At 36.9% G+C, this 228,634-nt stretch overlaps 1 protein-coding gene and 1 pseudogene across 3 annotated transcripts; one reads left to right on the forward strand and one right to left on the reverse strand.

The window, feature by feature from the left end:
* Positions 1-14,458: 14,458 nt before the first annotated feature.
* On the reverse strand, positions 14,459-203,609 carry PDS5B (PDS5 cohesin associated factor B). 3 transcript variants are annotated; one of them, XM_027557448.1, is made up of 35 exons: positions 203,454-203,609; positions 133,516-133,642; positions 130,599-130,802; positions 128,415-128,501; positions 128,216-128,313; positions 127,455-127,581; positions 119,899-119,979; positions 115,444-115,584; positions 113,226-113,341; positions 110,363-110,457; positions 103,383-103,528; positions 101,063-101,214; positions 99,730-99,843; positions 93,224-93,305; positions 90,449-90,497; positions 88,067-88,206; positions 86,521-86,636; positions 81,333-81,438; positions 79,765-79,925; positions 66,685-66,808; positions 63,267-63,425; positions 54,085-54,153; positions 52,315-52,451; positions 44,421-44,544; positions 36,816-37,020; positions 34,404-34,518; positions 32,560-32,692; positions 32,104-32,223; positions 31,009-31,071; positions 30,296-30,441; positions 28,812-28,917; positions 21,879-22,318; positions 21,679-21,786; positions 18,786-18,924; positions 14,459-17,441 (listed from the first exon to the last, which is right to left on the reverse strand). In XM_027557448.1, exons 2-35 carry the CDS (start codon positions 133,621-133,623, stop codon positions 17,406-17,408), a joined length of 4,347 nt encoding a protein of 1,448 aa, XP_027413249.1. In that variant the 5' UTR covers positions 133,624-133,642; positions 203,454-203,609; the 3' UTR covers positions 14,459-17,405. The 3 variants fall into 3 exon arrangements, with proteins under 3 accessions (XP_027413249.1, XP_027413250.1, XP_027413251.1); XM_027557449.1 differs by having other exon boundaries at positions 28,818-28,917; positions 203,454-203,568; XM_027557450.1 differs by lacking the exon at positions 21,679-21,786.
* LOC113902325 lies at positions 175,298-176,685 on the forward strand (annotated as a pseudogene).
* Positions 203,610-228,634: the final 25,025 nt, after the last annotated feature.

The raw sequence follows: 228,634 nt of genomic DNA on the forward strand, positions 1-228,634 counted from the left end.
AGGCTCGTCTTACAATATCACTGATGCTTCTCCAACAAGAAGTGGGGGCTGTATTCAGGACAAATGGCAAGTATGAATGTAGAATATATATCTTCAGACATTCATTCATTCAGACATTCTTACTTCATACTATGCTTCCCTGATAGCTCAGTTGGTTTTAAAGTCTGGTTTTAAAAAGAATCTGCCTGCAGGGAGACCCCGGTTCGACTCCTGGGTTGGGAGGATCCACTGGAGAAGGGATAGACTACCCACCCCAGTATTCTTGGGTTTCCCTTGTGGCTCAGCCAGTAAAGAATCCACCTGCAATGTGGGAGACCTGTGTTCGATCCCTGGGTTGGGAAGATCCTCTGGAGAAGGGAAAAGCTACCCAGACCAGTGTTCTGGCCTGGAGAATTCCATGGACTGTAGAGTCCACGGGGTCGCAAAGAGTCAGACACGACTGAGTGACTTTCACTACACTTCACTTCAGACATTCAAGTACTCACAAAGTATACTTTCCATAACCCTTTCTTAGGAATTTACTTGAAGATGAATTCCAGCAAAATAAGGAAATTATCTAAGAGGAAGACCTGAGATTTAGGAAACAGATTTTACCTAAGAGAAGGAAAGTCCAGAATGAGAGCTGTACAGAATGATAAAACTCTAGGAGAGATGTTCAGGTTTAAGCATTGGGGGTAGGGTGAAGATGGGATTCAAGAGATTTTTTTTCTGAGAGTTTGGGACATTTAATTGCAGGTCATTCTGTAATACTAGATTTTCCCAACTATGTATTCTTTATAAAAATTAAAAACTATCTTATCAAATAATATTGATATTCTTCATAATTTGTGGTATATACTTATGGCTATTTCTTTGCTTAGCTCTTATGAAGTTTTCTAGTTTTCTACTTATTTTAATCCTTTTTTCAGTGGTTGCACTGGTATAGAAAAAGTCTGGTTTTAAAAAGTAGGATAAATAAGATTTCATGAAGGTCTATAGCCAAAGTATCAAGTTGGGCCATTTAAAAGGATAACCTAACGTTTAACAGATCATAAGCAGAAAGCACAGGGCTTAGTCTCAGATTCAGGTTTGTTTAGGATTACAGAAGAGATACAATAAATAGGAACCAAGACAGAATCAGAGGTGTGGAGAAATCAGAACCCTTGTGCACTGTTGATGGCACGCCACTGTGGAAAACAGTACAGAAGCTCCTCAAAAATTTTAAAAAGAATTACTACATGGCTCAGCAATTCCAACTTCTGGGTATATACCCAAAAGAATTGAAAGCAGGATCTTGAAGAGATATTTGCAACATTCATGTTCTAGCAGCATATTCACAGTAACTAACATGTAGAAGCAACCCCAGAGTCCACTGACATGAATGGTGGTTGCCAGGGCCTGAAGGAGGGGGAAACGTGGAATCATTGTTTAATAGGTATTGCGTTTCAGTTTTTCCAAAAGAAAAACGTTTTAGAAATAGATGGTGGTGATGGCTATAATTATGAATATAATTAATACCACTTAGCTATGCACTTACATATAGTTAAGATGGTAAATTTTGTTTGGTGAATTTTACCATCATTTGAAAAAATCAGAAAAAAAAACAAGATGAGTGGGCAAGGTGAACTATAATTTGGACAGTGGGCAAAGGTCAGCAATTTGAGCAATTACCAAAGGTGGATAGTACTGAAGACAGCAACATAGTCTGTATATTCCCTACCTCTGTCCCAAGGCAGCAAATATAATACAGATACCCTAACACACACCCACACACACCCACGTGTTAACTCTCAGTTCCCCATGACTGTATCTCATTTTTTCAGTTAAACATATTTTAAGAACCAACCATTACCCTCTTGTCCAAAAGTGGGTAATGATCCCAATAACTGAATTACTGACACCTGAAAACTTCATCATCTACAGTTTTTTTCTTTGCACACACAATTTTATTTGATTGACTATACTTTGAGGTTTTAGTCAGTTATTTACTGCCATTTTATAGATAAGGTAACTGCAGCGCAGATATGTCAAGTAACTTGACTGAGATCATACTTCTACTACATTTGCAGAGCCAGTAAAATTAAAGCACTGTTTGTCCACACTTTACATAAGGAGTATCACATGGAATGAACATATCTACATAAAGTTTCAATAAATGTATTTTCCATGTATGTAGCCATATCATTCAAATGTATATAGATAGGAATAAAAACTTATCAAGTGTGGCAAATCTAAAGTTGACATATAAATTTTAGGTAAACTTCAAAGTACCCTTAAGGATCCCTTACATCTCCATTGGTTTTATATACATAACCCAAAGCAGTGATTTCCATGCATGCTAAAATTTGACTTATCAATGTCCTAAACCTATGAAAGGCACAAAAGGGAGTATTCAGATGGCCAAAAAGTTCATTCAGGTTTTTCCACATTTTATGGAAAAACCCAAACTTTTCAGCCAACCCAATATATTTAAGATGTCAGGGCAGTTAAACAACTTTGCCTTTAGGATAGCTATGAAAACACTGACAAATGGAAAATAGATACTGCTTCTTGCAATATTTACTTCATTTTATTTAAATATTTGCCTTTTATACACTTACTCATTTTTTTTTTTTTTTGCCACACCAAGCCACTTGTGGGATATTAGTTTTCAGACCAGGGATTGAACCTGTGCCCTCAGCAGTGAACGTGCAGAGTCCTAACCGATGGACCGCCAGAGAATTCTACTTACTCAGTCTTTAATACTATATGTTGCTGAGGTGATTAAAGAAGCTAGTGGAGTCACATCCCCATATCTTTCATGGGGACTGGTTTTAAAATCAGTGTATAAGTTAAATATGATGTGGCTCTACTCAAGTATTATGGCTTTATATAAACTTTATCAATGGATATTTAAAAGTACAATTTCTAGTGTGCAATGGTCAGTAAAATTGTCTTCTTGCCTTTAGAAAGAGGACAGAAAAGTTGATAACACTTAGGTGAAGTTATAATGTCAATTAAGGAGTGGGTGAAGGAAGAAAAACCACTATAGTGAAAATAACAGACATTCAGAAGGATAGGAAGAACATCCTAGTCTAACAGTGTCACAAGGGCCAGTCAAAAGCAGGTGATACAGAGAAGTCCTGAAGAAAGAAGATTGAGAAGAAAGGATTAGATTTGGTCATTGGTGATCTACAGTAATAATTCCATAAAATAAGCTGCTCTGGACAGGAGGAACTCTGAGAAACTGAAGTGACTCCAACTTTCAATGATAAACAGCAGTAGCACACCCAGACATGCTGAAGATAATTAGCTTTTGTTTTTGTTTTTTAAAGTGGCTCTGGAAGGCTCTGAGATGATGCATTAAGTATAAGCTTAGGAAACTTTCATCCCCCAAGCAAACAAAATGAAAATGGGTAGGACTACAACGTAAGTGCTGGAGTCAAGATGGGATTCCATGGGATTCAGACAGAAAATTAAGTGCTGGCAATTATCTTCCCTCATAAAATGAAAGCAGATAACACACACATGCACATGTACTCCAAGATAAATCCACAAGAGAAAGAAATTTAAAATTTTGTCAAATTCAGGCAAGAAAAAAAATCTTTAACAAGAAACACAACCTAAAATGCATGCTAGAGAAGCATTGCAAGGTTCAAGTTTAGATGTGGAAGACTATTAGAAAATCTCTGAATATCTGAAAGGAATTCTAGAAACAGAACAGAGAAAATGAAGGGGAAAAAATAAGTAGTAAAGATAGTGATATGGTATTTTAAAATCAGATGAGAAACAAAATGACAGAGGGAAGCTGGGAAAGGAGTATCAAAAACTTGTATCAGGCATAGAGCTTTTAACATCCCAACTTTGAAATATATGAGTTAAAACTGATATAAGGAGAAATGGATAAGTTCATGGTCTTCATTGGCCACATAAAAAGACGATCTCCTAAACTAATAGGTTTGACAGACAATAAAACCAAGATATATACATTTAAATAACCAAATATGTTCAATCCAGAACATTCATACACACACACACAAAATTTGGTACACAAAGCACTGTGAATAAACCTAAACAAACCTTCTTTTCAGACACATATGGAAACATGCAACAATAATTTCTTCACACAGACCAAGAATCAAAATTACACAAGTGACATTCTTGGCCTACATTTAGTTAAATTAGAAGTTAATCACTAAAAGATAACAAAATAACCAACCCCCTCCCCTCAATCCTACCAACATTCAGAATTTTTCTTTTTTCAAGTTTGCAGGGAGAAAAAGCCCCACTAAGCTTAAGGCTCAAAACAAAAATTATAAGCTGTTTAGAAGTGAATAGTAAGGGATAACACTACAAAACCAAACCTTTGGATTGTAATCAAGCTGTAGTTAGAAGAGCAACATATATATTAACTAAAGATTAAAGGTAATGAAGTAAGGATATAGCCCAACTAAAGAAGAATTAAAAAATTCAAGTTGAAAAAAAGGAATAAATATTACTGCAGAAATTACAGAAACATGAAACAACAAAATTGCCTACATGAAACCTCAATCCAACAAATGTTTAAATCTAGACATGCCAAGGAAAACATGAGTTACCAAAATCTCACTTCAGGAAGAAGTGGAACACTTGTAGATGAACTATAAAAGAAGCTAACAAGATGATAAAAGTTACAGCTCCTAGAAAAGCTTTCAAGGCCCTCAAGGAGTAAGAGTAAAGGAGTGAGGGCAGACTGAGCTGGGGTTCCTTATCCATCAGCGACAATGAGGAAGAATAAGTTGAAAGGAAAATGGGAGTTTGTAAGACTGTTATGAAGTAAACCATACAAAACTACTTATGGATATTAAAGATAGATACCAACTACCCTGTCATATTCACAAATGCAAAGATTTCAATATCGTAAAAATGATCATTTTTTTCAAAACAGTTTTTTAGTTCAGTGCAATCCCAGTAAAAATCCTAAGGACTTTTCCCAGAATCTGGCAGCTTGATTTTAAAATTCATGTGGAGGTGTAAAAAGACAAAAATAGCCAAGACAATTTTGAATGGTAATATTAAGGAAGATGCCTTACTATAAAACTATAGTAATGAAAATATACTAGTTGCAGGAGAACATACATAAACTAATCGAACACAAAAAGAGAGCCTGCTGCTGCTGCTAAGTTGCTTCAGTCGTGTCCGACTCTGTGCGACCCCATAGACGGCAGCCCACCAGGCCCCGCTGTCCCTGGGATTCTCCAGGCAAGAACACTGGAGTAGGTTGCCATTTCTTCCTCCAATGCATGAAAGTGAAAAGTGAAAGTGAAGTCGCTCAGTCGTGTCCGACTCTTTGCGACCCCATAGACGGCAGCCCACCAGGTTCCCCTGTCCCTGGCATTCTCCAGGCAAGAACACTGGAGTGGGTTGCCATTTCCTTCTCCAATGCATGAAAGTGAAAAGTGAAAGTGAAGTTGCTTAGTCATGCCCGATTCTTAGTGACCCCATGGACTGCAGCCTACCAGGCTCCTCCGTCCATGGGATTTTCCAGGCAAAAGTACTGGAGTGGGGTGCCATTGCCTTCTCCCAAAAGAGAGCCTAGAACATTATAAATATTATAAATATAAGTATTATTTTATACTCCCAACCTATAAAGGCACTTGGTATATGATAGTATTTAAATCAAAGCACAAAGAATAAACCAGTAAGGAACAGTGCTGAGGTGAATGGCTATGCATTTGAAAAAGATAAAATAAGACCCCTAGCCCACAGCACACACACAGTTAATTTTAAAAGGATTCAAATCTAAAAATTAAAAGCAAACAAAAGCTCTTATGCACTGCTGGTGGGACTATAAAGTAAAACAACCTCGTGCTTTAATGAAGCATATTCATTAAGTTTAACATTTCCATTCAAAATAATTGTCTATGAGACAGGTTGTTCACTTTGGCCCTGGATTGTAATAGTGAAAGTGTCAACAATCTGATAACAAGGATAAAAATATGAAAAATGATTATTGGTGCTATAAAAATGGATTAACTGTGGTATATAGTCAAACAATAGAATGCCTCACAAAAGCAACTAAGAGGAATTTTGGACTTCATCAACTCTGACATCACGATTTAAGAAGCATCCTAATTTCAGAGATGTTGAATTATGAAAAAATAGAACAACATGTAATAAGCATGGCTATACCTATTCCTCAAAGACACAGTATTGGGTGAAAAATAGGTTTCAAAATTATAGATACAATGCATTTCCCCATAAAGTTTAAAAACATACAAAATAGACCTATGCATTTAAAAAAATATACATATGTAAAACAAGGATGAAAACATGAATGTAAATGATACACATTAATATCAGGATATTTATCTCCTAGTGAAGGCAATGGCACCCCAATCCAGTACTCTTGCCTGGAAAATCCCATGGACAGAGGAGCCTGGTAGGCTGCAGTCCATGGGGTCACTAAGAATCGGACATGACTAAGCAACTTCACTTTCACTTTTCACTTTCATGCATTGGAGAAGGAAATGGCAACCCACTCCAGTGTTCTTGCCTGGAGAATGCCAGGGACAGGGGAGCCTGGTGGGCTGCCGTCTATGGGGTCGCACAGAGTTGGACACGACTGAAGCGACTTAGCAGCAGCAGTGAAGAAAAGGGGACGAATGAAAAAAGGTTATAAGTTTTAACTATATCTTTTAGTATTTTATTTCTTCTTTAAAAAAAAAATTAGGAATACATCTTTTGCATAGTAAGTTTACTCTTAAAATATAGTAAATAAACATTGCTTGCTAAACATTCCTGAGAGATTTTACTGCTCACTCACAGCAAGAGCAGAGAACGTGTGTGTGTGTGTGTGTGTGTGTGTGTTGGGGGTGGGAGGAGATACTGAGAACTGAAACAAATACAGTGAAGTATTAACATCTTTTATATTTGGAGAATGAGATCATGATGGTCTGCTATATTATTTCCCAGATGCTGAAAATCCTTTTTACTGGAAAAGTGAAAAAGTAAAATTTTAAAAGGCACCAAGTACAATGTAAAATGTGAGCTTCATGAAGATTTCAGGAAGTAGATAATTCCTACATTATATAAATTGTTTTATAGAAAAATAAGAGACAGCTTTCCAACTCATTTTAAAGGCCAGCAAAACCCTTCACACCAAACTGGAGTAAGGAGAACACAACAAAGAGAATTACAGTCTCAATACTGGACATGAACATAAGGATACTGAGTAAAATGCTGGCATGCTGGATCTAGTAGGATGACCAAGTTGGGTTAATCCTGCCAAAGCAAGCAAGAGTGATTCTATTTATGAAATCTATTAATATAATTCATTACACTGATAATTATATATTTAAAAAACATAAACTGACATGCAAACATGGAATTCAACACACATTCCAGATTTTATTTTTTAATAACCCTGATTAGACAGAAATAGAAACTTTCTTAAACTGCAGAAGACAGGATGCTTTCTATTTAACAATGCTCTGGGGATGCCAACCAACACAATTAGACCAGAAAAACATGATGTAAGTATCAGAACAATCTGAAATACTGACAAAACTGTTTGCAGACAGTGTCACCTAACGAATCCAAGAGACTTAACTGAAAGACTCTTACAACTAGTAAAAGTTCAGCAAAGTGGCTGAAAACGTAACACAATAGGTATAACCAGTTAGAAAATAGAATAACAACAACGTTAGCAATGACCAAAAAAACTTGTAAAATATATGTTTTAAGATGCAAAGCCTACTCTTATAAAGAAAATAGTAAAATTATATTGAAAGGACTTTTAAAAAATCTATCTCAGTGGGCAGACTCAATATTGTAAAGATGTTGATATTCTGAGTAATAGAAAATAACCAGAATAGCAAAGAACAACAAATAAGACACTGTTAAAATTACATTTTAGGGAAATGTCTCAGACTAAATATAAAACCTTATCATACTGATATAGTAACTACATTATATGTTGGTTATAGGCAAAGACAAAGAAATCAATGACACATGAGCCCAAAATCATATCCAGGTAGACAAAGATATTTAGTTCATGATACCTGTGGCATTTCAAACCAGTTGAGATAAAAGAAATTATGCAATAAACTGTATTAAGAAAAGCAACCACACACTTAGGAGAAAATAAAGTTAGAACACAATCACACACAATATACAAAAGTAGTCCCCAGATGGGGTAAATGATTTAATGTTAAAAAAAAAAGTATACATATTAGAAAACAGAAAAGTATTTTTAAAAATCTTGTAGATAGCACAAAACTCCAAGGCCACAGTGAAAAATACTGACAGATTTGAGCTCACGAAGAGGAAAAACTCCCAAATTATTACAGAAATGATGACAGAAGACATCAACTGGGGATTCCCTGGCAGTCCAGTGGTTAGGATTCAAATGCTTTCACAACCATGGCCTGGATTGAATCCTCTGTCAGGGAACTAAGATCCCACAACCTGTGTGATACAGTTAAAAAAAAAGAAAAAGCTTAAGAAGATAAGTGAGTCACCAGAAGGTAACTTCCACAGATTTAACAAGCAAGTAAATAATGTGAGAATATGTATAGAGCTCATGGAATAAAAAGTAAACTCACTTTATTATATATGCTAGCCAAAACCTACAGTTACTTTTTATAACAAAATGTAACTCGGTATAGCTAAAGTCCATAACCCATCCCTACCTCCTCCCTTTTTGCCCAGAGATGAGTAACAACAACGATAAAAAGAAACAGTTAAATAGAAAAACAGGTAAATACAAACAAGTAGTTCATGGACTAGAAAGAGCCAATCAAAAAGAAAACATATGTGACAATGGTCTTTCATTTCTAATTGGAGAAATGCAAATGAAAACAAAGTAATTTTTATCAGCTGACAGAAGTTAAAACCAGCATTAACTGGTAGACTTTGGGGAAAGCAATTTGGCAAAACTTAAAATTTCAAGGAACTCCACAATCCTCTACACTGGAGTCTATTTCTTATAGGAAATCTGGCACTTCAGCAAAAAGACATACAGGAAAGATCATTTACTGCCTCATTTGTAACAGTGAAAAATGTAAATAACTCAAATGCCCATCAATAGAACATTGATTAAATAAATCATGGCATAACTACACAATGAATTTTATGCAGCTGTTAAAAGTGTGCAATAAACCCATATGTGCTGACAGCTTTATAAGTAGAGGAAAAAAGGGTAGAAGGGCATAACATGGTCCCACTTACATAAAAACAAAAGCTATACAGGTATGCATGAGGAAGTGTAACTGAAATCCTGATCAGGTGAAGGGGAATTTTCATATTTTTGCTCTGAATTTGTGTTTCCACCTCCTTTCTCTGGTGAAATATTTAGGAAGTACATATGTTAAGGTTTCAAATCAAAAAAGATGTTCAACTGGCTGTTAGTTACTGTGAACACTGTCTTTATCTGACTAATGAAACTATAGAACTCATCTAACAATTACTAATTATGAACAGTCTGAGGCTTGATGACAAGGTAATTGCTTCTTCAGAGCAAACTACTAAGCTAATCTTAAGAGTTAACTAATTGGACTCCCTATTTATAGCCCGTTAAACTGTATTACACATCCTTCTAAAGCTGTTGCATTAAAATTCCTAACATTAATAGTTTAATAGCTTCTTTTGCTCTAAAAAGTCATGGGTAGCTCCCTGAACTGGCTTTGTAATTCAAAGCCCCACACCATGTTCTCCCAAGCTACTTTTGCACAGGTTATCTCCCCACTACCCAACCACAACTCAGAAAGCTCTCTTGAGCCAAGTTGATTGGATCTCACATCCCAAATGAACACTTTTAGTATGCAGCACCCTCCAAACATTCACATACCATCTATAAAGGGTGAACAGTATCATCTCCTCTCCAGGATTTTTATTCATGATACCTATAGGCCCCCAGGGGGTACAGAAGACTATCTAGTGAGACCAGTTAAACCCATCTATTCAAGAATGGAAGCTGTCACGTAAATAAAACTTACATTTTTATCCATCACTTTCTAGGATCTCAGTCTGAAGCATCGAATATGCTTTCAGTAAAAAGCAAGCAGTATTGGTTTCAGTAAGTTATTAGTATTTGAATTCTAGTCCAAATGAGCAGCATAAAGATCACTTCAGACCATCAACTCTGACTGGCTCTACCCTGTGACCTTTGGGCAAGTCTAGGTTGCTTTGTAAAATGTTGAAAATATACATTTCTCAATGGGAGATATAGTAATAGGGTATCCAATAAAATGTGGCCCAGTATTTCCTTGACTGGGAAATTCCAACATAATTTGAGAACTGTATCATGACTTCTTTAAGACACATTAACATTTATTCCATCAATTGGTTTGATGATTAATATCTGAGATAGCAGAAAGAGAGCACACTTCTGGAGTAAAACAGATGTGATCAACCCCTCTGGCATCACTTCTAAGATGAGGAAGCTTGAGTAAACCAGTCTCTGACCCTCAAGTTCCCTCATCTGTTAAGGAGCACACCATCCACTACCACACTGAGCTACAGTGAGGGCGGGCTACGTGAACTAGTACACGGAAAGCCTTTAGTAAGGCTATCTGGCATAATAAATTATCTGACTTCATCTTAAATAATTTGTCATGTTATTTATCTACATTTTAATAAGGTAAATTTAGATTTATTCAATGAGTGTTCTTGACTACTAAGTACAAGGCACTGTGCTGCGTGCTGGAGATAAAACTAGTGAACAGAAACCCCATCTCTGTCTTCATGTAACTTACAATGTTGGAGGCAGTAAGACCATCCAAATACCAACTGGGCTAAGAGGCTCTATAAAGAAGTAAACTAAGAGGGCATACAATAGTAGGGTTTGTCCTCATCACAGAAACCTACAACAGCTTCCTCAGGGAAAATTCTTGTTGTGTGAGTATGAGACAACTAGATGCAGCAGAAAAAGGAAGAGGGCTTCAGGCACAAAGAACAGACTATACTTTATCTTTTGAATGTCCATATCCCTTTATACGCACCCTAATAGCTTGTACCTCCGGCAACTAGGTGTAAGGGAACAGTGTGGCTGACACAGACTAAGAACAAAGGTCTGGCTAGAAGGAGTGACCAAAGATGCAAAGCTGTGTAGGGCGCATTATCCTAAAGGCAACAGTGGAGTGTTAAGGGATTGTAGGGTTTACACTGCAAGATCTGTTGTTGCTGCTGCTGCTGAGAGGATCACTCTATTTCACAATGGTCTGGCTACACTGTGAACATCAATTTGAGCTCAGGCAAGAGCAAATGTGACAGACAAGTTTGGAGACAAAGACATGAGAACTTAAAGTAGAAAAATTCCAGGAGCAATCAGAAAGGAAAATCAACAGGACTTAGTGACAGATGAGAATGTAAGCATAAGGACAAGGAGGAGAAAGAGGGAAATTTCTAGGTTTCTGATTTGTGTTACTAGCTGAATGCTAGCTCTACTTTCAGATGTATGAAGACGACTAGATCCCGGAAGGAAAGGTTATGCATTCGGTTTTAGACATGTTCAGTCCAACATCTTTTTATTTTTAATTAAAAAATAAATAAAAGCAGATTCAGATCTTGCCATTCTTCTACTCATCAAAGACAATGGATTCCCATCAAACTCTGAACAAAACTCCCAAGAGCACACAGGTATGGTCTAGCTCTTTGCTGGCTTCCGACTTTCCCTCCAGCCCTTTTATCCGTTGGTCACTTTCACTTCAGAAACACAGCCTTCTTGAAACCCCTAATGTGCTCATTCTCCCCTAAGGACTTTTTGTACGTAACTCTTCCCTCTGCCTATAATACTCTTTTTCCCCTCATATGGTTTGGTTCGATTCCCTCACTTCATCAAAGCCCACAATCAGATGTCACCTTCTCAGAGAACCTTCTTTGATGATCCTTTGTAAAACTACCCTCCTGTTGAGAGTCTGGGCTGGAGGGAAAAGCTGAATGAAATTATAGTCTTGCTGTGCTAAAGGGAAAGGCCTTCACAAAACACAAGTCCCAAGACTTTTTGAAACAAGTTTGAGTCTAACATAAGCTGCAACCCAAGCCCAATTCCATGGATTGAGGTAATCAATTGCCTAACAGAAAACAAAGCAAATTCTCTCCTGGGGGGGTGGGGGTCGGGGGGGAATCACATCAACTTCAATCCTTCAGTTCTTTTATGCACATTCTCCTGCAATAGAGAAAAAAATTAAAAGCCCTGTAAGGTGACAGAAAGGAATGTGACCAGAAAAAATGTGACTGATAATGAAGAAAAAAAGAATTAGGCAATAGAATCAAGTCCACAGATGATGAAGAGTTAGTTATATAATTCCAATCTCTGCCAGTTGCATATTTTTATAAATGAGAGAAAAGCATAAAAAGAGACATTCAACAGAGAAATGAAATCTATAAAATATAACTGGACATTCTAAAACTAAAAAGTATAATGTTTGAAATCAACTAATCGGGTGGGTTACATAGAAGACTGGATGGGGCAGAAGACAGACTTGATAAATCTGAAGACGGGTTAATAGAAAATATTCAAAACAGTGAAGCACAGAGAGAAAAACAAGTAGAAAGAACAGGGAAAATGAGAGTGAAGTGAAAGTCGTTCAGTCATGTCTGACTCTTTGCGACCCATGGGATAAGTCCACGGGATTCTCCAGGCCAGAATACTAGAGTGGATAGCCTTTCCCTTCTCCAGGAGATCTTTCCAACCCAAGGATTGAACCCAGGTCTCCCACATTGAAGGTGGATTCTTTACCAACTGAGCTATCAGGGAAGCCGTATTTATAACTGGAGTGTCAGAGAGGAGTGATAATAGAGTAGAAGTAATTTGTGAGGGTTATCTTTCAAGACTGATGGAACATATCAATCCACAGCTTCAAAAGCTCAGGAAACCCCAAGCATGACAAATAAAATGAAAACCACTCAGCAAAGTCAAACTGCTAAATACAAAGATAAACAGAAAATTCTAAAAGCAGCCAGAAAAGACAGACATGTTACCTACAAAGAGCAAAAGGGTTTTAAGCTGACTTCCCAACAAAAAATACAGAAATGAGAGGACAAGAGAATGCTAACCTTTAAGCTGCCAAATAAAACTGCCCATCTGGGAATTCCACATCCAAGGAAAATACCCTTCAATAACGAAGGTGTGATTAAGACCTTTCAAACAAACAAAAAAAACCTGAATGAATTAACTGCCCCCAACCTGCACCATAAGCAATACCAAAAGTTCTTCAGGCCAAAGGAAAATGAAATATGTGGAAGCACAGAACTATCTAAATTAAAAGAAAAAAGCAAAGAGAAAATTATGGGTAAACAAGTAAGAACACTGATTATTGAAAGCACTGATATTCTGACATTTAAAACCAAAAGATGTATTAAAAAAAAAAAGAACAAAAAGTAGAGGCACAGCAAATGAAGTTGAATTGTTTCAACTTCTTGCATTGTTCATAAGGTTATAAAAACATTAATACAGGGTAGACTATAATAAGTAAAATATAGATATTGTAATCTGCAGGTTAGCCACTGAAATAACAACACAATCAGGTATAACTAAAAAGCTAGTAAAAGAGAGAATATAGCAAGAAGTACTTTACTGAGCCAAAAGAAGGTAGGAAAAGGAGAACATAAAGGAATGAAGGAAAAAATGGCAAAAAAAGAAAATACCAAAAAAAGCTACCATATCAGTGATTAAACCAAAAATAAGTAGCCTAAACACTCTAATTAAAAAAACAAGATTCTGAGATTGGCTAAAAGAACAAGACCAAAGGATAAAATGTTTACATAATACACGCTTTTAAACATAAGGACACAAACGGGTTGAAAATAACAGGACAGAAGTTCTGTCATGCAAAGAACAGTTACAACAAAACTGGTAATGGCTGTATCGATTATCAAAGCCAGCATGATGTATTCATACAGACAACAAGTGACATTTTATAATTATAAAAGTGTCAACTTCAGCATAAAAATCTAATGAGCCTAAATTTTACTGAAAAACATAGCTTCCAAGTGTATAAAACAGGTTCTCCTCCAATCATTTCTACTCTCCATCCAATCTGTCCTTTTCTAATCTCCACACTTTCTACCATATGATATGATATTAAATACTGCTTGTTGTTCTCCTTATTCCCCCACCTCTCTGTGGAGGACGTGAGCTCCGCAAGGGCAGAGACTCACTATCCTGATCACACTTGTCCTCTGTAGCCAGCCTAGCACATAGTAGGAATTCAATAAATATTTGCTGAACACATTAACAAAACTGCCACAACATTTCTTAGTGCTTACTTTTGAAGTTGATACATTTCTTTTCTTCAGTTATGCAATCATTTACATAATACTTAGTAAATCTCTGTCGGCCAAGATTTTGCATGAGAAGTTCAAACAAAAAGTTTGAAAAATGTTACTAGGAAATACACTTTTCTCTTCATGAACCAAAGGCTCCAAAAGTAAAAATCATTAAAATATGACCTCCTCCATTTAGTAAACATTTAAATATAAATGTATATAGATTCACATAAATAAAATAATACAATTATATATTAGCTTCCATGTTTATTCAACTTCACAGAAAATCCAAAAATGTGTCTGAAAATTGGTTATCTACCTAAATACCAATTGTTCATTATGGTGACATAATACTATATGGTAGGGGACATATGCCTAAGTTAAACAAATTCTTAAATTCCTGACATTCTTTAAGTGGGCAAAAGGAAATCTTAAAAATCAAACTTAACAAGTTGTAAGAAAATACAGAATGTAATTTAACCTTTAATGCCTGGAACAAGTTGTACAGCCACATTTGTAATTTACATATACAGTGGAGATCACTGAAAAAGCTTCCTGTTGCACTGCAGCAAGAAATTTTATTATAATGTAGATTAAATGGATTTGCTACAGAGTGCAGCAAGATAACCTCACTGAAGAATCGTAAGATTTTCATAGTGGAACTTGTTACAATGAGTTAAATATTTTCTTAATTTTATACAGTACATATTTTCAAAATGAACATTATCACTGAAGAGTTTGCTAACCACTGTTAGCAATTAATGTTTTACACATACTTAATTTTACTTTAGTTATAGTATGTGGCTCTCCAAATGTTAGTACATGAAATGTTAAGTTTAAACATAATAATAAGATAATCCCCTAAGATTACTCAGGACATCAAAACTTTGATCATTATTGCACCTATTTTTCTACAGAAAAATGGAAAATTTACATTGTAATCCTCCCAAAAAGTGAACAGACAAGTTATAAAATCACAGACTCATTGGCATTGAACAAAATCTACAATGAGCATTTTGTGTGAACTAATATACAGAATTAAATGTGCAATGAAATTTGGTTAACTATGATCATGCAAATAAAAATCCTCCACAATCATTTTTTCATTATGTTTTATAAAATGGTCTTAAGGATATACTTCCATAAACATTTCTGGTGCAATTTAGTCAAAGACAAAAATACAAAGCTATCCCTTATTCTTTATTTTATAGATTTAAAAACATGCCTTTGTACTGCTGAAATAGAAATAGCGTGTTTGGGAGAATTGAGCTAATGACACGTTTAAAAATCAGCTGTATATTGGTCCAACATTAGCTGCCTTGATACACAGCAGCCTCCCATTATCACTGGTGTCAGTACTGTTGTAAATGAAGAATAGTTAAATATTGAGAGATTAAGACACAATTCAAAACTTTTTTTTAAAATAAAAGGCCCTTTCATAAACATGAAGAAATTTTTAAAAGAAAAATAATCACATCAATTGTGAGTATACACCGGAAAATAGTAAACCTCATTTTCCAAAATAGTAGTTTCTTTATTATATCCCCCATCTATTATAACCAATCTTGGAAATATACCTTAAACATAATGGTATATTTAAATGAAAATGCTCCATTATTCACTGTGATAAATAAGTTAGAATATGATTTTCTTTTCTGATGGTAACCATGAAAAAAATGAAAGAACAGCACCTGAAATACTAAAATGAATGTAGGTAAGCATTAAGTCATACCCTATATGTTTTGGTTGAAAATACAGTTCATAAAACTGTATAAAGGATACTGCCTTTGTTTCTATATTTTGTAGATTACAACAAAGAAAAGAAGAAAGATATGCTCTAAACCCAAATAAATTTCCACTTCTCTCAATCTGGACAAGTGGAATTTCATTCAAAGTTCATAAGACTGTGGTACCTACAGTAGCTCATATAGTTGGATATATCACTCCCACCCTGCCCCTCCCCCCAAAAAACAATTTTTGGCTCCAAAATAAAGTACAATAATAAACTCTTGATGAAAAACTATGTTATGGGGCAATCTATCATATACTATGGCTAAATATGAATTTACAGAAAAGAGCACATCCCATTTTCAGCACTTTTTCATAAACATGCAACTCACTATAAAATACAAAACACTTGCTTTCAAGAACAGCTTTATAAAGACACACTGCATCAATAAAATTTTTTTCTTTCTGATTAACTTTACACTGTTATGGAGAACCGAAACATTCCTAATGTGTATATATCAGATTTTATATTATAGTGTAATAATTTGCATTTTCTGAACATAACGTTCAAGAGGAAGTATCTATACACAATAACATTCTAGACTATCAGAAACTAATACAAATTACAGAATTTTATTGATACAGTAGATTAATAAAAACTGAAAAGGGATGATAAAACGGGATAAAGAATTCAGTACATTATTTTAATAACACACTCTTTAAAATTAAAATATTTTAAATCTCTCTCTTTTTAAAATTTTCATTGCCATGACAGGCCAGAAAATTCTGGGACCAATACTGAGGTGTAAAATAATCAAACAACTTCAGGACTGTTTCACCATTTGTGTGGCGTCCTCCCATCAGAGGCATGATTCAGGTGTGATGGCAGACCACTTAGCACCTCTGCAGATTAAGGATGCCTGGGAGTAAACACCAGCTAAGAGACGTACGGGAAAGAGAGCATTTCAACGCTCCAACAAACAGTGACATCAAGAAAATGACACCATTTGTTGAAAAAAAATTTTTTTCACAGTAAATTGCAGAGAATACAAATACAAACACTGACAGATTACTGCTTAAGATCTATCCTAAAGAACTCTTTTCAAATCAATAGATCCAATAAACAGCTGGGCACTGTCAGTTTAAAGCCGCAGATAAAAGCTATACAAGCACTTTAGAAGTCAGAAACATTTAAAAAAAAAAAAAGAAAAACATATTTACAAGTTTCTTCTTTAGTTTATGTCTACATAGCCATCACACATTAGACTCTTTCACAGACTCCATAGTCAATGTTGTCACCATGCGCATGGCTAAAGTGTGTGACCACAGACACATGAGGTCATCAGAGTAAGGTCCAACTGTCCACTCTTCAGCAGTCCCATTTTGTGCATCAAAGGCTTTACTCAGCCTGAAGCTTGACAACCATTTTTTTCAAAGCTCTCACACAGAAAGTTATTAACGGCATCTGTTCATCGCCTTTCTCTTTTAGAACCTCGCCGCCGCACCTTGAAAGAAACATCAACGGGTGTAATTACCATTGTTTTATAACCAATTATTATTCTTAACATGTCCCTGATAGTCCTTTCTTAAAATCTTTCTCCTACATTAACTTTCTGTCTTAGCATCACATACATGAATGCTCATAAACAGCCTTTCCCAGGATTAGCAAAAGAGAAAATATTTTACTTTTCTGTTTAATAATTTTAAAGAGAAATGAACAGAAGTCAATGTCAACAGCAAAAAACAATGACAAATATCACCTTGTTATTTATGTGTCTGTAGTAAAGGGTATGAATTTAGGCTTATAGCTACCTTTCTCAGAAACTACCCATTGAGTTTGGATCATAACAACTATCAAAAACATATAAAAAATGTGGCAAGTACTAATGAAAGCATAAAATTTCAGATAAAATAAGTTTAGTATTATCAAGAGGAACATAAACTTATAGTTTAGTTTTCCTTTAATGAAGCCATCAGTTACTATGTACTCATGAGCCTTATTTTTATATCTTCCCCCCATAAAAACCCTTTACAAGCCAAACTAGTTTGAGACCAAAATTCAACATATTTTTTTCCTCTGGTCTTCAACTAATTCAGATAAATGAATCCTGATGCAGACAGAGGTGCTGATTATATTAAATAAGACAGAGAGGCAGGGGTCAACTCTGGGGCTTGATCACAGGACACACGTTTCTCAAACAAAAAACTGAAACTAGCTAAGCTGATCCACAGATTCAGCATGAATATTAGCAATACACAGCTCTTACTTAGATGCATCAATTATATTTCTTCCAAAGAGAAAAATCGGAGATGTGACAGGCAAAGTCATTCATTATTTTAAAAAAGTATCTTAGGAGGCATTACATTCCTACTTTTGTGAAAGAAAGGTCTATTGCCGATTTTTATGAATCCCAAACGCTAATTTTATTTGAAGACATGACTTTATTCTACATGACTGACTAACTTCTAGTTGCTACTGAGAAACTGAAACAAAAAATGTATACGAAATATTACCAAGAGTATATATAACAGATACTGGGAAAACTTAAGTGCATGCGGTGTCGTCCTGAGACTATCACTTGCTCTTCTCTGTATTCAGTTGTACACTGGACATTTACACTCTCACTAGGCTACGTCTATTATTCTCACTTGGTTTCAGGTTTTCATAAATGATATTTTCTCCACAATCTAAGCTGATAGATGAACACACTACAAACAAATGAAAAAATACATATATATTCAGAATTATTAAGTAACGGCAAGTGCTAAAAGAATCTGACCACTTATCAACTCTAATTCTATTGAATACATTCCATACTATCACACATGGCACTTTAAAAAACACATACATTTACTGTAGAGACTTCCTCTTCTTCTGTTTCTTCCTGTGGATTTTCATCATTGACAGGAGAGCTACCCTGAAACACATCTATTTCTTCACTTGAGTCATTTTCTTTAGTAGCTGCTTGTTTAGAGCGTCCTACACGGCTAGAGTAAAACACAGGTAAAATAAAATGAGCATTGTGATCTTTAAGTGGTAGTTTACTTCATAAGAGGAAATGCTTTAAATACTTCATAGACTTTCCTTTATTATCATTTTTACCCTGAATTACCATGTAAGCCAAGAAATATTTTCCTTACATTCTAAACCCTAAACCAGTACTTAACCCTAGATTGTACTTTATTTGGTAGATAACAAATAACAAAAGTCAGGGTGACTGAAACCAACGCCATAAAGGATTTTAAAATATAACCCAAAGTCTACTCTTCCTTTTATCTTTCCCAAGTCTGTAAAAGGCATCTATGTCTACTGAGTCACTCAAACCAGAAAATTTAGAGTCTTCCTTAATAGCGTGCAATTCTTTGTCTGACCTAAAGATTCTACTTGTAAAGAAATCTCAAATCCATTCACTTCTCTCCATCTTCACTGTTACATCGTACATATTTCTAAACCATTCTCATCTTTTGCCTCTCTCTAAGTAATCTTTTAAAAATGTAAAACAGCTGATGTCAACGCCCCTGAGAGAGGCCCCTACTGTACTGAGAGTAACTGCATTAACCTCCTTGATAAGTACATAAGGACCTTTAGACTGGCCTTGCCTACTTGTCAGTTCTCATCTTTTTCTATACCCCAATCCCCTGAAACTACAATACAGCAAAAACTTTGCCTTCCTTCGGCTCTCTGAATTTGTCAAGATTTTTCCCACTTCAGAACCTTCCAAAACAGGGTCCCCTCCACCTGAAATGTTCCTCTCCCTACTCTCTAGAAGTCTAACTCCTACTGTTCTCAAGGAATCAACTTGAGGAATCAATTTGTTCTCAAGGAATCAACTTTCCAAAGAGAAAACTTCCCCAGTTCCCCAGCCCTCTCATTACACTCTCTTACAGTACCCTAACTTTGTTCTCCAAGGTACATTTCACAACTTATTATTTCACATTCATGTGTGATTATTTAATAACTACATTCCCTTTTAGATGGTAAGTACTATAAGGATGTCTGTTTTCTGTCACTATATTCCTTAGCACCTAATACTCTCTGATACATAGAAGATACTCAAAAATATGTAACAGATACCACCACTTAATTAAACGTATATATCTGTTGGTATTTAATTTAGAATTTCCTAATCATTTCTATAAGCAATTGAATATATATACTGTTTAATCTGTACTCAAGCCAATTTACTCAAATTTACTTACTTGATTCAGTTTTTCAGAATTAACAGAAGAATATACAGGGAAAATAATACAATCTTGCTCAATTCCACTAAGATCAGAACAAGAAAACAAGCAAATCGTAACATATGTGATCACACTACCTCTAAAGAGGGGCTTTCCAGCAAAAAGAAGTTAGGCTGTTAAGACAGGATTATAAACACTCTCTCTGTGTTGATTTTTTTAACAGAAAATACTTGCTTCATTTAAAATATTCCCATGAGGAGGACTTGTGTCATTTTACAAGTAACATGATAATCATACAAGCCCTTCATTTTATGATGCCCAAATATAAACAAATTAAAGTTACAAGCATGAAAGATATTCACCCTATTATTTTGTTATAAAATTAATCATCGAAATTTAAGCTATCTTAGGAATTTTTTTTTTAAACAGTGATTTTTTCCATGGCTGAATACAAACACATTTATAAAGCTGCCACAAAAATGTACTTACCTTTACTTTTTATATGAAGGAAAATTAAACGGAAAAAGGTGGGAAGTACTAGCTAGATACTTGGTAACTTTTCCTATGGAATACATAGGAACAGGAAAAACTATGAACTGAGTGTTTAACCAAGGTGTGCTGCCAACTCTGAAAAGTCAAGCCACTGAAGTATGGGATTACTTTCAGAAAAACTGTAAAATTTCTAACAGACAACATTCTACTCTGTTTTTGCTTTAAATGAGAAAGAAAGTGCCAAATTTACAAATTACAACATTGATGCCCCTGCCACTTTAATAATCTTGGACATAGATTTGTCACTGTAACTCTCCTATAAACGTGTACTTGTGTGATCATCCAAATCTATATATAGATACAGATGTGTTAATTTGATTAGAAAACAAACAATATCAAGACATCAAAAGCTTGAGATCACTATGTGATAATTTCCACCAATATACTTAGGAAAAATGACTTTCCTACACTGATCAAAGAATGAAAGCAAAAGTGTATAAGCTATTTTTTTAAAGTTGCTGAGGAAAGATGGAAAACCTGTGGTGTGGAGTAACAAGAAAATGTGATCTATGGTATGATTATTTAAAGATACGCCATCGTCTCTTTAGGTACCAAAAAGTGTGTACTGGAAATAATAAACTATTTGGTATTTATAACCATTTGTCTAAAACCTATAAAAATGTACAAATGTCACCAAAGGATGATTGGGATATCAATCACCTAGGTAAGTTTACAAAAATTTTATCTTACCTAGTATACTAGGCTAAATATACGGGTGGCTCAGACAGTAAAGAATCTGCCTGCAGTGCAGGAGATCTGGTTCAATTCTTGGGTCAGGAAGATCTCCTGGAGAAGGGAATGGCAACTCACTCCAGTATCCTTGCCTGGAGAATTCTTCCCTGGAGAATGGACAAGGGAGCCTGGTGGGCTACAGTCCAGGGGGTCACAAAGAGTTGGACACGACTGAGCAACTAACACTTTCACTATATATTGCTATACTTAGAAATTTATGAATTCTTGCAGAATAATTTGAAACTGGTTTGAAACTTAATATTATTTACAACTTACACCTTTTTGGGGGGTTGTGATGGTGACGGTGTTTTTGATGGTCCTCCTCGTCCCTTCTGTGGTGTGGACTGTGTGGGTTCAGCTGCAGTAGTGTCAGGAGACTCTGCTCTGCTTTGGGGAAGACCCGGATGCAGACAGCACCAAGTTATGATTTACAGTACAATAACGGACACATGCAGTTCAGAGTTGCACACACTTACCTCTGCTGTGCTCTCCTTGAAGTCCGGTGCTGTTTACTTTTTGACTTCTGCTCTGTGTTTCCACTTTGTCTTTCTTCTTCCTCTTCCTCTTCTGCTGCTGAAGGTCCAGATTTTTTTTTGCTTCCTTTTTTGGATGTTTTCATCGTTGGCTCTTCTTTGGGTGTACCCCCACCAAGAGGTTTTGGTGGTCGGCCTCGTTTACCTTTTTTTGGTGGACTGTTCTGTTCATCCTCATTTTCTAGTATATCTTCTTTGAGCCTCTTTTCCTCAGGCCACTGCTGTTCGTCTGACTCTGAAGCTGTATGGCCTCTCTTTCGTCCACGCTGACTGCCTTTAGGTTTCTGTTCCTGTACCAACTTGGAAAGGTCATCCATGCCTAATTTCTCTTCTGAATCTGTTACAGGTGTCTTTTTCCGGCTTCTTGGTTTGTCCAATTCAGACTAGGAATAAAAGCCACGATTTCAAATATAAAACTTAGTATACATTATTAGTGTGTGTGTATGTGTATATATATATATGTTCAAGAATAAACAAACGAACAAAATCTGTTATCCACTTCAGTTATAAGAATGTACCTAAATAAGGTCTAGAGGTTTTAAGCATATCAGAACCATAACTACCTACTTGCTTTTAATAACAATTTTCTAATATAAAACATAATCTGGGGGTAAGAGGGTAAATTTTTATTCTTACTCAAGCTAAAGAGCCTCAGATGAAACCTCTCAAGATCAATAGATGATTAGATGATAAATTTTTCATGAAGAGCTAGTCCATTAAAAAGAACATTCTAAATTCAACGCTTAAAAGGAGTCCTAGTTCAGTACTCATTATGAAGAATTGCAGTTGTTTCTTATTAGTATCTGTTGTCTCTACCAAGTTTTAACTGGCAACTTACTTTCAAATATTTCACAAATGTCTATACTGTTTCAATAATAAAATCAATGTATTTTCTTGAAAAAAGAAAAAAAAAATCTATCTGGTCTACTAAAAAAAGAGAAAAAGCCAAATTCAATGCTTAAATAATAGACAACTACACTGAGTATAGTGGATCTGCATTTGATAGTCAATTTAAGTAATCCTAATTTTACCACACAGTGTATATAATAAGACATAAATATCAACTATGTAATGCATAATGCATACACATCATAAAAGAACTATTTTATTTCATAAAGGAGGTTGCAAGATACAAAAGTTAAACATATTCATCATTTATTAAAAATTCTGAAAACATTTCTGAATCAAAGATTATCACTTCTTCCCAGATACAACAATACAAAAATCAGTGACTTTCAAATTTAACATAAAATCCCAGTCTACATTCACAAAATTTAAGCCTTGACTCGTAGATGGAGATTCTTTAAAGAAATTCTTCAAAGAAACAAGGAAGAATATGTATGAATTTATAATTTTCTCCATAGGTATACCATGCATGTAAAACATATAAAAACATGTTTGTAGTACTAAGTTAATTTCCAAATGGTTTGTTCCAATTTACATTCTTAAAACATCAGTGAAAACAAAAATTATCAGATTACTTACAATTCTTCACGTTTAATTAGTCATTTGTATTTCCTATCTGTGAACTGCCTAGTTATGCCCCTTGTCTGTTTATTGGAGTTTGAGTTTTAATCTACAATATTCTACACTTTTGTGTATACTTTAGATTTTATTTCCTGTTCGTTATGAACTGAATTGTGTCCCCACAAAATTCACAAGCTGTAGAATTCTGATATTCTTTGGAGATGGGATCTTTGGGAAGTAATTCTAAAGTCTAAAGGGTGGGGCCCTCATGATGGGATTAGTGTCCTTAGGAAAAGAGACACCAGAGAGATCTCACTGTCTCTCTCTTCACCAGCTTATTGTTGTTCAGTTGCTCAGTCATGTCTGACTCTTTGCGACCCTATGAACAGCAGCACGCTGGGATTCCCTGTCCTTCATGGTCTCCAGAAGTTTGCTCAAACTCATATCCTTTTACCACTGATAAGAACACAGCAAGAAGGGAGGGTGTGTGAGGGTGTGTGCGTGTGTCTTCAGTCGTGTCCAACTCATTGTGACCACATGGACGGTAACCCACCACACTGGTCTGTCCACGTAATTTTCCAGGCAAGAATACTGGAGTGGGTTGCCATTTCCTACTTCAGGGGGTCTTCCCCACCAGGGATCGAACCCAGGGTAACCATCTGTAAACCAGGAACAGAGATCCCATCAGCAACTGAATTGGCCCACACTTTGATCTTGGACTTTCCAACCTCCAGAAACATGAGAAAATTTGTGTTGTTCAAACCTTCCAGTCTCTGGTGTATTGTTATGGTAGCCTGAACAGACTAAGACATTATCATATTTTGTTTTAGGATAGGATGTGAGTTGAGGTTCTAAACTGTTTTACCTACTCCCACTGCCAAAGATACATCCAATCACTTCAAAATCAATGATATATTATGCTTCCTTTACTTTGTATTATTTTTCAAAAACAGTAATATTTCTAGGTATTAGTAAAATACTATGCAACAAAAGCACAGTATTTTACAAATTATAACTAAGTATGTTTGTCTTTGGTTGGGCTGATTTTATCATTACTCCTCCTTTGCATCCATTTATTCTACCCTTGAGCTTCCTTAGTGACTCCATGGTAAAATACACCTGCTAATGCAGGAAGACACAGGTTTCATATCTAGTCTGGGAAGATCCCCTGAGAAGGAAATGGCAACCCACTCCAGTATTCTTGGGAATATTGGAAATCCTGGGAAATTCCACGGACAGAGAAGACTGGGGGGGGCTATAGGCCATGGTGTCACAAAGAGTTGGACACAACTTGGCAGCTAAACAACAACATTCTTCGCCATGGACTTAAAATCACACTGGAATTTTACAATGATATTTTCACTTAGAACTGTCATCTTTTTTTATTCATTTATCCCATGAAGGAATATGGCATGTCCTCTCTCTCTTCTATGTTTCTCAGTTTTGATGTTTCCTCCACATAGGTTCCTCCTCCTTCTTTTTAAGGTTATGTTTAGATTCCTCTATCTAATTCCATTGTAACGGTTATTGCTGTAAAGTAAATCTCTTTTCCCCCAAGTGTCTATCTGATATAAAGTAAAATGACTGGAGTAAAGTTAGTTATATATATACATACAAACATACATCTACCATGCTAAATTTAGTTTCTCTATTGCTTCTTATTTTTTTTAAGAGTATAAAAATAAATATCTCTTCTTTTTCATCATCATACTTTTGGTTCCTATTTCATGTCTTTCAGAACTGGCCAAATATTCTAGAACAATAACAGTGGTGGTAACTGGTTGTATGTTTTGTTCCTGATTTTTAATAAAAATGCTTCAAGTATTTTGCCTTTAAGAATAATAATTTGACCAAATCACTGACTACTGACTTCAACAGATAAAACTTTTAGCATATAATGAAGTATGTTTCTAGCATTAATTTACAAAGAGTTCACTTTTGCCAAGAATGAAATTTTATTTATATCTGATTGACATGATCTGAGATTATCTTGTTAGCATCTTTTATTTAGGATGTTGATTTGTTATATAAAAAGATTTTTTAGCATTTAAATTATCCTTGTATTCTGGGAAGAAAAAAGGCATATAAATGTTTGGTTTTAATTTGTTACTATTTTTCTAGAGTTTTGAACATAAATTAAAAATTAATTGTCATTGCTTAGAGAAGGGAAGAAAAATATTAAAATAAAACTAAAGTTTCCAATTATAAATATTACAATTCATTTTGACGTCCAAATATCTGAAAAAAATGGCTGAAATCTTAATGTTCTGGAAAAGGCTGGTGGTAAAAAGGAAATTCAATGTCTGTTTTCTTGACAGTATCATAAAATAATCTAGCTTCCTAAAGCACTAAATTCTCTAATTTTTCATTTGTACTGTACTGTTTTCAGAACAGAGGGGTATAAAATCGACATCAGAAGTAAGAAATGGGGAAAATGTTAATTGTAAAACTAAATTATTATTGTTCAGTTGTGTCCAATTCTTTGAGATCCCTGTCTTCATTATCTTCTGGAGTTTGCTTAAATTCACATCCATTGAGTTGGTTATGCCATCCAACCATCTCATCCTCTGTTGTCCCCTTTTCCTCTTGCTCTCATTCTTTCCCAGCATCAAGGTCTTTTCAAATAGGTCAGTTCTTTGCATCAGGTGGCTAAAGTATTGGAGTTTCCATTTCAGCATCAGTCCTTCAATATTCAGGACTGATTTCCTTTAGGATGGACTGGCTGGATCTCTTTGCAGCCAAGGGATGCTCAAGAGTGCCAACTGTTGTGGTTCTCCCACACCACAGTTCAAAAGCATCAATTCTTTGGTGCTCAGCCTTCTTCATAGTCCAACTCTCACATCCATACATGACTACTGGAAAAACCATAGCTTTGACTATATGGACCTTTGTTGGATAAGTGATGTCTCTGCTTTTTAATACATTGTCCAGGTTTGTTATAGCTTTTCTTCCAAGGAGCAAGTGTTTGGAGCCCAAGAAGATAAAATAAGTAACTGTTCCCACTTTTTTCCCATTTACTTGCCATGAAGACTGGATGCCATGATCTTAGTTTTTTGAATGTTGAGTTTTAAGCCAGGTTTTTCACTCTGCTCTTTCACCTTCATCAAGAGGCTCTTTAGTTCCTCTTCACTTTCTGCTGTTAGGGTGGTATATCATCTGCATATGAGGTTGTTATTTCTCCTGGCCATCTTGATTCCAGCTTGTGATGCATCAAGCCTGGCGTTTTGCATGATATACTCCGCATAAAACTTAAAAAAGCAGGGTGACAATATACAGCCTTATCATACTCCTTTCCCAATTTTGAGCTAGTCCACTGTTTCATGTCTGATCTAACTGTAGCTTCTTGTCCTGCATACAGGTTTTTCAGGACAGGTAAGGTGGGCTGATATTCCAATTTCTTTTAAGAATTTTCCAGTTTGTTGTGATCCACACAGTCAAAGGATTTAACATAGTCAGTGAAGCAGAAGTAGATGTTTTTTAGGAATTCTCTTGGTTTTTCTATGATCCAACAGATGTTGGCAATTTGATCCCTGGTTCCTCTGCCTTTTCTAAATCCAGCTTGTACATCTAGAAGTTCTAGGTTCACGCTCTGCTGAAGTCTAGAAGGATTTTGAGCATTCCCTTGCTAGCATGTGAAATGAGCACAACTGTATGGTAGTCTGAACATTCTTTGGCATTGGAATGAAAACTGACCTTTGCAGTCCTGTGGCTGTATTTAATATAAATGTACATGAACAATAATTTTGCAGTGAAATTTCAATGTGAAGCTGGTAGTATACAAAAAAAACAATACTTTTCCACTATCTATCGGTCTTTAAACTCAACTTCTGTTTCATAATGTCAGCTCTCTAAAGACATTTCAGTTGGAACAAGCTTATTAATAAGGTTCTTCTGAAAATGGATGCAAAGTTACACAAAAGATGGCAAAAGCCTTATTAACTACACATATCAATCTCAAAAGCTTGTAAATTCAGAACTGTTCTGTGAAAACATGGACTTTATTCTGCATTGCTCCAAAATGTAAACTAGATATGGAATTTATAGGATAACAAAATATTAACCATGTTTTCTAATTTGGGGGGGAAGAAGAGCAATATATGTGGGTGTGGGTAACCTACCTGAGGTCTCCAACAAATGGGAGAAATTACAGGCTTTCCACTTAAGGCATTTTCAAGCACATGGTAACTAACTCTCATAAATTACAGAGAAGGAATTTCTGCACTAAGGGAGAGGTCAGATTAGAAGACATAAATAGCTTTTCCCACTCAAGGATTCTTCTATAAATCCAGATAACAAGGTTCCTTTCTGGCTAAGCAATCAATTTTTAATTCTGCTTGGGTGAAATTTTTAAACAGCCAATAATAATCAGAATTAACACTATAGTTAAGATTGAGTAAGAATTTTAGAGTTTTAAGTAGAAAGAGAAACAATTTTCTAAAATAAGTTATTGGAGAAACCTGAAAAAAACTGAAAATCATTTAAACTTTGTGGGATATGTAAGTTTGGGCCACTGGAAGACAAGAAGTACAAGAACTATTTCAGAAAAAGCAATGTATTTATTAATAATTTTTCCCTCTATTAATTAAGTAGATGAAAACACATTAACTTTTATTATGATAATTATAAATCAAAAATATTAATCTTGATAACAATGAAACAGCAGCAACCACCATTCATTTGGGCTAATTCATTTATTCTGATAAACTTTACCAGCTGAGTATCCACACTTCACTAATAAAGAAACTAATTCAGGGAACCTAACAAGTTATTCAAGAAATGTTTAGAGCTAACCTAGAAAGTCAAAATGTACTCCGTTATTAATGCCATTGAGTTGTGTTGGAATACGTAACCGTATTCTATATCCATACTAAAAATGCCAAATTGTCTTCAAATGATAACTATAAATTATGTCTATAACACATATCAGTATCACTGCTATTAAGATTTAAAAACTAAACAAGGACTTTATGAAAACTGTAGCATTTCCAACATTTACTGGAATCATATTTAGTAATTAAAGGCTCAGGAAATCAGCTAAGATGGAAGAACCTTTAAGAATTCTCATTCTAGTCTCTTCTCTAAGGCTAAGTCTAAACTCATTATGTTTAAAGAAAAAGAAAACAAACACAAAAGCCAAGCAGTTCTGAGAACAGAACAGGCATGTTTGAGTCCAAAGCTTTAAAGAATAAAGACTGCTTACTAGAATGATAAGACACACAAGAAATTCAATATACTTAAATTACATGGTAGAGGATAATTATAAACTCAAATTTGTGATTAAAACCACTGAAGTAAAATCATATGTCAAACTTGAAAGTAACACTCACTCGTTTCCGTGTAAAAATTATTATTTACATAGAAAGAATTACTATTATTGTACTTATTATAAAATCAAACGAAATATCTCACCCTTACAAGATCAGAGTCATCTCTCTTGTCACTTTTTTTTCCCGGCAAAGGTGAAGACATTGTGTAATCTTCATTTTCACTGTGATCCATTTCAGAACTATCAAGCCTTTTAATACAGATATTTGTTATTATTATTACAATCAAACCTTAAAAGTTCTTCCTGTTCCCAGAGTAGCTTTATAGCTTTATGAACAAAAAGTTTCATTCTTTCCAAAAAGTATCCACTTTATTTTCATGGTGGTTTAGTCCCTAAGTTGTGTCTGACTCTCTTGCCATCCCATGGAATGTAGCCTGCCAGGCTCTTCTGTCCATGAAATTCTCTAGGCAAGAATACTGGAGAGGGTTGCCATTTCCTTCTCCAGGGGCTCTTCCTGACTCAGGAATCGAACCTGGGTCTCCTGCATTGCAGGCAGATTCTTTACCAACTGAGCTGCAAGGGAAGCACTTTAATATATTTAACACCATTTGGCTATTTTCCAACCTTCTCCCTTTTCATGCCTACCTGAGATTACTATTAGCTGATTCTAGCTCCTCTATTCTCCATCAGTAACCTAGGTAATCTTCTAAAAGCACAAATTAGATCACTAGACTCTACATCTTCCAGTTTTACTTAGAAGTCAAACCAAATCCTTTACATTATCCACAAAGGGCAAACATAATCTGGCTACCTCTCAACTTCATCCCTGACCATTATTCTAATCCCTATTCTCCAACCAAAGTGATCTCTCACACACACCTAGCCCATTCCCTTAGAAAGAGTCCTGGTGAACAAAAAACAACACAACTTAGAAACTAAACAACAAAAATGCCAAAACTAGTTAAACTGTAAATTATTTTCCTTTTTTCTTTAGAAAATAAAAAATTGAAAGTACACAGCACAATTTGAAAGCACATTTTTAAACTTTTTTAAAACAAAAAAGTTACATGCATGCACAGTAAAAGAAATTCAAAACCACATCAGAGCATCTTCCTCCTTCCTACACTAGATTACTGTATGCACTATGGAGATGTTGGGCATTCTTCCTAAAACTTTTGATGCATGTACAAGTACACGTAAATACAAATTCTTCTTAAAACCCCAAAATACTTTACACTGTTCTATTCTTTGTCTTTTCCACTCAATCACATATTGTGGAAACTCTTCATATGAGCTCATACGTCATCATTTTTTAAAGGAGTATGTATTCCACTGTATAGATGAGCCGTAATTTAAAGATTTACATTCACTGGACACTAAGTTTGGAAACCAGCTTATGTCTTACAACGGATTGCCCCAACAAGCTAAAGTATGAAAGGCTATGGAGTACCCATCTAAGTGAGTAAGCAAATACATATACCTTGTAAATGGCTCTCAGTGTTAAAAAGGAATGTACAGATATGCACTGACTTTCATTCACTGACATTAAAGGTAGAAGATGTTATTTTAGATCTCATAGCCTTGGTGGATTCCTTAATGTAAAGCATGGTATTTCTTGTGTACTTACCTCCCTTTTATTCTTCCAGGAGAGCTTGGATTTGAGCTGCTGCTTGCGTTGCTTACAGTTTCCATTCGTGATGATTTTGTCTGAGATTGTTTGCCTGCTGATGAAAGCGGCTTATTAACAGCTCCTAGAACATTGGTTGTTTTGGGCTGAAATGAAAAATGCGTATCTCTTTCTATTTGATAAAAACCAAAAGAAATTTAGATGCAAAGAATCACAAATAACACCTGCCAAAGTATTTCCATATATAAACCATGAAAAGCTTGCCTATCCTTAAGCAAAATAAGAATTATAAACTGAGTATCACTTGAATAAATAAAAAACTGTATTAACAGAATAACAGTTAAGTTTCTAAGTTATCTACGGTAAGAAGGCTTACAAAGAAAGTGAGAACACAAAAAATGTATAGTCAACAATGAAAATTGACAATTAGACTCTTGCCAGGGAAGGATATGTCTTTTTACTTTAATACTACAGAATAAGAAATTTAAGAAAGAAGATACTCAGGGTTTTACCATAAGTTAAAAAATATGTTCTATATCTCAACCTACATCTATATAGTAAAAATAACTTTTTCTTACTAAATGGAAGATACTGAATATTTGTATTTTCTTTTGATACACCAATTTAAAAGAAATACAAAATAATATAATAATACCAACAGTCACACTAAAATAAACTACCACATAAAAATTAAAACAATTTTCAAAACATACTTTTCCAGGAGTGAAAAATGATTTCATTTCTGGAGGCAGATAATTTTTGGTGTTACTGAAGTTCTGGAAGCAAGGGAAAAAAGACAGTCAATGACTTCTGAAACACTGTATCTACAAAGCAATTCAAAAGTCAATAAAACTTAAATTAGAGCAGCTTTTGTTTTAAAGTGCATTATAAAATACATATTTATTGAAACTAAAAATCAGTTGAAACACAAAATTTCAGTCACTGATTTTAAATGCTGTAATAGCTAAAACTAACCTTGTACTAACTCTAGTATTAACACAACATTTTTGAGCTCTAATATGCTAGAGCTGTAAGAGCACCTGAACAAAAACATGCTTATATAATAATACTCTCCAGGGAAGAGACCACATATATATATATATATATATATATATATATACTACTTTTATCTTAATCACAAAAAAGTGAATGCCTAAATGCAGACAGTCCCTTTTTAGGTGAACCTACAAGGCCTATTCCAATCTCTATACACTGGGGTTAAGATATTAACTGGTATTCTGCTTTAAAAAAAAAAAGGGGGGGGGGGTAATGACTGTTTTCCTCTCACTTAGATAGACTATAAACCTCCAAGAGATTCTTAAAAATACCTTTTTTAGAATAATACTATACTTCAGTTTTCTGAAAGTGGTTTGGGAAGATCCCTGTAATGCTTCCCAGGTATTAAGCCTGCTCCAATGTCAGTTCTCTGATTGTTTCACACCAGTTAGAAATTTCAAGGGCTTATAATTTCAGACTGTATCAGCATTCTCCTTCCTGTTTTGAATCAATGGCCATTAACTCATTAATTTATCAGCTTTGATCACATTTTTGCCTGTGCTCTTAAGACTAGCATAAAACTCAGAAAACAATAAAAATTTTAGATCATTTTAACTCATTTCTGAATCTATTTGTATCCTCCAGCTTAGCCCACATTCTGATCTTGAACATGGTTAAGATTCACGGTGACCTTTCCCCATGACATAAGTAGTGGGTCAACTCTTGACATTGATTCCTCCTGATCTTCCCACAACCTAGTGGTGACAATATATTTTATTTCAACTTACACAAATAAATCCTAAAATAACTACCTTGTCAGGCTGGGTGAAAAAACGAGCTGGCAGTACCGGGTCTTTAGGAGATTCCAAACTATATGTGGTGCTTTTTGACATGATGATATTCATGGCAACATCACATACAGTATACAGTTTCTGCAATGGGTATTAAACAAAAAGAAAAAATCAGGTACTTAAGTTGGCAAACGAGACTCTGTGAATTAGGAGTAATTCCAGAACGTGCATTTAGTATGTAGTTTTCAGGACAACAGTGTAAGTTAAAATACTTATTCTATTATTGTAATTAGTTTACTAGTAACAGCATTACTACTATTCTCTACTGATTCTATATTAGTAAGTCTAATTACTAACATGAATACTACTATTTACTACGAGCAGCAAAGACTCATGCTGTCTAAAGAAGTCTTATACCCTATGCTCAAATGCTTAAAGTCAATACAGAATCATAACTATTTACAAAGAATTACATACTTCATTCATTTTTGCATCATCTGGTCCTTGAGCATCTTTTGTTTGTTTAATATTTTCTACCATCTTTCTGATAAACGCATGACTATTATTTTCATTTTTAGCCATTAGTATTTCCAGAACAAACCAAAGACACCTAAAAAATACCAAGAAAAAAAATTCACTATTAAATATGGATATAATTCTAAATATAATGAACTCCAAGAGCAGAAAAAATTAAAAAGAAACAGCTAAAAATCAATAGAGAAAAAAAAAGTACATCACATACATATTACAACATATCAGGAATGTAGGTATGAGTTCATAACATCCTTTCTCAAAGTCTCACTAATTTTCCTAGGTAGACAGAAAAGTTAAAAAGAAACAGAAATGGTAGAAATAAAGCAGTGATCTTAATCCCAAGCTGTGGCAGGGATGGAGGGTTCCCTGAAGCAGTAACTGGGTCACAAAGTGAAGACTCTCATGTGCTAAGATTGACCGCGGTTCTGACTGCAGTCTTTAGGAAACTCTAACAACCATTAAGAGTCTTCATCAATAAATTGAGGGAAAAGTCAGGGCTGACAACTTACATACTAAAGAGAAAAAAAAGTTTCACTACCTCAGTTTCAGGGTAATTATATTAAATTCTATGCAAGAAAAAAATGAAAGTCCTTTGTCTCTGTATTATGCATACAGAATGGGACAGAGTGATAGTACAGAGGAGAAAACGGGAGAAGAGGAAAATGTGAAACAAGGCATCAGTTCTAGAAGGGAGAAAAGTAACCTCTGAGACCGCAGGCATAGGTTACAGTTTCTTTTCTCTGATAGAAAGGAGATCACTCAGGGCTGTACTAGACCATTTATAAATACAGCCCCAAATATTTATTTAGTAAGTTTCAAGGAATATTTTATCATTAAAAAAAAACAACCCAAACCAATGTGTTCTGAGAAAGAGGAATGGCTAAAAGTTTTCCTTAGTATAATCATACTAACACAGAATTCATTTTGGGAAAACTAATTGCTTATTCTTTAAAACTAGAAACTGTGGCAAAAAGAGGGCAAAAGCCTTTCTCTTGTCATGAGAAAATTACCAGTAATTTAATTTTATTCTCTTGAAGCACCACAAATACTTAACTATAAACTATTTCTATGAATCAAGAAACCAAGAGTTATTTTTTCTTTAATAAAGAAGCTAAAAGCATAAGAAATTAATTTTTCAAAACCACAGAGGTCACCCTTTACTATAACAGAAATAGGATCTCATCTCTATTTAAGGAAGTCTTACAAAGACTTCTCTAAATATCATTATATTCCCCCATCCCACACCCTGGCAGGTATATTCTTCTGGCATCTAAACAAGAATCTTTCAAAGAACTACAACTGTCATAAACCTAATCAACAGTAAAGTATGGGAACAGTTCCCTGGTTATCAACTTGGCCCATTATTAAAGTAGACCATCTTTCTTCCTTGTAGAGAAAGACAGGAACTGCAAAGGAAATATGCTTACCATGTGAATAAGAGTATTAATTCACTCCACATAAAAATCTATACAGTGCTTCAGAAGAAAGTAGGAAAAGATAAGAATTACAAACAAACTTTTTAATGGATAACTTCAATAGAAAAGAAATGCCAGACTGGTAGAGAAACAGGACAGTAATACAGTAATTATGCTAAGTTGTTTTGGGAATTATATAAGAAATGAAATATGAAGAAATGGTAGGAAAAAAGAAAAAGAGAACAAATAAGGTAAAGAACCTTAAACTCCTAAAAAATGAAATAAATTTAATACACTAATTATAACTGAGATTCCATTATTAACAGGAAACAACTTCAGAAAATATGAAAATGGGATGGAAAAAGTCTTTACTCTTTAACGTCTTTAAGTTGTTCAATATCTTGTACTTTGACATAATCCGGATCATGCGCCAAAAGGTGAATTGTATATGGAACAACATATTCAGGTAGAAGAGACAATAATTTTTCTGAAAAAGAAATAAAACAAAAACATCTAGGTTAGAAAACCAAATCTTACTCGTTCTCTTTCTCTCTCTGATACTCTATTTCTTGTATCCCAATAATATACCACAATATCACTGGAAGAAAAATACACTGAAAGGTCCAGTGCTGAGGTACATCATAGAGTTTATCCAGTTATCCGTCATGGCCAATACTGATATGCCTACTAAGTGCACCCTGTGCCGAGCCTACAAAGATACATATTTCAATTTTCAACAGATATGAGGAAAAAGTGACCCAAACTATACTCAAGACTAAGGAACATAAAATCTATTTTTCTTATTAGTAACTCTATGTTCAATACTCCCTTGTAAGTTGCTGTGCAAAAGGTAAACAACTAGTAAATCTTTCAGTCAGTATGGCACAAAAATAGGAAGTAAACGTTGATACTATTTAATACAATTTGCAACATAAAAACTGACAGAAAGGAACAGACATTGTTTCTAGGGCATTTTACATAACAATTAAGTATCTTTTCAGTTTAAATTCAAATGTTTTGATTTTTTGACTGAGGATCAGTAGGGGCCATTACACATAGAAATGGAAATCCTAACTAGTTTTAATAAAGGTTACTCGAAAGACCAAGATTCATACTCTGAGCAATTCTTTTTATATTTCCTACTCTTGCAATTTTAAATCAGATGTTCAGTCTAGAGTAAAATAATGTATGTGTCAACAAGGCACCAAATTTTCTTTATTCCTATCACTGAACTCAAAGAGAATAAGCTTGTGTGTAATATTCATTTCAAGGTAGGTCCAGAAGAAAAAAATAACAAGGTTCAAAATTCAGTGAAATCTGAATTAAAGTCTATCTAACATGTACTGAGTGCTTACTCTTTTCCAGACCTACTATTTTAGTAGGGCTTACTATTTTAAATATAAAGATGCGTAAGACTAGACACACACACATAAAAAAAGACTAGACAAAGACCTCACACTGAGCACAGACAGGACCAGGACAGAAGCCCCACTTCACCATGGACAGTACCCTAAAATAAGAACAGCTAATGACTTCTGAGTACTTTTTTGAACCATGCATTATGCCAGGTGCTTTATATATACAACTTTTTAATCATAACCACCATAAGATACAAGTAAAACTATACCAATCTTACAAAAAGGAAACTAGGGCTCAGACTGCATAAACAACCCACCCAAATACAACCGGTAAATGGCAGAGGTGGCAGAGGTGAGATTTAACTCCAGAACTCTCAAGGCGAAGTAGGAAGAGAAAGAAAGAGGGTCTCAAAACTGTATTTTAAAGGATTCAAAAGGGGCAAACTTCTCTCCTTGGTTTTGTTTATTTGTTTGGCCAGAAGGGGGAGGCAAAATTTCCAGAGTTGACAACAGAGAAAAAAGCTGGCTAGACAAATTTCAAATAATCCAGAGTACAAGGAGCAAAGAATTTACATTCTGGAGTAGCTAGAGAGAAAGTTTAAAACTCAGGCTGAGAGTTCACTACAAAGTGTCATGCTAATGAGCTTCTACTTGATCCTCTGAGCAGAAAGGAGCCAATCAAGGTTTCAAGCAAGAAAATGACGTGAGCAGATCTGTTTTAGGAAGATAATTTTGACAGTGGTGTGGCTCGGCTGGAGGCAGGGGAACATTTACAACACGGAGTTAGTCAGGAGTAGATATGATAATTCAAGTGAAATACAGCAGGATAGGGGAGTTGGGGAGAAACAGTGAAGACACCCAAAAGAAGAATTAAGAGGATTTAGTGACCAATGAAAGGAAAAAAGGAGGCATGAAGAATGCCTCTGACTTCTGACTTGCGTAACTGGATGGCTTTTAATGCTGTTGATCAAGTCACAGAAGTCAGGGACACAAAAACTAATAAGTGTGGACGGAGTGAGGTAAACAAATTTTAAAAAGGCACACAGGACCCTGATATTAATGTCAGCTACAGGTGAGGACAACCAATAAAGTTTAAAGACCTGGACTTTTTTAAACTACAAGAGTACTTAGACAATCTTCATAAATGTACCCCTTACTGCTTCATTTACCTCCAAAGCTCCTGCTTTTTGCCCTTGGCCTTTTAGTCAGTTGCATAAAAAACTATGGGTTGATATTTAAATACCCATGCATTTATATTTTAAAATGACCTTTTACGAGGAAAAGTTGCTGCTGAAAAACAGTAATAACAACTTACTTAATGAGGGCTGATTAGAATATAATAAACAACAGTAACGTCATTTTGTGCTCCACAAAACTGAAACTGGCAAGATGGGAAAGTATACTCTTCATTTTCACACAAGCTTACCGCTAACAGCTGCATGCTGTTTCAGATACTCGCGTCTCACATTGATATTTTTTACCAGACACTGCCTGGCATGAGCTCTTCTTTCTTTTACAGGGTCTTTTGCACAAAGTGCACAAATTGCCATATACTCAAGTGGAAGCCGTAATCGAGAAAGGCCTTTGTGAAGTTTCTGAGCAAACACTTGTCTTACTTGATAGCATTCATCCTGGAAGACATAATTATTCCACATGTTACCTACATGGTATCAGAGGAAGTAACAATTTTGGATAGGAAATCCACTATATCAGGTAATCAGAAGAATAAACATAGCACGTGTACCCACAACCAGTGCTCCAGTTCACAGGACTAAGATGTGACAAGTTAATATGGAGGCCAGAGTGATAACTTGGACCTTAAAATGACTACCAGCTACCTGTGTGAGAACACACTGAATAGATAAAAACTAGTATACATTAATCCACCTTAACTTAAATGAGATATGTAAAAACAAGTCTGAACACTATCTTTTATTTACCTTTTTCATTTACTAAGATAAAACTCTGTCCAATTCATATATTTAGTTCTATCATTTAAAAAAACTGTTCAGATTAAAATGCACAACTCCGAAGGCAGGAGTTACTAATCCATTTCAGCAACATCACATTCCTCTTAGTTAACTGCTCATCACTGTGCCTGCTTTTCTCACACCACTCGCTCTCCTAAACCACCCACCTCCACTCTAGAAGCTAACCCGTCCTCATCTTCAAGGACAGCTCCCATATCTTCTAGAAATCACTGTGTAAATCTTTATCCTGAACCCTCTGTGCATATCTAGTACTTTGCTCTGCTAGTACTCTGTGCATATCTCCAGCCTAGGATTTCAGTTCAGTTCAGTCGCTTAGTCGTGTCCGACTCTTTGCAACCCCATGAATCACAGCACGCCAGGCCTCCCTGTCCATCACCAACTCCCGGAGTTCACTCAGACTCACGTCCATCAAGTCAGTGATGCCATCCAGCCATCTCATCCTCTGCCATCCCCTTCTCCTCCTGCCCCCAACCCCTCCCAGCATCAGAGTCTTTTCCAATGAGTCAACTCTTCGCATGAGGTGGCCAAAGTACTGGAGTCTCAGCTTTAGCATCATTCCCTCCAAAGAAATCCCAGGGCTGATCTCCTTCAGAATGGACTGGTTGGATCTCCTTGCAGTCCAAGGGACTCTCAAGAGTCTTCTCCAACACCACAGTTCAAAAGCATCAATTCTTTGGCGCTCTGCCTTCTTCACAGTCCAACTCTCACATCCATACATGACCACAGGAAAACCATAGCCTTGACTAGACGGACCTTTGTTGGCAAAGTAATGTTTCTGCTTTTGAATATGCTATCTAGGTTGGTCATAACCTTCCTTCCAAGGAGTAAGCGTCTTTTAATTTCATGGCTGCAGTCACCATTTGCAGTGATTTGGGAGCCCAAAAAAATAAAGTCTGACACTGTTTCCACTGTTTCCCCATCTATTTCCCATGAAGTGATGGGACCGGATGCCATGATCTTTGTTTTCTCAATGTTGAGCTAGCATTTAGTACACAGTATGAAAAGGACTGGTTTATCTGTCTTATGCAGTGCTATTTCTTGAAGCCAAGCACTGAGATTTTATTCCTCTTTGTGCCTCAAAACCTAACACAGTGTCTGCTACACATTATGAGAATTTTTTCTAAACTATAGGGAAAAGCTCAATATGACTTTTGAACCATATATGAGATATACAAAGACTTTCATTATTACACTCCATCAATGAACATAATGTGTGGTGTGTTTCATATTATTGCAACTGTATGTTTATTTTTTCTATCTAGAATGCTAATTTTGCTTTTCTTCAAAACCCAGGTTGCAACATCTTGCCCTTATCTTTAAATCCTTATTTTGTGCATCTTCTTTCATTTACTTTAAACCTCAGTTTACTACAATACCAAACACCCACTTTTTAAAAAAGTAGTCAAGTGCAGCTTCTATGGAGAATAGTATGGAGGTTCCTCAAAAAACTGAAAGTAGAGTCACCATACAATCCAGTAATCCCACTCCCAGGCACATAATCAGCAAAACCATAGTTCAGAAAGAGACCTGCATCACCACGCTTACGGTAGTGCTGGTTACGACAGCCAAGACCTGGAGACACCGGAAAGGCCCATCCACAGACGAATGACAATACAACTCAGCCGTAAAATTAATCAAATACTGCCACTTTGCAGCAGCAGGAATGGACCTGTGGATTGCCATACCAAGTGAAGTAGGTAGGTCAGAAAGATACTATCACTTACATGTGGAATCTAAAATAAGACACAAATGAACCTACCTACAAAACAGAACAGACACACAGAACAGACTTATGGCTGGTTGCCAAGGGGGAAGGTGGAGAGGGGGAGGGAGGAAATGGTAGTTTTGGGTTAGCAGATGCAAAGCATTATACACAGAATGGATAACAAGGTTCTACTCGATAGCACAGGGAACTAGATTCAGTATTCTGTGATAAACCATAACGGAAAAGAATATAAAAAGAATGTGTGTGTGTGTGTGCACTACTGAATTATTTGGCTATATAGCAGAAATTAACACACTATAAATCAACTATACTTCAATTAAAAAAAATAGTAATCAATAGACAGAACTACTATCTGTTATCTATCCTTATACTCCACAAAACAAAATTAAACTTATATTACCCCTTCCTCATTATTACTCCTATAAGGAGAGTAATTTTCAGTATCCAATTATTCATTATGAAAATATCCAATTACAAACAAACAATATAATTAAAAGTCAATATATCACAAATATATTCACAAATGAACAAGCTACTTGTAAGAATATATTATAGATACAAACTAGTCAATATTATACTGGAGAAGAGAATGGTTACCCATGCCAGTATTCTTGCCTGGAGAATGCCATGGACAGGAGTCTGGGGAGCTATTGTCTATGGGGTTGCAGAGAGACAGACATGACTGAGCAACTCTCACTTTCACTCAATACTATTATCTAATATAATAAGCTATAGTGGAATATAACCGCAGAAGCAACCGGCATCACTACACTAGTCATACCTAAAACTAACACAATACTGTAAATTAAATATACCTCAATAAAGCAAGCAAGCAAACAACAACAAAACACTGAAGAGCACTCAAATATCCCTCCACACTACTTAGATACATTTCCAAAGCCATGTTTTTGTCATTCTTCAGTAATCACTGACGATCTAATAGTACAATGCAAATTAATTACAATGTCAACTGTGAATCACAGCAAAGGTAGGAGAGTTTCAAAAGGTCATTAAGATAATGTTAGAAAAAAACTGTCCAATCATATGCAAGGCAATTGACATTTAACAACAAAATATGAGAAAATTGACAAGAATGATGATCCAATGGGTACAGCGAAAGAGAATCACCTAAATAAAGATTTAAAAGATGTGCTCCTGGGAAATGAGGAAGTCTTCCAATGTTTGCTCTTATTTTTGCAAAGATTTACCCTTTTCACTAGTTTATAAAAAATAATATGAAGTAAAGAACATATTTATCCTTTCAACTAGGTTATTAAACCAGTCAATCTAAAGGAAATCAACCCTGAATATCCAATGGAAGGACTGATACTGAAGCTGAAACTCCAATACTTTGGCCACTGATACAAAGAGCCAACTCATTAGAAAAGACCCTGATTCTGGGAAAGATTGAAGACAGGAGGAAAAGTGGATGACAGAGGACAAGATGACTGGATGGCATCACTGACTCAATGGACATGAGTTTGGGTAAGCTCCAAGAGACGGTGAAGGACAGGGAAGCCTGGTGTGCTGCAGTCCATGGGGTCACAGAGTCAGACATAACTGAGCAACTGAACAACAAGGCTATTAAAAATATGAAGTAAAGATTTACACTTTGACTAGGTTATAAAAACATGTGAAGCAGAGGATAGAGTGACACAATTTTTATCAGGAAAAATACACTCTCAAAAAAGCAGACACTTTATACTTTCATGTTTATGGTTATAACCAGTAATTGGTTCAATATAAGGAAAGTGAAAGTGAAAGTCAACTCAGTCGTGTCCAGCTCTTTGCGACCCCATGGACTATACAATCCAGGGAATTCTCCAGGCCAGAATATGGGTAGCCTTTCTCTTCTCCAGGGGATCTTCCCAACCCAGGGATTGAACCCAGATCTCCCGTACTGCAGACAGATTCTTTACCAGCTGAGCCACAAGGGATCTACTACTACCAAATACTTTTCTGAGATAAAGTTCCAATCAAAGCTTTTACTCCCTACTAAGAAATTCATTTTAGTCTGCATATTAAATAAACTTTTGTGTTAATTTCTGCTGTACAGCAAAGTATACGTTTTAAGTGTAAATTATTCTCAGTTATTTGTAGTATCTTGTAAATAGTTCAATTATTGTGTGTATTACATTGTATTAACAGCACTTATATTTTCTGTTCTCCTAAGAGCTTATCTTCTTAAGGGCTATAGCCATGACTCACCTTTGTATCTGAAGAACCTAGAACAATGCATAGCACATAGAAGTACACAGTAAATTTTCATGAAGTGCATTCAAATTCTAAAATACCTAGACTGGCCTGGAGAATTGTAAAACTGTATAGTCCATGGGGTCGCAAAGAGTCAGACATGACTGATTGACTTTCAAGGGCTTCCCCGGTGGCTCAGCTGGTCAAGAATCTGCCTGCCTGCAATGAAGGAAACCTGGGTTCGATCCCTGGGTTGGGAAGATCCCCTGGAGAAAGGAAAGGCTACCCACGCCAGTATTCTGGCCCGGACAATTCCATGGGCTGTATAATCCATGGGGTTGCAAAGTGTTGGACACAACTGGGCCACTTTTGCTTTCAAGATTGGTATTATTGAATTTTTATTCTTCCAGATTTACTTTCTATTCAAATGCATGACAAAGGCCACTGAGATACAACATTGCCTTTAAAGAGCTGAACTCAAGTAAACACAAATAAACCATAGGCATGTAACTAAGACAAGGCAAGTAAGTATGTATCGGGACTGTAGATAAAATCTGTAGGGGATCCAAAGGACATCTATTGTATGAATTAGAGCTAGTTTCGTGGAGAAGATTGTGTCTGAGCCTTGATTTGCAGAAAGGGTTGGATTTGGGTATGCAGAAATGAAGACGGTGAAAATAAAATTAGAGGGAGGCAAACTACAGGTACATAAAAGAAAAAAAATGTTTGGCTTCACTGAAATAAACATAGGTAAAGGGTGGTGTGCTAAACAGAATTTTAAAATGTATCAGATCAGATCAGATCAGTCGCTTAGTCGTGTCCAACTCTTTGCGACCCCATGAATCGCAGCACGCCAGGCCTCCCTGTCCATCACCAACTCCCCGAGTTCACTCAGACTCACGTCCATCGAGTCAGTGATGCCATCCAGCCATCTCATCCTCTGCCGTCCCCTTCTCCTCTTGCCCCCAATCCCTCCTAGCATCAGAGTCTTTTCCAATGAGTCAACTCTTCGCATGAGGTGGCCAAAGTATTGGAGTTTCAGCTTTAGCATCATTCCTTCCAAAGAAATCCCAGGGCTGATCTCCTTCAGAATGGACTAGCTGGATCTCCTTGCAGTCCAAGGGACTCTCAAGAGTCTTCTCCAACACCACAGTTCAAAAGGATCAATTGTTCTGCGCTCAGCCTTCTTCACAGTCCAACTCTCACATCCATACATGACCACTGGAAAAAACAAAGCCTTGACCAGACGAACCTTTGTTGGCAAAGTAATGTCTCTGCTTTTGAATATGCTATCTAGGCTGGCCATAACTTTCCTTCCAAGGAGTAAGCATCTTTTAATTTCATGGCTGCAGTCACCATCTGCAGTGATTTTGGAGCCCCCCAAAATAAAGTCTGACACTGTTTCTGCTGTTTCCCCATCTATTTCCCATGAAGTGATGGGACTGGATGCCATGATCTTCGTTTTCTGAATGTTGAGCTTTAAGCCAACTTTTTCACTCTCCTCTTTCACTTTCATCAAGAGGCTTTTGAGTTCCTCTTTACTTTCTGCCATAAGGGTGGTGTCATCTGCATATCTGAGGTTATTGATATTTCTCCCGGCAATCTTGATTCCAGCTTGTGTTCCTTCCAGTCCATATGCAGGTCCAAATATTAGAAGGGCTTGAATGGCCTTCTAGGTAAAATATATGCAATTTTTCTTTCTTATGAGTACAAGCCCATAAATATTTCTGACCAGGGGAATAACATGACCAGAAGTTGATAGGGAAATTTAACCCACCATAGAAAAGTCTCCCAATGGCACAGATGACAGCTAACGATGGGTACAGCAATCAGAATGGTTAAGGTTAAGAAGGTATGAATAAAAAAGATGTAATAGATATCAAAGGACAGAATTATCTAGATATCAAAGGACAGAATTATCTGTACTTTTGTGACAAGGTGCAAACACAAGCAAATAGTCAAATATAAATCATGCTTTTAGGTCTAAGAAATGCCATTCACCTTTACTTAATGTTTACTGAGGTTCTCTGTGTGTCAGGAAAGAATAGATTTGGGAGAGATTCAGTCTTACGTTCTCAGGAAATAAAAGTTTGAAATTTCTGTTTGGCATTGGAAGTGGGTCCAGAAACTTGAGAAGGGCCAAAAAATGTAGTCGTGAAGTATGACAAAAATCAGGAGACAAAAGCCAAAAAAAAATATTTCAAAAATAAAGGTGCAATGAGTTGTGTCAAATGATGCCAAAAGGACATGTATAATAAAGATTAAGACCATTGGACTGGGGGACTTAATTAGATCATTTTTGGAAAACAGTGAAAGCAAATGCTAAAACGTGAGCAGGTTAGAGTGAGAGGATAAGACAGCAGAGACAAGCCTGTGGTTGAAAGGAACAACAAAATTAGGAAAAAGCTTTGTTTACAATAGGGTAATCCCATATTTGTAAATTGTGAGAATGTGCTAATAATTAACGTTTTACAATGAATACATGTTTCACAGTCAACAGAATTCTAAAACAACCTTTAAACTTAGGTAATCTGAACTTTCGCATTGGGAATTTGATGACTGAGACAGTAACATATACAGTATCCTAGAAAACAAAGTCTCTAGAATTTAACAAGCATGGATGTTCTCTGGACAGAATGGACATTTAACTGATGATCTGCACATACTGACTACACACAGCAAGTTTCAAGCAAAGTCCATCTTTCTTAACATCCATACTTGCCCTTATTTTTTAAAAAAATTTCTACTTAACAACCAATACCACTAACACCCTAAGAAATATCAGACCAAGAGTCCAATAAATCGATAGACTGCAAGTACTACCAATTTGAAAAATTAATTACATACGTTGTTTTCTAAGAAATTTAATATGTTATTTTTTAAACAATTCTCATTTTATGGCAAAATAAGGTTATCTCCAAAATTAAAGAGGGAATAGTAAACCAGAAAATTACGGGCTTCGCAAAAATCTCATTTCTCATATTGACTAGTCAAGTATCTGAATAATAGTACCAAAACTAAAATCATAATAAACAGATGTTTTAAATACTGAAGTACCACAAGTACTAAAAGTCAAAGAACACAAAGAATCATGTTCTGTACAACCAACCATTTTCCTTACATTGATAGCTAAAGCACACAGCTGATACTGTTCTAATGTGATAATCTCATGGTAACAGGGCTCCTGGGCCAGCTTCACAATTGCGCTCCCAGCAGCGAGTCTCAGGCGTGACATATCTGGTTTACTGAAAAATAAGCAAGAAAGAATATGAATTAGATTTCTAAACATCTGCACAAGAATATTCCTACTTTGTGTATCTAATTTTATAAAAATTCCTCTGGCCTAAAAAAAAAAGGCAGAAAACAATTCAGTGATACTGACCACTATATTATGTTTGGAAGATGGTGTCCAACAGAACAAAATTCTTTGCTTGAACACAAGTCTAAGCTAGTCATTGAATTCTCTTGTTCTATACAGAAAGCTTTCAGCCAAGCCTAGGACGAATCTATTTGTATGTTCAGTTATTAGGTCTCAAGTCTTCCACTATGGATTTTTTCGGGGATATGTGTTTACTTATGTATTACGCACAAAATATCATAACTTGCTGATCATTCAACTAAAACTATGGTGTTAAGTACAAAAGAAGTTAACATAAAAGCAGGTACAGTAGATTAAAAAAATTACTATTTTTAGCTAGTATTCAATTTTGAAATATCATCAAGAGCCTCTTTTTAAGGGAAGAAAATCTGTCGTAAGATGGGATATATTTCAGCAATTAGGAAATTCTTGACTAGTAAATATATTTAAATAATCCTTCCTAATACAGAGACATATCAGATGAATTACTGATTCACTGAAATATTGTAAGGAGGGAAGTTGTAACTACTTAATTAGGACTCCCTATATAGCTCCATAGTAAAACATTATTATTTACTATACATACAACAAATACACCATAATGAGAGGGATGTGAAAGAGATAAATCTTAATCTTCCAGGATGCAAAAAAAAAAAAACTTAATCTTCCAAGATCTAAAGATCTAGTTGGTTTAAGACTCTTCCTTTATCTTTCTAACAATTATGTAAAAATATTTACAGAGTGTATGACAACATTAAAGGTTCTGAAGTTACAGGTTGCAGAGATATTTTCAGTTCATCAACAGCAATATTTCAAGTAGTTATTATAAGATAAATCACTCAACCACTGCTAAGGAAAATCTGATTTCCTTGTTGGAATTTAGTAAATTTAAAAAGTAACTAATTAAAATACTTTGTGTGTGTGTGTGTGTGTGTGCGCGCGCTCAGTCGTGTCTGACTCTTTGTGACCCCACGGAATGCAGCTTGCCAAGCTCTTCTGTCCATTACAACAATGTTTTTGAAGACTAGTTTAAGAACACAGACCCAACGAGAGCTCCTGCAGGTGGATGGGTCTGGCCTTAGCAGCTGTGGGCTTTGTGGGCACGTACACTCAGGGACTGGGCCAGGTCAAGGTCTGCAGTGCCTCCATAGCTCCCACAGCAGGTCCAGGGGTCCAGGTATGCAACTACTACAGTCTTGGGACCTGACTTCAGTGTATCTGCACTGGTGACCTTGTGAAAACAACTCCTGAGAGACACCAAGACCAACTGCCAGCATAGCCACGCTTGAGGTGAGGCGAAGGCAGTGCCAACAACAGTGCACTTTGTGAGTTCACACAAAAGGTGAAGCTGACACAACGGAGCATACTCACAGGTACACAGATCCAGTGGAACAATACTCAGTGGCTCCTCTTCTGGTAGGGGGTTCCAATCCTACCTCCCTTGTAGTGCAGATCAGAAATGGATCAGGGGCTTCTACTCCCAACAACTTGGGAGCAGACCCTGCCCCAACAGGGCAATGACAACCACAGACCAAAGAGGAGGCCCGGTTGACAGCTTGTGCAGGCTCTGGTCACTACAACATCTGTCACCGCTCCTATCAAGGGGATAATGGCCAGCATACACGGAAGAAACAGGCTGCAGGCATCCATACTAAAAAACAGCCCTCACACCAAAAAATATTAAACTCACACAGGCTACACAGGGTCACCCCCACAGAAAAACAGCCCTCAAAGACCACAGCAGGTAACTGCTCTAGACTCACAGAGCAAAAGAAATAAAAGTAAAATAAAGAAGCAGAAAAAGCGCTCTCCGTTAATAGAGAGAATTCCCCTTTTGAAAGAACAATGAAACAGACTTCTTCAGTCTAACAGACACTGAATTCAAAATGGAGAAAATGAATGAAAATACTACAGGAATTAAGAAAGGCCACTGATACAGATGCAGATTATTGTGAAAAGGAATTGGAAACTATAAGCAGGGGCCAAGGAAAAAAACAGAGAATTCATTAGAAGAGACCAAAGCTGAACTAAAGGCTATGGACAGCAGAAGGAATAATTTCCATTTATTTAAATGGAAAAATGAAAAATTTCCATTTTTCTGGAAGACAGAAAAATGGAAATTACCCAAGTAGATCAGCAGACAACCACCCCCTAAAAAAAGGCAATATAAGAGACCTATGGGATAATATGAAGCATTCAAATCTATGTATGATAGGGATTCTGGAAGAAAAAAAAGAAAGGGGAATGAACACGTCCTTGAAGAAATTATGGCTGAAAACTTACCAGGCCTAAAGAAAGAAACAGATATCCAAATAGAGGAAGCACAAAGTGCCCTTCACAAGATAAATCCAAACAGATTATACCAAGACACATTATAATAAAAGTGGCAAATGTTAAAGAGAGATTTTAAAGGCAGCAAGAGAAGAAAAGTTAACTACAAGGAAACCCCCAAAAGGCTATCAGCTCATTTCTCTACAGAAACACTGCACGCCATAAGGAAGTAGCAAGATATATTCAAAGTCCAAAAGTGAAGAATCTGCAACCCAAGATACTGTACCCAGCAAGACTATCCTATAGAATAGAAGGAGAAATAAAGAATTTCTCAGAAAAACAGTAACTTAAAGAATACAATACTAAACCTATCTTAAAGGAAATATTGAAAGGTCCTTTCTAAGTAGAAAAGATGCAAGAATCTATAAGAAAGAGAAAATCACAATTGGAAAGTAAATCACTGAAATAAGTACACAAATTCTTCAAAAAAATAAAATTACTGTGAAGCCAGTGATTACCAAAACGAACAGCAAAAGTGTCACTATGAGGATGTACAAGGACAACAAAATTATAAAATGTGGGAGAGGAGAGTAAAAAAATATAGATTTGTCTTTTCCTAGAATGTGTTTCAGTTTGTACGATTACCTAAATATAAAGCAAGTAGGTATATGAACAGGTTTAATATATTTGAAAACTAGGGCAGGCACAAATCAAAAACATAACAACAGATTAACAAAAATCAAAAAGAAGAGAATACAAGAATAATACAAAAGAAAACCATCAAATCACAAACCTAAAGTCAGCAGATGGAAGGAAATAATAAAGATCAGAGAGGAAATAAATAAAACAGAGATTTAAAAACAATACCAAAAAAAAAAAATCAATAAAACCAAGAGCTGATTCTTTGACACGGCAAACAAAAATTGACAAACCTCTGACCGGGCTCAGCAAGAAGACAAGACTCAAATAAACAAAATAAGAAATGAAAGAGGAGAAATCACAACTCAAACTGCAGAAATACAAGGAAACTGAAAGAGAATTACTATGAACAATACTATGAACCTAGAAGAAAAGGACGACTTTTTAGAAACATACAGCCCACTAAAAAGCAAGAAGAAACAGATAACCAGACCAATCACTAGAAATGATACAGAATCTCTAATTAAGAAAACCAAACCAAAAACACTGCCTACAAACAAAACTTCAAGACCAGATGGCTTCACTGGGGAATTCTATAAAACATACAAAAAAGAACTTCTTAAACTCTTCCAAAAGAGTGAATAGGAAGAAAACACTCCCAGAGACATTCTATGAAGTCACCATCACCCTGAAGTCTGGCAATGAAGTTACCGAAACCAGACAAAGACACCATCAAAAAAGCAAATTACAGGTCAATATCTTTGATGAATAAACACAAAAGTTCTTAAAGTATCAGCAACCTGAATTCAACACATAAAAAAGGTCATACACCACAACCAAGCTAGATTCACCCCAGGGTCACAAAGACAGTTCAAATCATGCAAATCAATTAATGTGATACACCACATCAACAAAAGAAAGGATTAAAACCACATGATCATGTCAGTAGATACAGAATTGATAAAAGTCAACATTCATTCATGACACAAAACCCTTATGAAAATAAGTACAGAGAGAACATAGCTCAACATAATAAAAGCTATTTATGATGAACCCACAGCCCATATAATATTCAACAGTAAGAACTTGAAAGCCTTCCCAGTATACTCTGGAAAAAAAGGATGCCCACTGTCACCACTTCACTTCAACATAGTATTGGAAGTCCCAGCTAAAGCAGAGTAGGAAATAAAAGGTATTCAAATTGGTAGAGAAGAGGTAAAAATTATTATTATATGCAGATGATACGACATAGAAAACTCTAAAGACTCCACACAGAAACTACTAGAACTGATAAATGAATTCAGCAAGGTAGAAGGAGACGAGATTAATATACAGAAACAGGCTGCATCTCTTTACAGCAACAGTAAAATATCAGAAAGTGAGTGTAAACAAACAATCCCTTTTAAAACTGTACCACCAAAATAAAATACTTAGGAATAAATCTGACCAAGGAAATGAAAGACTTATATGTTGAGAAATACAAAATATTAATAAAACTGAAGATGATTCAGAGAAATGGAAAAACATCCCATCTCTTGAATTGAGTTAATACTGTTATTAAAATGGCCATACTATTCAAAGCAATCTACAGATTTAAGGTTACACCTATCAAATTACCCATGAGACTTTTCACAGAATTAAAACAAATAATCCTAAAAGGTAAACGGAACCAAAAAAGATTCAGAATTGTCAGGTAATCCTGAGGAAAAGTATAAAGCAGGAGGCATTGTCCTCCAGACTTCAGACAATACAAAAAAGCTACCATAATCAAAACAGTATATTATTGGCACAAAAACAGACAAGTGGATCAATAGAACAGAACAGAGAGCCCAGAATAAATCCACAAACCTGTGAACAATTAATCTTTGACAAAGGAAGCAAGAATATTCAATGAGGAAAAGACAATCTCTTCATCAAGTGGTGCTGGGAAAGATGGACAACTGCATGTAAGTCAATCAAGTAAGAACACACTCTCACACCATACACAAAAATAAACTCAAAATGCCTTAAAGACTTAAAAACAAAACGACACGATAAAACTCACAGAAGAAAGCCTAAATATTCTGACATAACTCACACAATTGTTCACAGGTCAGGCTCCCAAGGCAATAGAAATAAAAGCAAAAATAAACAAATGGGACCTCATTAAACTTACAAGCTTTTGCAGCAAAGGAAACCACAAACAAAATGAAAAGACAACCTAGGGATAGGCAGAAAATATCTGCAAATGATGTGACAAATAACAGCTTTCTTTCCAAAATACAGAAACAGCTCATAAAACTCAACAACAAGCAAGCCAATCAAAAAATAAAAAATCTAAATATACATCTCTCCAAAGGAGACATACAGATGGCCAACAGGTACATGAAAAGATGCTCAATATTGCTGATTACTAGAGAAATGCAAATCAAAACTACAATGATGTACCACCTCACACCAGTCAGAATAGTCATCATTAAAAAGTATACAAACAACAAATGCTGGAGAGGGTGTGAAGAAAAGTTCCTTCACTGTGTAAGGACACTGTTCTTACACTGTTCGTAGGAATGTAGATCAGTGCAGCCACTATGGAAAACAATATGGAGGTTCTTCAAAAAACTAAAAACAAAGTTCCAGCAATTCCACTCCTGGGCATACATCAAGACAAAACTAACCTTAAAAAGATAAATGCACCCCTATGTTCACTATTTGCAATAGCTAAGACATGGAAACAGTGTAAATGTCCACCGACAGATGAATGGACAAAGAAGATATGGTACGTGTATACAGTGGAATATTACTTAGCCATCAAAAAGATGAAATTCTGCCATTTGCGACATGAATGGACCTAGAGATTACCATACTAAGCAAAGTCAGAAAGAGAAAGACAAATACCATATGATATCACTTATATGTGGAATTTAAAATGTGACACAAATCACAAATCTACAAAGCAAAAACAAACTCACAGAAATAGAAAAAAGACATGTGGTTGCCAAGGGGGAGGAGGTGTAGAGGAGAAAAGGAGTGGGAGTTCGGGATTAGCAGAGGCAAACTTTCAGCTGTAGGATGGAGAAACAACAAGGCCCTACTGTATAGCACAGGGAACTATTTTCAACATCCTGTGACAAACTACAACGCAAAAGAATATGAAAAGGCATGTGTGTGTGTGTGTGTGTGTGTGTGTGTATTTAACTGAATCGCTTTGATGCACAGCAGAAATTGACACATTATTGTAAATCAACTGTACTTCATTAAATTTTTTTAAAAAATGCAGACAGATCCAATGTAATTCACACACACTTACAGAATTCAAGAACACATGTGATTATGTTAAAGAATACTATGAATAAAAACAGGTGGCATGAGACCTAAGTATGCACATAAATAATGTAATTAGTAAATTTGAGACAAAATGTATCAATACTAAGGAAATTTTTCTAATTATTATGTAACTCTTGGATGCTAACATAAATTATAAGAGTAGAAGGTAGAGACAACTAATTTTACTGAAAAGGTAATAAATGAGTTATACATGTGGAATACCTTACAGAACTTTCTTTTTATTTGATCTGTTTGAGAAGAATGTGTTAATGCTAATATTCTATGCAAAAAGTACCGTATGCACAAAACATATAAGAAATGAAGCAAAGATGGCAAAGTATTAAGCAGCTGACAATTACCATTTATATTTGGTCCTAAAGACTTTAAGCTAGATGTGTACACACACACACATATATATATAAAAGGTGGGGGAAGTTACTCTTATATTTTTAACTACCAATAAGATGTTATAAATGGTACCTGTATTTTCACAGAGGACAAACTTCTAAATTTTAGCTAATTCTGACATAACCACTACCATCAATATATCTAATTACTATTTGCTGGGCAGTGTTTTAAATACATTAAATATACTACCTTTTTTGATTACCATAATAGCTAGATGAGATAGGCATTAATCATCATCTCTGTTTTATAGCTGAGGAAACTGAGGTACAGAGCAGTTACAGTAACTTGCTGAAAGGTACCAAGCTGCTAAGATGTGGTCCCAGGATTTGAATCTGGAATCCAGAGTTCATGTTTTCAATCACTAGACTATACATCTTTCAAACAAAACACAAACAAAAAGTATATGTATTTTTAATACTTTGTGTCAAGTGTATTTTCCACGTATGCATATATTTTTACTTCCAGAGAGCCAATTCCATTGCAAAAGACACTGATGTTGGCAAAGACTGATATCAAAAGGAGCAGGGGATGAGATGATTAGATAGAATCACCAACTCAATGGACATGAGTCTGAGCAAACTCCAGGAGACAGCGGAGGACAGAGGAGTCTGGTGTGCTGGAGTCCATGGGGTCGCAAAGAGTCAAACACGACTTAGCAAAACTAAACAACAACAACAATACTTCTGGAAACAGATTCAGATAAGCTGTTTTCTATTTGGTCTGTTCTTTTGTATTTAAATATTAACAAGAATGTAAAACACCAGTTACTGATTGGTACATTAACAGTTTCATATAAGGTATTAGAAAAAAGTAAACATCTACTGTTAAAAATACTTAAAAGCATTCAGCAGTAATCTGCACTAGACATGGGACTGTCATTTTGAAATAACCACTATACAAAAGCCTATTACAATAAAAGTATATGCATATCTACAAATCTGTATTATTTTGTTTAAAAAGAAACCATCATTCAAAAATTACATCAGATGTTAACATATTGTGTAATCCAAAGAATGCTGGAGCTGTATTTACATACCTAATTTTCCCTTGTTCTGTCAAGTCTCCATCACTGTGCAATATTGTTGTAAGCAATCTTAAAGTAGAAGTTCCTGATTTACTGTGATTATTTTTCATTCCAAGTAGCCATCGAACCATCATTTTAATAGCCTGAATCTATTTAAAATACAAATTGACACAACATTGCTACTGTTCAAAGAAACTCTACATTAGCTTTGAGAAAGAATGAAGAAATGTTTTTAATAGATGCGTTTTAAGAATAGGAAAGAAAAAATTATTTTTATTTGCATGTGTGAAGATAACTGAATGTTTTAAAAATGTCTCACGTTCCACCTCCTGGTAATTGACGAATGATTTATCTAAAAACTGGTTCTTCCTGCTTTTTAAAAAATGTTTCTCAACACTCTACCCTTTAGAATCCACAGTAAAATCATGTTAACTTCCCTAATCCATAAAGTTCCCAAATGCAAACCATATTTCATCTTTTGTGTCTAAGAGTTTATACCACCTTACATTTGTACTGCATTTTTCATAATTATGCAGTACTTACTATCAATATCAGTACTTTAATACCTGTTACTGCCTCTAATATTTGGAACAACCCTTTCTGAAGTGGTACAACACATTTTCTCTTTTTTACATATTACCTTACTTTTTATAGATCTGAAGCTTCAGAGCTAAATGGGTTTCAGACTATGGTATGTGGCTTACACTCTTCAGATTCTCTTCCTTGGCCACTTCATAACCATGAACTTAAGTGCAGGCAGCCTGCCTTCTAATACAGTGTTGTCCAACTACACAAAACTGCTGCTTGAGACCAATGCAGAGAAAACTGGTTCACACTTGAACTCAAAAGTTTCCAGCATCATTCATTGATGCTAAAGGAAGACTGCTCTACAGGTCTGGAGAAACAGTATCAGAATCTGAAACTGCAATAATGTGAAAAAGTAGTTCACAGTATGAAACATAAATATACAACAAAATTATTTATAAGAAAGTATAATTAGAAAAACAATATTTAATGTATTTGTTCTTGGCCTTCACACCTTGTAATATAGACTGAGGTCTATATTACAGACTACATACGGTTTTAGAGAGGTAATACTCCTACAGAAGCGATAAGCAATCTTTTATATACAACTTCTAACTCAAGAAATTACAGGTTGAATTTTTTTAAATAAAAATGTTTATCAAATCCCATGGAAAAGATGTGCGTGCATGCTCAGTTATGTCCAACTCTTTTGTGACTGTATGGGCTGTTGCCTGCCAGGCTCCTCTGTCCATGGGATTTCCCAGGCAAGAATACTGGAAACGGGTTGCCATTTCCTCCTCCAGGGTATGTTCCTGACCCAGGGATCGAACCCTCGTCTCCAGCACTGACAGGCAGATTCTTTCTCTTGCATTGGTAGGCTGATTCTTTACCACTAGTGCCACCTGGGAAGCCCTGATGAACAGTCTTAAAACCTGGATGACCATCTTTACTGAAAAGAGAAGGTACTTAAAGCCAGCATTGTCTTCTGCCATTAAAATATTGATATCTAAGAAAAAGTAACATGGAAGGAGTTTTCACTCTCTTTATTTTCCAAACTAGATTATGTGCAGCTCCCCAAAGTCTCAGGTTTCTCAGTATCACCCTATACTCTCATGGCCCAAAGGATGTCATAGAATAAACATAAAAACTTGAATTACTTCAATAGCCATATCTTTATAACAGGAACTATTAACACCTATAATATAATAATAATAGGGTAAGTAGATTAAAATCAGCAGATCTGTGCATGTCACTCACTTTGACCATTGTTTCAGGTGAAACCTCTTCATCTGGAACCCAAAGCTTAGTTGTCTTTTTTCCTGGAAGCTAAACAAAAATTAAGGACTTTAAGATACAAATTCTCATATGTAATTAATATATAGAGAATGAATGAAATCTTTACCTTCTACAGCAACAGTCATTATATATGACTATGTTTTCTGTTACTTACGCAAAAAGTTTGAAAGACCTGTCTTCACTAGCACCAAAATGAACCTTATGCTTCCAGCTCCAGTTGGTTCTTTGCAAGTATGAGACAGGACTGACTTTAACAACTTATGTACACTTCCTTGCTTAACCCCCTTTAAGACTAATGTTTCATTTATTTAAGGCAGCCGGCAAGGAATAGGATAAAAATCAATGGAGCCAAAAAGGATACAGATGAGCCTTGAATAAGACAAGTTTGAACTGTGCAGGTCCACCAACATGTAGATTTTAAGTGAATACATACTACAGTAATACACTATATACAATCTATGTTTGACTGAATCACAAACGTCCAAGGAACCACATACAGAGAGCTGACTATAAACTGTAAAAAGATTTTTCCACAACACAAAGGGTTGGCAGCTTTAACTTTGATTTTGCTCAATGGTCAGCTATAGTTCATAAACAAGGGGAAAGGTAGCTGCAAAAAGTCTTGAGCAGGGAACAAATATAAAGGCTTGCATCTGAAGTAACAGAAAACATACATCAGTATCTTCCTACTTAAAGGCAACACACACTCACACCCACACACCCCACCCCACACCCATCCCTCTTACCCCGGTAGCTGGGCTGGGAAGCAAAAAAGTCAGTGTTAGTCAGTCATGTCCAACTCTTTGTGACCCCAAAGATTGTAGCCGGCCAGGATCCTCTGTCCAAGGAATTCTCCAGGCAAGTATCCTGGAGTGGGTAGCCATTCCCTTCTCCAGGGGATCCTCCTGACCCAGGGATCAAACCCAGGCCTCATGCATTGTGTACTGTTTGCCGTCTGAGCCACCAGGGAAGCCCAGAAAACAAAACCAAAACCATAGAAAAATTTCAAAAAACAGAAAATATACAGCAAAAAGAAAACAAACAAAAAAACAGAGCTAGAGGATTGACATCTCCAGAAAAACACAGAAAACACCCTCCAAAAAGTCATCTTTTTAGAACAATCATAGAGTAATATGGAGATGATAAACTGAAAGTATTAAAGAGATGTGAATTTACACTAGCAGCCAGGGAATAAGTAAGGTGATCAAAGAGCTGAACCCAATCTTGGAACACAGGAGATCTCATTTTCACCTCAACCTGACATGCGCAATTTCTAGTTGGAAACAGAAATTTGTCAAAGAGCACCTCAGATGACCTTCTAGCAACAGGATAGGTAGTTCCAATACAGAAGGCAAGTTCCCCAGACACACAGAGCTATTTACAAATAGTTTAAGGACCAAGTCTTCAGGAGAGAAGCACCTTCAAAGCATGAAGTGGAAATAATGAAAAAAAGAATCTCATTAGAAACATACTGACGAAATTTCTGAACCAAGAACATCCCCCAAAATCCCAAAGCTCCCATAGAGGAACCTACCAAAAAAAACAAGAACCAGATCAACTTCAGATTTCTTGGTGGCAAGACCACATGCCAAAAAACAATGTTCTGAATTTTCCACAGCCAAGAGAGTTGAAAAATAAAATTCTAATATTTAAGAATAGGGAGAAAAATATTTTCAGAAATCTTTCAAACTACAAGCCAGTTTGAAAGAATTATTCAAAGATGCCTTCCACATAAATATTTAATTCACAAGAAAATTCAATCAGCATAAATTATTACAAATAGAAAATAAAAAACATCGTAAGATCTTCCCTGGGTTGGGAAGATCCCCTGGAGAAGGAAATGGCCATCCACTCCAGTACTATTGCCTGGAAAATCCCATGGACAGAGGAGCCTGGCAGGCTACAGTCCATGGGGTCGCAAAGAGTCGGACACGACTGAGCAACTTCACTTTCACTTTCTTTTCACAAGATCAATAAACAGACAGGTTCAAAAATTAAAAAAAAAAATAGATGCAATAAAACTAAAAACAAACACACAAAAAATCTAAAACTAATGGACAAATATACTAGTCAAGATGAAAAAGCATATAAACGGGGTATGGAGTTAAATGGGATACTAATATTTTAATAAAAAGTTTACTGACATATTTTTCTTTAATCTTATAAGATACAAAATTATGAACATCTGTAAAACTAGCAGGATAATGTCAAATAAACAAAAATGATTTTTTAAAAAAAGATTAAAAACTTCATCATTACAAAAGAACACTTGAATATACCTCTTTCAAAAACTGATAGATTAAGTTGAGATGAAAAAAAGTAAGTACAGAAAATACATGTAGAAATATAAGAAAATATGTAGCAATAAAATATTTATGGATAAGGAAACAATCAAAATGAGCCTTTCTCATAATTATGATGAAAAGTGAAAAAGAGTTTAGCACAAGATAATAAGATTAAAAACTATAAAATAACTGCACAAATTCACCACCAACAAAATTATTCTTAAAACTGAAATACCTAACAAAGCTGTATAAGAGAAATATTTAAATCTGCTTACAGAGAAAACTACAAAATTTTAATTAAAGACACATTGTAGATGAGCAAACTAAGCAGTGGGAAAAAATACAGGCGGTATAAGAATGATAGCACTGCAGATGATTGGAAGGAGAGAACACTCTAGAAATTATGCTGGGAAAGTTGGTTCTCCTAATGGAGAACAGAAAGAAATGGAGTTCTTGAGTCACAGCATACAACAAAAGCAAAAAAAATCAAAACCAGATGGATTAAAATTTTTATGTGTGAAAAGAAAACCTTAAAACTTTTAAAACAACGTATGAGAGACTATTTTTATGACAATGGCATAGGAAATAATTTCTTAAGATATAAAAAGGACTAACTACAAGATAAAAGAATGATAAATTTAGTTACATTAAAATTAATAACTTTTGTTCAAAGGACACTATGAAGGGAATAGAAAGACACACCATAAATAGGATTTTATACATTTTATGAACACACTTTAACATGTACCTGAAAAAAATATGTGTGTAAAGATTACCTGTGAGAAAAACATAAACAACTCAAGAAAGAAAAAAAGGCAAGACATCAAGAGGAATTTCAGGAAAGAGGCAACATGAATGATGACTAGACATAAACATTCTTAGTAATCAGGGAAATGCAAATTAAGAGATATTACTTTATATTAATTAGACGGACAAAAATTAAGTAATTTGACAATAATGTCATATGCTGCTGAAAGGAAAATAAGGTTTTACAACTAGTCTGAAAAATACTTCAGCAATAAATTGAAAAATTAAATGTATAGACTGATGGTCATAAGTATACCACTCTTGTGAATGTAACCTGGAGAAATTTGTACTCATATGCATCGGAAGGTTCTATAAAGAAGAAAAAAAAAAATCACAGGAGCACTGTTTAAAACAAGAAAGAAATGGAAATATACCATGTGTCCATTAAGAAAATGAGATATACTTCACACAATGATATAATAAAGAGCAATGAATGAATGAACTACAGCTAGATTCAACATCAAGGGTTATTCTAAGAAACAAATCCATAATGATAACAGCAAGTCACTATATACCATATATTGATATATATATATCATAAACCTTAGGAACAAGCAAAACTAAACAGGTACATTGTTTTGAGATAAATATACAGTTAAATGGTGCTTTGTGGTTAGCTGGGGCAGGAAAAAAACAGAAAAGTTAGGAGAGTAACATCACCAGATGCTAACAATTCTTGGGTATTGAAAAGAGAATAACTGAGATGTGAGCCTGGCACTAAAATTGCTTTTCTGATATATAAATGATGGCTGATTCTGAAAGTGAAAGAGGTTTAAAGGTTGAGCAATGTTTTGCATCACTGTCACAGAGCTAGAAGGAAAAAGAAAATGGAATTCTGAGTCCAATAAAGAGTAGAGTCTTTGACTGTGTGGATCACAACAAACTGTGGAAAATTCTGAAAGAGATGGGAATACCAGACCACCTGACCTGCCTCTTGAGAAACCTGTATGCAGGTCAGGAAGCAACAGTTAGAACTGGACATGGAAGAACAGACTGGTTCCAAATTGGGAAAGGAGTACATCAAGGCTGTGTATCATCACCCTGCTTATTTAACTTATATGCAGAGTATATCATGAGAAACGCTGGGCTGGAAGAAGCACAAGGTGGAATCAAGATTGTCGGGAGAAATATCAATAACCTCAGATATGCAGATGACACCACCCTTATGGCAGAAAGTGAAGAGGAACTCAAAAGCCTCTTGATGAAAGTGAGAGGAGAGTGAAAAAGTTGGCTTAAAGCTCAACATTCAGAAAACGAAGATCATGGCATCCAGTCCCATCACTTCATGGCAAATAGATGGGGAAACAGTGGAAACAATGTCAGACTTTATTTTTCTGGGCTCCAAAATCACTGCAGATGGTGACTGCAGCCATGAAATTAAAAGACGCTTGCTCCTTGCAAGGAAAGTTATGGTCAACCTAGACTGCATATTAAAAAGCACAGACATTACTTTGTCAACAAAGGTCTGTCTAGTCAAAGCTATGGTTTTTTCTGTGATCATGTATGGATGTGAGAGTTGGACTATAAAGAAAGCTGAGCACCGAAGAACTGATGCTTTTGAACTGTGGTGTGGGAGAAGACTCTTGAGAGTCCCTTGGACTACAAGGAGATCCAACCAGTTCATCCTAAGAGATCAGTCCTGGGTGTTCACTGGCAGGACTGATGTTGAAGCTGAAACTCCAATCCTTTGGCCACGTGATGCGAAGAGCTGACTCGCTGGAAAAGACCCTGATGCTGAGAAAGATTGAGGGCAGGAGGAGAAGGGAACGACAGAGGACGAGATGGTTGGATGGCATCACCGACTCAATGGACATGGGTTTGGGTGGACTCCAGGAGTTGGTGATGGACAGGGAAGTCTGGCATGCTGCAGTTCATGGGGTCGCAAAGAGTCGGACATGACTGAGCAACTGAACTGACTGACTTGCTAAACAACCTTGAGTTTTGGGTGGATCCCAAATAAAAACACCCTAAACATAAAAGTGATCAGAAAAACAATCAGCCTCTCAAAAACTGAAGCCCAGCTTCCAATCACTGCATTCTTGATTGAATGAAAATTATTTCAGAGCAGCTCAACTGCCTATCACAGAAGCAAAAATAAATCTTCTTTGGAAGAATTATAAAATTATCCACAGCTTCCAATTATCTCTATAACTTTTCATACACAAAGCGTGCAGCTCAATCAACAATAATGTGTGCAAGGTAAGACCTGACCAACAATCAAGCGAAAACCAGACAGAGAAAAAGAGCCACTGGAGATACAGATATTGAGACTAACTCACATAAATTTTAACATAATTAGAGGTGCTGAAAGATTAAATGGTAAGAAAAAGAATTCTGGCAGGGAACTAAAAATTTTATTTAAAAACTCTAAGGAAATTACAGGAAAAAATATATAAACATTGCAATTAAGAATTCAATTTTATGGGTTTAACATAAGACTCAACAAATCTGAAGAGAGGATGAGTAAATTCAAAGATGGGTCAGAAGAAAGCAAAAATGAAGCATGAGCAAGCAGAAACAGGTATACCTCGGAGATACTGCAGGTATGGTTCCAAGCAACCACAATAAAGCAAGTATTGCAATAAAGCAAGCTACACAATGTCCTGGTTTTCCAGTGTACAAAACGTTATGTTTACACGATAATATGGTCTATTAAGTGTGCAATAGCATCATGTCTAGAAAAACAATGAACAAACCTTAATACAAAAATATAAACGAAAAAGCTATAATAACTATTAATAGTAATGACTATTCAGGTCTTTCGCCCATTTAAAAAAATTGGGCTGTTTGTCTCGTTGTTGAGTTTTAAGCCTCTTATCAGATTTTATGATTTTTCAAATATTTTCTCCCATTCTGCAGGTTCATTTTTCACTTTTTTCAAATTAATAATTCTCTTTTTTTAAAAGGATATAATTGGCATATGACAAATCAGTTCTACAGGTATAATGATTCAGTATTTACATATATTGTGAAATGATCACCACAGTAAGTCTAGTGATTACCCATCACAACACAGCTACAATTTTTTTCCTATGATGAGACACTTTCAGACCTACTCTCAGCAGAAACTTTCAGATATATGAGGCAGTATTAATGATGATAGTCACCATGCTGTACATGACATTCCTTGACTTATTTTCTAACTGGAAGTCTGTACCTTTAGAATTCCTTTACCCAATTCACACATCCTTCATCCCTAGCCTCTGAAAACTACCACTGGATCTCTGTATCTATAAGTTTGAGAGTTTTTGTTGCTGTTATTTGGGGTTTTTAAAAACTTGATACTGCATGTAAGGAACATCACATGGTATTCATCTTTGTCTATTTAACTTAGCATAATGCCCTCAAGGTTCATCCATGCTGTCACAAATAGCAGGACTTTTTCCTTCTTTTTAATGACTGATCAATATTACATTGTATATATACACCACTTTTTTCTCTATCCATTCATCCATTAGATGGACACTTGGGTTGCTTCCATGTCTTGACTGCTATAAGTAATGCTGCATTGAACATGGGGGTGCAGAGATCTTTTTGAATTAGTGTTCTCATTCCCTTCAGATAAATACTCTGAAGTATTTATTACTGGATCATGTGGTGCTTCTATTTATTTTTTTTTTTCCTATTTTTAATTTTTGGAAGATTCTCCATACTGTTTTTCATGGTGGCTGTATCTATTTATATTCACACCAACAGTGCAAAAGGGTTCTTTCTCTTCACATCTTCACCAACACTTATTATCTATTTTATATTAGTCATTCTAAGAGAAATGAAGTCCTATCTTTTTGTGGTTTTGATTTGCATCTCTCTGGTGATTACCGATGTTGAGCACTTTTCATACAATTACTGATGACTTGTTTGCGTTCTTTGGAAAAATGTTGCTTCTGCCTATTTTTTAATCAAACTCTTTTTCTGCTATTGAGCTATACGTGTGATTTATACAATATGGACATATTAGATACATGATTTGCAAATATTTTCTCTCATTCTCTCAGTTTTTGTCTGAAAATGTGTTTATGTTGCATTCCCTTTTTAAAGGGTATTTTCTCCAGGTTTAGAATTCCAGATTGGTACTTTTCTTCCACTCAATAATTTGAAGTTATTATTCCATTATCTTCCATTTTCTAATCTTTTCTCGAAGTCAGGTGACAGTCTTGTTCCCTGGAAGGCTTTTGATTGGTTCTAGTTTTACTATGATGTATCTAGTGAGCTTTGTGTTATACTGATCCTACTTGGAGTTTGAATGTATAGCTTTGATGTCTTTCATAAATTTTGAAAAATTTTCTGGCATTATCACTTCAAATACTATTTCTGTTTCATATTCTCTTTCCTATCTTACTGTAGTTCTAATTACACACTCTAAATATACAAATTTTTACTGTAATCCAACTGTCTAACATACTTTTTCTATACACACAAGAATTGTCTCAATAGGCTTCACAAATGCTGTGTTTTCTACAAATTGAAGGTTCGTGTCAAGTATCTATCAGTGCTATTTTTCCAACAACATTTGCTCACTTCATATCTGTCACATTTTCATAATTCTTGCAGTATTCCAAATGATTTCACTATTATTACATTTGTTATGGTGATAAGTGACTAGAGATCTTTAATGGTACTACTGTAACTGTTTTGAGGTGTCATGAATCACACTCTTTAACACAATGAACTTAATCAGTAAACGTGTGTGTTCTGACTGCTCTACGGACTGGCCTTTTCCCCATCTCTCCCTCTCTCCTCAGGCCACCCTATTCCCTAAGATACAACAACACAGAAATTGGGAAAATTAGCAAACCTATCATGGACTGTACATGTTTAAGTGAAAGGAAGCACTGCACATCTCTCAACTTCATATCAAAAGCTAGAAATGATAAAGCCTAGTGATGAAGGCATGTCAAAAGCTACTATCAGCTGAAAATTAAACCTCTTGGGCCAAGTTATGAATGTGAAGGATAAGTTCTTGAAGGAAATTAAAAGTGCTTCTCCAGAGAAAATGTGAATGACAAGAAAGCAAAACACACTTACTGCTGATACGGAGAAAGTTTAATGGACTGGAGGGGAGATCAAACCAGCCTAACATTCCCTTAAGCCAAAGCCTGATCCAGAGCAACTCTCTTCAATTCTGTAAAGACTAAGAGAGCTAAGGAGGCTCCGGAAGGAAAATCTCAGGCCAGCAGAGATTGGTTCCTAATACTTAAGAAGCCATCTCTATGATACAAGGTGGAGCAGCAAGTCCTGATGCTGAAGTTGCAGCAAGTTATCCAGAACATCCAGCTTAGATTATTAATTAAGGCGGCTATGCTAAACTGATTTTTAACACAGAAAACAATCTCCTATTGGAAGAAGATGCATTCTAGAACTTTCACAGCCAGAGAGAAGTCAATGCTTGCCTCAAAGCATCATAGAACACGCCTACTTTTGATAGGGGCTAATGCAGCTGGTAACTTTAATCTGAAACCAACGCTCATTTACCATTCTTAAAATCCTAGTTTTACAGTATTTTTTTTACATATATGTATATCTAATAATACACAAACACATGCATAAAACTCCACATGACTGTAGGGGTCAATTCTCCAAGACACCCAAACATACCCTGCCCCAAATATTCACAAAATGAAGACAGAAGATCACTATATTTTTCCCCAGTATTTTCCCTCAGGGATCTTTTAATTCTCTATTGTATGTATAAAATGCAACAACTACTATCATGACAACCATACTGCAAACTAACCTGTCAATCTTCACATATTTAAAAAATAGATGCCATTACAAAACTTACATCCCTATAAAGTTGAAAGAGACAGAATCCGGTGGTATCTTGTATTTATCAAGGAAAGCATTCCAGGTCATAGCCCTGTGCTCAACTAAAGAGATGTTTCAATGTTGTTTCACTTATAATGAAGATGCAGCATGGTAAAAAGATGGGAAAAGCTAAAAACAAATCAACCAAACTGAAGTGCTATTTACATCATTCCACTTCTCTTTTTGTTGCATAAAATTTTAGAAGATAGCATTATGAAGAATACACATCTAGAAAACATAAATTACCCGATCATTCATCAGAAGATCCTTCACAATGAAAGTAGCTACCAAAGACTTCAAAGGAGCAGCAAATTGATCTGGTGCAAGGAGAGCAATGTGACCAATAGTCACCAATGGTGTGATGAGATGCTCCAGGTTGCTCGGATCTAGGCTCTTATGCAGAGGCTGAAAATGAGGAAAGGAAAATTATAAACTCCATAAACATGCAAATAAACTGGTCATATGTCTCATCTACAAATGCTAAAAACCACACAAGTTCAATACATGGTATAAGCAGTGGTTCAAGTTACACCTAACTTTTACTGACAACTTTTATTGACTAGAAGGCATCATATTTAAGTACTTTCAGTTTTTCCCAAATTATATTTTAGATTGCATATATAAATATGTCAGCAACTGCTGAAAGTTTCTCAGTCATGTACAACTCTTTGTGACTGCATGGACTGTAGCCCATGAGGTTCCTCAGTCCATGGAATTCTCCAGGCAAGAAACTGGAGTGGGTAGCCACTTCGGCTCACCAATGCCTACTTCTATTCTACTTTCTGGGCATAAGGATGCTTTTCTATGTGCAGTCAGAAGTTCTGGTTACCAGAATGGGGATGAAAGTAAGGTATGCCATGTCTGAACTGAGGCAGACATGAACAGTGTATCTTCTCCACATTTTCGCTCTCTTTACTCACTGGTGGCTTAATACAAAGGATCCAATGGGACTCAAAGAGAAAAAGTGAAAGTGAAAGACAGTGAAGTCCCTCAGTCGTATCTGACTCTTTGCGACCCCATAGACTGTAGCCCACCAGGCTCCTCTGTCCATGGAATTTTCCAGGCAAGAATACTGGAGTGGATTGCCATTTCCTTCTCCAGGGGATCTTCCTGACCCAGGGATTGAACCCAGGTCTCCCACATTACAGACAGATGCTTTACTGTGTGAGCCACCAGGAAAGAGAAGCCACTAGTCAAAAAGGGTCTGCGTGGCTAAAACACTGAATAGAATGCAATCAAAACACCCAAATGGACTTTTATCACGAGCAAAAAATAAGCTTTCATTATGGATAGTTACAAGCATTTTTGTGGATTTTTATAGCATCAAACATTAAGTATTATAACTAATAAAACTATTTTATTAATCTTATAGTAAAATAAAAATATTATTTTAATAATCATTTTGCTATAACAGAAGGAGACTGCTTATTTACTCACATAAGTTGATACCTAAAACATATTGCTCAATTTTTAAAATAAGATAATCAGAAGAGTGGCTATAGCACACTATCATTGGCATGAGAGAGGGGGAAGGGGACAAAAGATGTGTTTTGTGTATTTATATTACTTGTATAAGAATAAAATAGCTCCTGAAAAGTACAATAGAAACTGGTAACACTGGCTGCCTCTGAGAAAAGAAACTGGGTAGCTGGGGAAATGGGGTTGAGATAAAGGTGTAGGTATTCTCCTATACTGAACACCAAGCAGTCTAGGCTTGAAAAAACAACACAAAACTGTTCTTTTCCAACACATTGTGGCAATATGAAAAGCTTCACTTAATCAAAAGTAATGACAGTACTTCTTGCTGTTCTCAATGACTCCCTCAATACCTCCATTGCACATCTAAGTGATAACTTGTTTACATGAGAAACAGATAACTGATAGTGTACTTTTTTCCAATTCATTTATTATATTGTGACAATTTTCCACAATAAGATATTAAAATCATTTCTGAAAAACCAAAATTAATGATCAGTCTCTGGATTAATCAGAGAAGGCAATGGCAACCCACTCCAGAACTCTTGCCTGGAAAAATCCCATGGACAGAGGAGCCTGGTGGGCTGCAGTCCATGGGGTCGCTAAGAGTCGGACACGACTGAGTGACTTCACTTTCACTTTTCACTTTCTTGCATTGGAGAAGGAAATGGCAACCCACTCCAGTGTTCTTGCCTGGAGAATCCCAGGGACAGGGGAGCCTGGTGGGCTGCCGTCTATGGGGTTGCACGGAGTCGGACACGACTGAAGCGACTTAGCAGCAGCAGCAGCTCTGGGTTAACAGTAATCTGATAAAGGTTAGATGTGTCTGTGAAACCTTTTCTCAGAAAGCCAGCCAATCTTCTATGTTATAGGAGAAGGATTACCAGGTGGTTCTTGTAAAGATGAAGTTACAGATATTAAAATCAAAAGTAACCAATAAAGTCAAGCTATTATCAGCATTTTCCTCCTCCTCATCATTGGAGGGAACAAAAAGATTATTCAAGAAAAAAAAAAAAGCTTTCTAGAAATCAACATGAGTCCACTGAAGTCATTCTCTTATTAAAAAATTAAATACTATAGAATATTACCTCCACCTCAATTTTTAACTATATTATGATTGAGTATCTATAGCAAAGATGCTGTTTAATAGATACAGAAAACTTTTCTTCCTCCTTTACTCCGCCTTTAATATAAATCATGAAAATATGACAAAATTAGCATAAATACTTCTAAAATAGACAGCAAGTCTGTGTATTTATGGTGGGTTAGTTTCAGCATAATTTCCAAATTGTTTTGACTTCATTCAAGGCTCCTAGACTATAACTACAAGATTTTTATAAATTTTCTGTTTAGCTTCTATTTGCAGTAAGAAGGCTAAAACTAGATTATAATAGCTTATAGTGAAATTGCCTTACTTAGAAAGGGTACTGGTAATTCAAAGTATAGAAAAAATAAAATACATGCTGAAAAGACAGTCAGTAGGTATTTGGTCCTGTCCCAATACACCCAATAAGACATTTGGTCTACACACAAAGGTCCTTGATATTTGTTCATATTTGGTCCTGCCCAAAACATTCCAAGAGACATTTGGACCACACCAAAAGGTCCTTGATACTTGTTCCTGTCCAAAATATCTGGCATGGACCTAAACTGCAGTGGGTGTTTTGGAGAGCACCAACTATCAAGGATCTTTGGGTGTGGATCACATGACCTGCAAAGGAAAAGGCACATTTTAATCTAATATGAAATTAGGTCAGTCATTAAAGTACAAATTTATTTAACTTTAATTATAAATTATTATTCATGTATAAAACCCCACACACTTTAGTAGTATTTCATATATAGAAATCTAACTTCCAAAATCTGTAAACTGAGAGAATAATCACCTGTTACCTACTATGAGTAACTATGATTTTATATGTAATTACTTATGAATGAAAAAAGTTTCCTAATACTAAATGTATAAAGTGACTTCAAAACTATTATACAACTGCTTGATTTCTAAAGAGCTAGCATTAAAAAGCTGAATCATGAGATATTTTCAAATTTTAACCAATCATTAATATTGATTATACTGATTCAAATTTGGAAAATTACAAAATGATACATCTCCAAACATGAACATTCTGTAAACTCATTCATATTTTTTTAACAATAACATGAAACAAAAAAATTTTTCTCTTTTTACCTCAAATATCTGTGCAAACTGGGTTTCTTTACTAGAAAATATTGCATGGATACAATGAATAGCATATTTGGCTTGACGGGGGGGTCCTTTTTTAGACTTGTGATGTAAAACAGGAAGCAAAGCTCTAAAAAAAGAAAAAAATTACAGAAAAACAATAAACCAGAAAAATCATTATGACTTCCACTAGATACTTTAATGCTTGTATTTTTAAAGTAATGTTTCGTAAGAACAAAGAAACAAAAGTCATAGCATCTACTCACTCATTTTCAATCATCTATAATTTTGCTTTATAAACATCTATATTAAAATATAATACAAATACAAATAATTTTTCCTTTTTATTTATTAGTTATAAATACAAACAAGAATGGTAACCCATTTCTTCTTTTTAATGTCATTTCCATTAGCCTTTTCTATTTTATTATCATTGCTATTACTTTAGCTAAGCTTTTGCTACCTTACACCTAAGACCACCATAATGGGACTTAACTTGCTTCTTCTTTCCAAAGTCTCTTCCTCTTCCAGTTCATCTTTTAATCTATCCCCAAACAATCTATATGAAGGGAAATTTGATCATTTAACCAATACAAATTGAGTACTTGCTATAAGGCCAGGCATTATTTAAAGTCCCAAATTGGTGCATTCATTCTACCAGCATATTAGGGATAAGACAAATGATAACACATTAAGTTAGCAAAACATCTGTTATGTTAAATTGTGGTAACTCCTATAAAGGGGGGGAGAAGAAGAAGAGGACAGCAATAGGGAACAGGCGTAAGTTTGTGACTGTGTTACAATTTTACATGTGATGCCTACAGAAGATCACTCTAGTAAAGCAACACTTGACCACAGTTATCAAAGAGGCAGGGAATAGGTCATCTAGCTACCTGGAAGAACACTGATGTATCATATCACTTCATTATATACAAACTTAAAGTCCTGAATAAGGCAGGCTCTCTTAGTTCAACTATTTTATATTTATTTCACAGTGGAATTAACTTCTGAATTCTCCTTGCCCAACTCACTGCTCCAGTTTAAAAAACAATCAGAGATAAATAATTCATAATAATAATAGCAGTTGCAGAAAAGATAACAATAAAATATAATAAAAAGACAAGTGACCAGTTGAAGGGAAACGTTGTATTTCTTGTTACAGAGAAATGGTAAATATCCATAAAGTGTAAACACCTACAAACAGATAATGAAAATACCAATAGTATCACAGAAAAATGGGTTGGACATAACAGTAGAAAGCTCTTCAAAACCACCAAAAGTTCTTCAGTACCACCAAACCAGTTTTACAACAAACGTTAAAGGGACTTATATAGTCAAGAAATACAAGAGAAGAAAAAGATCTATAAAACCAACCCCAAACAATTAAGAATATGGCAATAAGAACATATGTATCAATAATTAAATGTAAATGGATTAAACGCTCCAACCAGGAGACACAGACTGGCTGAATGGACAAAAAATAAGACCCATATATAGGCTGTCTACAAGATACCCACTTTAGACCTCAAGATACATATAGATTGAAAGTGAGAGAATAGAAAAACATATTCTGTGCAAATGGGAAGCAAAAGAAAGCTGGAGTAGCAATCCTCATATCAGACAAAATAGACCTTAAAATAAAGAATTTTAGAAGAGATAAGGAAGGACACTACATAACGATCAAGGGATCAATCCAAGAGGAAGGCATAACAATTGTAAATATCTATGCACCCAACACAGGAGCACCTCAATACACAAAACAAACACTAACAGACGTAAAAGGAGAAGTTGACAGTAACACAATAATAGCTGGAGACTTTAACACCCCACTCACACCAATGGACAGCTCATCAAGACAGAAAACTAATAAGGAAACACAAGTCTTATATGATACATTAGATGAGATAGATCTCATTGATATCTTCAGGACATTTCATTCAAACACAGAACACACCTTCTTCTCAAGTGCACATGGAACATTTTCCAGGATAGACCACATCTTGGGTCACAAATCAAAACTCAGTAAATTTAAGAAAACTGAAATCATATCAAGCATCTTCTCCGATCACAACACTATGAGACTACATATCAATTACAAGGAAAAAAACTGTAAGAAACATAAACACATGGAGATTAAACAACACATTTCTAAATAACCAACAGGCTATTGAAGAAATCAAAAGGGAAATGAAGAAATTTCCAGAAACAAATGACAATGAAAACACAACAATACAAAACCTGTGGGATGCTGCAAAAGCAATTCTAAGAGGGAAGTTTATAGCAATATAATTCTACCTCAAGAAACAAGAAAAACATCTAAATACACAACCTAATTTTACACTTAAAACAACTGGGAAAAAAAGAACAACAAAAAAACCCCCAAAATTAGTAGAAGAAAAGGAATCATAAAGATCAGAGCCGAAATAAATGAAAAAGAAATCAAAGAAACAATACTACAGATTAATAACACTAAAAGTTGGTTTTTGAGAAGATAAACAAAATTGACAAACCTTTCACCAGACTCAAGAAAAAAAGAGAAGAATCAAATCAACAAATCAACAAAATTAGAAATGAAAAACGAGCAGTTACAAGAAACCACGCAGAAATACCAAGGATGATAAGACTATTATGAACAACTATATGGCAATGGCAACCCACTCCAGTACTCTTGCCTGGAAAATTCCATGGACGGAGGACCCTGGTAGGCTGCAGTCCATGGGGTCCCTAAGAGTCGGACACGACTGAGCAACTTCACTTTCACTTTTCACTTTCATGTATTGGAGAAGGAAATGGCAACCCACTCCAGTGGTCTTGCCTGGAGAATCCCAGAGACAGGGGAGCCTGGTGGGCTGCCGTCTATGGGGTTGCACAGAGTCGGACACGACTGAAACGACTTAGCAGCAGCAGCAGCAGCACGGCAATAAAATGGATAAACTGAAAGAAATAGATTCTTAGAAAAGATCAATCTTCCAAGACTGAACCAGGAGGAAATCAAAATTATGAACTACCCAACCACAAACACTGAAATTGAAGCTGTGATCAAAAATCTCCCAAAAATCAAAAGCCCAGAACCAGATGGCTTCACAGGAGAATCTATCAAACATTTAGAGAAGAGCTAATACTTGCCCTCTAAAACTCTTTCAAAAAATTTAGAGGAAGGAACACTTTCATACTCATTCTACAAAGCAACCATCACCCCGATACCAAAACCAGACAAAGACAACACACATAAAAAAATCTACAGGCCAATATCACTGATGAACTTACATGCAAAAATCTTCAACAAAATTTTAGCAAACAGAATTCAGCAACACATCAAAAAGCTCATACACCATGATCAAGTTGGTTTTATGCCAGGAATGCAAGGGTTCTTCAATATATGCAAATCAATCAATGTGATACACCATATTAACGAATTAAACGATAAGAATCATATGATAATCTCAATACATGCAGAAAAAGCCTTTGACAAAATTCAGCACCCATTTATGATTAAAACTCTTCAAAAAATGGACATAGAAGGAACCTACCTCAACATAGTAAAGGCCATGTATGATAAGCCTACAGCCAACATTATTCTCAATGGTGAAAAACTGAAAGCATTCCCCCTAACATCGGGAACAAGACAAGAGTGCCCACTTCCACTTTCACCACTATTATTCAACATAGTTCTGGAAGTCCTAGCTACAGCAATCAGAGAAGAAAAAGAAATAAAAAGAATCCACACTGGAAAAGAAGTAAACCTCTCACTGTTTGCAGATGACATAATACAAAGAAAACCCTAAAGATAATATCAGAAAAGTACTAGAGCAAATCAGTGAATTTAGCAAAATTGTAGGATACAAAATTAATACACAGAAATCACTTGAATTTCTACATACTAACAATGAAAAATCAGAAAGAGAATTTAAGGAATCAATCCCATTCACCATTGCAACAAAAGAACTAAATATCTAGGAATAAACTACCTAAGGGGACAGAAGAACTGTACAAAGAAAACTGTAAGACGCTAGTGAAAGAAATCAAAGATGACATAAATAGATCGAGAGATATTCCATGCTTCTGAGTAGAAAGAATCAATATTGTGAAAATGACTATACTACCAAATGCAATCTACAGATTCAATGTGATCCCTATCAAATTACCAATGGCAGTTTTCACAGAACTGGAACAAAAAATTTCACAATTCATATGGAAACACAAAAAACCCAAATAGCCAGAGCAGTCTTGCAAAAGAAGAATGGAGCTGGAGGAATCAACTTTCCTGACTTCAGATTATACTACAAAGCTACAGTCATCAAGACAGTATGGTACTGGCATACAGACAGAAATATAGACCAATGGAACAAGACAGAAAGCCCAGAAATAAACTCACGCACCTATGGGTACCTTATTTTTGACAAAGGAGGCAAGACTATACATTGGGGCAAAGACAGTCCCTTCAATAAATGGTGCTGGGAAAACTGGACAGCTACAGGTAAAAGAATGAAATCAGAACACTTCCTAACACCATACACAAAGATAAACTCAAAATGGATGGAAGACCTAAACCTAAGACCAGAAACTATAAACTCTTAGAGGGAAACATAGGCAGAACACTCGATGACATAAATCAAAGCAAGATCCTCTATGACCCACCTCCTAGAGTAACGGAAATAAAAACAAAAGCAAACAAGTGGGACCTGATTAAATTTAAAAGCTTTTCCACAGCAAAGAAAAGTATAAGCAAAGTGAAAAGATAAGCCTCAGAATGGGAGAAAATAATAGCAAATGAAACAACTGACAAAGGATTAATTTCGAAAATATACAAGCAGCTCATACAACTCTGTCAGAAAAACAAACAACCCAATCAAAAAGTGGGAGAAAGACCTAAACATACATTTCTCCAAAGAAGACATACAGATGGTTAACAAACACATGAAAAGGTGCTCAACATCGCTCATTATTAGAGAAATGCAAATCAAAACTACAATGATATGTCACCTCACACTGGTCAGAATGGCCATCATCAAAAAGTCTACAAACAATAAAGGCTGGAGAGGGTGTGAAGAAAAGCAAACACTCTTGCACTGTTGGTGGGAATGTAAATTGACAGTCACCATGGAAGATGGTATGCAGACTGCTTAAAAAACTAGAAATAAAACCATCGTATTGCCCAGCAATCGCACTTCTAGGCATATTAGCCTGAGGAAATGAAAACTGAAAAAGACACATGTATCCCATTGTTCAATCCAGCACTATTTGCAATAGCTAGAACGTGGAAGCAACCTAGACGCCCACTGACAGATGAATGGATAAAGAAGTTGTGGTAAATATACACAATGGCATATTACTCAGCCATAAAAAGAAACACATTTGAGTCAGTTCTGATGAGGTGGATGAACCTAGAGCTTATTACACAGAGTGAAGTGAGCCAGAAAAAGAAAGATAAATATTGTATTCTAACACATATGTACGGAATCTAGAAAAATGGTACTGAAGAATTTACTTACAGGGCAGCAATGGAGAAACAGACGTAGAGAACAGACTAATGGACATGCGGAGAGGGGAGGAGAGGGTGAAATGTATGGAAAGAGTAACATAGAAACTTACATTACCATATGTAAAATAGATAGCCAACAGGAATTTGCTATATGGCTCAGGAAAGTCAAGCAGAGGCTCTGTATCAACCTAGAGGGGTGGGATGGGGAGGGAGACGGGAGGAAGGTTCAAAAGGGAGATGATATATGTATATCTATGGCTGATTCATGTTGGGGTTCGACAGAAAACAACAAAATTCTGTAAACCAATTATCCTTCAATAATAAAATTAAAAAGAAAAAAAAGAACTGGTTACTAATACTTTTACTAATTCATTTTATATATATATATAATCATCATAGATTTAAAAGTTTTTAAATAAAATCTTAGATTATTAAATAAAGAATCTCTGGCTCATTCAGAATATATGTAAAATCAAGTGTAGTCTACATTATTTTTTCTTTTTAAAACTGCTTGCCAGTTACTTATTCAGTGATTTAAGTTTTCCTGACTAATTTCTTTGTTAAATATTATACTCCTCACTACTAAAGGGATAGTACAGGGTTGTCAATTTCTCATACACTTGACTTTTAAATCTTCTGATTTTTTTACTCCTATATTTTCTGAATGATTATTAGTGGAATATAAAGAGAGCCTTTATATCGGAGAAGGCAATGGCACCCCACTCCAGTACTCTTGCCTGGAAAATCCCATGGACGGAGGAGCCTGGAAGGCTGCAGTCCATGGGGTCGCTAAGACTTGGACACGACCGAGCGACTTCACTTTCACTTTTCACTTTCATGCACTGGAGAAGGAAATGGCAACCCACTCCAGTGTTCTTGCCTGGAGAATCCCAGGGATGGGGGAGCCTGGTGGGCTGCCGTCTATGGGGTCACACAGAGTCAGACACAACTGAAGCGACTTAGCAGTAGCAGCAGCAAAGACAGCCTTGGATTTCTAGATACTCATATGGCCATCTTGTTTCTAGTAGTTCTGCAGCTGATTCTCTTGGATTTTTCTCTTAGAAATATGATAACTTTGCTTCCTCTTTTCCAACAAATGCACTTTTTAATTTTATTTTCTTATGTAATTATATTGGCTAATGCTTTCAAAACAATGTTAAATCATGGCAGAGTTAGTGTATTTTCTCATCCTGCTACTGATTTTACTGGGAATGCTTGTGTATTACCATATGGTGGTAGATATTGGTTTGAGATATTTGGAGAAGGAAACGGCAACCCACTTCAGTACTCTTGCCTGGAAAATTCCATGGACGGAGGAGCCTGGTAGGCTACAGTCCATGGGGCCGCTCAGACAAGACTGAGAGACTTCACTTTCACTGGTTTGAGAAGTATGAAGGCATTAAAATCCTGTTTTGTTGGGTTTAACTATAAGTAAACTGATTTTCCTTTTTATTAGAAGCCCTTTCAGCATCTGTCAAAAAGATCTATTGTGCGGCCTCTCCCTTTTACTCATTTATATAAATGAATTATACCATGAACATCGAGTTTTCTTCTAATAGTAACCCTTTTTGTATTCCTGGAATTAACCAACATTTGGCCATAGTGTATTCTTGCTTTACTATAGTAAATTCTCTTTTTGCATTCAATTTTCATCAATATCAAAAAATTTGTATCAGTTTTCTTTTGGAGGGGTATCTTTTATCAGGTTTTAGCATTCCTACTAGTTACCTTGGCTTTATATCTAAATGCTTTCCTTTCCCCCTCATGCCTGGAACAATTAAAAAGATTTAGAATTTCTACATGGTTTATATATATATATATATATATATATATATATATTTGAAATACCCCCTTTAACATAACTTTTATTGGCCCTTATTATTATTAGAGGATAATTTTCTGAAATTCTTTTATAATTATAGCCTATTAGGATTTTTCCCCCCTACCTTCTTCCTGAGCCAATTTATTTACATCACCCTTTAAAAATTCAGATTTTCAAATCTCTAAAACATAGATATAGCCACACCTAAAACTTGAATACTGAAATTAAAATGATGAGAAAAGACAATCAGATATGCAAATAAGAAAACAAAAAGTTTGATTTAAAGGCATAAGCAAAAGTGAATGCAAAGGGAAAAGGGCACAGAACTTGGTAGAAAGAGTGACCTCACAATAAAAAGGGGATAACACATTTTCTAAATCCTTGAATTCTAAAGAAAATCCTTCATTTGCCCTTAGCACAACTTAGCTAATTAGGAAAAACTTTAGTTACATTCATTTTCTGATCAAAACTTCCTAACTGTTGAATCATTAACTGTGGAAATCTTACATGGTTGAAAAGAAATGTCAGCCCCATTACTGTTATTGCTGTGCAGGATTTACCTTTTTTTTTTTCCCTTGATGTTTATGAAATCACTTCCATAATCTCTGAAAATTCAGTAAATTTCATTAGGATATTGAGAGAGCTAATCCTGAGATAGGTTGATAAGGAGTCCAGGACTATCAGTGAGGAAGAGGTCCAGAGCCCTCGAGAAGGAGAAAGGGTTCTAGGGCTCGAGAAGGAGAAAGGGTTCTAGGGCTCGAGAAGGAGAAAGGGTTCTAGGGCTCGAGAAGGAGAAAGGGTTCTAGGGCTTTCAATAAGAAGAACTGCTTTGTCTCACTCAATATAACAATGTATCTTGCCTGAGAATATGTTTGTCCTTCTTAACAGGAACCTTCTGACTTATCTTGTTACCTTGAGATGTGTATGTTATGGGAGTGGGTCTCTTAAGACCTTTCTATTGTTAGTTCTAATCTTGCTAATTTAAGATATATGTTGTGGGAGTGGGTCTAGGAAAAGTATATGAGGCCTTGGTAAGACTATTGGGGGGGGGCACTCTCTGTCCCCCTTCTGATGAGTATGTCAGAAGCTTTCTCTGTCCTTTTTCACTTTAATACAACTCTGCTGCACAGAAGCTCTTGAGTGATCAAGCCTGGTCCCTGGTACCAAAGTTAAATCTTCTTCTTTGGAGATCACAAATCCGACACCATTCACAGTAAGCTATCAATACCTTCCTAAAACATGAGTACTCTTCATTTCCAGATTCATGTTTTCATTCATTATTATTATTATTCATTACTATTATTTTTAAAAATTTTCCACTTTCCATTATACTGTTGTCTTCTCCACAGAAACCAATCATGACTTTCCATCATCTGCAATTCCTTAACTGCATTTCTTTCTTTCCCCACTATACCCATGTTCTATGCAGTTTCCTTAAGTTCAACAGACACCTTCCTGATTACATTTTCAATACTGTTTACTCTGCTCCTTGCTGTTTATAATAAATTTCATTCTATAACAGAAATATGTTCCTGCTCCTCTTTATCCTTAGTTCTGTCATTTCTCTTTTTATGCTATATTATTTTTGTTCCTTTTTCCCAGATGTCATTTGCTGCTTAATTTTCTTGGCAGCTTAGAAGATATGTCTAAAATTCTCTTTTATCCAACAAGAATTTCATTCTTCCTAGTGTTAATCACCTATCTTTTGAACACTAAAATATCCTCAAAGGATCCATGTTTGTCTATTTATCTGTATTCTGTTAATTCATCTTTAAATAAAAGAAATTCTCTTTGGCTCTGCCATTTAAACAAAAATGTAGATGGTGTCTTCCTGATGACTCAACCTTGGACACTTCTTTCAAAAAATTAACAGCAGAACTCCCACCTGAAACTACACTTGCTTAATCAAGTGGATAAGTAGCATGGAGAAGGAAGGCGGGAATAAAGGTAGTGAGTCCTTTATTTCTGTTTAATTTCTCCTCCAAGTCTGTTTAAGCTCCTCCAATTGAGAACCAGCTTCACTTGGACTATGACTGTATCCTATGCTAGAGGGGACCGTCAGTGTTGGCACATCTAACTATTCTCGAGTGAGCCAGATTCCTGAGAGACTTACTGAGACAGAATGGAACCCATAATTCACCATCATTTTAGTTTAGTAGATCAGCACTTACTTTTTTCTTTTCCTGTAAAGTCGGTAATAAGACATTTGATTCACAACTCTAAGCCTTACCTCACCCAAAAGCTTTACCCCTATTAAAACCAGAGAAAAAAGGTACGACCACAAAGTTTTTCCTTTAGTTCTGCTACAGAAAAATAAGGTTCCCCGACTGCATCACCGATACAATGGACATGAACCTGGGCAGGTTTTGGGAGGTGGTAAGGGACAAGTCATAGCAAACACCCTCTTCCAACAACACAAGAGAAGACCCTACACATGGACATCACCAGATGGTCAAAACCAAAATCATATTGATTATACTCTTTGCAACCAAAGATGCAGAAGGTCAGTCAGCAAAAACAAGACCGGGAGCTGACTGTGGCTCAGATGATGAACTTCTTATTGCCAAATTCAGACTTAAACTGAAGAAAGTAGGAAAATCACTAGACCTCTCAGGTATGACCTAAATCAAACCCCTTATTATTATACAATGGAAGTGAGAAATAGATTTAAGGGACTAGAACTGATCGACAGAATGCCTGATGAACTATGGATGGAGGTTTGTGACAATGTACAGGAGACAGGGAACAAGACCCTCCCCAAGAAAAAGAAATGCAAAAAAGCAAAATGGCTGTCTGAGAACCCTTACAAATAGCTCTGAAAAGAAAAGAAGCCAAAAGCAAAGGAGAAAAGGAAAGATATACCCATTTGAATGCAGAGTTCCAGAGAATAGCAAGGAGAGATAAGAAAGCCTTCCTCAGTGATCAGTGCAAAGTAATAGAGGAAAACAACAGAATGGGAAAGACTAGAGATCTCTTCAAGAAAATTAGAGTTACCAAGGGAACATTTCACGCAAAGATGGGCTCGATAAAGGACAGAAATGGTAGGGACCTAACAGAAGCAGAAGATATTAAGAAGGGGTGGCAAGAATACACAGAAGAACTGTACAAAAAAGAGCTTCACGACCCAGATAATCACGATGGTGCGATCACTCATCTAGAGCCAACATCCTGGAATGTGAAGTCAAGTGGGCCTTAGAAAGCATCACTAAGAACAAAGCTAGTGGAGGTGATGGAATTCCAGTTGAGCTATTCCAAATCCTGAAAGATGATGCTGTGAAAGTGCTGCACTGAATATGCCAGCAAATTTGGAAAACTCAGCAGTGGCCACAGGACTGGAAAAGGTCAGTTTTCATTCCAATCCCAAAGAAAGGCAATGCCAAAGAATGCTCAAACTACCGCACAATTGCACTCATCTCACACACTGGTAAAGTAATGCTCAAAATTCTCCAAGCCAGGCTTCAGCAATATGTGAACCATGAACTTCCTGATGTTCAAGCTGGTTTTAGAAAAGGCAGAGGAACCAGAGATCAAATTGCGAACATCCGCTGGATCATGGAAAAAGCAAGAGAGTTCCAGAAAAACATCTATTTCTGCTTTATTGACTATGCCAAAGCCTTTGACTGTGTGGATCACAATAAACTGTGATAAATTCTGAAAGAGATGGGAATACCAGACCACCTGATCTGCCTCTTGAGAAATCTGTATGCAGGTCAGGAAGCAACAGTTAGAACTGGACATGGAAGAACAGACTGGTTCCAAATAGGAAAAGGAGTACATCAAGCCTGTATATTGTTACCCTGCTTATTTAACTTATATGCAGAGTACATCATGAGAAACACTGGACTGGAAGAAACACAAGGTGGAATCAAGATTGCCGGGAGAAATATCAATAACCTCAGATATGCAGATGACACCACCCTTATGGCAGAAAGTGAAGAGGAACTCAAAAGCCTCTTGATGAAAGTGAAAGTGGAGAGTGAAAAAGTTGGCTTAAAGCTCAACATTCAGAAAACGAAGATCATGGCATCCAGTCCCATCACTTCATGGGCAATAGATGGGGAAACAGTGGAAACAGTGTCAGACTTTATTTTTCTGGGTTCCAAAATCACTGCAGATGGTGACTGCAGCCATGAGATTAAAAGACGCTTACTCCTTGGAAGGAAGGTTATGACCAACCTAGATAGCATATTCAAAAGCAGAGACATTACTTTGCCAACAAAGGTCCGTCTAGTCAAGGCTATGGTTTTTCCTGTGGTCAGGTATAGATGTGAGAGTTGGACTGTGAAGAAGGCTGAGCGCCGAAAAATTGATGCTTTTGAACTATGGTGTTGGAGAAGACTCTTGAGAGTCCCTTGGACTGCAAGGAGATCCAACCAGTCCATTTCGAAGGAGAACAGCCCTGGGATTTCTTAGGAAGGAATGATGCTAAAGCTGAAACTCCAGTGCTTTGGCCACCTCATGCGAAGAGTTGACTCATTGGAAAAGACTCTGATGCTGGGAGGGATTGGGGGCAGGAGGAGAAGGGGACGACAGAGGATGAGATGGCTGGATGGCATCACTGACTCGATGGACGTGAGTCTCAGTGAACTCCGGGAGTTGGACAGGGAGGCCTGGCGTGCTGCGATTCATGGGGTCGCAAAGAGTCGGACACAACTGAGTGACTGATCTGATCTGATAGTTTATACTTTTAGTGTGTGTGTATACATGTATCTCCAAACTCTGATCTCTGATCTGGACTGGAAAGTCACAGCTCCATTACAAGGAAAATTCACGTTCTCCAGGCTCCCTTAAAAATTAAGAAGCCAGTTATAAAAAATAGTTTCTTGCCTTTGCCAAAATATACTGTTACAATATTCTGGGTGTTTCAATTATCATTTAAATAATGCTCTTTTCCTATGTATCAATAGTTTCTAGAACTGATTAAGCTCATGTGAATAGAAAGGGATAACAAAACCTATACCTGAGCCTCTAAAATGCTAGCTTTGTCCAAGTCTCTCTCTGAAGAAAAGAGCCATAGTCAACTTCAACATGAAGAAACACAGTACCCCAACCACTACTAACTAGACCAGAAGCAATGAGCTACAGGTGAAACCAGTCACCAGTGACTATGGCAGTATCAGGACCAACTACCAGCTATGCTCCCCAGGAACAGGATGGAGAGATGAACACACAGAAGCAAGGAGGGATTCATAAGGAATGAAGATGTATTCCTTCTGAGCTATTATAGAATCCTGAACCATAATCAACCACTATTAGAGATCTCCAGGATAACAGCATAATTTCCAAATTTTGGAAATACTAAAACACACAAACACACACAGAAGATATATTGCTGTTAGGATGATTATTCCATGCTTCTCTGCTTCCCTGTGTCAAGTAAAACAATACTTCTGAAAATTTTCAAGAAAGTAAAGTGCTATGGACAATCCTGCTGAAATTCCTCTGGAGTTTCTCACTGGACCTTAAATTCGCATTGTTTACCCTATGGCATAATATGCCAAGGAACTCTTTTGCTATAAAAAACTGTTTTCATTAAAATCTTCAAACAAAATTGATGCTTCAAAAGGAAATGCCATGGTCATCTTACATTTTTATGAATCTTCTAAAATACCAATCAATGCCTTCTCCAAGGAAATAAAGACTCTAAATAGTTTAGACTTAAGATAAAACTCAGACATTATTTCCTCAAAACTTAAAATTGACTCCAACTATTATGTAAATCAAGAAACAGCAAGTTATTTTTTATTTTCTAGAATATTTATCAGAAAAAAACTCAACTCACGATCTGATGTGTGGGAAATCCTCTTCAATTTTGCCTCCTGTGTTTTTGAAAATTTGAAGTGCAGCTTCTGCTACTTTTTCATCATCCATTTTCAGACAAGCCAGGAGAGACTCAAATGTTTCAGCAGAATGAAATGAGATAGGATGTGTAAATGAGAGTACCTAAAAAATGATCATAAAAATGATCTATAAATCCTTTTCATCTTTATAAATCCAAAATGTTACACACTAGAAATGTTACAAATCAAAGTAAAAACACAAGTAATTATGCTAAAAATAAAAGAGAGCACTGTAAGTAAAATTTAAGACTTACTCAAATATGTAACAGAAACATTCTTGTGTAGGAAGACTGTACAATCTAAAGAAAGAACTATCTTCAATATTAAACAACAGACTAACATAATTCTCAAAATAATCTGGATTTGGTTGATGTTTGGGGAGGAGGGGTGGAAGAAACTCAAGGTAGGAGAAAAGGAAAATGAGAAGAGAATTTAACAAAATACCTCTATTATTCTAAATATAGGTCATTAGAAGAAGATAGTAACATTTTTGGAAAAAAGTAATCTAAGGAAGAGGGTAAAATATCAAACAGTAAAAGAAATTATAAGGTTACAATAATCACACCAACATAGGACTAAAGAAAAAATAAAGCAATAAATAGACTTTACCACATTTAAGGTAGAGTATAATAGATTATAAAGACAACAGAAAATAACTGAAAATGGATGAAATTTTTAATAAACAGACCTAGTAAAACTGGGTATAGCAATCTGAAGGAAATCAAATTAGACCCTCCATTATAATCACACTTTCAAAATAAATATCTGCTAAGACATTAAGTACATGATTTAATTTAATCCCTGTGAGATAAGTATTATTTCTACCTCCATTACACATGAGGAAGCAAAAGCAATTAACTTAGAGCAACTATCTAATAAATTACAGTAAAAAAAAATCAGACCTGCTTTATGACACTCTTAAAAACACTGTCTTAAAAAACACTGAGAAAATGTTAATAATTTATTATGGGAAAAATGAAGATATAAAATTGTATATTCAGTCTCATTTCAACTGTACCAAAGAGTATATTTTTCTATAGATTAAAAGGAAACAAAAGAAATATTTATGAATGATAGGCTTCTCAATGTTTTCTTCTTTATGACTTTATATGCTCTAAGTTATCAACAATTAACTGATATTTTTGTAATAAGTAAAAGGCAATGGAATATTTTAGCTAACGAAATAACATATAAAATGGACTTTAAAATTTTGGTGCTTTCTGTGGTAGAGTTAGCAAGTTCTTTGCACACTAATGAAACCTTCAAATTATAATCCTTAATATAATTAACACTAGGCTATATTATATAATTTAAACATAAAAATATTAATATTTAGCTTACATGTTAGAATACACAATTTCAAAAGTACCTAAAAGTGATTAAGAAAATTTTACTTTAGATTCTATTAACCGAGAAAAGCAAATCTCAAGACTAAAATGTACAAACTATATATGTAACAGTTATCTCATTAAGCACTTAAGTGCCTAAATTTCAATGTAAGCATATTTACCTTAAGCAGTTCAAGACCGGCCCTGATGGCTTGATCAGTTGGAACACCCTCATCTTCATCATCTGCTGTTCCATCTATTGATTTGTTCACTTGCTTTATAAGAGCACTAAAGTATGACAAAAAAAATTTTTTTCCATTTTTTCAACTCTTTTTTTATTGGCAATGTTTAAGAAAAATAATCCCGAGTATTTTCTATACAGACCAGAACTAAACCACACACAAATTTGATACAGCTGTTTCCCAACCATTATGGCAAGCTGTAATAAGTATTTTGAGATGCTTCTTTTTGAAATTGTATTTCCCTGTGTCCATTCAAATGAGGTTAAAATGTTATCTGACTTGCTGTTTATTAACGCTGTATTTTTATTCTTGTATTTGCTGTGTGAAGTTCAGGTCCAAACATGTGAATCCTAAGAGATGTTTTCCAATTATCTAACGTTCATTATGGCTCCAATATGTAGAACAACATATATAGAAATAAAGGATAAATGCTAACATAAAGCACTTTCAAACAACCTAGCAAATATTATTGTGTCTGGCACTGTTATGAAAGCCAGAAAGGACTGCTTCTGACAGGTGTAAAAATGTCATACAACAAACATACAATAAATCCTCACTAGAATAGTTAGAACAGATCACAAAGGAAATACAATATTTTAAAGTTTTCTTCTAAAAACAAGCTTAAGTGACTTTAAAATAATCATTTGAAACACTGTCAATTATCCAAAATACTCATTTTGTTTTTACTACAAAAAACAAGTTAACAAATATCAAGTCAGAGACCTAATATAAACCAAAATACAAGAAAATTCAATTATTCAGTTTTTTAAAATGCTTAGTAGATTTATGTTTCTACAAAAATATGTACTCAAATCTAAGGTCAAGATATGAGTCAAATACATCTGTTTTCCTTGCAATATCCTCTTAAATTAATCATTCCCTTAACAGTTAAAATCACTGAGGATGTTTTCTGTCCTGTTCTGCCCATTTTTCCTCCTTAACTGTTTCTCATAGCTCCAACTACTCCAAATAAAAATCTTCAGCCTGAATTCTCTTCCCAAATATTCATCAGTTCCAAGGTTTTCTTTACCTAAACGTACCAAAGGAATGAAAAATGCCATATATCCAAAATGAAATTCATTTCTTTCTTCCATGACTAAGAGCAGGAAGCTCTCTGTCTAGTGAGGGGAGGCCAAAGGCCAAAATAAGTGAATAAATACATTAAAAAAGATAATCAGGCAACAATAAGGACTGGAGAGAAGGCCAGGACAAGTGAGGCTGGTTAGCAAGGGCAGTGAGGAAAGGCATTCCCGTAGGGGTGGCGCTGCTCTTGTTTAGTTGCTACGTCATGTACAACTGAGCTAGTAACCACAGAGTCAGAGCCAGTGATAAAAAGCACCAACCTGGAGAATCAAAGAGAATCAACTGAGAAACTATTACAAAACACCAAGAGTTCAGTGAGGTGACGCCAACAACACTAAAAATCGACAGAGCTATTCTGTATTAGCCAAAGCCACCTTAAAAACACAGGGGGGTGAGGGGTGGAGGAAATCTATTTATAATGACAAGTCAAAATGTATAAAAACTAGGAATAAAAAGTTTTAAATGCACAGAATCTGTATATAACTTCTAAAATTATTAAAGGGAGCAAAGAGATTTGAAAAAATCAAGACAAGTATTTTCGTAAGATGGAAACAGTATTACACGAATAGCATTTGCCACTGTATCTAAAAATATCTTACAGGAACACAACTTGGTGTGGGATAAGATTCAACACATGCATTCTATAACTCATCTGGAAACATTAAGTAATGTTTGAGAACAGCTAGTAAATATTAAGGGAGGAGGGATGAAAGAACTTTCTAAATGAAATTTAAAAATTTATCATAAAAGCCTTAAAATACAAAGGAACAAAGGGAAAAAGTCCAGTAAGACCCTAAATATTGTTAAGAATTTATCCTACAATAAGGGAATGTCTCAAATCAAATAGGAAGGAACCAATTTTTCAATAAATGGTTTGATACAACTAGCTACTAGGCTTTTAAAAAAGGATGGATATCTTATCTCCACCTTACAATGAAATGGATTCCAGAACAATTAAAACCTAAATGTAAAAAACATAGCCACCTAATACGATGGCAGAAAAAAATAAAGGAGACAAATCATGTAATTTAGTATTTATTAATGTCAAGCACAAATTTAAAAGGCAATCAAACTGTGTTAATAGCCTTATTTCATAAAGCATTCATATAATCAATAAAAAATGACAATTTCTCTAAGCCACTTACAGAAAAATAAGAAGAAAAGCAATTAGCCAAGAAACATATGGGGAAAAAACATTCAACTTTTAAACAGTGCCATCATTCACTGCAGCCATAAAATTAAGACACTTGCTCCTTGGAAGGAAAGTTATGACAAACCTAGACAGTGTTTTAAAAAGCAGAGACATCAATTTGCCAACAAAGGTCTGTTGTCAAAGCTATGGTGGTTTTTCCAGTAGTCATGTACGAATGCAAGAGCTGAACCATAAAGAAGGCTGAGTGCCGAAGAACTGATGCTTTCGAATTGTGGTGTTGGAGAAGACTCTTGAGTCCCTTGGTCAGCAAGGAGATCAAACCAGTAAATCCTAAAAGAAATCAACCCTGAATATTCATTGGAAAGACTGAAGCTGAAGCTGATCTTTGGCAATCTGATGCAAAAAGCTGACTCACTGGGAAAGATTCTGATGCTGGGAAAGATTGAAGACAGGAGGAGAAGGGGACAGCAGAGCACGAGATAGTTAGATGGCATCACCAACTCAATGGACATGAGTTTGAGCAAGCTCCAGGAGATGGTGAAGGACAGGGAAGTCTGGCATGCTGCAGTCCACAGGGTTGCAAAGAGTTGGAAATGACTTAGCAACTAAACAACATCATTCACCTATAAAATGGCAAAGACTGAAAAGGGTACAGCCACTACTAGGAAAAATTAGGTGAACTGGACACTCCATGACTACTGGTGGGGAAGAGGGTGGAACCTTTCTGCAGTGTGATAGTTAAACCAAGAGGGCGCTGCAGCCAGACTTCCTCTGTTTAAATGCCATTAGCTACTTCCCAGCAGTGGGAAAGTTACTCTAACATCAGTGTAGCTCACTGTCCCTTTCCTGTGAACTGGAAATAGTAATATTTTTTGCCTTATAAAGAGGTAAATGAGTTAAAACACATAAAACAAAGAGTGCACACTATAAGCACTAATGGCTATTACCTGTTATTATTAGTTATGACTGAACATATCTTATGTATTACCAACCTACAAAGACATGCTTTGGTCCTCAGTCTTTTTGTTCATAAAATGCATTACTTCTGGAAACTTTATCTTAACTTTCAAAAATACTGCAATAACGTGGTCTTATCTTTCCGCAATTTGATTTTAAAAAATTGTCATGCCCAAACAAGAAGCATATCCTTTCTCAGCAGCTCCCTTCATTCTTTTCAAGGTACTACTATTCTCTTCATCATCTGGATTTGACCCCATAAACTTCTCACTCCTCCTCCATTTTATTCCCCATTTCCAGTAAGAGGACCCGTTTCTAAGGTTGTTCTTTTAAAACCTTCCTCAAATATGTTCCTTCCTTTCCATCCCACTATCGTCATCCAAAGAAAATTATAACAACACCTTAGCAGGCTCTCTCTTCTATTTCCCTCCTCCTGTTCATCATCAATCATTCCTGCTTCTCAACAGACCAAAGAACAAAGTAAAAGCTCTAAAGTCAGATCCTAAAGGCTTTCCACAATCTGACATCAAATGCTTTTTGAGGATCACCTCATAACACTTTTACATTTCTCCACAGAGTAACTTAAATAGATGGCAATCATTTTCTAAATATCCTTATTCCTTCCTATCCAGTTAGCTTGGCTTATATAAAACTCAACACCTAGAATTCTCCTCCCATTTCTTGTAGAAATAAAATCTTACCCATTCTTCCTCTCACGTCAAATACTACCCTCTCAGAGAAATTCTTTTAATCCTTTGAGCATTATCTGCATCAATTTTATGCAACTATAATATAATCTCTTAATTAAAATTCTTATTCCACTACTAGACAGAAGATTAATGAAAAGCATAAAGTATGCTTTGCCAATACCTAACTAGCCTTGTTTTAAATTAGAAGACATTGGATTTAATTAATGAATTTCAGTCTGATTCAGATTTTTCCTTGTAATAATATAAAGGATTCCAGTTTTCGTTTTGCGCCCTTTTATTTTTGAAACTGAAGAACACTTTCCTCAAATGAAAAACAAGGCAAGACGAGTCCAAAATGAAAAACAGGCATCCAACGTAGTATCCTCCTCCACTACAGAGGGTTACAAGCCAAGAGCTATACCTTACGCCCTCCCTCCAAAAAAATCCCCAAAAGGGCTTTACTGAGGACAGTGTACCATTAGTAGTATTTTAGATTCTAATATACCTCTGAAAGGTACTATTGCTCACTAAAAAAAGAACATGCTTTCCATATTTTATAAGTAGTCCTGTTTTCAACTGGTTGAAACATTTCAGGAAATGTTTAAAACAAACAAAAAAAGGTGGTTGGGGGGGTGGGGGGGGACTTCACTGGCAGTCTAGTGGTTGAATGGCTCCACACTCCAATGCAAAGGGCACGGGTTCAATCCCTGGTATCATGCTGTATGGCATGGCCATAAATAAATAAATAAGAAAAGAGCTCTTCCCACATTTTACAAAACCAAGTACAGACATAAAAAGAAAGTATTTTCCAAGATGTCAAAGTCAAGTGATATCAAACCTGAAACTTTAAATGAAGGCTGTCTTAAAAATAACATTTTTAGTTCTCAGATACCTATGAAATGCATCATATGCTGTTTTATAACATAATCACTTTATTTTCTTTTCCAGAAGGTAGAACTGCAACTTGTTTCTATCAGTTAACCTATGTGAGCAAACTAACCAGTATACTGTTAACAGATAAAAATTAGGCTTGTATTGACAAATTCTCATCCAAAAAGACTACATAAAATTAAAATAACATGAAATACTAAATACATACAGATATATACACAGATGAGTATATAGCCATTATGTATACACATAAATCTATATGGATTAGTGCCTTACAAACAGCAGACACTCAATAATGACTACTAAAGCATGAATGAATTAATGGTAATGAAAATTCAATATTTTCATTAAATACCTGATAGACTCAGTATCTATGTGCACAGGTGCTATCCTCTCCAAGAGAAACTTGATCATTTCCAGAAAAGGATTTGTAGGCTGTTTGGGGTTGCCCAACTTCTTAGTTATTTCACGCTGTAATGGAGATGTTTAAAATATTACAAAAGTATGTTTAAATAATTCATTACATTAAAATGTTAAGAAACTACTATAATTAAAATCACATAGTGCCGGTACTATTGGTATAGTATTGGTGCAGGAATAAACAAATCAATACAAAAAGACTAAGAATTTAGTATAGGAAAAAGGTAACATTTCAAGTAAACAGGAAAAGGATTATTCAATATATTGTTATACTGAATATACTGGAATAGCTCAATAGACATTTTTTAAAAATAAAAGCAGAGTTAGATTCCTATCTCACATCTTACACCAAAGATATTCCAAAAGGATAAAAACAAACACAAAAGAATAAAACCAATTGGGATATCAAACTTCAACAAACAAAATTATCAGGGGAGCGTATTAAAACTACAGATTCCTGGGCCTCACTGTGAAGATTCCCATTTAGTCAATCTGGGGTAGAGCCAAGAATCATCTTTTATAGAAGAATTTAGGAAGATACACGGGCAACAGATTAAATAATACTGATGTAAGTACATATTGTCATTGACCTGCAATACAATGGGATTTCATAAGCAAGACTTCAAAGGCAAAAACCTTGAAGAGACCACTGACAAACTTAGTGAAATAACAAAACTATCATATGTAAAGGGCATCATAAACAAATGAAAAGGGCTAAGCTACAATTGTTGGAAAACTACCTGCAGCCTAATTAACACACAACGCCATGACATACTAACGAGCCAATGAGATAAAGACAAATAGTCTAGAAAAGTAGGCAGATTAAAAACACAAAATTTACAAAAGAAATAAGAATGACTAATATATCCAAGGAGAAAAAGTGCTCATATGATTAGCAACCGATTTTATAAATGCTATCAAAATAATGTTTTTGTTTGAGTTTTGTGTTTCCAACAGTGATACTGGCCAATAGCGAATTTATCCTTAAGAAAAGAAATCAAGATTGTGTAAAATTATTAAGCTATAAAGATTATTTATTTTTTACATTAATCAAAGACTGGGAAAAAATTTAAATGTGTAACACAAATGGGGACCATTCAATAAATTATGGCACATATACTCAATGCTGTGCTATGTTGCTACTAAAGAGAATATAGTAAAAGACTAATGAAAAAGTAAAATATACAAAGCTCTGTATAATATAATCTTATTTTAGAAGAACATACACCATAACATTAACAACTGTGTCCACAGAGTAATTACAGTTTAATACATTATTATTTTTGTGATATTTCCTAAACTTTACATAATGAACATAAATTATTTTACAAAAGGGGACAAAAAAGGATTTGTGGGCTTCTCCAAACATTATGGAGGAGCCTGGCAGGCTACAGTCTGCACAGAGTCAGGGCTGCACAGAGTCAGACACGACTGAAGTGACTTATCACCAAACATTAACTCTTTTAAATTTCTCTCCTTACCACACAACCTTCAGCTTGTTTGCAGGAGCATGTTGGACTGACAAGTACTTCTAACTGTTTTCTTATTTTCTCATCATCTTCTAACACTTGTGTGAATTTCTTCATGAAATCCTGAGCCTTACCAGGATCTGGCAAATTTCCTTAAATTAAATTAAAATATAATTTTAGATATTTCCTGAAGTAATAAAAGAGCAACATTTTTCATTCTTTACTTTGATGAAGAATCCTAACATACAAATTCATTTAATTTAATGAGATAAAATTATACAGATCCTTTAATAGTGAATTTTCACAAGTAAAAATTTTTTCCTAGAAACATTAAATAAAATCATTGTGAAGGACCATCTAGCCAGAGAAAGATCAAACTGGTTAACTTTAAATAACTCCATATAATATCTGAAGGCCTTAAATGTCAACCTGAAAAATACCAATTTTATTACTGTCCCATGAGCTTGTACATACATTGTTCTTTAGTGATTCACAGCAAGAGATCAAGATCAGTAAGATTTACCTTGAAGAAACTATGTTCCTGTTCTACACTGTTTACTGTTAAAACATCGACAGAAAATGCACACATGCATCTGCTAGGTACCAAAACAGGCTGAACAACATGGTCCAGGTGTTACTGCCAGATATGCCACTACCACACGACAAAGTCTGAGCTCTTACAGAATCAAAGATTAGTTTTATACTGCTCTCCTAATACATCACTAACCAAAACACTTATGAAAGCTAACAAAATATCCATCATAACATCGTTTTTCTGGCTGCTCACAACTGTAATAGAGAATCAGACTAGGTAGAACCCTGCTAATAAACAGGGTAATACAGAAACATGGACTCTAATAAAAGTAACAGAAACCTGTTGAATCTTAAAATATGAATACAGTAAATGCAGTCTTCAAGTTCATATATGACTCTGAAGTTCCATTTATATCTTGGCTACACGACTGAACATGGTAAGAACTAATCTCCTCCTCCCAACTATTTGACTGTATAACCTTTCCCTATTTCCATAACACAAAAATTCTACTGTACTGTTTATCAACAGTTTTGGAAAAAGTCACTTTACAGCCCCTCCACAGCATCATATTAAGGCTACAATAAAGCATATCACCTAAGAAACAAAATGAAAAGAAAGTGAAGGGAGAGGGAGAGAGGAAGCAAAGAGAGGAGAAAAGGAGGAAGGGAAACACAGCAACAAAAAAATCCCTTTAATTCAAGATTCTACAAACATACTTGACCACTGGAACTCTTTTTTTTCTGATGGTACGACTAATATGTTCAGGATATTAACATCCCTTGGAGCAGAATATGGGAAATATTGTACTTGTTGGAAGAAAATGGATACAAGGTTAAAACAGAAAGACTACAGGAGATTATCTCCTTTAGGGGATACTGTCCACAGCCAAACCACCAGGGAAATACTTATTTAAAAGCAATAGCATGAAATCACTTGCTTTAAGTTATCCAAAGGGACTGAAAACTAATTTAACTGCTTAGGACTACAAGGTATTTTGGTGTGAAATTTCTACTCATGCCAGAGTTTCTATCACTTAGTCTAATACCCAATGAATTAGGTTACTATTCTTTTTAGTGTCTTAGCATACTTCCACATACATCCTGGAACATTTGTTAACATCTCAAAAATCTGCCTAAGATCTCTTCATTAGCCAAGTGGAAGCTCGGTGCAAGCACTTCCCCAGGTGCTCCTGATCTTCCCTCCGCCTTCATGCTGTACACAGTGATCTCTAGGGTGAGAGAAAAAGCTAGTGCCCTGCAAAAAAAACTACTTTTCCCTGCCCTGAACAAAGGAAACGTGCTACACAACCCTTTAGTATTCCCTGTTAAAGGCAATTAAATAACATTTTATTTGACATAAAACAAATGTTTTATTTGAAAACATTTTATTTGAAAGCAAAAAAGTGAATTAACTTTTTTTTTTCAAAAAAAAATTTGCAGTTATTAAGTACATCCTTCATTCTAAACTTTGACTCACAATGAAATTAAAGCTTCAGAGAGATTCACATTAGAGCAAACAATAGGTAAGCACAGGCTCAGTTTTTAACAGCAAGCTTACATAGCAATTTGAATGAATTCTCAAAAATAAATTTATGCAATAAAACCTTTATCTAGCTCTTGCTCATACCAAAACACAAAATAATTCTGTGCAGAATGCAAAATACATGAAAATAAGGGGAAAAAAAGGAAAGCTGAGTATGCTGGGGGAAAGGAAAAAAATAAAAATCAACTAAAAAACTTTAATCTTTTCCTATATTATCATAGCCTAAAATGGAACTTTGAGGAATATTTTATACTACCAAAGAAAGAAATGTCTCAAATAAACCTTAAATTTTACATATAATATTTGAAGTAACTTACTTGTAATAACCATCACTTTTGAAAATATGGCCTTGACACTGGCATCTGTCTGAAAATCACACAAAAAAATGCAAAATTAAAATCTCCTAACAATAATCTTCATTATATTCTTCAGAAAGTTAAGCATAACCCACTCACACTCTAGGCCCACGCCAGGACCACCAGTATATGCTCCTTCTTTAGACATGTTTAAACCCCCGATAAACTGAATGAAAGAAGTGAAGTCATAATCCACCCTCGTCACTTCTTCCCTCATCCTGTTTTGTCATCCTCCCAAAAGGAAAAAAAAAAAAAAAGATAATGATTGCTGCATCAACCTTTTGGGACACAGAGGTATTTTGTTTTTCTTAAGTATACTCAAAGGACAGGACAACCTAGTTTAAAAGGGGAACAGAGTAATCTGGAAATGTTGGTTTTCACATTTGTAGTCTATCTCAAACAAAAAACTGACAAGTATATACTTCTGATTGAACTGAGGTATTTAAGCCTGAGGATTATGATACATAAGTCAGGAAGCCACTGGGAAGATGCTAGATGAAGACAATTAAGATGCCACTAACATGTACAAAAGATTTTTCCAAGAGGGCTAGTTATATGCTGCATCAGTGTAGTATAATATTTCAGTGAATGAATGTCTTCGTTACATTGTGCTTCATGTAACATATTCTGTAAAGTTATGGGTATGAATGATGTTTCTAAGAATGCTAGTTATTCACTGCATCAGGTTAGTGTTATTTAATGAAAAGAAACATCATCAACAAAGTACAATACTGCAAGTCACTTTGAGAGACACTGAGCAAATCAGTTAAGTTAAATGAAATAAGTAGAAGGGCTACATTGCTAAGAAAGAATAAAATTATCTTAATCAGAAGGAATAAAGAAGTAGTCAAAGAAAAATATTAAATATCTAGGAGTCTTCCTGATAAAATAGGCAGAATTATAAACAGACAAAAATTAAATACAGCTTTGGTTTTTTTTTCTAACTTTAACTGTATAACATCTACTAGAACTCTCAACATAAAGTGAGTATTAAGTATGTTGATATATGGCAAAACCAATACAATATTGTAAAGTTAAAAAATAAAATAAAATAAAATAGATTTTAAAAAAAAGTAATAGACTTAATTCTCCTTTCACTACAATGCCGCTTTAGAGTACCATCCTCCTCCATTCTGTTTCTTCTTCAACCCCACCACACAAGAATGAGAATTCTCTCTTTGATTTAGATAACATGTTAATTATTTTAAGACAATTTAAAGGAAAATACCGCAAACTAGAAGGGAATAAAACACTGTAACTGAATTGAGACTGTATTTTATTCCTAGACTGAACAGGAATATCATGAGACCCTGCCAAGTTTTTATGAACAAGCAAAGAGAAGAAGCTCACACTAAATAAATTTTAAAGGGAGAGTGAGAGTCAACAAAGCTATTCTTGATTACAGTCTCATACATCACACTGCTCAACACACAACCTATACACTTAAAATGCTATTCGGCTGCTATTATGACTTTAATAATGCTTTCAATCAGGAATAATTTTATACACATGCAAATGAGAACATCTCACATTCTAAAATAGTATGTTTGCAACTTTAGAGGTAGTAAATTAATATGTCTCTAGGTGACAAAGAGGAGCACTTTATCTAGAGCTTATTACCTGAAACACTCTTAACACTGCATTATAACACTGACTAAAACAAATGTTTATTGGCTGAAACACACTAACTTAACTGAGATTTTCCAATTTCCCTCCTTCGCACAGAAGTACTGAAATAGCACAATTACTAAAATAATTTTAAAGTCATTGTGTAACAAGGAAAAACCTACTCTAGTAGGTTCAACATAATCAGGAATCACAGAAGGTTAAATTATGTTCAATAAGTCATAAACAAAGAGATAATTGTTAGCCTATAAAACAAAAATACTACTCAGTTGTAAAGCTTCAATCAGGCAAACAAGGGTCAAGAAATGTCTTATTACTACTACTGATTTAGAGGTTAAGAAAAAAGTGAGGTCACCATAAACCACTCAAACAACTACTGTTAGCTCACTGATTTTTAGGGCAAATGGCAAGATTTACACCTAGGAAAACTGGAGATGTTCTCCCTTAGATGAAAAAACTCCATTCTATTGACTTCTGTCCTATGAACAGAAAGTGTATGTTGTGGGGAAAGGGTGAAGGAGTCAACTATGTGCTGAAAAAGAAACAAAAATAACACTGCTGTTTTCCCTGGATGCCATGTAAAATGACTAGACACACTGATTTTTCAATGAATTGTATCTTTTATAGGCCTACATACAACATTCTCAAACATCAATTGGATGAATAACTACCATTAAATTATAATTATGAAGACCAGGTAATACATTAAAATTACCATAATATTAGTTGTAAGTAAAAATATCAAAACACTAAACTATAATTACATGATTTTAAAACTTTCTATAACCACAAGACTATACAAAGATGATGGCAGCATTTCAGTGCAGCAACATTAAGTGTAATTTTACTTTTTATATGCTTTCAATAATGCTGAGTTATTGATCTTTTTTTTTTAAAGTTACCAAAAAAGGCTTAATTCTGAGTACACAGAAGCACATTCTGTTTCCTGTTGGATATCACCTTTTGCAGATACAGTGAATTTAAGTTTTTCTATGTAGTAACTTTCTTAAAAATTTCAGTGTTCTAAGTTAGAGATCATAGGTTCTAGAGTCAGAATTGTTCCACCCAGAAACAGCTGTTCAACACATAGCAGAAATGGTGATAACGTACTTTGGGTTGCTTAATTAAGTCAAGCAAATCCTTTACTTGATGTCGGAGCAGATTTTGGCACTTCCACATTTCATTCAATGCTCTGAAAAACATAAACACATAAATTTAAATAACAAAATGGGATAAAAATCCTTCTAGGATATTCCAACTATATTATTTTTTTCTATAAGTTCAGATTATAAAAGGAGATGACAAAGATAGGGTAAAAGTTACAGGAGCTAAACAACTGATGATATATGGAGAGAGAGAGAGGAGTCAAATAGAAGAGATAATAACATTTGGGGAGATGCGCATATCAAAAGAAAGGGATTAGTGGTGATTGTTTTTCCTTTTGTATAGAAATAGGGAAAATTTCTCATTAACTGGAACACATTTGCAGGCAAGGGCATAGGAATTAACTGAGGTGATTACAAACTTGAGAAATAAAGCAATATTTAATGGAATAATATCTTGCAGTAGGTAGGATGAAAAGGAATAAAAGACAGAAAACAGTGAGCTCTGAGATAATGGGGATACTTTTTCCTGAAAGAAAAATATCATAATTTTACATAATATACATTATATACTTTATTAGTTATTTATAAATTATATTGTTATATAAGTGAATATTCATCTTACACAGCAAAAATTTTGATGTCCCCATAACACTTTTATTGTTTTCGGGCAGAAATTTAAAAAAGAGATTTATATAAGAAATTTATATTTATATATAAAATATATATAAACCACAGAGAGCAGTTAATGTTATTTAAATGCTGAGTTATAGTATATCAGAACCATTTATATTTAAAATTTTAAAAAAGAAATTTTCCAAAACCAAATACTACTTCTCATTATTGTTCTCAATTATCTATACTTCTATTGGGGCTTCCCAGGTGGCACGAGTGGTAAAGAATCTGCCTGTCAGTGCAGGAGACCAAAGAGACTCAGGTTCCATCCCTGGGTCAGAAAGATCCCCTGGAGAAGGAAGTGGCAACCACTCCAGGATTCTTGCCTGGAAAATTCCATCGACAGAGGAGCCTGGTGGGCTATAGTCCACAGGGTCGCAGAGAGTCAGACACGACTGAGCACATACTTTCTATTAACTCCATTATCACAAATACAAAGCACTGCTCTGAGACAATAATTTAATGCAGACATATATAAACCATGTAAAAACATTCATTTTCTTTTGATAGACAAAGCAATTATCTGCTTAATGTTTTCATTCTCAACAGCGTGTCTTAAAAGTACTTTTGTATTTTTTAAAAAAGGAGATAAATTAGCAGAAATTTGGACACAAATTCCTTTATAGTAGTCCCTTATAAATGGTACTAGCAAAACAACAGTACTGGGGCATTTTCATCTTAAAATACTATACTTTACTGTTTCCAAGGTACTGAAGTTCCCTAAAGTTGAACAGGCACATTTCAAGAATGCAAACATCAAAAGAAAAATGAACATTATCCAGAGGACTGAAAAAGTCTCACAGCAAAGTAGCAGTTATGTAATTAAAACAATAATTTTGAAAGAAACAGAGCAGTCATCTGTGAAATTACTTCTGAACCCCAAAGTCAATGAATTCTCTCCATACCTACACATTTTATCACTACTTGTAACCCTAAAACGCCCTGGATTTTGAAACTTGCTTTCACTTAAAGCAGAAAAATAAAAAAGAAATTATCTTACCTATTATAGTTGTTTATTAATTTAAAGATGAAATCTTAAGTAATTCTAAAGCTTATTATAAACTATAACAGTTGCAGCTTAAGTCAAAAAGTGACCATTACATACCAAGAATTTGTACTGTAACAATCAGGAGGGGCACCCCCTCAAGCATTTTAATCAAATTATATTAAGCAGCAAAGACAATGTGTCCTTGTGTTTTGCCTTTCTAAACAGCACTTAAGGGAAAAAAAACTGTACTAGTGGAAGCAGTATTACTGTACTAGGAAGACAAGTATCCATCCATTCATTCAATATTAGTCTGAATTCCAGCTCTGTCACTAAATAAAAGTGAAAAATCTGACTAGAGCCTGGATACTCTTACATTTGTTGACTTTTTTTTTTTTTTTTTGATTAAGTGACATTTTAAGTAGACAACTAGTCCCCTCACCCGGGCTTCTCCTCATTTGCACCAATGCACTACGTTTGTGTCATTTCAAAGAAACAGAACTGCCACTGAGCTATAGAAACCTGTCAAATGTTAACGAGAACCTCTCCTCCAATCTTCTGCTCTCAAATGGCAAACTACCCGTCAGACTCAGCAGTACAGAACTGTCTAGAAGAAGAGTCTGATCGATGAAGGAGAAGACACCACCAGGACACCTGATAGTACCACTTACTCTCACGGATAACAGCTGCTCTGGGCAACTTGGAGGAGGTGGGAATACACAGCATGATCAGAGGGCACGCAAGCTGCCTCAGTTCTCCTCTCTAATCATCAAGATACTCAGTTAACTTAGTGACCCAAAAGTGGGTACATATCAAAAAGTCTAAAATACAGAAGATACATTGTCTCCCCCAAAAGAACGTCATCACAGAATAAAATATATGGCTCTTTCAATAAATAAAAATCCTTACCAAACAAATTCTTAGCAGGAACCTGCTTGTTACACAGGAGCTATTTTAAATACCATTCAAACTAATTAGAGGTCATAAATTCAAATGACTTTCTGGGTTTGAATGGTAATACAAATGCATGAAGTAGGACAGGCATTATAATACAGAGTAGTGAGCACTGTGGTGAAATCAGAAACATTAAGTAAAACATCAACATCATTAGTATTCAGGACAATGGAAAGAAAATGAGACAAAATTTCATACCCAAAAGATTCACAAAAAATAAAATGCCAGACAGAGGATGGAGAAACTTAGAAACCACTGGCAAGAGTATAAATTAGTATAATCATACTGGAAAATGATTTGACTAGTTTATAATGCTGGAAATGTGCATCCTCAGCAGTTCCACTCATAGCTGTAACTCCAATGATCCTAAACCTTGTCTGCCCATTAGAATCCCCAGAAATGCTTTTCTAAAAACCCCAATGCACACACTACAAACTAGACAAATTAAATGACAAACTGAGGGTGAGATTCATGTGTCAGTGTTTTTTAAACCTTTCCAAATGATTCCAATATGTAGTCAAATCTGAGAACCATTCACAACTATACCTCAGAGAAATTCTTGCATGTTTACTAAACTGGAAAATGTTCCCAGAGGCATTATTTGCATTATTAAAAAATGGAAACAACACAAATGTCCATTCTTTCCATGCACTCAGATCTGCAATGTCAAGATGATGGAATAAAACCGTGGAATAATGACAAAGTAATTCAATACCTCAGTGAAAATGAATGACCCATAAGCTCTGTAGAGAGAGTGGATGAAGTTTAGGAACATTATAGAATGGTGTGGAAAAAAAATCGCAGAAGAGTATACCCACAATCACTCCATTTTTATAAAGTTCAAAAATGATCAAAACCAAAAAATATATAACTAAGGGATACATATATACATATAATAAAACCATTCTTTAAAAGGAAATGAGAAACACAAAATTAAGGTTAGTGGTTTCCTGAGAGGAAGGAGGATGAAAGAGGGTGGGTGGTAGATTCATAGACAGTTATTACTATGCTTCAAAACTCATCATTTCTTTGGGTGCATAAAATACTTCATGACAGTGAATGTAAAGACTTTTGGAGAAAATAACCACAGACAAAACGTAAAGAATAAGTAATAAACTGTTAAAAACCATCAGGTATATAGTTGGCCAGTTAATTCGAAAAAGTTGATTAATAGGAAGTAACAGACAAAGAGACAAATCAAATTAATGGAGAACTCACAAATGGATAACACAGTTGTATAGAAACTTGAGAGTGTGGGTATTACAGGGAAGTCATTAGAGAGAATAATGGACTTGAATATCCATGTAGAAAATAATATAAGATTTTTATTTTACATCATGCAAAAAATAAATTACAGGAAGAATAAAGATCTCAATCTGAAAAGCAAATCTTTAAAATTTTATTCAAAAATATAAAACAACAAATTAACCTCAGCATAGAAAAGAATTTTTAAAATGCAGAGAGAGCACAAGCAAAACCGAAAAAGACTGATATATTTGGTTATATTAAAATTAAAACTTTTGGGAGGAGGGTTCAGGATGGGGAGCACATGTATACCTGTGATGGATTCATTTTGATATTTGGCAAAACTAATACAATTATGTAAAGTTTAAAAATTAAAATAAAATTAAAAAAAAAAATAAAACCACTGCAGAAAAAAATAAATAAATAAAAAATAAATAAAATTAAAACTTTCATATGTGCTAAGACATCATAAGCATTGTTAAAAACATAACTATAAGCTCTAAGATATATTGTGCACATACCTGACAAATGTTTTAGTCTATAGAACGTATCAAGAAACTTTACAAAAAGTTGATTTAAAAAATAATTTCAAAAATGTTATACACACACACACACACACACACACACACCTACCTTACTTATTTTAACTTAAAAGAGGTAAGTATTCATGCACTAACCAGCCATTTTTGTAGAAATCAATTGATCTACAGATTGGAATTTACTTTCAGCTTTTCCATGAAATTATTTTTCAGTATATCTCAAAATATATTTTCAGTATATTATTTTAGTTCTGAAACATTTATGTTTTGTGTATTCTATTCACAAATTTTTAAATTGTCTTTTCCATTTCTGGTATTAACGGTTTCATTAGTTGTTTGCTCCTATGGGTTTGCAAGTTATACACTCAAATTTTTTTAGGGGTGACTCAAATTTTTAATAGGTATAGCTGGTCTAATTAATCAACATGTCATATCTGTCCTCACTCTTATACGACGAAAGAACATCAGAACACTACCTGCCATCTTAACATGTTGTTATCTGACAGTGTGCCCCCTCCCAGGGAAAGAAAAGGGTATCCCAGGGACTCTCACGAGCTCACAAATTGTTGTAGGTTGACTCAATGTCAGCCTAGATGCTAACCTACTTTTTAATATAGATCCCAACACTCGTTTAAGAAAACTATCCTATTCCTTCTGGATTTAGTTTCCTTTTTTATTCTTTAGTAATTTTTTCAAGTAGGATCTATGAGTGGTGAACTCTCACTTTTTGCTTAAAAATGTCTGTAATTCATTACTACTCATGAATGACAGCTGAACTGACTCAAGGCATCTAGACTGGCTGTGACTTAAAATAGTTTGTTCCAAAAGGGATATACATATATATATCATACCTCATCCATGCTAAGAGGCCATCAACTGCACCATGAAGAAAAGGATGCATTCCAATTTCAGAGATGTTGGCATATGAAAACTTAAGGTTTTACAATCAATTAAATACAGTGGAAACATATTTTACAATATGCATGGAAAAAGAATGAGTTTTGGAACCAGGTAGAACTGAATTCAAATTCTGGCCTTGTCTCTTACTACTTGCATAATTTTATGCAAGTTAACTGATCTCTGTGGGATTCAGTTTATCACGTGGAAAACAGAAAAAATATCACTTATGCTAGGAGTTGCCAAGTTTTTTCTGTAAAAGGCCAGATGGTAAATTTCACAAGCTTTGTGGGTCATAAGGTCCCTGCTGAAATTACCCAACTCTGCCAATTGCAGCAGGAAAGCAGACACAGTTAACATACATTCCTGTGCCTGAAATACAGTCAATATTAAGAAATGTACATTTTCTCTCCTACAATCTTTTTCTCTACATTTCTGTAAAAGATATAAACAGACATGTAACAATTTCCGTGGGGGAAGTGAAGTGAAAAATCCCATTAAGCTGTGACAGGAATGAAAATTAGGTACAGCTCCCTAGACTTCTAATTTCTTCATCTGTAAACCCCATTAGCTGAGGGTTAAGTTACCCATTTACTAGAATACTAAGGATCTATACTTTCTGAAACCTAGAGCATATCAATCTCCAGGCCTCAATTTCCTAAGCCTCAGTACAATTCAACTGGCAATTCCTCTTCCATGTACAAAGTGCCAATTCTTTACAAAGGCCGTCAAAAGCACTTTTTGAATGAAACATGGTCATAAAAATATATCTTTGCTTACATTTATGCAAAACTATAACACCTGTTGAGATTATGCAGCACAAAAATATGTATCCTACTGGTTTACACTATAATTCAAATCAGTATCAGGTAAAAATAAGAAAGTACTACTTTCACAATATGGACCCTTCTGATGCCTTAAGGAATATAAGCAAAAAACAAAAAATACATCAATATTTCTTGAGATAACAGAAAAAACTAAATCCTAAAAGCTACCCAATCAATCAGCTGTTTTTCAATTAGTTACAAAAATCCTTGTTAATCCCATGTTAGTAGCAGTACTTTCTGAAAAAATATCCAAGTATTCTATTGTGTCTGACCATTTAAACAATGTACATTACATAAACTGTCGACATTAAAAATACAGTTGTTTTCATTTCCATAAAATCCAGTATACTGCAAAAGATGGAGAGAACAGAGTTTGACATTTGAAACATACTTCACTGCATTTAAATCCAGGGTGGCATACAAGTAATACAAGCATTTCATGCGTTCTGTTGTTTCCAAATTGTGGGGGACCATGTATTGAGCAAAGATCCGTTCAACAAGCAATCTATGAAAAAACATAAAGTACTCTATTAATTTCTATAAATATATGTATTACATATGTATATAAATTTCTAAAACATATAAAAATACATATAAGAGAGCTTCTTCTTTCTGAGTGGAGATGAGATTTGCAAATCAAAAGATTTCTTTAACAAGAAGAGCCTCCCCCACCCCACAAAAAAAATGGTAGCTGGATATACAAGAAAGCTCCTATACCTAGCAAAGATAGCTACTTCTGCATGACCCTGGGCAAGTTATGTACTAGGGGATCAATTTCATTAGCTAAATAATAAAGGGTTAAAAAACTACACTAGAACTTTCCAAGTGACAAATTCTAATCTAAGTTAAAACTAACAAGGAAATATTTGTCTTCTGAGTTTCCATAGTGATCATCATGAAAAACGACCTAGATGAACAAAAAGAATAGGGGAAAGGAGAGCTACCAAATCAAAATGCAAATCTCTGTGCATTGTCACATGCTCAAAAAGCTTAAAAATGTCAATTTTTTAAAAATAGTAACTGTGAAATTTCTTAGATAGTATCAACCTAAGAGTTTCTACTTCCTATACCTCTTAAAATTCTAAGATGTTCTACTGGTTCTTAATTTTCTTATTTTGATCCTTATGGGTAAGATCATTTGGACCCCACTAAAAATTCATCAAGTCAATGCAGACTGCAAGCAGGATTTACAAGTCTACTAACTATAGAATGGATAAGTTCCATACAATATCTAATCTTATATACTGGAATAAAAAAACACAAAGACTATATTCAGATAATGTGTTTTTATATATAAATTTATAAGTTATATTTTAGCCTTAAGTAGGAACTGTTTTTATTTAAAATGCCTAAATATAAAAGGTGTATATTTGACTTTTATTTGAAAAACAATGTGAATCCTTATAATACAATTACCTATGAAACAAAATTTAAATTATAATTGCATACATTTCTACTTTCAAATATTACTCCATTAAAATACAGTATATGAAAATGACCATAAAAGATGTATCCATCCCTAAAGTTATATGTACATCACTACTTCATTTATGGCTTTGGCAGGAAAGCAACTAGTCACTCAAAATTTTTAACTTGCAGTAAAAACTAAAGATGGAGTTTAAAGTTATAAAAAAAAAAAAAATAGTTCACCTAAAACAACAGCTCAACAAGTTATATAAAACCAAAAAGCACCAAACATTTTACTTATGGTCTTTTTAACTTACCTATCATCAATACTATTTTGATAATATATATGGAGCAATTTGTCTTTGATCCATGAAATCTGTTTTGCAGCATCTTTCCCAGCTGCTGATTGTAAAGCATATTTCTTATAAATCTGGGCAAGTCCCATCATGGCTTCTTTGCGTACTCGCCACTTAAAATAAAAACATTTTTTTTAATAATTCAAAAATGCCTCCTTATATTAATTCCTTCAAGTTTAGTTACCCCCTTTTTTATTTACTTTACACAATATATTTTAATCATACCTCACTTACTAGATGTTAATTTGCAATAACTATGAAAAAATACAACTACTATTTTAATATTTACTGCATCAAGCATAGACATCTATTAATATATAAATAATTTTAATGCTTTGATATCTCCTGGAGAAGGAAATGGCAACCCACTCCAGTATTCTTGCCTGGAAAAATCCCACGGACAGAAGAGCCTCTTGAGCTGCAATCCATGGGGTCGCAAAGAGTCGGACACGACTGAGCAATTTCACTTTTGATATCTTAGACCCTTACCAACCTCTAAAAACAAATTTTAATCACAATCTACTTAATGTCATTTAGAATTAGTGAGGGAAAACATGTTACACCAACTTTTAAAAGGCAAAGACAGTTAAGCGCTATTCCTTATAGAATTTTTCCAAATTATGGTCTATATTAAACATACTTGTAAAGGTACATAGAATAGTGGCTTTATCAGATGCTGAATGTAAAGACACATTAGTGGTTCATTTACCTGGGAAAGACATTCAGGTGTCAGAATAACATATTCAAACTATTTTTTTAAATGAGTACGTATCTGCTACATATCTAACATTAATTATCTCGGTATGAGATTAACCTTAAATTTTACAGCACTGTAATCAGTAGGATGTTAGTAATATTTAGAACTTCACGAATCTGCAAAGACTATTCATTTATCCTTTGCAGTCATAGCAACATTTTTCTTTTGGTTTCTCTTTTAATTACAGTAAAGAGTAGTCCTTATTTCGTCCATCCATTGCAAAAACACTGAAATAAAAGACTTCAAAAGCTTTACTCAAAATTCAATACATTTGTAAAAACTGTATATCCAATTTCCTATTTTACCTCTAGTTCCTGAAACTGGTGTTTTAGGGAGAATTTAAAGATACAGAGCAAATTGTAATACTGCCAATAATGTAAATACATTTAACAACATTTTGGTATTCAATATATACAGAATGACCCCAACAGTCCTACAATGAACACAACACGATGATCAAACACATGTGAAGCATGATCCCAACAACACACGAACTCTGACCATGAAAAAGATTACTCGGAAGGCTGTCACCCTAGCATGATGCAAACCTCTTTTTCTTCCTTTACAACTTTTGGCCTTTTCATTGTTTAGTACCCTACTGATATATTCAATAAAGACAAGTCTAAACTTATAAGTTGCTCTGAATACCTACAGATTTCACAAGAAAACCATGCAACTCCTGTCCATCTATTCTCCACCCACAACCAGCATGATCAAAGAGAGAATTAAATGATGAAGAGAGCACAATCAACCCTGTAAGCAACTGTCAAAATGTTGTAAAGTATTTGCCTGGTTAAAGTTATTCATAGCTACCAACAAGCCTCCTGCTTTCTTTGCCAATTAACCCCTAAATACATCAAAGATTTTCATCTTTCACCAAAATTACTCTTAAGTCTAAGTCTATAAAATCCATGCCATGAAGGAAAGGCAATGGGGAGGAGGGGAGAATGAATATTCACTGAAATACTAAGCACCGAATACATTCGAGGCAACAAGGAATACAAACACATCAAGACACAGTCAGTCCCCTGTTCGAAAGCCACTAACTAATGAGTGGAGCTATTTGGTGCTCAAGGAAGAAGGTCTGGGGTCATGGAAAGTAGGCGAGAAGCATGCTGCTCTGCTCGGGTTAGCTTTGCCATGTTGAAAACATCTTTTATTTTCTATTCCATAGAAATTATAATACAATCAGCTAGAGGACTATGAATTGATACCCGTATGAAAGGAAAAAGAGAAGTTGTGTCAGAGTTCTTTACAAAGTCACTTATTAAGATTAGTGTACAGGTTAAATATCTGACTAATCTACCACTTAGACCTGTCCCATTTGAGGATGAACAAATAATATGAACAAAATTTAATGTAACAAAATGTAAAACCTTCTTATAAACATTATTTTAGATATTAAAATGCTGCCCCCCAAAAAAGAGCTAATTTCATTTAAATCTCAATATTTGCAAGTGAAACTCTATTAAAACTTCGAGTATTCAAAATACAAACCTACTAGTAATTATTATTCCTACTTACCCGTTTGTCTAATGTTCTCTCTCTCACAAAATTAAGTAAGTGATCATTGACCAGAAGAATATCTTTTTTAGCAGCTGTAACTATAGACACAATAACATCATGCCTAATAGCTTCTTCAGGGTCATGTGACCTCACTTTAAGATACTCTGAAAGATAAAATTTTATTTTATTAAAATGGAACTTTGATAATTAAAATGTCTTAAAAGATTGCATAAGACCTTTGAAAGTAAACCACAACCACAACAAAACCTAAGTAGAAAGTTTAATGTTTCAAAAAATATTAGTAGCAGGAGAGACAGAAAGGAAGAAAGAGAAGGAAGAAGGAAGGAAGGTTAGTCCTTCAGTCAAAATACAGTAGTTTACATGCAACTGAGTAGTAAATCCCCTCCCCATCTATGGGGCAGGGTGGATGACTTAGGAGTTCCTAGGCTCATTAATTCAACAAGCCACATAAATGAATCAAGAAGTATATCAATATTTCACTTTTTTTTTAATGGTTAAAATATTCAAGTCAAGTGGTTCTGTTGGGAAAAGACTAGAGAATATAAGTTTCTATCTCCCTTAACTAAGCAAACCCTTAGTGAGGTTATTGAAAGATTAAGTTAATTTAATGGCAGCAAAAAAACAGGATTACAGGCAAGAGCATAAGACAATTCCACTTAACTCAACTAAAAGAAAGACCAAAGGGATGACAGAAGAAATGAAACATTAAGCAATTATGAGAGACTGGAGGAGAATATTAAAGCAAAAAACATGGGAGTTCAGATCTGGCACTGAGAAAACTGAAAAAAAAAAAATGAACAATCTTCAGTAATGATATATTATTAGGCTTAAGGAAGAGGTACCATAAATGAATATATTCCCTGGTGGCTCAGATGGTAAAGAGTCTGCCTGCAATGCAGGACACCCAGGTTTGATGCCTGGGTCGGGAAGATCCCCTGGAGAAGGAAATGGCAATCCATTCCAGTATTCTTCCCTGGGAAATCCCATGGATGGAGGAGCCTGGCAGGCTATAGTCCATGGGGTTGCAAAGAATCGGACAAGACTGAGCACCTTCATTTTCACTTTCACCACAAGTGAACATAAATTATTATTCAGCTTTTTAATTAGAAGACTAGTAAGATATAATTTTGTTGTTCGGATCTGGAGTAACATATATAGCCATGTCTATAAACAACACACAGTGCTTATGATTGTAAATGGATTTACTACTCAATAAATGAACAGTTAACAAATACAATGTAAAAGCTCATAAAACCAATGCCCAGGTCCTAAGCTCCTCCACCTTGAGCATTCTCTACCAAATGGAATTATTTCAAACAGTGAGAAAGACAGTATGTGTGATAGGCAATGAAAAGTGGATACAATAATACAATACAATAATACAGTACAATAATACAGAACAGAAGAAATTGCAGAACAAGACACCAAAGGCCAGTCTTCATCCAAAGGTGATGCTGTATATATGGTGGAACTGGAAGGGAGTCCTTTATTATAAGCTCCTTCCAGAAAACCAAATAATTAATCCCAACAAGTACTGGTCCCAATTAGACCAACTGAAAGCAGCACTCAACAAAAAGCATCTGGAATCAGTCAACAGAAAACACAGTCTTCCATCAGGATAATGCAAGACTGCATGCTTCCTTGATGACCAGGCCAAAACTGTTACAGATTGGCTGGGAAGTTCTGATTCCTTGCATTATTCACCAGACATTGTACCTTTGGTTTTCCATTTATTTCAGTCTTTACAAAAAAAAATTTTCAATTCTGTGGATGACTGTAAAAGGCACCTGAAACAGTTGTTTGCTCAAAAAGATAAAGTTTTGAAAAGATGAAATTATGAAGTTGCCTGAAAAATGGTAGAAGGTTGGGAAACGAAACAGTGAATATGAAGTTAAATAAAGTTCACAGTGAATATAAAGTTTAATAAAGTTTTTGGTAAATGCAAAGTGTGTGTTTTATTTTTAAGTTAAAAACCTGAAGGCCAACCCAATAATAATAACCAATAATATGAAAGTTGGGGAAGAGACTGCTCAGAGTTCAAGTATTCAAGGGTCCTTGATTGCTCAGAAAGAAGCTAGTATTCTGATTAACTTTAGACTTAATTAGTCAACTATGCGGTGAAAGCATGAAGGAGAATGTAACTTTCAGGCCCATGGGGATAAAAACAGAAAAAAGAGAAGAAAATACACTGAGCAGATGAGAGGAAAAATAGAAATAAGAGAAGCAAAGAATAGGTGTGTAAAATAGAAAACACAAAATAAGATCATAGGAATAAGTTCAACTATGTCAAATTCAATATATATTTTCAATAAAATTTTTAAATCACTTTAAGAATACTACATATAATTTATAGATATGTACACATGCAACATAGAAAAACATGAACAGGTTGTAGACCAAATTTAATAGAGAAGTTACTTAAAGTAGGAAAAAAGAATCCCTTGTGAAAAGTGTTTCAACTGTATCTACAATGTATTTTCTTTTTCTCTTTTAATCTCCTAAACTAATACAGCAAAATACTAACATTTCTGAGGAAGACAGTGGCTGCTATATTCATCTATATTTTCTGAACTATTTCATGATTTCATATCTGGCAACAGTTAGATACATAATGAGAAGGCAATGGCAAGCCACTCCAGTACTCTTGCCTAGAAAATCCCATGGATGGAGGAGCCTGGTAGGCTGCAGTCCATGGGGTCGCTAGGAGTCAGACGTGACTGAGCGACTTCACTTTCACTTTTACACAATGGAGAAGGCAATGGCAACCCACTCCAGTGTTCTTGCCTGGAGAATCCCAGGGACGGCAGAGCCTGGTGGGCTGCCGTCTATGGGGTTGCAGAGAGTCTGACACGACTGAAGCGACTTAGCAGCAGATACATAATATTCCCATTACTATAAAAAGTGAAATACCTTATGAATTTACAGATTTCAGGAAAGTTATCTCCATTAAGCATGGTTAGTTTATAAATTAATGACTCTCACATAAGTTTTCAAAATATTAAAGACCACTGAAGTCTTATAATGTATTCAAAGTCAAGACCTATTCAAATCTGAATGTCTGAAATACTTTCAGAATTGTTCTTAAATTAAGAAACCAACACTGGAGTTGAGCTGTAGGAGTTGCTTGTATATTCTTGAGATTAGTTGTTTGTCAGTTGCTTCATTTGCTATTATTTTCTCCCATTCTGAAGGCTGTCTTTTCACCTTGCTATTAGTTTCCTTTGATGTGCAGAAGCTTTTAAGGTTAATTAGGTCCCATTTGTTTATTTTTGTTTTTATTTCCAATATTCTGGGAGGTGGGTCATAGAGGATCCTGCTGTGATGTATGTCGGAAAGTGTTTTGCCTATGTTCTCCTCTAGGAGTTTTATAGTTTCTGGTCTTACGTTTAGATCTTTAATCCATTTTGAGTTTATTTTTGTGTATGGTGTTAGAAAGTGGTCCAGTTTCATTCTTTTACAAGTGGTTGACCAGATTTCCCAGCACCACTTGTTAAAGAGATTGTCTTTAATCCATTGTATATTCTTGCCTCCTTTGTCGAAGATAAGGTGTCCATATGTGCGTGGATTTATCTCTGGGCTTTCTATTTTATTCCATTGATCAATATTTCTGTCTTTGTGCCAGTACCATACTGTCTTGATGACTGTGGCTTTGTAGTAGAGCCTGAAGTCAGGTAGGTTGATTCCTCCAGTTCCATTCTTCTTTCTCAAGATCGCTTTGGCTATTCGAGGTTTTTTGTATTTCCATACAAATTGTGAAATTATTTGTTCTAGCTCTGTGAAGAATACTGTTGGTAGCTTGATAGGGATTGCGTTGAATCTATAAATTGCTTTGGGTAGTATACTCATTTTCACTATATTGATTCTTCCAATCCATGAACATGGTATATTTCTCCATCTATTAGTGTCCTCTTTGATTTCTTTCACCAGTGTTTTATAGTTTTCTATATATAGGTCTTTAGTTTCTTTAGGTAGATATATTCCTAAGTATTTTATTCTTTCCGTTGCAATGGTGAATGGAATTGTTTCCTTAATTTCTCTTTCTGTTTTCTCATTATTAGTGTATAGGAATGCAAGGGATTTCTGTGTGTTGATTTTATATCCTGCAACTTTACTGTAGTCATTGATTATTTCTAGTAATTTTCTGGTGGACTCTTTAGGGTTTTCTATGTAGAGGATCATGTCATCTGCAAATAGTGAGAGTTTTACTTCTTCTTTTCCAATTTGGATTCCTTTGATTTCTTTTTCTGCTCTGATTGCTGTGGCCAAAACTTCCAAAACTATGTTGAATAGTAATGGTGAAAGTGGGCACCCTTGTCTTGTTCCTGACTTTAGAGGAAATGCTTTCAATTTTTCACCATTGAGGATAATGTTTGCTGTGGGTTTGTCATATATAGCTTTTATTATGTTGAGGTATGTTCCTTCTATTCCTGCTTTCTGGAGAGTTTTTATCATAAATGGATGTTGAATTTTGTCAAAGGCTTTCTCTGCATCTATTGAGATAATCATATGGTTTTTATTTTTCAATTTGTTAATGTGGTGTATTACATTGACTGATTTGCGGATATTGAAGAATCCTTGCATCCCTGGGATAAAGCCCACTTGATCATGGTGTATGATCTTTTTAATGTGTTGTTGGATTCTGATTGCTAGAATTTTGTTAAGGATTTTTGCATCTATGTTCATCAGTGATATTGGCCTGTAGTTTTCTTTTTTTGTGGGATCTTTGTCAGGTTTTGGTATTAGGGTGATGGTGGCCTCATAGAATGAGTTTGGAAGTTTACCTTCCTCTGCAATTTTCTGGAAGAGTTTGAGCAGGATAGGTGTTAGCTCTTCTCTAAATTTTTGGTAGAATTCAGCTGTGAAGCCGTCTGGACCTGGGCTTTTGTTTGCTGGAAGATTTTTGATTACAGTTTCAATTTCCATGCTTGTGATGGGTCTGTTAAGATTTTCTATTTCTTCCTGGTCCAGTTTTGGAAAGTTGTACTTTTCTAAGAATTTGTCCATTTCTTCCACGTTGTCCATTTTATTGGCATATAATTGTTGATAGTAGTCTCTTATGATCCTTTGTATTTCTGTGTTGTCTGTTGTGATCTCTCCATTTTCGTTTCTAATTTTGTTGATTTGATTTTTCTCCCTTTGTTTCTTGATGAGTCTGGCTAATGGTTTGTCAATTTTATTTATCCTTTCAAAGAACCAGCTTTTGGTTTTGTTGATTTTTGCTATGGTCTCTTTTGTTTCTTTTGCATTTATTTCTGCTCTAATTTTTAAGATTTCTTTCCTTCTACTAACCCTGGGGTTCTTCATTTCTTCCTTTTCTAGTTGCTTTAGGTGTAGAGTTAGGTTATTTATTTGACTTTTTTCTTGTTTCTTGAGGTGTGCCTGTATTGCTATGAACTTTCCCCTTAGGACTGCTTTTACCGTGTCCCACAGGTTTTGGGTTGTTGTGTTTTCATTTTCATTCGTTTCTATGCAAATTTTGATTTCTTTTTTGATTTCTTCTGTGATTTGTTGGTTATTCAGCAGCGTGTTGTTCAGCCTCCATATGTTGGAATTTTTAATAGTTTTTCTCCTGTAATTGAGATCTAATCTTACTGCATTGTGGTCAGAAAAAATGCTTGGAATGATTTCTATCTTTTTGAATTTACCAAGGCTAGCTTTATGGCCCAGGATGTGATCTATCCTGGAGAAGGTTCCATGTGCGCTTGAGAAAAAGGTGAAAAATGGGCCAAAGAACTAAATAGACATTTCTCCAAAAAAGACATACAGATGGCTAACAAACACATGAAAAGATGCTCAACATCACTCATTATCAGAGAAATGCAAATCAAAACCACTATGAGGTACCATTTCACACCAGTCAGAATGGCTGCAATCCAAAAGTCTACAAATAATAAATGCTGGAGAGGGTGTGGAGAAAAGGGAACCCTCTTACACTGTTGGTGGGAATGCAAACTAGTACAGCCACTATGGAGAACAGTGTGGAGATTCCTTAAAAAACTGGAAATAGAACTGCCTTATGATCCAGCAACCCCACTGCTGGGCATACACACTGAGGAAACCAGAAGGGAAAGAGACACGTGTACCCCAATGTTCATCGCAGCACTGTTTATAATAGCCAAGACATGGAAGCAACCTAGATGTCCATCAGCAGATGAATGGATAAGAAAGCTGTGGTACATATACACAATGGAGTATTACTCAGCCATTAAAAAGAATACATTTGAATCAGTTCTAATGAGGTGGATGAAACTGGAGCCTATTATACAGAGTGAAGTAAGCCAGAAGGAAAAACATAAATACAGTATTCTAACGCATATATATGGAATTTAGAAAGATGGTAACAATAACCCTGTGTACGAGACAGCAAAAGAGACACTGATGTATAGAACAGTCTTATGGACTCTGTGGGAGAGGGAGAGGGTGGGAAGATGTGGGAGAATGACATTGTAACATGTAAAATATCATGTAAGGAACGAGTTGCCAGTCCAGGTTCGATCCACGATACTGGATGCTTGGGGCTGGTGCACTGGGACGACCCAGAGGGATGGTATGGGGAGGGAGGAGGGAGGAGGGTTCAGGATGGGGAACACATGTATACCTGTGGTGGATTCATTTTGATATTTGTCAAAACTAATACAATTATGTAAAGTTTAAAAATAAAATAAAATAAAAAAAAAACAAACAAACAAAAAAAAACACCACAAAAAAACAAAAAACAAAAAACAAAAAACAACAAAAAAGAAACCAACACTGCCTCTGATAACACTACTTTTTATGTGTGTGATTGTAGCCTATGTACTAGGAGGCAAAATTCCAGCTTCAGAGAGTAACTACCATGATGGTGAATTTGAAGACTTCACCCACTAAAATCACAAAAAAGGTACAAAACAGAAGGTTTTTGTCCTATACATAAAGCCTATCTTTTTTTTTTCTCCAAAGAGCACCAAGGAATATTTGCCATTATGGGTATAAACTACCTGTTAAGTCCTTTGCTAAATCAGGATGGTTCATGAGACAATGGCTAGCAAATTTCACACATTCCAGGCGGATTGGTACATGGATATCATTAAACCTGAAAAAATACAAAAGCACAGAGTAATCTTTAGTATAAGAGAAACAGATGTGTTCAATCTGCACTTGATTTATATTTATTTCTCTAATTAAAAGAAAAAATACTTTATACAGCATAATTCAAAGCATAAAAGAATATCTTAACAAAGATTTGTAAACTATGTATGTACAAATGCTATGGAACCTTTATATTAAACTAGGTCAATCTCCTGTGAGAACTATGTACTTTTGGCAGCATGTTTAAACAATACACATTTGGCTCAAAAATAAGAACTGGAATGACAAAATTTTTCCTATAAATATTATACTTTCAAATATATATGCTTATGCAAGTGTTAAGTATATACATAGTTCATGGATACATTATTAAATCCCATATTGAAATGAGAACTCTTCCTCAAATTATTCTTTCTTAAATAGAGAACATTCACAAATGTTTCACAGATCCTGTACTAAACCCTGTATTATTTTATGACTTTAAAATTGTGCCAATAATTACTTCTATTATAGTTAACCATCATAATTATTTACACTAACATTAACTAACATTACACTAACATCAACTAAATTAATGACTCTCACGTTTTCAAAATATTAAAGATTTAATTAATTATTAAAATTTTAAATATTAAAATTAATTCAAAAATTAAAATATTAAAAATATTAAAAATTTAAAATATTAACATCAAATGTTTACATAAAAATGTAGGTATCTCAGTATGCATCTCTGGAAAGTTAAAACTTTTTGGCTGATGTGTTAACTATCTTTAACTTTTATATTTCCCCTCTCTTTTTCTTTTCCCTTATAACCTGGTGAACCAACTGTTTTGTGTTTATGTATGTAGTGGCTTTTCACAGTTTAGACTGTACTAATCTTATCATTCTGATGTCAACTACCAGGTTCCCCTCTCTCCTAAATCCTGCAAATTAGTAATCAGGTCTACAGATTTGATCATATTCAGGTTCATTTTTTTTAAAGCAAAACTACTGGATACAGTATCATGTTCCTCCATCAGGAAACATATAGTCTAGTTATCTCTAAACCACCAATGTTCAAAGCCTATAATATACCTAAATTCATTATGAAGTACAAAACAGAGATTAAAAAAAAATACATTGAGTAAGAAGAACAAGATTTTCCATTCAACATTTTTGGATGTCTTAATTCTCAGAGATCAAAAAGTTTCCCAATCTTATACCACCTAATACCGTAAGAGATAAAATTTAGCAACAAAAAGATAAATAGCAGTCTACTGAATGAGTAACAAATTACTCATAAAAGCTTAATATTATGGGAAACAAAATGCTTCATGAAGTATACTCAAAAAAAGTTACATAAAATCTAGTCTTTATTCTCATATGGTTTCCTGAGTAATTTGAATCTAAATACTCAATCTATGTACTCTACCTTCTCAACTAAACATGTACCATTTAACCATTAAAAGACATCTTTAAATAAATACTCTAGCTCCTTAAAATGGGTAATATATGATTGTTTATGCCATTAATAATACAAGGAAAAACTACAATATAATAAAAAGGTAACAAATTTAAATTAAAATTCTACAATGGTCTGGTGAATCCAAGTCCTGATTTAAAGATATATTAAATGTCTTTACGTAAAATTATATTTTTTGTTTTTAACACATCAAATAAAATACATTTTGACTTTATTAGTAGTTGCATAATTTAAACATAAAATATTGTGCCCTCTTGCTTATTAAGGTGAAAAAATCCAGAAATCAAACTCAAAATGACAATGGTCTAAGATTTATCAGTTTAACACGCCTTGTTAAATATTATTATTGAGCTACATAAGAAATAAGAAATCAAAAAAAAATTTAGCGCTTAAATGTATAAAGGCTTATCTCTTCATTTAACAAATTAGAAAAAACAAGTCCAGAAGAGATTAAATGTATTATAATCACTGATGGCTCTGGTAGTGAAATAGAAAGAAAAATGGCAGTAACAATGCAAATATTTCAATACAAAGAAAATAGAATAAGATTCAATCTTATTTACTTGTTTATTTATGACTTAACTGCATTATTTGTTATAAGCATAATAAAAAAAGAGGGGGTGGGGGGTGGAATCCTCCTCTATCCTCAAGGTCAAAGTAGGTTTCAGCCAGGACACTGAGAAGTGGTTTTAATATATTCAAGATCAGGGACATCTTTAGAAAAGTAATAAATTCCTCACACAAAAAAATACACAAACACATTCAAATTTTGCAACCAATTTCAGAAGGTTTGTAGATCATTAAAAGCATACAAGAAAGCCCAGATTATCAATTCTTCATTATCATAAGAAATGTAGAAAGGAGGTTAGTAGGGGAAACATACACAATCATTTATTTACCCATTCTATGGATACTCTTATCCTTACAAATCTCCAAATAATCTAACTAAATATAATTTTTTTTTGTGGAGGGGCTATATCTCACAATGATGTATTTGCAGTTGGAATGAATCACCGCTATGTAATAATACACTTCCATTTCATGATTATAATACTTTGTAAGATGGCTATTTAAATATATCATCTTTTTTTTAATTTAAATATATCATCTTTTAAAAATTACTAAAAAAAAAAATTTTTCTGAAGACAAAGAAGGGGAATTTGTAAACATGGCCAATCACTATCAGCATCAAAAATTTCAAAATACAAAATCCTTCATTTACAAAAAAATCCTAAATGTGGATGTTGTTTTAAATTAATAAGTAGACATAAACACATATTACTTTAAAATAGGACACCAAAATCATATACCTGCCCAAGTAACACTGCCAAAGTGGTTTGTTTTGAGAAGCCAATTCTGAATCCTTTGCCCCAAACATTTTTGCCAGTAGTTTAACAACTTGAAGACGTTCCTCATTATCATTGCTCTAAAACAAAACACAACCACAGCTTTACAACCATGAGGTAGATATACTCAGAATAATTTTTCCCATTATTTCCCTTAAAAAACCTTGAAAACTTTCTATGAATTTCAGTTGAAAAATTATACACAAAAAAATGTTCAATATATTTTTCACAGAATTAAATGTTATCTTCAATGCTCTAATCATCTCAAATTACATTAAAGGAGTACTCCTCTACATGAAAATTCACCCCCAAGTTTGATTAACACTTAATGGCTTGGCCTACAATTGAGGCTTGTTTCCATTCAAAATCAAAAACTAATTCACATCAAACCAACTTGGGACCCTTGAAAAACTATCTGTGGTTTTTAAGAATAGACACTGACAGAGGCCAAGCCTACAGTAAAGAGAGAATTATGCATGACTGTTTAAGCCCTTTGTAGAAATAAATAAGCACTAAATCTCCCAAAAGGAGAGTCAGTTCATCTACATACAGCAGATTCCTAATGGTGTTTAACAATGTGATGAAGCCTCACAGATAAGAAAACTAAAGTCTCTGTTATACATACAACACAGTACTCTGCAGATAAGAAATCAAACTTCATTATTGATTTTGGTGCCTCTAATACATGACAACATTTAAATGAATGAGCCAGCCACAATACTAGACTTAAACACAAAATGTGAGACTGTTACAAAGCATTAATAATCAAGTTACTTAGATGGCACTGTATAGATTTCTTTTAAAATTTTAAACCAATGCCAAAGCCAAGCATTTAAAGACTATGATATGACCTGACTCCTCTTTATTATTTCTTTCGCTATTCCTCCAAAAAAGTACATTTCAAACCTGACTGAACATTAGAATGACCTGTAAGCTTTTAAAAATAAAAACAGCTAACCAAAAACTCATCTCTGAACTCCACTGCCTGAAATTCTGATTTAGGTTAATGCCTGCACATCTGTCTGTTTCTTAAGGCTCCACAGGTAAAGATTCTAATGGGCAGACAAGGATGATTTAAACTGACTTTATGCAACCACGAAACTGTAATTCATGTTCTGCAAATTCAATCAGCACCTTCCTACCTCTCTGTGTTTCTGCATGCTGTTCCCTTTGCTTTAACTGTATGCTGTTTGTATCTTTTATGATACTTATAATATCCGGCCTCTTATTAGATATGGATTTTTCCTCTCCCTCCCATAATGGATGTTAAATCTACTGGAAGCAGCAATGCTAATTTCTTATTCTTATATTTCTTATAGTATTTAATATTTTTATTAGATGAAATCAAGCCAACAAATAATTAAAGGTATGACTGCCTTCAGCCTCATCAAAATTGTTAGTGATATGAAAAGAGGAGGCATAGGAAGGCTAGTGAATCAAATGGCTCAGTTGGCAAATACATCAAAAAGATACCCAGAATAAAATAATTATTTGCTGCATTTTGGGGGTAATTACACTATCAACACAGATTATTCTGTAGCTTTCAAAGAGACAAATTCAAAATTTTAGAAACAAGAAACAACACATAAATCATTTAACAACTTTTCTGGGTGGTACAGTGTGGTTCATCAAAAAGTATTAATTATAACCAGATTTATTTAATCTTTATGTAACAATCTGAGAGAGAAAAATATGCCCAAAACCTGCAAATGAAACTCAATTTGATGGCATAATTTAATGCCAAGGCAATAGATTCTAGAAAGTCATCTGAAAAGCAAAGGCTCTTTCGATACAGGCTAGGCAAGCAAAGATAACACTCATAAAGAAAAATATTTCACCCTATGTGGATAACAGACTCTAAACCATTTTTATGGCACAATCAAAGGGTCTGGGGAACCACTATAAACTATGCCTTAGAAACGAAAAAATTAGTCACAACCCAGAAAACATCAACTGGAAAACTTTCATCCTGCTAATCATTAATTATAAGCAGATTCAATCTGCTAGGCACCATGACAGCCACTAGCAATACACAAACAGGCAAGGCACAAACATGTAAATAAGTAACAGTAATACACCATCACACTTAGAACATTCAGTTAAAACCACTGAAGGATTAAAAAGCCACAAATAATGGTTTTTGATAATCTAGTTGATAAAACCATGTTTTTACAATAGTTACCTTCAATTTAAATTCAAGCTGGGGTAAAACTGAGAGCAGCAAATGACTATCAATATTATAGAGCTCCAAAATTAAGTCAAAGACATGCTCTGACAAATCGCTGATAGATGTTTTCCCAAGCATCAGAACCTGATTAAAAAACTTTTGAGAAAAAAAATTTATTAATAGAAGTACCATGGATAAAGTGAATTTCCTGAAATTTTATTATTTCATTAAATTCATTAATATTCTATACAAAGTCAAAACAGGCATATCAAAATGTTTTCTAACAGAAGGTGGGAAACCACTACAGGTCACCAAAAAAGATAAAACACAGAATTCATCTCATACATAGTAAAAGACAAGAAATTTCTATTGATTTATCAATTAGCATATCAATAAACATCCTACTTACCAAACACATTTTATTCCCCATTATGGTACTTACCATATTTTACTGTGTATCACAGTTATTTGCATACACGTCTTAGTTTCTCTACTAGATAAATTTCTTAAGGGCAAGGATCACATTTTGTTCATCACAGCAGTATGGGAGAGAACAGCATGGACGACAAAGCCTTACACCTTCATAGTAGGAGCCAATGCCACTTTTAAAATATGTAATTTTATATTTACAATGTAAAACAACATCTAATACTTTTTATCTTCTTTTATATTCTGATAAACAATGTGTATATACATATACACCCACACAAAGGTTTATAGCACTAATTAAATTCCAATTAAAAGCACACACAAACAAAAGAAAATCCAAATGTGAACATATTTCTTCTATAAGCAGCCAGCACTACCTTCTACACTCAAAACATTTATCACATTACTACTGAAAATGGTAAAAAAAAAAAACCCCATGGCGTAATGATCAAGTTCCTATCTATTTAAAGTCTTCCAAAGATGTAAAAAAATTAACCCACAGAATATCCTACATATTATCTCCTTGAAAAAGGCATTGAGTATTCTCTACATCATACAAACTGCTCTGATCTCTTCTTTCTGTGACAATTAACATACAACTTGGCTTAATTAGGTTTTCTATCTGGAAAGTACAGTCAAAGACTTCCATTTCAACATCTTCTCTGCTGGCCTGTAGTTCTTGGGTTGTTTTTAAATGAAGTTCTTTGGACTTATGAACCTGTACAAACTACCTAACCATGAGGGAAGAAAATAAAAAATTCTATTCTACTATTATTTATTGGTTTTAAAAATAAGTTGTTTGTCTGTGATGTTCATCAATTTTGTGTGAAAAGAATTTCAAGACATCAAAGATTAAATTCTCATTCAAATTGAAGATAAAATGGCTTTTTTTTTTCCATTCAAAAACTTTCTCCTGTTTAAAAATAAATACAGCTTTCCTTAACAAAAGATAATTCTTTTCAATCTGGCCACCTTGGTGCTCAAATCATCAGTCTGGGAAAAACTTCCATCAGTCTGGGAAAGCTCATTTGAAAATGGAAGTGGGGGAAAAAAAACATTGCCTCGTTTAACTTCTTGCAAATTTCATCAAAAACATTTATTTGACACTTACAATCTCCACGCATCTCCAAATCAGTCTTCGCTGTATAACAAGAGCCTAGTACAATGCCTGACAGTTTAAATTCAGTTTAAATGAATGAATGATGTGTAACAGGTACTATGATACAACTATAAGTAAAACAACTTCCTGAGGTGTATACTTCAGCAGAAGCAAATACATATTTGACTGAAGTATCTCCCTCTAAAAAACATGAGTCTTTCCATTACAAATGGTAACTAATTTTCACATAACGTTAAATAACAACTGCCTCCTGATGAAAGAAGTAAGGGGAATAAGTTAAACACTGGTAAGAAATTCTACCTTAAATTTAGATGATCAACTTTAGTTACAAAATAACTGACACTAAGTGAGATTAAGCAATTTAACCAAATTTTAACTGTATCAAGACAAACAACATATTTTTTCAATGCAACAAAATAATTTTGTGCCATCCCCTAAAACCTGCCATTAAAAAGATCTGGTAAAAAGTAATATTACCAAGAAGTGATCCATATAGGGAATTTTTTGAACTGTCACTATGTACTTTCTGTTTTTGATACTGTTGTACCTTTTTAATTACGTACATGTACTTTATAGTTTTGTGAGTTGTCAAATTACAAATTCTATTTTAAAAAATAACTCGTAACACCAACATGACTTCTTAAGTTCTATATATAAAAACATCACTATCTATAAAAAAAAAAACCTTCAATGTGTCTATATGCATGAGAGTGAAAAAAGACACAAGTAAAAAAGAGACAGAAGTGGGGTTATATTACCTTGATAGCCTACCTCTATTTTTGCTTGTTAGTTCTCTACTAGGAAGATAAATGAACAGTGGCTTTACATGTACAAGTCCAAAAAGACTGAGAATGATTTTTACACTGTACTAAAACCCCACAAGACAATTAAGCTCACCAGAAAGTATTTTACATGTAATTGTATAGGTCTGCAGTAGAAAACTTAAGTAGATTTAGAAGGGAGAACAGGAGAAGGGAAAAAAAGCAATTCTTAATGACATATTAGCCAACTATCGAATAAAGCAGGGGAACAAGAAAAAAAGGAAAACAGGGAGAGAGAAGAAAATAGTGACAGAGTACTTGGAATAAATATGGAACTGAAGGTGTGCTCAGACCATTCTACTCATCCTGTATCTCCTGCCCCCATCCCCAGCTTCTGATAAAGACAAAGTATAGAGTGGGCTGTCTATTATCTGTAGCAAGAACTAAGAGCAGGAAACATAAGGTGTAAGTGACAGGGAAATGTTTTTACCTTGATATATCTGGGATTATTAGAAGTGTTTTTATCTTTCTTTTAGCTTTTATCATAAATATTTTCAGACATACACAGATGTTGAGAGAACAGTATAATGAACCTAATCACCTCATTCTATTCCAAATATTTTTTTTATTACCCAATCAAATGTTTATTTTCCCAATCCTAGAAAACATACCAACATAGTATACAGTGTTATTTTCTTATTTTTGTACCAGAAAACGGCATCAGAAAAAGTGTTTCCCTAAAAAAACTGGCTTGGCAGTATCAGCTTAAATAAGTGACCACCAGGAGGAGCTCACCTAGTGTATCTAAAATCCATGGAGACAATCATTCACAGGCACTTGAAGCAAAGGAAAAGGGAAGGGGTACTTAATAAGAGTACTTAATAATGCTTAAATGTGGCTCTACAGATTTCAAGTGCCATTGTGTCATACAAAAAGAACTCAATCCACTCAATCTAAGCAATTTATTCCAGCCAATACACAACACTCACAAAACTTGCAGAAATCAGTATTTAAGAATTCCCTGGAAATCTTACTGGAGCTATTCAGACAGATTACATAATTCAAGTCTCCAGTTTCTCAAAGTTCACTCTTCAAAACAGTTTCTTTATAAATCAAATACATTTTTCCAAATCATCACGTGCTTACAACTATTTAAGCAGTAAGCCAGCAACGAAGACTGGAATTTACCAAGGTATTGTTCCATTTCCATGATACATTTTTATATACCAAATTAAATTTTGTATGCTTCAAGAAAAAAATCTCCTTCAATAAACTTCTAGAAAATTAAATACATAATTACAAAAGACTTTCCTTCTTAAATTTTTCCAAGAAGACATATTTACATACTTTACATTTTCAGATGTGGATAAAAGTGGAAGGCAGGGTGGAGACAGACCTGCTACACAATTCCAGAGGCCAACATCAAGACTGTGTTCTGGATCTGCTCCATTGGATGGAACCAATTCACATGGAATACAATGTGAATGGTGCCATCTAGAGTTGTGCAGCTCACCAGAACTGCGGGGGTAAAATAAAACCTCAACAAGCTTCTATCAGTGAACCTAACAGACAGAATACATTTCTCCTGAAAACAGAGAAGAAGGTCAATCTTCAGTAAGTAGACCTGAGATGATAATGAAAGGGCTTTTTCACTGCAATTCTTTCCCATTCTCAGAAAAGGTAGATTTATATGGAATCTATCCCAAGGAGAATAAGATAGGCAACTTTCACCACATTGCTGTCATTCATACTTGCCTTCAATTTTTATGTCTTGATATTAGTTCATATCTTCTTCTTGTACAAATCAATTTAATTTCCAAAAAGCTGTAAGCAACTTCTCTGAATAATGAAAAGTTCCATATGATTTATCTAATTACATTTAACTCAATTTCCAACAATAAAACAGTATAGTTTGCTAACCAAAATAAAAACTGTTTTAGTTACTACACAATTTGAAAGAAGAAAATGAACAAAAAGATAGAGGTAATCTAGAAAATATTAACCAATAACAATTTTAAATAAGAAGGGGAAAGAAAATACACTTAATGATTAAAACAATAAAAATCCTGAAGTATGTACTACTTGCCAAAATTCTGCTTCAAGCAGTCTTTAAAATTTTGGCTACTCTTTCTGATAACCAATTGGACAAAGAAGACTTACATTCGTAATATATGGTTCAATAGCTTGAGCTGTCCTCTTCAGTAAAGCCTTTGCCAAATCGTATGCTTGCTTGTTTAAATTCTGAGGGTGGAGGGGAAAAATACCTATATTATACACCACTAAATATGAAAAAAGAAATGTTACCTGTATTCAAAAAGCTACTCTTAAGTAAATAAATGAATGAGAAAACTCTAAAATTCAATTTGAATAAAAGGGAGACAGCAAAGACACTTTTCTCTGAAGACTAAGTAGTCTAGTAGATCTTAAGATCCCCATTTAGTATTTTAATACATAATATGGGCATGCTTAGTCGCTAAGCCATGTCTGACTCTTTTGCAACACCATGGACTGCAGCCCGCCAGGGTCCTCTGTCCATTGGATTTCCAAGGCAAGAATACTGGAGTGGGTTGCCATTTCCTTCTCCAGGGGATCTTCTTGACCCAGGGATTGAACCTGGGTCTCCTGCACTGCAGGATTCTTTACCGTCTGAACCACCAGGGAAGCCCATATAGCATACTATAGCTTATTTACTCATTCTCCTATCCATAGACATTAAATTGTTTTGTACATGGCTCCTTGCACATAAAAGAAATAATCTTCTATAAATACTACCTTTACCATTTTTCAAATGAGCTGTTTTGCCTTATTCGTGTGAAGTTTCTCTATAAATTCTATCCACTAAATATCTGTCAATTATATGCACAACATATCTTAGAGTTACATTTTTACAATGCTTATGGTGTCTTAGGACATAGAACTTTTAATTTTAATATAACCAGATATATCAATCTTTTCCTATTTGGCTTGTGCTCTCTCCACTACTTGGCTTGTGTTCTCTCTACATTTTTAAAATTCTTTCTACACTGATGTTAATTTGTTGTTTTATATTTTTTGATAAAACTTTAAACACTGGCTTTTCATATTTAGATCTGTATTCTGCCTGTACTTTATTTTTATGCATGGTGTGAAATAAGAATCTTGTATTATTTTCCACATGGACATTAAAGTCCATTATTCCCTCCAGAGACTTCCCTGTAATATCCATACTCAAGTTTCTATACAACTATGTATCTATTTGTAAAGTATCCATTACTTCCATATGTCCCTTGGTCTATTACTAGTACTGCCTGATTTTACAGTCAAAGAGACATATGGAAGCAATGTCTTAACATCAGGTTAAGGTAAGTCCCCGTTTTCTTACTCTTTTTCAAAAACCAATTTGTCCAACTAAACACACATGCTCACATACACACACATTCACAATATCTATTTTGACTGGATTATCTATTAGTATGCAGAGGAATGACATTATTATGATACTGAGTTTCCCATCACATAAATGTAACAAATCATGCAACATACTGAAGTGTTCTTTTATACTTTTACATCAACTGCAATAATTTTCAACACTAAGGTCATGTACAGTGTTATTAAATTTCTAAGTAGCTCAAGTTTTTGTTAAAAGCTACAAATAAAATTTTTTTCCAAATTACACTAACATTTTTATACATTGATCTTATACCTAGCAACTGCAGAATTTTCTTACTTGTTCTAGAAACTAATTCGTACATTTTTTTTTCTGTACAAGCAGTCAGAACAGAACATCTGCAAATAATTTCAGTTTTGTTTCTTCTTTCTAATCCTTTTTTATCTTTTGTTTGTATTGTTTTATTCCACCAACTTAAGGCCTCCAGTTAACGTAGATTAGAAACAGCATACTTGTTTCTTTCCTGAGTAGAAGTGACATTTTTATAATATCCCTAACTTCAAAGAGAATGCCTCACATTTCACCATTAAGTGCAGTACCGTATACAACCTTATAAGGTTAAAGAAATTACTTTCTATTTCAAATATGCTAATATTCTTTATCATAAGTTATACTGAATTTTAGCAAATAGTTTCCTTTATAGATCTACTGATATTTTTTTCTCTTTGCTCTGTTAATTTCCACAAATATCTTAGCCTACTATTAACCATCTCTGTATTCCTAAAATTAAGTCAATTTGCTCATTACCAATATTACTTTGTATCGTTCTAGATATTGTCCATTGCTATTTTATACTGGATTTACATGAGTATGCTGCTGCTGCTAAGTCACTTCAGTCGTGTCTGACTCTGTGTGACCCCATAGACGGCAGCCCACCAGACTCCTCTGTTCCTCGGATTCTCCAGGCGAGAATACTGGAGTGGGTTGCCATTTTAAATTAAATTATCCTCCTTTCTTGCACTTGGGTTTTGTCTAGTTTTCCCATGAAGATTATATTCTGCTTATAATGTGAATTGTAGAACATGCCTTCCTTTTTACAATCTGGAAAAACTTTCTAAATATCAGGATTACATGGCACTTAAATGATTAATAGAAATCTGCTAGTGATGAGTTTTAAGTTCTTTTAAGCTCGGTTTGCGGAGAAAGCAATGGCACCCCACTCCAGTACTCTCGCCTGGAAAATCCCATGGACAGAGGCGCCGGGTAGGCTCCAGTCCATGGGTCGCAAGAGTCGGGCACAACTGAGTGACTTCACTTTAACTTTTCACTTTCATGCATTGGAGAAGGAAATGGCAACCCACTCCAATATTCTTGCCTGGAGAATCCCAGGGACAGAGGAGCCTAGTGGGCTGCCATCTATGGGGTCGCACAGAGTCGGACACGACTGAAGTGACTTAGCAGCAGCAGCATGCTCAGTTTGAGTCCTGCGGCTATTACTATTATTACTGTTATGGTTGTTTGGGAGGAAGAGTTTGTTTGTTTTATGGACAGAGTTTCTAAAACCAATTAATTTTTTTACTGGTTAAAGGTTATTCAAAATTTTCTCTCTTGAGAAAAAACTGGCAAGTTATATTTTCTAGAAATCTGACCAATTTCAAATATGTTAGCATAAAATAATGTTCATGGAATTGTTTTTGATCTTTTTAATGTTTGTTGTTCTTCATTTCATTCTAAAACTGTTTATTAATACCATCTCCCTTTTTCTGATTTGACATGACCCTGCTTATTTAACTTATATGCAGAGTACATCATGAGAAACGCTGGACTGGAAGAAACACAAGCTGGAATCAAGACTGCCAGGAGAAATACCAATAACCTCAGATATGCAGATGACACCACCCTTATGGCAGAAAGTGAAGAGGAACTCAAAAGCCTCTTGATGAAAGTGAAAGTGGAGAGTGAAAAAGTTGGCTTAAAGCTCAACATTCAGAAAACGAAGATCATGGCATCTGGTCCCATCACTTCATGGGAAATAGATGGGGAAACAGTGGAAACAGTGTCAGACTTTATTTTTCTGGGCTCCAAAATCACTGCAGATGGTGACTGCAGCCATGATATTAAAAGATGCTTACTCCTTGGAAGGAAAGTTATGACCAACCTAGATAGCATATTCAAAAGCAGAGACATTACTTTGCCAACAAAGGTTCGTCTAGTCAAGGCTATGGTTTTTCCTGTGGTCATGTATGGATTTGAGAGTTGGACTGTGAAGAAAGCTGAGTGCCTAAGAATTGATGCTTTTGAACTGCGGTGTTGGAGAAGACTCTTGAGAGTCCCTTGGACTGCAAGGAGATCCAACCAGTCCATTCTGAAGGAGATCAGCCCCGGGATTTCTTTGGAAGGAATGATGCTAAAGCTGAAACTCCAGTACTTTGGCCACCTCATGCGAAGAGTTGACTCACTGGAAAAGACTCTGATGCTGGGAGGGATTGGGGGCAGGAGGAGAAGGGGACGCCAGAGGATGAGATGGGTGGATGGCACCACTGACTTGATGGACATGAGTATGGGTGAACTCCTGGAGTTGGTGATGGACAGGGAGGCCTGGCGTGCTGCGATTCATGGGGTCGCAGGGAGTTGGACACGACTGAGCGACTGATCTGATCTGATCTGACCTAAATTACCAACTTTTGGTTTTTCTGAAATCAGTCACTGTGTTTTCCATTTGATTAACTTCCATTCTTCATTGTTTACTTTCTTCTACCATTTGTACACTCTAACAATATTTTTATAACTTTTTGAGCTGAAAACTATAAAGTTGTATTCAAAATGTTTAACTTGAATCCCAGAGGATTCAATATATATCATTTAATTATCATTTCTAAATATCTAGTAATTTCCATTATGCTTTATTCCTTTGACAGATTAATTATGAGTGCCACAGCACTGTTAGCTTTGTGTTTTAAAATCCTCAAGAACCACTAGTCTATTAAGTCTATTAGATTTATAATTACTGGGAAGTTTTTAAAATGGCCCACCAAATTGTGAGTTTGTCCTTATAATTTTTCAATATATGCTTTATATATTAATATTTTTAGCCTATGTAATTGCAAGTTAGATATCATTTTAGCACTATAATTTATCACTGTATAAATCCCTTCTCTACCCACTAAAGACTATACTACCTAAAATCAATACAAGCTACTTCAGTTTTCCTTCAGTTAGCATGTGTTGGCAAATACTTTTCCCATCCTTTTAGTGTCACCTTTGATGAAATTATTTTTGTTATCTCTTATTAACAATGACCAGGTGGATTATTTTTAATCTAATCTGATAACCTGAAGTAGTAAATTTGGTCCATTTACATTTATTTTAATTCTTCCCTGCATTGTAATCCTTAAAATTTTAACAAAAGTATTTCATTTAAAGTCCAAAGTAAATTTTTTACAGCTTTATCCTCCTGATCATCACCAGGATCATATCACTCACTGACTCCATTAAGTCATTCAATCTTACATGCTATTTTTATCCTGTGGTTTAGGACCATTTTGTTAATATCCCTTTAATTAATAAGTACAATTTTTACTACTATTGTTTTTGCTTTATATCAGTTCTTACTTAGAGCATTTTGTTGCTCACCACTACTACTTACATTTCACTTCTTTCAAGTTTCAATTTCCAGTATTCTAAAGTATTTGAAGAGTAGTAGTTCTTTCAGGAAGGGTATATTGACAAGTTGTATATTTAATGTCTTAAGTTCACTCAAACTGGATAGCAACTGTGTCTGTGTAGTTATTTTATTAGCACTTTGTGAAATACAGGGCCATTATCCTCTGGCATCTGTCCTTGCTACTGAGAAGTCAGTCATCACTTTAAGGTTTATTCTTTGTCAGGGCTATGCTTTTCCCCTCTGGATGCTTTGTATGAATACATTATTTCTATTTCAGCATTCTACAATTTCTCCAGGATGTGTCTGCACTGAGTTTTGTTTATATTCTGATCATGACCCTTTGTTACTTCACTCATAAATTTATGCTTCTCATCAATTCTAGAAAATGTTAAGCAAATATATACTTGCATATAATTTCTGTTTCCATTCTTATTTGGTGTTCTTTATCACTTTTAGATATACTGGACCTTTCCAGTCTCTCTTTCACCTGTTAGAATCTTTTGTTTTCCTTATCTCACTGTATTTGTATAATTTCCTCAGATCTATGTCCTAGTTCTCTAAATGTCTGTTACAGTCCAATAAAGATTTTGATCTCAATGACCATTTTTAATTTACACTTTTCTTTCCCCCAACCTTACACCTTCTCCTTTCCTATGCCTAGCTATCATGTTTTCAACTCTTATACTCAGAGGCATTAAGACATAAAATCATTATATTTAATTCTGTTAAAGGCATTTATCATTTTTAGCTTATAAATATATTATCTGAATTTTTAGTTAGTGCCTGATTTTTCAGTATTCAGGGACTATTTTAAAAGTTTGGAAATTTTGGATTATGAGGTCATTTTTCACTGGCAATATTTCTGAGAAAGCAGTATAGCTATAAACTTAAATTATATTTTGCAAGAAAGGTCTTAAGTTTACAAAGACCTTTATACTGGTGAATCACAGAACCAGAGTGTTAAGTCATTTTCAAAGAATAAAACACACAAGCACATATACACACACAACTTGATTAATATTACCCAGGCAAGAAATACCAGTGCCATCAACATTTCCTTCTTTCCAAATTAGTAAAGACTTCTCTTTTAATTTCACCCCTCCTTTCAAACTATACTATCACTATCTTTTACCCAAGGCCCTAATTGGTTATGTATCTCCCAACATATATAAGAGAATCAAAGAAAAGAAAATGAAAGTGTTAGTCACTCAGTCATGTACAACTCTTTGAGACTCCACAGATCATAGCCTGCCAGACTCCTCTGTAAATTTCCAGGTAAGAATACTGGAGTGAGTTTCCACTTCCGTCTCCAGGGATCTTCTCAACCCAGGGATTGAACCCATTTCTAAGTAGCTATTAATATATTCCTTGAAACATAATCCCATACAAAACTGAGTTATTACATATATTTTATCACATATACTAAATATGTTATCCCTTCTTTCCATTTAATTAATGACTATTAAGTGTTTCATGTTTTCAGTTCAGTTCAGTCACTCAGTTGTGTCCGACTCTTTGTGACCTCACGAACCACGCCAGGCCTCCCTGTCCATCACCAACTTCCAGAGTCTACCCAAACCCATGTCCATTGATACAGTGATGCCATCCAACCATCTCATCCTCTGACGTTCCCTTTTCCTCCTGCCCTCATCTTTCCCAGCATCACGGTCTTTTTCAAGGAGTCAGCTCTATACATCAGGTGGCCAAAGTATTGGAGTTTCAGCTTCAACATCAGTCCTTCCAATGAACACCCAGAACTGATCTCCCTTAGGATGGATTGGTTGGATCTCCTTGCAGTCCAAGGAACTCTCAAAGGTCTTCTCCAACACCACAGTTCAAAAGCATCAATTCTTCGGCACTTTCTTTATAGTCCAACTTTCACATCCATACGTAACCACTGGAAAAATGATAGCCCTGACTAGATGGACCTATGTTGGCAAAGTAATGTCTCTGCTTTTGAATATGCTATCCAGGTTGGTCACAACTTTCCTTCCAAGGAGCAAGCGTCTTTTAATTTCATGGCTGCAATCACCATCTGCAGTGATTTTGGAGTCCAGAAAAATCAAGTCAGCCACTGTTTCCACTGTTTCCCCATCTATTTGCCATAAAGTGATGGGACTGGATGCCATGATCTTCGTTTTCTGAATGTTGAACTTTAAGCCAACTTCTCTCTCCTCTTTCACTTTCATCAAGAGGCTCTTTAGTTCTTCTTCACTTTCTGCCATAAGGGTGGTATCATCTGCATATCTGAGGTTATTGATATTTCTCCCGGCAATCTTGATTCCAGCTTGTGTTTCCTCCAGCCCAGTGTTTCTCATGATGTACTCTGCATATAAGTTAAATAAGCAGGGTGACAATATACAGGCTTGATGTACTCCTTTTCCTATTTGGAACGAGTCTGTTGTTCCATGTCCAGTTCTAACTGTTGCTTCCTGACCTGCATACAGATTTCTCAAGAGGTAGGTCAGGTGGTCTGGGATTCTCATCTCTTTCAGAATTTTCCACAGTTTATTGTGATCCACACAATTATGTTTTACTAAACACAATTAATGTTCATTAACATTAATCAATAAGTCTCCAAAACTAAGAATAAAGCAGGATAAACTGCATTTTAAACATAAGTAAATTCTGGACCCTACTGTTGACAGATTTTAGATATATATTCAAGTATATTTTGCTACTTACCTTATGAGCAGGTACCAGATTTACCAAAACTGTATCCAAAAGCTCCTGAGATACTGTATCACCTTCACAAATAATAGAACTCATGAGATCCACCATATGCATATGAACTTTCTGATTGTGGCCATTGCTGAAATTCAAAATTGATATTTCATTTAAATTTAAGCATACCTGAAATTTATAGGATTTAATCATAACATGGAACATCACACTTTATTTTACAATGATATTAAGGTATTAATTAAATACAATTGTATATATTCATTTAAAGCTTCCTTCTCTCCAAAATCTTACAGTAGCATCCAAAATATTTTTTAAACTACATTTCCAAGATTACGTTTGCTAATTTTTATCAGTCTCACAATCAAAAGTAATTAAATCAAATGTAACTTTAGTTTGGCCTTAAATTCAGAGCATCAAACTGCTTTGTTGAAGTTAATTCTAACAGATGATTATAAGGAATACACAAAAAACTAAATGATTCACAGGAATTAAGGGGTCAGTAATATGTGATTTAAACAAAAGAAAAATAATATAATAAAAATATTTTTATATCAGATTAATGCCACTCTTGTATTATTCTCTACAATACAAAATTAGCTGTATTTATTTTCAAAACGTATCTATAAAAATCATGTTAATGAATTCTTAAGTTACAAATATTAGCCTTCTGATATTCATCATAAAAACACAGTTTATGCAGATTCATTTATAAGCTAAAAATTCTTTACATTTAAAAAAGATTATAATTTTAGTAAACTTACTTTATAACTGAAAATAATGTTCTGTATAATTGGGTAAAAATTTCATTGCTGTCTTCCAACTCAAAGCATATGTTATATGACTTGACCCAAGCAATGTTCTAAAATTAAGAGGTGAAAAGGGTAAAATTTTAATTAGTAAAAATATACATGTTAAGAAACCATTTTAAAATGTCACTTCAAAATATAACATACTGCTTACCTCAAGTAAATAAAAATATCTATTGAATTGTGGGCTCTTTGTATCTTCTAGTCCCTTCAACTGCCTTGTTATAAACATAAATATATCCTTAAAAAAAGGGACAAAGTTTTGTTTAGATTATGAAAACATCCACTAAATTCTTAAAGATAATTCAGCACTCATATGTATCTATGATGACAAAACTGTAAAGAACCAGTTTAAAAAAAGAAAAAAAAAACTTGCATTTGCCTCAAATTTTTTAAATGTGCATTATCATGAAAACACCAAATTTCTTAACCCCCTTTAAAGGAAGACAGTAAATCATTTACCATGATCTAAAAGTAGAGAAAGAAAAACATCTTACAGTAAGTTAAAAACAACAGCCCTGAAAACCGAGTAAAGTAAAACTTATGCTGTTATTAGAACGAACCCGTTGCAATGACTGAAAGCTGATTTGATCAGGTTTGTGGAATGGCATTATATATGGTAACTGTATAGAAAGAACACAGTTTAGGAAACTTAAAATTGCAAAACAAAATCACCAAGTGGAAAGAAAATAGACTGCAGAAACTTAGAAATTTTAAAAAGACCCTTAGAAGTTAACTTGTCAGGCTTCCTACCCAGTCATTATAATTATTAATACTTGTTTTTCCCTACAATTTATCAATCTATCTCCATCTCTTGCTTTTGACTTTTTATTACACATCCCTTTATACCCGCGTACAATAGGTTCAGCATCACTTTGAGTCAAATTTGTATGGAGATGATGTCTTTGGAAAGTTTGGAAAAGGCTAAAATTATAAAAGCTAATTTTAGAAAGGAAGCATGCTCATCTGTCAAAAAAAAGAGAGAGAAAAAAAATTCCCTTATAAGTAAAATGATAAACCTTATTTAAAAGGGAAGAAACAGAATATGCAGATTACTAAGTAGCTTTTCAAAAAAAATACTATCAAAAGTACATTCTTCAAAAATGGTTACTAAATACAACTACTCCTTAAATCAATTAAGTACCTCAAATGAGAGGTTCACAATTCATCTGGGTACACAACTGCACAGACCAGCTCACATTATCTACTTTAAGTCTCCAAGCATTCTCAAATCTTATAATTCACTTTACTTTTAAATGACAAATATTGTTCCCTATCTCCCCAATTGTGAGATATATAAGACAAACATGCCCACAGCAGTTTGGGCATTCCTTACCGAATCCCGGCTCAAGGGATCAAATGAGCAGGTTTCTCATTTCAGTTTTTAAAATGCAAGTCCCTGACTATAGAACCAAGTCCGGGCTGTTTTTCACCAAGGTAAACCCAGTTCCCAACAGGTAACTAACATAAACACTTGTTAAATATAATAAATCTAAATTGTCTTTTTTAAATTCATACTCAGTAATCTTCCCATGGGACTCATTTTCTAACCCACGGTTTCCGCAGTTATCTTTTATTACTGCTCGTCTTTCTAATGTTCTTCTAACCTGCCTTACTCAATATTTTTTTGCACAGTTATACTTATTTTCATTCTTTTTATCCACTGGATTTACCAGGTTATTCCCTTTCTTTTTCCATCTTTTAAGAATCATTTCATTGACATGCCTTTACTTAAAACTACCATAATAAAGTATTAGGTATGTTTTCTACCTTTCATTAAAATTTTGCCCATTGTATTTTCTTCAGAACAATGCACATCACATCTTCCATTATATGAATTAGGATTCATATAAATTCACATTTACAGTAGATACTGTCTTTTCAATAATGAACATGGTCTTCACATGAATTTTTAAAAAGGAAAAGGAAGTGTACCCCAAGTGATAGCACTAATGATGACATAATTTTAAAAGTATAGGAAATTCCCTGGCAATCCAGTGGTTAAGACTTGGCACTTTCACTACCATGGCCAAGATTCAATCCCTGGTCAGGGGACTAAGATCCCACAAGCAACACAGAGTGGCCAAAAAAAAAAGTATACAATACACTTTACTAATCAACTTCTTATTCTGAAGATCAGAACTTGTTTTATAAAATTAAGTACTAATTGGGAGGAGGAAATTCTACAGAAAATAAAGAAAACAAAAATAGTTTAGCAAAAGACTGCTGCAATTAATGTCAAAGACCCCAAACAAATAATCTAAATACTTTAATACCCGTTTCAGTTAGAAAGATAAAGTATCAGTCAATCTTGGCAGTTCTCTGAATCAGTACTTGCCTTTAATTTATCAGGGGATGTATAAGGAGCTTCAGGAGCATAAATTCGGAAAATATCAGCAAGGCAGCAGGCTACCAGTAAGCGAACATCTTTATCAGGATGCTTGAGGAAAAAGTCTGAAGCAAGATGTAAAGCTAGGTTTAAATAAAGCTCCTTTTCTTCTTCAGAGTCCTGGTCCATATCCATGAAAGTTTTCACAACCATCTATATAAAGATAAAACGAAATCAAATAATGACATCCTCTATGTAAACATATATTCATCTGAAAATAAAAACCATATTAATTACAAAGGTTAACTTTCAGTAATACACTTTCATGTTTCCTCTAAAAGTATCTATCTGTAGCATCCAATGAAGTACTTCCTGTGCTACAGTAAAAGAGAACATGAGGTGGACAGTTCATTAGTAAGACTCAATAGCATGTGTAACAAGTGGGACAGAAACAACAATCATGAAGAATTACATAGTTGAACTCTGTGAAGGGCTTTCTCTAATTTCAATATTAGCAGCCTGCACTATTTCTACTTCACATGAGACTTAACAAAATTGCCGAACTTGTCAGGGACAACGTAAAGGTGACCATCTGGCATCCACTAGGTGGTGCTACAAATACCAATGAACAAGTAGGACTGGACTGGGCCCCTGAGACACATGGCACATGGATCTCCACTCAGCTGCAGAGTGAACACTTGTGGGTAATGAAATGCCCAATGTCATACTGAATTCTCACAGCAGCTGTGGCTAACAGTGTTCCTCACAGGACGGACCCTCAGTTCTACTACACCGGAATCCAGGACCAGGCATACACTAATCCTTCCAGTCTGGCACTACATTAATTTAAGGGTACACTGTCCAGGGCTACTCTACTAACCTCTTCATTTTATTACTTTTAAGATATATGCTTTGATGGACTTAGGTGTATTATGGAGGGAGGAAGGGAAAGCTACATGCAAGGAACTCGTTCTTTCCTTGGAATCTCTTCACAAGAGTGAGAGAGAAAGTATACTTTGAATAAAATATTACAGGAAACTCTAGGAATTATATAAACAATGACATCTTACATATTAACAAGATTTTCTAAAACTTAACAGACGGAAGTGTAAATTAGAAAAAAAAAGCAAACTAAGCAGATTATTGCTGGGCATAAATGTCTACAAAATAAGGAAAGGATACTACAAGCACTGCATGTGAACACAGTGGCAATCATTCCACCAAAATAAGCAAGGGTTAGACAACAGGAATTTCTCAATACTGTGTACAACTCAAATGGTGCTACAAACTCTTGAATACTTCATGCTATGCTATGCTAGGTCGCTTCAGTCGTGTTGACTCTGTGTGACCCCATAGACGGCAGCCCACCAGGCTCCGCCATCCCTGGGATTCTCCAAGAAAGAACACTGGAGTGGGTTGCCATTTCCTTCTCCAATGTGTGAAAGTGAAAAGTGAAAGTGAAGTTTCTTAGTCGTGTCCGACTCTTAGCAACCCCATGGACTGCAGCCTACCAGGCTCCTCTATCCATGGGATTTTCCAGGCAAGAGTACTGGAGTGGGATGCCACTGCCAAAGTCCTTAAATTAAAAAAGATGTCTGAGAAAATAACATCCATAAAAGACACTAAATGCTAAAAGCTTATAAGTGGAATCTATCTCTGTGTTTACCATTCATTTCTTAGCAGACAATAAGGATGATATCATTGCTGAAATATAAACAAATGTGAGGAAATAAACATACTTTTTCTCTAAAAATTTAATAGGTCAAGAAAATCTAGATACTCAGAAATGAAAAATACCATATACAGTTTGCAGCTTAACCATTTCTAATAAAATATACACAAACTCCCAACTAGATAAAAGATCCACATACTGGTAAACTTAATCTGCTCAAAGATGCCTTTTGCTTTGAATAATAAACACCTTATATCTGTCATTCCAGTATTGTATGCATAGGCTACAATACTAAGATTTTATGTGAAATTTATAATAATACAAGGGGTTTTTTTCTTCTAATACAAATAATCATGCAGCAATAAAGTAGTATTGTAAGGCTCCTGGGCCTTCAGTGATTAATTATGGCAAACTTTCTACACTGGAAATATACATAAATATTAATAACCGGCAATATGTCTAGGTGGATACAACACTGAAGGGAAAAAAAATGCTTAAAAATAAAGAACATCTGAACTAATCAGTTTAATAATCTCCTTGGCCACTCTGCTCTTCTAACCATTTTAATCATGAAGACCATCAATGATGGTGAAAGATGAAATATTATTCAAGCAAACATGAAGAGTTTAACCATACAGTGACTGCCTCATGAATGGAAGTTCGCCATCCATCTTGACTCACTGCTGCACATCAGAAACCGAGAGCTAAAAGTAAAACTCTTTAATTTCATTTCAAAATACAAGAAAGTAAAATGTAGACTTAATACTCAGTAGAAAGAATTAAATCTTTTAAATTTAATTTTTAATAATTAAAAATCAAATTAAAATGGTTGTTTTTATAAAATAAATGAGATATCGGAGAAAGGAGACAACTTTCGACAGATAATAAGGAGTATAAGCATACTGGGGATTTGTCTTTTATACCCAAGTAGAGCCTGTTGGGCTACCGTCTATGGGGTGGCACAGAGTCAGACACGACTGAAGCGACTCAGCAGGAGAGGAGGCCCTAAAAATCCTAAGCTTCACCTTTCCAACTACGCTCCAATTAACAATAGCTAAGGAAACTCTACAATTCTTTACCTATTCCACTTTCTTAGCTCCTAATTACAGCTAACTAGTTTTGGCCATGAAATATTTTCTGCTCTGATGCGCTTTACCAAGCTGCCTTACAGCCCTATATGATTTCCGCAGGTGCTCTCCCCAACTCCACTTATCCTAAACGGATGCCCAAAGGACATAACCTAATTCTACTCACCTTTAACCGTCTCACCATCTCTTCTTTAGATATTTTATCTGAGATTTCCTTGACACCAGGAGGATAGGTAATTTTTCCATCATTGGTCCTTGTCTTTGAATGAGCCATGATGGAAATATTTTTACCCCTAAAACAAGAAAACTATTAGATGCAAACCAAAAAAAAAAGCATTAACAATATTCATAATAAACATGAAAAAAATTATAACTATTTCCTAATTTATAGTAATTCATTTATTTAATTAATTAAAATCATTTTATTGAACATTTCTCCAAATTTTAAAATTTTATTTTTACTTTCATTTCCATTAGTGACAAGCTAAGTTATTTGAACTAATCCTTCAATTACAAAAAAAATATGATTTTATTTAATTATATACTTACCTACATATATAAAATAGTATATAATATTTATAATATATACTACAAAATTATACATATATATAAAATACACAGCATTTTTTTTAACAGTATTACAAATTACTTGGGCCAAAATCTAAGAGAATTCAGGAATCCAGAGAAGTAAATGGAACATTATATCTACTTACACCCTGAGCCCATCTGCCAACCCTGACAAATCTAGAGTTCAGTTTCCATGATCTTACAGGCAAAGGAGGACAGACTCCTGTCAAGATAGAACATCAAACAAGAGACCCTTCCTGACATTAATGTAGAATACTACCCCAACCCCCCAAAGATAATGCTTTCCAAGAGTTCGCTGCATTCCAAAGCACGGATTTTTATGCTACAGGAATAAACCAACTTATTTCTCATTAGCAAAAATGTGTTGACTGTAATGGTTCCTATTTTGATTAATAAAGATGTGTTTGAGCCTAGCTGTGTGATTTAAAATTCACAGTCCAAAACCACAGTTACTCTTTCACCAACCTAACAATTTTATCCAGCTAACTAGCATAACCATGATACTAACACCCAATGAGAAAAAGAGAAAGGGAAAAGAACCACCAACAGGTCTTTTCTGTTTACAAAGTTTTTAAATAAAATACTAGGAAAAAAAAAATACTTAGAAACCAAATGTAGCTGCAGATAAAAAACTGGGTTTAATCCCAGAAATCCAAGGTCAAATTCACCATATTAACAGAATAAAAAAGAAAAATCATGTGATAATCTCAAAAAATTAAGAGACAATGTTTGAAGAAAATTCATCATCAATTTACAACTATAAAAGAAAATAAGGAAAAAAGTTCAACAAACTAAGAATTATATGAAAGATTTCTGAATCTGAGAAAGGTAAGATGCTACACCCTACAGCATAAATCATGCTTATTGATGCTCTTCTGAAAATGTTTTACCTATTTTCAGGACAAAAAAATACCTGCTGTCATCACTTGTTTAACCCTGTAATAGAGATGCTGCTGAAAACTCAAGATGAAAACTTATAAAAAATTCAGTGACAGATTAATTATACATCAGCATGAGCAATCTTATTGGACTAATAAAAATATTCTAAAATTGGACTATGGTGAGTTTCACATCTCAGGATATTTACTAAAAATTACTCAACTACACACTTGAAATAGGTCAATCCTATTAATTTTATGATCTATAAATTACATCTCAATAAAGTTGTTTAAATTTTTTACATTCTGAGACTTTCATATCTATATGGAAAAAGATGACACTGTACCCATACATCACACCATACACAAAAGGAATTTCAGGTCGATTAATGAAATAAATATTGAGGCAATTGGAAAGGATTTTAAAATAGAACGTAGGAAAACAACTTCACAACCTCAGGTTAGGAAAAGCCAAGAATCAAACCTACAGCTGTTTGTGTTCCTTCAACCAAAGAAGATATTCAGTGAATGCCTAGGATAAACCATTCTACAGGAAGGTAAATATAAATGTGATAGGATTCCCAGTTTTCCATAGAACCTGGAATATAAGAAAGTCTCTCTACCTTGCCTCAACAGAAGCAAAAGCTGTTCATCTTCCTTAACAACAGACACATGATTATGACCACAGACTACAGCTTAATAATGTAGACATGGTTCCATCTGTACAATCAAAACTTTATCAAGAACCTATTATTTGCATGCCATTCTAGAGTGGCTATAGGGCCACATGAGTTAAGATAGGTCTCAAAATTGACAAAGGAAACAGACATTACCCCTAAATGATTAAATCACAATAAATCCTAAAGTTATCAACAGAAATAACAAACAACGAGCCTGGAAAAATAGAAGATTGAAAGAAATCGAAAGTAGATGGGGGTGAAGTGTTAACAACATACAGAACAAAAGGACAGAGAAAAGAATCTGAATAAATCCCAGAGAACAAAGTTCAGAATTTGTTACTGGTCTAAAGCCATGACTAAAGGAAAAAGTGAAAGGAAGTAAAAGGGAGCAAAGAAGGAAAGGTAGAGCAACAAAGCAGCAGGGCTCTCAGTTTGCACTTCAGCTTCATAAGCAATGGTTTTGTGAGCAGAGGTTTGAAATACTTCTGTGAGTATACACATGGGCTGTTTCCTCAAAGTAAAGATAAATTCACTGGTCCCTCTCTATAAACAAACTCCATGTACCTTGAATTTTCAAGATTATGTTTAAACTTCTCCCAACCTCCTTAGGCTGAGCTTGGCTCTTCCTCCTACAGCTTGGAAAACTGTGAACATATCATAATAAGCATTTAATCACATCGCATTTAATAAATTCATTTGTCTGTTTCCCCTACTTGACTATAAGCTCCTTAAAACAAGGATTTGTTGTTCAGTCACTAAGTCATGTCTGACTCCTTGGGACCCCGTGAACTGCAGCACGCCAGGCTTCCCTGTCCTTCACTATCTCCAGGAGTTTGCTCAAAGTCACATCCATTGAGTCAGTGATGCCATCCAACCATCTCATCCTCTGTCACTCCCTTCTCCTCCTGCCCTCAATCTTTCCCAGCATAAGGGTCTTTTCCAATGAGTCAGCTCTTTGCATCAGGTGGCCAAAATATTGGGGCTTCAGTATCAGTCCTTCCAATCAATATTCAGGGTTGATATCCTTTAGAACAAGGATAGTATGTATCATTTTAGGCATCCTTAGAACACAGTAGGTGCTCAAGAAATACTTGCTGAATCAATGACCAGAACTATTTTAAGAGCTGGTGGCTCCAATAGGAAGTACAGACTAGGCAGAGGAGAAATCAAAACAGTAAGAACAGGAAACTGCTATAAAATTCCAATAAGAACTAATAAGGAACAGACTGCAGGGAATGACTAAGAATAAGAAAACTGATGCAAAAACTATGAATGCTTACTTGAGAGAAGTAGAAGATGATTACAAGATTCAAGAAAGTCAACCATTTAAATATCTACTGAGAACTTACTTGGTGTGACAGCAGTTCTCTAGGCACTAAGGATACAATGGTAAGCAGAACACATAAAATAATTGCCCTCATCATAAGAGAGATAGGGAAAAACCAGTGAGAAGTCAAGTTTTTGGAAAAATTAAGTTTGGAATACAAGGCAACTAGACATGTTAAGCTGAAGTTCTAGAGAAAAGTCAATGAAAGAAAATACTTTAGCACCACATATAGCTTACGCTTTGGGGGCTTACAGAATCAATAAAGAAAATGTGTAGGGTGAGCTGAAATACAGAGAATAAACTCTAAGAAATATCTGTACTGATGTGGCTGGGGGGGGGGGTGGTCAGGAAAGAAAACAGAAGAGGGTCAGAAAAGAGAGAAAAATATTGCTTTTTAACTAGGAAAAAAAAATGTTTGAAGATAGAGAGATGGTATATAGTGTTAGTGACTTTGGAAATACACATCACTCTTTCAAGATAACCCCAGGCTCTTGGACTTGGTAAAGTGATCTCTTTATGTACTTCCCAGACAACAACAGGAACAAACACCAAATAATAATGTAAGAGAAAAAAGGTGGAAAGGAGAAAGAGAGAAGAAGGAGAGCAATGCAGAAGATGAAAGGAAGATTACAGTAAAGAAACAGGCTATTCAACTGTTACGGGAAGTCAAAGGGGAAAGATACATTGACACACAGCTGTTCCTCTGAAATAGTGTCAAAGAAATTATTTGACATTCATTTTGTGTTGAATTTCAATAGTATACATTATGATAGAGTAAATGAACTACAAATAAGAAAGTAGTAACTTAAATTATTTATATACAAACAGGCCTGTGTCAGAGTCCATTTACACACTGTATATAAATGTACTAGAGAGTACATACGTATATGGACTTCCCAAGTGGCTCAGCAGTAAAGAATCTGCCTGCCAGTGCAGGAGATCCAGGTTTGATCTCTGCCTGGGAAGATCCCCTGGAGGAGGGCATGGCAACCCACTCCAGTATTCTTGCCTGAAAAATCCCATGGACAGAGGAGCCTGGCGGGCTACACAGTCCATTGGGCTGCAAAGAGTTGGGCACAACTGAGGGACTTAAACACCTCACACATATATGTATATATTAATTTCAAATACCATTATGTACCTATCATTATAAAACCTACAGTTTTGTATACAGAATGAACAATGAAAAGCAAACTATTCTAATACTAAAGAGTTTACACAACCACTGAGTAAGTTCCATACAGTCAGCAAAAACAAGACCAGGAGCTGACTGTGGCTCAGATCATGAACTCCTTATTGCCGAATTCAGACTTAAATTGAAGAAAGTAGGGAAAACCACTAGACCATACAGGTATGACCTAAATCAAATCCCTTATGATTATACACTGGAAGTGAGAAATAGATTTAAGGGCCTAGATCTGATAGAGTGCCTGATGAACTATGGAATGAGGTTCATGACACTGTACAGGAGACAGGGATCAAGACCATCCCCATGGAAAAGAAATGCAAAAAAGCAAAATGGTTGTCTGGGGAGGCCTTAAAAATAGCTGTGAAAAGAAGAGAAGCGAAAAGCAAAGGAGAAAAGGAAAGATAGAAGCATCTGAATGCGGACTTCCGAAGAATAGCAAGAAGAGATAAGAAAGCCTTCTTCAGCGATCAATGCAAAGAAATAGAGGAAAACAACAGAATGGGAAAGACTAGAGATCTCTTCAAGAAAATTAGAGATACCAAGGGAACATTTCGTGCAAAGATGGGCTCGATAAAGGACAGAAATGCTATGGACCTAACAGAAGCAGGAGATATTAAGAAGAGATGGCAAGAATACACAGAAGAACTGTACAAAAAAGATCTTCACGACCCAGATAATCACAATGGTGTGATCACTCACCTAGAGCCAGACATCCTGGAATGTGAAGTCAACTGGGCCTTAGAAAGCATCACTACGAACAAAGCTAGTGGAGGTGATGGAATTCCAGTTGAGCTATTCCAAATCCTGAAAGATGATGCTGTGAAAGTGCTGCACTGAATATGCCAGCAAATTTGGAAAACTCAGCAGTGGCCACAGGACTGGAAAAGGTCAGTTTTCATTCCAATCCCAAAGAAAGGCAATGCCAAAGAATACTCAAACTACCGCACAACTGCACTCATCTCACACGCTAGTAAAGTAATGCTCAAAATTCTCCAAGCCAGGCTTCAGCAATACGTGAACCGTGAACTTCCTGATGTTCAAGCTGGTTTTAGAAAAGGCAGAGGAACCAGAGATCAAATTGCCAACATCCGCTGGATCATGGAAAAAGCAAGAGAGTTCTAGAAAAACATCTATTTCTGCCTTATTCACTATGCCAAAGCCTTTGACTGTGTGGATCACAATAAACTGTGGAAAATTCTGAAAGAGATGGGAATACCAGACCACCTGATCTGCCTCTTGAGAAATATGTATGCAGGTCAGGAAGCAACAGTTAGAACTGGACATGGAACAAGACTGGTTCCAAATAGGAAAAGGAGTACGTCAAGGCTGTATATTGTCACCCTGCTTATTTAACTTATATGCAGAGTACATCATGAGAAATGCTGGGCTGGAAGAAGCACAAGCTGGAATCAAGATTGCTGGGAGAAATATCAATAACCTCAGACATGCAGATGACACCACCCTTATGGCAGAAAGTGAAGAGGAACTCAAAAGCCTCTTGATGAAGGTGAAAGTGGAGAGTGAAAAAGTTGGCTTAAAGCTCAACATTTAGAAAACGAAGATCATGGCATCCGGTCCCATCACTTCATGGGAAATAGATGGGGAAACAGTGGAAACAGTGTCAGACTTTATTTTTCTGGGCTCCAAAATCACTGCAGATGGTGACTGCAGCCATGAAATTAAAAGACACTTACTCCTTGGAAGGAAAGTTATGACCAACCTAGATAGCATATTCAAAAGCAGAGACATTACTTTGCCAACAAAGGTTCGTCTAGTCAAGGCTATGGTTTTTCCTGTGGTCATGTATGGATGTCAGAGTTGGACTGTGAAGAAGGCTGAGCGCCGAAGAATTGATGCCTTTGAACTGTGGTGTTGGAGAAGACTCTTGAGAGTCCCTTGGACTGCAAGGAGATCCAACCAGTCCATTCTGAAGGAGATCAGCCTGGGATTTCTTTGGAAGGAATCATGCTAAAGCTGAAACTCCAGTACTTCGGCCACCTCATGCGAAGAGTTGACTCATTGGAAAAGACTCTGATGCTGGGAGGGATTGGGGGCAGGAGGAGAAGGGGACGCCAGAGGATAAGATGGTTGGATGGCATCACTGACTCGATGGACGTGAGTCTGGGTGAACTCCGGGAGTTGGTGATGGACAGGGAGGCCTGGCGTTCTGCGATTCATGGGGTCGCAAAGAGTTGGACACGACTGAGCGACTGAACTGAACTGGAGTAAGTTCTAAGAAAGTGGTCATTAATTAAAAGAAACATATTGGTAATTTAAAAAATCATACTAACAATCCTAGAAAGGGGAAAAAAAAATCAATGAAATCATCATTCTACCCTAGATGTAAATAAATGTTCACAAGATGCAATAAAGACTGCAGTAAAAATATCAAGGTCCTTTCAATGAATGGGAAAAAAGAACACAGCATTCACTGGATTAAACCACAAGGGTGAGAACAATATCAACAGTCATTGGTAAACTGATCTGGGAAGAAATAACAACAGGTATCTGTCATTTTCAGAATAATTTTTCTTAAACACCCAGTATGTAGCAACAAGTTTATCAGAGTCACAGAAATCAAATCTAGTCACTACTAGAATCTCTACTTGCCCATGTTTATTATTACAACTTGCTTTTCCTTCTGGGACTTTACTCCAGGTTTAAGGTGGAGTTGGAAAAAAAGATTTTGTGAAGTCTGACAGCTGTAAAAGGTAGGCTTCCTACAACTGGTACCTCTTATAACCAGCAGATGGTGCCCTCCATAAATATCAATACAACCCTTCCAGTACACTGACAGAGAGAGTAAGAAGGGTTTCTTCTTGGCCAGAGATAACTGAAAAAATAATAAGAGCGTGTTCTAAAAGAAAAGAGATAAAATAAATTACATTTTTCTCCTTTAAGTATATAACCTTAAGGCTACATTACACATTTTCCAACTACTAAAACAAAAAGTTTTTTTTTCCATATAAATGCTACCACTAACCCAACCATTCAGACTGAATCATCTTTATTAATTCAAATTAAGTATATTTAATAGTTATTCCTCTATGTTTTGGTACTACAAAGTAATATTAAATGCTTCAGGAAGTCATTTTAGAAAGCAGACCCATTTTGTTCATATTTTTGGTAATGTTTATTTATAAATGATTAAACACACGGTCACTCTCCTGCCTACATTCTTTTCAAGGACCATCACGGAAGCAGAATTAAAAGCCTGAGAACATCTCAACTAGCACCACTTTCTAACTAATAACAAAGTGTTCTGACAAATCCCTTTAAAGTAGTATTTTATTTTAATAATGATAATATCTCTCATTTATTAAATGATTGGTATAACAGTCCATTGAGTCACAAGAGTTGGACACAACTAAGCGACTAAACAACAACAACAAAATTTCCTAGTCAGTGGTCAGCTCAATGTCCCCTTCACTGAGGGATATTATGTAGTTTCTCTGTTCACATCAAACCTCAAGCACACATTCTTATTAAAACTCCCACTCTCAGTAGACAGCCTCTACTTCCCTGAGAAAACAGCAGCTTTGTCACACAGAAACTTTCCCAGTCTCCCATTACTAAATCTGTTGTGACTGGCCATAAATTTTGTTCGGGTTTTTCCATACAATCTTACAGAAAACCAGAATGAACTACTGGCCAACCCAATACTACAAGTGTACCAAGTCCCTCCTTCCCTTGTGTTAAGGGAAATATGTAACCCTCTTCACGTCAAAAACGAATCCCTCCACAAGTGCACAGAAGCCCATCTTCTACAGGTTTCTCAGAGACTTTCACTTCATCCGTTCTCTCTTCTTGCTCAGCATCTGTATCCTCTGTGTCTACTAGATCCCTTCCCTCAGTGTTCAGCATAAGCACTCTGTTCTTATGCGGAGAGAAATTTGGGCAAGAAGGGAAAGGAAAGAAAGTACAACATGCCTGTTTATTTTCTACATGCCTCTAGCTACTGTCTTCTCTCTCAAACCACCTTCAGAGCCAAGCTTTCCAAAAAGTAATCTGTACTTCCTCAGTTCCCATTTTCTTATCATACTAACCCAATCCTGTTTCCAGCATCCTCCAACACCAGCAATACTGCTTTTGCCATAATCACTGAGGCTGACTTCAAAAATTACAACAGATTTTTCTCTTCCCTCTATCTACAGCCTTGCAATGTGATTTTGTGGCTCCTCTCATCAAGAAGAGTTTTTCCAGCACTTGAATTTGAGACGGTCTTATGACTTTGGTCACTGGGACACTGGCAAGCTTAAAAAGTGCTTGTGTTTTGGAATTTATTGACTTGCATTCTTGAAACTCTTCCTAAGAAGAGCACACGCATGGAAGTTATCCCACTGTAAACTGAGACATATACAGAGAGAGATCTCAGTTATACCAAGCATGACCATCATGAAGGAAGCCAGTCCCAGACAAACTTTTGGGTGATCACAGACACATACTTGTAGATGTATGAGCAAGCCCAGGTCAATCAGCTAAGGCTGACCCAGATCAGAAGAACTACCCAGTTAAGCCAAACTCAAGCTGCCAACCTGGAGAACTGCAAGAAATGTTGGGTGTTTAAAGCCATTAAGTTTTGGGGTGATTTGTTATGCAGTAATAGCTAACTAAAAGTCATCACTGCCCTCCACGTTGCCAAATAAAACACTTTTCCAATCCTAATTTTATTGCTCTGAGCAGTATGACACAGTGGAGAGCAGACTCCTTTCTGAAACATTCCTTTCCTTTGATTTCTACTACATTTTACCTTTTCCTGGTTTTTCTCCTATTACTAGTAACTGTCTCCTTTGTTTCCTTTTCTTCTATCCAACCTCTAAATACTAATTCACCAAGGCTTAATTCTATTTCCTCTGTTCACTTCTTGGTCTACATGTTTTTCTCCCAAGGCTTCTGCCCCAAGCTTTCTTAAAGCCACTTCAAAATACCCCACCAAGAGGTCTCTTCTGAACTCCAATCCACACATACCACCGCCAACCTAACATTTCTATTTAGGTATTCTCAAAGGTATTCTCTTCCCCACCCCGGGAAGAGAACCTGGGTCTCCAGTATTGCAGGCAGATTTTTTACCAACTGAGCCATGAGGAAAGCCCTATTCTCAAAGGGATCTTGAATCTAAAAAAACTCAAAACCAAACAACAAACCAATTTCTTCCTCTTCCATTAAGCACTCTTCAATCTTCTCTCTGCATAGGGAGTCCTGGTGCATCCAGTGTTGCTCCCAGAAAACTGGGCCTAACCTTTGACTATTCTCTTTCAACACTTAAACGCAACTATCAAGTCCTGTAAATGCCATGTACAAAACAAAATGGAATTCAGCTTCATTTGTCCATTACTTCACTATAACCTAATCTTAGTCACCTCCAATTCATCCTTCACACAGCAGCCAGATGATCTTAATATGCCAATCTCTTCATATCTATTGCCTTAAACAGGTTCCCACTGACTTAGAAATAAGTTCAACATATAATAATCTGACCATTTTATCACTACACTTCTATGTCCTAAGGCATCAAACCAAGATCCTTCTAAGTGTCTGCTCTTCTTTCTGCTTCCTCTTCTCTGTCTCAGAGACACTTTACCAAATTTGCCCAAGCTCAGTTAAATCTCTACTACATGCTCTCACAGCACCCTTGCACGTTTCCCTCAAAAATGTAATCATAACTGTAAATATTTATCCTCCAATGTCTGTTTACCCTTCTAAAGTATAAAATGTAACAGAACAAGTATCCTATGTTGTTCACTGGTGCATATCTATTGCTAACATGAAGGATAAAAAGAGCTCAACAAATATTCTGTCTTTATTCCAAATACTAGTAATAATAAGATGAATCCTATATTATGCCCACTTTAAAAGTGAGGAAACTGAAGATCAGAGATCAACCATGCTGAAGTTATTCAGCAACTAAACTGAGAATAATCCATATGTGATTTTCAATACTTATTCCCTTAACCTAATTAACTTCCAATCTTTGGAGCACACTGAATCCCCTAATACTCATGACCACAGTTCAAGAGCATCAATTCTTCAGCACTCAGCTTTCTTTATAGTTCAACTCTCACATCCATACATGACTACTAGAAAAACCATAGCTTTGACTAGACAGACCTTTGTCAGCAAAGTAACATCTCTGCTTTTTAATATGCTATCTAGGTTAGCCATAGCTTTTCTTCCAAGGAGCAAGTGTCTTTTAAATTCATGGCTGCAGTTACCATCTGAAGTGACTGTGGAGCCCAAGAAAATAAAGTCTCTCACTGTTTCCATTGTTCCCCCATCTATTTGCCATGAAGTGATGGGACAAGATGCCATGATCTTAGTTTTCTGAATGTTGAGTTTTAAGCCAACATTTTCACTCTCCTCTTTCACTTTCATCAAGAGGCTCTTTAGTTCTTCTTCACTTTCGGCCAGAAGGGTAGTGTCATCTGCACGTGTGAGGTTACTGATTTTTCTCTGGCAATCTTGATTCCAGCTTGTGCTTCATCCAGCCCGGTATTTCACATGATGTACCCTGCATATAAGTTAAATCAACAGGGTGACAATATACAGCCTTGATGTACTCCTTTCTGAATTTGGAACCAGTCCATCATTTCATGTCTGGTTGTAACAGTTGCTTCTCGACCTGCATACAGATTCCTCAGGAGGTACATAAGGTGGTCTGGTATTCCCATGTCTTTCAGAATTTTCCACAGTTTGTAGTGATTCACACAGTCAAAGGCTGGTTGTACTCAATAAAGCAGATGTTTTTCTGGAACTCTTGCTTTTTCTATGATCCAGTGGGTGTTGGCAATTTGATCTCTGGTTCCCCTGCCTTTTCTAAATCCAGCTTGAACATCTGGAAGTTCTCGGTTCACATATTGCTGAAGCCTGACTTCGAGAATTTCAAGCATTATTTTACTAGCATGTGAGATGAGTGCAATAGTGCAGTAGTTTGAACATTCTTTGCACTGCCTTTCTTTTTTTTTTTTTTTTTATTTTTATTTTTTTTTGCACTGCCTTTCTTAGGGATTGGAATGAAAACAGACCTTTCTCAGTCCTGTGGCCACTACTGAGTTTTCCAAATATGCTGGCATATTGAGTGCAGCACTTCAACAGCATCATCTTTTAGGATCTGAAATAGCTCAACTGGAATTCCATCGCCTGCACTAACTTCCACCAAGCACCACTAGCAGTGGTGTTTCCTGAGGTCCCTTGACTTTGCATTCCAGGATGTCTGGCTCTAGGTGAGTGATCACACCACCCTAAATATCTGGGTCATTAAGATCTTTTTTGTATACTTCTTCTGTGTATTCTTGCCACCACTTAATATCTTCTGCTTCTACTGCTGCTGCTGCTGCTAAGTCACTTCAGTCGTGTCCAACTCTGTGCAACCCCATAGATGGCAGCCCACCAGGCTCCGCCGTCCCTGGGATTCTCCAGGCAAGAACACTGGAGTGGGTTGCCATTTCCTTCTCCAACACATGAAAGTGAAAAGTGAAAGTGAAGTCGCTCAGTTGTGCCCGACTCCTAGCGACCCCATGGACTGCAACCTACCAGGCTCCTCCGCCCATGGGATTTGCCAGGCAAGAGTACTGGAGTGGGGTGCCACTGCCTTCTCCATCTGCTTCTACTAGGTCCATACTATTTCTGACCTTTATTGTGCCCATCTTTGCATGAAATGTTCCCTTGGTATTTCTGATTTTCTTGAAGAGATTTCTATCTATGTCTTTTCCATTCTATTGTTTTCTTCTATTTATTTGCATTGATCACTGAGGAAGGCTTTCTTATCAATCCTTGCTATTCTTTGCAACTCTGCATTCAGATAGATATATCTTTCCTTTTCTCCTTTGCCTTTAGCTTCTCTTCTTTTCTCAGCTATTTGTAAGACCTCCTCAGACAGCCATTTTGCCTTTTTGCATTTCTTTTCCTTGGGGACGGTCTTGATCACTGCCTCCTGCACAATGTCACGAACCTCCATACGTTCTGACAGAATGTGGTCCACTGGAGAAGAGAATGGCAAACCACTCAGTATTCTTGCCTTGAGAACCCCATGAACAGTATGAAAAGGCAAAAAGATAGGACACTGAAAGATGAACTCCCCAGGTTGGAAGGTGCCCAATATGCTACTAGAGAAGAGTGGAGAAATAACTCCAGAAAGAATGAAGAGACGGAACCAAAGTGAAAACAATGCCCAGTTGTGGATGTGACTGGTGATGGAAGTGAAGTCCGATGCTGTAAAGAACAATATTGCACAGAAACCTGGAATGTTAGGTCCATGAATCAAGGTAAATTGGAAGTAGTCAAACAGGAGATGGCAAGGGTGAACACTGACATTTTAGGAATCAGTGAACTAAAATGGACCATCATGGGTGAATTTAATTCAGATGACCATTACATCTACTACTGTGGGCAAGAATCCCTTAGAAGAAATGGAGTGACTATCACAGTCAACAAGAGTCTGAAATGCAGTACTTGGGTGCAGTCTCAAAAATGACAGCATGATCTCTGTTCGTTTCCAAGGCAAACCATTCAATATCACAGTAATCCAAGTCTATGCCTCAATCACTAATGCCGAAGACGCTAAACTTGAAAGGTTCTGTGATGACCTAACAAGACTTTCTAGAACTAACACCAAAAAAAGATGTCCTTTTCATTATAGGGGACTGGAATGCAAAAGTAGTAAGTCAACAGATACCTGGAATAACAGGCAAGTTTGGCCCTGGAGTACAAAATGAAGCAGGGCAAAGGCTAATAGAGTTTTGCCAAGAGAACACACTGGTCATAGCAAACACCCTCTTCCAACAACACAAGAGATGACTCTACACATGGATATCACCAGATGGTCAACACCGAAATCAGACTGATTATATTATTTGTAGCCAAAGATGGAGAAACTCTATACAGTCAGCAAAAATAAGACTGGGAGCTGACTGTGGCTCAGATCATGAACTCCTTATTGCCAAATTCAGATTTAAGTTGAAGAAAGTAGGGAAAACCACTGGACCATTCAGGTATGACCTAAATCAAATCCCTTATGATTATACAGTGGGAGTGACAAATAGATCCAAGGGATTAGATGTGATAGAGTAGTTGGCTAGGGGTGAGAAATAAGTGACGACAAAGGGACACGAGTGATGTTTGGAGGGCAATGACTAAAAATCATTAGCTTGTACACAAAATCAATGTTTTAAAGGAAAGACAAATGAAGGAACAATCCATTCTATCAGAAACAGCAGGGAAAGCGGTCAGCCACGTTGGAATTTAAGCCGTGGCAGACAACAAGGTGGCTAAGGGAGGACTCAGGGCAGAGAAAACACGGAGCAATGAGCAGAAGCACAAAAACACGCTGAGTGTGAGAAAAGACAAGTCCAGGCATCTGTGACAAGATATGTGTGTTTCCAAAAATAAAATATGAATCAATGGAACAGGATAAGCCCACACACCTATGGTCAATTAATCTATGATAAAGGAGGCAAGACCACACAATGTTGTAAAGACAGTCTCTTCAACAAATGGTGCTGGGAAAACTGGACAGCCACAGGTTAAAAAAAAATGAAAGTAGATCATTTCTTAACCCTGTACATAAAAATAAGCTCAAAATGTATTAAAGACCTAAATGTGAGACCAGACACTGTAAAACTCCTAAAGGAAAACATTGGCAGAACACTCTCTAACATGGGCTCCCCTGATAGCTCAGTTGGTAAAGAATCCGCCTGCAATGCAGGAGACCCCAGTTCGATTCCTGGGTCAGGAAGATCCACTGGAAAAGGGATAGGCTACCCACTCCAGATTTATTTTATTTCTCTAACATAAATCACAGCAATGTCTTTTTCAATAAGTCTTCCAGAATAATGGAAATAAAAGCAAAAATAAACAAATGGGACATACTTAAACTCACAAGTTTTTGCACAGGAAAGGCAACAATAAGCAAAATGAAGACAACCCACAGACTACGAGAAAATATTTGCAAATGATGTGACCATGAAGGATCAGTCCCAGAAATTTACAACCAGCTTATGACACTTGATAGCATCAAAACAAACAACCCATTCAAAAAGTGGGCAGAAGACCTGAACAGACATTTCTCCAAAGAGGACATACAGATGGCCAACAGGCAGGCACATGAAAAGATGTTCAACATCACTATATTAGAGAAATGCAAATCAAAACCACAATGAGCTATCACCTCACATCAATCAAAATGGCCTTCATTAAAAAATTCACAAACAACAAATGCTGGAGAGGGTGTGGAGAGAAGAGAACCCTTCTGCACTGTTGGTGGGAATGTAAACTGGTACGGTCGCTATGGAGAACAGTATGGAGGGGTTCTTTAAAAAACTAAAAATAGAGCTACATATGATGCTGCACAGAGAAGGCAATGGTACCCCACTCCAGTACTCTTGCCTGGAAAATCCCATGGATGGAGGAGCCTGGTAGGCTGCAGTCCATGGGGTCGCTAAGAGTCGGACATGACTGAGCGACTTCACTTTCACTTTTCACTTTCATGCGTTGGAGAAGGAAATGGCAACCCACTCCAGTGTTCTTGCCTGGAGAATCCCAGAGACGGGGGAGCCTGGTGCGCTGCCATCTATGGGGTCGCACAGAGTCGGACACAACTGAAGTGACTTAGCAGCAGCAGCATGATGCTGCAATCCCACTCCTGGGCATATACCCAGAGAAAAACATGATCTGAAAGGATGCACGTACCCCAATTTCATTGAAGCGCTGTTTACAACAGCCAAGACATGGAAGCAACCTAAATGTCCACTGACAGACGAATGTATAAAGATGTGGTACATATATTCAATGGAATATTACTCGGCCATTTACAAAAGGGAAATAATGCCATTTGTAGCAACATGGATGCAGAGTGTCATACTGAGGGAAGTAAGACAGAAATATCATATGACATCCCTTATATGTGGAAGCTAAAAAGAAATGATCCAAATGAACTTACAAAACAGAGACTCACAGACTTAGAAAACAAACTTTAGAGTTGTCAAGGGGAAGGGATAGTGAGAGACTTTGGGAAGGTCATGCTCACTGCTATATTTAAAATGGGTAGCCAACAAAGACCTATTGTACAGCACATGGAACTCTGTTTATGTGCCAGCCTAAATGGGAGGGGCATCTGGGGGAGAATGGATACATGTATATGTAGAGATAAGTCCCTTTGCTGTTCAGCAAAAACTGCCACAACACTGTTGATCGGCTATACCCCAATACAAAATAAAAAGTTTAAAGTTACCAAAAAAAAAAAATTTAAAAAGTGTTTCCAGAAGAATCTCACATTCTGCAAAATTAACACTTAAAAATAACCGTTCTAACAGAACATGAGCAAAACAACCACAATCGTAATAAAAGACAAGCACAGTGAGTATCCACTGGCAATTGTTACCAGCATCATAATCAAATTTCTCAGCCTTAAATCTCAGAGTTCAGGTTTCCCTTTCAAATGCAGGCTCCTGAAGGCACTTACTTCTAACAGGAAACACCGTGGAAGAATTAAAAATGTAATCCAGTGACAGTCTTCAATTTTTTGTTAAAAGTAGAGAAAACAGCCTCACAGATATTTTGCCTATATTCGCAGCTGTACCAGAGGCTTAACAGAAATGATCAGAGATTCTTGATACTATTAATAAATCTTCTGCTTATAATAAACAGGCAATTTCTCATCTGATTTTGAGCTTTCTCCCTTTTGCACTGCATCTACAGATCACTCACAGAACATATTTTCCTTCAGAGCACAATAAATCTAAACAATCTTTTTGTCTCACATCTAGATCTAATATGACTTCAAACATTAATACATGGTACTATATTTTAAGATTTTTTTTTAATTTCACTGAGATATAATTAACATATAACATTATATTAGTTTCAGGTGTGCAATATAATGATTCAACATATAGACACATTACAAAATGATCACAATAAACCTAGTTAATATCCATCACCATACAAACTTTTTCTTGTGAAGAAAACTTCTAAGACCTACTCTCTACTTTTCAAACTTACAGTAAGATGTTAACTTCAGCCACCTTGCTGTGCACCCCGTGACTTATTTTTTAAGGAAGACTGTGCCTTTTGCTCTCCCATCCATTTCATCCACCTTCCCCTTCCCAGCTCTGGCAACTATAAATCTGTTTCTTGAATCTATCAGTGTAAGTTCTGACTTGATTTCAGATTCCATTAACAGATATAAGTGAGTTTACACAATATGTCTTCCTCTGACTTATCCATCCATGTTGTTGCAATGTGAGAATTTCCCTTTTAACAGCTGGATAATATTTCAGTGTCTGTGCATGTGTCTCACATTTTCTTTAGTCATTCATCCATCAGTGGACATGATGCTTCCGTATCTTGTCTATTGTAAATAATGCTGCAAGGGATGTGGGAGTGCATGTATCTTTTCAAGGCAGTCTTTTCATTTTCTTGGGATAAATATCTAGAAGTAGAAATGCTGATCATAGGTCAAGTTCAATTTTTAATTTTCTGAGGAACCTCCAAACTGGCTGCACCAATATATATTCCCATCAGCAGTGTGTAAGAGGTGCTTTTTTTCCACATCTTCACCAACATTTCTTGTCTTTCTGATAATAGTCATTCTAACAAGTGTGATCTGATCTCACTGTGATTTTGATTTGCACTGAGGATTTTCAGCTCTTATCTTCAATGTTAAAATAATATCTTTGGAAGAAAGACTGCCCTTGAATGCTTCCAAACATTGATGTGCTAGAAAACAGACATTTATGACCAATGATACTTCCACATTACACTTAAATTATTCCTCCACTTATCACAGAGCTAATTATGCTACAGAAACATGTGGGACAGCAGAGCAGGGTTAACAGTAATTTATCTGGATGTGCATGTGTGTATGTGCCTACGTGCACATACAGGTGAGGAAGATTATAAAAGAAATTGAGACCAGTTAATTTCAGGCTTTCCTATATCCCTGATAAGGAGTGTGGTCTTCATCACATAAGGTGGTTATCGTTTTTCTTTGTTCTCTAAAGAACACAAAGAGCAATCACATTTGTATTTTAGAATTCCCAAAGACAAGAGACACACCACCTGGAACACAAGAAGACTACTGGAATATATGAGAGGTTCATAGACATAGCAGGAAGAGAACGAAACATCCAAAGAAAGAATATAATAGAAAATAAAAGAGAAGTATGATTTAATGGAAGAAAATGATTAAGACAACAGCAAGCAAACTTTACCCCAGAAGAGAATAGAAATTATCCTGACCCTTTCTCAGACCAAGACAGGGACGGTCATTTATCTCCATGGCATCCCTGTGACTTCCCCTAAAGCTCTCCACACCTAGAGAACTCAGAATGAAAACAAAATCTGTTTACAAAGAGTTGCTGTGTTCAGTAAGGTGCTCAGTGTAAGAAAAATCAACAATGTCAACTCAGAGAGACCTAAACTTTCAATTCAAAACTCAATATATCCTGCATAAAGCTACATCTACATCTCTTTAAGACTACAATAAAATGGGCATAAGTGTATCATTCATACTGATATTTAAGGGACATACCACAACATATGCAGAATAAAGTATAATTATTAATTCTACTTAAAGTGTTAATCGCTCAGTCGTGTCCGACTCTTTCGTGACCCCATGGTCTGTCGCCTGCCTAACTCCTCTGTCTGTGAGATTTCCTAGGCAAGAACACTTGAGTGGGTTGCCATGCCCTTCTCCAGGGGATGTTCCTGACCTAGAGATCAAACCTGGGTCTCCCGCATTGCAGGCAGATTTTTTACCAACCTAGCCATCAGGGAAGCCCCTACATCATTAAAACTAATAGAATATTCACAATGACAATCAATAAATTTGCTTCAAAAGTTATGTACTTATTGTATTCTAAACTTTTCAGAGAGTAAATTTTATGTTCTGCTCTTACCATGATGAAGCTTAAAAAAAAAAGTTAAAAACCTTGTAGATGAACCATAATGAATAAACTGGGCAATGCTGGGAGAAACTGGAAGATAACTGTGGATGTAAAGGGCACCAAATGTTTAATAAACTGCTCAATAAATTTCTCCTAATGGGAAAACATAAAAAACTATCATAGTATATCAAGTATTTGAAAATATTCCTGACGACATTAATTTTGAAGATATGTACAAGTTTTTGAATCTAGTCTCATTATTAGTTTTCTAAGTGATTAGTTGAATTATGTCTAATAATTCCAAATTATTTATTTGCCCCTTTAGAATATTTTGCAACTGCATCATCCTAACTAGGAAGCTGCTTCTTTCTTCATAGGAGAATTTAAAAGATTTTTCTATGGTTAATAGACATAATTGCCAATCATCTACCATATATTCTTCCTGACTAAAATCAACTCAACTTTTTTCTGTCAGTGATGTCCAAACAAAGATGCTGCATTTTGTTTTGTGCTTCTTTTATTTTTCTAAAACAGCTTTACTGAGATATAATTCACATACCATTCAATTCACTCTCCACTTAAACACATTTTGTTTTTTCATTCATCTGTTGATGGACATTTGGGTTTGTTTCCACTGGTAGCTACTGTGAATAATACTGCTATGAATATCCAAGTACAAATATCTCTTGAAGACCCTGGTTTCAATTCTTTATGGTATATACTTAAGATTTTATGGATTCTTTCCAATCCACAGATTCTAGAGAAATGTGTGTTCATGTCCTTTCCCCAATTTTTAAATTGCTTGTTCTTTTATTGTGGAGCTCCAAGAGGCCTTTAAACATTCTGGATATCAGACATCCCGAAAATCTGGAAGTTCGTATCAGATACAATTTGCAAGTTTTTTCCTCCCATTATGTAGGCTGTCTTTCACTTTCTTGATAATGTCCTTTGAGTCACAAAAGTTTCTAAGTTTTATGTAGTGAAACCAATTCATTTTTTTCTTTTATTGCTCATGCTGCTGTTATCATATCTAAAAATCTAATATCAAACCTCCAAAGTCATGAAATGTTACTCCTGTATTTTCCTCTAAGCATTTACGGTTTTAGTTGTTTAGGTCATTGATCCACTCTGAGTTGATTTTTATGTATTGTTTGAGATGGAATCCAACTTCACTCTTTTCCATGTAGAAATCCACCTAGCTGCTTCACTATCATCTGTTGAAGACTACCCTTTTTTTATTTGGTGATTTTTTTTTTTAATTGAAGTATAATTGACTTAAAAGGCTATGTTAGTTTCAGGTGTACAGAAAGTGATTCAGATATACATACTTAGGTGTATGTTCTAAGTCGCTTCAGTTGTGTTCAACTCTTTGCAATCCTAAGGACTGTAGCACGAATTAAGACTCCTCTGTGCATGGGATTCTCCAGGTAAGAAAGAGTACTGGAATGCATTGCCATGACTTCCTCCAGGTGATCTTACTGACCCAGAACCGTCTCTTATGGCTCCTGAATTGGCAGGCAGGTTCTTTACCAGCAGCACCACCTGGGAATCTCATGTATATGATTACACACACATATATATTTTTTCAGATTCTTTCCCATTATAGACAATTACAACATACCAAATACAGTTCCCTGTGCTATACTGCAGGTTCCTATTGCTTATGTGATACACAGTATATTTATATTTATAAATTCTAGGCTCCTAATTTATCCCCTCTCGTTATTTCCCCTTTGTTGTTCAGTTTCTCAGCTGTGTATGACTCTTTGTGACCCCATGAACTACAGCATGCCAGGCTTCCCTGTTTTTCACTATCTCTTGGAGTTTGCTCAAATTCATGTCCACTGAGTTGGTGATACTATCCAATCATCGAGTCCCCTGCTGCCCCATCCTCCCCTAGCCCTCAATCTCTCCCAGCATTAGGGTCTTTTCTAATGCGTCAGCTCTTTGCATCAGGCGGCCAAAGTACTGGAGCTTCAACTTCAGCATCAGTTCTTCCAGTGAATATTTAGGGTTGATTTCCTTTAGAATTGACTAGTTCGATCTTCTTACAGTCCAAGGGACTGTCAAGAGTCTTATCCAATATCACAATTCAAAAGCATCAATTCTTCAGCATTCAGCCTTCTTTATGGTCCAACTCTCACATCCATCAGATCAGATCAGATCACTCGCTCAGTCGTGTCCGACTCCCTGCGACCCCATGAATCGCAGCACTCCAGGCCTCCCTGTCCATCACCAACTCCCGGAGTTCACCCAGACTCACGTCCATCGAGTCAGTGATGCCATCCAGCCATCTCATCTTCTGGCATCCCCTTCTCCTCCTGCCCCCAATCCCTCCCAGCATCAGAGTCTTTTCCAATGAGTCAACTCTTCGCATGAGGTGGCCAAAGTACTGGAGTTTCAGCTTTAGCATCATTCTTTCCAAAGAAATCCCAGGGCTGATCTCCTTCAGAATGGACTGGTTGGATCTCCTTGCAGTCCAAGGGACTCTCAAGAATCTTCTCCAACACCACAGTTCAAAGGCATCAATTCTTCGGCGCTCAGCCTCCTTCACAGTCCAACTCTCACATCCATACATGACCACAGGAAAAACCATAGCCTTGACTAGACGAAACTTTGTTGGCAAAGTAATGTCTCTGCTTTTGAATATGCTATCTAGGTTGGTCATAACCTTCCTTCCAAGGAGTAAGCGTCTTTTAATTTCATGGCTGCAATCACCATCTGCAGTGATTTTGGAGCCTAGAAAAATAAAGTCTGACACTGTTTCCCCATCTATTTCCCATGAAGTGATGGGACCGGATGCCATGATCTTCGTTTTCTGAATGTTGAGCTTTAAGCCAACTTTTTCACTCTCCACTTTCACTTTCATCAAGAGGCTTTGTAGTTCCTCTTCACTTTCTGCCATAAGGGTGGTGTCATCTGCATATCTGAGGTTATTGATATTTCTCCCGGCAATCTTGATTCCAGCTTGTTTCTTCCATTCCAGCGTTTCTCATGATGTACTCTGCATATAAGTTAAATAAACAGGGTGACAATATACAGCCTTGATGTACTCCTTTTCCTATTTGGAACCAGTCTGTTGGTCCATGTCCAGTTCTGACTGTTGCTTCCTGACCTGTATACAAATTTCTCAAGAGGCAGATCAGGTGGTCTGGTATTCCCATCTCTTTCAGAATTTTCCACAGTTTATTGTGATCCACACAGTCAAAGGCTTTGGCATAGTCAATAAAGCAGAAATAGATGTTTTTCTGGAACTCTCTTGCTTTTTCCATGATCCAGCGGATGTTGGCAATTTGATCTCTGGTTCCTCTGCCTTTTCTAAAACCAGCTTGAACATCAGGAAGTTCACGGTTCACATATTGCTGAAGCCTGGCTTGGAGAATTTTGAGCATTACTTTACTAGCGTGTGAGATGAGTGCAATTGTGCGGTAGTTTGAGCATTCTTTGGCATTGCCTTTTTTGGGGATTGGAATGAAAACTGACCTTTTCCAGTCCTGTGGCCACTGCTGAGTTTTCCAAATTTGCTGGCATATTCAGTGCAGCACTTTCATAGCATCATCTTTCAGGATTTGGAATAGCTCAACTGGAATTCCATCACCTCCACTAGCTTTGTTCGTAGTGATGCTTTCTAAGGCCTAGTTGACTTCACATTCCAGGATGTCTGGCTCTAGGTCAGTGATCACACCATCGTGATTATCTGGGTCGTGAAGATCTTTTTTGTACAGTTCTTCTGTGTATTCTTGCCATCTCTTCTTAATATCTTCTGCTTCTGTTAGGTCCATACCATTTCTGTTGTTTATCGAGCTCATTTTTGCATGGAATGTTCCCTCGGTATCTCTGAATTTCTTGAAGAGATCCCTAGTCTTTCCCATTCTGTTGTTTTCCTCTATTTTTTTGCATTGATCGTGAAGAAGGCTTTATCTCTTCTTGCTATTCTTTGGAACTCTGTATTCAGATGTTTATATCTTTCCTTTTCTCCTTTGCTTTTCGCTTCTCACATCCATATATTACTGGAAAAACCACAGCTTTGACTACATGGACCTATGTCAGCAAAAGATGTCTCTGCTTTTTAATATACTGTCCAGGTTTGTTATAGCTTTTCTTCCAAGGAGCAAGCATCTTTTAATTCCATGGCTGCAGTAAACATCCGCAGTGATTTGGGAGTCCAAGAATATACAATTTGTCACTGTTTCCATTTTTTCCCCCATCTACTTACCATGAAGTGATGGAATCAGATGCCGTGATCTTAGTTTTTCAAATGCTGAGTTTTAAGACAGCTTTTTGACTCTCCTTTTTCACCCTCATCAAGAGGCTCTTTAGTTCCTCTTCACTTTCTGCCATCAGGGTAGTATCATCTGTGTATCTGAGGCAGTTGATATTTCTCCCGGCAATCTTGATTTCAGTTTGTGATTCATCCAATTCAGCATTTTGCATAATATATTCTGCATATAAGTTAAAAAGTAGAGTCACAATATACAGCTTTGATGTACTCCTTTTCCCATTTTGAACCAATCAGTTGTTCCATGTCAAGTTCTAACTGTTGCTTCCTGACCTGCATACAGGTTTCTCAGGAGACAGGTAAGGTGGCCTGGTATTCCCATCTCTATAAGAACTTTCCATAGTTTATTGTGATCCACAGAGCCAAAGGCTTCATTGTAGTCAATAAAACAGACATTTTTCTGGAATTCCCTTGTTTGTCCTAAGATCCAATGGATGTTGGCAATTTGATCTCTGGTTCCTTTGCCTTTTCTACATCTAGCTTGTTATCTGGAAATTCTTGGTTCACATACTGCTGAAGTCTAGCTTGAAGGATTTTGAGCATTACCTTGCTAGCATGTGAAATGAATGCAATTGTGCAGTAGCTCATTCTTTGCCACTGAAATGAATATTGACTTTTTCCAGTCCTGTGGCCACTGCTGAAATTTCCAAATTTGCTGAAATATTGGGTGCGGCACTTTTACAGCATTATCTTTCAGGATTTGAAATAACTCAGCTTGAATTCCATCACCTCCACTAGCTTTGTTCATAGTAATGCTTTCCAGATGGCGCTAGTGGTCAAGAACCAGCCTGCCAAACAGGAGACATGAGACATAAGAGCAATGTGTCTGGGTAAGATCCCCTGGAGGAGGGCAGGGCAAACCACTCCAATATTCTTGCCTAGAGAATCCCATGGACAGAGGAGCCTGGCAGGCTACAGTCCATAGAGTTGCAAAGAGTTGGACATGACTGAAGCAACTTAGCATGCATGTAACGCTTCCTAAGGCCTACTTGACTTCACACTCCAGGTCATCTGGCTCTATGTGAGTGACCACACCATCATGGTTATTTGCATCATTAAGACCTTTTTATACAGTTCTTCTGTGTGTTCTTGCCATTCTCTGTGCAGAGTTCTGACAAAACATGGGTCACTGGAGAAGGGAATGGCAAACCACTCCAGTATTCTTGCCTCAAGAACCCCATGAACAGTATGAAAAGTTACTCAACTATTTACTTGAAAAATAATTTTTAATCTTTTTTTAAAAACATTTTCTCAGAAAAACAAATTTGCAACAGGAAGAATGTCAATACATAAAATGGTTTTATTACCTTTTACTTTGAAAGACACTTCTTTTCAATCCCCTGGCAAATAGACATTTTCTTCCACTACACAGGTTAAAAACTCACAGAAAATGAACTATATTTTTAAAATACCAATCAGAAATAAACTTTAAAATAAAGACTGTCTTCTGAGATGCGAGCAGACAGCCCAGTAGACTAGCCTGGTACAAATATCTGTAGCTTATCCTACGAGGGTGGTTGATTTTCAGTCTTCTAAGTAGAAAGTAACTATCTGCTTAAATGCTATACAAACTGTAAAGTGCTACACCTATAGTTACCAAACTGTACACCAAGACATCTCAGAACACCCTGGACTTCACAGCAAATTCACAGATATTGTTGGATATTTTTAACTACCAAGAACATAGCAACTGTTAACAGCTGTCAGACACCAAGTGAAGCACTAGCTCAAAGGAGTTCCATCTCAACATGGAATGATCGTTCTACACACCTTTTGATGGTTACCATGTGCAGAAGATATTAAGAAGAGATGGCAAGAATACACAGAAGAACTGTACAAAAAAGATCTTCACGACCCAGATAATCACGATGGTGTGATCACTGACCTAGAGCCAGACATCCTGGAATGTGAAGTCAACTAGGCCTTAGAAAGCATCACTACGAACAAAGCTAGTGGAGGTGATGGAATTCCAATTGAGGTATTCCAAATCCTGAAAGATGATGCTGTGAAAGTGCTGCACTGAATATGCCAGCAAATTTGGAAAACTCAGCAGTGGCCACAGGACTGGAAAAGGTCAGTTTTCATTCCAATCCCAAAAAAAGGCAATGCCAAAGAATGCTCAAACTACCGCACAATTGCACTCATCTCACACGCTAGTAAAGTCATGCTCAAAATTCTCCAAGCCAGGCTTCAGCAATATGTGAACCGTGAACTTCCTGATGTTCAAGCTGGTTTTAGAAAAGGCAGAGGAACCAGAGATCAAATTGCCAACATCCGCTGGATCATGGAAAAAGCAAGAGAGTTCCAGAAAAACATCTATTTCTGCTTTATTGACTATGCCAAAGCCTTTGACTGTGTGGATCACAATAAACTGTGGAAAATTCTGAAAGAGATGGGAATCCCAGACCACCTGATCTGCCTCTTGAGAAATTTGTATACAGGTCAGGAAGCAACAGTCAGAACTGGACATGGACCAACAGACTGGTTCCAAATAGGAAAAGGAGTACATCAAGGCTGTATATTGTCACCCTGTTTATTTAACTTATATGCAGAGTACATCATGAGAAACGCTGGAATGGAAGAAACAAGCTGGAATCAAGATTGCCGGGAGAAATATCAATAACCTCAGATATGCAGATGACACCACCCTTATGGCAGAAAGTGAAGAGGAACTACAAAGCCTCTTGATGAAAGTGAAAATGGAGAGTGAAAAAGTTGGCTTAAAGCTCAACATTCAGAAAACGAAGATCATGGCATCCAGTCCCATCACTTCATGGGAAATAGATGGGGAAACAGTGTCAGACTTTATTTTTCTAGGCTCCAAAATCACTGCAGATGGTGATTGCAGCCATGAAATTAAAAGACGCTTACTCCTTGGAAGGAAGGTTATGACCAACCTAGATAGCATATTCAAAAGCAGAGACATTACTTTGCCAACAAAAGTCCGTCTAGTCAAGGCTATGGTTTTTCCTGTGGTCATGTATGGATGTGAGAGTTGGACTGTGAAGAAGGCTGAGTGCCGAAGAATTGATGCTTCTGAACTGTGGTGTTGGAGAAGACTCTTGAGAGTCCCTTGGACTGCAAGGAGATCCAACCAGTCCATCCTGAAGGAGATCAGCCCTGGGATTTCTTTGGAAGGAATGATGCTAAAGCTGAAACTCCAGTACTTTGGCCACCTCATGCGAAGAGTTGACTCATTGGAAAAGACTCTGATGCTGGGAGGGATTGGGGGCAGGAGGAGAAGGGGACGACAGAGGATGAGATGGCGGGATGGCATCACTGACTCGATGGACGTGAGTCTCAGTGAACTCCAGGAATTGGTGATGGACAGGGAGGCCTGGAGTGCTGCGATTCATGGGGTCGCAAAGAGTCGGACACGACTGAGCGACTGATCTGATCTGATCTGATGTATCTTTGAGAAACTGGGTTTAGGCAGTTGATGTGATAAAAAAAAAAAAAAAGTACTGCATAGAAATCAATGTAAAATAGGAAATGCAGGTGGCAGTGTGTAATTTACTTCAGAACTTGCACGTGCCCAAAAGGCACACATTGAAAATAAGAATAAACCTTAAATCTTTTTCAGTAGAGTTTCTGATTTTACAGTGGTCAACGAATAATAACATTTCTCTCTCCTCTTCCCCAAATCAATTAAAATAGCCAAAGAAATAAAAACTATGGGAAAAAACTATAGCAGTGTTAGCAATCAGAATATCACTGACAATGCTGATAGTCAACACAAGTAAAACCAGGTCTCACTAAACCACCCAGACTCAGAATTAGGGGATGGGGAACTGCATGAAGATAGGAAGATAAAAGCTCCTTAGATCTGGGCCATCACTATCAACAAACAAGCAAACAGAATCTTCCAATAGCACACTCTTACCACTGCTGCTGCTGCTGCTAAGTCAGCTCAGTTGTGTCTGACTCTGTGCGACCTCAGAGACGGCAGCCCACCAGGCTCCCCCGTCCCTGGGATTCTCCAGGCAAGAACACTGGAGTGGGTTGCCATTTCATTCTCCAATGCATGAAAGCGAAAAGTGAAAGTGAAGTCGCTCAGTCATGTCCGACCCTCAGCAACCCCATGGACTGCAGCCTACCAGGCTCCTCCATCCATGGGATTTTCCAGGCAAGAGTACTGGAGTGGGGTGCCATTGCCTTCTCTGACTTGTACCACTACAGCAACTCTTTTCCTAATTCCTGCTAATAAGCTCAGGTCAAAAAAACACAGCAAACAGGATTCTGAAAGTCCACCAGAAACCAAAAGAAAATTAAGATAGGTAAAGACTCTACATCTGAGCTTTCCTGACTTGATGTAGTTTGCAAGATAAAACAAGTTGGGATTTTGTGACACAAATGCTCTCTCAGCCATCAGTTTTTTTCACAGGAGACACAAGCCTTACCGGTGTGCTCCTAGCCCACACACCCTAAAAATAACCCTACTGTTAAAGCCTGTCTCAGTTGGTTTACCATACCAGGGATAACACACAGAGAAGGAACTACAGCTACCCATTCCCTTAGAAGGACCCATCTGGAGAAAGTGACCCTAATTCATACAATAGCTAAAGAAGCCCACACCTGCTATCAATAATGACTAATTTAGAATTCATTTACAACTATAACTGCATAAAGAAAAATCAACAAGCACATCAGAAGACTCAAGGAGTCCAAAAGAGGTACACAAAATAAGAATCAGAGCACAAGGCTAAATAAAATAAAGTCAATACAAGAAGACACAACAGAAATACATTTTAAAATCTTCATTAATTTTAATGAAATTATTCAATGTATTCAAAGAAAGGTGGATAGGTTTGTACATACAATAACTAAAGCAAGCTGGAGTGAAAAGCAGCAACAGTGAAATGAGAATTCTAGTGACTTGAGAGCAGGACAGTTCAAACTGGAAGGGATGAAGGGAGAGAGAACTAAGTACCACCAGAAGCAGTGAAAAGCCCAACTGAGAAGACTGAACACCCATATCCAGCAGTATACAGTCAGTGTATTATGAAAAGCCCAACTGATTCAGCAGAAAACTGTTACCATATTGCTGAACACAAACAAAGAAAACTCTACAAGGACATTTCCATACTCCATCATCACTTCCATACTCCCTACCTATCCAACCCCGTAACAATAGTATGCTGAAACCTGTGCAGTAAGCATTATGCACATGGAGATGCCAGAGAGTAAATGTCTGTATCAGCACTGTGCCATCTGTAAGAAGCTGAACCTGACAGTCATCCTTAAAGTTCCCAGGGCATAAATCCTGTTATCTGAGCAGATACAAAAACAAATCTTCTGTGGGCTTAAAAAAAAACCTTCTCAGTGTACTTTCCCAAATCTTCCACATACTAAGCTCAACAAAACATGAGTCGTACTCAAGGATCAACAAACACACAAGGAAACGAACATCACTGAGAGACTGAAGCACCACTGAATTCAGATATCAAAATTTAATCAACAAAAGGTAAAATATAGCTGAAATGTTTGAGAAAATTTTTAAATGAAATTATAAAATATGATAACAAAGAGGATGCTGAAAATAACCAGAAAGACTGGGGTGGGGAAAGAAAACAAAAAAATGTAATGAAAAGTAATAGCTTATTTCAAAATTTCAATTGACCAGTTAGATTAAAGATGGATGTGTTTTAAAAGGCAGCTATACATATCACAGCACTGCACAACAGAAGTTTCTGCAATGGAAATGTTCTGTATCTCCAATGTTAACATGATAACGATAACCACTAGCTACAATTAACACTTGAAATGTGACTAATAAGTCTAAGAAACTGGATTTTTCATTTTACTTCTCATTAATTTACATTCAGACTTCCAAAAGTGGCTAGTGAGTACTACATCGGACAGTGTAGCTACATTATGACCAAAATGGGTTTATCCTAATAATACAAGGTTTTGGTTTATACCCAGAAAAATCTATCAACATAATTTACAATATCAAGAGGCTGAAGGAAGAAAGAAACATCTCAACACATGCAGGAATCAATACCCATTTGTTAAAAATACAAGAAAATATGCTTACCTACAAATATATTCTACTAAAAACCAGAAACAAACATCATTCTTCACAGGGAAACATCCTCTAAAGCCAGAAACAGTAGTAACTCCTCTATCACTTGTCCTTCATGTGCACTTAGTCATGTCCAGCTCTTTGCAATCCCATGGACAGGAGCCTGTCCATGAAATTTTCCAGGCAAGAATACTGGAGTGAGCTGCCATTTCCTCCTCCAGGGGATCTTCCCAACCCAAGGATCGAACCAGCGTCTCCTGTATTGGCAGGAAGATTCTTTATTACTAAGCCACCCAGGAAATCACCACTCAATATTTACCTGAAGATTCTATCTAGTACACTAAGAAACGGAAACCAGTAGTATAAGGAATAGAAAGAAACTCTAATTATTTGCTGCATAGAAACTCATAAGTACCAAAATATTTAAAATTAAAAGTCTAAGTATGCAAAAATCCACTGTATTTCCATATACCAAAGCAACTGAAAATGTAAATTAAAAAAGTGTATCTCAAGGTATACCTTTAAGATCTAATGAAACATATTTAATTAAGAGCTATATGATGAAAACTCTAAAACCTTACTAAAAAACATTATATAAAATCTAAATGCTTACAAATATACACTATGTTCAAATCATTAATATGTTTGATATCAAAGATGTCAACTTTCCACCAAAGTATCTTATAAATAATGCAAGAGAGCATGTGAAAGACTTTAGCACCAGATTTAAAAATTATTTTTGTGTGCAAAAAGCCAAAACACATGTGAAGAAGAGTGGGGGGAATTTGCTCTAACAGGAAAAGTTTTATGGTGAGGACAGACAGATTTGGAACAGAAATGAGTCCAAAAATAAACCAATACACATATGGTAACTTGATTGTGATAGAGGTAGTTTTGCAATCCATACAGAAAAAGTGTACCTTTTAATGAAAGAATCTGAATATTCACAAACAAAAAAATGGATTTCAACCTCTTTCTCACTACTGATGGGAGAAAAAAGAAAAACAAAAGGAATTCAGTGAAATGAAAGGAAAAGACAAAGGTATAAAACAAGAGACATGTTTTATTATCCCGACGGAACGATTTCTTAAACCAAGTTAATATAATATAGAAACCATGAAATAAAAAATTGATAAGCTTTCAGTTCAGTTTCATTGCTCAACTGTGTCCAACTATTTGCAACCCCACGGACTGCAGCACAGCAGGGCTCCCTGCCAATCACCAACTCCCGGAGTTTACTCAAACTCATGTCCATCGAGTCAGTGATGCCATCCAACCACTTCATCCTCTGTGTCCCTTTTATCTTCCTGCCTTCAGTCTTTCCCAGCATCAGAGTCTTTTCAAATGAGTCAGTTATTGGCATTAGGTAGCCAGAGTATTGCAGTTTCAGCTTTAGCATCAGTCCTTCTAAAGAACACCCAGGACTGATCTCCTTTAAAATGGACTGGTTGGATCTCCTTGCAGTCCAAGGGACTCTCAAGAGTCTTCTCCAATACCACAGTTCAAAAGCATCAATTCTTCGGCGCTCAGCTCTCTTTATAGCCCAACTCTCACATCTATACACAACCACTGGAAAAACCATAGCTTTGACCAGACGGACCTTTGTTGGCAAAGTAATGTCTCTGCTTTTGAATATGTTCTCTAGGTTAGTCATAACTTTTCTTCCAAGGAGTAAGCGTCTTTTCATTTCATGGCTACAGTCACCATCTGCAGTGATTTTGGAGCCCAGAAAAATAAAGTCTGACACTGTTTCCACTGTTTCCCCATCTATTTCCCATGAAGTGATGGGACCAGATTCCATGATCTTCGTTTTCTGAATGTTGAGCTTTAAGCCAACTTTTTCACTCTCCTCTTTCACTTTTATCAAGAGGCTTGATAAGCTCTACTTCATTAAAATACCTCAATATGGGAGAATATATTTACAACTCAACTTTTTTTTTTAAGCCAGTAACCAGAATATATACAAAGAACACCTGTCAATATGGAGGAAAAACACAACCCAACAGAAAAAAAAAGTCACTATCAGGTGCATTACAAAAGAGGAAAAAATACCCATTAAACATTTGACAAGTATTCCCTCTCTCCTTTGTAATGAGAAAATAAAAATTAAGACCAAGTAGGGAAGGATTTTTGAACATAGTTCAGTTCAGTCGCTCAGTCATGTCTGACTCTTTGCGATCCCATGCAGTATGCAACACATACTGAACCAGCAAAAATTCAAACAGGTAATAATGCCATTATTAAACCAGATGCTAGCAAGGGAATGAAACTGCCACAGTTGCTTTAAACTACTCTTAGGTAATCCTTGAGACTCAATAGGGCCCAGCCTCCTCCCAAGCACAGGTAACAAACCAGAGCTTCACTTGCAAAAAAGAAACCAACAACATTGTTTCCCACACTGGCCCCTTCCTTTCCAATGCACATGATTTTCAATGTTTATAACTTATTTCTCATATTTTTATACTGCCAAGACACCCAAACAATGAGGGCATGTGCCTGCCTCCTCTATGACCACTGCACTCCTCTTTGATAATGAAGCTGCAATGAATTCAAGGTAGTAGTCATTTCTGTTGCTGTTTAATCATTCAGTCATGTCCAACTTTTTGTGACCCCATGGACTGCAGCATGCCAGGCCTCCCTGTCCATCACCAATTTTCAGAGCTTGCTCAAACTCATGTCCATCGAGTCAGTGATGCCATCCAACCATCCCATCCTCTGTCATCCCCTTCTCCTCCCGCCTTCCATCTTTCCCAGCATCAGGGTCTTTTCTAATAAGTAGGCTCTTTGCATCAGGTGGCCACAGAACTGGAGCTTTAGCATCCACCTCAATTAAATAGACCCCAACTGGCCAAGATAATCTGAAATAACTCCACCTCTCTGGAGAGTAAATAAACGATTTACAGTACAACAGATTTAAGCTGATAGTTCAGTTCAGTCGCTCAGTCCTGTCTGACTCTTTGCGACCCCATGAATCGCAGCACGCCAGTCCTCCCTGCCCATCACCAACTCCCGGAGCTCACTCAGACTCACGTCCATCGAGTCGGTGATGCCATCCACCCATCTCATCCTCTGTCGTCCCCTTCTCCTCCTGCCCCCAATCCCTCCCAGCATCAGGGTCTTTTCCAATGAGTTAACTCTTAGCATGAGGTGACCAAAGGATTGGAGTTTCAGCCTCAGCATCAGTCCTTCCAATGAACACCCAGGACTGATCTCCTTTAGGATGGACTGGATGGATCTCCTTGCAGTCCAAAGGACTCTCAAGAATCTTCTCCAACACCACAGTTCACAAGCATCAATTCTTCGACACTCAGCTTTCTTCACAGTCCAACTCTCACATCCACACATGACCACTGGAAAAACCATAACCTTGACTAGATGGACCTATGTTGGCAAAGTAATATCTCTGCTTTTCAATATGTTATCTAGGTTGGTCATTACTTCCAAGGAGTAAGCGTCTTTTAATTTCATGGCTGCAATTACTATCTGCAGTGATTTTTGGAGCCCCAAAAAATAAAGTCTGACATTGGTTCCACTATTTCCCCATCTATTTCCCATGAAGTGATGGGACCAGATGCCATGATTTTCATTTTCTGAATGTTGAGCTTTAAGCCAACTTTTTCACTCTCCACTTTCACTTTCATCAAGAGGCTTTTGAGTTCCTCTGCACTTTCTGCCATTAGGGTGGTGTCATCTGCATATCTGAGGTTATTGATATTTCTCCCAGAAATCTTGATTCCAGCTCGTGCTTCTTCCAGCCCAGCATTTCTCATGATGTACTCTGCATGTAAGTTAAATAAGCAGGGGGACAATATATAGCCTTGACGTATTCCTTTTCCTATTTGGAACCAGTCTGTTTTTCCATGTCTAGCTCTAACTGCTGCTTCCTGACCTGCATACAGGTTTCTCAAGAGGCAGATCAGGTGGTCTGGGATTCCCATCTCTTTCAGAATTTTCCACAGTTTATTGTGATCCACACAGTCAAAGGCTTTGGCATAGTCAATAAAGCAGAAATAGATGTTTTTCTGGAACTCTCTTGCTTTTTCCATGATCCAGCGGACGTTGGCAATTTGATCTCTGGTTCCTCTGCCTTTTCTAAAACCAGCTTGAACATCTGGAAGTTCATGGTTCACGTACTGTTGAAGCCTGGCTTGGAGAATTTTGAGCATTACTTTACTAGCATGTGAGATGAGTGCAATTGTGTGGCAGTTTGAGCATTCTTTGGCACTGCCTTTCTTTGGGATTGGAATGAAAACGGACCTTTTCCAGTCCTGTGGCCACTGCTGAGTTTTCCAAATTTGCAGGCATATTGAATGTGGCACTTTCACAGCATCATCTATTAGGATTTGAAATAGCTCAACTGGAATTCCATCACCTCCACTAGCTTTGTTCATAGTGATGTTTTCTAAGACCCACTTGACTTCATGAATTCCAGGATGTCTGTCTCTAGGTGAGTGATCACACCATTGTGATTATCTGGGTCGTGAAGCTCTTTTTTGTACAGTTCTTCTGTGTATTCTTGCCACCTCTTCTTGATATCTTCTGCTTCTATTAGGTCCCTACCATTTCTGTCCTTTATTGAGCCCATCTTTGCATAAAATGTTCCCTTGGTATCTCTAATTTTCTTGAAGAGATCTCTAGTCTTTCCCGTTCTGTTGTTTTCCTCTATGTCTTTGCATTGATCACTGAGGAAGGCTTTCTTATCTCTCCTTGCTATTCTTTGGAACTCTGCATTCAGATGCTTATATCTTTCCTCTTCTCCTTTGCTTTTCGCTTCTCTTCTTTTCACAGCTATTTGTAAGGCCTCCTCAGACAGCCATTTTGCTTTTTTGCATTTCTTTTCCATGGGGATGGTCTTGATCCCTGTGTCCCGTGCAATGTTACAAACCTCCGTCCATAGTTCATCAGGCACTCTATCAGATCTAGTCCCTTAAATCTATTTCTCACTTCCAGTGTATAATCATAAGGGATTTGATTTAGGTCATACCTGAATGGTCTAGTGATTTTCCCTACTTTCTTCAATTTAAGTCTTAATTTGGCAATAAGGAGTTCATGATCTGAGCCACAGTCAGCTCCTGGTCTTGCTTTTGCTGATCGTATAGAGCTTCTCCATCTTTGGCTGCAAAGAATATAATCAATCTGATTTTGGTGTTGACCATCTGGTGATGTCCATGTGTAGAGTCTTCTCTTGTGTTGTTGCAAGAGGGTGTTTGCTATGACCAGTACGTTCTCTTGGCAAAAGTCTGCTAATTTTTGCCCTGCCTCATTCCATACTCCAAGGCCAAATTTGCCTGTTACTCCAGGTGTTTCTTGACTTCCTACTTTTGCATTCCAATCCCCTATAATGAAAAGGACATCTTTTTTGGGTGATAGTTCTAAAAGGTCTTGTAGGTCTTCATAGAACCGTTCTATTTCAGCTTCTTCAGCATTACTGGTTGGGGCATAGACTTGGATTACTGTGATACTGAATGGTTTGCCTTTGGAACAAACAGAGATCATTCTGTCGTTTTTGAGACTGCATCCAGGTACTGCATTTCGGACTCTCTTGTTGATCATGATTGCTACTCCATTTCTTCTAAGGGATTCCTGCCCACAGTAGTAGATACCATGGTCATCTGAGTTAAATTCACCCATTCCAGTCCATTTTAGTTCACAGTTTCCTAGAATGTTGACTTTCACTCTTGCCATCTCCTGTCTGACCAACCCCAATTTGCCTTGATTCATGGACCTAACACTCCAGGTTCCTATGCAATATTGTTCTTTATAGCATCAGACCTTGCTTCTATCACCAGTCACAAGCTGGTAAGGCTTGTGACTTAAGCTGATGAGTGAAAGTGAAGTTGCTCAGTCATGTCCGACTCTTTGCAACCCCATGAACTGTAGCCTACCAGGCTCCTCTGTTCATGGGATTCTCCAGGCGAGAGTACTGGAGTGGGTTGCCGTTTCCTTCTCCAGGAGATCTTCCCAACCCAGGGATCAAACCCGGGTCTCCCTCATTGCAGGCAGACGCTTTACCATCTAAGCCACCAGCCAGGAGTACTGATTCAGAGGTGGTTCAACCACAGCTCAGGAATTTGTTTTAGATGAGACAAATAAGAAACATGCACATGGTTTCACTTCTCACTAGAGTGCAATCTCTCTCTTGCAGATGAGTTCTCTCTGCAAATACTGTCAACATTTATAAATGGATGAATTATATAGACAGGCAAAAGAAACAAAAAAAACACTAGATCATCTAAATTAAAACTGTTCACTACTACTGATTTATATATCTCTATATAAATCAGATCTATAAATGGATGAATTATATAGACAGGCAAAAGAAACAAAAAAAACACAAGATCATCTAAATTAAAACTGTTCACTACTACTGATTTATATATCTCTCAGAGTAAATCAGGAAGAGAAATTCCTTAATATAACAGTAATTCAGAATTAAAGAGCAAATAATTAAACTTAGTTACAAAACACCAGAGCATTTCCATTTAAACAAGTGCAAGATACAAATGCTCACAATAACTATTTGGATTCGTAAAGTGTCAAAGAACAAAACTTCCCAGTCCAACTATATTCAACCAGAAGAAAAGAGGGTTTACTACCTTGGGAAAATAAATAGTAATCCCGAAGGCTTTTGGTATGATTGTATTACTCTCTTGACTCTAATTCTATCCCATTTCCTTGACTCTTTCTCCTCCACATGCCAGTTTCAACCCCAAGATATTAAGCAAGAGCAGCATGAACTACATTCTTTTGTATTTACATGTAGACATGGGTTTAACAGAAAAGTAGTGAAAATTACCTACATGTCCTACAACAGAAAAGTTAAGCAGTTTTGGATATAATTGTACAAAACTAAAACTGATGATCCAATTTATGAGCTAACTCAGACCAAAGACCAAAATACATCAAGTTGGAAACGCAAAACAATATACACAGCATTATCTCCATTTGTGTTTTTAAAATATTTAAAAAAAAATTTTTTTTAAAGAAAAAGTAATTGCCAATTCATGCTTAGCATCTTGACATATTTCTAGAACTCAAGATGTAACTACTAGGGAAGTGTTTGGCTTCAGGTAAGTACATTATGAATACAGTATTCTGAAAACAAAAGTCTACTCCTAGGTTGACAAATTACCTTATTTAACACAGTAAATGAAAGAATAAAACTAGCATTCACTGCACACCTATCTGCCAAGAACTACATAAATTACTTTAATGTACGCATCTTTCCAGGAACCATGAGATGTATGAGTAGGTTCATGCTTAGAAAGGATTAATAGAAGCAACAGGTCCATAAGCCCAACAAGGTCATACCATTTGTAACTTGACAAAGCTGCAATTTAATTTCAAACTTAATTCCAGTGGAGTGTTATTTAGCCATCAAATTAAAGAAGGAAATCTTGTCATTTCAACTACACGGATGGAGCTTGAGGGTATTACGCTAAGTGAAATAACTCAGAGAGAGAAAGACAAATACTGTATGATCCCACTTACATGAGGAATCTAAACAAAACAAAACACAATTCATAGACATAGGGAACAAATTAGATTGGTGGTTTGCCGGAGCTAGAAGGTGAGGCTGGCAAAATGGGTGAATATGGTGAAAAAGTACAAACTTCTAGTTATAAAATAAGTTATGGGGATGCAAATGCAGCATGGTGACTAAATACTGCACTGCACACTTGACATTGGCTAAAAGAGTAAATCTTAGAAAAAAATAAAGTATAACTGTGTGGTGATGGATGTTAACTAGTGTGATCATTTCACAATATATACAAACATCAAATAACTAAGTTGTACACCTAAAACTAATGTTATATGTCAATTATATCTCAATTTTTAAAACATGTTAACTTTAGTAATTAGCCCTTATATTGCAGTAATTCTCCAATATTAACTTCCCACAATTTGCCAACCCTTAGAAACTCAATGTCCTTTTCCTTCTCCTTGTCACTTCTCTAAAAAATTCATTGTTCTTTCATTAGTCTTATTTGTAGGGTCCCAGCCAATTAATTTAGAATGGAGAGAGAAAACAGATTTTTCTTCTCCCATACAAAAGATTAGCAAGAAAAAGGACAGATAATACTCATGTATGTATAGGAGTTCACAGAAGAATGTGACTCAAGGGGATGTTTAAAATCTGGGTGGGGCTTATGTAACATCTTAATAGGGGAAGGGCACTGATAGGAAAATAAATGACTTTTTGAAAAGATTAATGGGCCCTGACAAGACCAGAAGGGAGATTCAGTTTTGGGATAGTAGCTGTGGAGACCTCATCTCCAGGGGTAAGAGTCAACCTTCCCTACGTTGACTGCTCCAGTTCAGTTCAGTCTCTCAGTTGTGTCCAACTCTTTGCACCCCATGGACTGCAGCATGCCAGGCCTCCCTGTCCATCACCAACTCCCGGAGTTTGCTCAAACTCATGACCATCAAGTAAGTGATGCCATCCAGCCATCTCATCCTCTGTCGTCCCCTTCTCCTACTGCCCCCAATCCCTCCCAGCATCAGGGTCTTTTCCAATGAGTCAGTTCTTCACATCAGGTGGCAAAAGGACTGGTGCTTCAGCATCAGTCCTTTCGATGAATATTCAGGACTGATTTCCTTTAGGATGGACTGGTTTGATCTTCTTGCAGTTCAAGGGACTCTCAAGAATTTTCTCCAACACCACAGTTCAAAAGCATAAATTCTTAAGTGCTCAGTCTTCTTTATGGTCCAACTCTCACATTCATATACGACTACTGACATGCCTCTTGAGAAACCTATATGCAGGTCAGGAAGTAACAGTTAGAACTGGACATAGAACAACAGACTGGTTCCAAGTAGGAAAAGGAGTACGTCAAGGCTGTATATTGTCACCCTGCTTATTTAACTTACATGCAGAGTACATCATGAGAAACGCTGGGCTGGAAGAAGCACAAGCTGGAATCAAGATTGCCAGGAGAAATATCAATAACCTCAGATATGCAGATGACACCACCCTTATGGCAGAAAGTGCAGAGGAACTCAAAAGCCTCTTGATGAAAGTGAAAGTGGAGAGTGAAAAAGTTGGCTTAAAGCTCAACATTCAGAAAACGAAGATCATGGCATCTGGTCCCATCACTTCATGGGAAACAGATGGGGAAACAGTGGAAACAGAGTCAGACTTTATTTTGGGGGCTCCAAAATCACTGCAGATGGTGACTGCAGCCATGAAATTAAAAGACGCTTACTCCTTGGAAGGAAAGTTATGACCAATCTAGATAGCATATTCAAAAGCAGAGACATTACTTTGCCAACAAAGGTCCGTCTAGTTAAGGCCATGGTTTTTCCAGTGGTCGTGTGTGGATGTGAGAGTTGGACTGTGAAGAAGGCTGAGCGCCGAAGAATTGATGCTTTTGAACTGTGGTGTTGGAGAAGACTCTTGAGAGTCCCTTGGACTGCAAGGAGATCCAACCAGTCCATTCTGAAGGAGATCAGCCCTGGGGTTTCTTTGGAAGGAATGATGCTAAAGCTGAAACTGCAGTACTTTGGCCACCTCATGCAAAGAGTTGACTCAATGGAAAAGATCCTGATGCTGGGAGGGATTGGGGGCAGGAGGAGAAGGGGACGACAGAGGATGAGATGGGTGGATGGCATCACTGACTCGATGGACGTGAGTCTGAATGAACTCTGGGAGTTGGTGATGACAGGGAGGCCCGGCATGCTGCGATTCATGGGGTCACAAAAGAGCTGGATACAACTGAGTGACTGAACTGACTGGAAAAAGTATAGCTTTGACTAGATAGACCTTTGTCAGTAATGTCTCTACTTTTTAATATGCTGTCTAGGTTTGTCATAGCCTTTCTTCCAATGAACAAGTATCTTTTAATTTCATGGCTGCAGTCACCATCTGCAGTGATTTTGAAGCCCAAAAATAAAGTCTGTCACTGTTTCCATTGTTTCCCATCTATTTGGCATGAAGTGAAGGAACCGGATATCATGATCTTCATTTTCTGAAAGTTGAGTTTTAAGCCAGCTTCTTCACTCTTCTCTTTCACCTTCATCAAGAGGCTCTTTAGTTCTTCTTTGCTTTCTGCCATAAGGGTGGTGTCATCTGCATATCTGAGGTTATTGATTTTTCTCCCGGAAGTCTTGATTCCAGCTTGTGCTTCATCCAATCCAGCATTTCACACGATGTACTCAGTATATTAAGTTAAATAAGCAAGGTGACAATATACAGCCTTGACGTACTCCTTTCTCAATTTGGAACCAGGTCGTTGTTTCGTGTCCAATTCTAACCATTGCTTTTTGACCTGCGTACAGATTTCTCAAGAGACAGGTAAGGTGGTCTGGTATCCCATCCCTTTAAGAATTTTCCACAGTTTGTCGTGACCCACACATTTCAAAGGCTTTAGCACAGTCAATAAAGCAGATGTTTTTCTGGAATTCTGCCCCAGGAAGGGGATTTACAATTGAGTTCTTCAAGGAAGCTCCACTTTTAGGCAGATAAAGAAATCTCAGGAACTCAAATGTTTTCTTCTCAAAATAATTTTTATACCATGAGAGCTTATTTCTGGATCTCTTTATATGTCAAGACAATAGCAAGAGAAGAGAGAGACTGGGCTCAACTCTGAATACAACAAGGATAAGTGGAGATTTATAACCAAAAAAAAAAAAGAATAAAACTTTCGTGTTTCAAAGGGTAACATCAAAAAACTGAAACGAATACCAACAGAATATATATAAATCATATATATCTGCTAAAGGGGCTTGTATCTAGAATACATTAAAAAAACTACTAAAACTCAACTGTAAAATGGACACAGGAACTGAATAGCTTTCCAAAGAAGATACTGGATTGCTCCACGTCATTAAGAGGAAATGCAAATCAAAACCACAATGAGATACCTGCTCACAGCCACTAGAATGGCTATAAACAATTATCATTCAATCAAAAATAAATAATTTTTTTTAAAAAACAGACAATAACAAGTGTGGGCAAGGATGTAAAGAATTAAAATCTTCATACACTGATAGCAAGAATGCAAAATGGTGTAACAGCTTTGAGATTTCCTCTAACAGTTAAATGGAGTTAGTATCTGATCCAGCAATTCCATTCCTAGGTATATACTCGAGAAATAAAAACATGTCGGTATATAAACTTATACATGAATGCTTATTACAGTATTACTCAATAATAGATAAAATGGCAACAACCCAGATGCCCATCAATTAATCAATGGATAAAATACAGTCTACCCATATAATGGAGTACTTGGCAATAACAAAAATGAAGTATGATATATACTTCAAAATTGTGAACTTTGACAACATCAAGCTAAAGACACGATTACAAAGAATCAAATATTAAAAGATTCCACTAATATGAAATGTACTGAATAGGGAGATCTACAGAGACAGAAAGCAGATTAATGGTTGAAGTGGGGAAGGGAAAGGGGAATGAGATGTTAGGGGGTACTGGGTAAGAGGTGTTGGGTTTCTTTGAGGGGTAATGAAATGTTCTAAATTGACTGCAGTAGCAAATGCACAATTCTGTAAATATACTAAACCACTGAGCTGCACACATTAAATTAGTGAACTGTATGGTATGAACTATACCTAAACAAAGACGTTTACAACACCAGTGGGATGAAAGTGATAATAAATCATACAAGCAAAGAAGAGAAGTCTGAAAGTGTACACCTGGAATAAGGAAACCTCTGAAAAATTTCACTTGAGCTAAATTTTGAAAATGATGCACAAAGTTGCCCACAGAGCAAACCAGAAGAGGACTGCAGGTGAAATTAAAAGCATGTGCAGATGCACAGACATGCAAGAGAATATGACAGTCCTGGATAATTTCACACAGCCAGAACTCAGCAATTCTGTTGTGAAGTAACTAAACATTCTGCTGCAGAGGGAAACAGAGACAGATTCACCAAGAGCCATGAACGCTCAACTTCATTGTTTTTAACTTGCATTTATTTATTTTGGCCTTGCTGGGTCTTTGTTGTTGCAAGGACTTCTCTAATTGTGGCACAAGGGTTTAGTTGCCCCGTGGCATGTAGGATCTGTGACCAGGGATTGAACCCATGTCCCGTGTACCAGGAGATCCTTAACTGGACCACCAGGAAAGTCCTTCAATTTATTTTTTCTTGTAAGCAAGGTGAAGTTAACATTCTAACCAAGGGAATAAAATGATCAAATGTGTTTTACATAAACTATTTCGACAGTTCCTGGAGGACAGACTGAAAAAGGTAGGAATGGAGTTAAGAGATTGACTCAGAGGCTACGATATTAATTTAAGAAAAAATAATGAGCTCTTTTCTGTGGCACCTCGGAGGTGGTGAGCAGCTTCAGGATGAAACTGAAGATCTCCTTCCCAGACATTAGATGCCAGAAGCTCATTGAAGACGATGAGAGTGAACTTTGTACTTTATGAGACACGTGTAGTCACAGAAGTTGCTGCTAGTGCTCTGGGGGAAGAATGCAAGGCTTAGTTCTGTGGCAAGTCAGTGGTGGGAACGACAAACAGGTTTCCACGTTTTTTCACCTATGGCCATGTCCACCTGCTACTAATGGGCAGTCCTGCAAAGACCAAGAAGACCGGAAAGAAAGTGCAAACATGTTCAGGGTTACACTGTGGACACCCATCTAAGTGTTTTCAATTTGTCGTTTTTTTTTAAAGGTAGAAAAGGAATATTCCTGCAGGCACTGATACTGCTGTGGCTCAACAACTGGGAACCAAAACAGAACTCCCAAACTGCTAGAATTACCAAACTTTTCAATCTCTCTAAAGACCATAATGCTCTCAAGCACGCTGTGAGAAAGCCCCCAAACAAACAGGGTCCGAAACTTAGGGCCAAGGCACACAAGAGTCAGTGTCTGTATTTCACATGTTCTGCAACACAAACATCAGTATATTACCCTGAGGGAACAGTGTACCAAGAAAAATAAAGGCTGACTGCAGAATATGCTAAACTTGTGGCCAAGAAAATGGAGGAGGCCAAAGAAAAATGCCAGAAAGAGACTACCAAGAGAGGGAGGCTGTCCTCTCCAAGAGCTTCCACCTCTGAGGCCAGTCAAAACTAAGATGTGAGTTGGTTCCAGGACAGAGGTGACCCGACTGCCTGAGGCTCATTTGGCAGGTGCAGAAGTCTCCATGCCCTTCCCAATCATGTCTGAACCAATCCGAGTCCTTGTGACTGGAGGAGCTGTTCAAATTGCATATTCACTGTTGTACAGTATTGGAAATGGATCTGTCTTCAGTAAAGAATGGCTTATCATTCTCGGCTGTTGGCTATCACTCCCATAATGGGTGTCCTGATGGAGCTGCAAGACTGTGCCCTGCCCCTCCTGAAAGATGTCATCACAACAAAGAAGAGATTGCCTTCAAAGACCTGGATGTGGCCACTCTTATGGGCTCCATGCCAAGAAGGGATGGCATGGAGTGGAAAGATTTACTCAAAGCAAATATGAAAATCTTCAAATGCCAGGGTGCAGCCTTGGACAAATATGCCAAGAAGTCAGTTAAGGCTATGGTGGTGGGAAACCCAGCCAATACTAACTGCCTGATTATCTCTAAGTCAGCGCCATCCATCCCGAAGGACAACTTCAGTTGCTTGACTCGTTTGGATCACAACCGAGCTAAAGCTCAGACTGCTCTTAAACTTGGAGTGACTTCTGATGATGTAAAGAATGCCATCATCTGGGGAAACCATTCCTCAACTCAGTATCCAGATGTCAACCATGCCAAGGTAAAACTGCAAGGAGTGGAAGTTGGTGTTTATGAAGCTCTGAAAGATGACAGCTGGCTCAAGGGAGAATTCATCAGGGCCGTGCAGTAGCATGATGCTGCTGTCATCAAGGCGCAGAAACTGCCCAGTGCCACATTAGCTGCAAAAGCCATCTGTGACCACGTCAGATACATCTGGTTTGGAACCCCAGAGGGAGAGTTTGTGTCCATGGGCATTATCTCTGATGGCAACTCCTATGGTATTCCTGATGATCTCCTTTACTCGTTCCCTGTTACAATCAAGGATAAGACCTAGAAGGTTGTTGAAGGTCTCCCTATTAATGATTTCTCACGTGAGAAGATGGATCTTACTGCAAAGGAACCAGCAGAAGAGAAAAAAACTGCATTTGAATTTCTTGCCTCTGCCTGACTAGACAATCATTTCAATGTTACTAAATGCTCCAAAGCTGAAGAACCTAACTGTCATCTTTGACTCTAGTGCGAAATAATAATGCCATATTTAAATTACTTGTGAAAAACAACACACTTTAAAGATTGTGTGCTTCTTGGTACAAGTTTGTAATGGTACATGTTTATTATCATACTGTTACTGCCGCATTCTAAAATAAATATATATTCAAGTGAAAAGAAAAACAAAACTAAGATGTTCTCAGAGTAACAATAAGGTCAGATGTTAAAAAAAGAAAAGAAACAACAACAAATAGGAGGAGCTACACTAAACCGGAAGCAATAAACATACAGGAGAGGAGACAACGTGAGGAAAAAAATTAATTTTAATAACTAATGGAGAGAAAAGAAAAACTAATTAAGGAATGAAAATCAGGAGTAAGGTCAAACTTCAGATGTTGATTTGAGGGTAACCAACGTTGAATAGAAACCATAGAAATGAATGACACTGTGCAAGAAAAGCTCCGAATGGAAAGGGTAGGGGGGAGACAAAATACTGTGGAATAGTTTTTCCTCAAATTGAACCATCCCTATAAAACCAATTCACATTAGTAAAATCCATAATTAGTGTATTAAGAAACTAACCATAAAGGTCAATACTACTTCATGAAAAAATTAGATGGCTCTAAAAAGAAAAGGGTGATAATTTCAGTCTCATTTAATCTTTTCAACTGAAAAGTTTTTACAGTTTCAGCCTAAACACAGCAGCGTGTAATAATAAAGAGGAAAAGGAATAACAACATACTTCATACCTACCTAGCCTGAGCTAGTTCTAAACAGTTAACATCTATTAATTCATTTAATCCTCACCAGCAACCATGTGACCAAGGTATGAAATCTCCTTTCCTAGAAAGTGAGGCATAAAGAGGTTAAGTAATTTGCCCAAGGCTAAAAGGCCCATAAGGTGTGGGACAAGGACTAACAAAGCTCCAGAGGCCACATGTTTTACCACTGTAGTGGCTCTCAAAGTCAAGTACTAGGCTTTCAGGGTGAAAACAAAAAAAATGTTGGTTCAAATGTTGGGTCTACCACAAGCTTTCGCATATTGGTAACTTAAGCAATTCGGTCTGTCTCCTCAGCCATAAGAAGGAAATAATGATAGCATCATAGGATTATTGTTAAGTATTTTAAGTCATAAATACCACACACCCAATTATTACCTTCCATGACTTGCTTGGTGGTTCAGATAGTAAAGAATCTAACTGCAATGTGGGAGACCTGGGTTCAGTCCCTGGATTGGGAAGATCCACTGGAGAAGGGAACAGCTACCCACTCCAGTATTCTTGCCTGGAGAACTCCACGGACAGAGGAGCCTGCCAGGATTCAGTCCATGGGGGTTGCAAGAAGTCGGACACGACTGAGCAACTTTTACTTTCACTTACTACCAAACAATAATAATAAACATATACTGAGCACATATTGGCAGACATCAAGACACAACCAAAGACACTTCACACAGACTATTTTATCTGATCTTCAAAATAGTCTCAAAAAGAATCATTACTCTCCTAGCCATTTTTACAGGTTAGCAAACAGATTCGAAGAGATGAAGAGACTTGTGCATGGTTGTGTTGTATGGTAAAATGACTATAAAATGGCTCCAATTCTCCACCCCTCCTAGATCCAACTCCTGGCAATGTGATAATGCAGCTCCCCCCACCAAGAGGTAGAGCTGATTTCCCCATATCCTGAATGTCGTCTGGCCTCACAACTTGACTTGAACCAACAGAACGTGGCAGAAAAGATGTTGTGTCAGTTCCCAGGGTGAGGTCTACTTGTTTCCTCTCTATCCTAGGTGACATCAACTCAGCTGAAATGAGCCAAATCTAGCCCAGATGATCGGAACCATCCATGTGACCTACAGATTTATGAGTAATAACACGCACTCTGATGAGTAATCACACACACTCATTTTAAGCCACTGACATGGGGGTGGGGGGATTGCTACAGAGCAATAGTTAACTGAAACTTAGGATAAGCGTGACTATAGCCATGAAATTAAAAGACGCTTACCCCTTGGAAGGAAAGTTACGACCAACCTAGACAGCATATTCAAAAGCAGAGATATTACTCTGCCAACAAAGGTCTGTCTAGTCAAAGCTATGGTTTTCCCAGAAGTCATGTATGGATGTGAAAGTTGGACTATAAAGAAAGCTGAGTGCTGAAGAATTGATGCTTTTGAACTGTGGTGTTGGAGAAGACTCTTGAGAGTCCCTTGGACTACAAGGAGATCCAACTAGTCCATCCTAAAGGAGATCAGTCCTGGGTGTTCATTGGAAGGACTGATGTTGAAGCTGAAACTCCAATACTTTGGCCACCTGATGCAGAGAACTGACTCACTGGAAAAGACCCTGATGCTGGGAAAGATTAAAAGTGGGAGGAGAAGGGGACGACAGAGGATGAGATGGTTGGATGGCATCACCGACTCAATGGACATGAGTTTGGGTAAACTCCGGGAGTTGGTGATGGACAGGGAGGCCTGATGTGCTGCGATTCATGGGGTCGCAAAGCGTCGGATGTGACTGAGCGGCTGAACTGAACTGAGGGATGAAATTTAAAGCCAGGTAGTCTGACTCTAGGCTCACCCTCCTAATCACTGCATTATTATAATTTCTAGTTTCAGAGTAGATATGACACACAATGCTACTATACTATTTTCAGTTGTGAAAATAAATGAAGTCATTTATGTTCATTGTTCTGTATTCTTTAATTTATAAAAGCTCAAAATAGTAAATGTAAGTCTCACCCTAGAGGTAAACAAACAAGTAAAAAAATCTAAAAAGTATATCAGATCTAGATTCAAAACTCAACTGTTACCAACCACCAGTCCATTATTAAATACTGGATAGTGAAAAGTAAAAAAGAAAAAAATAATGCACATTTTGAATATATTTACACTTCTTTCAAAATAAATATTTAGTACAGGGTATCCTGATTAACTCCCCAAGTATTATGATATGTGCCTATATTAATTTGTATTAACTGTCACTCTAAACTAATTCACTTTGCTTCCCAATTCACCGACACACATAACACACCATATCACTTAGCCACCTATATGCATCTATGGCCATACTGTTCCTTTGTTAGATTTTAGTTTCCACCAAAGAATGCAGAAATGATTCCATTAAACTGGAAGTTAAGACTGCCACCCAGCCACTTTGGGTTATTCATGCCAATGAATCAACAAACAAAGAAGGGGTTACAGAACCGATTAGGGTGACTGACCTCACAATCAAGGGGAAGTCTAGTGCCTACTACACAAGAGGGGCTCCCAGAAAGTATGTCTGGAATGCAGGAGTTTCTCTGGGAGGCCACTTAGTATTTCCATGTACTGTGATTAAAGTCAATGGAAACAATCAGGCAGGACTGCTAATGACCCAGACCCTTAAGGAATGAAGAGTCAGGTCACCCCATCAGGCAAGAAACCACCATGAGCTGAGATACTGCCAAGAGAGGGAATACGGAGTGACAGCCGAAAGTAATTATAGACAGCAACTACTACAACATGACTAGTTGTAGAAATGAAAATTCTAATGAGTATTCTTCTTATGATACAAAATATTTCTATTTATATTAACCGATTTATCTCCCTTTTGATAATCATCTGATAGTACCTAATCACATATCATATCTTGGTATCTGAGTTACAGGAAGTTAAGTAGAAAATGTGACACAGGTAGAAAGGAAATTAACCCACCTATGGATAAAGAGATTTTGTATTCTCTCTTAAAGAGAGGATTTGTATGTTATCAGATGAACAAAGGATAGTTGAGTTAGTTCACCAGAAGTATAGTTTCACAACTGTCTTTATCTGTAAGATAAATACGATGAAAAGAGGTGTGCATTGGTGCCACGGTGACAAAGGATGGTCTGTGATGGCTTTTTAACTTGCTGGGTAGCAATTATATTTTTCCAAATACATTTTTCACAGTTCTGGGTTTGGTTCAGTTCAGTTCATTGCTCAGTCGTGTTCGACTCTGCAACCCCAGGGACTACAGCATGCCAGGCCTCCCTGTCCATCACCAACTCCCAGAGCTTGCTCAAACTCACATCCATCGAGTCGGTGATGCAATCCAGCCATCTCGCCCTGTTGACCCCTTTTCCTCCTGCCATCTATCTTTCCCAGCATCAGGGTCTTCTCCAGTGAGTCAGTTCTTTGCATCAGGTGCCCAACGTGTTGGGAGTTTCAGCTTCAGCATCAGTCCTTCCAATGAATATTCAGGACTGATCTCCTTTAGGATGGACTGGTTGGATCTCCTTGCAGTTGAAGGGACTCTCAAGAGTCTTCTCCAACACCACAGTTCAAAAGCATCAATTCTTTGGCGCTCAGCTTTCTTTATAGTCCAACTCTCACAATCATACATGACTATTGAAAAAACCATTATTTTGACTAGATGGACCTTTGTTGGCAAAGTAATTAATGTCTGTGCGTTTTAATATGCTGCCTAGGTTGGTCGTAACTTTTCTTCCTTTTAATTTCATGGCTGTAGTCACCATCTGCAGTGATTTTGGAGCCCAAAGAAATAGTCTTGTCACTGTTTCCACTGTTTCCCCATCTATTTGCCATCAAGTGATGGGACCAGATGCCATGATCTTAGTTTTCTGAATGCTGAGCTTTAAGCCAACTTTTTCACTCTCCTCTTTCCCTTTCATCAAGAGGCTTTTTAGTTCCTCTTCACTTTCTGCCATAAGGATGGTGTCATCTGCATATCTGAGGTTATTGATATTTCTCCCGGCAATCTTGATTTCAGCTCGTACATCATCCAGCCCAGCACTTCACATGATGTATTCTGCATGTAAGTTAAAAAAGCAGGGTGACAATATACCCTGACAATATAGAATTGGCTTAAAAAAAAAAAAAAAAAATCAATCCCCACGAGATACAGAAGACAAAAGAAAAGCAGCCACCAGGTTTGGAATGCTAAAGTTCAGGGGTTATGGCAGCCCTCACACATTGTCAAGGATCTCTGGCTCACCTTCATGGGCACAGGGCGGCAACCGGCCTACAGTTTTCCTAGCTTCTGTCAGATCCCCATCTCTGCTTTGCCAAGTAATACTGAGGCAGGCCTTTGTGCATCTGCACAGTTAGGTGTATCACACCTACTGCAGGATACCTACATCATCAAGGTTACAGGTGTGGAGGCAGTGAGAGCCATGAAGGTTCAAGTCTGGGCTCACAGGTTTCAACTCATTTCTATAAGTTCCGAAAATTCTTTGTAGTTCCAGGTTAACCTTACTCTCCATCACTCCATGTCCGTGTTCAGTTCCCACTTACCAGCCCTGCTGACATCAAGCCCAGCATCAGATTTAGTGTATATAACCAGTTCCTACAAGTGGGAAACATTCAAAAGAAGAAAATCATGGCATCCGGTCGCACCCCTCCATGGCAAATAGATGGGGGAAAAGTGGAAACAGTGACAGATTTTATTTTCTTGGGTTCCAAAATCACTGCGGATGGTGACTGCAGCCATGAAATTAAAAGAAACTTGCTCCCTGGAAGAAAAGCTATGACAAACCTAGATACATATTAAAAAGCAGAGGCATCAGTTTTCCAACAAAGGCCTGTATAGTCAAAGCCACAGTTTTTTCAGTAATCATATACAAATGTGAGAGCTGGACCATAAAGAAGGCTAGGCCAGAAGAATTGATGCTTTTCAACTGTGGTGCTGGAGAAGACTCTTGAGAGTCCCTTGGGCAAAGAGGTCAACACATTTCAGTACTTTTTTTTTATAAATACCAAGAGAAGTAAAAGTCAAACACACCTGAAAACCACGTTTTCTTCCAATAGTACCTAGTCCCGGGTTCCACTGCTATCTATCAGAGGCTGGTGCTAAGAAAGCGGAAAAGAAACAGCAGAAGAAATATGGCTGTCCCTTTCACAAGTTTTTGCAAACACTGTTCAGCTCCAGGCTTTTCATTAAATAACTACCTACTTAATTCAAATACATGATGTAATAATACTGTGAGTCTCTATCTTATTCTAAAAACACAGGCCTAAAACAAGGTGTGTGTTAAGTCAGCAACTGTGCTTCAGGCCAGGTGAAATGAATGAAAATGAGTCTGAAGAATTCTAACAGCTTTTATCAACTCATTAACCCTTCCTCATAAAACAATTATTAAAAAAATTCTGGGTAAAATACTTTTAAAAATGATTTGAAGGCAGAAGAAAGCACCAAGAGTAGGAAGAAATTGGAAATTTGACCACTGAAAGAAGGGAAGTACATTGGAAGAGGTTCAAAGTTACACAGCTTTTTCCCTGAGGGTACTCCCCATCTACAATGGCACAAGACTACTAGAACTCAAGCAAAAAGCTGCAGGCTTATTCATGTCATGGCCACAGAGTGGTTAAAAATTTAGAGGGCGAATTCAGAAAATGAGTGAGTCACAGAAGCAGAAACCTCAAAAACTAATACAAACGCCTTCCAATTCCTCACTGACCCCTGAGTTGAGTATGCTCACAGAAGACTCTAAGGAGCCCAATGGAAACAAGAGGAAAGCTAAAAGAGCCTTTGAGCAGCAATCTCAGCTGCTCACACTGCAGAGGAGACAGGAACCTGGCCAAGTCATCAGGGCTTAAAAACATCTCAGGTGCTCTACAGACCCATCTGAAAGTATAAGACCAAGCCTGCACAAGCTCAAGGTGATCAAGCAGTTAGTTAATTACACTCATCAGAAGAAAAGAGAATTTGGAGATAAATCATCCACAGTGTCCACTCTACAATCAAAACTTTCTAGACATGAAATGTAGCAGGGAAATGTGACCTACTGTCAAGAATGGGAAAAAAGCAATAAATTTTAAAAAACATGAAACAATTTAGAGGAAAGGATTAACAAGCAAAGACTTTAAGCTGCAATAAATTTGTTCAAAGACTTAATGGAAAGCACGGTCACAATAATCTCAATAGATAAATGTAAATAGTTAAAAAATGAAGTACTTGAGGCTGGTGGCCTGGAGGCTCAGAAGTATTCACCTGCCAATGCAGGCGACACAGGTTCAAGCCCTGGTCTGGGAAGATTCCACCTGCCAAGGAGCAACTGAGCCCGTGTAGCGCATCTACTGAGCCTGTGCTCTAGAGCCCACAGGCAGCAACTGCTGAGCCCGTGTACCACAGCTTCTGAAGCCCACGCACCCTGGAGGCTGTGCTCCACAATAAGCCCACGCACCACCGCTAGAGAGGGGCTCCCACTTGTTGCAACTAGACAAAGTCCAAGTTCAGGAACGAAGACCCAAGCACAGCCAAAAGATATTTTTTAAAAAATGAAATACTTGAACTGAAAAGTACATTATTTTAAAGTGGGTTTAGAGATATCTGCATCCCTGTGATCACTGCAAAATTATTCACAATATCCAAGGCATGGAAATAACCTAAATATCCATCAGTGGATGAATGAATAAAGATGTTGTGTATATATTCAAGAGAACATGAGACACAAAAAAGGAGATTTTATCATTTTGTACAACAGGGATGAACCTTATGGACATTATGTTAAGTGAAATAAATCAGACAGAAAAATAAATACTGTGTGATCTCACTTTTACATGGAATCTAAAAATTCGAACTCATATAAACAGAGTTGACAGGGTGAGGGGGAGTGAGAAGAAATGGAGAGATTTTTGTCAAAGAGTACAAACTTTCAGTTTCAAGATAAATTGTTCTGGGGCTCTCATGTACAGAATGGTGACTACAGTTAACAATACTGTACTGTGTGCTTGAAAGCTGCTGAGAGTAAATCTTAAATATTCTCACCACACATACAAAGTAATGTTAACTATGTAAGATGACAGATGTGTTAGCCCACCTAACTATGGTAATGACTTAACAATATATACATACGTATCATGCTATATATCTTACACTTATCCAATATTACTTGTCAATTACATCTCAATGAAATTGGAAATTAAGTATTTATAAATATATGGGGGTGGAGAATGGGCTTGACAGCATACTAGAAGCAATATAAAAAAGAGGTAGTGACTGTGAAGACAAATCTGTATAAGTCACTCAACTGGAAGAACTGAGGGGAAAAGACTGAAAAAATCAAAAACAAGAGAGACTCACAGACCCATAGTACATTTTTTTTTCCTAATAATTTTACTTCACTTATTTTTGTCTGTGCTGGGTCTTCGTTGCTGTAAGGGCTACTCTCAGGTTGCAGTACGCAGTCTTCTCATTGTGGTGGCTTCTCTCATTGCCAAGCACAGGCTCTAGGGAACAAGGGCTTCAGCAGTTGCAGTGAGTGAGCTCAGCAGTTGTGGCTCCTGGGCTCTAGACCAAAGGCTCAGCAGTCATGGTGCACGGGCTGAGTTGACCTGAGGTATGTGGGATGTTCCTCAATAAGGGATTGAACCTGTGTCCCCTGCATTGGCAGGAAGATCATCTTACCACTGAGCCAGCAGGGCAGCCCCCCATAGTACTTTTAAGCAAAAGATCAAAAATCTCAAAGAGAAGAGAGAATGAGACAGAAAAATCATTTTAAATAATGGTCAAAAAACTGGTGAAAAAATCAATTTGCAAATCCAATGAGCTCAACTCTAAGCAGAGTAACAAATGAGAGAAAAAGAAAAAAGAATATCAAACTGTCAAAAATTAAAGATGTAATGGATACCAGAAGACAATTAAAAAAGGATCTTTAAAGCAATTAAAGACTGTCAACCCAGAATCTACATCCAGCAAAAATATTCTCAAAAAATGAGAGTAAATATATATATATAAACATTTACTAAGAGTAATACAATTTTAAATTATAATTATAAAAATGTAAGAGTAATATATTTACTCTTAATAAATGTATGTATATCTACTCTGAGTGTGTGTGTGTGAACATACATAAGCTGAAGACTTTAATCACTAGACCTAAACATTATGCCGTGTTAAAAGGAAATTCTTCAAGTTGAAAGGAAATGACATCAAATGAAACTTAGATCTATACATATAAAGAAAATCCAAAATAATTATGTAATTAAAGACTCTCGTTTCTCTCCCTAAAAAAAGGCAAATGACTAAAGCAAAAATAGCACTGTGTTGAAGCAAAAGTTAACATACCAATAGTACAAAAGTTAAATGTAATTACGTTTTTTAAGGTTCTTTCATTTTACATCAAGTGGAATAATGTTAATAGTAAGTGAACTGTAAAAGCTAATCATGAATACTGGAATCCCTACAGCAGCCACTTATACAAAGCCATACAGCTTAAAAAGCCCAATGGCAATTTATTTTTAAAAATCTGATCAACATAAAAGAACTGTGGGCAGTAAGAGAAGGAAGAGAGGAGACAAACTGATAAAACAGAGTAATATGGAAGACTTTTAACCATATAAATAACATTAAATGTAAAGTTACCAAATCCTCCACTCAGAGACAGAGATTATTAGATACGGTTACTATTAAGGGAGGGAAGGAGGAAGGAAGGAAAGGAATAAATCCATTAAATATATGCTATCTAAAAGAAACATACTTTTAAAAACAAAGACACAATCAGGTTAAACATATAATAATCAAAAATTATACACCATGAATATAAATAGTAAACACAAGGGAAATGGTATGAATAAATCAATTAAGTGAATAAATTAATAAATAAAGCCAACAAAGTTATTGGAAGAAAATAAATCCACAGTTATATTTGCTAATTTTAATACCCCCCCTCTCGCAGCTACTGAAATGATTATAAAGCAATTCATAGGCAATAAATCAGGTGCAGCAAACTACAGGACCGCTACCCATCTCTGTAAATAAAGTTTTATTAGAATGCTGCCACACTCATTTATTTACATATTGCCACGTTACTTTTGCACTACAAGGGCAGGGTAGTTAAAACAGAAACTGTGTAATTCACAAAACCTAAAATATTTCCTATACTGCCCCTTGCAGGATGTTTTCTGACCTCAAATATCAATTATTACTATTTACCAACTTAATTATGTAAGACCATATATCACACCATAAAATAAGTCCACATTTTAAAAGATGAAAATTTTTCAGAGTTTAATCTGTAATTACAACAGAAATACATTAAAAAAAATCAATTACAGGGACTTCCCCAGTGGTCCAGTGGTTAAGGCTCCACACTTCCACTACAGGGAGTGCGGGTTCAATCCCTGGTCGTCAGGAAAGTAAGATCCCACATGCCACACAGCGTGGCCAAAAAAAGAAATCAATTACACAAGCTATTTGGGAAAAACCAAAATATTTGAAAATTAAGCAACACACTTCTAAAAAAATTCATGAGTTAAGGAAATCAGAAAATAGTTTGAACTGATAATGAAAATATAACATATAGAAATGTGTGGAAAATATAACTTTTTAAGTGCTTATTTAAAAAAAGAACTCAAATTTAAACATCTAAGTTTCCGAATTAAATATCTAAATTTCTAGCTTAAGGAGCCAGGGGTTAAAAGAATACATTAAGCCAACAGAAGATAAGAGTGAAGGAAACTATCAAGATAGGCACAAGTCAATTAAATTATTGAAACCAAAAGCTGTGGAAAGAAATCAAATTGCTAAACTCATAGCAAGAATGACCAAGGAAAAAGAGCATTAAAAAGGGGTCACAACAGCTCCTACAAAATTTAAAAGGATCACAAGGGAAAATTAAAAACCTTCTGCCAAGAGGGTTGATAACCTAAATGAGATACATATATACCGCCTATAGAAAAAAAAAGACAGAAAATCCATATAATCATATAACTCAACATTCAAAAAACTAAGATCATTTCATCCGGTCCCATTGCTGCTACTGCTGCTAAGTTGCTGTAGTCGTGTCTGACTCTGTGCGACCCCATAGATGACAGCCCACCAGGCTCCCCCATCCCTGGGATTCTCTAGGCAAGAATACTGGAGTGGGTTGCCATTTCCTTCTCCAATGCATGAAAGTGAAAAGTCAAAGTGAAGTTGCTCAGTTGTGTCCAACTCTTAGCCACCCCATGGACTGCAGCCTACCAGGCTCCTCCATCCATGGGATTTTCCAGGCAAGAGTACCGGTCCCATTACTTCATGGCAAATAGATGGGAAAACAATGCAAACAGTGACGGACTTTATTTTCTTGGACTCCAAAATCACTGCAGATGGTAACTGCAGCCATGAAATTAAGACACTTGCTCCTTGGAAGAAAAGTTATGACAAACTTAGAAAGCGTATTAAAAAGCAGAGACATCACTTTGCTGACAAAGGTCGGTCTAGTCAAAGCTATGGTTTTTTCAGTAGTCATGTATGGATGTGAGAGATGGACCATAAAGAAGGCTGAGCACCAAAGAACTGATGCCTAACTGTGGTGTTGGAGAAGACTCTTGAGAGTCCCTTGGACAGCAAGGAGATCAAACCATCAATCTTAAAAGAAACCAACCCTGAATATTCATTAAAAGAACTGATGCTGAAGCTGAAGCTCCCAGAACTGACTCAATGGAAAAGACCCTGATGCTGGGAAAGACGGAAGGCAGAAGATGAGGAGAGAGGATGAGATGGTTGGATGGCATCACCAACTCAATGGACACGAGTTTGAGCAAGCTCTGGGAGACGGTGAAGGACAGGGAAGCCAGGTGTGCTGTAGTCCATGGGGTCACAAAGAGTTTGGACACAACTTAGTGACTGAACAACGTAATTATATATTTACCAAAGAAATGAAATCTGTTAAAAAAAATTTCCCCCCCACACAACATAAAACCCCTCCATGCCTACATGGTTACCAAACATTAAAGAAATAACAGTAGTCATATATAAACTATTTCTGAAAACAAAAATTCTTTTAGAAAGCGAAACATGTTATCAAAAGGCATTACAAAAAATGATAATCATAGACCAACATTCCTCCCACACACAGACACCAAAATCCTTAACAAAATATTAACAGATCAAGTTCAGAAACAGATAAAAAGACAATATATTTACGACCAAATAAGATTAACTCAGGAATGCACAACTGGTTTAACTTTCAAAAATAAATAAATACAATTCACCATAATAACAGAATAAAGTCATCTCAGTAAATGAAAAAGGGGAACATCTGACAAAATTCAACACCCATCTATAAAAATTAAAATATCAGTAATCTGGAAATAGAAAGGAACACCCTCAATGTGATTTCTTTTAATCTACAGAAAAACCACTGCTGACATTCTATTTAATGTTAAGATACTGCTTTCCCCTTAAGATGTGGAACAAGACAAGAACGACTATTATTACCCTTTCTCTTCAACACTAAATTGAAAAGGCTAGATACAGCAATAAGGTAAGGCAAAGAAATAAAAAGCTTATAAAGATGGGAGAAAAGGGAGTAAAACTGTCTTATTAGTCACAGATGTGGTTATTTTTGCAGAGAAAATCCTAAAGAAGCCACAAAAAGGCAATTGGAACTTAGTTCAGCATGGTCAAAGTATATGCACACAAGAATTGTTACAACTACTCTATTTCTACATACTAGCAGCAAAAAATAAAATTTAGAAAATAGCATCAAGAAGAAAAATCTTCAGGAATAAATACAACTGCAAGATCTCTATGAAGATCATTAAAATGTTACATGAACAAAATTATATTACGTAATAAGTGTATTACCATAACATATTGATACAGAAAAACCTATTTTACTCCACTGATGTAGAGGTCTTGTATATACACATACATGTATATAAAATTTGTTTACAGTACATATCAAAAAAGATGACCCAATAAAAGGAAAGGTAAACAACTGTATTAATCAGCCACTGATGTGTAATAAATTCCAAAACTTTAGCAGTTGAAAATATTTATTCTCTCTCACAGTTTCCAAGGGTCAGAAATCCAGAAGCAGCTTAGCTGGTGGGTCTGGCTCAAGGGTTTCTCAGGAGGTTGCAAACTATAGTTGGGTCTACATTCAACTGAAGGCCAGAGGATCTGCTTCCAAGAGAAAGCCTCAGTCCTTGGTCACAAGGATGTTGGGAGACAATATTCCATTTGTCTTTCACATTTCTGCACACTTGCAGCTGAGGATCTCACTGCCCCTTGTTCCAGGCTTTCCAAAGATGTTTATAAAGTGAACAGATTGGGAAAATAAAGTCTCCTTCAGAGCAAATAGCAGGTATGCTTACTGTGCATTAAAAAATGTCCAGGTGCCCTATGCTCAGAATTCCTTTGTAATGCAAGCTCTGCATGTGCAGCTGTCATCCGATCCTCTTCACATGAAGTGTGATCTGGAGACTGAGGAACTGGTGCAAAAATGCTCACAGCACCCAGGCCACTACAGTAGCTGTGACAATGACCTGTCTTCCGACTCAGACCCAAGATTCGTATGCCTTCTATCAGCATCCATGAAACTGCAGCAGGCTAACCTGTTAACTAGCGAGTAGGGTAAAATTTCAGTGGGCCTCTCTACAACATGGTAGCTGGTTTCTCCTACAGTTAGCAACGAGAGACAGAAAGTGACCAATACACAAGCCGCCGTGCCTTTTATAATCTAATTTCAGAAGGGACTTTAACCGTATTCTACAGGTTACACAGACCAACCCTAAAATCATGTGCAAGGTAAATACAAAAGGGTGCAAATACAAGGAGGCAGGGATCAAGGGAAACCATGTTAAAGGCTCACTATCAAATTCAATATTGTTACAGGTCATTTCTCCCTAAATGTAATTATAGAGCAACACAATCACAATCCCAATCCCAATCAATATCCCATAAAGTTTTTTTTCCATAGAAAATTCACAAACTGATTTTAAAATTTATATAGAAACACAAAGGAACTAGATGGCAAAAGAATATTAGAGGATTCACACAATTTGATTTCAAGACTTATGGCAACAGAGATAATAATAATACTAGCATAGGGGGACAATGAGATCAAAGAAACAAAATTGAGTCCAGAAACAGATCCACATGTGTGCACAAGCAATCCTAGACCAAAACACAACAGCAATTCAGTGTAGCAAAACAAAAAAATATTTTCCAACAATGATGTTGAAATTGGATATTTTTTTTAAATGAACCTCAATCCCTACTTCACACAACACACGATAGTTCAAGATGGACCACAGCCCCATCCATAAGACTATGAAATTTCTAAAATAAACAAGGGAAATAAGTTTCATGATTTCTGAGTATGCAAAAGCTTCTTAGAACTCAAATCTATTAAAGAAAAAGAACTGAACTGCATCAAAATTAAAAACTTTAGCTTATCAAAATACACTGTTAAGGAAAAGACAAACTTACAAACTGGGAGAAAACACTCCCAGGACATTGATGCTACAAAAAACTTGTATCAAGACTATATTAAGAATTCTTACACATCAATAATAGAAAGATAACCAATTCTTTTTAATATGCAAAAAACTTAAGAGGTATTCTACAAAATTATTAACAATTGTCAACCATATGAAACATCATTAGCTAGCAAGGAAATCCAAAATAAAACCACAAAATACCATTTCACATCCACTAAATAGCCAAAATTAAAAAGAATGACCATGGGCTTCCCTGGTGCTCAGTGATAATGAATGTGCCTGCCAATACAGGAGACAGAAGTTTGATCCCTGATCCAGGAAGATCCCACATGCCCTGGAGCAACTAAGCCACGCGCCACCACTGCTGAAGCCTGTGTGCAAGAGCCCTTGCTTCACAGCAAGAGAAGCCGCAGCAATGAAGAGCCTGCGCATCGCAACTGGACAGTATTCCCCACTCGCCGCAATTGGAGAAAGTCTTCACGCATCAAGGAAGACCCAGCATGAACAAAAATGAATCTAAAAAAAAAAAGATCATTCAAGTACTGGAAAGGATGTGGAGCAACTAGAAAACATAGTCACAGTGAAGAGTATTTAAGAGAAAATTCCAAAAAACTATGCAGCAGTTTCTTACATAGTAAAACACACATCTGCTTGTTTTTTAATTTTATTTTATTTTTAAACTTTACAATATTGTATTGGTTTTGCCAAATATTGAAATGAATCCGCCATAGGTATACATGTGTTCCCCATCCTGAACCCTCCTCCCTCCTCCCTCCCCCTACCATCCCTCTGGGTCGTCCCATTGCACCAGCCCCAAGCATCCAGTATCGTGCATCGAACCTGGACTGACGACTCGTTTCATACATGATATTATACATGTTTCAATGTTATTCTCCCAAATCTTCCCACCCTCTCCCTCTCCCACAGAGTCCAAAAAGACTGTTCTATACATCAGTGTCTCTTTTGCTGTCTCGTATACAGGGTTATTGTTACCATCTTTCTAAATTCCATATATATGCGTTAGTATACTGTATTGGTGTTTTTCTTTCTGGCTTACTTCACTCTGTATAATAGGCTCCAGTTTCATCCACCTCATTAGAACTGATTCAAATGTATTCTTTTTAATGGCTGAGTAATACTCCATTGTGTATATGTACCACAGCTTTCTTATCCATTCATCTGCTGATGGACATTTAGGTTGCTTCCATGTCCTGGCTATTATAAACAGTGCTGCGATGAACATTGGGGTACATGTGTCTCTTTCAATTCTGTTATGCCCAGCAGTGGGATTGCTGGATCATAAGGCAGTTCTATTTCCAGTTTTTTAAGGAATCTCCACACTGTTCTCCATAGTGGCTGTACTAGTTTGCATTCCCACCAACAGTGTAAGAGGGTTCCCTTTTCTCCACACCCTCTCCAGCATTTATTGCTTGTAGACTTTTGGATCGCAGCCATTCTGACTGGCGTGAAATGGTACCTCATAGTGGTTTTATTTGCATTTCTCTGATAATGAGTGATGTTGAGCATCTTTTCATGTGTTTGTTAGCCATCTGTATGTCTTCTTTGGAGAAATGTCTATTTAGTTCTTTGGCCCATTTTTTGATTGGGTCATTTATTTTTCTGGAATTGAGCTGTAGGAGTTGCTTGTATATTTTTGAGATTAGTTGTTTGTCAGTTGCTTCATTTGCTATTATTTTCTCCCATTCTGAAGGCTGTCTTTTAACCTTGCTAATAGTTTCCTTTGTTGTGCATTAAACCAACAATTCCAATCCTAGGTATTGACTCAAGAAAAATAAAAACATGTTTGCAAAAAGATCCATACAGGCCTTATTCTTAAAAATGAAAAAACTGAAAATAACTCAAATACCCATCAACAGAAGAAAAAATAAGCTTGACACATTCATCCAATGGCATACTACTCAGCAATAAAAAGGACTCTGACACATCCACCCTCACAGATGCGTCTGGAAATATATGTTAAACAAACAAAGCTAGATACCAGAAAAGAAGACACTGTACGAAGACCAAACAAAATACCTACAATGTTAGAATTCAGAGTTTTTGGGGGAGAGGGGAACTGAATGCAAAGGGTAACCAGTGAACTTTCTGGGGAGAGATGAGAATGCTTTATCATCCTTTGGTTACCAGTTACATTAGTACAACTGTCACACCTAAAAGTCACATCTAAAACAACTAAGGTCTGTACATTTTATTGTATTTAATAAATATCTCAATGTAAAAATTAAATTTTTAAATAAATGAGTTCATAGTATTAATTTTCCTTTTTTTTCCTTTGTCCTGGGTTGTCTACATGTAGTGTATGTATACATGTATCAATGAGTTCTCGGTAATTATCTCTCATCATCTATGTGCCAAACACTAGGCTAGGTTCCATAAGTCCGTAAGTTCATGCCCTCAAGAGGGTAACAATCTAGGGCAAAGAAATACACACCTAGTAACAGTACACAATGCGAGGGTTTCCATTATAAGGGTATACACAGGGGCCTGAGCGAAGACTCAGGCGACAGAAAAGCCTCTTCATTGGGTGGAGAATGACAAGCGCCAACTGTGGACATGTAGACAAGCAGGAACGGACCATCATAAACAGAGAAATACCCCACGCAAAGACACAGACAAAGGGTCGAACTCGACAAGGAGCTAGGAGCAGTCCAGTGTTCTGGGAGCTGGAGAAGCTATGAGGTGCCATCCTAACGCTACGGCCCTTGGGCTATGGAGCCAGTGAAGAGCCACTTGACAGTTTTAAGCAAGGGAATGATGCTTTCAAATTTGCAATTAGAAGTATCACTTTGCTAACAGTGAGAATGACAGAAAGCCTAGAAGGGAGTAAAAATGGAAGCAATCTGTCAGAGGACAACTGCAACAAGCAAGTTGTTTCCTTTTAAAAATTCAACCAAGGCACATGAACTGAAGAGAAATTGAAGAATCCCCAAAATGGACAGGAAAATGACTAAAGATTCAGATCAGACAGTTCACAGAGAAAAAAAATGAAGCTCAAAATGGCCCAAACAAATGAACGGATGCTCAACTTCACTCACAAGAAATGTAAAAAATGAAAGCTACACTGAGGTATCGTTTTTCACCTATTATACTGGCAAAAACCCAAAAAACTGGACTGTATGCTGTAATGACAAGGCTATGGGAAAACAAGTGTTCTCACACATACATTATTGTTTCAACCCCTATGAAGGGCGACAATATCTATCAAAATTGTATCTCATTTATTCTTTAACCCAGCAATTCCACTTGTAGGAACTGAATCTACAGACATGCCTGCATATGCACAAAATAACAGGGGTACAAGGTTGCTCATGCAGTATTTTTATAATAGTAAAAACTAGAAACAATCTTACTATATACATCACTGGGCTAGTTAAATCATAGTTCATAAACAAAATGAACACTGCAGCTGTGGAGAGGGACAGAGCACACATATAGCACTTTATATACTGATACTGAAGGTCTCCAGGGTGTACTGTTAAGTGAGGAAAATAAAAGGCAAAGCAGTTAAAGTTTCCAGCATTAGTGTAAAACATGTGTTGGGGTAAGAGAAGGAATGGGGTGGGATAAATGTGTTTGTACAGGGCTGTATTTTTTTAAATCCTCAGAAGAATATAAGAAATCAATAATATTGGTAAACTATTGTAGGAGTCTAGGAAATATACAGATGAGGAAGGATACAAGTAAGAGACTTTTTATTGTAAGTCTCTTTTTGCTTTTTTACTTTTGAAGTATTACTGCATACATAGTGTTTAAAAAAAAAAAAAAAGACTTTGAAACTACTGTATCAGAATCAACAGGATTTGGTAACTCAAATTTGATTTAAGAAGTAAAGGAGATGGAGGGGTCAAGATAACACTCAGATTACTGACTTGATACAAATCTAGTCATTTAACTTTCAAAAAACAAAAATATCCTGTGTTAACCAGATGTTAAAGGAGACAGCAGTGCGGCTCAGCTGGGACATGCACTGGAGGTGCTGTGTCTGATGGTGCATGAGAAAAAGGATAGGAAACTGAAAAGAAAGGTTACGGCAGCCTTGGAAGGAAAAAAAGAAAACATTTTATATGAGCCTAATTTACCGAGGAACTATTTATTCTATACACGCAATTAACCTGGAGAATAAAACTAAAAAGGCAACTAACTCAAAGTGACAGCATGGCACATAATCACATCCTGCTCTCACAGACACCAGGCTCTCACTACACACTTATTTCTTGTACTTAGGTAATTTGCCAAGTTCAGAACAGATTAGGAATACCAGTGCTTAGGACACAGTCCTTTCACTGTTGAGGGTCCAGGCTCAATCCTTGGTCCAGGAACTAAGATCCCACAAGCCTCAAGTCTAAGCAAAAAATAGACAAGTTATCTTTTAAAAAAGAATGCAGGTGTAGCTACCAGAGGCAACCATTTGGCAGCAGCATGAGGCAGCAAAAAAAAAAAAACATTATGAGGATACTACCAGTATTTCAAAAACCAGCATTCTTCAGGTGGTCTTCACAGAGCCAAAGTCCCATATTTTATCAACTAAGACTTGGCCAGAATGGTCTCTACTTTAGAGAAGTTTTTCATGGTTCCTATACTCTTAACCTAATCTCCCTTTATCAAATTTCCAATTTCAATAATTTTTATACCTTCCTGAAAGCACTTATTCTACCTCATTTTATAATTATCTTACAATTATAACTGGTATAACTAGTATTTTAAAATATGTCTCTTCCTACTTGAATAAAGATCTTTTAAATGAAGGAATATCTTTCATCTTTATATCTGAAAACAATTTCTTTGGATAGTATAGCATGTAAATATCCATTCAACAGAAAATTATCCATCTTTGCCTTCTCTAAAGTGATACAAATGGTCTTGCCACAAATAGTCTCTCTGCCCCAAGTTAAAAAGTTTTTTAATTAAATATTACATATTAATCACCAGGGTAAGCATTTGGCCTGATTTATACCTAAAACTAATGAGATAAGGGGTGACTGGAATCGACTGCTAATGGATTCAGGGTTTCTCTTATAAAAGACAAAGAGCAAAAATCGTGGCAATGGTTGCACCTACAAACATATTAGGAAAAAATAAACTGCACACTTTCATCAGGTGAACTGTACGGAATGTGAGTCACATCTCAATAAACCTGCTTTTAAAATGAGATATCTGCTATTATTCCCACTTTACAGATTAAGAAACTGAGGCTTGGTGAGATTAGGTAATTTGTCCACAGTGACACAGCTAGCTACTGATGGAGGCAGGATAAAAACCAGTCTAGACTCTTGTCTATATGCTTAACCACCTTGCTCTTCAGCTCTCCTTAGCAAGGGACTTCACTCCTCAAGCACCCTATCAAATAGCTAAATATGTTTCGACTTCAGTTCAAGTCTTCAATGCTAGGGACCTTCCAAACCACAAAGCCCTGACCTAATTGTTAACACCATAAAAGTAGAGGAGAATGAAAAGCAAAAAGCTGAAAAGAAAGGGACCAAAGAGACAGAGGAGGGGAAAAAAGTACTCAAGAGCTATTAGTTCAAAACTTTCCATTCTGAGCCTAAGACTACATGAAACATTACTACTGCTTGACTGCTACCATCAAAGCTGGTGGGCAGGCCTAATTCTCCCAAACTGGGGGTTTCCTGAACTAGTTCGGCCAAAACCAGGATTTCTTGGCAACAGACACATTTAGGACCAGATCATTTTTTGTTGTGGAGGGCTGCCCTCCTCATTGTGGGATGTTCAGCAACACCCTTGTCTCTATTCTCTAGATACCAGCAGCACTGCTCTCCCCCTCCTTCCAGACCCTCCCGGTGGGACAACCAAAATGTCTCCAGGCATTGCCAAAGGTCCTGAGGGGAGAGACCAGGGAAGGAAAGGGTGTTCAAAATCACCCTGGTTTGAAAGCCTAGACTAAGGGTACAAATGATAAAGGGCCATCCATTTGATCGGTCGTGCTCAACAATTTGCGACCCCTGTAGCCCACCAGGCTCCTCTGCTCCGGGAATTATCCAGACAAAAATACTGGAGCGGGTAAGCCATTCCCTTCTCCATGGGATCTTCCTGATCCAGGAATGGAACCCACGTCTCCTGCCCTGAAGGCAGATTGTTCACCATCTGAGCCACGAGGGAAGCTCCACTTTAAGATAATAGTGTATATAATAATTGAAGATAGATACGAACATTTTTTTAAACTTTACTGAGACATCTTTGACATATAAAAATGTAGATACTGAAGGTATATGGCTTAATCTTTTGATATATGTATGCACATATATATATCATGCATATATCACATATATGCATATATGTATATGCGTATATGCATATACATACATATGTCATACATATGTGTATGTATGACATGTATGTATCATTGTGAAAAGATCAAGGTAATTAACATCATCTCTACATGTCACATTTGGGGAGGGTGAGGTGGGGTAGGGGGTAACAGATAAGAGTCTTTTAAACCAATTGCCTCCCAAGCCTAAGAAAAAACTTAATTCATTAAAAAAAAAAAAAAAGTAAAGCTGGGGTGGGGACAGCATGGGGGATTAAATGGGAACAAAGCCAGGTATTCATGCCAACATCCCAGGTTTTTGCAGTTCAGCACGTAAGGTCCCTGACACTAGCAGAATATCAACTATAAAGAGGTACTACTGAAGATCACAAAATAGATCTAAAGGATGTTAGAAATGAGAACTGTTCCCTTTGACTGAAGGAAAATCAGTTTCCCTTATAGAAAAACCGTCCCTCATCTCTGGAGGAACTGAACTATCAAAGTCAAGGTTGCCACCCCCACCAGGGAAGAGGAACAAATCAAATGACAGCATAAATAAAAAATGAAATGACAGTTGGGGCAAGAGGGGTGAGTGGTGAGAGAGAACAAGCAGACAACAGGAGACAGAGCTGACCCTATATAACATTTACTTGCCCTGACTCTCAAATCTCCATTCCTGCCTTTATATAATGTTCTGTTAAGAACAAGTTAAGGGTTCTCAATAACCTCATGTTAACCTTTGGTTACCGTTCACAGCCCAACACTGTAGCCTCTCCATTCAGGGCATTATTCCCCATGGGTTCTGAAATCTTATTCCTCTTGGCAAATTCCATCTCCCTCAAACCATTTTATGGAGAAAGGGGGGCATCCAGATAATTAACCTACTCAATCTAAAGTATGTGCTGCAAATAACCGCTGCCCAATAAGCGTACGAATTTTATCACCATCCTCATAATCAGCAAAATGCAAACCCGAAACAAGGTTCGGGCATGCAGAGCTGCTCAGTTTTGTCCAACTCTTTGCAACCCTTTGGATTGTAGCCCACTGGGCTCCTTTGTCCTAATGGTTTTTCAGGCAAGAATACTGGAGTGGGTTGCCATTTCCTATTCCAGGAGATCTTCCCCACCCAGGGATCTAACTCACGTCTCCTATGTCTTGTCTCCTGCATTGGAGGTGGATTCTTTACCCACATCAGGGAAGCCCTTTTAAAAACAAGGTACAAACCTCTCAAATTAAATCAGCAAAAAATATAGCTTAATAAAGCCCAATGTTAGCAAACATGTAACAGGCATAGTCATATACTGTTGGTTTGTATAAACAATTACATCCTAAATACCACTCAAAAAAAGTCAGAATATAGTGATATATGCATATAATACTCTAATTATTTTTAAATTATGTTGATCTATATGCGCCAATATGAGAAGAGCTATGTGATATTAACTACAGAAAAAAAGTAAACTGCAGGAAGAAGTAAACAAGATAGTTTTTTATAACAACAACAAGTAAGGTATAATACTTTTCTGTATAAATATTTTGAAAAGTAAACTTTCAGAAAACTGCTAACAATGGATTACCTTTTAGGGGGAAACTGTAAAGTAGCTTTTATTTTTACCTTTCTGTACCATAAGAATTTTATCATATACATGTGTAACTTTTAGCTTAAAATCCACGATTCTTTAAAGTACTTCTTTCCTCCTTCTCAACCTTAACAATTACTCTCACTACCAACTCTCCACACACACACACCCAACTCCCATCCCAATATTTGAAGGCTAACTGAAATTGCCTGATGGAATTTCAACTACTTAGGGATGTATTTTGTAAATACATTTTGGATAAGTATCTGGGACTTTCTTTAAAATCTCTTCACTTACCTCTCTACAACAATCTGAGAGATGAAAGAGAAAAAGAATCCCTACCCTGCCCAGGGAACCACAGACTTGTCTCCTTTTGGGCCCCCTAACCATTCCCGCCTAGAGAGAGACAATGCTTGTGGTTATAATGTCTCCTCCTTCGCTCTCCCACATAAAGAAGAGCAACTTCAGCTGCCACTGCAGAGGGAGGAGAGCCTGCCCCTCACAGAATCACTTAACAACAGGGGTCCTACTTTGGTTCTCCTCAGCTCTCACGGCCTTGGTGCAAGTGGCCAACCACCACCCTAAACTTCTACAGAGCAGAGCCTCAGTCTTGTTGGTTGCGTCATCCCTGGTACAATGGATACATGAAGCTTAATATTTGTTCATTAAACTGAATCAGGTCAGAGCACTCTCTGTCAAAGAGAGGAAAGTCAGTAGAGTACTTCTAGATTATGGGCCTTTAACAATGCCTCATATTAGCTTCCTGCTTATCAGTCTTTCCTCCACTCCTCTGAGCTAACTTGTAAACTTTACACTGCTAAACCAAGTATTCTAATAATTGCTTACTACTGATGTGCTCAGTCATGTCCAACTTTTTGCAACCCTATGTTCTGTAGCCTGCCATGATCCTCTGTCCATCGGATTTTCCAGGCAATACTGGAGTGGGTTGCCATTACCTCCTCCCAGGGATCTTTCCCACCCAGGGGTCAAACCCAGGTCTCTTGCACTGGCAGGAGGCTTCTTCACCGCTGAGCCACCTAGAGTTAGGGCACTGTAACTATAATGTATATTTTTAAGTATCTCAGAGTAATGGCTATAAGATTTATTTTTTAAACTAAATTTAACTAATCTGAGCTTAATCTTCATGTTTTTCTCACTGTGTATGATCACCCCTACCAACTGAAACAATTAAAGCAAACTTATCCTTAATTGAACTAATTAGTTAGAAAGGGTTATAAAACCTTTTTCAACTATTGGGGAAAATGATTATAACCAGGTGGTTCATGACAGTGTAGTGTGAGGAAAAGCTGACCTCTACACTCTAAGGAGACAAAATTTTGAACAATTTGGCAGCTTCTTAAATAAGCGTAACAAGTAAATACACTCTCAAAAAAATTACTGGGTTTATTTTTGGACTAAGGATTTTTGGACTTTTTAACATTCCCAAACAGGAATACTAAAAACCAAACACAATTTTCTCCAAACACCTACTGTAATTGGAAGTGACAAATGACTTGTGTAGCAAATTGAGTTTAAAAGTGAAAAAATACACACTCATGTATACATACATCTTACAACAAAATAAAGTTCAACACTAACTTCCAAGTTACTCTGGCTTATAAGTTTAACTAAGAATAAATAAATGCCTTTTGTAAGGCATTTATTTGTCAAGCATTGTAACACAATAAAAAGATCAAGCAACTACAGAAGACAGAGACATGCAAGAGGTTATCTTCTGAGACAATTTAAGTGGACTGAATCCTGGATACAAATTATTAAAACCAGACTCTCAAACAGATGGTTAACCTCCAAACTTTATTTCTTGGTTGAATGAATGAAAAAGGGAGAAGGGAATAGAGAATACTACGCTGTCTGGCAATAAGTGTACATGTTGCTTAAGTCCTGAATAAAACAATACAGGCCATGTGGATGCCTCTAAGCCTCCAAGAGATCTAGAGGCTGTCTCAATTCCATCATAAGAATATGACTGTGACTTTGGATAAATCAATCGAAATACAATCTGAACTTAATTTCTCATGCATATGATGATTGGAGATCTAAGTTTCCTTATAGCCTGCTAACACTAACAAAGGAAATACAAATTTATTCTTTTTTAATACAAATTATACACAGTACTTGTCATCCCAGTCAAACCACCGTGAGCTCTCCTGTTAGTTCTAGGCACCCCTGGTTTTAAAAAAAAAAAAAAAAAGGAGCACTGAGGAAGACAGAGGACAATCGTAATCTTCAAGAAAAAGAAGCAGAAAGAACACAATCTCCCAAAATATTCCCCTCTGCACAAAGTTTTGCCCTCTTCACCAGAGCAAGCCCTGTCTATTATAGAGTATCACTTTATTTTAGGCTTAACAAATTATTGACAAAGCCTGATCCGCAAAATGTAACTCTCTGTGACAGTTAAAGATGAAAAATAATTTTTAAATAAATTAAAAATTTAAACTTTTAATCAACAGCTAATTCAATAGAATTGCTTGTCAAATAACCTTAGTAAAAAACATTCCACGACAATATGAATCATGTTCAACATCACATTACCTCTAATTCTTGAGGTGGGGGGGGGGGGGGGGGGCGGGGGCATAACCAGACAAGAATGAAAGTGACAGCTGCTGTAAAAAATAAAGTTAATACAAACAGAATCAACCTCAACAAGAAAGGAGAAAATAAGAAAGGGCAACAACAACAACAAAGAAAGGGCACAAAAGTTCTTTACGAAAAAACAAAGGCCAATACAAACACTAGGGCTTCCCTGGTGGCTCAAACGGTAAAGAATCTGCAAACATTACCTTGTCATTTAAAATACATGTTTAAGTAAAACACTGAGGATAATTTTTTTAATGATCAAAAAAGGCCAAAAACAAACAAACAAACAAACTACTCCAGTAATCAAAGAATGTCTAAAGTGCACTCTTCCACATACATTTGTAAATTTATTTTGAAAGAATAATGCTCTAATTCAAGCGGATATTTTTTAGTTAAGTTTTTCAGAATAAATCTACCTCAACATAAAAAGTTCCATGTTGAAACTTTCACCTATAAATCACTACAAATTTTAACTAAGTTTTCTGCTATCACCAGACGATACCAAATTAATTGTTTCACAAACTGACCTGCATACACCGTAAGAATGCTCATTTTATTGTCCCTAAAACTGCTAACATCTCTGACATACGTACAACCTAAATAAGTGTCCTTTCTAGCCCCCCTTTTTTTCACTTAATACCATTTTTATGTTTTTAACCATTTTATTTGACCACTCCATACGTGAGTAGGATCCTCTGGAGAAGGAAACGGCAACCCACTCCAGTACTCTTGCCTGGAAAATCCCATGGACAGAGGAGCATGGTAGACTCCATACGTGAGTAGGATCCTCTGGAGAAGGAAACGGCAACCCACTCCAGTACTCTTGCCTGGAAAATCCCATGGACAGAGGAGCATGGTAGGCTCCTACAGTCCATGGGGTCGCAAAGAGTCGAACACGACTGAGCGACTTCACTCACTCACTCACATACGTGAGTAAGGAAAATGCTCTATCTTGAAACTTCACCTACATGTGTTGAGAACAATGATTACACTGCCATTCAAGTTTTAAATAATTATGACTTATTTACAGCTCGTCTCATATATAAACACACTTGAATTTTTAAAGGTTATTAGGAAAACAGCAGAAGACCCCCAACTCACTCAAGACCGCAGACCCACCGTCTAAAGGCTACATCCAAAGTTTCCGAAATGGTTTACTAAACAGGGTTTATAGGGTCGTTCAGGACAGAACTGCCCATCCATCATTCCATAACACAAGTGTGAGAAGAGCGTTCAAGGCACGTTCTCCAAAATGAGATAAAGGGTTCCCTTTGGGGGTTGGCTAAGATGCCTAAAACGTGTGTTAACTGGTTAGGGACCTGCTCTTCCAAACCCTACCCCGAGATTACACAGAACACAAATGGAACGCAGGAAGAGGCAACTCTGAAGACGAGGAGGTGCCGGGATTCAGGGTTCAGATTCATTTGCCTCGAATAACTGGACGGCTGCTGAGCGCAGCTTTAACGCATATACCAAAAGGCAGCCAACAGCTAGAGAACCACACACCAAATCCTTCTCCCGATCAGAAACTTTTCAGGTTGTCACCCAGACAAGAGACGGCACGAACGTCAACTCCTACAGCCGCACAGGGCTGGCACGGGTCGTTCCGACTAGGAGGCTTCCTAAAGGAAACTCACCCCCGGGGAAGGACTCCTTCTCAAACCGGGTCCTCGGGTGCCCCCTGCACCAGCTGCGGGAGGCGCGGCGGGCGCGCTTTATACCTCCGGACGCCGGCAAGAAACTATACGAAAATGTCACTCGGTCGGCCCACGGTCGCCGCCCGGAGCAGAGGAGCTGCGCGGCGCTGGGGACCCGGCGGCGGGGTCCAGGGCGCCGAGGCCCGCACAGCGCTCGGGGTCCAGCCGGGACCCGCGCTCCCCGCCCCTCGCCCGGAAGGGGGGATGGAAAACCCGCCCGCCCGAGAAGGATTCAACAGGAGCGCCGCGCCGCCCGCCTGCCGCCCGGGAAACAGCCGCCCGCCCGCCGGCCGGCCGGCCGGGCGCGGGGGGGAGGGGAGGGGAGGCGGCGGGGCGCGGGCGGCCGGCGCGGACCCCCGGCCGCGCGCAAGGTCACCGCCCCGCCGCCCTCGCCGCCGCGGGCGCCCCGGCCCGGCCAGGGCGGCAAGTTTAATTTCTAGTCGGCGGCGGCTGGAGCCCGCGGCGTGGAGGGAGCGCGCCCGCCCCGGGGCCCTCCCCACCCCCACCGGGCAGCCCCGGCCCACGCCCCCGGCCCGCGCCCCGCTCCTCCCGGCGCCGCCGCCGCCGCCGCCGCGCAGCCGGCGGCTGCAGCCCCCGATGCCGGGAGGCGAGTCGCGGCTGCCAGGCGGGCGCCGCTTTGAGCCCCGCCAAGACACAGCCGCGGCGGCGGGCGCTGAAAAAAATGGAGCGCGGCGACTGGAGAAGAGAGAGGTTTTCTCTTCCCGTTAACTGAATTGTTTCCTACCTCCGGGTGCCCGACTCGCTACTCCTCTCACTCCGCCGCTCTCCGGGATCCGCCGCCGCTGCCGCCGCATCCAATCGCCTCCTCCCCCCCCTCCCCTTCCGCAGCCAGCCCGGCCGTTCCTCCTCCTCTCCGCTTCAAAATGGCGCCAAGCGCTCTTCGGCGGCTGCTCCAATCGAACCGCCGCGGACAGCACCCGGGGGCAGGCAGAGCGCCGCGTTGGTGCGCAGCGCCCCCTACCGACCCGCCGGCCCCGCGCGCGCGCACGCGCGCCCCCGCTGGCCCGCCCGCCCGCCTCCCCTGTGCCCCGCCCCGCCCCGCCCGGAGCGCGTCCCCGCCGCCGCTCCGCCCCGCCCAGCTCGTCGCGCGCGCACGCAGCCACACGGGCACGCCGCCGCTGCAAGACCCGCAGCTGTCAATGCTTTCTCTGCCTCTTAAGACTTTCTTGACTTTTCCCAAAAACCACACAAATTGTTATATATTTCTAGCTTTATGGATAAAAGTTGGAAATTTTTCAAAACAGTGAAATTCAGTACGAATGTTGTGCTAAGTAAATAAAATTGGGGTTAAGTACTTTGCTCCTTTACTTTTGAGATGACGTAGTCATCTCAAAATGTCATAAAATAGCTTTTTTCTCCACTATGTATGTTATGTCTTTAACCCCACAGCTTCCCCATTTTCAGGTATTGTTTAGGAAGCGGGAGGAGGGAGGAACATAATAATTACATCTGTAACAAAGCATTCCATTCATTCCTCCTATGACAATTGTTATTGGAGAAATAATCTGAAGATCACCGGACCCCTTCCAGAAGGTGCCGTTCCTTCCGCCTTCAGCTGTAAGGTGGTATGTTAAAGTTGATCTATCGATTACTATTAGGATGGAGAGAGGAAAAAATAACTTTAAAGGCCTCAATGAAGCATAGTTGCTAACGAAACTGTTTTATGCAACAGCCAATAGATTTGAAGAAATTAGTAATATAAACTTTCATTTAAAGCAACACTTTGGGAAATTTTGAAAAGTTGGTGTTAAAAGAAAAATAAATTTCTGTGTTAAAGGCTTTTTAAAAAAACAACCAAATATGGCAGCAGGGTATAAATGGGAAATCTCTGTACCTTCCTCTGGATTTCCTGTACACTTACAGCTGATCTAATAAAAATAAAGCCCAAAAAATAACCAAGTTGTAATTTATCAGGAGCAATATAATTGAAAGTGGCACCTGTCGGCCCATGCTTCTATCAGCTTTCCACTAACACTCCACTAAAAGATTATTTTCCTTTCCATAGGGATTGGCAGATAAAAGAGACAAGGAGGACAAAGGCAGTGTGATTTCCACACAGGGAGAAGAGCTAGAAGGGAAAGGATGCCACAAAGGGAAATGATGTTAAGGGTTCCAAGGTGACTTTGCCTACAGTACAGCTCAAATGCCAAAGCCAGCAAACGTTTAAGCCAAGACAGTTTCCTGCTGACTTTCTTTTTAAACACTATCTTAGAGGTCTCATCTTGTTAAGCTCATTTGGTTAAGTCTTGAAGCATCTTTTACCTACCTAGTAACCAATGGTACTCCTGATCTCTGATACAGACATTAAACTGAAAGTCTTAACTTCTTTTATTCTGAAGAAATCTCTGGGATCTTTGGGAATATGTGTATATATGTGTTATCTACAGACTTGTAGAGTCTTCCAGATCTCCTTGGAGTTAAGTAGCATAGATCACCATTATAATTGAGGTTCTGAGCTGCTGACTGAGAATTCCTGATGCACTGGGCAGAACAGTCAAAGCAAAAACTGTTCACTCTTATCCAAGGTTAGCACTCAGCAGTGTGTGAAGTCAATGGGCCTGATCCTGGTTAATGAGAGCAGATTGCGCTTATTTACACTGTAAATCCACACTGTCCAAAAGAAATATGAACCATGTATGTAATGTGAAATCTTTTCATTTTAAAGAGAAAAGGAACCAGTGAAATTAATTTTAATATTTTATGTAACAGTATATCCAAAACGTTGTCATTTGTGTTTGTAATCAATATAAAATTTTGTTATTAATATACAATCACAGATAATTTACATTCTTTTGTTCATCTTGTGAATTTTACACTAAAAGCACATTTCAATGTTTCAAGTGCTCAATAAGTACTTGTGGTGGGTTTTCCTGGTGGTCCAGTGGTTAAGAATCTGCCTTGCAATGCAAGAGACACGGGCTCCATCCCTGGTGTGGGAAGATCCCACGTGCCATACACCCCCTCACACCTTGCCACAACTGGAGAAAACCAGCATGCAGTAAAGAAGACCTACCACAGCCAAAAAATAAATAAATCTTAAAAAATAAAAGTACATGTGGCTAGTGGCTTCCTATGGTGAAGGGTACAGCCTGTAGACTCTGGAATCAAAATGCTATTTTTTAACAACTTGTAATAAATATTCAACATTGTTTCATGGTGTATTCTTTGCAACTGTTGAACTCTGTTAAGAATTATGCCAGTACCAGTTGAAGTGCATGTATTTAAAATACATAAAAAGAAATGAGGATAATTTGAGACCTCTGGGACAACATCAAGAGCACTAATACTCACATTATATGGGTCCCTGAGGGATAAGAGAAAGAGGAAGGGTCTGAGAACATATTTGAAGACACAATAGCTGAAAAATTCCCTGACCTATGAAAGGAAACATTCACCCAATTTCAGGAAGCACAATCCCATATGCGATTAAACCAAAGAGGAACACACCAACACACAATTGTATTCAAAATGACTAAAATCAAATACATATGAATAAGAGTATATATTCATATAGTATTATATATATAGTGTATATATATTATTTTATGCTCATGTTTTTCATATTGAACAGTGACTTACTCTAAATTTCCTATGGACATGAGTATGAGTGAACTCCAGGAGTTGGTGATGGACAGGGAGGCCTGGCGTGCTGCAATTCATGGGGTCGAAAAGAGTTGGACACGACTGAGCGACTGATCCGATCTGATCTGATCTGATATCATTGGCTTAGATATTTAAGAAAGCAAATGAGAATTTATTTAAAGAGCATTGGATCACAATAAACTGTGGAAAATTCTGAAAGAGATGGGAATACCAGACCACCTGATCTGCCTCTTGAGAAATTTGTATGCAGGTCAGGAAGCAACAGTTAGAACTGGACATAGAACAACAGACTGGTTCCAAATAGTAAAAGGAGTTCGTCAAGGCTGTATATTGTCACCCTGTTTATTTAACTTATATGCAGAGTACATCATGAGAAACGCTGGACTGGCAGAAACACAAGCTGGAATCAAGATTGCTGGGAGAAATATCAATAACCTCAGATATGCAGATGACACCATCCTTATGGCAGAAAGTGAAGAGGAACTCAAAAGCCTCTTGATGAAAGTGAAAGTGGAGAGTGAAAAAGTTGGCTTAAAGCTCAACATTCAGAAAACGAAGATCATGGCATCCGGTCCCATCACTTCATGGGAAATAGATGGGGAAACAGTGGAAACAGTGTCAGACTTTATTTTTCTGGGCTCCAAAATCACTGCAGATGGTGATTGCAGCCATGAAATTAAAAGATGCTTACTCCTTGGAAGGAAAGTTATGACCAACCTAGATAGCATATTCAAAAGCAGAGACATTACTTTGCCAACAAAGGTTCGTCTAGTCAAGGCTATGGTTTTTCCTGTGGTCATGTATGGATGTGAGTGTTGGACTGTGAAGAAAGCTGAGTGCCGAAGAATTGATGCTTTTGAACTGTGGTGTTGGAGAAGACTCTTGAGAGTCCCTTGGACTGCAAGGAGATCCAACCAGTCCATTCTGAAGGAGATGAGCCCTGGGATTTCTTTGGAAGGAATCATGCTAAAGCTGAAACTCCAGTACTTTGGCCACCTCATGCGAAGAGTTGACTCATTGGAAAAGACTCTGATGCTGGGAGGGATTGGGGGCAGGAGGAGAAGGGGACGCCAGAGGATGAGATGGCTGGATGGCATCACTGACTCGATGGACGTGAGTCTGGGTGAACTCCGGGAGTTGGTGATGGACAGGGAGGCCTGGCATGCTGCGATTCATGGGGTCGCAAAGAGTCGGACACGACTGAGGGACTGATCTGATGATTAGCCACTAGAATTAGTGATAATTCTCAGCAAGCAGTTAAATTTAATACCAGAAGCATACTAATAGTAATACATGAGCTCCTTTAAACACATCTCATTTAGAATAAAATTTCTTTATATGGTGTTAAAAATCATTAGTAATAGAACAATCTGGCCGGACGACTGAATGGAATAAAAATGAGCACTCTCTCCCTAAACGCCTAGTTATATTTTGACTTTTAATTAAGTGTCTGGCATTCAGGGCAGCTCCTGCTACTTGTTGACTACGTAGCTATGAGGCTATGAGGGCGCTACCTCTATTTATTCAACCAGATTCGCTTACTCAACTTAGCCACTTTACTCGTCATTACTCTGAACTTCGCTTCCCACAACCATGCTGCTTTGGCCCATGACTTCCTTTGCCTGTAGATTTACCCTTAATTTTAATTTTCTTTTTCTCTCCATAGTCTTACTGCCTATGTTATTTATAAATAGAAAATGTTTGCCTCACTATTTTTAAAAAGGGCAAAAAAGGAAACACTCTCTATCCTTTTTGAAAGATCTCAATCTTCTCCCCAAACAGGGTATGGATTCTATGTGTATGTGCTTTTTTTTTTTTTTTGGCCATGTTGCACAGCATGTGGGATCTTAGTTCCCAAGGAGGGATGGAACCCACGCCCCCCTGCGCTTGCAAAGTCTTAACCCCGGAACCGCCAGTTAAGTCCTTTTGTTTTTCTCTGTGGCGTGAGAACTCTGTATATGCATATTTTAAAAGTCTGTTCTAAGTTCATATCACATCTATCCATTGCAGAGGGGAGACTTCCTTTATATAGGATCAAATGAGGTGTGATTTCTTATTAAAAAATGTACTTCAGATCAGATCAGATCAGATCATTTGCTCAGTCATGTCCGACTCTTTGCGACCCCATGAATCGCAGCACGCCAGGCCTCCCTGTCCATCACCAACTCCCGGAGTTCACCCAGACTCACGTCCATCGAGTCAGTGATGCCATCCAGCCATCTCATTCTCTGGCGTCCCCTTCTCCTCCTGCCCCCAATCCCTCCCAGGATCAGAGTCTTTTTCCAATGAGTCAACCCTTCGCATGAGGTGGCCAAAGTACTGGAGTTTCAGCTTTAGCATGATTCCTTCCAAAGAAATCCCAGGGCTGATCTAGTCCTTTATTTACTTGATGGTTGCTTTTCAGATTTTCGGTTTATATACATATGTATATGTATATACATATACACATATATAACGGTGTTAGAGCTGGTTAGGAAAGGGTGTCAGAAAGATGCCATGAAAAGATTTTGAGAAGTTTAGGGTTCATAGAGCATAGAAATGATCACCTCTTTCAATTTATTTTATATAAAGAGACTGAGACTCAAATAGATAAATGATTTGTCCAGGAAATCCATAGTCAGGGGAAATTTTTTTAGTGACTCTCATCATCTTCCAATTAATTTAGAAAGAATGTAATTTAAAGGGATTCCCTGGTGGCTCAGATGGTAAAGAATCTGCCTGCAATGCAGGACACTCAGGTTCAATCCCTGGATCAGGAAGATCCCCTGGAGCACAGAATGGCTACCCACTCTAGTATCCTTGCCTGGAGAATTCCACGGACAGAAGAGCCTGGTGGGTTACAATCCACGGGACTGCAGAGAGTTAGACAGGAATGAATGACTAACACATACAGACAAGTAATTTAAAAATCTCATTTCATCTCACAAATATGTAATTTCTTTTTAGATTAAGTCCCATGTAAGTCACAAACAAATATAAACTTGTGGAAATATTAATTGAATTTTGAGAGGATAAGAAAAATGGATCCTTAAGTGTAGAGTATGGTTACTTGAATATTTTCTCTCAAATTTGTTATATATATATATAGTATATATATATATTACATATGCAATATATGTATTTTTAGACTTTACTTTTTTATTGTGATTAAACAAATAATAAAATTTACTGTTCTAACACTTTAAGGTGCCCAGTTCAGTAGTGTTAAGCATATTTACATTGTAAAACAGCTCTCCAGAACTTTTTCATCTTGCAGAACTGAGACCCTATACCCATTAAGCAACAACTCCCCTTTTCCCCTTTACTCCCATTCTATCTTGTTTCTATGAGTTTGACTACTTTAGATACCTCATGTAAGTGAAATTATACAGTACCTGTCTTTTCATGATTGACTTCACTCAGCGTGATAGATTTTACTTTTTAAGAGTTCCAAAGCTAGATAACTGAGAGATTTTTAAGCAAAATATAATATCTCCTGTAACCATATAAAGAGGAACTTTGTTTAGGAAAGCATTTATCATCAAGTCAACTGCAGGAAATTAAAGAGGTACGGCTGTGCTTAGTTCCTCAGTCGTGTCCGACTCTTTGTGACCCCATGGACTGTAGCCCACCAGGCTCTTCTGTCCACGCGGGTTCTCCAGGCAAGAATACTGGAGTGGGTTGCTACGCCCTCCCCAGGGATCTTCCTAACCCAGGGATGGAACCCAGATCTCCGGTACTGCAGGCAGATTCAAGATATAGAATTAAGAACAATTTCACTTGAAAATAATGAGAATGACACAGGATAGTTTAGAGTGAACCTCTGAATATGAGTGCCAGAGTATATTAGTTCCTATACTTCATATATATCAGTACTCAACCACCAATCTGTCTTTATTTTACATAGTCAACAAAATCAATGTGCCAGTGTAAAATAGCCAAAAGCACGAAACCAGTTCTTCGGTGTTATGTTTCTATTCGAGGCAGTCTATTTTTGTGCATGGGGTAATAGCCCACTGTATATCCAACCAAGTTTGTATCACTTTTCATTCTAGGTAAATTCACTTGACTCCTGATAGTCCTCTTCACAGATCTATAAAAAGCATACTTTGTTCTAATACAGGAATTCTCTTTCTTGTCCTGGTTACAGTAGAAAAAATATAGTAATATTTGAAAATTAACTTCCTTCAGCAGCCAGCAGATGGAGCTGTTGAAAAATGTTGCCGTTACTTTAAAAAACAAAACAAAAACTAATTTTACTGAAATAAAACCAGTTTTCAGTTCAGTCGCTCAGTCGTGTCCAGCTCTTTGTGACCCCATGAACTGCAGCACGCCAGGCCTCCCTGTCCATCACCAACTCCCAGAGTTTACTCAAACTCAGGTTCATTGAGTTGGTAATGCCATCCAACCATCTGGTCCCGTCGTCCCCTTCCCCTCCTGTCTTCAGTGTTTCCCAGCATCAGGATCTTTTCAAATGAGTCAGCTCTTCGCATCACGTGGCCAAAGTATGGGACTTTCAGGTTCAACATCAGTCCTTCCAGTGAATATTCAGAACTGATTTCCTTTAGGATGGATTGGTTGAGAGTCCAGGGGACGCTCCAGAGTCTTCTCCAACACCACAGTTCAAAAGCATCAATTCTTCCGTGCTCAGCTTTCTTTATAGTCCAACTCTCACATCCACACATGACTACTGGAAAAACCATAGCTTTGACTAGATGAACCTTTGTTGGCAAAGTAATGTCTCTGCTTTTTAATATGCTGTCTAGGTTGGTCATAACTTTTCTTCCAAGTAGCAAACATCTTTTAATTTCATGGCTGCAGTCACCATCTGCAGTGATTTTGGAGCCCAAAAAGCTGTATTTTTGATGTGTAAATAATGAGTTTATGGTAAAGAAATCTGAAAATGCAGTAAAGATTAAAATGAAAAAGAAATCAATCATAATCATGCCACCACATGAAGTTACTTTTAATGCTTTTAATATATTCTATTCATATATTATATATGTTACAAAATATAATTTTATATTTTTAACATAATATATATTTATATATTATAAAATATAATTTCATATGTATTATATGTATATATAATGAATTTATTTTATATTTTATATATATTTTGTAAATTTAATATATCAAGCATACATTTATAATGTTTTATAATCTGCCATCTCTCCTTGAAAACATCAGATATTTGCTTATACAGAAATCTCCAGGGATAATATTTAAAATATATGTAACTATACAGGACAGGCAAGGATCAGTCAGACAGATACAAGCTGTAACTTGAGCAAGATGCTGAATACTCCCTGCTGTGCCAGGCGTTCACCCTCTAGTTGAGGATAGTGGGTAAAGTCTGCAGGGTGACAGGGAGGGGCTGGAGTACCCAAGGAGGAAGGAGAATACTCAAGGTGCCAGGAATGTGACCATACAACAACCTTATAGAAGTATTCTACTGATACAGCCACAGCATGGCACAACAGCTGAACTATCAGCTCTAAAACATTTGGCAAAATATACAGATCGTCCCCAGCCTATGGTTCAACTTATGATGTTGAGTTTGAATCTAATGATGTGGGTACGGTACTCTTGGGGTGCTATGCAGTGGAGGCAGGCCATAGTCATATGATCATGAGGATAAATAACCTATATACTTACAATCAGTCTGGACCCATACGATCATTCTTTTTTTCACTTTCAGTACAGTACTTAATAAATTAAAAGAGATAGTCAACACTCTATTATAAGGTAGGCCTTGTGTTAGATTTATTTTGCCCAACTGTAGGCTAATGTAAGTGTTCTGAGCACATTTAAGGTAAGTTAAGCTAAGCTGTGTTTACTGTTCCAAAGGTTCAGTTCAGTTCAGTCGCTCAGTCATATCCGACTCTTGCGACCCCATGGACGGCAGCACGCCAGGCCTCCCTGTCCATCACCAACTCCCGGAATTTACCCAAACTCATGTCCATTGAGTCAGTGATGCCTTCCAACCATCTCATCCTCTGTCGTCCCCTTCTCCTCCCATCTTCAATCTTTCCCAGCATCAGGGTCTTTTCAAATGAGTCAGTTCTTCGCATCAGGTGGCCAAAGTATTGGAGTTTCGACTTTAGCATCAGTCCTTCCAGTGAATATTCAGGACTGATCTCCTTTAGGATGGACTGGTTGGATCTCCTTGTAGTCCAAGGGACTCTCTAAAGTCTTCTCCAGGCTAGGGGTATTAAATTAATTTTCGACTTACTGATCTTTTCAACTAACAATTGGTTTATCAGGCTGAAACCCCACTGGAAGTTGAGGAAGATATGTACAAGAATACACAAACTTAGAGGACTTCTAGGAAGGAGTCTGAGTAGCTTGGGAACAGTGGTGGAAGAGAAATATATCACTACATTCCCTTTGGTACCATGATTGTGTATTTAACGTTAAAAAGATTTTAAATAAAGTATCGTGAAAAACTTTTAGGTGAATAAATATGCACTTATATCATTACTCTAGTGACCATATACCACTATTTCCTATGTAGCTATACCATAATTTACTTAATGAACCTCTGTTGTTAAACAGTTCAGTAATGAATTGTAACATAAAATATGTTTAAATTCATGCATTCACAATATATTTTAAAAATAAAAACACTTAGTAACTGCTGGAGGTTGCTAATGAACGAACTCATTATTTTGAAATCTAGCAAATAAAGAGGAAGAATCCGTCATTTAACCTGCCTGTTGTGTATAAACTATAGCAGTGGGTAATCAAATAGTTTTCTGTGAACAGAAGTAATCCAGCTAATAAATGAAGAAGGAATGACAGAACTAGAATATCATCATATTTTGAAATCAAAATGAAAATAATAGATCCAGACACTGAACAAATACCTGCTAACATCACCTAGAAAGACAACTGAACATTAGATGCTCCCTGACTGAAAACGTTAACTGTACCTATTCAGTAATATTGCTGAATAACCCAACCTGAATCTGATCAAGTCTCTAGATGCAAGTACCAGTTTACAAGAAGTATGGAGGGACATAACATGGTTTCTTAAATTCCAAGGGTTAACACCCAAACCAGAGGAAACAAAAACAAACAAATGGGACTACAACAAACCAAAAAGCTTCTGCACAGTAAAGGAAACCATTAACAAAATGAGAAAAGCAATCTACAGAAAGGGAGAAAATATTTGCAAGTCATATATCTGAAAAGGGATTAATATCCAAAATATATAAAGAACTCAGGCAACTAAATAGCAAAAAAAACCACCAAAACCTGATTATAAAATATGCAGGGACTTCCCTGGTGGTCTAGTGGTTAGGAATCCACCTACCAATGCAGAGGATGCAGGTTCAATCCCTGGTCAGGGAAGATTCTACATGCCGTGGAGCAGCTAAGCCCAGCAGAGCTACTGAAGCCAGCAAGCTCTGGAGCCTGTGCTCCGCAACAAGAGAAGCCACTGAAATGAGACACCCTCGCACTGCAGCTAGAGAGTAGCCCCCTTAGAGAAAGCCCTCTTGCAGCAACAAAGACCCAGGCAGCCAAAAAAAGAGAGAGAGCAATTCAGAAACATTGGATCCTGAATGTGAAGAAGTTTTATAAAGAAAAAAAAAATTAAAAAAAAAATAAATAAAATATGCAGACGAACTGAATAGACATTTTTCCAAAGAAGACATACATGTGGGCAATAGGTACATGAAAAGATGCTCAACATCTCTAATCATTAAGGAACTACAAATTAAAAACACAATGAAATAACATCTCACACTTGTCAGAATGGATATAAATAACATGTTGGCAAGGATGTGGAGAAAGGAGTATCCTTTTGCACCACTGGTAGTAATGTAAATTGGTAAAGCTATTATAGAAAAAGATATGGAACTTCCTTTAAAAATTAAAAATAGAACTTCCATAAGATCCAGCAATTTCATTTCTGGGTATTTGTCCAAAGAAACAAAAACACCAACTTGAAAAGATATATGCACCCCTGTGTTCACTGCAGCATTATTTACAATAGCCAAGATACAGAATCAACTTCAGCGTCCATCAATAGATGAATGGATAAATAGTACATGGTTCATATATATACTATGGGATATCATTCAGCCGTAAAAATAATGAAACCTTGTCATTTGCAACAACACAGATAGACCTTGAGAGGAAAGGACAAATACCATATGATCTCACTTTTACATGGAATCCAAAACAAAACAGACGAAAAAGCTCCTAAACACAGAGAATAGATTGGGACTGCCAGGGGTGGGGATTATAGGGGAAGGTGAAACAGTAAAGAGGGTCAAGGGTACAAAGTCCCAATTGTAAAATAAGTTATGCGGATATAATGTATAGTTGATAATACTATATTGCACATTTGAAAGTTCCTGATAAGTTTTAAAAGTTCTCATCACAAGAAAAAAATTCTGTAACTATTTATGATGATAGATGTTAAATGAATTTACTGTGGTGACCATCTTGTAATACATACAAATATAGAATTGTTGTATTATCCACCTGAAACTAATATAATGCTGAATGACAATTACACCTCAATAAGAATATAAATTTAAAAAATTAATTCCAAGGGAGAATAAATGAGAGATGAAAAGGGAACCTAATACTAAAAGAGGTTAACTGAACGTTGTGGTATTTGGACTTACTTGGATTCAGATTCAAGAAAATAAACTGTAAAATGTAATTATAACATTTATGATACATTTTGGAATTATAAAACTGAATACTTAATATTATTGCTTATTTTTAGGTATAATAAAGTAATGGTATAATGGTGATATTAAAAAATTTAACTGATACAAAGTGTTCTGTTTCTTGATTAATTATCCAGTGTGTTTAGTTTGTAAAAATTTGGTAAGCAGCACCTGATTAAAAAATGGACCAAAGAATTTTATATAGATAACCCATTAGCATAGGGAAAGATATTCCACATCATATGTCATCAAGGAAGTGCAAATTAAAACAATAATAGGGTATCACTACACACTTTTTGCAATAGCCAAAATTCAAAATACTGACAACACTAACGGAGAAGGCGATGGCACCCCACTCCAGTACTCTTGCCTGGAGAATCCCATGGACGGAGGAGCCTGGTGGGCTGCAGTCCATGGGGTTGCTAAGAGTCGGGCATGACTGAGCGCCTTCACTTTCACTTTTCACTTTCATGCATTGGAGAAGGAGATGGCAACCCACTCCAGTGTTCCTGCCTGGAGAATCCCAGGGAAGGGGGAGCCCGGTGGGCTGCCGTCTATGGGGTCGCACAGAGTCGGACACGACTGAAGTGACTTAGCAGCAGCAGCAGCAGACAACACTAAATGCTAACAGGTAGCGGGGAACAAGAACTCTCCTTCATTGCTGGCTGGAATGCAAAAATGGTATGTTACTTCGGAAGACAGTTTGGCAGTTTCTTACAAAACTAAACATACTTTTGCCATAACATATAGAAATCCCACTCCTTGGACTTACTCAAGGGAGTTGAAAGTTCATGAAAACCTGACAAATGTTTTATAATGGGAACCAAGGCAGTTCCCTGATCTTGGAGGTCTTAGGATTCCACTAGACTCAAGGCAATGGCATGATCTCTTTTCTGATGTCTTACCTAGGCTGTTCACAGAGTCAGTCCCTTCCACCCTCTGATGATAAAGAAGACAATGCTTTCAGAGGAGCTCTTCCTCTTAAGTGTCATTCGAATGAGAATTTTAAAAGCAAGAAAAAAGATTGATAATAATCTTTCAGTCAGTTCAGTCTTTCAGTCGTGTCTGACTCTTTGCAATCCCATGGACTGCAGCACACCAGGCTTCCCTGCCCATCACCAATTCCCGGAGCTTACTCAAACTCACGTCCATCGAGTTGGTGATGCCATCCAGTCATCTCATCCTCTGTCATCCCCTTCTCCTCCCACCTTCAATCTTTCCCTAATAATCTTTAGTGAAAATGAAAGTAAGAATTATCATTTGACCAAAAGGCAAGCTATTGCAAGTCTCCTTCCTCCCATTATTGGACACCATAAAAAGGGCTGGCTTCGTGGATGTGGAGCCTGCACAGCAGTACAGGGACCTGTGCTCAGAAGGACTGGTACTTCATTTAATGCTCTGCTGTCTTGAATTATCTTGATTCTTTAACAAGGGGCCCTGCATTTTCATTTCGAGCTGGGCCCCACAAACCATGTCACCGGTCCTGCCCATGAGCTTTCTGCAGGTAACTCTTAGCCTCCTTGGCTGCCACTGGTCTGTCCCAGGTTCCCTTTGGGCCCTGCTGAGGACAGAAGTGCCAGCCAGTGCCAACCAACCCATTCTATCCATTGGCATCAGAAAGTGAAACTCCTAAATCCCCTCTTCCTCCTAGACAAATATACAAGTGCCTTTTGTTTATGGATTTTCCTGTTTACAAGGAAAACAGAATTACCAAAGGGACCACTCCAGAGGTTTCAGCTACACAGTGCCATAGTGATGGCCCGTGTGTCTGCAGTTACAGTGTCCCTTCTGCAGTGGTCACAGGATTAGCTCAAGTGACTGTGAGTGATAGTTGCTCAGTTGTGTCCGACTCTTGGCCACCCCATGGACTGTAGCCCAGCAGGCTCCTCTGTCCATGGGATTCTCCAGGCAAGAATAGTGCAGTGGGTTGCCATTTCCTTCTTCAAGGATTCAGTTCAGTTCAGTTCAGTTCAGTCACTCAGTTGTGTCCGACTCTTTGCAACCCCATGAACCGCAGCACGCCAGGCCTCCCTGTCCATCACCAACTCCCAGAGTTTACCCAAACTCGTGTCCAGTGAGTCAGTGATGCCATCCAATCATCTCATCCTCTGTCGTCCCTTTCTCCTCCTGCCCTCAATCTTTCCCAGCATCAGGGTCTTTTCAAAAGAATCAGCTCTTCGCATCAGGTGGCCAAAGGATTGGAGTTTCAGCTTCAACATCAGTCCTTCCAATGAACACCCAGGACTGATCTCCTTTAGGATGGACTGGTTGGATCTCTTGCAGTCCAAGGGACTCTCAAGAGTCTTCTCCAACACCACAGTTCAAAATCATCAATTCTTTGGCACTCAGCTTTCTTTATAGTCCAACTCTCACATCCATACATGACTACTGGAAAAACCATAGCCTTGACTAGATGGACCTTTATTGGCAAAGTAATGTCTCTGCTTTTTAATATGCTGTCTAGGCTGGCCATAACTTTCCTTGCAAGGAGTAAGCGTCTTTTAATTTCATGGCTGCAATCACCATCTACAGTGATTTTGGAGCCCCCCAAAATAAAGTCAGCCACTGTTTCCACTCTTTCCCCATCTATTTGCCATGAAGTGATGGGACTGGATGCCATGATCTTAGTTTTCTGAATGTTGAGCTTTAAGCCAACTTTTTCACTCTCCTCTTCCACTTTCATCGAGAGGCTCTTTAGTTCATCTTTACTTTCTGCCATAAGGGTCGTGTCATCTGCATATCTGAGGTTATTGATATTTCTCCCGACAATCTTGATTCCAGCATGTGCTTCTTCCAGCTCAGTGTTTCTCATGATGTACTCTGCATATAAGTTAAGTAAGCAGCAAAAGTAGGAAGTCAAGAAAGACCTGGAATAACAGGCAATTTTGGCCTTGGAGTACAGAATGAAGCAGGGCAAAGGCTAATAGAGTTTTGCCAAGAGAATGCACTGGTCATAGCAAACACCCTCTTCCAATAACACAAGAGAAGACTCTACACATGGACATCACAAGATGGCCAACACCGAAATCAGATTTATTATATTCTTTGCAGCCAAAGATGGAGAAGCTCTATACAGTCAGCAAAAATAAGACCGGGATCTGATTGTGGCTCAGACCATGAACTCCTTATTGCCAAATTCAGACTGAAATTGAAGAAAGTAGGGAAAACCACTAGACCATTCAGGTATGACTTAAATGAAATCCCTTCAAGGATTAGCTCAACCCTGTCCCATTTCCGCTCGCAGACCCAGGCTGCTGGGTTGGCAGGACTCATTTCTCCCCAGAGGCCCTTCTGCCCAACACAGGTATCAGAGGGAACTTCCACAGAGAAACTGATACACTACCAAAGTGAAATGCCCCCCACCAAAGGGGACGATCTCATTTTGTGAACAGAAGGAACAGAAAAGAAGTGGCAAGGAAGAAACCCATTCACGTGTGTATATATTTGCACAAACATTGAATGACGTGGAAGTGGACTTTCCACGATGTTAACATTGGTTATCTCAGAGTATTAGGGTTGGAATGAGGGCTATTGGGAGATGATTAGCTTTTCCTGTATATACCTCTGTAGTATTGACTTGTTACAGTGAATATATATACATTATGTACAGTTTTTACAAGTTCAAGTACATTTTATAGCATCCTTTTTACAATGATCAAACCAAAATTTTATAATAAGTTTTACATGAACACATTGAAATTCTCCTAAAGTTAAATTTGGGCTTCCCAAGTGGCTCAATGATAAAGAAGCCATCTGCTGAGCAGGAGACATGGGTTCATTCACTGATTTGGGAGGATCCCCTGGAGGAGGAAATGGCAACCCACTTCAGGATCCTTCCTAGGAAATCCCATGGACAGAGGAGACTGGTGGGCTACAGTCCATGGGGTCGCAAGGAGTCGGACACAACTTAGTGACTTAACAACAACAAAGTTAAATTCATTTACACATTCTCTACAAGACATACTTCTGCTTTAAGTTAGAGCCAACACAGTTATGTAGACCCAGAGGGCAGATTACATGGTTCCAAATTCCGGCCCTGCTGCTTACTGGCTCCTGACCCTGAACAAGTTCCAGTTATGAAACCCTCCAGGGCCTCAGTTTCCTGCTTTGTACCACAGGGATGATAATAGTATCTCCTTCATAGGACTGCTCAAGAGATTCAATGATCCAATTAAGTAATGTATGTAGAATAGTGTCTGGCACAGAGTTAAGTTCTATGTTAGTCACTTTTATGCTTTCTGGGTTGAGAACTTATCATTTATGAATGTAGATTACTGTACAAAAGCTGAGGGCTTTGAAATACAGTATTATTTATTGCCACAGCACTAAAAATCTCCATAGTAATATATCTGGGCAAATGCACATGAAAGTGCCAGGCAGTATGAATTTTAGGTGACATGCTACCTATATAACAATTTTACTAAAAGCCTTGACTATTTACTACGATGTTTAGATTATTATAAAAGGAAGGTTCTCAGGTTATAGCGTATAAATAGTAAACACGGAGTAAAGCAGGCAGCAAGAACACTTTTGCATGAATATCAAATCTGGCACAGAAAGCATCACTTGATGTTTCAGGATTATAAAACGGCCCGGCACTGTGTGATGGGCCGAGGGAGGACCCTGGTAGGTGCAGAGATGTGGATGTGCTGAGGAGGTAACAGTATGTAGGCTTGGTGATGCCTTCTGGAACACTTCTCCACATTTTCACAACCAGAAGGGTGAAAACAGGCTTTGATACAAAGAGGCAAAAGACACTGCCTGTAGACTGTCATCTGATATCGTTATTGGGTATTGTTCCCATAATTCCTTCTTAATCTGGCCAGAGTTGGTGTCTATGGCTAGCTCCAAGTAATGTAACTTCTCTATCCTTTCACTATTTCCACTCTTTTTGTGATGACATTCACTGTAACAAGATGAGGGAAAAAATTAGGAAAAACACTACTGAACCATCCTTTAATCACTCTCCTCTCATCAGCCTTAGATAATGACTGAACTAAAAATAAATTCAGCTTCTGCATTTCTAGATTCTAAAAAAAATACTGTATTGATGTAATAAAATATCACTATTTTAAAAATAATTTTTACTGTATGATAACCACAAATATTTATAATGGAAAAATCAATAGATCACATCACTGATGGGAAATTAGTGAAACCATAAAAAGTCAAACGTGACATTTTATTGGAGCTGCATGTTCTTTTAAAAAGCAAATATATTGACTAGTTCTTCTGAAAGATTGCTTATGAGGTATAATTTCCAATGACTTTGGCACTAAAGAGTCAAGAAAGATGTTATTTCTGCAACTTTTAATTAGAAGCATAAAAAGCTTCATGAACAGAATCAATAAAAGCTGTGGGAATTAATTACTTTCCATGAAATAAAACTATAAAGTATATTACTGCAAAAGTAATATATTTCTTTTTACTTAAATTTCTTGTTCTGAAAATTTTTGTTCTAGATATAAAATTTAACAAATGCAGATTTTCTTTATGAAGGAAAAGAAAGTGAAAGTGAAGTCGCTCAGTCGTGTCCTACTCTTTGTGACCCCATGGACAGTAGCCTGCACCAGGTTCCTCCCTCCATGAGATTTTCTAGGCAAGAGTACTGGAGTGGGTTGCCATTTCCTTTTCCAGGGAATCTTCCAGACCCAGGGATTGAACCCAGGTCTCCCACATTGTAGACAGACGCTTTACCGTCTGACGAAGTCTTTATGCTGCTGTTGCTGCTGCTAAGTCGCTTCAGTCGTATCTGACTCTGTGAGACCCCATATACGGCAGCCCACCAGGCTCCCCCGTTCCTGGGATTCTCCAGGCAAGAACACTGGAGTGGGTTGCCATTTCCTTCTCCAGTGCATGAAAGTAAAAAGTGAAAGTGAAGTCGTAGGATTAAAAACTTATGTGGCTTTATAGCAAGATAGTTTTAAGGAAAGCTTCCTGAGTGATCTCTGAAAATAATTGCTTCTTCCATTTTTCGTATCATTTTATTTGTGTGAAGTCTGGAATACCATATCCATGTTTGTTTGTTTTTTTTAAGACTGACAGGAAGTGGGGATAATAATGAGAATGTACTGGATAGAAGATGCAACGGTGGGCAGACCAAAACCTGGACCAACTGGAGAACTAGCTGGCCCTTGCCTTGGTGTCTTTACCACCTTCCTCCCTGTCACTCCTGCTAGGGAAAAACTTTCTCCTTTGTTTCTCTGAAGGGAACAGTGTTACCTTAAGGGACTACTAAGCACCATTAATTCAGTTCAGTTCAGTCGCTCAGTTGTGTCCGATTCTTTGCGACCCCATGAACTGCAGCACGCCAGGCCTCCCTGTCCATCACCAACTCCCGGAGTCCAACCAAACTCATGTCCATTGAGTCAGTAATGCCATCCAACCATCTCATCCTCTGTCGTCCCTTTGTCCCCCTGCCCTCAATCTTTCCCAGCATCAGGGTCTTTTCAAATGAGTCAGCTCTTTGCATCAGGTGGCCAAAGGATTGGAATTTCAGCTTCAGCATCAGTCCTTCCAATGAACACCCAGGACTGATCTCCTTTAGGACGGACTGGTTGAATCTCTTGCAGTCCAAGGGACTCTCCAAGAGTTTGCGCCCAGCTTTCTTTATAGTCCAAATTTCACATCCGTACATGACTACTGGAAAAACCATAGCCTTGATTAGATGGACCTTTGTTGACAAAGTAATGTCTCTGCTTTTTAATATGCTGTCTAGGCTGGCCATAACTTTCCTTGCAAGGAGTAAGCGTCTTTTAATTTCATGGCTGCAATCACCATCTACAGTGATTTTGGAGCCCCCCAAAATAAAGTCAGCCACTGTTTCCACTCTTTCCCCATCTATTTGCCATGAAGTGATGGGACTGGATGCCATGATCTTAGTTTTCTGAATGTTGAGCTTTAAGCTAACTTTTTCACTCTCCTCTTTCACTTTCATCAAGAGGCTCTTTAGTTCATCTTTACTTTCTGCCATAAGGGTGGTGTCATCTGCATATCTGAAGTTATTGATATTTCTCTCCCAATCTTGATTCCAGCTTGTGCTTCTTCCAGCCCAGCGTTTCTCATGATGTACTCTGCATAGAAGTTAAATAAGCAGGGTGACAATATACAGCCTTGAAATACTCCCTTTCCTATTTGGAACCAGTCTGTTGTTCCATGTCCAGTTCTAACTGTTGCTTCCTGACCTGCAGGAAGCAGGTCAGGTGGTCTGGTATTCCCATCTCTTTCAGAATTTTCCACAGTTTATTGTGATCCACATAGTCAAAAGCTTTGGCATAGTCAATAAAGCAGAAATAGATGTTTTTCTGGAACTCTCTTGCTTTTTCAATGATCCAGAGGATGTTAGCAATTTGATCTCTGGTTCATCTGTCTTTTCTAAAACAAGCTTGAACATCTAGAAGTTCCTGGTTCACGTATTGCTGATGTTTGGCTTGGAGAATTTTGAGCATTACTTCACTAGGGTGTGAGATGAGTGCAATTAATGGTAGTTTGAGCATTCTTTGGCATTGCCTTTCTTTGGGATTGGAAAGAAAACTGACCTTTTCCAGTCCTGTGGCCACTGCTGAGTTTTCCAAATTTGCTGACATACTGAATGCAGCACTTTCACAGCATCATCTTTTAGGATTTGAAATAGCTCAACTGGAATTCCATCACCTCCATTGACTTTGTTCATAGTGATGCTTCCTAAGGCCCACTTGACTTCACATTCCAAGCTCTCTGGCTCTAGGTGAGTGATCACACCATTGTGATTATCTGGGTCATGATAATCTTTTTTTGTACAGTTCTTCTACATATTCTTGCCACCTCTTCTTAATATCTTCTGCTTCTGTTAGGTCCATACCATTTTTGTCCTTTATTGAGCCCATCTTTACATGAAATGTTCCCTTGGTATCTCTTATTTTCTTGAAGAGATCTCTAGTCTTTCCCATTCTATTGTTTTCCTCTATTTGTTTGCATTGATCGCCATGGAAGGCTTTCTTATCTCTCCTTGCCATTCTCTGGAACTCCACATTCAAATGGGTATATCTTTCCTTTTCTCCTTTGCTTTTCACTTCTCTTCTTTTCACAGCTATTTGTAAGCACCATAAGGAAATATATATATTGTTTTCATATACAAAATGTCTCGTGTCATTTTGGGAGCAGGGCAGTCCAAGTCAGACACGCAGGACAAATAAACTGGGCCCTGGCTTATGATCTTTTGTAAACTGTCTATAATTTATTTTCAAATACTTTAGCATAAATAATATATCACTGTGTATATGTTAGTTTAAATCTGTATCATAAGGATGCTCTGTATCTTACTGAGGAATATATATTTTAGAGATGGTTAGCTAACATTTAAAAAAAAGGTTACATTCCAGAGTATGTACTTGAGCATTGTTAATTAGCATATTTGGTGTTAGAAATGAATTTTTGGTGATGAAATTACTGATGTTTAAGATATTAAAAAGCAGAGATATTACTTTGCCAACAAAGGTCCATCTGGTCAAGGCTATGGTTTTTCCATTGGTCATGTATGGATGTGAGAGTTGGACTGTGAAGAAAGCTGAGCCCTGAAGAATTGATGCTTTTGAACTGTGGTGTTGGAGAAGACTCTTGAGAGTTCCTTGTACTGCAAGGAGATCTAACCAGTCCATCCTAAAGGAGATCAGTCTGTGGTGTTCATTGGAAGGACTGATGCTGAGGCTTAAACTCAATCCATTGGCCACCTCACGTGAAGAGTTGACTCATTGGAAAAGACCCTGATGCTGGGAGGGATTGGGGGCAGGAGGAGAAGGGGACAACAGAGGATGAAACAGCTGGATGGCATCACCAACTCAATGGACGTGAGTTTGAGTGAACTTTGGGTGTTGGTGATGGACAGGGAGGCCTGGCGTGCTGCAATTCATGGGGTCGCAAAGAATCGGACACAACTGAGCGACTGAACTGAAGATATATGTGTAACTTTACACATGGTTAAGTATGTTGAAATATAGGAACAGTCCTCACCCTCGCATTAACAAGGTATCCTTTGAACTGGTGTGAAGCTTTATTCTGAAAAAGTTTGTGTTCAGCCATTAATTTGGAGAGTTCCTGTTACTTGTCATCCATAAAGTAATAATTCACCTCTATTACATTGGTCTTAATGAAGTCTTCATGTAAGTTGTGTTGGTACATTTGTGTGTGTGTATGTGTGTGTGTGTGTGGTTGCACCTATGGGATCTGAGCTCCCCGACCAGTTGTGAGAGTGCAGAGTCCACACCGCTGGAACACCAAGAAATTCCCTGTGTTGGCGCATTTAAGGACAAAGTTGGGACTTTGAGCTTACAAAATAGGTTTACAATTGTTATTATTTTGTTCTGTGGCAGTTTGCTAATAAATGTCTATATGTGTGTCAGAATTTAGTCTGGGATTCACTTTCTTTATAACTGGTAGTAAAGCTGTGTCAAGGAGACATATACAAATCTCCTCCATCTCCAGACATTGCTGGCTACTTTTGGCAGAAAAGAACTTCGTAATTGCAATAGGCAACCCTGGCATGGGTCCATTCCTAAGACTTCTCTATCAGGATGGAGGAGGGGCAGGAATTCTCTGGTGGTCCTGCTGCTGCTGCTAAGTTGCTTCAGTCGTGTCCAATTCTGTGAGACCCCATAGACAGCAGCCCACCAGGCTCCCCTATCCCTGCAATTCTCCAGGCGAGAATACTGGAGTGGGTTGCCATTTCCTTCTCTGGTGGTCCAGTGGTTAAGAATTGATACCTTCACTGCTGTGATGCAAGTTCAATACCCAATTGGGGAGCTAAAATTGCACAAGCCTTTTGGTGTAACCAAAGAAAAGAGTGGGGGTAATAGAAGAGTGGCTGGAAGAAAGGATATGGACTTAAGGTATGGGCCTACATATAAAGGTACAACCAGATGAACCAGTGTAAATATCACCAGAGAGTGTTCAGAAACCAGGAGAAAACAATCCTATCAATTTTGAGTTTGTAACAGCCAGAGATGGAAAGGTTAAACATAGGAACATGAACAAAAAATGTGAGGAGAGCAAAATATGGTAAATTAAGGATGTTTAGAGAAAGACTGGGAGAGACTGGGAAAGTGGGACTCCTTATCTATTTTGTTTCTAATTTCTCCATCAGTTACTATATAAACCTGATTCAGATATAATACAAGAATTACAAACCAACATCACTTACAAATACTTTACTGGAAAAATCCTAAGTAAAATATAGTGAACAATTCTAGTACTACATTAGAAAAGAATGTACTATGAACAAGTGGGTCATATTTGAAGGTATAGTTCAAATTAGGAAATATTAATATAATACCCTGTATTAATATGTCTTTTAGATGGACTGACAAAGGTCCATCTAGTCAAAGCTATGCTTTTTCTAATAGTCATGTATGGATGTGAGAGTTGGACTATAAGGAAAGCTGACTGCCAAAGAACTGATGCTTTTTAACTGTGGTGTTAGAGAAGAATCTTGAGGTCCCTTGGACTGCAAGGAGATCAAACCAGTCCGTCCTAAAGGAAATCAGTCCTGAATGTTCACTGAAACGACTGATGGTGAAACTCCAATACTTTGGCCACCTGATGAGAAGAACTGACTCACTGGAAAAGACTCTGATGCTGGGAAAGACACAAGGCGTGAGGAGAAGGGGACGACACAGGATGAGATGGTTGGATGGCATCACCGACTCAATGGACATGAGTTTGAGCAAGCTCTGGCAGTTGGTGATGGACGGGGAAGCCTGGCATGCTGCAGTCCATGGGGTTGCAAAGAGTTGGATGTGACTGAGTGACTGAAATGAACTGATATTAATATGTCTAGTTGATGAAAAAATGCTTTAACAAAATTCAACACTCAGTTGAATAAAAATACTAAAAAATACTAATAAAAGAACAATAATAATTAAAAACTTTTACACAGAAAAAAACCCCTAGGTACAGGAAAAAAAGACAAATTAGGAGAAAATATCACAAGAAATATGCTAGATATAGGGGCTTTCCAGGTGGTGCTAGTGTAATGGATTCGCCTGCCAATGAAGGAGACGTAACAACACACTGGTTTGATCCCTGAATTGGGAAGATCCTCTGGAGGAGGGCATGGCAATAGACTCCAGTATTCTTGCCTGGAGAATCCCATGGACAGAGGAGCCTGGTGGGCTATATTCCATGGGATCACAAAGAGTCAGACACGACTGACGCAACTTAGCACACACACACATGCCAGATGTAAAGCTAATATCCTTTTTTCAGTTCAGTTCAGTTCAGTCGCTCAGTCATGTCCTACTCTTTGCGACCCCATGAACCGCAGCACGCCAGGCCTCCCTGTCCATCACCAACTCCCGGAGTTCACCCAAACCCATGTCCATCGAGTCAGCGATGCCATCCAACCATCTCATCCTCTATCGTCCCTTTCTCCTCCTGCCCTCAATCTTTCCCAGCATCAGGGTCTTTTCAAATGAGTCAGCTCTTCACATCAGGTGGCCAAAGGATTGGAGTTTCAGCTTCAACATCAGTCCTTCCAATGAACACCCAGGACTGATCTCCTTTAGGATGGACTGGTTGGATCTCTTGCAGTCCAAGGGACTCTGAAGAGTCTTCTCCAATACCACAGTTCAAAAGCATCAAGTCTTCGGTGTTCAGCTTTCTTCACAGTCCAACTCTGACATCCATACATGACCACTGGAAAAATGGGACCTTTGTTGGCAAAGTAATGTCTCTGGTTTTTAATATGCTATCTAGGTTGGTCATAACTTTCCTTCCAAGGAGTAAGCATCTTTTAATTTCATGGCTGCAATCACCATCTGCAGTGATTTTGGAGCCCAAAAGAAGACCTCTCTAATTTGATGTAAAAATGATATCCAGAAGATACTGTTAGCTGAAAAAAAAAATTGAAAATTGCATATATGGTATGTTCACTTTGGAGTAAGAAAAGAGAAGAAAACATACATATGTCTGCTTATTTTTTGCAAAAAGAGACATAAGGAGGATACATCAGAAAACAAGAAAATTGTATATATATAAAAGGTTGTAGGAAAAAGTGTTTAAGAGAGAGGGAAGAGAGTGATATTTCTCTGAATATACCCTTTTGGACGGTTTACACTTTGGGAAACATATTATTCTACATATTTCAAAAGTAAAATGAAATCATCAGTAATGGAAGGAAAAATAAACCAAAACTGGAAATAGAAAAAAAATAAACTCAGGTGTATTTCAAATAACATAAACCCATGGAAATGTAATAGGGTAGTGCAAGAGAAGTAATTCAAGTTATTTTTGTACCTAGTATTTTGACTTTCAACCCTCAATCTACAGAAGAAAAACTACAACCAAGGCTGAACCCTTTTTAGTAGGTTTGCTTAGGTAAATACGTGAATTTAGCAATTTTGATGTGTAATGTAGGATTTTATGTGTAATGCAGGATTTTATGTGTAATGCAGGATTTTATGTGTAATGCAGGATTAGGAAAATGTGCTATGAGGAAACAAGGTTCTCACAGTTGAAGAAGGCAGACACAAATATGAAATGGGAATGGCAACAAAGAACACTGTAAAGCTACTATACATAGAATGGATAACAACAAGGTCTTACTATATAGCGCAGGAAACTATATTAAATATCCTGTGATAAACCATAATGGAAAAAAAATATAAAAAATGTATTATACATAAAACTGAATCTCTTTGCTATTTAGCAGAAATTAACACAACACTGTAAATCAGTTATACCTTAATAAAAAATTTTTAAGAGAACATTGTGGAATTATATTGGAATTTTAAGTATTAATATTTATGTTTTCTTAAATAAAAAAAAAAGAAATCTGTTGCCCTCTCCCCACCTTCTGTCTACTGAGATGACCTGAAAGCAGTAGTACTCTAGTATCAATAAGCACTCTTAGGGCCAAAGTCTTAGCTTCTAAATACCATTCTCCAAGGGGGGGGGGGGGGGGGGGGCGGGGCAGGGAAGAAACCAAGATTTGAGAAATTTTTGATTCCAGATTATGAGTAATGAATGAAGCCTGGAAAATCCTGTGCCACAAGATAAGGAAGTACTCAATGTGTAGGTCAAAAGGAGCCACCCCAAAGCTGGGCAAACCTCAGGTAATTTGAGCATCAAAACAAATAAGGATGGGGATTTCCCTGGTGGTCCAGTGGTTAAGAATCCGCCTTTCAAGGCAGGGGATAATGGTTCAATCCCTGGTCAGGGAACTAAGATCCACATGCCAGAACTGAGTCCTAGCACCACAGTGAAGATCCAGTGTGACAAAATAAATAAATAAGGAAAGGAGAGAAGAGACATGTCTCCTATGCAGGAGAATTCACAGTAAATTACTTAAATACTCTAATGAATGGAGAGCACTCCAGAAATGTGTGCTGTGCACAATAACTTCCTTCCAAGGAGTATGGCAGGGCAAGCAGGGGAAAAAGAGTAACTTTACAGTGAAGAAACCTGACCAACACTACTCTGTTGATCAACATATACAATCACAAACTATGTTGGTAGTATGTACACCTGCTATCATGTTACGAAAATGACACTTTACCTCTGTGGTCTCCCTCTCAAAAACCCATAATTCCAGTCTAATCATGAGAAAAGAATCATATAAGTTCTAATAGAAGAGCATCCTACAAGGTTCCTGACTAGTTTT

The sequence above is a fragment of the Bos indicus x Bos taurus genome, chromosome 12 (genome assembly GCF_003369695.1).
Source record: "Bos indicus x Bos taurus breed Angus x Brahman F1 hybrid chromosome 12, Bos_hybrid_MaternalHap_v2.0, whole genome shotgun sequence".
Classification (NCBI taxonomy): domain Eukaryota; kingdom Metazoa; phylum Chordata; class Mammalia; order Artiodactyla; family Bovidae; genus Bos; species Bos indicus x Bos taurus.

Bases quoted from the DNA above. Each gene is read 5' to 3' on its own strand.
- PDS5B (XM_027557448.1), bottom strand. From the start codon at position 133,623: ATGGCTCATTCAAAGACAAGGACCAATGATGGAAAAATTACCTATCCT. The intron at 81,439-86,520 runs GTATTTAATGAA...GTCATACTTTAG, and splicing joins ATAGATACTGAGTCTATCAG to TGCTCTTATAAAGCAAGTGA. The intron at 52,452-54,084 runs GTGAGTGACATG...TATTTTAAATAG, and splicing joins CACCTGAAACAATGGTCAAA to ATTCAGGCTATTAAAATGAT.